At 40.0% G+C, this 288358-nt stretch overlaps 2 protein-coding genes across 2 annotated transcripts; both read left to right on the forward strand.

Annotated features, from left to right (window-relative positions):
• The first annotated feature begins 18445 nt into the window (after window positions 1-18445).
• LOC146514430 (transmembrane protein 132C-like) lies at window positions 18446-239475 on the forward strand. The gene is made up of 10 exons (XM_085168522.1): window positions 18446-19735; window positions 20178-20369; window positions 87682-88603; window positions 139642-139785; window positions 178341-178530; window positions 203084-203227; window positions 213508-213716; window positions 217406-217715; window positions 225094-225285; window positions 225884-239475. The coding sequence occupies exons 2-10, from the start codon at window positions 20321-20323 to the stop codon at window positions 226964-226966; spliced, it is 3243 nt and encodes a 1080-aa protein (XP_085024648.1). The 5' UTR covers window positions 18446-19735; window positions 20178-20320; the 3' UTR covers window positions 226967-239475.
• Window positions 239476-251031: 11556 nt separating this feature from the next.
• LOC146514431 (uncharacterized) lies at window positions 251032-261383 on the forward strand. The gene is made up of 8 exons (XM_085168988.1): window positions 251032-257194; window positions 258383-258595; window positions 258842-258977; window positions 259177-259655; window positions 259837-260147; window positions 260259-260434; window positions 260788-260960; window positions 261143-261383. Exons 1-8 carry the CDS (start codon window positions 256827-256829, stop codon window positions 261381-261383), a joined length of 2097 nt encoding a protein of 698 aa, XP_085025114.1. The 5' UTR covers window positions 251032-256826.
• Window positions 261384-288358: the final 26975 nt, after the last annotated feature.

Raw genomic sequence — 288358 nt, forward strand, 5'->3', positions numbered from 1 at the left:
GGAAAGGTACCATCAGTGCTGAAAGTTTTTTGAGAGCAACATATACGCCCATCCAGACAATTTATTTTTCATAGAAGGCCTTGCCTACTTTAGCAGCTATAGTGTCTTTAGATGCAAGACATTTAAGTACTATTTATGAAAGGGAGTAAAAGTAAGCTAATATTTTCTTTTAAAAATTGTTTATTTAATCAGTTTCAAACATTTGAGATGTTATATTGTGAATAAAATATGGGTCTGTAAGATTTACAAATCACTGCTTTCTGACTTTATTTAACTTTCACACGGCATCACAACTCTTTTTTTATTAGGTTTGTACTAAATACAACTTGGAATTTGTTTTGTAAATGATGGTCTTCGTATAGTCAAATAGGAAGATAATATAAAAAATATATATATAGCAAGTTTCAGGGGCCTTAAAACCCACCATATAAATGTGAAGATTTACCATGATCATTGTCTTCAAAGATAAAAGTGTTACTCTCAGAGAGAATATAATTGTTTGGTATAGTTCAAAACACAAACAAAGCGACAGGCAGGTAAAACAAACTTTCATGAAAGTTACTGAAGAAGAAAGGCAAAAGATGCCTCAGGGTTCAGGCAGGAGAAGGATAATGAAGAACAATCCAAATCATGCTAAAAGAACAAACTCAGGAAGAAAGACAGGGAAGGATGTTAGCAAGCAGACGTGCTGACAGCTAACAAAGGGAGGAATGGGATATAAATATACATAGATGCAGCTAAGCCTAATGAGGGAGGAGCAAACAATCCAAAAATGAAGGGAAAAACACAACGACAGGAAGCAAAAGCATTAGAGACACAGAAAGTAAGTGATTACCAAAATAAAACACAATGATAAATGGAGTGGTACTTATATAGCACCTTTCTACTCAACTGAGCACTCAAAGTGCTTTCTGCAGCAGTGACTTTTTCTGTGCCTAAGTGCTTTCTAACAGTCACATACATGCTCACATTGGGGGGAAACTTGGGATTCAGTATCTTACCCAGGGATACCTTGGATTGTGGCTGGACAATTTGGGAACTGACCCATCCTATCACCTGAGCTACAGCCTCCCCAGAAAGCACCAATACCAGATAGAGAAATAAGATGAATGTTGGTGCTTTTCATTATGTTAAGCTTTTGTCTCCTCGTATGACCTGCAAAGTTTGCTCATGGACAGTATCATGCAATCATGGACAGTCTTCCAAGGTGCATCTAATAGGACATTGTGGCACAAAGTAGCCAAAACCTTTTGGATGAATAAGAATGAGCAAAATCACTCAGTTTAATATCACGTTTCTTTGCATATAAATGCCAAACTTTCATACTCGCTGTTTTCACAGGCCTAACTTTGCACTGCAAATGTAATACAAACACACATATAAAGGAGATGCAACTATCACTTTGTATTTTATAAATCTAACACTTCATAATTGCATCATTTAATTGGCTGGTTGTGGCTGGGGTTGATATTATCAATATTATTAGCATTATCTTTTGAGCTCTTTGCAGACTCCTCACTTCACAGATATCACGGATGCTTTGAGATGGGTGTCTGTGATCCTCTGCGCAGTTTTAATCACTTGCTGCACAGCCTTCAGGTCATACCAGTTTGTGACATTTCCCGTTACGATGCTTTCTATTGCTTCTTTGTGAAAGTTAACTTCCGATGAAGAACTTGACTTCTGTTTAGCCCTTTCAAGTTTCTTTCAGAGGTACAGACATATAGCAGCCTTCTTCACCATGGGGAAGATGTGCTATGGTCATAGCAGGTTCTTTGTGATGTCTCAAAAACACTAAGGGATGGCTTCCAAGACATCAAGTCAAATCCTAGACTAAAATAACCATCTAAAAGTTTTCTCAATCATGCTTTGAAATTCTCCTAGACTACGCTTAGTCCTGAATGAAATTGGCAATTTTCTGAAGGAAGAGTTTAGTGCTTCTCTAGGATTAAATTGAAGCTTAAACTAAACCTCCAGGGATGCAGGTTTAACCACAGGGTAATGTTTGTCGAAGAAAACATATGGATTAGTTGGACTGCATTAATTAAGATCAACAAGAATTTGATGAAAGGAGTTTTCAACATCATTTTCAAATGCATGAAGGAAATACAGCGGAGATGATTTCACTTCCGTGAACCAAAGAGGACAGCCTGTACCAATTTGTCACCAGGTGCCTCTAAATTTAAGGTGTTTTTTGGTGGCATCAATGAATGAGTCGTATGTGAAGTCATTCACAGTGTATGCAGTGCTACAAAAAGGACAAGCCATAGACTTCCTTGAGGCTAGCTAGAAGTTAAAATGAATATCCATGAATATGAGAGCTTCCCAGAAGTCATAGCCTCATAGAATTAAAAAAAATGTATGCACCCTTCAGTTAGTTTTCCACTGTTAAAAGGTAAAGTGGACATTGTAATAGAGTACTGCTCAGTGACAGTGGGTGTGCTCAGACCACCATGCTTGCACCCCATGACAGTTGAGTAATGGCACTATAACCAGGCTCATGCACACACTTCATTGCAGCAACTGCACTGACCTCCCTCCCTTCATCCTTGGTTTAAAACAGTCTGATCCAGTCCAGATGTAGAATTAATTACCACAGAGAAACAGAAAAAAAAAACAGAAATCCAGCATCAGTAATGAAAACGTCTACATTTTTGAAATGAGAGGTGCATCTCTCTCCTTCATTTCCAGATCTACTAGCAGTATCTTTATTTTTTCATTTCCTGCTCCTCCCCAAATTACCTTAATTTAAGTTCATGAAATTCAATAGCTGGGCTTTCGATGGATAGTAAATGACCAGCACTAACCTTGCTACCCTTGCCTCTGAGGATTTGAAGTTTAAACTGCTTTGCAACACTTTAGTTTCCTCCATGTGTTTTGTCACCTGAGAAAAAGAATAATTCATACAAATTTCAAATAAATGTAGATTAAATGAGGAGATGGGAACACACATAAACAACAGAAAATTTAACAGGAGAAAAATGTGTGCAAACTATCTAGATGGACATAACCTGGTGTTGTCCAAAGGTTGCTGGCACTCCAGTATTCCTGTCAGTAACTCATCCAAGTGGTCTTCATTTGCAGGTCCCCCACCAATCTGTAATGTCTCTATTGAGCTTTCAGCAGCAGATATCTTTAGATTAATGTTTATATTCTTCCCCAACAGCTGTGTAGCATAAGTATTATAATGTGAACATATTTGTTTCACAGAAGAATAAGGAGATTGTTTAGCTGTTTGTTCTCAGTGAAGTCCTTACAAATAGACATCCTGGCTTTCATTTTCATTGTTTCTACAGCTGATGCGTGCAGTTTATCTTCCATAGACTGTGCAGGTTTATTTTTCAAATAGAATTCTTCACATTATGGTACGATTTTAGGCTTTTCTAAATTCATTCATTGTTTTATAAGAAACCTTGTTCCACCTCATTCAGATTAGCATAGGTGGTTTTAGTTAAATCTTCTTATAATTCAGTACTCTACAGTCCAGAGCGGTGTAGCTTGAAGAAACTTAAACATGGCTAGACATTCTTTACTAAAATAATGGTGTCACAATTGTGAGATACTTGCTGCTGCCTATCTTGGCCAGGTCTCCCTTGAAAAAGAGGTTTTTAATCTCTGTGGGATCTTCCTGGTTAAATAAAGGTTAAATAAAAACAAAAATAATGGTGGTTACCAACTGTCTTTCTATACACAAGCTCTTTGCTTCAGGTTATGTGTGAACTTACAAGAAGGGAGGCTTGACTTTGACTCTTCTTCTGTACACAAGGGAACAGCAGAGCATCGTTAACTCGAATCGGACCATGATCAGATGATTGGATAAAGATCAAAAACAGTCAAATGCAACACTGTTGCTGCAAATAAAAAGACTAATGCTCAAAATGATTTATCTTGTGAGTTTATGATCACCAGAAGCACACTGAGTGGAAAACATATTATCTCGAGTTATATTTGCTTTACTGCTCAGTGCTGCTGTTTTTTTATCAGAGCTACATGTTAGAGTCTGACACTCAGTGTCTTCAGGTCTGTCACTCTCTTACAGCCTAATAAAGGAGATGTGGAAATCACTGTAATTCTTTAACAGAAATTAATTTTGAATTGTTAAGGAGTGCTTCCTGGATTTGAAACACTTCAACAAAAAAAAAAAAAAAAAAAAAAATCCACTGCACTATCATATAAAATGAAAATATCTTTATTCTCCATGGTGTGGTTAGATTTCACATAAAAGTCTTCATCGGGGAGAAAACAGAGTCCAGGAACACACTAAATCTATTCTCGTGCTGTAGCACCAGTAGCAGGTAACTGAAATTGATTTTATCGATAGTTAATTTGGGTGATAAATAGCCTACAAATGTACAAATGTGCTAACCCATTAATATTGCTTCATATTACAGGATTAGGACCTGTTCCTGGCTTACTTCAAGTCCTCTCTGGAAAATCGCCCGCAAATTTTCATCTATTCCCTCTCAGCTCCACTGAGGGGTATCTACTACTTTGTAAAATAATAAAGTAAACTCCCTAGTTGTGTTTTTATGTTGTGCAGTAGGCTGTAGATAGAGCTAACATAAGTTCAAACCGGGATGCAAATGCAGATAAACTTGGTGAATGAATCCAAAGTTGAGCTTTATTTACTGAATAAAAGGAAGGGGTAAAAAAAAGCTAATAACCACAGTCACACAGGACATACTCACACACCAGATGATCCTAAAATAAAAAAAAAGACAAGGAAAGCCAAGGTTAAATGTACTTGTAATTTGGAAATGAGACAGTTCAGGGGGCCAACCGTGCGGACGGCAACGGCGGCGACCCAGGCGATGGAGGTCCAGAGGCCGGCCGCGCGGAAGGCAGCGGTGGCGACTCAGGCAAAGGGAGTCTGGGGCGACGGCGATGGCGCCTGGCCAGTGGCCTGGAAAGTGGCCGGTTAGCTGCAGCCCCAGACGAGGCTGGGCCAGGTGACGCCGAGGGCGAAGAGGCTGCAGCTGGCTGCAGCTGGCGAGGGCGAAGAGGCTGCAGCTGGCGAGGGCGAAGAGGCTGCAGCTGGCGAGGGCGAAGAGGCTGCAGCTGGCGAGGGCGAAGAGGCTGCAGCTGGCGGCGGCGTGGGAGCCGGAGGCGCTGCAGGCGGCGGCGTGGGAGCCGGAGGCGCTGCAGGCGGCGGCGTGGGAGCCGGAGACGGAGGCGCTGCAGGCTGGACGGGTCCCTCGGACCCTCCAGCGGAGACAGGAGACGAAGGCCGGAGTGGTCCCTCGGACCCTCCAGCTGAACCCATCACTAAGCCAGCAGTCATGGAGGCCACTAGCTGACACAAAGGCGACTGGCAATGCACTGAGCACTGGCTCTGCCTAGGCAACGCTGACATGGTGCAGTTCTCAGGTGGCTGCTTAAACTTCAGGGGTCCAGAATCAGCTGGGGACTGAGACCTAGCCTCTGCAAACTGTGCCAATGGCGGCTAAACCATGAAAAGCACCTTGAGTTGAAATAAGACTTTCTCCCTGCATGGAGTGAATGAGTGAAACTGGTAATACTGGATCCTGAACTACGAGTAACGGTGACACAGGGCCCTGAACTACAGGTGACACTGGAGGCACCGGAGACTGAGCTGAAAGAGGCACCGGAGACTGAGCTGAGAGTGGCTGCTGGGCAGGCGACAAGCTGTTCACATCATTATCTGCCGCACAGAACACAGCCCCTGAATGAACAGTCACACAGTCCGAAAACGGAAAAGAGTCCCCACTCACCACAGCCGGCGAATTAGAAGTCCGAACGTCCGGCTGTGGGGTGGCGTGCCGGCGGCACGATCGGCGTTTCCTCCCCGCAGACGGCTCCGACGGGCCGGGCAGGATCACATCCGGCGAGTCGGGCAGCGAGGCAGGAGTGGCTGAGAGAAGGTGAGGGGTGTGCTGGAGAAACGCCTGCATGGTCAGAGGAAGCGATTTCAGAAGCCATGGCAGGCCAGAAAAGAGCCGTTGTAATCGACTTTCAATGGCGCGGCGAAGCTCCTCTGGAGGGTTCTCTAGCCACAGCCCGAGGAGGATCTCCACATTATAACCGATGTCGTCTTGGAGCTCCTCGGACGGATTGAATGCCGCAGGGTCCATGTTGGCTGGTTCGTACTGTCACGTCCGGTGTGGCAGACGTGTGGAATAGGAGATAGGACCCAAAAGGCGGCAGCTCAGGTGCAGATGAGTATTTATTTACAAAAGAAAATACAACAGCAATGGCACGGGTGAAGGTGTAACAGAAAACCTAAACTGTGCAAACTAACAAAACAAACCAGAAAGTGGATGCAGGGAGGTCCGGGGAAATACACATAGAGAGACGGATGGAGAGACGCAGGGAGACTGAGGGGAAACAACACAGACGAACCAGCAACGACTAAGACAGAAGACACGACTTAAAAACACTCAGAGAACACAGGGAGATTACACACAGGTGGGGGACACAGCTGGGAGTGATTAACGTGACGAGACTAGGGAGGCAAACTGAAAACACTCACACAAGACGCAGACCTTCACAATAAAACAGGAAACACACACGCAAAGACACAGACTAGGAAACGCGGACTTAGCACAGGAATAGATGGGCAGAACAGAATACACTAAACAGGAGGAACAACAGAACCAAAATCACACTAATAGAAAACACAAAACGCTGGGTCAAAAGGACCCAGGATCATGACAATATAATATAATATAATAATCTATTTAAGACACTGCATGATTTTTAATCATAGCTGGCCTTGGAATCAAAGTATCCATTGTAAACATTGTTATTAATTACCACTGAAGCAGAAAAGTATTTTATTACATTTAGAAAAGAGCGTTTGTGATTTGCGCTCGAGGTTACAGGCAAAGTGTGTTACAGTTAGCCTCCTAACTGACTCTGAGTGGATAACTGAGGCCTTTATTACCAAAGGTAAATGGGCTGCAGGGCAATCTGTTGCTGTCGGTCCCATTTAGCCAAGCACTGAAATAGGGAGCTCATGTTTGGCGGCGCTACAAAAAGTGAGATTACATAGCTGCTCAAGGGGCTTTAGGCACCTTGGCAAATACAGGGCTATTCTCCATATCACAAAGCTGAAAAGGAAAATCTCCTCACTCTCAGATAAACCTTTTTTTTAAAGCACCAACATTAGAAATGCTCTTTCTGATATATTTCCAGACATGTCTGGTATTTTCCTGCTATTTTCACATGCTGCACGATGAGAAAATAGTGAGTATTCCTTCTTTCAGTGGGACAGGCTCTTTCATGATAGTGTCAGGTTGTGGAAACACATTGTATATTCCCTGTAGCTCTTCACTTCTGTGCTTGCAGTAATAATTTCAGTGTATCTGACTTGTCTCGCGTGCAAATCAAACACCAATGATTATCTCCTCCTACCTGATGTTATAAAATATAAAGTTTTTTAGTTTTTTCTGACTACAAATGACTTCGTGACAATGACTCATCAAGTACTTTCTAATTGAAGTGTAAGTCTCTGTCTCAAGGTGTATGAAAATAGTCTGAAGGCATAATTTTTTACTGTCTGGAAGATTATAAGTTAATTCAAAGGTTGCGGGTGCTGTGTGCTCAAAAGTAATGCCCTTCCCACTGCAGTTAATGAAGCCAGGTTTTCTTTAGATGATTTATTTTTAGATGGTTTTTTTGTGTAAGTGACTCAAAGTGTATGCTGTTTATTATTATTTGCAAGTGAATTCTGTGTGATTTTGTGGAGTCTGTGGGTACACAGTGGCATGTTTCTCATACATTCTTACACTTCCCATCCATCTTTCCAAGAGCAATCACTAAAAGTTAATGAAGCAACATTCACCTGAGAGCTTCCCATCAAATACAGCTTCACTTCAGATGTAAAATCATTTATACAGCCAGAGGAGCATCAACATAAATTATACACTTAGCTTCGCTCACAGCTCGCCTACATCTTTTTCTTGTTTTTCTTGTTGTTGTTGTTGTTTTTTTGTTGTGTTAAGCGATATGACAGTGTTTTACTCTTTGTTTCATTTACACTCCACCGACACCTGAACCTTATGAATGATTTTGCTAATTAGCATTCACGACAAATGGTCTGAACAACAGCAATTCAGGGTTCTTACAGTTTAGTGGTGTGATATGTTGACATGTCACACATTAAGTCTGAACCATATAGTATGAAAAGGTTTCCTTTTGGGACTTAAATATAGAGCAGAAGAAAACAAGACTGGAGAAACAATTAAACCATTTTATATTTAGTATTTTGTAATATTGCATGTACCGGTTTCTTGTAGTTACAGCACGTTGGCAATAAAAAATCAGTTTGGAAAAAGAAGAAAAGGAAAAAATGGGCCATTTGCTATAATTCTCCCTTTTTTCTTTGCAGGGTATTAACACCATTTTCTTAAACTAAAAATCAATTATGCACAAACTACACTCAAAGGCAGCTAGCATTTTAAGTGGTCAGTGCCCGTAGAAGAAAAGCAGTGTGTCATGTTAGGTTTTTGCTCTTTTTCCCCCGTTTCTTAAGGACATGATTTTCAGATACCTTTCGGCTGCTGTAGACGGGGTTTTTTTAGGCCTACCGCTTTTTCTTTTGTTTTTCAATTATCCAATTTTTTAGTTTATTTTAATTTATCAGGTATCTTTGGCATTTTTCATAGATTCATATAAATTGGAAGTAGACATTTTTGCAATAGTCTGCTTGCAACAAATCGTTTAAAGATATCATTTTAAATTTGTTCTTTGGTAAACTGTATGTTACGTGTAGACACAACAGACATTCAATAATACAACTTTTACTCTGAAAATGCTGAAGTCAAGGGCTGGACTGAAAATGAGTTGGAAAAGCAGTCAATAAAATGTCCAATTAAAAAAAGCTTTGAAGGACCTTTTGAAAGCTAACTAATGATTTACACAGCTTTAAAAAATTACAACAGACTCCGGCTGCTTGGAAACAAAGTATAAAAAAATGAGGGGTGGCTCAAGACTTTTGCACAACAGTGTAGTTTTCTCTCGAATGCTCTGCCGTTACTCCACAGTGCCTGGAGCTTTCAGTGTACGCTTGATAATAAACAGCATGTATATTTGAACAGTGAATAAACTGCAAAACAATGAATAACATTAAAAGGAGACATACATTGTTATAATTAAGCAAACCGCAGCAGCGAGCCTCTCTCGCCAAAGGTCTCCAGTTATCAGGAGTTATATCCACAGGCTAAAAGTCTGAAAAGTCAATAAGAGCAAATATTGTATCTTCATAATTTATATATTTATTACTTTATTTAAGGTTTACCAACTGATCAAATTTTTATAAATATTCATAGATGTCGGGAAATGTGCTTTTTCTAAATTCATTAACAGATCCTCAGTGCAGACCGACATACGTCATGCTTCTACTGTTTTTATCTGGAATGCAGCCCACTGTAGTGTCGCACAGAGTGAGCAAATCCAAATTAATCACCACAGTCATCTCTAATCTCTTTATTGCACTGTACACTGTGGTTTCTGCTGGAGTATAGATTCCTAGCTTTTTAGTAGGAGGCTCTTTTCTATATTATCCTGTTGCAATCTTGCAACCAGCTGAAAGAGAGAGAAAAAAGGCTATTCAGTTCCCGTATTCAAAACAAAACTCAGATATAATGCAGATAACTGATAAGACTCTCTCATATATAATCATATATTCATCCTCCTGTGAAAGCCTGTCTGTCAGTACTTTATGGTAGCCAGCACAGCACCAGATGGGATCAACCTATTAACTGCACTCATAATAAGGTGAGTATAAAGTGAGGTATTTTCTTTTTATGCAGGGCTGGTAATGATAAGGCAGTTTTAATAATATTATATTTGACATTTATCACTACTTGTATCAGTGCACATTCGATGGCTGTATTGCTGGTCATGAACTTTCCAAGTAGATCTCACCATATCAAATTGGCCAGTCACTCAGTATTAGCAGCTCTACAGAATATAATGGCAGCTAATGACAGTTCAGCCTTGATATGAGCTCTTTCCCTGACCGTCTGTTGTTAGTAATGGCTGAGGGAGTGGTGTAGTGGGCAAGTAAAGACCATGGCAGGTTAGACATCAATCTCCTCTTGTGGGGGAAAGGTCTCTCTTTGAGACTGATAAATGTTAATTACTCAATCCTGACATCAGTCAGAGAGCGCAACCCAGGCAACAAATTAAGGAGCTGGTGATGGAGAAAGGGGAATTACTTGTGAGTATGAGGCATTTTTTTCCATATTAGTTTGTATTATAAGTATTTATTTTTTTTATTACCTTTTTATAAATCTAATTAAAATCACATTCTGGGTCCAAAAGAACTGAATTAAAATGCTGGACGAGTGCAGTAAAATATTCACTTTGGTCTACTATCTATTTGGTTTATTATCTGGCAAACTCGTCTTTACCTCACAAAGTCCCGTCTCAGTTTTTAAAGGCCAGTCCAAACTTAAGCCATATTTAAACTGCCCACTAAACAATGCATGCTCATGTGGATGCTTGTGTAACTATAGAGCTGTGCGACTGACAGATTTAAATTACTGGTCACTTTGTTAGGTGACGCTTCTGATAAGCCAATTACATGGCAGCAGCTCTTATTCTGCATTTAGGGACGTAGACTCTGAGTGTGGCTGGTCTGAGTGTTTCAGAAACTCCTGATCTGCAGTAACTTCCCCACTCAACCATCTCTAGGGTTTACAGAGAACAGACTAAAAAAAGAGAAAATGCCCAGTGAGTCACAGTTCTCTGAGCAAAAATATTTTATTGATCCTAGAGGTCAGAGGAGAATGGCCAGACTGCTTCATGAAGCTAGGAAGGCAACATTAACTCAAACTTGTTACAACCAAGGTATACAGAAGAGCATCTTTGAATGCGCAACATACTGAAGCTTGAAGCAGATGGGCTACAACAATCAAGAACAGGAAACTGACGCTACAATTCACATGGATTCTGGCCAATAGATGAAAATTTTTACCTGGTCTGATTGGTCTTAAATTTTTGCTGCAAAATTCAGATGGTTGGGTCTAAATTTGGTGTACACAACATGAAAGCATGGATCCATCCTGCCTTGTATGACAATTCAGGACTGTGGTAGAGATGAACAGGTGTGGAAAATATTTTCTTGGCCTACTTTGGGCTCCATGGCACCAAATTGAACATCGTTTCAGTGCCATAGCCAACCTGAGTATTGTTGCCGACCTTTTCAATATTTGCCCATGGCTGCTTCCAGCAGGATAATGCACCACGTCACAAAGCTCAAACTGGTTTTTTGAGCATGACAGTGAGTGCACTGTATTTAAATAACCTCCACAGTCAAGGGCTCTTATTAGAGCACCTTCGGGATGCGCCGGAACAAGAGATTCTCATCATGGATGTGCAACTGACAAATCCACAGCAACTGTGTGATGTTATCATGTCAATATGGACCAAAGTCTCTGAGGAATATTTCTGGTACCTTGCTGAATTTAAACTCCAGAGGTACATCTAATAAAGTGTCTTCTAATTGTTTATTAAATTACAAAAATTGTGTCCTAGGATTGCAAAAACAAGAGTGGTACATTATTCAAGATAAAACATTTATTTCTTTTCATAATGGTGCTCTAATTTTTTTTATGTGTGTTACAAATCCAAGGCTCCCCTTTAAATTTATACACCTCTTTAAAAGGTAAAACTGACAGAGTGGCTGTAGCGGGTTTTCAGCTAGAGCTTTTGAAACAAGAGTGTCAAAGGAACAACAAATATGAAAAGTATTAGGGCAGGAAGTTTGACAAATGCGTGATGTTTTAGAAGTTGTGCTACTGTGTTAGTATAGTCATGGTATTAAAACTGACAGAAATAGAAGATGTGAGGAATAAAAGCGAAAGAAAATAAATTTTCACATTGAAATATAAAAATAATAAAATCGATAGAGCTGCACTGTCAGCACTTGAACACACTGACTGTCAAGCAGTCTACATTGGAAACAAACAACAAGAACTGGTTGACATCTACATCTACAACTGGCTATGAGTAGCCAGATCTTAATAAACCCATGCATATTGTCAGAGAGCAAATGATAGAGGTATCCTTAAAGGTTCTGAACAATGGTGGAGCTCTGTGGCACAAACCAGAAATACATACAAAATAATCAAAAAATTACCTTTCAGCATGTCCCAATAAATGATCATAAAACAAATTAATCAGGAGTAACTATGATTTGAGGTTTATGAACCGGAACCACTTAAGTCAAAGGCATAAAAAATGAATGAAGCAAGTATTAACCGGGGGAATTAAATAAGTATTTATTTGGTGCAGGGGCATATCGTCCATCTATTTGTCCTCATTAATCAATATAGCAGCTAACAGCCTTGCTCTAAGTCTGCCCAGTGGAAGTGGCAAGGATGTGATACAGCTAATCAATACTTCAGTGATTTTGCCTCGAAGAGATCACATGCTCTGTGAGTGAACCAGCTGATGAGTCCTCAAGAAATTCTAACACTAATCACCTGAAAAACTAGAACCGCTACAAGAGAAATCTTTTCTTCAAATTAACAAACAACTTAGAGAAGAGCAGACAGCCACAAGGATAGACTACAATTAGAGCTCACTGTATGTATAACAAAAATAGGATCAGGACTAAACTGATGTTAATGATATTGAGATAAGTGTGTGCTAATCAAGGTTTCTTTGGCAGTGTTTGTGGACATCGCCCACATCTATGCAAGCTGTTTAAATTGGTATCCTGTTATATGAAAACAGCAAATAAGGGAGACGCGTCTCTTATATTTTATTTTATATGATGTTTTGCAGCCTGTGTTAATTCTCTTCTACCATGGAAACATGCTACAGTCAAAAGGAGGTTCGTGCACTGATGCGGTTTAAATGTTGTCATCATTTGTTAAAAGTCTGTTCGTGGGAAGTTTCATCCTTGCTTTCTCTTTTTAGAGTTAGCTCTTTTCTGTGCTCTGTGCACAAATACATTTTGAAAAGAAAAGGCTCCATCGTGTCTGTGTAGGTTCTCAGTCATCCAGATCATGTTAAGGAGCTTGGAAAGAATGGACAACTCCCACTAGGGATTAAATACTTGGGACTCGCCACCATTTGGTTTTAGCACTGAAGAAGCTTCTTCAGGAAACTTAAAGAAGTCCAGCTGATTTCTTTCCAAACTCCTTACACTAAAGGCTTCATCTTTTTTCTGAACAGACAAATGTGGGTGACTTTCAGTAGTGATTTGGAGTATATCCAAATATTGTTTGCTTCAAGATGAGCAATGAAGCTGGAAAATATTGGATGCACTTACAAAACTGTGCAAGCAGAAACCTGACAGAGGAGTCAAGATAGATTTCTAATCAGGCCATCAGTAGGAAAGACTCAGCAATCAAATAATTATGGTTTGTAATTGAGAAATGTGTTTATTTGTATTTGTGCAACCTCACAATGACACCACACCTAGCTAAAAAACACTGCTGTATGTGTCCCCACATTCAAATTATTCTTTTTTTATTTTAGTTTTTTTTCCCCCCACTAAACAACTGAATGAAGCGCTCCTACAGAGATTACTGTGAACCAGGCTATTCATTTCTTCAGGTCTGTATACTGAAACAATACAGTAATTTGCAGGTATTGATCTCACCTAGCTTTACAAGACAGTGAGCAATCATTTTGCCTTTGAAACCTTTGGCTTTCAGGAGCACTCTGTTATTGTCAAAGTTCAAGCTTCCAACATGCCGTTAACTTCCAACTAAAAGACTGCTGGATTGCTTGGCAGTAACACTTTTTCTGAGAATGAGTCTGAAAAAATTCGACCCCATCCATTCGCACCATCGCTTTATTGTATCAGGTTGGAGGTATTTTCCAACCTAGCACAGATTTAGGGGAAACAAATCCCTGTTCTAGTAGTAGAAGTGGAAAGCATTGTGATGAGATAAATCAGCTTGACAATATGTTTCCTTCACTAATGGTTTTCCTCTAACTCTTTCTCATTCTCAATGAGTTACATTGACACTCTGTCTCTGAACTCTTCGGTCCTTCATTTGCATTGAAGAATACCTAAATGGTGCATCTCAATGTGAAGGAAGACGGGTTTCGCAGCGGCATCTGATCTTTTATTCATAACGCATCGCCGTCATTGTGCGTCTGTCTTTCCACTCTCATTCATCAGCACATTATGATATTGTTTTGTTTGTGTTGCCCCTGCTGTGAGAAGGGCATAAAACAATTCTCTTTTTAAATCCCTAATCAGGTCAGCCTCTGGTAATGACCCTAAATTGTGTGTGTGTGTTTATGTATGTGCATGTATGAGAGAGATATTGGGGGGATATTTAATCATATCAGTGCTTACTGACTCACTCCTTTTGTCTCCCCTTTACTCTTTAAGTAGGAGGGTTCAGGTTTTACTGCATAATGAAGAAAATACATGAACTGCGGTATCTTTTGTTGTACAACCTTAACAATGGAGCTGGGCTCACAGCTAACCAGCTCAATTTAACATTTATAGAGAAAGTGCAGTGCGATTAATACTCCACTCAGCCTTTACACTCACCGTTTAGGATTCTTTCAGCGTCGCCACTTATGCTGCTCCGTTATGATGTATGGGTCACTGACAGAAGAGATGCTTTACTTCATTCCAGTGCTGCATAAGAAGCCACACAGACTTACCTGAGAACGGAACCGCACCAAAGAAATACCACATAAGTGTTTACCAATGGATCCCAGCTCACAGGAACTTTAGTTGTAATGACAGCAGTATAGGCAAACAGATCGAACACGGCACATTATCCAAGGCTGGCAGAAAGCTGTCAAATACATGACTGCAAGCAAATTCGCACTGCAAGGTCTGTGCACTTTAACGATGCCCATGCCAGACGGACGACCCTGTAAAAAAGAGATGAGACTCTGAGTCATGTTTATCAGAGTTCACTTGAAAACTTGTAAGGACTGCTGTAAACCAGACACAAGCATCTTAAGTGTCTTGTAAAAATGATAATTTAAGACATTACATTACGATCTAACTTGGGTTGGAGGGAAGACCCCTTCCATCCCAGCAGCAAAACAAAGCTCTGCACAGTGTGGCTCCTGCACTTGCCTCCTAAATGTTGAGAATATCTGCGATTCTTTGATTGTAAGCACAAAAAGAATCATTTATTTAATTATTTCATTTATAAAAGCCGATAAAATGCCACTCATAAATACTCAGACAGGAGTGTTTCGTTTTTGCTTCATAACTGGGTCTTTTTTAGGCAAGAAAAAAATCTATATTAATATGAATTATGAACTCATACAATGACTCACTCTTTTGCAAAGGTAATTATCCCGCCAGACGCAAATGCTCTTCTCCTCTGATGCAGTGTGCATGCAGTCAGGTTGATAAGCATGGAGGAGCCTGAAGAGAAAAGGAGGTTGTTATATTAGGACATTATATGGATATTATTACTTGAGGAAAGTAAGAATTACAGAATGCTTACTACTGACTTATGTGATATTCCATTACATTGTGAATTGCCACCTTCTGCCTGTATTTTGTGTGTTCCATGAATTGACACATTTCCATAATATATTGATGTGCACATATTGCATAAATTTGTGCGTATCAATATGTGATAGAAAAGTCTTACTGAGATTACCTCCATATATTTTATGCACAAATCGCATAAAGATTTGATGCACAAATTGTATAAAATTTTTATGCACCAATTTTAGGCACAAATTGGTGCATAGAAATGAGCCATAATGCAGTAACTGAAGGATATGATGCTTGAAATATCCACGAGGAGCCCCTCCGGATGCCAGTTTTATGCATCCATGCCAATGTTCTATTAAAACCTACACAAATGCATACTGCTGACAGGACATAAAAAGTTCCTGAACTTAGTGGATAAGGGAGCATGGCAATCATACAGAGATCATACATATATCTCTGGACAAAAGTGTTGAGCCATGCCTCTTAATTTTAATAACCACAAGAACTCAGCCACCAAGTGGATGACCAAAATTAAAATTACAGAGCAGGGTCGCCAAGCACTGAGGTGCATAGCAAACCCCCCCCCCCCCCCCATGCACACACACACACACACACACACACACACACAATAACTGCAGAGCTGTGAACTACCTCTGGCATTAACATCAGCAGAAAAACTGAGCACCAGGAGCCTCATAACCTGTTTTTTTTATGGCTGAACAGCTCCAGTGTGCAAGTGGCCAAGTACTTTTGTCTGTATGTTGTAAGCAACTTCAAGAAAAATGCAAGATAACTGAGAGGCATAACTAATCACAAATACACAGTTAACAAAATATACACTTAAAAAAACTAAGATATGAGTAAAATAGTTGTGCCTCAATAACTACAGTTGCTAGTGACAGATAGATCTTTTTTGTCTCCAATCCACAGAGATCATTCGTCGTGTCACTCTTGTCTTGATGATAATTTAAATGCATAGCTCCACTGCTGAAAGGCTCTGTACTGTTCAATGGTTAATGGGTATCCACAGTGTGTAGGGGTAGATTGGATTTCCCTGAACCACCCTTTGGTACTATATACTATTTTCTACTATAGGGTCAGATTGCTGGAGCAGTCCCACAATGAACTGAGCAGTTCTTCTCCACTCATCTCTTTTTCTACTTGGTCCCATAGTTTATGTTTTATACTGCAGTCCCAATGTTCTACTTTTTTTCTCATCTCTTTCAGCTGCACCCTCCCACCCCCACCAGCCACAGTAGATGGCAGTGATCTCTTCCTGTTTAAAGGGAATTCTTCCTTTCCACTATTGCCACCTACTTGCTCATAAGGCAATCATCTGTTTGTCTCAGATATTGCAGGGCCTTCACCTTGCAACATAAAGCACAGTGAAGGAACTGTCATTGCCTCGAGGTGAAGTATAAAAGGTAAAGTGTGAAGTATATAAATACAACTGAGTTTAACTGAATGCTTAGAGTTTGTCCTTCTGGTCATGACTGTTGCATGAGACAAACATCACAATTATTGCTGCTCCTTAGAAGAAAGGGAAAAAAGAGAGAGAAATGCTAAGAAAGTCAACCCATTCAGTGAACCTCTCACCATTTTGCAAGCTGAGCTGAAGCCTTGAAACATGCAGCTGTAGCAACCAGTCCCAGAACAAAATCAGGAGACACTCAGAGCAAACAAGTGTCATCTCATGGGGCTCATGCTCACCAGGAGGAAAACGGCAGTCAAGCTTTCTCCTGGAGGCTGTGTGTCTGAGCAGGATCATGCCCAAACTCTTCTCTTGCCTTACACTGGCATCAGATAATCTGTTTAAATGTATTTTTGCCTCTTCTATCATTTCTTTATTAAACACTCACCGTGCAAACTGTTAGGTGAAACCGGTGACTTTAGTTCTGTAAAATCCACAGTAGTTCAATTCTTCCTAATGCAGCTATATGCAAAAATCCAATTCATGAACACCTTGCATGTGAGTCGCACAGTTGCTCAAACCAGACGTTTAACATGTGATATGTTCTCATCAACTTGCAATGCAAGTGCAATAAACTTCTCACAAGCAGCCATAAATGATTAGTTTAGGTCACAGCCACGATGTTTCAGAATATGTCTGCGACTGTAAAGTGAACAAGAGAGAGCAAAGCTTTGTGAAGAGACACATAAGCAAAGAGGAAGGAAGCTAGACAGAGAGGCTTGTGTAAGAAACAATTCAAGGATACTTCTTTTTAGCTGGTGACATTGTTTTGATTGCTGCGGTTCTAACATGAATATCGGCAAACACCTTCCGCCACTTAGCGATCTGTAAAGCATTAATTTAGCATCATTCAGGCATCCTTTTTTTCTTTTTAGAGTAATAACATATTACAGGACACATAGTGGCTTCTGTAAATAGAGTGCAGGAAATGATAATTATATGTTTGGATTTGCTGCTTGAGTGAAGATGTAACACGCCAAGATCCTGAAAGCAGCTGAAGCCGTACATCATCGTGTAAGTCAGCATAAGACTCCAGCAACAATAAAATGTGCCGTTCATCTTTTATGTTAACCTCGAATCAGATGTGTGTTATGGGAAGATCTCTTCTGGTGCTGTGCTTTGCGGGGAAAAAGCATAATTTGTTTCTCTTTTGATATCTTATTCTACTTGAATGGTGCTATAGGAGCAGGGAGCAAGAAGCAGGAAAGGGGATAAAGGAGGGAACTTTTCTCCTTCAAACCCACAGGGTCCCTCCATTGCTCTGCTGATGGTCTGTAATCGGTGTTTGGTACTGATGTGAAGTGGCTGGAGCTGCAGGGTCACCCTTTTGATACTTTTCAACATGACTCTGGTTTGTGTGCCCCATAATGGCCTGTTCACTTTTCTCTTAAAGAATAGTCAATGTGAACACTGACAGCTTGGCCATTGGGCTTTCACCCAGCAGGGAACGCTGACTTTAAAATCTTTACTAGCTAACCTTTTTACATACTAACAAGAGTACTGTGGCGAGATTTTGGGATAAACATTATTTTTCTTTATTGATCGGCTCCATCCACTGAAAAAGGCAGAATAGAAAAACACGTTTAAATGCGTCATCTTCTAAATGTCACTGATTTCTTTAACCCAGAGCTCAAGCTCTGATAACAGTAGTGTTTATGGTGTCGTTGTGCCATGTTAGGTTGGCCATCATGTTCAGCCTGCAGCTGATCTAAGACACACTCATAATTATGCAGCACTCTCAAGGTCTGAGTCATGAAGCTGAGCCAGGGCAGCTGTTTGCAGTCAGAGGTGTCCCATAGAGGGCACTGTTGGTTCTCATGAGCGACCTGTGGCACAACAGGTTGCAGTGCTCCACTATCTCTTCGCCAAGTGTACATTCGCTGTCCAGCCAACTTGACAGGCACGAGCGGAGAAATGGAAAATGATGCGGTCTGTTTTGCCATAATTAACCCGCTGAACCTGATTTTCTATTTTTAATAAAAATGCTTTAAACGTAAACGCGTGCCTCAAGATTTCTTTTCCTGCAAGGCAGTGCACATGACATTGAGCTTTTCATGTAAAAATCGGTTTATTCCAAACAGTGTTAAATAATTCCTATCTCCATTCCCCACTGGGACAACTGTAATTAGTGTCTATTCCGCCGTGAGTCACGTGTATATATTCATTTTCAACCCGGAATCAACAGCGTAATTACTCTGCATCGTGAGGTGCCAAGCTCCTTTCTAATGTGCCAACTTTATTTATTATGATTACTATTATCTTTATTTCCAACGATGTGGGACAGAAAGCGCAGTCGTCTCGTGATCTGAGCTTTAGGAAACTGATGGGACTATACTTGCTGACGTGACTCCCGCAAACCCTCTAATTTGCCAATTCAGCCAGGAGTGCGCGTCCCATTCCACCTCCCTCCACCTCCACCCCCTCAGTTTCTGCACCAACACTCTCCGGTCCACAACTACAGGCTACAGAGCGGCAACAGGAACCGCTTCACCACCGCCTTTCTCCCGCGCTCGCTGTCATCTGTGCACGCGTCTTCGCCGTGCGCAAAGTTGCAGGACTATTTGTGAGATAATACAAGTCCTGTACGACACTTAGCCCTCCGCGTGAACTACAAAGGCGATCTGGACCGTTGTAAATCCACCACTATGTGAAATACAACAAGAAGAAAACAGAATGTCTTACAAAGTGTTTGGAATTTTTTTTTCGAGGATTGTTTTTTTGCTGACCTCGTTGATTTAGGGAAAACATTTATATATATACAAATTGCAGCCTGATAAGGAAAAGCCGCTCGAATTTCAAACCACATGCCAACATTGGATGAGACCGCGGCGCCCGGATCTTGTGCAATAAGAGAAATGGTAAGAAGCCACAGAGAAACACCGTATCACTTTCACACACTTGTTCTTATTTCCTTTGAATGACGTTTGCGTTGCTTTATTCGCTGCCTCCCACTCGACAGTTGTTGAAAGAAACGTGTTTATTTTCTAGAAAGATAGTGAGACTCTAAGCTGTTAAAATTATGGCACAAATTCAGCAGAGGTCTGCCAAATATTGAGCATCCTTTGGGTGCTGGGTGCGATTTGTGACAGACGGTTTGTTTTCACACGTCCCAAAGCACCTGTTTTGTCCTGTGGGTGAAAAAAAAAACCTTAAGCTGAAAGAAAAAATCAGTTGATTAATATAAATTCTCCATTTTGGGAGTGAAAACGAAAAATTTTGACTTTACTTCCCTGCTGTTTGCCCTCTACATGCTCTGTGTTTCACTGGGGTGACGCTCTGTGTTCATGTCTGTGATGGCAGGTGGTTTCGGACGGAATACAACAGTTTTGCTTTAAATGGAGAACTGCTCAGAGGGGATAAATTGTGTGCAAAGTTGTGCTGCTTTCTGCTGAGGGAGCTATCCATCCGGCTTCCACCGAATTACCACGAGTCCGAGGAGAGACATGGGGCCGCTCCGGTGGATGGGACTCACCGCGCTTCTCCTGTGCACAGGTACGACCCCCATGAGAAACCACAGTGAGCACTTGTGTTCATACATCTGAACAAGATTTATGGAAATGAAAGTTAATGGTCATGAAATAAGAGACACTATAAATACATCAACCTTTGCTGAGCGCTTTCATTCACCTAATGAAATGCAAATGATGTCCTTTCAGCCAGCAGGACATATATAATTTATGAGACATATAATTAGCTGTAAGCTGTTGTGGCAGAATACAAAATGACGTGTAATATTAACATGAATGAACAATGACAGTTGCCTAGAGAGTGTGTGGGTTTGGTTGTTGGAGCAGGATGCAGTGTGTGAGCGTGGCACTGCAGAGCACCAGGAATAACAACAGGCTGCAGACACAACCCAGCAAAGCAGAAGAGATGCATCTTTTGATTAAGTTTGAGCTGATTTGCTCTTGGAAAAAAATAATATATGAGGGTGAATGTGTACTTGTGAGCGACTGCCATTGTGTTCTGGATGCCTAAGTGTATGCATTTTACTGTGAGATGAAGCTTTGTGTGACTTTAAAAATTGCACAGGCTTGTGGAGAAATTCGATTTAAAATGCCAATCCAGGGAAAATCAGTTTAATCCAGAGTGTTTAAATGCTATTTGAAGCTCTATGTTGAACATCCTCTCTTACTTTGCTATAGGTAGAAATCATCTCTAGCCTCAAATACAAAACACTTACTCTGTATTTATGTGTAAATTTATGTGCAGATTTTTGAACGCAGACAGGATTCATTAACACACAAACTTAAAAATAATACACTAGTAATTTAACCTCATTATCCAAAGCATTCATTTGCATAAATACACAATGTATCCAAAGACTATATTCAGGTAAATTAGGTTACGTTTAACTTTTAATAGTATGTAATGCTTAAAGACTCACTTTAAGTTGTTGGACATAGCTAGGTTTTAGTAAAAGTTAAAGTAGGCTACAGTATTGGAGACAAAGTTAAAGGAGGCAAGGGTAAGATGGTCTGGACATGTGCAGAGGAGGGATAGTGGACATTAGTGAAGAAGAGGAAGACCACAGAGAGGAATGCACTGAAGGTGGACATGCAAAGGGTTGATGTGACAGAGGAGGATGCAAGGGATGGAGTGAGATGGAGGAATATAATCTACTGTGGCGACCCCTGAAGGAAGCACCTGAAAGTAGACAGTAGGTTAAAACATGTTACTGAGTCTTCCTGGTTTTTTGTCACCTTCAGAACGAGTCAAATCTTTCTGTTTCCAGGTTTAATCCAAGGCAAATCACATCTTTCCTGGAATACAAAAGACATAAGCAGAGGCATTTATATTCTTTTAGGAGAAGAAATATAACTTAGAAGTGCAAATAGTGATAAATATTCATAATGTGACATAGACTCTTGCTGTAAATATCTCTCAGATCTACTGTATCAAAGCTGCTTTTTTGCTGAACCTACCAGAGCTGTGCGTTTTGTGATGCTGGTTAAACTGTGAATTTGCTTTTCTCTGTGATCATGTAACGGCTTTCCTCATTTGCTCTAATGGACTCCTTTCTAGTGATGATGCCATCTGTGAATTCCTGATTAGAAAAAAAAAGTTTTTCGTTTTACTGAAAAAAATTTTTTAGGGGAAAAAAAAACATTTCTTGAGGGAAGTGATTCTCCTCACAAGCTGAAAGCCGCTCCGAAATATGAAGGTATCCAAAGATTGATCCATTTCTCATCAGTTTGGTCAGCCTCTTCAGGTGAAAGTGGAAAGGAAGAAGAAAAAACAGATCCTGTCCTGTCAGTCAACCTCCTGCTGTTCACAGTCTCTGAGGATATTATGTCTCCAGCCACCTGATTGCTTTCACCCAGAGGTTGTCTCTGCGAGACGAGCACACTGACAGGCACATACTGTAGAGCATACCTACACACACTCACATACTGTCAGAGTAGCCATCAGGACATTTGGAAATATCTACAGCCTGGCATGCAGTAGGATGTGGTGCTGGCACTTTTTGCAGATTGGAGCTCTTTGTAAAACAGAAAAAAGTATCGGGGTAAAAAAAAAATTACCTTTACAGGGATGTTTTTTTTTCCTTCAATTTGTCATATGGCACTACCATTTAAATTGCCTTATTTGCACAATGTACAGTTTTTATTATCACTTACTCATCATAGCACTAAAAAGATACCTAAGTGCCTGGCATAAAGGGCACTATACTAAACGTGGGAGGATTCTCACTTGAAGTTTGCCTGCTCTTTGTATGTGCCTGGCCAGAGTCGACGGGGAAATTGGAATGGACAGTTGAAAAGTTACAAAACCAAAACTCATTCAGCATTAATTTAATAATAGCTCACTTCTGCTCTCACTTAAACACACACACACACATGCATTTTATATCTTAGCGAGGACATCTAATTGACATAATGCTTTCCCTAGCCGCTTACCCTAACCCTAACCATCAGAAATGAATACCTAACCCTAACCCTCCACATTTTGAGCCTCAAAAATGCCTTCGAACTTGTGAGGCCTGGAATTTGGGCCACGTAAGGGGCCGTTGGTTCCCTCAAGTATTGTAACAGTCGAAATTTTGGTCCTCACAAAGATGTATAAACATGAGCACACACACAAACACACACGCAATATTGTGCTGAAACAATAACAATTGAGTTGATTTACTCACATAAAGTAATGCCTGTGTAAACACAGTTTATTTAAGTCTATTCCAGTCTGTCATCAAACAATAATGTTAAAATTATATGATTCCGTAAAGACCATCGTCTTTGAAAATGTCACATGCTTTCTTTCAGCATTATTTGTCCATGGCAACAAACAGAACAGTCAAAACACAACAGTCAAGTTAGTCATAAGGATTAGAAATGTTTGATTAAGGTAGGGACTGATAGCGCTTCCAGCTAATAAAAATAGAAGTCTTTCTTGCATCTCTGAGATGATACAGGGAAGCTCAGTCTGAATTGTTCAGAATTTAAAAATATGACATAGAAATTGTTCACATATTTAAGTGCAACAGTTCTCAATGTAAATAGAGCATGTGGGGGGCTCTGTAGTAGATAATGTTATTAAAATATTTGGGAAAAAATGTAGAAATCTCTGTACACAGGGGACAAGGCTAAAAACCAATATTGAGTGGCCATGATCTCTGGGCTCCGAAATCACTGAGTGGTCTCAGGAGGTCTTTAAGAAACAATTTCAGTTTGTTGCTATGGGAATGCAAGTTACGTTATTACCGTACAAGAAAAAATATGCAAACTAACTTTTCCTGGCCTTTTTTATTTTTATGAGATTAATTAAGATGCACTTTCTGATTTCTTTCTGGAAATCGTGGATAACACGTTCTTTGAGCTGAAGAGGAGAGCAATCATTGGCTTGTTCAATAATAATATGATGCTACAGGGTTGTATTAGCGGGTAACTTAGGTTCCATTAATGCTGAATGATATATAGATGTTTGTCCTTTACAGGGGCGGTCTTGAAGACTTTATCAAAGGGACGAGTGCTAAATACCATAAATATAATCCACTGAAAACCACTGGGTTCATTGGTTTTTGCGGTTTTCAAACAGAGCTGTTTTGGAACAAGTGCATCAGATTTAAAATGTATGTATCATATATTTTTCAAATAAAACACACACAAAAAAGTGTTTTCAACACTTGATGTCTTTATCTACTTTATTTATATTTTACTGAGTATCCCAACTATTTGTAAAAAGTTGTTGTACATAAATATTAAACTCACTCGTCTCTTTGTTAGGTACAGTTTGCCCTTTCTTTCAGAACCACCTTAATTCTTTATGGCATAGATTCAACAAGGTTGCTGGAAACATCCTTCAGACATTTTGGCACATATTGATGTGATAGCATGATGATAATCTCCTGTTCCACCAAATCCCAATGGTGCTCTGTTGAGATCTGGTGACTTTGGAGGCCATTGGAGTATCATGTACTATTTTTCGTGTTCAAGAATCCAGTTTGAGATGACTTGAGCTTTGTGACATGTTGACACTGTGGTCATAAAGGACATGGTTAGCAAAAATGGTACTCAGGGATCCAGACTGTGCCCAGAAAATATCCCCCACACCACCACAGAGCTGAAGCATTGATAAAAAGCATGATGGATAACTGCTTTCATGCTGTTTGCACCAAACTACTACTCTCTGAATATTGCAGGAGAAATCGATGCTCATTATACCAGGCAACATTTTTTCATCTGGTGGCACCTGGTGTGGTTTTCTGCTGCTGTAGCCCATCTGCTTCAAGTTTTGACGTGTTGTGCACTGAGAGATAATCGTCCACAAACTTTGGTTGTAATGACTGGTTATTTAAGATACCGTATCCTTCCTATTGGCTCGAAGGAGAGAGCGAAACAGGCAGAGAAGACTTCTCTGAGGAAATAATCAGTTTCTGAAATATTCAGCTGGTGGCAATAACCATGCCACATCTTCTTCCACATTCTGATGCTCAGTTTGAACTTAAGCAGGTCCTCAAGACAATGTTTACATGGCTAAATGCTTTGAGTTCCAGCCATGTGATTGGCTAATTAGAAATTGGGGTTAACGAGATCCACTTTGATAAACAGGTGTTCCTAACAAAGTGCTGGTAACTTCATGTTCCTTTTTTTGCTTTCTAGTTTGGCGACAGGCTGGAACCCCTATAAAAGCTTAAAAATGGTTCTTGGGCAAACATAACCTCTGCACTCCTATAAAAGGTTATAAAAAGTGGAAGGTTTATGTTTGAAAAGTGATCCTTAATACGTAAAGTTCAAAAGCCCCATTAAGAAACTCTACATGTGCCCCCAGAGGCAAGAGATTATCTCCACATACTGTAGCTCAGTGAGTTTCGATGCTGTTGTCACAATATATTCCATCAGGAATTTTAGTCAGTTCAGCTTCATTGACAGTTGTTGTGATAGCATAATTAGAGTTTGGTGACGTTCAAGCATCAGTTGCTGTTGCCTGCTGCGTCAAATTTCACGGATGCGTTTTTGTTACCCTGATAAATTTTTATCTTCACGTCAGAGGTAATGCTTTTACAGTGCCCGCGCCGACTTGCTCAGTCAATGTCTGTATATTCTTTTTTCCACGATTTTGAAATCGCAAATTAAAACTCGTACTGACATCAGCTGATTTAAGCAAACAGTGTCTTCGCCACTTTTAGATGCCAAAGTGTATTTGACAGGGATTAGAGTCATTCTATGGGGTGTTTTTAGAAACAGGCCAAAAGCTGAGTTAAAACTGATTATCTCATGCCACTGTGAAAGAAAGTGAGAGAGGAAGAGCCCAAAGTGACCCTGCACACACATTAAGGCTGTGAAATCTAAACTGGCAACTACCTCCAGGATAGTAAAGTCTCATGGGATATTACTTGTTGGCTCTTAACATCTCCTGGATTAATTCTGGGAGGGAGTTGGCAGGGATGTGTGGTTCTGGGCAGTGATTTTACTTAAAGAAACAGCAGAGGCCTGTGGAATTAGCTGACTTTGTCAAAAAGTCTTATATAAAATAACCTCTCGTCTTTTCTTCTCCGTTTTCCCTCTAATGGGTTCTAAGTGCTATAATGGCGATAACCATAAAACAAAAACGTAGGTACTTTTTACTGAAGGGTTTTGTCCAGGAAGGGAAATATTGAGCGAGTCTTATTGAGGGTCTTTCCTGGGGCAAAGTCAACATTTACCACACTGAAAAAGACATACTGCATTGTTTCTAAAGCTATAAGTCAAAGGAGAAACATAGTTATTAATAATTTGATAAATCCATTTAAAAAAAGAAAAAGTACAGTGAATGAAATGTTGCATTGTAAGTTGATGGATGGAGCTTGGGTTATCCTGCGTGGCACTGTAGTTACACGAGGCTCCAGAGAGGACCAGCAGGAAATGTTACACCAGGGAGCCATATGTCATTTTGTATGGATCATAACACAGAGACAAAAGTCATAAAATGAAAAGAGATGTAGAGTTATGTTGAGAACAAATTGTAAGACAAACCATCCAAATTTGTATGCTTCAAAAAGCTTCTGCGCACCATCGTCTCGAATAAAGCAAATTGAATTTTATACGAATCCTTCAGAGAGCAGCAGAAAGGAATGCTACAGGAGGGAGCCATAAGTCATGATATAAGTTTTATATGGATTACAGCACAGGGACGCTAGTCACAAGATGAGAAGTATGGTAAAGGCTTGTTGCATATTTTTATCATGAAAAGATGGAATTTTTATTTTTTCTTCTTCTTATTATTATTATTTTTTTTTAGCTCTAAACAGTAAAAAGGAAAAAAAAACAATCAGTTTATGACCACTCTTTGCTAAGGTATGCTTATGCACAATCTTTTTAAGGTACTTGGCAGGTAGGCTGTTCCCGACGTCGTAGAGGACTTGTCACAGTTCGTCTGTGGATTTAGGCTGTCACTCAGTTGCTTCCATCTCCTCATGTAAACCCAGACAGACTCAGTGATGTTGAGATCAGGGCTCTGTGGGGGCCACACCATCTGTTCCAGGACTTCTTGTTCTTCCTGCCGCTGAAAAATATTTTTTTATGACTTAGGCTGTATGATTGGGGTTGTTTTTCTGGTGTTGCAGAATGGGTGGGACCAAGTAAACATGTAAATGTGTGCCAGTGCTACTCTAATGGGAAAGTAGTAAATTATGATATAAATGATTAACCATACTATAACACTTAAGCTGCATTTCTTTTGCCTTGCTTTCATCGATGTACATTTTGGGTTACGATGTTCAGATAAATGCAGGTCTTAAACTTCCTTTTGCTTTGTTTTAACCTCTGCCAGTTTCTAGGAAAACTTTTGAATTTTTAAACTTTTTTTGTGTGTTTTTTTCCCCTTGTGTTTTCTGCCTGTCACATTGCACCATGGCACAATATACAAATATTTTTACGAGGAAAATTATTCAAAAATATCACAAATGACAAGTTTGAATTCAGTTTGTGCTCTGTTTACTTTACCTTCGCTCACTGAATGGTTAGTTTTGGGTGCCAAAACTTCTTGGTTAGGTTTAGGAAAAGATGCACATTGAACAGTCACTCTTAAAGTACAGATATCCAGGAATACCTTGTGTATGTCCCTGCAGCAACTATGACAGATTGGCAGTATCTGATGCTCTAGAATAGGCTGACATTTTGTAAGAAACACAACTGAATATTCACTTGCAATGGTTTTTCCAGAATAGAAGGTCCTAAGATTTTGTACCACATGCAAGTGATAGGGTTCACAGGGACATCCAAAGTGCAGGACTGAATAATCATCGGAGTCAAATCTTCAAATTCTGAAGTCTTGTGGTCCTGGATATGAATCCACCTGCTGACCGGTGTCTTTCTGTGTGAGATTTTAAAGTTCTTTCTCTGCCTGTGTGGGCTCTCTTTCGGTCTCTGGATTCCTCCCACGGTCCAAAGAAATGCTTCACAAGGTCAACTGGTGATTCTAAATTGGCCGTAGGTGTGAATGTGTGTCCGTGATAGCCCTGTGACTGGCTGGTGACTTGTTCAGGGTGTACCCCACTTTTTGCTCTAAGACAGGCCCAAGCCTAGAAGAAAATAGATGGCTCCTTTGCTTATGATAGTTTAAAAAATGTTTTATGGTTGCATAATAAAGTATGTACCGTTCTATCCAAAACCATAGTTACATGTTTCAATGGTAGAGCAAGCTCCCAAATCTAAAAAAAAGTGCATGTGGAAACATAATCATAAAAAAAACACATCTACTCTTTAACTGTTAAAAGATTGTGTGGACCAAACAATGTTTCTATGCATTACAGGCAAATTATTGTTTACCATTTTCCCCAACATTTCCACACATTATATTTATTGCTTATTTAGGCTGTTTTGATGGCCGTCTCCTGACAGTTAAAACCATAGACACTTTAATGTTCTCTTTATAGAAATTCTTGTTTTTTCTTGTTTTCTTCACATCTTACATGCTACTTTAACAAATAATTCACTTATTTCTATCAAAGTATATACCTACTGTAACCTAAATCCCTTGGCTTTTTTGAACTTTTTCCCCTCCTCCTCATCATAACACTCTTCTGTAGAACTATCCTCACTTGCCGGCTCCATCGCAGTGCTGCCTGAAAATGATTTCTTCCTTTTCATCACTGGAGTCTGTGTCTGAAGAGCATGCAGGGATTACTCTCATCCTTTCTTTTGTCGAATAATGTGCTAACAGTGATGGCCTGTAGGAAAATATATGGCGCTGTCATCATTTGCACAGAGTACCTGAGCATGATGTTAACATGTCTTTTTATTGCTGAATAACACGTGCTGACCAAGAAGAAAAAAAATGTTTTCAAACCTGAGTTTCATGAATTTAATTGCATTGCTTCAACCTTTATGGCTGGACTCAAACACAGGAGCTTATTGCTGTGAGGCGGCAGTGCTAAACACCGCCGTACCACCCCAGTTTACGTCTCCTGATTTGTGCACTCTAGGTGACCTGAGCTCTCATATTCTGTCATAGAAACGTACTAAAACTTTTCCCCAAACTTATTAAAAACAACAATTCAGGGATTAATGCAATGCTTGTATATTTTCTTAGTTATGAATTGAAGATATGTGTTACATAGACTGTAAGGTAAATATTAATCAGAACATAGATTAAATTATAACCTGTGGAAAACCAGCTTTGACAGTTTTGATACCATCTATTAGGCAATGAATGACTTTTCATTTAGGGAGTTTTAGTAACGTCATATTTAGGTTGTTCTTGTCATGTGGCGCATGCTGTATAAGATTTTGACACATTTATAGTAACTATAGCTGCTGCTTAAGAAAAGAAAGTTATAACAGCATCAGGCTAAGGATGCTGTAATTGAAATTGATATTGACTTTTTTTCCCTTTAGTTAGCTAAAGGCATTAGCTAATATCATTAGCTGTGCATGCTAAGTGATTGACGAGAATTGGCTTTGCTTTTGCATGGTGACTTTACAGTACAGTGACTTTCCATCACATTTCTCTGTGCTGAGAATTAAAGCTACAGGAATATTGGTGACAGTTTTTCCAGACTTGTGTCCACTGTAATTGCTCATTTAGTTGCATTTTCTCATTAGAACTTGTACAGTAATGACAGAGAATTGTGTTGTTCTCCTGACCTGATGCTCAGTCTTGCCTGACCCTATCCTGCAACAACAGCAGAAATAGCAGAAAAAGTGTTTTCTTAAACAATATATTTTTGGAATTAGAAATAGGACTTGACAAAACAGTTTTTTAAGGTTACATTGTAGGTGCTAAGTTTTATAAATAATTTAGCTTAATTATTTGCAGATGGTAAATGGTAAACTATATTTTAGAATCTACTATTTACAACTAACACATTACTCAATATTACATATAAGTAATTTAATTATTGTAGAAGATCATTATGGAACTGTTAAAAAATGAATTTTGGATAATGTGTTGCTTTCGTTACGCTACAATAAAGCAGAAATGAAAAACCGAGGGCCTGCTGTTAAACAGATTGAACGGGTCATTGCCTACATTTTAAATTTGACCTCACAGTTGGCTAGAATAAAATAAAAAAAAACTAATTTTAATGAATTAATTATTGTAATAGTAACACAGTCAAAGTTTACCATCTTGCCTACGTCTGCCTCCACTTCTGCAGCCGCTCTCTTATCCACCGTGCACACTGCTCTGCCAGATGTTTAATTTGTGCACACTGCTCTGCCAGATGTTTAATTTATGCCACTGCGGTTGTGTCTGTTTGCAGAGGCATTTGCCTATTTCTCTCATGTAGTCCTCCAAAATCCCACCTATATGGTGCTCAGTGTGAATGATGCTGTGCATTGGCCGAATGCTGATTTGTTTACAAGTGGGCTGGAATAGGGAGGGGAGTGACAGCAGAGTTCATCACTGTGAAATGCACTACACACAGGTACACACACGCACCGGTCTTTGTCTCCAGATGCCACGTTTATTTATAGTTTCCTGTGTTATGACCAGTGTTGGGACTAACGCGTTATTAAGTAACGCGTTACAGTAACCACGTTATTATTGTGGTAACGCGCACGGTAACTAGTTATTATGCCAAAACCAGGAACGCGTTACTCGTTACTGGGATTTAGATAGGCTCGTTATTCGTTACTTCGCGTGGTGGCTATCGCGGAGCTTACACAGATTCAATAACATTAGCAAGTGGTGGAAGCCAGCAGGTGGATGAAGGAAAAGGGAGGCAAGAGGAGAGACCCGAAGCGGCCGCTGGTCCGAGAGTGTCAGGTGAACTGAACTTCAGGTAAGAAGTTATAACCTGCAGTCCATCTGGGTCAGATATGAACCAAGTTTAGGTGGAGTTTATTTTCGTTATGCTGACTTTTTCGTACTCTGTGCTAGCTAGCATGACGGAGTTTCTATACAGCTGGGTGGGTGCTATGTTACTGATGTTGAACTTTATTTTGTTCATAAGGTTAATTATTAGAGTACCGTCCTGTAAAAAACGGAATCGTCTCTTATTCAGAGAAAATATCACGCGTTTTGTATTGAGCTGAAAAGGAACACAGTTTGTCCCGGACTTCAGCTACAATGAAAAAGACACAAAGTTGGAGTTATTCTGTGTTTACGCTGCACAGCTGCCTCTTCTTCTCTCATCCTCTCACCCTCCCTCTCCTGTTTCTACTTCAATCATGAAACTGATCAATGATCAGCTGATCGGCTTTTCTCTCTTGTTTATTTATCGCCCACTTTGCGCCAGAAAGAGGAAACCAGCGGATGTCACTGTAAACAACAGCAGCACTTTTAAGCTTGATCAGCTGTTGTTAGAATTTATTTAATATTAATTAAGTATCAGCTGATGTTTGCTGGAGCCACAGCTGTAAACCTGCTGGTCATGATATCGGTTTGAATATGTGGTGAGAGGGAAACATGAAGATGAAACCAGGAGATGACAGCTGGTAACTGTGCAGGGGCGGGTTTAGCAAAGTGTTGCCAGGGTTCCATGTAGGGCATTAAAAGGGAAAGGGAAAATACTTTTCTTATTCTCATTTAAAATGTCTCACTTTTAAAAAAAATAATTATCTGAGTCTTACAACAAACGATTGATAGATTGATACATATATACCATCAGAACAGTGTACATCACTGTCACAACAGTGTTTATTTTCATTCAAAGGCTTTATGATTTTTCCTATAATGGTGGGCCGGTCTCTAGTCAAAATGCCCGGGACGATTTTTTTTGTCCCAGTCCAGCCCTGTATGCAGCTCATCTGCAGTCTGGTGTTACCTACATCTTCCTATTCAGAAGGCAGAATTTCCGAGTTCTGAGTACAATCGAAAACACCATGACTGCAGTTTTTGTGTTGGATGTAAAAAGCAGGCTAGGATAGAATCAGGTGTGGGATTTCTCTCGTGGAAATGTGCACATTATTTTTTCCTTTCTATTGGTAGGTGGCACAGTGCACTTGTGGCAAGTAAGCAAGCTAGAAGACTGGCAATCTTGCTGGGTATCCAGTTACGGAAGCAACACATTAACAAGAGAATTCTGAGTAAAACCAAAGTTACTTTCCCTAGTAACTAGTTACTCTGAAAGTAACGAGTAACTTGCAGTAACTGAGTTACTTTTGATAGAAGTAACTAGTAATGTAACTAAGTTACTAATTTAAAGTAACTTACCCAACACTGGTTATGACCGACCACAGTCTGACAGCTGTCGGTCTCAGCTGATTGCCGTCCGGCCGAACCCCCCCCCCCCCCCCCCCCCCCCCCCCCCCCGCGCGATCGAGAGAGGAAATCGGCCACAGCCATCTGCGCCCCCGGCCTATGGACCACCTTGAACTTAAAGGGCTGTAAAGCCAGATACCACCGGGTGATCCGGGCATTGGCATCCTTCATGTGGTGGAGCCACTGCAGCGGGGCGTGGTCCGAGCAGAGGGTGAATGAGCGCCCCAGGAGGTAATAGCGAAGGGAGTCGACCGCCCACCGGATAGCCAAGCACTCCTTCGCCACAGTGCTGTACCGTCTTTCACGCTCTGCCAGCTTCCGGCTGATGTAACGGCGTGACGGCCGTGAACGCACCATCACGCCAGGCTGCGTTTCAAAATGATGCTCAATGAGAGATGTTCGACCGGGCAGGGGGGAGAACACATCAGCAAAACGCTGTTGTAACGCGACAACATCCGCTCTCTGGGCCTGTGTGAGATGGTCATCACAAGGGAGGGAGGCGGGGATGATGGAATTTGGTACCTCCGGCCCCAACTCATCTCTCTCCTTAACCAGGCTTACCAGAGAAGCGGTTTCAGCCTCTCTCCACCCTTTAAGGAGATTGAGGTGATAAATCTGCGTGGCCCCTCCCCTGTCCGACCGAGCGACCTCATAGTCAACGTCCCCAACTCGACGTGTGACCACAAAGGGTCCTTGCCACTTGGTGAGCAACTTTGAGCTAGAAGAAGGGAGTAATACAAGCACTTTTTCTCCCGGTGAAAATTGCCTGAGTCTAGCCCTTCTGTCATACAGGCTTTGCTGACGCTGCTGAGCCTGGAGCAAATTCTCCCGTGACAACCTCCCCAAAGTGTGGAGTTTCGCTCTCAGGTCCAACACGTACTGAATCTCATTCTTGGCGAGGCTCGGACCTTCCTCCCAGCTTTCTTTAATCAGGTCGAGCACCCCACGCGGCTTCCTGCCGAACAGCAGTTCAAAGGGAGAAAATCCCGTGGAGGCCTGGGGCACCTCCCGCACTGCAAATAACAGAGGGTCTAGCCAGCGATCCCAATTGCGTTCATCTTCGGTAATGAACTTACGAATCATGGACTTTAAAGTCTTATTCAGCCGCTCCACCAGCCCATCCGTCTGAGGGTGGTAGACACTGGTCCGAATAGATTTAATGCCCAGTAATTCGTACAGTTCCCGCAGTGTGCGAGACATGAACGACGTGCCCTGGTCAGTCAGTATCTCTTTTGGGATTCCGACTCGGGAGATGACCTGAAACAGTGCCTGCGCCACACTCTTTGCAGAGATGTTGTGCAGCGGGACTGCTTCCGGGTACCGCGTTGCATAATCCACCAGGACTAATACAAAGCGGTATCCGCGTGCACTCTGATGGAACGGCCCGATGAGGTCCATGCCAATGCGGTCAAACGGGACCTCTATGAGTGGGAGCGGGCGCAAAGGCGCTTTTGGTATGGCCGGCTGATTAACAAGTTGGCAGTCCGGGTAGGACGCGCACCAGCGGCGCACATCCGCTCGGATGCCTGGCCAATAAAATCGGGCCGTTATTCGCTCCAGAGTTTTTTTTGTATCCCATATGCCCTGCCATGGGGTTATAATGAGCCGCCTGGAAAATCATTTCCCGGCGGCCCTGCGGCACCAACAACTGGGTGTGTGTCTCCTTCGTGCGAGTGTCACGACTCACTCGATATAACCTATCTTTTAATAAAATGAAGCGCGGGTAGGTTCGCACGGCTTCAGGGCGCACCACGTGACCATCAATCTCAATCACCTGGTCAAAGGCTGAGCGTAGGGTGTCATCACAAGACTGCTCCAGTGGAAAATCACCCGTGGGGGGCATTTCCCCTCCCCGGAGTCAGTGTCGGACGACCCCGCGTCACCGCTGAGCGCCGCGCAGACACTACACGCTACTAACGGTCGTGATCGCATCCCTGCATACTGCCCTAACAGATGATGAAACCCCGGCCAATTCGTGCCCAGAATTAGGGGATGCGACAGGCGCGGGCTAACCGCAGCCGTTACTCTATGCGTTTTGCCCTTATACTTTAATAACAGCGGCACTATGGGATACCTGTGAACATCACCATGAACACACTTCACCTCCACCCATTCTGCCTCCAGCAATGCCCCGGGGCGAACCAAGCTTTGGTGCACGAGGGTCTGCGTACAGCCCGTGTCCACCAAAGCATGGCGTATACCCCCTCGAGTCCTTACCGGAATGCTGTATGTCCCTGCTGGACCGGGAGAGGGTGCTGGGGCACCGGCGACGCAGAACACCTGCCCCACTTCCATCAGAGGACAGTCCCTCCTCAGGTGTCCCGGTTGCCCGCACTTCCACCACTCCTGCCCCAGCTTCTGTGCTGCTCTCCGTGGCTCAGGGGCGGCACTGCTCATTTCTGATCCCTGGGAAGGCACAAACGAAGCAAATGGATTAGTGGGGCTCAGCGCCGGCTCCCGCTCCGCCTGCCCTGGCGCAGGTACCCGGCGCCTCGGTGCCGGCACTGGGGCTTGTTTGCTCGGTCTCCGGCCACCGTCCCCGGGCTCCCCCGCTCTAGCGGCAAGGTGGCCCTCGGCCAACGTTACCGCGACCTCCAGACTCGCGGGACGGTGGCACCGGACCCATCTCGCCGTCTCCGCAGGCAACCCCTCCACGAACTGCTCCAGCACCACCTTGTCCACCAGCAACTTCTCTCCCTTTGACGATCCCGGCTGCAGCCAGCGCACCGCTGCGTCGTGCAGCTTCCGGGCCCAAGCAAACAGCCGATCCTCTGCGGCCAGCCGACAGGCCCGGAACCGCCGGCGATGATCCTCAGGGGTGAGTCCCATCCTGTCCACCACCGCCCAGCTCACATCCTGGATGCTGCCCCTCGAGGTCGGCAGCAGACTCAGGGCCACCGTCTGAGCCTCCCCCGACAGCAGAGGAAGCAAATGCGGAGCCCACTCCACCTGCGGCCACTGGCAGGCCTCCGCCGTGGCACGAAAAGTCTCCAGGAAAACCTGGGGGACGTCCCCGTCACCCATCCGGGGCATCGCCACCGACAGCGGGGGGGACTTCGGCGGAGCAGCGGCTCCAACCAGCCGCTCCAGAACCTGGGTCTGCCGGTCCGCCTGCTCCTGCAGCTTAGCCAGGTGAGCTCGCTGGGCCGCCGCCTGGTCTTGGTTCAACTTCGCCATCTCCGCCAGCATTTGCGCCAGGAACTGCAAAGGCTGGGCGGGCGGCGCAGCCTGTGGGTCAGACATCCCCACGTCGGCTGGGTTTCGGCACCACTTGTGAAATGTACTACACACAGGTACACACACGCACAGGTCTTTGTCTCCAGATACCACGTTTATTTATAGTTTCCTGTGTTATGACCGACCACAGTCTGACAGCTGTCGGTCTCAGCTGATTTCCAGCTGCCCTCCGCTCCTCTCCTGTCTCACTATAAAAGGGAAGGAAACCACCATCAGTCCAAAACGCCATCAGCTGTTCTCACCTGCGTCTCCAGCACCGCGCCGTTGATCTCACTGCACCACTCCTCCCCTGCAGCCGCGCCCGGGACCACACCTCCACCACAATCACAAACACAAAAAAGGATCAAAGATCAGAAAATGTAATATGAAAAGTACAGACGATAGCTGCAGTGGACACTGCCTATTGTATTCAACACTTAATTTCAGTTAGTTCTTTGCATGTTATGAATTTTGCTCTTCTTTGCAGCTTGCTGATGGAACAATAAGCCCACACACTGATCGTCCCATATATTTTTGACACTTCACCCGCAGTCTCACCATTGCTGAACCCCATCAGTCTGATGCCCTTCTCTTTGTTCCTCAGGCCCTAAACACTTCCAATTTGGCTGCTCTAGGTTTCACTCTTACACTCTCACATGAGTTTTAGACCATCAAATAAGTTTTAACATTAAAGATGAAGATAACACAAACAAATACAAGATGCAGTTTCTAAATGATGATTTCATTCATTAAGGAGAAAAAGCTATTTAAACCCACCTGGCCCTGTCTGAAAAGGTAATTACCCCCTAACCCGAATATTTGGTTGCGCTACCCTTGGCTATAAGAAATGCAATCAAGCTTTTGCAGTAATTGGCAATGAGTCTTTCACATCGCTGTGGAGGAATTTGCACAATTGTTGTAATTCAGCCACATTGGGGATGGGGGGTGTTTGAGTATGAGCAGCGTGTTTAAGCTCATGCTAAAGCATCTCAATCTGATTTAAATCTGGACTTTGATTAACTCACTGCAAAGCCTCCATTCTGTTTTTTTGTTTGTTTGTTTGTTTATGTCTTGGATCATTGTTCTGCTGCATAAGCCAAGTGCACTTGAGCTTCAGGACACAAACTGGTGACATTCTCCTTCAGGATTTTCTGGTGGAGAGCAGAATTCATGGTTCCATCAACCGTGGCAAGTTGTCCAGGTCCTTAAATAACAAAGCAAATCCAGGCCATCCCACTACCGCCACCATGTTTGACTGCTGGTGTGATGTTCTTTGTATGAAATGCTGTGTTAGTTTTTCACCAGATGTAATAATGCAACAAGCGTGGCAGTAATCAGGCCTGGGTGTGGTTAATCACAGTTAAATCACGATTTAATTACCTTTTGATATAGGGCCTGGTATTTTAACTCAAATACATGACATCTTAATTTAAAACTTGTGTTACTTGGGTTATCCTTGTGCGATATGAAAATTTGCTTGGTAATCTGAAATCAGTGTGACAAATATGCAAAAAAAAAGAAATCAGGTAGAGAGGAAAGGTAGCTCTCACTTATGTCATAGGATATATCAAAATGTAAACAACACGCATTGCTAGGCAACCAGGCATGCTGCAAATGTTGAGCGCAGCATTTTACATTGATGTGTATTGGACGGAATCAGCCATATTTTTTATCCCATGTACCCCAAGAATAAAACAATTTAAGGAAAAGTTGATGGGGTTTTAATTTGAACAAAGTCACATGATTTTTAAAAAAGTTCTAAAAGTTGAGGCTCCAGAAAACATGTCATAAAGGGATTTTACTCCTCTGTGATTAACTCCACTCATGCAGCATTGTCGTCTCCTTTTCCAGAATTCCACAGAAAATTTGTTGAAGAAAAAAATGGATGTGAAAAAATTTCTCTCTTTTCCCACAGGTTTCTCTTTACTAATAGGATGAAACACAGCAAAGATGAAAGGGAGAATAATTGATATATGACAGCGTAATGATGAAATGCTTCCCTGCTTCCCCTCTTCACTCTTAGTGTTTGGAGGATTGGGATTACACCATGCCTAACCAAAGCATGAAGATCTGTGCTGATTCACCTCGACACACATAATCACACACAGACGCGTGTGCACAGAATCATTAAAGATTTTGTGACACATTGTAGCTGTGCACTGTAAACACACACACAGGCACACACAGCCTCATCTCCTTGGGCAAACAACTTCACAGCCATCCAACTAGGAAAAGATTGCACTCTGCGGGAGGTCTAGAGACAATTAGCATAACTAACAGAACACTCGGCACACACACAGCAAATCAGAAGGAAATGGGAATGAACCTACCCACTCGGAGCATTGAAAGAATTTTAACAGCATTTTTGGCACCTCCTTCAAGACAGATTGACAGCGAGAGATCACATATTTATCTCACTTCACCAGCTTTGGTCCCATAAGACAATGGAGGTACAATACGTGCTTTCCTCTCTTGCAAGTCTGTCGCCTGGGTTTCATCCCCCCCACTGAGATGTCCTCACACTGCATCACTTGCCAGAAGAGTAGTGCAATAAGTTGTCAGAGAAAGCCAATAACCGTTTTTTTCTTTTCTTGTATTCTTGAAGATGGTTATATCATTTTTGCCAGTTTTTGTGTGTGTCAATGCGGCAAATACGGAGGTAGAGGAAGAGGGGGTATTACGTGCCTAGGTCAGAAAAGGAAGCAATTCCCTGTGTTATTTTTCTTCTTCTTCTACTTCTATTAGTGTGGAAACAGTGCGGACGTGTGGCAACGTCAAAAGATTTTTCCTCTTAAGTCCCAACGCAGTTCATCTTTTGAAGTCTCCTTTATTCTTGTCTGTCTGCTGCCTGTTTTCATGCTCATTATTGGCTGCTTCACCTGAGTGTCAGTCTGCGTTGAAGAGCTGATCCTCATTATTTAATTTACCGCCCAGTTCATTAGATGTTAAGAGACAGAAAAATAACCACTGGAAAAGTTCAGCCTCAGCACAAAAAACACAAAATACAAAAAAAGAAAGAAAGAAAGAGGAAGTGGAGGCAAATTTTAATTTCCAACTTGATAGACACTACAGAATTGAAACCTAAGGGCAAACTATTCCACACCTTTAGGAATGTGGTTCCCAAACCGGGACTCAATTCCCTTACCAATTTTCAGCAACACTGCCTCAAGAGAGGTAAACATTACTGAGAGCCCTAGCCAATAAAAAAATGTATTAGCAATAGGACTTCCATCTTCCCAAACCTATATCTGTATAAGTGGTAATAGTTTGATCCAGTAAGCAAAGGGGAGCTCAGAACACTTCAACCATAGTGATGAATAGATTTAAATAGTCTGGCACTTTTCAGACTTAATAATTGGGTACTATTTGCTTCAGATTATCAGAAAAGTGCACTAGTGCGTGTAACTTCTGATAGCCAATGCCAACTCAAGCACAGATACGGTGCATTTTATATGTTAATCTGGTAACTATGCACAGTTAATTGTGTCAAGACGGTTCTTCAGTATTACTTTGTGCGGGAACAAAGTATAAGGTCAGAAACAGTTTTATATAGTATCAATGTTTGGATTTCAGTAGCTGCATCTATGTGTATCTGTGTTTCACTTGGCTGGCTGATACATTGGCCAGGAGAATGAGACACAGATATTGATCGATTTGTGGGCTTCGGGCCAGACCTGGGCTCAGAATTGTGAGCAGCCTTAAAAACTGTTATTGGTCAATTTCTTGTTAACGTTAAATGTGCTGATGGCCAATTGGTAGGCCCTATAAGGTCAGAAAATTGCAGTCTGTGCAACAGTGGAGCAGATGCCATCATGAAATGAGAAAAATCTGTTTTTGAGCAGAACGGTGTGTGTGTGTGTGTAATAGCAACGCTGACATACACATGTCTGCTTCCCAATTTCGGTGTAGCCTTCCAAAGAATGAATCTGATTTGCAATAATCAGATATGTTGATAAGCACATATGGCCCTTATTTATTTTATCCCCCCGTGTATTCTCTTCCTCTCGTCCTCCTCATCCATCCTGTGCTCAACCCTCCTTTCCCTGCTTACTAGATTTCCCCACCACCTTCACATCTTACTCCGAGTCCTCTTATCCTCTGTGGCCTTTTCCCGCTTCATTGATGTTTTCTCTTTTCCTCACATGAAATAACATGCGCAAATTAAAGTGAAAGATTAAATAGCGAGATTTGTGATTTTCCTCAATGCACTGGAATATTTAAGACTGTTAGGACTGCAACTGTAACATTTCAAGGAAAAAATAATTAAAAGACCCCCCCCCCCCCAAAAAAAAAACCCAGGGGTAAAGACATTAAATGAAGTTCAGCATTTTGGTAAATAACTCTTAATTTTTACTCTGTTTCTTGTGTGTCTATTTTATATAAGAAGCTCCAGCAAGCAGCTAGTTAAGGTAGGATCAGGACTGGAAACAGGAAAAATGGCACATCTTGAAGCCAGTTACTGTTATGTAATGGCTGCGTGCAGGCAGGAGAAGGACCCAAAGTGCAGACTCCGGAGACAAAACTTAAACTCAAAACCACTTTAATCTTAAACTCAAATATAACATAACTGGAAATATCAAAATAAACTTACACCGGCGGACTGGAAAAAACACACAGCTATATAAACGGTAGATCGCGACAATGACAAACTGAAACACAGGGCTTAAATACATAGAGGGAGCAATCAGGGAATGGACAACAGGAGGGAAACACAGCTGGGGCAAATCAGAACTGACGAGACAAGGAAGCGTAAACTGAACACACTGAGATAAGACAGAGACCTTCAAAGTAAAACAGGAAACACATAACACAGACTGAACAAAAGACACAGACTCACATGCAGGCACTACAACAGAGGGAACAGAGATGTGGGACCAGGGCAGACACAGACACCGACTGGACACGGGGATATAGCAGACAGGGGAGACAGCAACCAAGGATTACACAGAAACAAACCATAAGACATGACTCTAACGAAAACCCAAAGACTAGAAATTATAAATAATATAATAAACTCAAAAACCCTGGTTCAACGACCCAGGCATCCTAACAGTATCCCCCCCTAAAGGGCTGGCTCCCAGACAGCCCAACCCGAAACACCAAAACAAAAAAACAACCCAACCAGGGCAGGCGGCGGGGGAACAGGACGGAGGGACCGAAACGAAACAAACACACGGAGCCAGTGACAAAAAATACAGGGAGCAAAAGCCCAAAACAACAGCACCACGGCCCAGCAACAGCCCAAAAGAAAACAGACAAAAAGCCCATGAAAGGCGCAGAGGCCCAGGCAACAGTCTCGAAAAAGTTCAGGAGGCCGGCCCGGAGGCTGACGGCACAACAGTCCAAACCCGGGTAGTTCAGGGGGGGCGGCCCGGAGGCAGGCGGCCCAAGAGCCAAGAGGACAGTTCAGGGGGCCGGCCGGGCGGGAGGCACCGGCGGCGACCGAGCAGGTCAGGAGGCCGGCCGGGCGGGAGGCACCGGCGGCGACGTAGTTCAGGGGGCCGTCCATGACGGCAATGATGTCCAGTCATCGGCCCGGAAAGCGGCCGAACAGGACGTGCAGGCCGGACAGGACGTGCAGGACGAGCAGGCCGGACAGGACGTACAGGACGTGCAGGACGAGCAGGCCGGACAGGACGAGCAGGCCGTGCAAGCCGGACAGGTCATGCAGGCCGGACAGGTCGTGCAGGACGTGCACGCCGAGCAGGCCGGACAGGCCCAGACGGCATGGGGACCTCAGGCGCAGACGAAGCTAGACAGAGCGAGGCAGGACCAGGCGACGCCGAAGGCGAAGACTCGGAGGCTGGACCAGGCGACGCCGAGGGCGAAGACTCGGAGGCTGGACCAGGCGACGCCGAGGGCGAAGACTCGGAGGCTGGACCAGGCGACGCCGAGGGCGAAGACTCGGAGGCTGGACCAGACGAGGGCGGCGCTGCAGGGAACGGCGTGGGAGCCGCAGGTGGTGGCGCTGCAGGTCGCTGGATGGGCCTCTCGGACCCTCCAGCGGGAACAGGAGGCTGGACGGGCCTCTCGGACCCTCCAGCGGGAACAGGAGGCTGGACGGGCCCCTCGGACCCTCCAGCGGGAACAGGAGGCTGGACGGGCCCCTCGGACCCTCCAGCGGGAACAGGCGGCTGGACGGGCCCCTCGGACCCTCCAGCGGGAACAGGCGGCTGAAGCGGTCCCTCGGACCCTCCAGCGGAGGCAGGCGGCTGAAGCGGTCCCTCGGACCCTCCAGCGGAGGCAGGCGGCTGAAGCGGTCCCTCGGACCCTCCAGCGGAGGCAGGCGGCTGGACTGGCCCCTCGGACCCTCCAGCGGGGGCAGGCGGCTGGACTGGCCCCTCGGACCCTCCAGCGGGAACAGGCGGCTGAAGCGGTCCCTCGGACCCTCCAGCGGGAACAGGCGGCTGAAGCGGTCCCTCGGACCCTCCAGCGGAGACAGAAAGCTGAACGGGCCACTCAGCCCCTCCAGTGGAGACTGAAGACGGCTGGAGCGGTTCTCCAGAACCCCCAGCGGGACCAACAGATGAAGGCCAGATGGGCCCCTCGGACCCTCCAGCAGGACCAGGTTGCAGAACAGATGAAGTGGGTGTAATGTCAGAATGTCCAGAGTCAGAATGCTCAAATGGAGCATACAATAAACAGTCACCGTCTCCCCCGAGAGGAGTTTGCTCAACCGTCCTGGAGTGGCGGCGGCCTGAACGCCGTTTCCTTCGGGATGAGGCGCTGCAGGGAACGGCGTGGGAGCCGCAGGTGGTGGCACTGCAGGCGACGCAGGTCGCTGGATGGGCCCCTCGGACCCTCCAGCGGGAACAGGAGGCTGGACGGGCCCCTCGGACCCTCCAGCGGGAACAGGCGGCTGGACGGGCCCCTCGGACCCTCCAGCGGAAACAGGCGGCTGGACGGGCCCCTCGGACCCTCCAGCGGGAACAGGCGGCTGAAGCGGTCCCTCGGACCCTCCAGCGGAGGCAGGCGGCTGGACTGGCCCCTCGGACCCTCCAGCGGGAACAGGCGGCTGAAGCGGTCCCTTGGACCCTCCAGCGGGAACAGGCGGCTGAAGCGGTCCCTCGGACCCTCCAGCGGAGGCAGGAGGCTGGACGGGCCCCTCGGACCCTCCAGCGGGAACAGGCGGCTGAAGCGGTCCCTCGGACCCTCCAGCAGAGACAGAAAGCTGAACGGGCCACTCAGCCCCTCCAGTGGAGACTGAAGACGGCTGGAGCGGTTCTCCAGAACCCCCAGCGGGACCAACAGATGAAGGCCAGATGGGCCCCTCGGACCCTCCAGCAGGACCAGGTTGCAGAACAGATGAAGTGGGTGTAATGTCAGAATGTCCAGAGTCAGAATGCTCAAATGGAGCATACAATAAACAGTCACCGTCTCCCCCGAGAGGAGTTTGCTCAACCGTCCTGGAGTGGCGGCGGCCTGAACGCCGTTTCCTTCGGGATGAGGCGCTGCAGGGAACGGCGTGGGAGCCGCAGGTGGTGGCACTGCAGGCGACGCAGGTTGCTGGATGGGCCCCTCGGACCCTCCAGCGGGAACAGGAGGCTGGACGGGCCCCTCGGACCCTCCAGCGGGAACAGGCGGCTGGACGGGCCCCTCGGACCCTCCAGCGGGAACAGGCGGCTGGACGGGCCCCTCGGACCCTCCAGCGGGAACAGGCGGCTGAAGCGGTCCCTCGGACCCTCCAGCGGAGGCAGGCGGCTGGACTGGCCCCTCGGACCCTCCAGCGGGAACAAGCGGCTGGACTGGCCCCTCGGACCCTCCAGCGGGAACAGGCGGCTGAAGCGGTCCCTCGGACCCTCCAGCGGAGGCAGGAGGCTGGACGGGCCCCTCGGACCCTCCAGCGGGAACAGGCGGCTGAAGCGGTCCCTCGGACCCTCCAGCGGAGACAGAAAGCTGAACGGGCCACTCAGCCCCTCCAGTGGAGACTGAAGACGGCTGGAGCGGTTCTCCAGAACCCCCAGCGGGACCAACAGATGAAGGCCAGATGGGCCCCTCGGACCCTCCAGCAGGACCAGGTTGCAGAACAGATGAAGTGGGTGTAATGTCAGAATGTCCAGAGTCAGAATGCTCAAATGGAGCATACAATAAACAGTCACCGTCTCCCCCGAGAGGAGTTTGCTCAACCGTCCTGGAGTGGCGGCGGCCTGAACGCCGTTTCCTTCGGGATGAGGAAACAGGAACCGGTGGAGAAAAGGAGACCTCCTCCTTATCCTCTGACCACATAGCCGCCAGGAAAAAGGCAGGCGAACGAGGACCCGGCTGGTGTGGGGAGGGAGAGGAAGTCCGTGGCAGTGTTGAGACAGGTGGAGAGTGTGTGTTGTCCTGGGGCAGCGGTTGGGAAGATGTAGTGAGTGAGAGAGCAAGCTCACCAGCCTTGACTTGCTCTCTCCAGGCAGTAATGGTGCCATCCAACTTAGTGTCCTTAGCAAACTGAGAGAGCTGAGGGTTATGACGAATGATGGCATCTACTGCACTTAGCCCAACTGCCATAGTCCGTAAATCCTGTGACTGGGCAATGCGGTCGAGCAGACTCACCATCCGCATCATCTCGCCGTTGAACTCCGAGGAAAAAAGAGTCTGCGGGGTCCATGTTCTGGTCGCGATCTTCTGTTATGTAATGGCTGCGTGCAGGCAGGAGAAGGACCCAAAGTGCAGACTCCGGAGACAAAACTTAAACTCAAAACCACTTTAATCTTAAACTCAAATATAACATAACTGGAAATATCAAAATAAACTTACACCGGCGGACTGGAAAAAACACACAGCTATATAAACGGTAGATCACAACAATTACAAACTGAAACACAGGGCTTAAATACATAGAGGGAGCAATCAGGGAATGGACAACAGGAGGGAAACACAGCTGGGGCAAATCAGAACTGACGAGACAAGGAAGCGTAAACTGACAACACTGAGATAAGACAGAGACCTTCAAAGTAAAACAGGAAACACATAACACAGACTGAACAAAAGACAGACTCACATGCAGGCACTACAACAGAGGGAACAGAGATGTGGGACCAGGGCAGACACAGACACCGACTGGACACGGGGATATAGCAGACAGGGGAGACAGCAACCAAGGATTACACAGAAACAAACCATAAGACATGACTCTAACGAAAACCCAAAGACTAGAAATTATAAATAATATAATAAACTCAAAAACCCTGGTTCAACGACCCAGGCATCCTAACAGTTACTAGTGAGCCCCTTGCTGCCTTATTCGAAACAAATAACCCACTTTGGTGTTGCATGGGTTATATGTACAGCCTTCATCACTGTCAGGTTGTTAAACCACCAGGACCCACCAGGAATACAAGTTTAGTGTGCTAAAGGTTGCCTATTTCAGACAAAGACAGGCTAACCTTCTACCCCAACTTGGGCTCACGGCAGTTCCTGATATAGTAACAAGCTTTAATCTGTTTATTTGTGTTGCTGGATGGGAATTTTCTAACATTATTTTGGTCCGCAACACAAAATTTTCCAGCATTATTTTATTTTTTTGAACTCCAACATTCATCAGTTCCTTTCATATGTACCGATCAAAAGGAAGAGAAAAAAAGTAATCATGTAAGTCAGGATAGCTATCACACCAGAGACGTTTGAGTCAGACACATTATTCTTTGTAATATGTTATTATTTACAAATATGGTACTTGGTTAGGTGTATAATTGTACGAGGTTAGGCATTCAAACTGAAATAAAAAATATGGTTTGGGTTCAAATGCAACAGTTGGCTTTAAAACTTTGTTTTTCTGGTTGCCATGGTGATACCTGCCCTACTATCGGCATAAAAGGTACGCACAAAAAATATTTGCATTAATCACAGTTGCTTTCATTAAAAATCACTGATTTTTTGTGACAATATCATGAGCTTCCATGAGACTGGGTTGTTCACCCTGAAGTCAGTCTTAATGCTAAGCAGAGACGACTGCCTGCTGACTACATCTTCAACTTTTTTTTAACATGATTCACAAGGATAATGCCAGTTCTGTCATTTAGCTCTGTGAATTAAAAGTAAATAATAATTTACACCAGGGAAATACTAAACCACTGCATTAGCTTCAATGCAGAGATAAATAAAGAGTTATTGTCAATGCACTGACACCTTAATATTCGACCTGTTTATTTAATGTACGTCATCTTTGGTACTATAATATTAGGAAAATATCATATAGACATTATAAAATTATTACAGATGTTTGCTGGGTTGAGTCCTTGTCTTACAGGATCTGTAGACTTGTACATCTTGCTTTAGTACTGTAATCCATGCTCAGACCATTTACCCACGTTTTCACTTTTTCCATCGTGCATCCACCAGGCCGTCTCCATGAATTCATTACCTTTACCAATTTACTCAATTTAGAATTTAATTACCAAAGGTAACCAGACCAACTAACATGCATTCTCACCAGAATCAAAGAAGAATAGCCAATCCACCACCTGCTCTGTGTGGCTGCAATGGCTCCATTGACAGACAAAGTGAAGAAGACAGAACTTGTTTCATTGATATTGCAATTTCCTTCCTGTGTGCCTTCAGTAAAAATAGACCAAGTTATCGTTTTCTGAGGCCTCTGACTCATCTGGATGCTGTGCTAGCATTTGTCAACAAACAGATTTGAGGGCTTTGGAAAATTGGTTGATCAGATTAGCCTACATATCTGATCAGAGGCCATAACGTGCATTTCTATTGCTTTAATCTATGCTTAGCGTGTGCCTGCACCCTATCCAAGGCCGTAACAGTGATTTAATGATGCCTCTTATTTAGTCGTCTTGTCCCCATTTTTCACAAGAGTGATACACAGTGCTGCTCTGAGCATGCCCAGGGCCAGATCTGGGCACAGTGCTTCAGTAATAGAGGATGAATCAATTCCTAAAATGTCCATACAGAGGGAGAAGAAAAGTATCCAAAGCTGAAGGATTCAGAGACGTGAAATCCCCTTTGTTTCACTGTGGGTATGAAGCTGAGTATCTGAGCCCTATGTGGGCTCTTGGTACCAGTCTTGGATCTCTTTGGTGGCAGCATTTTCTAGCAGGTAATCAGGAATCTTTGGGTCAGTGAGTGTAATCTCCATAAATACAGTAAAGGCGCACTCCTCATTTTCCAAAGATGTGGAAGGACACGTGGCACTTCTATTTAAGGTAACGGATGAGGTAAATATCTGGAGTGACATGGTCCACTCAAGTCTTAACACCGAGGACCAGAGGTGCGATTTCTATCTGCACTTTAATTTTCTTTAGCTTCTCGTCCTGTTTTGGTTCCCTGTGGTTTTCTTTGCTTGATGGTCTCCAGGGAGATTCAGTGACCGATGTTGACTTTTGCTTTAAATAATTCCATATAAAATAGGTGTATCATCATCCTTTTATAATCTTTGTGGAAACCTTTGTGTTTTCTCGAATGTAACATTTTGCCAAGCCAAGATTCGACTGACAACTTGGCATCTGTCTAATTGCTTGTGTCATGAATGTTTTTGGGAAAAGAAGCATCCTCCGGAGCCAGAAAATGTTGAGAAATCCTAAAATACATTTACACTCAGTACTCAGCACAGTATGCAATACGATTGTTAGCCTGGCAGGAAGATGTTGTACACTAGGCGTGTATTGTGTAGGATCAGGATTTCCATGTAGTGACTGCCTGTCCTACACGGTTATCTGCAACAGCAGATGTGTAGCCTTTGTTTAAACAACCGTCTGTCAGTTTGCTTAAACAATCTGTTCGAAAAGACAGACGTCAGTGAAAAAGAAAGATATCAGTGAAACATACAGTATAGATCACATTGCAGAGGTTGTTTAAAGTGGAAGGATTGTGTAGCGTTCGACCCGATAAACATACGCTGGGGCGATTGTTTTGACAGCAAGGCTTTTTATTTAGAGATGTGGGTTTATTCACAGCCACTCCCGCTCTCTGCAACTGTCACGTCCGCTCCCCCTCCGACTGTCACTGTCAACATAAAAAGACACACAATCAGTGTCGGAACCCAGCACACCTGTCGACCCTGCCCCTGCGCCGCCCCGGGAGCTCACTGTGTCACCCCTCCTCTGCAGCTGGCCAGAGACCACACCCACGCCACAGACTGTTATAAGTCATCAAGTGTGGTTGCAGTAATTGTTTTCAGTATTGATTAGGTGTATTTTTAGAATCTTCTCCCCTCAAAGGTGTCTTATTGCAACCTGCAGTTATAAGGTTGAGCAAACTCTAGAGAGTACAGCACCGGTCAAAACTTCAAACGCACTTGCATATTGCGTCCAAACTTTTTTCTGGTTCTGGTATCTTAAATAAAAAGAACTAAAATGGAAAGGTAAGGTTAAGAATTGTCTCAGAGGACAGTTAAAGTGAAAAGTTGTGTGCGTTTGAGGAAGTAATGCTGTCAAGAGCTTGTTTATGATTCTGACCTCTTCTTATTCATGTTGAAGGACAGGCAGTCAATGAATAAAACAGTCATGCAACAATGGCTGAAGCTTGTTGAATGCGACCACTGAAAAAAGGATTAATTAGAAAGCTGACTGGGTACAGTTTGTTCTTTAGCCTCTTGCCACACTAGCACACAGCTTATGATGTCCCGCCCCCTGTTTACTGTTACAAGGCTGTGGCAGGAAGTAGCGGCCTGCTTCGAAGATGACATACCTTGTCCAGCAGCTCATTATCAAGGTTCATTTGTAGATGATTTCTTTCCTTTAGTTGGCAAAAGAAGGCGCAAACAACAGTTGCTTCGACATCTGTGTGCTGTACAAATTAAAGAAAGCTGTGCTAAGCAATGGAGCATTGCTTATGATCTAAAGCAGATGCTGCATGCCATCGTGGCAAACCCTTCTAGAGACAGGTATGTTGCCTCTATATGGTAAAATAAAAGGTAGTGAAGCATAAAAAACAGGACCAAGTGAAGGAGCTGAAGCTACAAGTAAAGATGTGAGAAGGAAAAAAAAAACCCAAAACAAAACATGCATCACCTTTTCTGAAGAATCTTGGCACTGAAAAACTGCATTTTGATTACTTGAAGGTTTTTCATTAAACACTTCAAAACCCGTTTGCTGTTTTTTCGCTCTTCTAAAGTGTGTTCTTGGATAACATGATGTAAACTTTTATCTTGAGATTCTTATGTTGGATTTCCTCCAACCTATAAAACGAAATACCGCCACGTCCATCATGACGCCGTACAGGCCGTACAGACGCTCTTTCATATGTAGACATGATTAAATTATGCCATGGGGAACTCACTGGATTGCATTTACATTTAGAAATGTTTTTGTGCTCCATCCCCCCCGAACCCACTTAAGGCGGGTACTACAATCACAGGATTGTGATGACCTAACATTTCCTGGCCGGTTTTCTACCAGCACAGCACTGCATGCTTACAAAGTCTTGTCTGCTCATCAAAGCTAAGAAATGGCACCCTGCTGCTTTTAAATTTATGGCTCACTTTGCTATATTAAACACTCTCATAGTTTTGTAATGGGTCTGGCTGGTTAATTAAGTGGGTCAGAAAGGAGATCAAAGAACTATGGTAGACAGTCAGTATTTTGGGCCACATCAGCTGTGTAGAGTCAGAATACCATTTTTGTAGGTGGGTCACTTCATTGATCTTTTCTTTTTGAGAAAATCAGAATGCTTTTTAGTTTAGAAGCAATTAACTCATCCTCAAATTGATTGTTTTGAATTATTATTTGATGAATGGGATTTAATTGTGAAATTAACAGATTCACAGGCAAAAACCTTTACTTTGTGGATTCAGAGCAATAGTCATTACATCACAGTTTCTATTTGTTTAAACTGTTTTTGCTGAAATTGCCTATGAATGGATCGACAGGGCGACTGACTGTTTTAAGGTAGCTTGTTTAAAGAATACAGTGGATCTAATCGTGAGAAAAAAAGATTAGAGAGGTAGCCATCAATCATGAGCCCCCGTTTTTCCTGCTGTCAAACTTCCTCTGCACCAACACCACCCTCAACTGCAATTTTATAGGGGAAAAAAGGAACACTTTATCTTTCCAGCTGTCAGAGGAATGATCGGCTAGCTGATTATGATGTTAGTGATGCAGTATGCAACACTAACATCATGCAGTAAGAGGTAAGTTTAACTGTTAAACATTTACGGATGAATAAGCTGCCGCACTCCCTGCAGTGCTTCCAGCATCCAAAACATGCAGGATGAGGTGTGTACACGAATATTAGCATCACAAATTGACACTGTATTTCCATTTGCCTGAAGCTTTTCTTTCATAATGATTTTTTTTCCAGTTTTATTTTCCTGATTTGATAGTGCGCTGAAGAATAATAGTGGTAGAAATAAAAGGGAGGACTGAGGGCTTATCTAGCTCTGCAGGTGAGGTATTACAGGCTTCTCAATGGGAATCAGACTTATGGTGTGAAGTATAAGCTCCTGCACTGCGCACAGAATTCTGTACATAATCCCAATGCACTTTCCCATAACTGGGAGCAGGGACAAAAATGAAGGGCACACAGTTCTGTTGGTAGTATGACGCTGACAAGCAGACACTGAGAGGGGGCATAAGTGCTAGTCGAGCTTTGTGCGGCTGTGATGCTACTGTGGCGCAGCATAGCCAGGGAGCTTCAAATTTTCAGTTGAATGTAAAGGATATTTTTCCCCTTTTCTTCCTCATACAAAAGGAAACGCATACAATGATGGGTTGATGATGTTATTAAAGGACAAAGGGCTTTGCAAGCCTAATTTTACTTTACGAAGAAATTAGTTTGATGCGGCTTAAACTACTAAATATAATGTAATCATCAAACAAGCTTATTATGTATTATTAGTGATATAATACTTTTGGATGGGTCATCCTTCAAAGCTATGTATGAAAGGAAAATTAATGTATTTTCATCTAATTTTCATTATGTATACTGATCTATTTTGGTGCACCGCAGTGTTGTTTGGCTTGGCTAATCAAAAATCAGTCCCAAACTTGTGTTATGTACTCATCTATTTTCATGCACATTGTGATAAAATGAGACAGTGTATCTGGACCACTGAATATTCAGTGAGTCTTTGTAGACTAATTATAATGTGTGTCTTCATAAACTTGGGGACTACATGCGGTGACTGAATAAGGCAGAGCAGAAAATAAATTGATTTCTTGCTTTGATGCAGCTGTGTTGTGTGCACAAGTGTCTGATGAGGGGCTGCGTGAAATAAGAGAATCTTATTCTATATTTCTTTTGTATGGTAATGTAGGTACAATGCATCGCATTGTGTCGAGTCCTTGCCTCAGCACAAAGATTGCTGAGAATCTATTCTGGGCTGTGATCGAATTAATGGAACACTTTATTGGTGCAGGTCATGTTTGTGGTGTTGCAGAATTGTAATGAAGAAGAATGTGGTGGGATGTGGGAAGAGGAGGAACATTAAAATGCCCCCCCCCGGCAGGTTCTGAATGGGAAATGAGTCCATCATCGGACAAGGTCACACAAAAAGAAAAAGTGATGATCAATGGGTGTTTGGGTGTGTTTGTGCAAAGGGTTGCTCATTATGAGAAGCATATGAATACAAATATCAAAACATCAAGATTTATACAGTACAAATCAAAATGTCCACTAATATACACAAATGTGCTTAGTAGCTATTTAAGCATCCAGTAGTTTTGCCTGGATTGATGCACACAATTACATATAGTCTAAAATGATAGCCACCAAGAATGTCTTCTTTATAGGAAAAATAAAACCTTTTTTTTCCTATATTTTCACGTTTCTCCCAAACATAAGTTGCATTTCTGCTACCCATTCACACAGAAAGATGGTCTGATGGATAAAAATACACTTGGGAAACTGCTTGTGTATGTCAACCAATGTTAATGATCATACATTTGTACTTAAATTGAAACAACATTTTTTTAAAGTGCTGTAATTTAACATAAGCATATCATTTGGCACATTAATATTGGGACATTGGTGTAAGTAATGCAAACAAATGAGACCATTAGATCTCAGTGAGTATTTGATTTGCATTTTAAAAAGTGACTAAAATTCAACGAAGAAGACAGTCTTGTCTCAAAAATCATAAGAAGGAACAAATACTTAAAAAACAAGTGTCAGCAAACAATAAAGTGATAAAATCAGTAGTAAATGAGACAACGTGTAAGGTATTTAAATCCCTAATGGAGATGGGACCCTGCATCAGCACCATAGCACTCGTGCAAGCCAACAACCCGCAGTATGAACTTTTCTCTACCTTTTGTTGGTACTTTTATATCAGAGAACTAGAGACAGTCAACTTCATCCAGGCATCTTACTGAGCCCTGGGGCTGCACAAAGAAGCCACACTGTTTGTGACAAGGCCTTAGGGAAAACTGTTTGAAAACTAAAGTCAAAGAACTATTCATGCAGCTGCTCCTCATTCAGTGACGACATGACCTTGGATGTCTTGCCTCAGCTTGTAGAGCGGGCAAGAAGCAGTCCACAATCTGCATTGCATCAAGTTTCCCACCAGCCATCTCTCTGAAGAAGATACATAGTACATGTACCGTAAACAGCCCAATGACCAATAAACACAGAGTAAATAACACCTGAAACAGGGGGATCAGGCCACTTTCAACCAATCTTTAACATACTTTAAACTCTTTATGAACTTCCAAGACTACATCTATGACTCTGGGCAGAGTTAAGTCAAAGTAAAAATCAATTTCACTTGGCCAGTCATGCCACTGTCATTACTGCACAAATTAAAGAACGTTACAAATTTGAGTCTGAAACAAAACGTAATCTGTTCATGGGTTTTTTCATTATTAAAAAAAACCCTAACTCACTAACCAATAAAAAATCCGTAGCAAGTTGTCTGTACAATACAGAACAATAGCTGAAGCTGGAGTTGGGCTTCCCAGCAGACTGTGGTTGCTGAGTCAGGTCAGTCTGTATTGCCAGAGGGCATCCCATCAGAATATGGAGGATGTTCCTGCGTTAATGAAGTTACTGTTCACCACTTTTTCTTAAAGAACTTCTTGTCACACTTCCTGTCACAGTGCATATATATATATATATATATGTATATATATATATATGTATATATATATATATATATATATATATATATGTATATATATATATATATGTATATGTATATGTATATGTATATGTATATATATATATATATATATATATATATATATATATATATATATATATATATATATATATATATGAGATGAGGAAGTACTGAAGGTAGGGTTTGAGTCATGATGACCTCATAGAAATATATATGTGTTTTTCCCAGTTTTGTGCCATATGGAGCAATAACAGTGTTCTTGGCTGTGTGTTGTATTGAGCATGGTATATGACATAACTATGTTACAATGGCAACAACAAATCCAAAGCAAACACTAAATTAAACCTGTAAAGTCAGGTAGCTGTTAGGTGATTATCAGAAATGTATCCTATTCTTGGACATCATATTAGGGTTTGTAGAGCCTGCTTGCTTCAAGCTACTGTTTCTGTAGAAACTTGTCAACTAATGCTTCTGCCTACTAATCACTTCTATCATAGGTCACTGCTGTCACCAGCTGGGAAATAAATAAACAACATTTGGCCGCAAATTTTCCTCATTAAGTGTTAAAGATTACATCCTAACCTTTTAGTGTACAACGACAACAACAAGAACTGACCCTGCATGTTCAAATCAGTGTGTTTGAAATACACGCGCACGCTAACACATAATCAAGCATCCAGTTGCTGAAAGCTCACTGCAGCACTCGTCCCAGCTGATAGTAATTGAAATAGTTTGTAAATACCATCTGTGTCCAGGTGCGAAACCCTCGCCTTTACAGGTGTGTGTGTGTTGCAGGGAAATGACCAGCATGCTGCTAACAGACAGCAGATTAATGCCAAGGAGCTGCTCAGTGACCCATGAAAAAATATGACAGTGTCATAACAGCCATCTGCTCTGCCTCTATTGGTTCTATGAATAAATATCCTGACTAAGCAGAAGGGAAAGCCAGTGGGGCATACAGAGCAGTTTCATGTCAACATGTCAAAAAACACTCACTTAACTTTTTTCTTCCCAATGTCCTTTACCTCTCTGTCTCTCTCCCTGCTCTCTCTCTCTCTCTCTCTCTCTCTCTCTCTCTCACACACACACACACACACACACACACACACACACACACACACACAATCATTAAATTTAAAAAAGTTACAATGTCAAACATTCATGAAAATGAATGATTACTTTTTAATTATCACTACTATCTGTTATTTAATGGATTATCCACATGAAATTCAGAGGCCCATTTTCAATAACCTCCACTTCTGTGTTCAAAGGACACCCTATGTTACCTAAATCAACTTCATTATGTTAAATGGTTAATTGGTCATTAGAAAAACTCTTTCACAGCTATGTCAGTGCAGTCGAAAAACTGTTGCGCTCATTAAAGAAGCAGTAAATTTGTTTTTTTGTGTGGAGCATCAGCCCTTGTGGGTGTGATTATACACTCAAAATGGTAACAAAAAGAACTTTCCTCTGAAACTCATTAGATTATTATTGGTTTTAGAAATGAAGGTTGTTATGTATAGAAAAATGCCAAAAACACTGAAGCTTTTATTAAATTGTGTATGCTACTCACAGAACAGAACAGCTCAGACTAGCTTCTAACCACAAAACATGTAGAGATCAAAGTTTCAGATCACTGAGCAGTGCAAAACTAAGCAAGGGGACAACTACATCACTGACTTGCAGTTTGAGAAACAAATGCCTTGGAGCCGCTCAAATGGTACCCGCAAAACACCAGTTTTAATGGATGCTGGCCTTCCAGGCAGTTGCGAATGAAGTCATCTGAGACTAGCCAGTAAGAAAAAAGGTCAAAATGGGTAAAATAATGCCCGCGCTAAACAAAGGAGGATTAGAAAAAAAACATGCGCAGAGAAATCTTGTTAGTTGTAGTTTGGGTTATAACAGCCAAAAACAAGACATTTATAAGACATTAAACATATCAAAAGTAGCATTCACCCAGTATTCTGTCAGTCACTGATTTCACAACTGTTGACCTGTTGTGGGAATGGCTTAACCATATGGCACCTGCAGGCCCCATCAAAAACCAGTACAACTAGTCGGAGGTCCTTTTTGGTGAGCATTTGGTAACAAAATGTCTTTAGATTACTTCTAGAAACTGACAATTACAATGCCAAAGATCTCCGTTACTATAAGTGGACAGCTCATTGGCACATTCAAAATTTAAAGGATGAAATTGTCATTTCAGTTACTTACCAATCACTTTTGAAGTCATCTAATTAGTTAAATGTTGCATAGACACTGCTGTAGTTCATAGAGTTGAGCACGTGACCTATATGTCCTAACACTATTGCAGAGGCTTGGGTTAAAATCTGCCCTGAGCTGTTTGGCTAAGACTAAAAAGTCTCAAAAATACTTTAAAAAGAGGCATATTTGGCTTGATCCCAGATTTGTAGTGAAGTTGTCTTTCCATCACTCTGGAAGCTATTACCACAGGTAACATAAAATTGACGACTGACACCAGCTGTCAGGTGTCCTTGCTAAGTTGGAATAGTGATTCAAAGAGGCACAAACAATAACTCAGGCCCCCAAGTTGACACCCGGAGACAAAAGGTCCTTCTGAAATATTGAAATATGATTCCAATTTTATTCAGATCTTTATATTTCATTCAATTTGGTGCTGCCTAGAAATAATAATAGCCATTAGCTCTATCAGCAATTACATTTACTGCATTGTTAGGCTAGAAACAGTTCAGTTACAGTTTATGGTCCTTATTTAAACTAATTCAGAAAGGGTTCTCATTAGTTTTATTATTTTGCTTTGAGTCAAACCTTTATATTGATGTATTGGCTTATAGGCCTGTCACTGCAGATTGATTTCAGTGGGAAAGCAGGGCAGGGTGAAAAGGATTGTAACAGAAACCAAAACAGAACTGTGTTTTTGGCACACCATAATTATATTTCAATCATGCAAATGAGCTTGGTTTTGGTAGTTAGAGGGCTGTTGGAGTGTGTAATTGAAAATGCAAAAGATTGTCTCGCATCAAAATGTCGAGGAATGCGCTGGCTGGCTGCTAATCAGAATGGCCCCCACGTGCCACGCGCGCTGAATCGCTGCCTCAATCTCTCTAGAATTGAATCGTTTTATCTTAATTAACTGCACAGAATCCATCCAGGTTAGTTTGAGTGCCAATTTCTTTCACGCCTTTTCCAGCGTGCACATAGTAAATAAAAAAAAAAAAAATCTGCTCTTCCTTTAATAAATATTTCTGGGCCCGACTGTGATATTGACTAGGAGCAGTGATCGAAGGATGGGATGCTGTCAGTTTACTGTATTGCATAGACTGTATCTTAAACAGATTGTCTGCTCTCTGCTGTCAGTGGAGCTGCAGTAATTTTGCTTGGTGGTGTGTTGCGCTACACCCCCGCTCAGTTTCTTTTTTCTTTTTCTTTTTGCATTTTTTTTTCTCCACCAGAAATTTCTCATGTGGGTGATTAAAAAAAAAGTTTTGACCTGTTTAGAAGCTGATGGAAAAAAAACCTTTCTACAATTCACATCATTATTACATGTAAGCTCCATTTGTTTTTGCGTGTTTGTTTTATAACTTCACTTTGTCTTCTCTTTATTCTCTCTTGGTAGCAGCATCTTCCATTAATATCCCCATCAGTATGGTTTTAGAGCTGCAGGAATGTGCTAGATTTGTGTTTTCATTAGTGCATTTGTATCCCTTTGAAAGCCCAAGTCTCCCACTGTGGAGTTCAGCAACTGTTTCAGGCAGTTACAATAAAACAATTTTGGGAGATAAATAAGGGAAAGTGACACAAATGTAAAATGTTTGTTCTTCTGTGCAGATGTGAATAAAATTCTCCCCTTCTTTCATATCGTTACTCATTGATAACCCCGAGATATTGCAGATAAGTTCCTTAATAATGAGCAGTTTAATTAAATCATGTTTCCAGTCTGATCCCACTGCCCAAAACTATTTGAACATGTAATTTCACAGCTTTAATTGCTTCCAGCAATTAAGGAGCCTCTGTTAATTGCTCCATTATTGAGACATTGAACATGAATAATGAGGAAATTAATTTAAATTCAGTTTTTACTTTGCCCATTAGATAAGTTCATTGAGGTGATTTTGCTATAGCAAATTGGGCATTTTCCCCCAAGCATCTATAGACCTACTTCTAATGCCCACGGCACTTATCTCAATTAGAAAAAAAGTTAATTTGATTTCGAAAAAGGGAAAACATTGGGTCTTTGTTGGTGTAGTGTTTGACAAAAAAAGAGACGGAGAGAGAAAAAAGGGGAAAAAAGGTGAAGGAAGCTGAAGCCCCTGCAATCTCAGCATGATTATTACATACAAGAACCCTCCCATTTGTGCTCTGAGCCAAGGTCACACCAGATGGTTTTAACAGTAATTCTACACCTGACTTGACCATCCTGGCATCCTGTGCAGATTATTTTGTAGTGTGAACAGGCTCTGGAGAGCAAAGCAATGCACTGTGGGCTGACAAGATATTTTCAAAAGTGTGATTTTATCTGTTTCACGTAGAGTGAAGTGGTACAAGACTCACCAGGGCCAAAATTTGAGAGGGGCATTGACAAAAGATGATCAGAGTTTAGACGCAGGGACAAGAGATAAAAAGGAGAACAAGCTGGAAATTCACAACAACACTGTTCACTCAAGCAGGCAATCACCAAGACTCCTCCAAACTCTTTGTTCTACAGTCAACAGGTTGCAGATATGTTGTGCAACTGCAACAAAAGGGGAATTATATGATTCCAGGACCCTTGTGGTGTAAAACTACTACTGTCACGTTCAAAGACATTTTTAATGCATGTTGTGGCCCAGACCAGAGCTGATGTCATGTTAATCCACAGCTGTAAAGCTTTTTAACACCCTCCAGATCATTCTTTGTGGCTCTGTCATACAAATAAATAGGACTGCAACCTCCTTGCCCAGTGACTGCACTGAAATTTTTTGCAACTGATTGCAGGTAGTTGTCGAGACTAAATGGTCACAAAGAGGTTTAGCGATGCCCTCAGTCATTGCACTTTTCATAGCGATTGCAGGGGTCACCTACTGGGAGGCAACTTGTCCTTAAATAATTGTCTACAGTCACACTTGGACAGATTGGAGAAGGTCTGCAGGTAACTGCTAATTTATAAACACAGACAGATTGCCATCATGTTGCAGTTAGTCTGCACCAATCTGCAGCTCATCTGCAATGCATCTCTTCGCAGTAGGTAACACAACCAACTAGTGTATTCATGTTGTATATAAAAGAGAGGGTTGCTAACAACCTTTCTCTTCTTGCAGTTACAATCCTGTCCTGTGGATTTCTGTGTATTTAGCCAGCAGATTTCCAGTTTTTTGTCAGTGTAACATACTTCATCCTCACATTATCACAAACAGATGGCATGTAGTTGACAACTTGACCCTATTTAATTGAAAAGTGATTTCAAACTAACTCATCTTTTTGCTTTTTATGCTGGTGCACCAAAGCCACTTTGAAGATGGCCACAACAAGACCTGATCCCCGTCTTTGAAGTACAACAGCTACTTCAAAGACAAGTTCATTGCACAAAGTCACAGTAATTGTGGTTTCCAACCACTGTTTTCCCTCATGTCACTGTAGTGTTAGTTGTACACCCTGAATATTTATTTGTGTCATATGACTCACTTATGTAGGTGGTCATTTCCAGTGAAAACATTATTCAAGCTTCGGTACATGTGTAGCACCAAACAAAGAATGGTTGAACAGAAACACTTCACTGTGTCAAATGGGCAGCTGTTTTCTAACAAATTAGCCAAAATGTAGCCATATCACTATGTGTTGGTGCGTTGGGGAATTGCATAAACAACCAATGGAGTGCTTAAAAGAAATTAGCAAAGTTGTCCATTCATCCTTCCACACATTTTTTCCCACTTAGGTGGGTCGGGTCACAATAGCAGCAGCCCTAGCCACCTCCTCCACGTTCTCCAGGGGAACACGGAGGCGTTCCCCAGCCCACTTAGAGATGCAGTTTCTGGTGGGACATGCCATGAGGAAGATAGTCAAGATAGTCAAGTTCTGTGAAACTTTCACCTATGTATATTTTCTGCTTATTCGCTAGAACAGACGTTCCCAAAGTGTGGGGCCCGCCCCCTAGGGGGGGCGCAGAGCCATTGCAGGGGGGGCGCGGCATGAAAAGGGAAAAAAAAAACAAAAAAACCAACGCTTGGACACTGCTAGCACGGGGAGCCCACACAAACGCAAAGCAGGAGATGAAGCATAGCTGAATATGTTTCCAAACCAACTTCATTCTAAGCCAAAGACTAGAAAATATGGTGAAGCACATCTTCCCTTTGGTTTTACCTGCACAAGTGCCGAGGTAGGTCTCCCTGCAGGGTTGGTTTTCTCTTCGTCGGGAGCAGCGCTGGGCTGTTTAAATCACGGACAAACAGTATCCCACATTCTTGATTTGTAGTTCACAAACACTTGTTGTAATGACTAACTACTCCTGACATTTTGGAGATGTTAGCTCTTTATACAGTAAAGTTACAGTGGGATACAAATAATATCAGGCTGATCCTGCCACAATTTGTTCCCCCGGTTCAAATCACGGACAAACAGCATCCAACAGTTGTTTATGTTTTTGAACCCATTTTGCAGAGGGATTTTTTGAAAAATGTATTGATAGCAATGTTAAATATTATTACACAGGAAAAAAAAACAACTACATGTAAAATAATTACACCGTGACGCCTCTGCCTTTGGAGGACGTGTTCTTGCGTGCGTGCGTGCGCGCGCGCGAGGGGGGGGGGGGGGGGGCGCGAACATTTTTCTTGTAAAACAAGGGGGGCCCAGCAAAAAAAGTTTGGGAACCACTGTGCTAGAAGATGAACATCGAACAAAGCTTTGGCTATCGTCACAGACTGACAACCAATTTACCAGATTTCCCTCACAAATTCAGACATGAAGAAAGGGCGAAAAAAGTTGTTGTTGATGTTTGTTTCTTTTTTCTTTTTCTTTCTTTTTTTTTTTTCTCAGCTCGAGTCGTCGAGTGAAACTGAAAACGACGGCTGCTGCTTGCTTTTCTTTGATGGCTTTCCCACACTTCAAGCTTGGATAAATGAAAGACAAATGTGTCTAATTAGCCAAAGCAGCAGGTGCAGTAAAATGGTTGGTTTTAGCAACGGGGATCATCTCCACTGGCTGGCTGTAAATATTGACTGTTGTAGATTGGGTTTATAGTGAGCAGAGCACATTGAGAAAGGCTGACCGTGACAGTAGCTGTGACAGCCACTGTACACTTCCTCTCAGCGTGCCATACAAAGTCTGTTTTCGTGTGTGTTTGAGGATGGATCCACTCTTACTCAGCGTTGGTGTATGGATGAGTCTGTTTTGCTTTGTCTTTCTTTGTCGCTATATAAAACAGTTTTGATCAAAAATACTCATATTTACTGTGCATGAACTCCTAAAATGAACTTTATTCCATAATGAATAAAAACCAGTGCACCTAAAAAATGAATTAAATGGATTTAATTAAGTGTCAGCTGGAAACTCGGTAGAGTGTAAAGATTTATACATTTGTTTAAAAGAGCAGCGATGCTCAAGACTATGCTGGGTGCGAATGCCATACTGGAGGCCTATCGGTTTCTGTCTTCTTTAAACAAAAACAGTAACATGTAAATTGTCCCTGTATAATATACATGTCAAAAATCCATTGGAATATTAGCTCTTTGAATTCAACAAAGCAACCGAAAGACAGAAAAAATCATTCGCTTTTACTATAGCTGCCAGAGTGCTGCCGTAATCACTTCCAATAAAGACTCAGGTGCACGTTAATCTGATGTTGAGGTTATATTTTCATTAATCCACTTTGCTCGGTGTTGAATAGTGAAGGTTCTCTTGCATCACTCTTTGATGTCAGGAAACACTGGAGTTGTAAAAATTTGCTTTAGCGAGGAATAAAGACTGACATTTTGGCTTATAATTAGAGTAAAGGCTGTAATCTCAAGTAGAATTAGTTTTTATACTTTCTTAGCCTGAATGTCACAGATGTACCAGTACTGAAAATAATTTCTGATTAGTCATTCAGTCTGCCCAAATGTAATTAACAAATTAATTTACATTTGGGTTTTTATCTGTTTTTATATCGCTTCACATCTGTCTTATGGTTTAAAGAGTGTAGATTTTTAAAGTGTTCATTCCAACCAGTACCCATCATCACACATTGGTATCCTGTAACTCATTAGCTTCTCGCTAACCTCAGTGCCTTCTGTTCAAGCTATAACTGACTATATCGACTCCTATCCAGTCTTTATCACCAAAAGCAATGTTTCTTACATTGTTACATTGACTACAACAGCGCTCCAGTCTGTGGTACTAAAGCAGATAACAAAGGGATGCAGGAGTCTTTAGTTCCCAGAATTTGTCCCTTGAACCGAACACTCCAGGATCTCTGTGTGAAGACTTACATTATCTGCATTTCAGTAAAATACTTCCAGAAACAGTCATATGAGTTTTGGAAGGTACTAACAAACGATGTCATTCTGACCTTATGTTTTCTATAATAGCTTCAGACACTATGCACTAGATGAAAAGGACAGTTCTCCAGAAGACAGTAAATGATGCATGAAGGGAAAAGAGAGAATTTGAATACGAATTTGAAAGAGATGGTGAATAATAGAAGGCAGCACTACAGGTTTGGGTAGTTTCTGGGAATAGCTTTGAATTGTTATATCGAGACAACTGAGAGTTTGTAAGCGAGAGTTGTAATCCAGAGATGCCCGCTGCTAATTTTGTGGCATCTGTAAGATCAAGAGAGACAATAGTGGAGTGACTTGGGACCGTGCGTTTCGAATTCTAAGACCGCCTTAAGCTGCCCAATATTCTTTTTCATATCCAAGTCACTGAACAGTGTGCGCTGTCAGCTCAGCTTCAGCGTGTGCTGGTAGGAACAGACACTCCTCTGCATGCCCCACTAATCTCTACAGGGGGCTGTATGAAGATCTGGAACACACACATACATACATACATACATACACAAAAACCCCACTCAGATAGCAGGTCCGTGTTTTGTTCTGAGGTATTCATCTACAGCCGCATCTGCAAACACAGGTACAGATACGTAATACACATTTAGTACACCCCCTGACCTGTATACGTTTACGCACAAAACACTGGAGGCTCGCGCACTCGCAATTTCTATTTGCGAGCCCAGCAGATCTCTCATACAGAAAACAGTGTGACCTTTGAAACCATGTCATCTCTGACCGAATGAGGAGCGCGAAGCATCCTGTGTGGCTTAGAAATGAGTTCACAGTGATGCTGAGTTGTGAATGAGAGCCCTGGAGACATTGCCCAGCTATGAACAGCATCCTTGTGGAGGTTTTGGATTGCGTTCGGTAGCCATTAACGGACTGCAGTGTGCTGAGGGAGACGAGCAGATCAGCTTGCGTGCGTACTTTGCACCGGAGTGCTTTCAAAACCAGTTTTGTAAAGCGTCTGTTTAAAAGGCGCTTCTACTGTTTCTGTTTTTGATAGTGTGTTCTGTTTGAGGCTTTTCATCATTATTTTGAAGACAAAATAATTTTTAAATTTAAGTATTAAAATAACTGACTGTTAAAATTGACCAGATATGCAACATTGACATAATTTATGATGCAGAAACGTTAAAGATTTATCAAATGTGGAAATGAGCTGATTATATATGTGTTTGGTGCTGTTGAGGTCAGGCAAAGCAGACAACTGTAAGATCAGGAATAAAGTGCACATTTCTTAATGACTTGGTAATGTTACTTTAAAAAAAAAATACCTGTAGAAAATAATTTTCTTCTGCCTTGCTGACCAGGGTCAATTCATTGTCATGTTTTTGTTGAAAGATGAGCAAAAATACTGCTTTTTGATTTTTTTTTTTTTTTTTTGCAGTAGTAACGCAGTACCATGCCTTACGGAGAGAAAGGGAACAGTCTGTTCTTGAAGCTGATGTATTGTAAGCAGGAAAAAAAAGTGATGATTTTAATGACTTTAACAAGGGTCACATTATGCTAGGTTGATGTCTGGGTCATAGCTTCTACAAAACGATAGGTCTTGTGGGGGTTCTCAGTCTTCAGTGCCTACCAGAAGTGGTCCAAGGAAGGGCACCGGTGAACTGCCGACAGGGTCACGGGTGCCCGAGGGATCAGTGGACGAATGTGACCTGATGTGATGAATCACGTTATCTTTAACATCTTGTGGACAGCGGGTCGCATGTGTATAATTTGTCTGGGGAAGAAATGGCAATTGGTTGCACTATGGGGAAAAAGGCAAACAGGCAAAGTCATAGTGATGTACGAGACACTTCCTCATGGCATTGATATTATCTGTTGGCGGTGTCCCCTTTCAGCAGGGCCGTGCACCCTGTCACGCTGCAAAAGCAGTTTAGAAATGGTTTGAAAAACATGACAAAAAGTTCAAGGTGTTGACTTGGCCTTCAAATTCCTCAGATTTCAGTTTGATCAAGCATTTGCCAAATATGCTGGAAAAAACAGCTTGCAGCTTGCAAGACTTAAAGGATGTAAAACTCGTGTCTTGGTGCCCAACTTCAAAAGTGTTGTGAAGACTTTCAAACAGGGATGTTTTGGACCTTCATATTATTTGATGATTTTAATGGATTTTGCTTATTTATGTATTTTTTATGTTTTCTCCAGTCAATTTGTTTGTATATTATATTTAAAGAGTATGCATAAGAGACGCTGTAACAACCCCAATCTGTCCACTAATAGATAGTCTTATATGTTTTATTTGCCTGAATCTGTGCCATTGAATTTAAGTTCTGCTCAGGGAGCATTTTTTTCTCCACTACTAGATTGGTACTTCTAGCTTTTAAAATTTCATGACTGTTGTCTCTGTGTGACAAAGAGCAACTGTGCTTTTATCTTTGATGGCTCTTGCTGCTGAAGTGAGAATATAAAAAACAACAAGAGCTTGCTGGTGGCCAGGGGAGCTATGCTAGACTGCCAAGTTGCAAGGCATGATGCCCAATATGAGGCTCATGAACTGCTCAGCTGGGCTGTTAAAAAACAACTACCCATTTAATGTGAAACTTAAGTTAACGATACTGCGCGCAAAGTCATGAAAAAAATATTACATCTTTTTTTTTTCTACAGTGGATTTCAGCTGTTCCTTGGCTTGCCACATGCTTGGAGGTACTGATCACAGTCAGAGATTGTTTTTAGTTTATCTGGACCGATATGATTACAGAGAACATGTTCAGGGCCGCACAATCTGTGTCAGATTGATCTAAGCTAACATAAACAGGCCAGGTCTCTTGTGCTGATATTTAGGAAAGGTCATTAACTTGTGAAAATCATTTTTGGGTTCCCGGTTTGGTTGGAGATAATAATAGACAGCTTAGATATTGATCTGCTCTCACCAACAGAGTGGTTTTCTCTGAGAGCCTTCTTGGTTTTCTGGACTCCAGGACATGTGATATGAATACCAATGCATGTAAGAACAAATGCCCTCGTGCAAGCCCTAATAGAGTTAATTAAAAGAGGAACTATATAAGTGTAGTCATTATAGCCCTTGCTGAATCACAGGCCATTATGGCTGTGTGCCCATCTTCTTAATGCACCATTTTTATCAGTATCAACAAAAGAGTCCAGTCAATTATTCCTTATGATAAACAGATTAATGTTAACATTAAGAAGTAAAGAGAGGGCAGGTTTAGACCTAGATGGCATTTGGATGATAAAAAGTATGAGAGCGATTCTGAGTGATTTCCAAGGACACCAATCAGTGTGGAAGTGCTAGGCTGTGGCATAAATGTCAGTGCGGCTGCATGTTACTGTATATGTCAGGACATGCGTGTAGTTGAGGAGGGTATGGAAAGAATGATGATGTAAGAAGAAAGATCAAGTGAACGTATGACAGCAAATCTAAAAATAGATCTGCGGTAGATGTACACATTTGCACACATAAATTATAGCTTTCTGCTATAATGGTTGTGCTGACCTTTACTGGGTCTTTTTACCATACAGTACAATATATATACTTTACTGTATATAATGTAACTTTGTGTTATTGCATTAAACTTTAAATCTTTTTCCTACTTTGTCACAGAAGAAAGACACTTACTTTATAATCTCAGACCAGATTACCAGTGGACTTCCTTGGGGCCATGGGGTACCAGGCTCCTCTGTTCCACGCTGTTTACCACCTCACTGCTGTCAGAGGCACACAACTCTCATCCAGTGCCACTGATCAACACAGTCCACTGTATCTCTGCCAGAGGCACTGCACTACACACATTCCTTAACTCTCAAAAATACATCTGGGCTAGACAGATATTATAGTTCAATAGAGACAATCAAGAGATCAGTGTTTTATTGTGTTTTGTTTCTCACCCCATATAGCAAAAAGGTCAGTTTTATTACAAGTGACACAAACATAACCACTTTAAGATTCAAATATTGTCTATAAAACAATATCACCTCATCAACTCACCAGTCAATACTTGTAAATGCTCAATTGGTGTCACAGAAAGAAAGAAAAACACAACCAAGTGACCTATAAAAACCAACATCATTGTAATGATGAGGGGAGAAATGAGGACCCAAATGCAGAACATGCGTAGCAGTCAGTCCAGATGGAATGCAACTAAATAAATAGAGAAAGGAAAGAAGTTTAACGCAATGCAATTTATAGAATGTGACAACAAACACTGAGAGAAGTAAACCAAAACAAAAACTATATTGAAAGCTCACACAGTCCAAACAAAGTCCAAAGAGTAATGGAGTAAAGAGTTGCTGCATAACACAAGTGGGCGTTCTACCTCTAACCATAACCAACAATGTATGTCTAGCTGTTGAGGAACACCCACTCCTGCTCAACAGTGGAGCGAATTTTTATAAGGTTGGTCAAGCTGACACAATTGGGGTGCCACAGAAACTGATATCTTGTTATATATATCCATCCTTCTCCATTTATCCAATTCAGGGCTGCAGGAGCCTATCCTGGCTGTCATGGGGCAAGAGGCTGGACAGATCACCAGCCTGTCGCAGGGCTAATACAGAGAGAAAACATAGGACAATTCACACTCTCATTAACACCTGCGGCCAATTTAGAATCAGCTATTACCACTAACGTCATATCTTTGGACTGTGCTAGCCACTGCGGCACTACACTGCCCTAGAAAGAAAAAAATATATATCATAAAATAAACTTTTGTAATGTAGCCCTCAACTGATCAAAAAATAGTACAGTATAAGTCCTTGTTGAAAAGTATACCACAAGAATGCAATACACAAATAAATAAATAGTTTAAAAACGCAAAAATGAAAGCAAAATCTATGGCCAAATTCTTTGAAGAAACACTTTGTGTGTAGTCTCTCTGTCCTTGGGACAGACATAATGCTCATGCAAACAGTAAGGCTGTCAAAGGTTATCCTGCTAATGTACTGCATGATGGTCAAGCTGGTTTAGGAACTCTACTCACCCACAGGCATGATGAAACAAGTGAAATCTACTTTCATTGTATAGTTTTAGTTGGAGTTATGGAGTCGATGGCTTGAGCATTGTGAAGAGTTTTAAAGTACTTTGATCTTTTTTCTGAATTGAAGCTTCATATTTTTAAGCTTGCAATGAGACATTTTAGATGCATGTGTTGTGAGCAAGCTGGGATAGGCTCTAGCCACCCTGCATCCATTAATTGGATAGGCAGAAAAGAATGGGTGGACGGATGCGAATGGATGGATGAATGGATAATGTGAGCATAAGACCCTCATTCATTCATGCATGTGCTCTTTATCCTCAGCAGGGGGATAGATTTAATTGAAAGTGCAGCATGATAAGTTATATTTGTCCTCTCTATACCATAAGACTTTTCAACTTTTTCAAAACAAATTCAAGTCAAGAGTGTTTGACTTTTTCTAACTGAAAATTCTCTCGCCACATATGCCTCCTGTAGTATCCCACAACCTGCTATTATGGAGGACCCACAGAGTTCTCCTTTTCGTGCGTGTGAAATGACTGCAGGGGGCAAATAAAATATAACTTTCTCATAGTTTTGCCATCTGGAAGAAGATGAAATAACAGATTTTCAATCACTTACTTTTGATTTATTTTACATTTATTCTGTGTGCCCATAGAGTGGGTGACCTTGGGCCTCTGTATTTCATCCATGAGTGCTACCAAAGAGGGACAGCTTTTTTTAAAGAGAACCACAGTGATGTAAAGACATTTTATGATGCGCAGATTTTTAGTTTACGACTGGCTATAAAAAAATGAAGAAACTTTCTAAAAAGCTTTTTCTCAGCAAAAACCTAAGGCGGTTGTGAGGTAATTATCTGACTAAACCTTTCACAGCTTCTGTTAGTCACAAAATCTGGCAAGAGAAGGATGGAGCTGACAAATAAAACTAGGTCTGAGCATTGAGTGAAAATGATAGACAGCCTTTCTCTTGGCATCTTTATTTCCATTTTCTGCTTATTCCCTTAACCACTAAGCTCACTCAAAGACTCAAAATTCTCCGTGGCACTTTGGGGGAGGATATGGATAAAGAAATGCATGCCGTGAGCATTTCTTGCTGTAGGGAGAGACCTCTGAGTTCATCTCATTTCAGAATTTCTGAGCAGCCGCGAAATGACTGTCTGTTCTCTCCCTCGGCTCCTGCTGGAGCGTGCAGTGGACTTCCTCGGGGCCATGGGGTACCAGGCTCCTCTGTTCCACGCTGTTTACCACCTCACTGCTGTCAGAGGCACACAACTCTCATCCAGTGCCACTGATCAACACAGTCCACTGTATCTCTGCCAGAGGCACTGCACTACACACATTCCTTAACTCTCAAAAATACATCTGGGCTAGACAGATATTATAGTTAGGCCTTTAGAGGCTTACCTTCTGATCATCTGGAGTTTGACCAGTGGGGTACATACTGGCTCTAATTCCAAGTATCTGTTGACACTGCTTGCCTGAGGCTATATGACAGTAAGGCAGGGGTCGGCAACCCTGGGCACGCGTGCCAGCTGTGGCACGCGAAGGGTTAACTGATGGCACGACCATAGCTGGACTGGCCATCGGGCATCTGCCTGGTGGGCCAATGGTGATTTTTCGTTTTTATGGGCTGATGATTTTTTATTCTTTTTTGTAACGGTATAAACAACGAAAGGTGGTGGATTGGCCAGATGATGGCTGATGTGTAAAAATACCTCAGTTGTTTGGTGGTGGCTATGGCGGAGCTGCCACAGAGGCCAACAGGTGGATGAGGGAAAGGGAGGGAAGGGGGAGGAGAGACCAGAGGCGGTCCGAGTGTCAGGTGAACTGAACTTCATGTAAGAAGTTATGACCTGCAGTCTATCTGGGTCAGATATAAACCAAGTTTAGGTGTAGTGTATTTTCGTTGTGTTGACTTTTTACAGTCAGTTTCAATAACCCGTACTGCGTGAGCTAGCATGATGGAGTTTCTGTACAGCTGGGTGGGTGCTATGATGTTACTAGTGAATGGTGAACTTTATTTTTTCATTCATTTTATTCATAAGGTTTGTTAGTAGAGTTGCCAACCGTCCTGTAAAAAAACTGAATCGTCTCGTATTCAGAGAAAATATTGCGCGTTTCGTATTGAGGTGAAAAGGAACACAGTTTGTCCCATACTTCAGCTAGAATGGAAAAAAGACACAAAGCTTGAGTTATTCTGTCGTTACGCTGCACAGCTGCCTCTTCTTCTCTCCTTCTCTCTCCTCCCTCTCCTGTTGCTACTTCATGAAACTGATCATGAAACTGATCATGAAACTGATCAATGATCAGCTGATCAGTTTTTCTCTCTTGTTTGTTTATCGCCCACTTTGCGCCAGAAAGAGGAAACCAGCAGACGTCGCACTAAACAACAGCAGCATGTTGAAGCTTGATCAGCTGTTGTTAGAATTTCTTTTATATTAATTTCTAGTATCAGCTGATGTTTGCTTGAGCCACAGCTGTAAAAGCTGCTGGTCATGATATCGGTTTGGATATGTGGTGAGAGGGAAACATGAAGATGAAACCAGGAGATGTCCTTACTGAATCATCAGAGCTGAACCGGTGATGGAGAAACAGGTTTACCTTTTAGGTGACATAAATGAGTTGAAGGGAAGTTATGAACTGTTTCTGAGAGACAAATAACACCAAGATCCTTTTTTTTTATGTAGCTGACAGCTGGTAACTGTGGAGGGGCGGGTCTAGCCAGCGGTGCACATTGCAAATTAGCTCACATAGACACATTAGTTGTGCCGCTTCGTAATGATGGTAGCTTAGCTAACAACCCCAACTACCAGATTCAACTGGTAATTAGCTAAAAATCACTTAGCCTACCGGTGAGAGGGACGTTGCTAGCTGGCACCTTTTTCAAGCGATGTTGAAATTCCCACATTCCAACACTTCAAATGATTCAGGAGCTGTCCGCTCGGCTCAGCAACAGCACTGTGGAAATACACGGATACATCCGTAGACTTGAGACAGAAGTCACAATGTGTTTTCAGGACTTTCAGGTGTATGGACCAATGTTTTCTTTTCTGATCAAACCAGAAAGCTTTAATGAGCAGCTGGATTTGTCTCGCATTAACTGGCTGAACTCAGAGGACATCAAAATGCAGCTGATTGAACTGAAATGCTCGACTCTGTGGGGGTCAAAGTTTGCAGAACTACAAACACAGCTGGTATCCATAGCTGTGCGTGTTCATGGAGTTTGCATTTTCACCTGCTGGACATCACTACCTGACAAGTTTAACTGTCTTCAGAACATTGCAGAGGCCTTATTGACAGTATTTGGCTCTACATATCTCTGTGAGCAGATTTTCTCTCACATGAAAAGTGTCCTCAGGTAGCTGTCTGAATGCTGGACACTCGGAGACCTGTGTCTCTGAGTGGGAGACCAGAGATCACATTAACCTGTATCAACAAACATGCCATATTGGCCCAGTTTATTTTTCTTATCATTATTGTGAGGAGACCATAAATAGCATTTGCATTTTCTGTTGTACAGTTCATTTGCTGTTATGGAGTTCTTGTTATGGATAAAAAAGTGTCTTTTTTGTTGTTGTTTCAAAATAGATGATAACTATTCGCTGATAGCTGCCAACATAATTCTATATAATTCTATAAAGTTGTTCTATATAGTGTGTAACTGTTGATATAGAGCGTTATTAAATTTATTGCTATGCAGTCATATGGCACACTGACTTCTGAGAAAATTTTAGATGGCACTCATCATCAGAAACGTTGTTACCTTGGGGTTGTTACCTTACCCCTGCAGTAAGGTAATCCAAGTGTGTTCATGGTCATGGCGACATGGACAGTCGCACTCACTCACTCACTCACTCACTGGCGCACATAAACAGGGATATAAACATGAACTCTGACACACAAAAACAGCAAAAAGCAGCACATGCATGCATTTTATGCTATGGATGCTGCCACACACACAAATACACACAGGCATTATAACCATATATGTCTTATCTCTCTTCACCCCAACCGGTTGAGAAAGTCGTCAGACTCCCTGAACCCTGAATAGATCTTTCTATACTATTGTTTAAAATATCACAGTGTATTTGCATTATGTATATCTTTATTATTGCTACATAAATGCAATGAAATAGAATTGAATATAACTGAACTATCTTTTGAGTGATCCATCTTTGTACACGGTCTAATTGTAGGATATTACACTTTGAGCTACACAAATCTTCACACCAACTGTTACACAAAGAGCACCTCTGATATTGTAGCAAACACCTCCTAATAACCGTCCAAGTCATGTTTAAACCCCCCCTTCAAAAGGAAAGATCCTTGAGCTGTAAAATTGCTTCTGCAGTAGTTATATTACGAAATATGTTCCTTTTTTTCTATTGTTGTTTTTATCTTTGCCTGAAATTCAGTTTTTTAGAGTCACTTGACGGCCCACATTTCTTATACTTAATCACAAACACTCAAGCAGAATATTTGTATATCTCAGCTCTTTTCACCTGAATTTCTGTAACCCGGTATCATGGAAGGCCAAGTGCAGTTGTCTTTCTGCTTGAGCGAGAACATGAAAACAATGACACTTGTATTGAAGAAGTAACAGACTGCCATCCTCCACCATTCTACCTTTCTAAAGTATAAATAAAACTTGTCAGAGTATTTCTTGGAACAGACAGCTGTTCAGGAGACATCTTTGTTTTCTTAAATTTAAGCACCAATGCTTTATCTTTACTCTCAGAATAGCACTCTTTAGCGAAAAAAGTGCTTTCTGGACATTGATCTTGCAAAGTTTTCTCACGTCATTCGCTCATCAAACCAAAGGACCAATAACCTTATGCAGTGTTGAGATTAGTGAGATTAATGAAACGGATGAACCAGAACTGGTTTGTAAAAATGCTGCAACTTCAGTGGTGTGGAACTGGTTAAGCTTTCGTCCGTCAGATACACAACAAAGCACTATTTTTGATAGAGCATGCTAGCGGGCCGTTGTTATTACCATGTTTTTTGGAAAATACGGCACACTTAAAATCAATCCTTTGATTTTTCTGAAAATCGACAGTGCCCCTTATAATCCTGTGTGCCATCCATTCATCCATCCATCCATTCACTTCCGCTTATCCTTTTCAGGAGCCTATCCCAGCTGTAATCCTGTGTGCCTTATGTATGAATTCTGGTTGTGTTTACTGACCTCAAAACGATTTTATGTGGTACACTACGCTCGAAAATCTGTCAAATGTTTTAGTGCAACTTTGCTAAGCTACGAACCCGCACCGCTTGATGGATTGTTGGAGTATTACAGCTATCGTAGGCAGGAGCCTTGCGGAGTGATACGTACTGTGCTTCAACATAATATTACCATATTGTGTCTGTATAACCTCTTTTTAAGTTTTGTGGATATTATACATGGTTATGCTGAGGATATGTCGGCCAATGTCCACTGGAAATCCCTTTTGGTTAAACTGTCAGCAAGGAATTTGCATTTGCACTGTAAAATTTTTATATAACGTTAATGCACATAAAAAACAGCTGTTTGTTTAAGTGAAAATACATTGATATTTGTTTTTTTGCACTAATAAAGTTGTGGAGTTGTAAAGTATTTTGTCTAGCGTCAATTATATCGTCAGTTATATTGTTATTGCAAATTTTCAAATGTATAATATTTTTGGTCATATCGCCCTGACCGATGACAAAGTATAACTTTATTTCTGTGCTTAAGACATTACAATAAGAGTTGCAGTGATTTTATCTTTTTCTATTGCCTAATAATAGTTTCACAGTACAAAAGACTACTGAAGCTGTGGTTTGGCTTTAATTGCTGACATCAATAAACACCTATCCTATCCCAATCTTTAGTTCATAATGGATGTTCTTATAATAACCTCTGCCCCAGTTATTCCTTTAAATGTATCATAAGTCATAGCACATGAAGCATATTTAACAATGTATTGCAACTGATCTTCATTTAACTGATATGCAAGTAAAGTTTGTTTATTAAGCGCTTTTCATAGACAGCCAGTCACAAAGCGCTGTACACAAAAGGCTAAAATAAACAGAATGTTAGGTACCAATATAGACAATACCAAAGGTTAAATAAAACACAGTAAAGTTTTTTTTCGGTTTATTCTGTAATGTAAAGCTGTTAAATTTTTATATATATATATATATATATATATATATATATATATATATATATCCTAGTGTAAGTAAACGTTGAACTTGTGCCCATCCCCTGTCCTAACCATAATTAATATTGTGGTTTACATTATTTGAGATCAGGGAGCAGCTGCAGTGCCTGATGTCCAAGGCCCATTGACTTTCTTACAGTATAACCCTGCTGGAAATGCCAGAACATTACTCACCCTGCTCGTTTTTGCCAACTCAATGCATTATTCTTACCCACTTAACTGCATCTGATTGTATATATTTGCAAAAAAGCACCCCTGGTGTATAATATGCAGTATACCTCAAATGGATTCACTTGAATATGAATACCTGAGTACTGAGATTTGTTGTTATTTATGACATGGGACCCCCTCCATCCAGGAACAATGCCGCATCATCTGTCACTGTCACTGCTTTTATTTGACTCACTTTCAAAGTGTGGTTACTTCAGATAGGGAGAGAGCTGGTCACATTCATAAGTGCACCGAGGCAATCTGTGAGCCTAAATGACAACAGCAGAGCACACATAGTTAAAGTTGAAGCCTTCGATTACCCCTGTGGGTGCCCTCGTAAGAAGGCTAACTGCTGCTCTGCTCTGCTCAGCACATTTCCCGTTCCTTCCATAGCTCTCGTCTCCTGCTCATCTCATCTAAACAACCGGCGGCTCCTCTGTGACTCCCAGTGCCGCCATTCTCCTCCTCTCTTTCTGACACTGTACAATGCACAACACTTGGCCAAAAGGAAAATGGACAGAATTGAAGTGTCATAAAAAGCCCATTTATGTCCCAAATGTGTCTTTAAGTCAGAAAGCTTTGAGGTTTTTCTTTTTTTTTTATTTTGGCACAACTGGCAAAGGGATGTTGATTGCTGTTTCTCAGTGCTTCCACCAGGGAGACGTGATGCCTTGCAAAATGACTGTGAAAAAAAAGTTTTTTAAGCAGACAGAGAGATGTTTGGAAGCTAGTGAAATTTCTCCCCAGTCAGGCATAACTAATGCTCAAACAGAAACTTTAGCTTTTTTGTTTCCATTTTGTTAGGATTCCTGTGATGCTAAAATACATTATTCTCACGCAAGCAGAGATGGAGGATGGGTTTTAAATGCCATTCTCTGTAGCAGTCACCTTTAGGATCTAATTGAGGCAGGTTGTGTTGCAACACATTCGTGGTTGAAGATATGGCAGCCTCATTTCCATGACTGCTTTGAGCATGTTACATGGAATTACATTTTCATAATTGGGCAACCAGTGAGCAACCTCCAGTTGCTACGGAAGAATGTATTGTAACGGCTCAAGGGGAGGGGTCACTAACCCAAAGACTCATGGGACTGTTCATGCCGGTGTTCATGTGTCATAACAGCTATTCCTGTCATTTTGTGTTGATTTCTCATTGTTATTGCTGTGAATCGCAGCTGTAATTGTGCCCTAATAGGCTGGCCAGTGCTAGATCCTAGGAGAACTGGTCACAGAAACCTCCTTGTGATTACTTTGGTTGTTAGCGTGTTGTCAGAGTTGCCTGTAGATTGCATGGATGACAGTGACTTGGCTGCAAGGTTTCTTGATAACTTACCACAGAGTGACAGGGAAACTTTAGAAAAATGCAAATCAAAGTAGAAACGAAGACCACAAAGTCTGAAACCAACAAGTATCAAATGGCGCAAACTTTAGTTTGAAGGTTAATTATCTTCATTTACAGTTTGTATCACTCTCTAAAGAGTTTCATAACTTCTCAGCGAGTAGTTGATGAGTGTTTGAGGGCAAGTTAGTGTCTTCCATGCAAACTACAGAAGGCTACAACCAAAGCAATCACAAGGACGATTCTGGGCCAGGACCGCATACCTCTTTGTGACCATATATAATTTTTGCCTAACAACCGTTGGTTATCATGAGGTTACTCATCAGTTTTGGGAATGGGTCTTAGCAAATGATTTCACAGAAGCTGCGAACAACCTCCAGCAACCATTCTCAGCCAGTTGGGTAATACTCATATTCTCTAGTTGCGAGGTGGTTGCTAACTGTGCGAATATGCCCTGAGAGAAAATCTAAATATGTATTTTTAATATTTGAAAGAATATTTATTCCTTTATGATGTAGACTTGTTTAATGGCAAACAATTGGTATAGAATTGCTGTTAGTTTACCCGGCTGTCTTTCTAAAAGTAAATATCTTTAAATCTGTTGATGTTCGATCTCATGTGTATGTTGTGTGTTTGAAAGGTGAGTTGAGAAAGACAGTTTTTTTCAGACTCAGACTTTATCGACATAAATAACCAAAGGCCATTTTGGAACTAAAAAGTCTATATAATTTGTCAGAAGCAAAAACAACTCAAGTCGCGAACAAACACAGGGCACAGACTTATCGCTGCTATCTGTAGGGTATGAAGCCATGCCCTATCCATCTCAGTCGGGTCGCAATACTTCATTTTCCCTCATTTTTCTGAAAGGGGAAAATATGATTCCACCTATCGATTGCTGCGTAAATGTGTTGCCTAGTGATGAAAGATGAGGTGTGCTTTGCTTTTATGTGATCCAATTAACCTCCAGCTAGGAGAGGGCTTTCTGCTGTGCCCTGCTTCTCCTGCAGTGTCGGAGTGCATGTGATGGGCACTTGGAGTGATTAGTGTTCCTGTGTGTTTGGATTTTGTTGACATATCATCCATGTCAATTCACTAACCAGGGGATTATATTGCTATGGAGCTTAGCTTTATATCTAGTAGCCAGTAGTGAATGGAAGATGGCAAACTTTTTTTTCTTTGTGGCTGTAAAAAAATAGGCATTTGTAAATTAGGTGATTGTTTTGAGCAATAAACAAATAAATTATGGGGTGATGATGAATTTATGTAGCTTTTTGAGTGGTTGGGTGTTGTAATAGCATAACACTTGTTTATAACAACTGAAATACCTTTCTCCAGTAACTTAGTGTTACTTAAGTGGTGTGCTGCTTAGTGGTTTTGGACACATTCAGCCTATTTCTCCCCTTTATGTGTTCATAAGGCTTTATCAGAAGCTGTCTTTGATAAGGTTTAAACTTCTTGACTTTGCCAGTGGCATTTTCTCTATCTGAGGAGCAGCTGACATTTATATCCAGCCCTCCACGAGCTCGAAAATACCTTTAAAAAAAAAAAAAATTTCATTGTTCTGTGGCTGAGAATAGGAAAGTTACCTCTCATGCTGACCGACAGTAGGTCCATTGATAGTGACTTTGAGGTCCCTTAAGCAGTTTCTCTACAGTCGGAGCCAGCACATAGAGCAAATGTTTAACCAAAGGAAATGCCATGTAAAGATCACGTCCTAATGTTTTACCTTGTGGACTTATGAAAATTTGGGATTTCAAAAGCTTTTTAAATGTCAGTATTAGAAGAGGAAAAACAAGATGTGCCATCTTCTTGAAAACACCATAATCAGTAAAGTAAAAATGTGGGCACCACCTGATGCAAAAGTGAGCAACACCATTAGCAACCATCAAAATAACACATTGTTGGTTTTTTATTTGTTTTTTGGGGGTTTTTTTAAAGACTGTTTTTTGTTTCTTAGAAATTTTGAATAGGTGCTCAGATTTTCTTTTTGCATTTCTTGTGGAGTTCTCTGAAAAACTCGACTGTGGTTTGTTTGACAGATTTGTTTAAAAGTGGACTTTGAAGATATATTTTTAACACTAAACATAATTACACCTAAATCATTTATTTATACATTTTGCAACTAGGGCTGCCACAAACGATTATTTTGATAGTCGACTAGTCACCGATTATTTTTGCGATTAGTCGACTAATCAGATCATGCATCCATTGGACGTAAAACGTACAGCTTATTGCACCAGAAGCATCTGCTCTTATATAACTATCATTAGCTTACAGCTTTAAGTGTTTAAGGTATGTGCTAACTAAAAATAAAGACAAGATGATAGTTTATTGAATTTAAATGAAATTTGCGGATTGTTTCGGTGAAGTTTAATAAACTCCTTGCTATCTAAAATATAACAGGACATCGGAGTATATTCTTGAGCATCTCACACTTCTGATAATCAGTTGTCTGCTTGATGTTTATTCAGTTGTGTAAACTATAACTTTAATCTCAGCCAAACCAATTTATTGAGGAACAAATAAAATACCGAAAAAAGCCAAACAATAACATTTTTAAGTTATCTAAGTGACTTATATTACATGTTTAACCTGAATAGCGAAAGACAGCAGTGGGTTTGAAAATGATTTGCCGGGAGTCCGGTGTTCTCACGGGCTCTAGTGAGCCTTGCCCCCAGCTAGCTTTCGAGCTAGTGGGTAACAGATGTCTCCGAAAACTTCGGAGCCCTTTTGAAAATATGTGGTGTCTTGATAAACTGAGCAGATATTTGAGGTTTACACAGATACATTCTCACCTGAAAATATGTTAAACGTTTATTTTGTGACCCAGAAAGAATAATAAGAGAAAGAAAGAATAAGAGCTGGGCCGTGCTCTGAATTCTGGGACAAAGCTTCTTCTTCTGGGTTTAACGGCAGCTGGCATCCATGTACATGCAGTGCTGCCATCTTCTGTTTGAGTCCTTAAATCCTACTACTTATTCCTGTGTCTTTTGGGATCTTACAAAGCTTCAAACGATGCGTCGACTGTTGAATTAGTCGTTGACGATTTTGATAGTCGACGTAATCGTGACTTGTCGACTAATCGTGGCAGCCCTATTTGCAACAATGCTCAGTGAGTAGTTGAAATGCAGTTATTTCCAATATAAATCTATACAGTGAAGACCGAGGCGTAGCCCAATTGACTAAATGCATCATCTGTTTTTCTTAGACTATTCATTGAAAAAATAAGAATGGAAAAACAAATGAGCATTTTTGCATCGTTAGTCCTTACCTTTCCTTTCACTATATTAAAATAATACAATAAGGTTGGATTCAGTCTGAAAGCTTGAAAGTCAAGGCTGGGGTGACTCATATCTCCTCCATTAATATAAAAGGGAAAGATGTTATGGCATTATAGGCATTTGGATTAATATTTTCTGTTGAAGTCTTTTCCAAGTAAGAAGACAGCTGACGAGCTTTGCATGGTCTAGTTTCTTGGCAAATGTTTGCAAAATAGCCTGTGAAATCAGTCTAACCTTAAAACAGTTTGGTTTGAATTGTCTCTCCTGGGCTTTCCTATTTGTCATCCTCAATACTGAAAGTTAATGTATGGAACCCACGGTAATGGCTGAAAATCGCCTCTTACATCTGGCAGATTTTGGAAGTGCGTCTTAATGGCAATCACAAGTCTTTTCAGAGTCTCAGGAGAGGCTTCTGTGTCTCCTGTAGTTTACACCCTCTGAAATCTTCAGTCACTTTTCTGGTCAGGTTGCCAAGGAGGTCATCTTGTGCACCCCAGACTCATCAGACAAGACGAGCTCTTCACGCTTTTATAGGCAACTAGACCTCTTAAGGTGCCTCAGTAATTGAACAAGGTTGTCAGTGAAAAATTGAAGCTATTTATTTTCCCTGCTCTCTTAACAATAATGCTTACACCTTAAAACAAGCTGGCTAAAATATACCGTTGAGCCTTTGGGGTTGACTTGCAGCTCTGCATTTATATATTACAGTCAGAATTTTCTATTGTCTATTGTTTATGGCAATAAATGAACATGTGTTGTTTCAGTGTCTTTTTGTAACTACTGCCACTACTCCATTGATCTGTTATTTAGAAAAATGCATTGCCGGTGCTTTGTCACACAGTGACAACACAAAGTCTATGCAGCTCAGCAGGAACTTTATCCCATTTTACAATCCTTTATATACAGTCACAGGTCAGTGCCTTTCCAGCTATGGTGTTGCTTGTCCAGCGATCATCACTTTCATCAAAGTGATGGCAGATTTCCAGCGTCTTTGGCCCTCATGATGATTTGCTAACCCACAAGGTTAAGAAAATAATGCTATAATGCTGTCTTTACAGGCAGCAGCGAAAACATCATTAAAAGCTTTACAATATTACAAGACAGTATCAGTACGGGTACATGGGCAAGTAGTAGTAATATTTTTTCTGTATATTTGGTATGATGACATGCAACCTTAAATACCGTCTTTTTAAATCCCTTATTACCTGCCTCATTCTGACCTCCTGAACGTCTCCTGTTTACTGGCTATCATCTTGACCTCCGTCTCCTTCTTCAGGACAACATCACATAATTATAAATCTCGACATCACCTATACCGTCCTGCTTAATATTAAGCCTGCACCACAGCTGCAGCTGTATTTACTTGTAAATAGTTCAATAAAGTATTCATACATTTGAAGTAATACAATTACTGAGACTCTTGCAAGGATTTTAATATCCTTCAATTATCCTCAAGCAAGGCCTAATTTTAGCCAGTGTAAACAATAGCTTTTGTCACTTAATAAAATGTTATTCAGGAACTCTGAATGTACAATAGTGTAGAGTACTAACTAGTTAATTACCACCAGTAGTTAATTTAAATGCTTCACTTTAAGAGTGGCTGAAATCACATTACAAGAGTCTCCCAGACTTAAGCACCTCTGAGCCGCCGAGTTGAATAAGCAGTTTAAAAAAGGAAATATTTGTTCATCAAGTGGAAAAGAAGACATTTTTGACTTTAGGATTGCACTTGAGAGAAAATTAATTGATCATCATTCAGCTGAATACAGTTTATCCCAAGACATGTGGTGGGGTGTAGTTTTAGCCAGCTGGAGAGGGAAAGGTGGGACACGGTGATTCAGGGACTAGTGCCAGGTGGAGCAATTTGCACGCCTGCTGTGAACGTTCTAATCAACTTCCCTTCTTATTCGGTAGTGCACTCGGACCTGAGAGACACACACCCGCTGAAAAGCCACAGCTCCGGTGGCCTGCCACTTACAAGAAAGCAGAGGCTGGAGTTGTAGAGAGTGCACCCACGGTAACTCATAATTTTGAGTTATTCTGTGTGTACCTTGAAAAATAAACACGTGTCTTAAAAAAATACTTTAAAAGTCTGTCTGTAGACGTAGACGTAGCGGTGTGACAACACAAATGTCTGACTGACAGTTAATGAAAGTGTTTGCTGAGACATTTCAGGTATAATGGCTAAACTGTTAGTGAGCTTCCTAAAGATTTAATGCAGTTGTTATACAAACATCCCACATAGCAAGCAGGTCTGGCCCGGATCTGGTATCAAGCCGGCACTGCTAGCTGACTTTTGGCATGATAAGACTTATGTCATCCAGATATGGGCCAGGCCTGGCATAGATGGCACTGTCTATGTGATGGTATGCCATATCTGGTTCGATTGTGGTTTGGTTTATGTGGCCCAGGCTCATAGAAAACAGGTCTAGCCCGGATCTGGCATCAAGCTGGCACTTCTGACTGACTGGTGTCATGGCAGGGTGTATGTCAACCAAATGTGGGCCAGGTCTGGCAATGATGGCATTTTCCTATTTTAGTTAGAAGACCCAAATGCCATGTTGCAATACTATACTGCTATAGGTAGCCAACGTTTCAAATGCAGATTTGACAGGTTTGTGAGTGTATACTTTATCCAAAACCTAGTGACGGTTTACTCATTTTTGCCAGTGGGTGGCCGTAACTCAGGAGGTAGAGCAGGTCACCTACTGATCGGAAGGTTGGTGGTTCGATCCTTGGCTGCATGTCAAGAGTGTGAGTGTGAATGTGTATGAATGTAGTTAGGAAGCACTCAGTTTAGAGAAAGTGTGAATGTGGCATGTTGTATAGAGCATGTTCACTAATCCCGGACAGTAGAGGAGCAGTATAAAAGAATCAGTCCATTCACTGTTTGAATAGAGTTTTGTCATGTTACTTTTGCACTATTATCTTCCGGCACATGTTGTTATTACATGGCTTGATTAAGGTACACATTAGGCTGACATCTGGGGCCAGAGCTGAAACTGTTCTGGACCAGCACAGGACCACATAGTGTGTCTGCAACTGGCCTTGTGCTGGCCCATGTGTGGCCCACATCTGGCAAACCAGATGTGGGCCACCAAGGGGCCGTCATTCTTTGCGGTATGTGGGCCATGTGTAAGCACATTGTGTGGGCCATACAAATTTTGCTATGTGGGATAGGGTTTTTATTTGGGTTTACATTCACCTGTGTATTAATCTAATGTTGATAGCTGCTACATGGGTGTGACACACGCCTTGATAAGTGTTGCTTAAACGGTTCTTGAGCTTGATGCCATTAATAAACACGCTGAAAAAAAGACTGGCACTTGTGGTCTTTTGATGATAACATTGTCTTAGGACATTTTAGAACCCATCATGTACTAAAGCAGAACCGTTTGAGCTAAACAGGGAATTAGATCAGATTTAGGACTGGATTTACTAACCGTTAGTGCCATCGTGAAATCCTCTTTTGGCATTAAAAAGCTTCTGTAGGTATTTACTAAAGCAGGGGCAGTTTTCCAACTGATAGACGTGGATGCAGGTAGTCTTACTTACTATAAGTTTCCTTTTCAGAGTGCAAAATTCTGGGAGGAGAGCATGTAAATGAATTACACAAATATGATTTACAAAGGTTGCACCACTGTTTACTCCAAGTTGTCCTGAATGCCTAATGCCTGGAAAGAAATCATGTATTATGTGCCCAGTGTAGCTGAGATATCTGCCAATAGGAAAATTCATTTATTTGGAATGAGAAGGGGAGAGTTTATCAGAAAGAGCATATAATTGGTGCGAGTTGATGGCTCAGAGCTGTCCGTGCACTGTGAAAGCTTCGGCCATGTCCTGTAACTCTTCACTGACTCCTCCACCCTGCATGTTTAAAGATGAATCCTACATGCTTCTGGTCCTCAGTAAAACTAGCATTTTGATAAAACAGAGCCTAACTTAACTGGACTGAGCCAAGCGTCAGAGAGAAGAGGAGAATCCCATTACGAAATGCACAGATGGTTGCTACTTTTTTTTTTATAGGCAGCCGGGTTTCTTTACAGAGATGAGGTTTGCAGTGTGCCAGGAATTTAGTCACATTTATACACAGAGAAAGCTCCTCAGTGAAAAAAATCTTTTCCCTGGTATCAGGTCTGTTGTCAGATTAAAATATTGGTCAGAATGCAGCAATTAATGAGACTGAAGCAGACTTGAAGTGTTAGATCAGTGTGGGAATGTTACAATATATTTTATTGACTTTAATAAATGACTGCAGCCTCAGACTGCTGAAAAAAAATTTAAGAGGGGTGCGCTTGGCGTGGTAACGGTAACTTCATTAACACTGGGCTGTAGGGCTGCTCGATTATGGCAAAAATGATAATCACGATTATTTTCACTGAAATTGAGATCTCGATTATTTGACAATATTTATTTAACACCTCCAAAAGTTGATTCTGTTCATCTGGACGTAGTGTTTTGTGGGAGAAACATTTCGTCACTCATCCAAGTGGCTTCTTCAGTCTCAGCTGACTGCAGGTTTCCCCAAACTTATAAACAGTATATTTGCATAATGACTGAAACCAGCCCACTGAAGGGACAATGGGCTGGGAGGTCAGTTCCTTAATCATAATTATGCAAATTCTCATGACCATTGATCAACAACCACTGATCAAAACCCACTGATCAAAGACCACTGATCAATGGCCATGAGTACCATTCAGAGAGAGTTGGGGAATGGCTGCAATCACAGCATTGTAGGACGGCAAAAGATGTACCCTTAGGCCCCCTCCTCGATTCAGAGATGGTCTTTCCCTTTTCACGTAAATGGCCTCCTTGACTCCACGCTCAAACCAGCATTCTTCCCTGTCCAGGATGTGTACATCCTCATCCTTGAAAGAGTGTCCACTAGCCTGTAGGTGTAAATAGACTGCAGAGTCCTGGCCTGACGAGGTAGCTCTTCTGTGTTGTGCCATCCGCTTCGCCAGAGGTTGTTTGGTTTCCCTGATGTATAAATCCTGGCAATCCTCCTGGCACTTAACAGCGTACACTATGTTACTCTGTTTGTGTCGGGGGACCCGATCCTTGGGGTGGACCAATTTTTGGCACAGCGTGTTTTGGGGTTTAAAAGCCACAGAGACCCGGTGTTTCGAAAAAAATGCGTCTCAACTGTTCCGATACTCTTGACACATAACATAACAATAACAATGTATTGAATAATGACTTTAAAGATTGTCAAATAATATAAAATAGTGTGCAAATACTGATAACAGTGCAAATGTTTGCAATATAAAAAATAAATGAAAAATGTAAACATCTATGTTTAGTGAACTTTGCAGTGTTGCTCTGTGGTGCAGCTACGACACTGTAGCAAAGTTTACACACTATGTCTACTTGATCCACGTCTGACTCCGCGAACCCATAATGTTTCCACACCACTGAAGTTTTTTTTTACCTCTCTTTTCACCCAACAGCAGTCACTCTCCTCTCCAAATAACTTCTGCTTAGCTTTCCGAGCTTCCCTCGGGTCCTCTTAATCAGCGGTCCCCAACCCCCGGGCCTCGGACCGGTACCGGTCCGTGAGTCGTTTGGTACGCGAGAGTTGAGGCTCAGGTGTGAAATGTATAGTTTTCAGGGTTTTTATCGGTTTTCAGCGTTATTTTGTTATCGTTTTTATCGTTTACTCGGTTTTCCTTGGTCTTTTCACGTGTGTTATGAATACATTTTCTTTATTTCGGTACCCGTGCTAGTTTTATTTTGTTGTATTTATCCGTGACACCTTAAAGGCCGGTCCGTGAAAAAATTGTCGGGCATAAACCGGTCCGTGGCGCAAAAAAGGTTGGGGACCGCTGTTCTTAAATGTTACGACACGTGTTCGAAATGCAGAGAGGTGCGCTCGATTTGCCACACGGAGCAGCGCGAGAGTAAAGCACGAGGGAGGGGCTAATAATCGGCTCAGTCTTTTTTAATGATCGTTGAAAGCCCAGATCGTAATCAAGAATAAAATTTGATTAATTGAGCTTTATATGGTGTAATAGACTGCAGTTTTCACAAGCAGTCTTTTTTACCAGAAGACTCTACTTTTGTACCAGAAACACTGATTCTTCTTCAATTGTCTCTTATTGATATTTTGTTAGCAGATATAGTGCAGCCTCATCTCAACCCATCATCAAGGACCATTTAATTTCACTGTCCCTTTAAGAATGCTGCTCTTTATTGAAATGAGCTATCTGCGTGTTTGTTTATAAATTAGAGCAGCGTCCGGAGATCACCTGCAGGACTTTCTGTTCCCATGGGCACAGTTATATGATTGGAGCCCTTAGATTTTACATGCCAGTTTTGTCAATGACCACTAATTGTTTTCTTTTCTGTGAAACATTAGTCTGGGAGAGTAGCATCAGCAGGTTGGGAGGCATTAAACCTTTGTAGGTGCTTCTAAAGGAGGTGAGAACAATGTTGTGCTAGATTTACAAAAAACAAAATTGTAATCAGAGTATCATGATAAAGGCATGCAGCCCATCCTGTAATGTTCTTGCTGTAATTTTTTACTTTTCTTAACACAAACAGTGCACCACCACCACCCTCTTGCCCTGCCCCATTCCAATCTTTGTTGCTGTTCGGGTTTTCCTACCTCTTACCTCAGTCTCCATTTATAAATCTCATTAAAAAAAATGCTGTTTGATTAGTGACTTACTGAAGTTGGCCAGCCTAATATGTTTGATCAGGGAGTGGTTGCAAGATGCACACATGGTGGAGGATAAAGATAGGATGAGAGGAGGAGGAGTAGGAGGGAGGCTGAAGGGAGATGAAGGGCTTATATTTCTTGGGTGAAGTTCTACTTAGGTCGCCAGGGATAAAAACAGGTGATTATAAGAAACGGTTTGATTTGGAGCCACACATGTCTGTCTTGGGGACACGAATGCGTCAATACCATTTTGAGGTTTATTTTAGAAGTTGCTTGCTGCATGGTGTGAAATGATATGGGGAAAAAAAACATTTTAATCTCCATTCCCATTGCTGCCATAGGCCTTTTGCCTCATACTGCATGTATATAACATCAAGTCAGTAAATCCCAAGTTTCACATCTGTCTAATGATGAGGTCTGGTTCAGCTGTTTGCTTGATATGTGATCAGATTCCTCAGGCCACATCCTGAGGGATTGGCAGTGCCCAAAATTACTCCTGTAGAGTTTACAGCCAGGATTTAGCACATGGAGTTAAGCTATCTACACAAATCATTCCGTTTTTCATTTGCAGAAACAGTCCTACAGACATGATTTACAAGTACAGTGCTGCTTACATGAAATCCAAGGGCAAGTCAAGGCTACAAATCACACCGACTTTGCCTCTCTGTTTACGATGTCCTGTTGGTGTCATAGAAAGGGACATATTCTAAATCTCAAGTTACAAATTACAGCATTTTTTTTCCTGTTGTATTTAGTTTAATCTGTGTCATAGTAAGTGGAAACTAGGACAGTGTGTCACATCCCCCAGAGAAAAGGATAGACAGGAAAATCCTTTCACTCGGCTGTAAGTGTGATCCAGCACCGACTAAGCACCGGCTCGCCCCTTGACCACGGTCTCAGTTTTGTCACTCGCAAACACAGTTTTCTCAGTAAAAGCTATGCAGCAGCAGTCACTCACTGTACGCTGTCTCGGCACACAGAGGGTGACTAATTTTAAGGTGTGATTAGCTTGAAGGTGTGCCACATGAATACAAACATGAAAGCGACTGCTTAGAAAACGAATTCATATTTATGATTCATTCTTATTCTTATTCTTTTTCATTTATCAGAGGCAGACATTTTACTATTAATGCATATGATTATAAAGAAGAAAGACGCCTGTAATTAGCTTCAGCTGTGTGGGTGTTTGTTATTTAGGCAGCAAACATAATTTTATTTAGCTGGGGTGGTGTCACAAGCAATATTTAGAACAATACTTAATTAATTCAGAATAAAATGGAAGCAATGTGCTTGATTGCTGATTTTTTTTTTTGCCATTGACTTTTCAGTCCAAATCCTGACCTGCATTTCAATAATGCCACAACAGACCAAACTATTGTGATTCCCAGTCCGAGGGTGTAAGTTCCCAGGGGGTTAGGCTAGATGGAACTAGTAGTTAACTAACTAACAGCCAAAGGCAACAGATAAATGAATTATACAGATACATAACAGTGAAATGCTTGATAAATGAAAGTCCTTGACATATTGAAGAAACATTTGTAACTTACAAAAATACAACATAATGCATGACTTTGAAACAGATTAGTAGATATAGAGGTAGAAATGAGGGGATAGAGGGCCTCCTGGTTTATCAATAACCCTTAAACAGGCTCATCATTTTTTTGCTGTGTTATTTGAAACAACCTATGCAAGGTTAAATACAAATGTGAAAGCTCGATTTTTCCCTGTCGTCCAATTTAAAGGTGTAAATGTTATAAACACGTATTTGGCAGCTAGAGGATGCCTACCTTTAGATTTTATCTACGGCTCATTAAAGTAGCTTGCACAGCCTAGAAATTGGTAGTTTTTTAATGGGGCATAAACAGTTGCATAAACAGTTGCTTAACTATAAGTTTTAAATGGGTAATCTGAAGGTATTTGCTAAATTGTAGCTCAGGTGTAATGTGAAAGAAGTTAAAGACCGGGAATATTATAAATCATTCACTTATGGAATTGTTTAAAAATGAACAATAGACATTTCACTGTAGGGAGAAAAACGGATGGATGAATACAGCAGTCCACGTGAGAGTTGGGTGACCGCCAAGAAAGATGTTAGACACAGTGCTGCTTAGGAGGTTAACACCTGTGACACCTGCAGTGTCCACCTGCAGTACTGCATAGTCTGTGGCTAAGTTGGAAAAACAGAGCTGTGTAGTTGCAGCTCTCACTTCTCCAGACTCAAGATACACTGCTGTTGGTGCGAGAGGAGAGAAACAACAGGGAACGATTCACAGTGGGGTACATTAGCTGAACAAATTCAGGTAAATTGTGTTTATTCACAACACTTGCCTGGTTTACCTTTATCTTTAAGGCTTATTTAAAATAAGAATTTCATTTTGCAGTGTAAAATGCTGTGTTTATTTTTACTGTGCATATGACAATAACATTTCTTCAAGGAAGAATAATCCCCCTACCCCCAAACTCCCTCCCTCATCATTTCATGTAAGGTTTTGGGAAGCTAGTTTAACCCTTTACTGCACTGTTTCTGAAGTGTTGCTCTTCTGTCTGGTGCTGTTCGTCTGGCAAGCTTGTCATTGCTTTTTTGGCCATGGATTGTCACAAATCACCACCATGCCACATCTCCCACAGCATGCAGGGTCCAGGACAGAAAATCAATGGACTCTCATGGGCAACTCCATCAGTGCACTGATGGTGAAGAGAAGAGGGTGGGAGTCAGGTCTGCAAAATGAGGAGAGGGAGAGATGGAAGCAGGTTTTATGGTGTTATTTTTGTGCCACTATTCTGAGCGCAAGTAAAAAAAAAAATTGAGCTCACGTAAAATAATTTGCAGGTGCAAGTGTTGCATTTTGAGGAGAAATTTATTTTGAGCAAAGAAAAGCTAAATTTGAGTGAACAAATTCATTGCTGCGTGCAAAAAATGTATTTCAGTGTTTGCTGTTATCCACACACACACAATAGCAGCCCCTCACGCTCAGTTTTTGCATTTGCGCTTGCTCGCAATGTGTTGCTTGCGCTCTCAACATTTCTGCCCGTGCGCGTTCAGCTCTTTCTGTACACCGTTATACTTGTGCCACAAAACCAGCCAATCACAGACTTGGATGCAAAAAAATCTGATTGGTTGTTTTGGTCTCCAATCAGCTCAAAATGACGAAAGGCAATATCCCAGGCATCTCCAAAAACGTGCTCCTCCACCACTGCCTCGTTTGAGTTTTGGACGAAATGGATTCTGAGATATTGCATTTCATCATTTCGCATTGCATATTGCAATAAATTTCTCCTCAAAATGCAACACTTGCACCTGCAAACTTTTTTTTACGTGCGCCCAGAATAGTGGCACAAAAATAACGCCATAAGTTTTAGGGGCATGTGAGGCCCGATTTAAGAGCATGTTTAGCCAAACAACGACAATAAAGAGAAATACTGAAAGAGATGAACGCCTTTGTATCTTTTGAAATCGAAAGGGTTTTGTCACCAAAACCAAGCAGATACTGAGCACAAACATATGACAGAGCCATGCTTTTCCAAAGATGTGAAATATTCTGTAGGGTTTATTCTGTAGGGTTTAAAAGTAGGGTTTATCCAAAAACCATATATCACATAAGCTGACAAAGGCAAACAGCTGTTTTCTTCTTTGGTTAACCCAGCTGTTCTCCAACGTTTCTCCAACACTATCCATTATCACAAAGTTGTTCACTCTTTGTTTTTTATCTATGGCACATCTACGTACCGAGTCAGATCAAATATTTTCAGTTTGGAAGACTTCAACTTTCCATATCTGAAATATGTGAAATATGAAAATGAAGATGTTGGAATAACATACAGGGGTGCAGGAAACAAGAAGATGACAATGTATGAATGTTAAAATAACAGGACGGAGAAATTAAAGGAGAGTGGGGGTGGGGTGGGAGATTGAGTTAGCGCACCATAATGAAAAGGATTGAAAGCAGGAGGGAACATGGACAAGCCTGATAAGCAAGTGACTGAGAAAGACGTAAGTGTTTTGGATTGTGTCAAGCAAATTCTTTCAAATAAGAGCAGTGGCTCATGAAAGTGATATCATATGGAAATGTCTCCAACACACCATTTAACATTCACTGCTGGAACTGACTGTAGATATGATTGCCTCAGGTTGCAGGCAATGCATGCAAATGTTATGTAAAATATGAAGTGTTGGCTTCCCTTTTCTGAATTATTTCATCCAAATTTTCTCATTAAGGTTTTAGATTTCACACCTCAATTTCATTTTACTGATACAGTTTGCAAAATGAAGCTTACTTTCACAGCTACTAGATCCCTGGTAGAGATTCTTTCCAGTCTGTGAAATAAAGGCTAACAGGTTATTGTCATTTTATGTTTCTGTTTCAGTCGTGGACACCAAGGTGATCCTGGAGGGTTTGCAGAGGCTTGGCCCCACACCAATATATCTACCTGTCAGCTACCGGATCCTCAATGCAGAGTCAGCGTTCTTTTTACAGGAGGCAAACCAGGACTTAATGAGGAACTCCAGCCTCCAGGCTCGCACGGAGTCCTTTTTCATCCACCAGGCCCGGCAGATGCCCTTTGTCAATGCTAGCTATGGACCACTGTCTGTCCAGCAGCCTGTCCCCCTGGAGCTGCTACAGACTTCGCCAGGGCCCTTTAGCACACCCTCTTTCACTTCATCCTCAACAACATCAGCGTCGGCATCGCCTCTCTTTACATTCAACTGGAAGGTGCACACTTACATTATCAGCGAGAGGATTCACCCTAGCTGGCCGAAAGTTCAAGTGCTGTTCTATATTGCAGGCAGGGACTGGGATGATTACAGCACCATCCACAAGCTACCCTGTATCAGGATGTTTGCCTTTCATGAGACTCAAGAGGTGCGTGGAACATGCAAGCTAAAAGGCGATCTGGGGATATGTGTTGCCGAGCTGGAGCCCCTGGCCAGCTGGTTCAGCCCACCTACTGTCAGGCCTGGTAGGCAGAAGGTCTCCGAGGAAGCCCAAGGCACTCCGGTGGAGCTCTACTATATGGTTCAAACCACAGATAACGGAGACTGCACTTCAGAGGATTCAAGAAAGGGCAGCTCTGTCCTCACAGACCAGCCGAGGCCGTTAGGGTACTTTGCAGGGCATACCCCTATGCAGCGCATTGGAAGTGTCAGACTGTTTCAGCCACTGTTGGAGCTGAAACTAGACAATAACTTTGTGGTGATGGCACCCTCCAAACCCATTCGGCAGCGAGAAACAGTCTCAACTTTTCTGGCTCTATCTGCTCTTTCTTCAGTACAAATTTTCACCCTCAGGTGAGTCAACCTCCTCCAGGGAGAACACAGTTTACTTTGAAGCTGTACTAATGTTTTCTCATTCTCCATTCTCCAATTCAAACAGAAATTGTTTGAAATGCACACAGTTGAAAAGAAGGGTTTCATTTGAACTTAAAAAAAAGAACAAATGATATATAAAACCCTTTGAGAACACTAAACATCCAACCCTTCGATAATATACAACATTTACAATTTATCCATGTTTGAAATTGTGCTTAAGCTTATAAAACTTTTCTTAAGAAGTTCTTGGTCATTGTCACACTGTAAAAAGCATCAGACAGAGTAGAACTAATCTTGCAAAATAACAAAATATTATTGTTTCTAAAACAGTGTACTGTCTGAGTAGTTATATTACGCAGATAAATGTGCGCTCTTGTTCATGAAACCATATTCTACAGGGAGAAAAGGTGAAGCATAATTATCATATTTCCTTTGGCCAGAAACTATGGTCTGGAAAAGCAACATAAAGATGACGACCTGCACTTTACGCTTGATGACAAGTTTTGAGACCTCAGTATATATCAGTAAAAAAATGTAAGAAGTTAAACATAAATCAGTAAATGAAATTAATAACTTTTTTATGTAACACTTTTTTTCAGAGTTACGAAGCACTTCACAGTTTGAATAAAAGCTACATATTGAAGATAGTGTACGCCAGGGCTCGGCAACCCTGGTCACGCGTGCCGCAGCTGGCACGCGTAGGATTAACTGATGGCACGACCATAGCTGGACTGGCCATCGATGGTGATTTTTCTTTTTTATGGGCCGATGATTTTTTTTTTTTTTTTTGTAAAGGCATAAACAATGAAAGGTGGTGGATTGGCCAGATGTGTAAAAATAACTCAGTTGTTTGGTGGTGGCTATGGCGAAGCTTCCACAGAGGCCAGCAGGTGGATGAGAGAAAGGGGAGGCAGGAGGAGGAGACGGCCGCCGGTCCGAGTGTCAGGTGAACTGAACTTCAGGTAAGAAGTTATGACCTGCAGTCTATCTGGGTCAGATATAAACCAAGTTCAGGTGTAGTGTATTTTCATTGTGCTGACTTTTTACAGTCAGTTACAATAACTCGTACTGCGTGAGCTAGCATGATGGAGTTTCTATACAGCTGGGTGGGTGCTATGATGTTACTAGTGAATAGTGAACTTTATTTTATTCATAAGGTTTGTTAGTAGAGTTGCCAACCGTCCCGTAAAAAAACTGAATTGTCTCATATTCAGAGAAAATGTTACACGTTTCGTATTGAGGTGAAAAGGAACAGTTTGTCCCGGACTTCAGCTAGAATGGAAAAAAGACACAAAGCTTGAGTTATTCTGTCGTTACGCTGCACAGCTGCCTCTTCTTCTCTCCTTCTCTCTCCTCCCTCTCCTGTTGCTACTTCATCAATCAATCAATCAATCAATCAAGGCTTTATTTGCCACGTGCAGGTTGCCCTGCAATGAAATAGGACCCCCCCGCCCCCGACCTTACACACACAACACAGACATCACATGGGGATACAGGTCGGAGATCGGTAGCGTTACAGAAAAAAAACACTGAAATATACACTACAATGGGAAAGTACAAGAAGAAAAAAAGAGACCTCTACTCATGTCGGGCTCCTGGGAGGACAGCAGCAGCAAAAACTCCTCTGCACAAAAAAGCACATAAATGTCCACAGCACAACATTATGGAACACGTGACAAGCCACAGGGTCGGGTGGGGTGTGAGGAGTAATCCGAAGCAAACAGAGCAGCCATGCTGCCCAGCGCTACCATTCCAGCGTGGGTTCAGACCCGCCGTGTTCCCAGGAGGGAACAAGCATCGAAGGCGTTTGGAAAGGGAGGGGGGATGAGTGTGTGCATATCAGTGTATATGTATGTGTGTGCGTGTCCAGAGTTCAGCTGAGACAGTGTCCTTCGCCCTGCTAGGCTAAGTGTACAGTCTTCTAGCCAACCCAGGTGGCCTTGCATGGAATGGGAAGGAACAGTCTAAACACAGTCGTTATCAGGGTGTTTTTGTTCGGCTCCAGCCTTGCGATTGCAGCTGGTGCCGAAAGGGTATCCGCATGAAGTGATGGTGCTTTATACTTTAGTGCGAACAGCTCATATGATCAGCTGATCGGCTTTTTTCTCATTTGTTTATCGCCCACTTTGCGCCAGAAAGAGGAAACCGGCGGACGTCGCGCTAAACAACTACTTTTATTAAATAATTATCTGAATCTTACAACTAAAGTTTTCATCTCATGTAAAATGTATAGAGATCATACATATACCAACAGGACAGCGTACATCACTGTCACAACAGCATTCGTTTTCATTCAAAGGCTTTATGGCTTTTCCTATAATACCTGGTGGGCCGGTCTCTAGTCAAAATGCCCGGGCCGATTTTTTTGACCCAGTCCAGCCCTGGGCACGACACACAGTGAATTAATCTGAGAAGGTGCATTTAAAAATAAATGGCCATGCCAGCGGTGCACATTGCAAATTAGCTCACATAGACACATTAGTTGTGCCGCTCCTTAATGATGGTATCTTAGCTAACAACCCCAACTACCAGATTCAACTTGTAGTTGGCTAAAAATAACTTAGCCTACCGGTGAGAGGGACATTGCTAGCTGGCAGTTTTTTCAAGCGATGTTGAAATTCCCACATTCCAACACTTCAAATGCTTCAGGAGGTGGAGGACATCGAAATGCAGCTGATTGAACTGAAACGTTTGACTCTGTGGGGGTCAAAGTTTGCAGAACTACAAACACAGCTGGTATCCATAGCTGTGCGTGTTCATGGAGTTTGCATTTTCACCTGCTGGACATCACTACCTGACAAGTTTAACTGTCTTCAGAACATTGCAGAGGCCTTATTGACAGTATTTGGCTCTACATATCTGTGTGAGCAGATTTTCTCTCACACGAAGAGTGTCCTCAGGTAGCTGTCTGAATGCTGGACACTCGGAGACCTGTGTCTCTGAGTGGGAGCCCAGAGATCACATTAATATGTGTATCCCTGTATCAACAAACATGCCATATTGGCCCAGTTTATTTTTCTTATCATTGTTGTGAGGAGACCACAAATAGCATTTGCATTTTCTGTTGTACAGTTCATTTGCTGTTATGGATAAAAAAGTGTCTTTTTTTTGTTTCAAAATAGCTGATAACTATTCGCTGATAGCTGCCAACATCTGCGAACAAATATAATTCTATAAAGTTGTTCTATATAGTGTGTAACTGTTGATATAGAGCGTTATTAAATTTATTGCTAATGCAATCATATGGCACACTGACTTCTGAGGAAATTTTAGATGGCACTCATCGTCAGAAAGGTTGCTGTGTTCAAACATACAGACACATAATCAACCATATGGTCAGTTATTCATTCCAACACATACAAATAGTGACAAACTATGGCTGAAAATAAAGGGGAAAGATTAAGGGAAAACTAAGCTGTAAAAATGAGTTTTTATCAGAACAAATAACAGAGTCAGCTGACCTGATTGACTAAGGAAAGCTGTTCCACAGTGTAGGCGCAACAACCTCAAAAGCGATCCCCTCTGGTTTTAAAATCAGAGCGAGGGACAGTTAGGGGACCCTGGTTAGAGGATCAGAGATACCGGGTGCTATGATAAAGTCTCAGAAGCACTGCTATATAAGCAGGGCCCTGTCTATATAGAGCTGTGTGTGTTAGTAACAGAATTTCAAAGTGGATTTGTAGTTTCACTGGAAGCCAGTGAAGGGATGCAAGAACAGGTGTAATATTTGACTGCTGGCTAGTTTTTGTCAGCAGTCTTGCTGCTGCGTTCTGCACTAATTGGAAACTGGCTATGGAGGACTGACTGATGCACGTGCTGGGAATTACAATAATCAAGGTGGGAGAAAATTAAAGTGTGAACTAAAAATACCAGATAATTGAATGACAGCAAAGGTTTGATATTTGCAATATTTCTTAGGTGAAGGACACAAGATTGGATGAGCTTTGAGATGTGAGTTTCAAGGTTGTGGGGGCTGATATATTGACTGACCCCTGTCTGGAATCTCAGTTTTACCAGAATTGAGATGAAGGAAGGCAAATGCCTACTTCAAGTAGGCTTTCAAAGGGTAAAAATTTAATCAAAATCTGCATTTACCAACTGGGATTTAAAGACAATGCTGTCTGTACAGTACTGTCCAGCAAGAGTTAGGTGTTTTGGCTTGGGCAGTCATTTGTCTACTAGGCAGAAAATGATAATAGAAAGAGATAAAGCTAGTATCACAAACAAATAAAACTAAACAAGGCAGTGTCCTTATGTAATTTGATTCTGAACACAACATAAACCACACCCACAGATCCTTGCTTCGGTGCAAATGCTAATTTCACTTTAAACAACTACTGACTCCACAACAACTTGAAATCTTTAAAAAGCACATTTATGTTAAAGTTTTCTGTGTGTGTGACTGTGTGTGTGTGTGGGGGGGGGGGGGAATCTTATCTTGATCATGTAAACAATATACAGGAGATCATGTAGCAAAGAAAATGCTTTACAAAATAAAAGAAAATACATTTCACCTGTTCTGATTTACTTACATGTCTAAAAGGAGTGGGAAGAAGTGCACACTTATTTAATCCCACTCCTTTGCCATTATCAGTTAACATGGTCTTTCCTCCCCACTGCTGTCAGACTCTACAACAAAGACTTTTGCAGCTGATCAAACCCACACAAACCCACACATGAGCAATAAGACTAAGTGCAATACTCTTTTCTGACAAAGTTGTATTTTCACTCAGTTGTATATAGCATTTGTATTCTATTTTATCCTATTTTATATTTTATTCTATTTTATTCTACTGTTTATAGTATTTTATTTGATTCTATTCTGTACAGTTGTGTACAGCATATTATTCTTATTGTATTCTAATTTTTGCTGTATAACTTTGCACTGTCCACTTTCTTCTGTGACAAAACAAATTTCCCACGTGTGGGACTAATGAAGGTTATCTTATCTTAACATTTATTTAGCTTCCTTACTGATATAATCTGCAGTAATAACAATGAACATATTTCTAATATAATATATACACCACATAAAATATTAATTATTCATATCAATATGTTTTTGTAACTCCATAACTTTGCCTCCTCACAACAAAGCCGGTACCTCCAGTTTTGAAAAGTTAACTGTACAATCCAAACAAGCACCAAATAACAACATTCTAAACAGAGACTGAAATTCATCATTTTCCATTTCTTTCTATCTCATGAAGATTGTATCTTTATGACTCTTTTTGAATTGCTTTATGTTTGGACATTGCTCTGCACTCAAACTGTTCCACAGTTTCACTCCACGCACAGAAACACAAAAGCCTTTCCTGGCAGTACGCACATTCACAGTTTTGAAGTGACAAAAAACCCTTAATTTATAACTTATTTTTCTCAAAAAAAAAACATGCTTTGAATATCACCTGTATTATTATTCGTTTTTTGTTCTGAACAGATTTTGTGCTTGATTTATTTTATTAATGCTCCAGAAAACTGAAAGAGCAAAGCATTTTACACTTACCTTCCAGCGAACGAGACACTGTTTTCTTCTGAGTGAACAGAACTCCGGAAAAACTATATTATTTTTTACAAAAACTGTGATGGATGTGTTTTATACAATCAGCTTGTTTGTCTTGTGTGCCTACAAACTTACATTGAAGGATATTAGATTTCCCACAGCGCTTACGTCTCAAACTGCATGTATAGGAGTTTGTTTGCAGTGAAGTGGATAACACCTTAATTACACATTTGTGCTACTTATGAAGACTGTTTCATGTGTTCACACTCAAAACTATCATGATTTAAAAAAATTAATGAATAAATCTGAGTTGAATCTGCACAGTAGCAGCAAAAATGTATTTGATTCATTGAGCTTTGTCTCATACAAATGACTTTTCAAAGAGACGGTAATTGCTGCATGTTGCATGATGCAAATTAAGGTGTAAGGAATATGCATTTCCATCAAGCTACTTTTATTCGAGATCTAAATCATGGCAGATGAAACGGTTAGTGGCCTCAAAGTGGAGCTGTGACAGAGAGCCTTGGCAATTTGTCAACCCTGGGTGAGCAGGAAATCTGCCAAAAAGCCTCATTGCTTTTTCTCTCACTCCAGTGATGATGAACTCCCATGAAGTATTAGCGCTCACATTGTGTGTTTATCACATTTGTCAGCATGTGTGTAAATGGGAACTTTAAAGGCGGTATTTTTTCCTTTAGTGCCTCTTTTGCACCAGTGTTGCACCCCAACTGTTCAGAAGTTCATCTTTTTTATGTTTTTCCATAGGGATAGCAAAGACTTAAAATTCAGCCAAAATACCTAATTAGCAACCAAAAGATTAAGCCTCAAAGTGTTTAAAAAAATCACAGGCTACTTTAGACTACTTGACTACCAGCATGTCAAGCTGAACATCCGTATGCTGATGATTAATCTCGCATTTGCTTTGTTGTGCGTTGCTTTTATCTTACAGGACAAAGCCTGTGGTGCTATTCAGTGTGGTGTTCTCCCAGCTGCTGGATTTTCTGATAATACAAAACTTTCTTTAAATACCCTTTAAGGATTTGAAATGCCCATGGTGAAGGTGTGAATTCAAGTTCGGCATCACCAGCGGGCGGTTGCTGGAGTTTGTGTTGATCCTTATTTTAAATTGCTATGTTGAACAAAGAGGTTTTTCTTCCCTCTCGCTCGAAGCAATGTTTGCCTATGCAGACCGTGGGTGTTTATGAGAAGCGTACTTTACAAGTAGCTTTGGTATGTTTCCCCCAGCCACTGATACATCATTAACTATTTATAGGGTTATTCCTTTCCTCTCCGCATTATTGCTTTCTCTCCTTTTTAACCCCCTCCTCCTTTTCCTCCACCAGTTAACTTTTGACAAAAGAGTTGTGGGACTCTCCCAAGATAGCATTTACTCCTAAATGTGCTGCTGTCAGCTGGAATCAGTGTTTATATGCCTCCACACCAGTGACAGCTATGACAAGAGGCATTCTGTTTTCATGCTGTCCATCCCATTGTTGTGAAGGTGATTTTTGAAGGGTTTTTTTTTTTCAAATTTGTTCCCAGCAAAGTCACAGTGACTTCAATTCCCCTCAAAAATGTATGTTTTCTTTTTAATTGAGAGCACTCTAAACAATCAGCAGGTTTACATTTGTTAAACAGGGGTTACTATTCTATCTTTTGGTTCATGAAGGTCTTCACAATTGTCAGTAGGGTTGTCAAAAATGTAATAGTTGCTAATCAGTATCGAAATTGCTATTTGATTAGGTGCTCTACTCTAGACAGGCAGGCAACAAGCCCCTCCCCTCACTAGCAGCTAAACACATGAACAGTAGTTGACAATCACAATGCTGAACACCACTGAATGAGGAATATTGTGGTTTTAGGGGGCTAAAGATCCCTTTTTAACAACAATAAAATATTAAACAGTTATAAATGTTAATCTGGCCAGAGCACATCTGATAGCCACATTATCACTAAGGTAGTGGCTATGGTTAATAACAGGATCGTGCTAATGTTGGACCTAGGCAGCAAAGTTATCAGTCCTTCCTGTAACTTTGATAGACAGTGTTAATTTGTCATGATAACACAATTATTTGTGTCTAAAAGGTGGTGTGTTTCTCCTAAAGCCTCAGATTGAAGCTGAGAAAAGTATACAAAGAATCAACTGATTTCCAGTGTTCTCAGCCAATTAGCCTCACGTATGTTATGTGTTCGTCCCTGCAGTACCTTTACATCCCACCAGGGGGCCCTGTCCCAGATATTGGAATTTACTGCTCTAGAGTAAGTGTATGAGTATTGCGACAAATAATCTCCATAAAAGTGTGTAAAGCTTGGCATGTTGCTAATAATCTAGTGTATTCTTACAGACTAGTTTATTTCTCAAATGAAATATTTGTAATATCGAGATCAGTTAGTCTTAAAGAACGCTAATTTTCACTCCTTTAAAACTCATATTTTGATTTCAATGCTTCACATAAATCATAGATTCACTTTTGGCGTCCTTGAGATAGTTTTTTGCATCTCAGTGTTACAGCTCTTGGAAAAAGTTTTTATCCTCTAAAGTAGCACAGTGATTGTAATTTGATCACATATATTGATGCCTGTCCTGTTACTTTAGCTCCACAACTAAATTAGCACTCTTACCAAGGGCTATATTATGTGTGCATTTAACTCCCTCTGCTTTATTATATAATTGGCTATGTTTGATCTAATCTGAACTAATCTAATGTAATTATTTTGAATGTAATTATAGGCTTTAATCCGAGCAGCTAAAAAAAAGAAAGGAAAAACAACGCTGGCATGAATTTTCACATCTACACTCCTATTTGCAGACAAATACATGCACGCATGTATAGTGACACCCACACACATACATATGTGGACCTTCTCTTTGCCAGCTGTAAAGTCATGGTGTGTTTGTCATGCTGAATGTTCCCGGTGGAATCAGTAATTCACTGCTCCCTGCCTCATTAGCCATGGAGAGAGTGGTGTAACAGGTTGGTAAAGGGTTCTCCAGCTACTCCTTATTCAACATGCAAATGAAAACACTATTTCCTCCTGAACAAATTAACAGGCTTTTCAAAAGATAAATTGCCCCAGCTGTATTGTAATTTTGACTAAACAATTCAACATATTTCCACAGATCCCCTCGGGGGCGGTGTTGCTGATGAATGCAAATGAATTTCTAATATCTGAGAGTGTGAAGGTATAAGTACGAGATTCTTCAAGCTGCTGTGCCAGCCAAACAGCCAGCATGAGCGGTTTTCTTTTCTGAAGACTTAGGAGGTGAGAGAGGGCAGGTTCATCGCTGCCCTGTGAATGAAGCAGCTGATTTAGCTAAGGCCAGTTTATTGTTGCTCAGATGTTACGCAGAAATGATTCAGTGCTGTGTGTAGCTGATTCTGATCTTTAATACAGTTCAGGTTTACAGGTCTTGTGCTTTGGCTGTTTGTTTTTGGCAATTGTTTGCTGAAATATCAGCAGGAGAAAAGGCAGGAATAAAGATGTCCTCCTCAGTGTATTCAGCTTATCTTGACTGCTTTCCACCGTGATTCAGTTCCTGGTAAAGGTCACCCAAGATAGGTATGTCTCTTTTCCATTTTCATTTCTATACTTATCTGTACTCTTTCTTGTATTTTATCTGCTGCTCTGTCTTGGTTTCCCTCTCTTCTTTGTATTGTTTAACCTTTCTCTCCTGATACACGTTCTCCTTTTCTTGCTTTCCTCGATTTTGACATGTTTCTCTTCTTTGAGCTGCTCTGTGCTGAAACACTGGGAGAAAACCCCAGGATTCTGTCTGAGATAGACACGACTTGAAATTTCAGAAATTTGAATAAAAAACTAATTGTATTTAAAGCTGTCTGGTCTTCTTTACCTAGCTCCTTTTTGACATTTAGCCCCGTTGGCCAAAGTTATTTACTTTGACAGCACCTCATCTACTCATTAATAAGTTATACAGCATTAGAAATCCAGCGAGATTCACTATGGAGATCTTACTCTTTATAGGGTGTTGCAATACAAAGCTATCGCCGTTATCAAATAGCAATCTATTTAAGTCATTATATTTCTAACATAATGACTTTCTGTCATTGCTCTTTTCTTGAATTTGTCTTCTTTGTTTTTGCCTTCTCCCTTCACCCTCGTTTCTTTTGAAAGGTAGTGTGTTTCCAAGGAATGGATTTCTGTGAGAGCCATACTGATCTGCTGTAACATTCAGCGCGACACATGCTTGAAAACGGCGTCATAACCCTTCTCAGATTGATGAGCAGTAACGACTGTTTCTCTGCAGTCATTGCTGTTGTCTTTCCTCCTTGGAGTTGTATAAAGGTTTGCTGCAGATCAGCAAACTAAAACTCCTGCCTTCATAACCGTTGCTGAGATGAGAAAGATAATATACTTACACTACAGTAAAACTGATATTTTTTAATTATACATATTTAAAATGTCAGCTTCAGATTTTGTGTACATATTTGATTTTGGTTTAAGATGAACAGTTTTTCATGTCTCTGCAAGGCCTCTATTAGAAAGTACATCTTAAAAAAAGAAAAGTAAAAGAAAAACAAAACACTAATTGGTAGAGTTTCTCACATTTAACTGTTACTAAAAAATGTTTTTCCCTAATTGATTCACACTATCCACAAATAAAATATTAAAAATCCCTTGTAGTGAGAGTGAGAGTTAGGTTCACATTGTTCACAAAGTGTTCAAAAACAAAAAACAGAAAAAGTTCAAAAGTGAAATACAGTATCTGAGCACAGAGCGGAGGCAGCAACCCGATGTACAGGGAATGCAAATATGATGCATCGACCTCGTGTGTTAATTGGCGCTAATTACTGTAGTACGTGACATCATAATACATAAAATCAAACAGAAAAGTGCTTAATAGAAGATAAAGTCACCTTAGATGACTTCAGCAACTTTCCGTTAAATGCTGGATAAACTTTTGCATAATGGGGGAAAACAGCAGACTTTCAAATACATATGGGAATCCTGACTCAGTCTGCTTTATTAAAAAAAACTTTAGAACTGAAAATTTAGAAGATGCTTAAACATATATGATGTATTGCTATTCACCCAAAAATAATATAGAGCTGAATATATCTCTGAACAATATTGCCAGCATCTTTCTCCAGCCATGATGCTAGTTTTTTCATCATCAGTCAGCTGAAGCATGGTTGACAGATAACATTTGAATGCTATAGAAATATTTAGACTGTATTCATTAACAGTGAGTAATGATGTATTAATCCAGAAACAGCTCGTGTGATTAAAACCCAAATATTCAGAATTCCCAGGGGGACCACAAATACACTTTTCTTGATTTAGCTGTCATTGTGGCAGCTATGTTCTGTGTGTGCTGTGCAATACAGAACGAGCCTTGGCAACTAAAATCTCAGTCAAATCAAATCTGGATAGCGTCTGGATGAATTTTCTTACACTGTGTTTGATCCAATGGGAACATAGCTCAACACATTTGATCATAAATATGTTGTAACAACAAAATGTCCCTGTAAAGAAGCAGCCGAGGTTGTCATGAAGGATTACTCTTTTCTTTAGTTTCTTTTTTTTTTATCTACTGCTGCAATTCCTTTACTTATGCTGCAGTTGCTAACATCTTCAGGCAATATTTTTTTGCTACAACTTGTACAACTCCAGTTTTTGCAATCTGAGTTGAAGATGATATATATAGGACTAGAGGGGATGACAAACAGTGTGAGATTAGGTAGTGAGGCAGTACAGGCAGAATAAGCTCTGCCAGCTAACTGTGAGGGGATGTGTCTCTCTTTTTCTGTCTCTCTCAGACAATCATAAGCTTGGCCTTTTAATCACTTGTTTATCTTTGATGTTTTTTGTAGGAATTTACTTTGAAAGTTTGATTCCACAGACTCGACAGCTGTAACACAAACTCAAAATCAGAGAAATTTTAATGTGGACTTGTGGGAAAAGAATAAAGACAGAGATTATGAGTTGGCTGTCATAACTGCTGTCACGGCTGGGGGGGCAGTCGTGTGGTGTATTGAAAAAGGATCCAAAATGCAGGTACTGGCTGGGGTGCGAGTGAGTGTTTATTTACAGCGGTGAGAAGGTGACAAAACAAGAAGAGCAGAGCAGGGAGTAAACAAACCTAAACTGGGAAAACTAACAAACAAAACTTAAACCAGACACTCACGGGAGGAGGAACAAAATGCACAAAGGGAGATGGCAGAGAGACGCAGAATGAGTACTGGATAACATAGAATAATGCAGACAGACATGGAACCAATCAGACGACGCGACAGAGAGCACAGGAAATCACAGGGCTTAAATACATGGGGAGTAATCAGGGAATGGGCCACAGGAGGGAGACACAGCTGGGAGCAATTAGGCTAACGAGACAGGGGAGAGGTAAAACTGAACACACTGACATGAGACATGAACTTTCAAAATAAAACAGGAAACTAACAGACACAGAACCAGACCGGACACTGAACTTGACAGGCAGACTCATGAGCAGACACAATAATACCATGGACAGACAGAGAGAACACAGGCAGGCATGAAACAAAAACACTAACACATAGCAACCCTAAACAAAAGACAAAACAGAATAACCGAGAACAAAGAATAATAGAAAGAAACAAAACACCGAGTCCTCAGACTCAGGACCATGACAACTGCAGTCTTTTTATAGAGGCTGATAGCTAACAACTAAAAACATAGAAAATGCACTTTACTCATCCTAGCTATATGCAAAATTTCTTCATGCACTGTGGGGTGAGAGATGACTCTGAAAGATTGAAATTTTGTCAAAGAATATACTGGGAATGAGAGAAACTAGACAGCAAAGTCATTGGTAAGCAACCAGGAGAATTTTTGTCACAAGTAAAAGGAAAAAATGAAAATCAAATAGGTCTGAGTATGACTTATTTGCCATGGCTTTTTGCTTTCTTCACAAAATTTCAAATTCAAATCATTAAGACTCTCTCTCTTCTGTGGAAACCAGAAAGATGAGCTTTCATTTGAACTGCAAGCCTTTGCCGAGGTGACACAACTTAAACTTCAGTTGATGCCTTGCTTTGGCTGAAAAAAGAGGGAATCAAAAAAGCTATGTCCAAATTAGCGAGAATCAGTTTGTGCAGTAAGGACAGAGCTCACCAGGAGAAACTGCAGCAGCTGACCTGTTGTTATCTTTGGTAGCTTTCCACATTAGGATTTTTTCCTGCTGCATGTTCTGTTGCTTTTTTTTTCTTCCTATTTTACAGCATTGCCTTTCACCTGCCTATAACAAAAAAGCCTCTGTATTCTTCTCTTCTTTAATAAGTCATAAAAAGACACACGTATTCACATGGAAGAGTGAGTTCTTTTCAAAGAAAGGTTTGTAATAGTTCATTCAGTTGTCCATGAACACTACTTTGCCTGTGTGTTGAGCTTTGGGTCATGCACGTTATGTTGAAAAGTGGACCCAAATGGATCTGAGACTGAAGTAAAATAAAAAGTGAGCTTTTTTTATATAATTTATAAAAAGTCCAGAAAAGGCAACACAAAAGTTAACACAAGTAAAAACCTAGGAATATATAAAACTCAGACAATATGAAACATACTAAGTACAATGTGCAAAACTCTTGAGACACCCCACATTCCTTTATGTTTTACTTTCAAGGAACCCGACTTTCTTGTAATTTTAAAGTGGTTTAAAGCAACAACTCTTTAACTGTTCAAGTGGTTTTAAGCAATAGTTCTCCAATAGTTGAATAATAGTTCACTTGCTATCTGAAGATCTTTTAAAGCTTTTGCATTTTTTTAAAGCCACATAATTCAAGGAATAAATTATTGTTCTGTCTACACTAAACAGACAACTCAGCAAAGAACTGATTGTAAATTGTGTCTTTAGGCTCAGTTACTGGAAGTCTGTCTCAAAAACACGTAATTTGTCCTTTAGCTGAATCTATGAAAAATCCCAAAAATAACCCAGTTTTACAGGCATAACATAGTATTTTTGCACCAACAAGGTGATTCCCAAAGAGCAATTATCTGAAAATCAGTCACAACATATCTTATAGACCAGCGGTCCTCGACCCCCGGGCCTCGGACCGGCACCGGTCCGTGAGTCGTTTGGTACCGGGCCGCGAGAGTTGAGGCTCAGGTGTGAAATGTATAGTTTTCAGGGTTTTTATTGGTTTTCAGCGTTATTTTGTTATCGTTTTTATCGCTTACTCGGTTTTCCTTGGTCTTTTCACGTGTGTTATGAATAAATTTTCTTTTTTTCGGTACCGGTACTAGTTTTATTTTGTTGTATATATAAAATCATAAAAATATTGTCCGACATAAACCGGTCCGTGGCGCAAAAAAGGTTGGGAACCGCTGTTATAGATTGATGATCCAAATCTTTGTTTAAAATCAGAGGGATCACAAATGATGTAAAATAGTGTGTGTCTACAGACCTCTATAAAACACAGTGGAGGAGAATATCCTTCAAGCAGCCTTCGTGAAGAGTAATGACAAGAAATGATGAGAAAGTCTGCCCAAGAATGTTCAGGCTATACTAAACAATACAGGTGCTCATGAAGTACTTACTTTCAAGCTTGTTGTAATTGTGCAAACTCTTTTTTTCACCTTAAATATAAAATTTCCATTTATGTTTGGAGCATTTTCAATAAGTTGCTAAACATGGTTCCCCTTTTCCCAGCAAAATGCAAAAATTAGGAGGAAGAAGGCACAGTTGAGCATAATCGAGATGATCAAGGAAGTACAACCCAGATATAAGAGAAAACTAGCTAACAGAAGAAAATGGGAAGCAAACTACTATAACTGAAAAAAAACAGACCCCCCCCCAAAAACAACAACAACAACAACAACAACAACAAAAAAAAACAACAACAAAAAAACCCAAAACCAAAAACAAGAATAAACTAATTGAGGGGGTAATTCAGATGAAAAGACAAACTCCATAGACATTAAAGGATAACAAGAACTCAAATCCAAAAAGATCTAGTGCTCAAGATAACTGGAATGATTGTGAAATTAAAACGATGAATGAAAAACTCACTAACTAAACAAAAGACAAGACATATTAGACAAAGGATGAACTCAAACAGAAAACATTTAATAATAAACAGCACAAGAAGCTGGCTGGGCCCTTTCTGTGTGGATTTTGCACTGTGCTTGTGCTCTCCAGGTACTCTGGCTTCCTCAATGCTCTATGCATGTCAAAAGACATACATGGAGCTATGATTAAGTGGTGAGTCTAAATTTACCATAGTTGAGAATGTGAGTGAGAGAGTGTCGATTGCTCTCTATTAGGCCTACAATAGACTGTCAGCCTGTCCAGGTGTACCTTGCCTTTTGTCCCATGACAGCTGGATAAAAAAACAAGAATCCAAAAACACCAAAGCATCTGGTTCATTTCATGTCAAATCATCGTTCGCTTCGTAGTCGACTGTCTCTGACTTCCATAAACATTTCTGGAAAGTTTGGACAGATGTAATGATTACTGTGAATTTTTAGCTTCATATGTCAAATGCTTCCATTCTATGCAATGATGTTTATTTTTTTAAACATTCACATCTAAACACATTCACATTGCAAAGGGCAACGAGTGACAATTTCTGAAAGTTATATAGTTATAGAATTTCACAATAACGCACAATAACGCACAATAACGTTTGCTGTTCATTTATTTTCATGCTATATTAAGCAAATATTTTACCACAAAAACAAAAAAATATCAGTAGGTAATCTAATCAAAATAAAACCCTGAAGTTTTTACATGGTTCATATTTTTCCATTTTTGAGACCTAGTCTACCTGACACTTTAAGAAGTGTCGCTCTGGAGGAGTCTAGAAGAGTGTGATTCAACCGATTCAAACTGAAAATATTTGCATATAGGTGTGGAAAACATAAAGTAACAATGAGTAACGATCAGTCAAAAAAAGCATACTGCATATACTGTAACATTATATGTCCAAATTATCAACAGAAGAAAAAGTCAGGCATCCAAAAACAGATGGTAAAATGGTCTTTGACATTAAATGTCATTTCTATTTGAATCATGAGTGTGTTATTTTGTTTGTTTGTTTGTTTAAATATTATTCACTGCAGAACTAAAATGCTAATGGTTATTCATCAGTTTTGTTTAGCCTCCTGCAATTCAAACACAGATCTGTGCCAAGAGCTGGACTGACTGAAAAGGGGGATACGAGGTGCCAAATTCCATCAATTTCCTGCCTGACAACGGCGCAGACTTGGGCTAGATAGTCTGATAGGCCTGGAATCACTTTCCCTAATAGATTTAGAGAAAATTACAGTTGTCTCAATGCTGCAAATGAAATCTGAAAGTGTCTGAAAAGTATGTTAATCCCTAAAATACTGTGGTCTCCTGCAGAAACATCCCCAATAGCCAGTATTAAAAGTTAAATCGCTGTGTTTTCATGCAGCAGTAGTAACAGAAGCTGCTGATAAACACACAGAAAAAAACATAACTGATTCATCTAAAAAATCTAGAAAAAAACTTGATAAAAATCTTATTTATTTATTGAATTTGCATTTCTCTGTTATTCAGAACATGTATTTTGACTTGTACCTAATCTGATCACCTCTGTCTTTTCTATATATACTATACTATATTTTGTAGCTAGTTAGATTTAAAACTGTATATGCTGTTTGTTCTTGCTGACCAACAGCACTGCCTTTGGCTGTGAAGGTTTGAGGCATCTTACTGTTTGTAGGGGTGTCAGTTATCATTCCTGCTTTCATACTTTTAAAAGCATTTTCCTGGAGCTGGCTATGATAGTTGCATTACTGAATGGTAAAATTCACCTTCTGCTCCCCCAGAAGTATTGCTCTTTTATGTTTTTTTTTTTGCTTTTACTCCCAGAAGAGGTTGCCTTTCCCTCACAGACACAGGCAAAAAATACAGAGTTTGTGGCAGTGACAACAACAACAAAAAAAAAAGCAGTGACAATGACCTAGAGAAAGAGGGAGAAAAAAAGAACTGACAAGCTGACAGAGTTTGGTCTTCTGGGGTGAATCATTAGACTGATATAACATTCAGCATGCAGCTTGGAGCAGTGCCTTTGGCTGGGCTTTAAGCTACGTAGTGTTGGTCAGTCTGGCTGTAGCTGGTTGGGAGGTCAGCCATTGATCTGAAGATATAAGCTGGTACTTTGGATCCAAGCCTTCATGATCCTGCAGAGTACCACTGTGTGTGGATAAGCCTTGATCTGCTCAGGGGTTTCAATCTGTGTGTGTGCCAGTGTGGCTGCGCTCTGTTTGTGTGTATACTGATGCATGTGATCTGTACGATTCTTGTTTTGTCAATAGCAGTCCTGCAGGAGAGAGTGAATAAAAACAGTGAATATAGAGATAAATGATAGGTAAGATAGAAATAAGGTGGGCAGCACCCATGAATACAGTTATGGTAAAATTAATTATTATCTTACAAAGCATTACATAAAATAACTTCTAGGTGAGCGGTGGCAGCATGAATCGCTATAGATAGAATTAAAAAAACCTCATGAGTGGTCACAGTCATTGGCACGCTGCACTTTAATTTTACCCCAGGTGACAGCTTCTAAATCTGACAGCCAAAAATCTGAAATCTGGAACATTTCAACATGAATTTCTGTGCAGCGATTTGAACAACCTGAGTATTGTTCACGTCTATTGTTTCTGAAAAGTGACATCAAGTTTTTCTGATGCCCGACCATTTGGCTCAATGACTCAGCTGTGTGGCTGCCTTTTAAAATGTGAGTTAGTGACGTTAAAAATGAGCGGCCTTGTCATCACTTTGCTAATTCCACCTTATACTTAAAAACCTGCCACATAAAACAGTCTCTTTCCATTATTGTTGCAGTGTAGATTTTCAAGTACTTGTTGAAATAGAAAGTGAGGCAGGTTTTATCCTATAAGGAACAAAAAAAAATACAGATCCTGGGTAAGATGAGGGCACCTCGTGGAGTAAACAAAGAAATACAGATAGTTTTTCACCCACAGTTTTATCTTTGGAACGTAACCAAATGCATCTTCTTCACTTAAAAAAGGCAGATTCTTGTTTTGACTGTATTCATTGTTTACTTCTACATTTTATGGCTCCGTCTGTCTGGTTTTTTACCTTGTTTCGCTGGCACATTGCCACAAAGAGCAAAGTTTATTGGCACATTATAGACACCCACTGACAATCAGTTAACGCCACACTGAAAAGGAACATGTATCTCACTGCATGCTGTTGCATGTGTATCCTTCCTGTACAAGTGTGTATGCAGACTCATAAAAGCATTGCTCTATAGCACTGCTACTTGTTACAAACACCACAGGGCTGTCAGCACTGCCATAACAATTGTCTAATCTGACAGATTTGTGGTCTGTGTAACTGAATGTGAGGAAAATGACTGGGTAATGGCATGTGTGAAACATAAAAGAAATGCAATGTTAATATTAAAACTTTAAAAGTTTTCATTTTTTCAGAAAAGCTAAAGCACTGATTTTTGTCTATTTACCAGAAAAGGATAAATCAGTTGTCATTATATTAGTCGGACTCGGAAACACCAGGACACCCCCCTCCCCCCCCCTTAATCTCCACCCTGGTTTAGTTGCAGAGTAAAATTTAAAGTGGATTCTCATTAACAATGCATGGAATATGATGCAACAATCCCTTGTGCTAAAAGATTAAAGATCCCGAGTATTTTAAAGTTGGGAACTAATTTAAAAACTTTAAGATTTCTTAGAATCACTCTGGTAAGGCAGCCTTGTTTGTTCAAGATAAACTAATGTCAGTACGTCATTCTGCTAAATTTCTCATTATTGAATCAGAAACTTCCCTTTCAGGAGGTGGATCAAACTAATTTTGTTCATGAAATGTCATGGGGCTGATAGTATAATTAATCTTTATAAAAACAAATATTAAGCCTGCAAACAAATTGAATTATTAATGCTTATTTTTTATTTACTTAAACTCTTAATAGATTAGAGATTGAATGCTAAACTGTCACAGTTTCTGTGCTGGTTGATTAAGGTAAAGCTGTAGAAGAATGCAAGAAATGATTCATCTGCTACAGCTATAAATGACTACGTCTGGGGTAATAGTCTAAATCATTTTAAAAAGGGTTTTGTTTTGATTCCTGGTGTTACAAACTGTTACTCTCTATGTGCGTACAGGCTGCACAAGACAGCACCTCCTCAATTTTCAGTATAATCTAAGAGAAAAGGGTGCCTTCACTCTAGGGTGAAACGCCCTTTGTGTTTTGCAAAGCAGCCTTCACTGTCATCTGCGCCTGGCGCTTGTGATTCAAATGCTGCTGCAGAAACCCTGCAGCGAGAATTTACAATGCCGATGTATGTTTGCTTTCTGCTCTCCTGTCGTTTTGCCAATTATGTAAAGGCCTGTAAAGTCCTGGATGATCATTTCACTTGGTTCACTCACTAGTCGGCTGTATTCGAGGCCATAGTAATGGTGACTGGAGGAAATCTGGCAGTGTCATTCCACTTCTCTCAGCACAGATGAGCTGTGTTATGGCCCAGAGGACTCACTCTGATTCTCTTTGTTTCATTTTTGTGACACGCAAGCCGACACAAACGCACCAAGCAGTACACTGACACAAATGTCAAATATCGTTCTGTGCTATTCCTATTCCTTTAGTAGCTGCTAAGTATATTTGTGAGCATCGTGAAATGTGCTCCAGTCCATTTACAAACCCTCTTCCATACAAGGGCACATTTCCATGTCCATACTGGCATGAGGATTCATGTTGCACATCCTAATAGCTCTGTGAGAAAACCACTCAGTGGAACAGTTGTTGTCATTTTTATTCATGTATCAACTATAATAGTTTTGTACATTTGGGGGTCACAACTGTGCAGGTTGGGCTAGTCTGAGTTAGTTTGTCCTGACATGCGATAAAAGCGTATTGCTTGTCATCTTTCTGATCTAGCTGTTGCCTATTGTTGTGGACATTTTTTCTGACTAAGGACAGATTTGTTCACGGCCAATATCAATAGTGATACTGCCAATTGCAGCAAACACTTAGACGATGGTTTGTGCCATGAGCATTACATTGTTATTAGGCCTGAAAGAGGTGTTAAGTGATGAGCAGCAGGAAGCAAAATGAATTAAATGCAGTCTGCTCAGCTGAGGCTTTAGTGTGTTGTTTGAATTGCTTTTATGTGATTGATTTGATTTTTCCAAGCATGGCACTTGTGCAAAAAAAAAAACAAGAAAAAAAGAGAAAAGAATAGTTTTGGCTGCAGTCTATTGACTGCTTTCTCACTGCTTAGCCAAATGCTACTGTGTGCTACTTAACAGACTGAAGAGCATGTGTCAGTTTTTATAACTGAAACTATCTCCATCAAAATATGATTATAAAGGTGAGTGTAGCTGTGGTACAAGATTAATTAGGATTAATTTTCACTTTTATGGAAAGTTGGCCATGGTAAAGAAAAAAAGCAAAATAAAAGAAGACAGCGCTGCCTTTTACTCCTGTTTCCTTAACTGCCATTGAGTATCATTAGCAGTACTTAGACCAACATAGTATAATCAAATTCTAGTAACAGCAGCATTTACACCTTATATATAGTCATATTTATCTCCTTTGATATTTTTTTAATTTAAATATGAAAACATATTAATATTCTAAATCTGAGAAGAAATATTTGCACTGCAGTATTAAAAGCGTGCAGCTGCTATATTTTGTTTTTCACTTTATATGTCAAGGTAGTTTAATCGAATGACCTGTTGTCCTTGTTCGTTCTGTCATCACTTGTCCTTTGGCACGCAGGGCTTGACTGTGGTCCGGAGGAACAGACCCAGCATTGTCACTCCACAAAGCTGAATGCAGACACACTGTGTTGTGGCCCAAGGGAGTCATGCAGATACACACAAACACACAAACAGAGAGAGCAGCCCAAGGGAGTCCTCTATGAAGGGATCAGTGTAAACATCCAGTGGCAGTTGAGGTGTTGGTGGCCCTGTGAAGTAGAAGCAGTGCTCAGGGCATGGTGCTTGGTGATAAGCTCCACTAACATGCAGTAAAGAAGTGAGTTGGTCATACCTGTTAAAACACCGCCAACCAGCCATTCCCCTGCCACCATATTACTGCTGATAAACACTAAGAGAAAGCTCAAACTCCTGCAGGCGAAGTAAAGAGGGGCGGAAGGGCATGACGTGTTCTGCACCTTAGGTACAAGACTGTGTGTTTTCAGGTGTGTACATATAGGGCCAATCAAATCAATTATACAGTATCATAAGCTGAAAGGTATACTAAAGGTGGGCAGGTCAATTATAAGAAGATGAAGCACAAGAGCAGCAGAATTATTACATAACAAAAATACTGGAGAGATGTTAGGGAGAGATCCTATTTAATACCAACAGCCACATAAGTGTTACTTATATATACTGTTAATATTTCATGCCTTCACAGTATGGGATTGATTAGTTTTAACTTGAACTGCAGATATATTTAGAAAGTATAAATAGCCTATCTAACATTAATAAATGGATAATCCATCCTTAATTCATGTTTCAGATAGCAGGCAGAGTTTATTTTTTAAGGTTTTTCAACACTCATTTTTGGAGAAAAACCTGTACTGTCACACAACTTAATGCCCTGTTTTACCTAAGACACGAAGAGATGAAGGCATGATAATTAAAATATATCTTATTGAAATCAAAAACAGATGGAATAATCTGGAACTAGTGGGATTTAATATATAACCATGCACCAAACCAGGGCTCTTTCATTTATTAGTTAAGTACGTATGTAAAACCACTGCACTGTGGAGCCACTGCTTATATTTTATAACATTAATTAACATTTAGAACACATGACATTCAAAAAAATGACTCATTGCAAACTTATCTATGCCTTCAAAGCAGTGCTAGGAAGTTTTGTTTCTATGCACATGTGTTTCCTACACTCACCAAATTGGCACCTCAGGTCCCTTTATGATTTTATCCTATGCTGTTTTACTATTTCACTATTTCAAAGGCCAGCAAGTTCCTGTTTCTGTGAGAACCTGGGCAAATGTAAAACTAGAAAATACACACAAATGTGGCATGGCAGGCTCAGAGTTTCAAGATTTCTTAAAAGCACCACTTACCTTGATTTGATCTATACTCGCAGATCTGAAATCCTTCTGAATAAATACAGGATGAAGTTGACCCTGAACATCCTCAGTGTGCAAAATTTTTAAAATTGATTATTTTTATATATTTTGTGCCATTTCAGGCTCAATAATTGACAATTAGTTTATTTTTTTTCATCTCTCAAATGTCAACTTCACATCACATTTGAAGCAGATAGTATGTAAGGGTTAATTATTTTTAATAAAATATTATATCCAGTCCATAATCATAAAGAACGAAGTAGAGATGGACCGATCCGATATTACGTATCGGTATCGGTCCGATACTGACCCAAATTACTGGATCGGATATCGGCGAGAAATAAAAAATGTAATCCGATCCATTAAATATCAAAAAAGCACCTCACAAAACTTGCTACACGGCGTAACTCGGCTCATAACCGTAGCACATAGCAGCAGTGTGCATCACGTGATAGAGCGGCTGTGTGTATTTGTAGCCTAGCTAGCAAACCAGCATTTCATCTCCGAGGAAGTTTTCCCAGAGAGAAGTAAAGCAAGAGTGTAAGTTCATCTCTGAATGTTTGTAAAGCATTCCCACGTTAAGCTTAACAACCGATATATGGAGCGACTGCCTCTCTCTCTCTCTCCTGCTGCTACTTCAATCGTGAAACTGCTTAATGATCAGCTGATCGGCTTTTCTGTCGCGAGTCCGTCTCTCTTCTTAGTTTTTGGCCCACTTCTCACCAGAAAGAGGAAACCAGCAGCTGAACAACAGCAGCACGTTTAAGCTTGATAATCTGTTGTTAGAATTTATTTAATATTACTTTCTACACCAGGATCTTTTTCTATGCAGCTGACGGCTGGTAACTGTTCAGGGGCGGATCTAGCAAAGTTTAGCCAGGGGGGCCGATAGGGCATGAACAGGGAAAAGGGGGCACAAAGACATACTTTTCTTTCTTATTCTCATTTAAAATGTCTAGCTTTTAAAAATAATTGTCTGACTCTTACACCCAAAGTTTTAATCTGATGTAAAATATATAGAAGTCCATTACTGTATATAGTAACTGTTAAGTCTAATATACCCTAGTAAGCTATACTACTTTTTCCTTTGGGAAGGTACCATCTGTGCAGTCTGCAGTTCTGTTGAAGAAAGATGTTGGATCTATTTAATTATTCTTGAAAAATAATTTATTTTTGTGCATTTCCCCCCTGCATCAAATTAAATTTGATTACATCGATTAAGCATCATGAGGTGGAGGGTGGTTCCCTATTTTTTTTTTTTTTGCTGGGAGTTTGCAACCCTATTAGTTAGGTTGCTTAATATTTCTGCTAAGTACTCTTTAAAATACCAGAATAGGGAGGATGGTGCAGGTTTAAGTTTATTAGATTGATCAGTGTTGCTGAACTATGAAATATTTTCGGCGCAGTGTATTTTTTACATACAGGTATAACAGAATAGCTTTAGTGTTGTTATTTATTTAAACTTGAGTATGAACTTATACAAAATGCAACAAGATATTAAAAAAAACGTTTTATTGATTAAAAAAAACACTATATCGGATTCATATCGGTATCGGCAGATATCCAAATTTATGATATCGGTATCGTATCGGATATAAAAAAGTGGTATCGTGCCATCTCTAGAACGAAGTTTGTAAAACACTATTTAACATTTTTACTGATAAACAATGTTTAGGACAGACAGATTGGATCAGAAAACAGTCATATGTGTAACTTTCAATGGATATGAGAAAAGGTTTTTTTCCTTGTCACAAAACATGTATGATTTGTGACATCAAAATTGTGTCCCCGTGGCCGGTAGGGGCTCAGGGTGTAAACCCATTTTTCATAAGTGTCCTTGAGCAATATAAAGTGGAAGTAGATGTCTTTTCAAGGCATTATGGCAACCTAGGCCTAGCCTTTGACCAAAGAAAACCAAAGGATTTGAACGTGGAAATACAGAATTTTGCACAAAAGGGGGCATACTTGGCATTAAATAATTTCTGCTTGAAGACTGGAAATGTACAAACCAGCTGTGAAAAGATCATCATCTGTGAGATCATGTTTTATGACTCTCATCTTTCTCTTTTCTACATGCTTCTTGGCACAAAGCTTAATTCCATAATCCATGAACACAGTCACATTATCAGCACATACTGTGAGATACTGGGATGGAAATTAAAGCTTGGGTCCTCTGCCAGAAGCCTGGGAGCTTGAGGATCCTGTGCAGTATCTTTGTTGTTCCTTGGACTGCATGGATATTGTTCCTGGGATCTGCTGGAGCCACTCGCCCAGCTTAGTGGTCACTGCACCGAGTGCACCGATAACCACTGGGATCCCTGTTTCCTTCACCCTCCACATCTTCTGAAGCACTTCTCTCAGCCCTCTGTCACTACGTCTGTCTTCCACTGCTTGTCCACCGCTACTATGACCGGTTGGTTGCCATCACCAGTTTGTCTGTCTATTTGACCTCGGGACTTCCAGGCCATATTTGACACAGATGTTTCCATATAATATGCCGGCCACTTGGTTATGGTGTTCCATGTATGCCCTGCGTGCTATCAGCTTGGACCCTGCTATTATGTGCCGGATTGTCTCAGGGGAATCTTTGCACAGACTGGGCCTCGGGTCTTGCCTGGTGCGATAGACCCCAGCCTCTATGCATCTTGTGCTCAGGGCTTGTTCCTGTACTGTCATGATTAGTGCCTCTGTGCTGTTTATCAGTCCAGCTTTGTCCAGTCACTGGTATGATTTCTGGATGTCAGGCACTTCTACTGTCTGCTGGTGTCTGCTGGTACTGCCTAAGGTATTGACTAAGCACACAGTCAATTGTTGCCATCTACCTGATGGATGGATGTTTCTTGTCTCATCCTGGATGGTGGTTCTGACACTCACTAGGCCTCTTTCCGCTTAGGATACAGTCTCAGGATGCTGGATTTGGGGTGAAATCCTCCATGCATGGTAAGGAGTTTCCTTGTCTTGATGTCAGTGGCTTCTATCTATCAGCATTCAGCTGACTCGTCAGGACTTTCCTTACTCTGCAGGTATTTGGCGGTTGTGGCTTTCCTAGCAGGCTCTTCATGGTTCCCACATGCCGGCGGATTCCCAGGTTCTTGTAGCTGTCCTGCATGTCTGCAATGTTACCTTCTGGATTTGTTATCCCCTCAGTTCTGACTACTTTCCCCCTTTTTACCATGCGACTACACTTCTCCAGTCCTAATGACATTCTGATTTCGTTGCAGTATATCCTAGTGGTATGGATTAGTGAATTGATGTCTCATTCACTCCTGGCATACAGCTTGAAGTCATCCTACTTTATGTGTCCTGTTAATCTTGTATAGTTCTAGACCTTCCAGGATTCATGTGTGGGGCATTGAATCATAGGCTTTTGTCAATTCAGGTGGTGCACAGGTTGGTGAGCCTGGTCTTGCAGTGTAAAGCGACTGCTCTGTTTACCAGTAGCTGATATTTTGCCACTCTGTTGTTCCTGCCAATGCTTTTCTGTGCACTGCTTATGTATTGAGCCATGTGCCTGTTCATCTTAGCTACTATGATGCCTGACAGGAGCTGCCATGCAGTACTGAGGCTGGTTATTGACTGGTAGTTAGATGGGACCGGTCTCTTTTGGGGATCCTTGGGGATCCTTGTCTGGCCTTCAGTTAGCCAGTTAGTGTGTCTCACTAACAGCAGCTTCATTTGTGCTGCCAGATGTTCATGGTGTACAGTCAGCTTCTTCAGCCAGTAGGTGTGAATCTTGTCAGGTCCTGATGCTATCTAACTTTTCATACTGGAGACCCTTTCTTGGATATCTGCCACTGATAAATAATATATGTGTATATATATATATATATATGTGTGTATATATATGTGTGTGTGTGTGTGTATATATATATATATATTAGGGGTGCAACGATACTCGTATCGATATTGAACCGTTCGATACAGTGCTTTCGGTTCGGTATGCATATGTATCGAACAATACAAAATTTTTAATTTATTTTATCAACTTTCCTTCTGACGGTGCTGTCTGTGTTGAGCGCTCAGTGGATCTGCGCTCGACAGTGCAGCCTAGGCAGAGTAGTCGAACGCAGATTCACTGAGCGCACGGCAAGCTAGCAAGACAGAAGTTAAGCTCTCCTTGCAACATGGCAAATTGAACCTCCCCCACCCTCATTCAGATGTGGCGTTTGGAACTATTTTGGTTTTCATGTGATGTATGGCCCTGAAGGTAAGCTTGTCATGGACTAAAGTAAAACAGTATGTTGGATGTGCCAGCAATGCTCAATTACATTGGTGGGAACTAGTGTGTTAGCGCAGTTAGCTTGTTAACATGTTGGCCGTCCAGTCCCATGCACGGGGGATCCGCGGTAGCTCGTTAATGGACATGTGCCGTGTTGTGGCGTTAATGTCATTTCAACGAGATTTACGCTGACAGCACTAGTGGGAACACAACGAATATGACTGCACATTTACGTGACACCATCCTAGTGCAAAGACAAGTGGAAGCAGACAAAAACAACAAGCACGCATGCTACAATCCTTACCCGAGTCATTTAGACAGCCGTTAGCACATGATTCTCCTCATGGGGACCTGATATGTTTAATATGCTGCTGAGAATATAGCCCAGAAGAAGCGTATAGTATAGCTTTTATTTTGGAAAGAGACATTTCTCTGTAATAAACTCTCTTTTCCAAAGATGAGTGATTCCTCAATCAGATACAGGGCTCGCAAAATCGCTAGCCCGACGTCCCAGGGCTAGCGATTTTTCCAGTCGAGCTACCAAAATCTATCTCAGCCCTGCCCGTCGGCCTATCGTAGGAAGGAAAAATATATGTCAATGCTTTTGCATTCTTTCGGAAATGTAGCTGGGTAATTATGTCATTGGCATCGGTGAGCCACTGTCAATATGTGACATATTGAAATCGTGTTTGAATTTGCGCTTGTTTTTTGCTTTCACTTTGCAATTGCGCGAACTGTGTATAGAGAGCGACAGCACTGATTGGTGAGTGATGATAATTTGCGCACCAATTCCTCTGACATCGTCTTATCAATCATTAGCTTACTATGCAAACATGACAAGTGAAATCTCCCGCAGCAAGCTTAAACATGTGAGAGGTTGATCGCGCAGAGAATCGCTGAGCGTTATGTGAGTGCGTGTGTAAAAGCAGCAGGATATATATTTTAGTTCTGCTGAGCCAAATAAGACAGGTCAGCGTGAAGAAGTGACAGCCAAAGAAAAGCTTACCACAAAACGGAAAAGTTATGACAAATCAGACTATAAGACAAAAAGAAAGTGCAGCTTTATGGTTTCATGGACAAAAGAATTTCTGTGGCTGCAATATGACAAGCTAAATAACCAGGGCTGCACATAAGTGGTCCGCAGGTGCGCATTCGCTGTCAAAATAAAAAACGCGCACAAGATAAGAAGTTGCAATGCGTGTTTGCGTACATAAGATTTTCAGGAGGAGGACAGACATTTGTTTAGAACTCTTAAAGATGTCGAAGAAGCTCCTTTAAGCAATTACTGTGATGTTCCTCCTCCTCCAAAGAAATGTCAGAAGGAGTCCGAACCACAAAAGAAGCGCGTATTCTCAGAAAAGTGGTTGCAGGAGGTGAGCTGGCTTCAAACAAATGATGAACGCATAGAGATGTGGTGCAGAATGTGCCGTGAAAATTTAATAAATGACAAATTAAAAAAGCATGAACATTTTTTTTTGTATCGAAAAAATATCGAACCGTGACACCAAAGTATCGAACCGAACCGAACCGTGAATTTTGTGTATCGTTGCACCCCTAATATATATATATTAGGGGTGCAACGATACTCGTATCGATATTGAACCGTTCGATACAGTGCTTTCGGTTCGGTACGCATATGTATCGAACAATACAAAATTTTTAATTTATTTTATCAACTTTCCTTCTGACGATGCTGTCTGTGTTGAGCGCTCAGTGGATCTGCGCTCGACAGTGCAGCCTAGGCGGAGTAGTCGAACGCAGATTCACTGAGCGCAGGGCAAGCTAGCGAGACAGAAGTTAAGCTCGTTGCAACATGGCAAATTGAACCTCCCCCACCCTCATTCAGATGTGGCATTTGGAATTATTTTGGTTTTCATGTGAAGTATGACCCTGAAGGTAAGCGTGTCATGGACAAAAGTAAAACAGTATGTTGGATGTGCCACGCAATGCTCAATTACATTGGTGGGAACTAGTGCGTTAGCAGGTTAGCTCGTTAACCGTTAACGTGTTGGCCGTCCAGCCCCAGGCACGGGGCGATCCGCGGTAGCTCGTTAACAGAGATTTGCCGTGTTGTGGCATTAACGTCATTTCAGATTAACGCTGACAGCACTAGTGGGAACACAACGAATATGACTGCACATTTACACCGACATCATCCTAGTGCAAAGACAAGTGGAAGCAGGCAAAAACAACAAGCACGCATGCTACAAACTTTACCCGAGTCATTTAGACAGCCGTTAGCACATGATTCTCCTTATGGGGACCTGATATGTTTAATATGCTGCTGAAAATATACCCCAGAAGAAGCGTATAGTATAGCTTTTATTTTGGAAAGAGCCATTTCTCTGTAATAAACTCTCTTTTCCAAAGATGAGTGATTCCTCAATCAGATATTAATTTTTTTATTACTTTGTTGTTTCAGCAACATTAAATTTAAAAACTGTACTTTTGAGTTAAAATATATAATTATAATTTTAATAAATGACAAATTAAAAAGGCATGAACATTTTTTTTTGTATCGAAAAAATATCGAACCGTGACACCAAAGTATCGAACCGAACCGTGAATTTTGTGTATCGTTGAACCCCTAATATATATATATTCTCATCCCATAAAAAGAGTAAGTGTACTGTTTGTTTTTTTGTGCAAGTAAGCGGTTGCCTTGCTTGTAAGCCTTAAACTTCATTTAAATTTCACCCTTCCTTCTTCCTTGAAGATGTGAGGCATGGACTTTCCAGCGGGTATAAAATATGCTACTCCGGCGTCTCTGAAATGCACACCATGAGCACTGTATGATGAAACCATTTTGTAAGGATAATGTTCCCTTGCAAGGTTGTTAACAGTAAAAAATATATCATTAAGTTTACATTATTTGTGTTTAACACCTGCTACGCCAGACGTTCCCAAAGTGTGGGGCCCGCCCCCTAGGGGGGGCGCAGAGCCATTGCAGGGAGGGCGCGGCATGAAGAGGGAAAAAAAAAAAAAATAACGCTTGGACACTGCTAGCACGGGCGCCCACACAAAGGCAAAGCAGGAGATGAATAGCTGAATATGTTTCCAAACCAACTTCATTCTAAGCCAAAGACTAGAAAATATGGTGAAGCATATCTTCCCTTTGGTTTCACCTGCACAAGTGCCGAGGTAGGTCTCCTTGCAGGATTGGTTTTCCCTTCGTTGGGAGCAGCGCTGGGCTGTTTAAATCATGGACAAACAGTATCCCACATTCTTGATTTGTAGTTCACAAACACTTGTTGTAATGACTAACTACTCCTGACTTTATACAGTAAAGTTACAGCGGGATACGAATAACATCAGGCTGATCCTGCCATGATTTGTTCCCCGGTTCAAATCAGGGACAAATAGCGTCCAACAGTTGTTTATGTTTTTGAACCCATTTTGCACAGGGATTTTTCGTCTCAGTATTTCGTCTCTACCTGCCATTCTGCAATTCATCTCATGTAAACAATAACGTGCACACAGCGTGACGTGAAAAAAGGCACATACCTTTGACGTTGCATGACGAACTCTGTATTCCTCATCCAGTAAACGCAAAAAAGGAGTTTTAAAAAATCTCCGTTCTCGGTGATTCGAAACGCCGTTTACGTGTGGACGAAACAGCTGCGTTTTCAAAAATACCCGTGTAGGTGTGGAGGTAGCGTAAAAGAGTTAGTAGTTTATTTTTTTACTACCTGTAATTTATTGCAGATTACTTGTATTTGCTTAATTGTTTACTAAATGTTTGAGGTGTGAAATAAACCGCAATGGAGCAAAATATGGGTGTGTGTGGTTGGAGGATGTGTTCGTGCGTGCGCGCGAGGGGGGGCGCGAACATTTTTCTTGTAAAACAAGGGGGGCCCAGCAAAAAAAGTTTGGGAACCACTGTGCTACGCAATGGAATGAAAGTATCGGTTTTAAATTCTTAGTATCTAAAATGTCCTGCACTATATAAATGGCTGTTAGAAGTCCAAATGAAGACAACAAAGGTACCAGTAAATGCCTGTTTTCAAAAACAAAGATTTTTTTTAGTATCACCAGTATTATAATGTAAGATTTTCCACTTCTTATAAATCACCTATAAATTCTTCACTGACACAAATATACAATGCAGTCTGAGTATCCCTTGCTCCCAAGGAAATAAAAAAACTACTTACATTCACACAGACAGAGTGATGAGGAGACTTTGTTTTCCTTTGTCTCAGATCTATTATCAGAGTCTTGAGAGGGGAAAATAACAAGATTGAGAGGATGACTAGGGGAAGAGTGCCTACAACTGGGAGAAACACTAGTTTTGAGAAGTTTATTATTGGTGATGCTAATGATAACACAGCACCATGTTTGACAAATACTTCTAAATAATACAGAAATCAAAGGAAAATATCTGTCTGTATATTCCTGTAAGGTTTTGTTTTTATTTCCTTTTAAGGAGAGCTGTAGTGCAGCTTCGCTGAAAAACGAACACTGCAGCAAAAACATCTTCAGTGTTCTACTTTGTCTATACTTTTGTGACAAAAGCAAAACAACAAATGCATCAGCAGGGGTTATGTATTGTTTTTTTCTTCCCAAGCCTTCATCAAAGTCAGTTATTCAACCCCTAAATCAACAATCCATCTTCTCTTTGATTGCCTTTCTTTCTCTTTGTCACATCACATCCTTCACGTCCCTCATTTTCAGCCACACGATATAACGCATGTCTTTGGAGTGACTTGGGCTTCTTTCCTGTCTCCTGTATGTAGTGGAGCTTGCTGATGTTGACTGTCCACTGGCGCATATAACGAAGTGAAAATTTGACTAATGGGCTGGCTGACATACTAGCTTTTTCAGCCCTGAACCAATTCATCTGCAATTTTATTTCTGAATTTTTGCAAGGTGCTGAGGAGAATTTGTGGTAATTTCAGACATATGCCTCTTTTTCTGTCCCTGGAGGAAGTCTGAAACAGTGAATGAAACCAAGGTGAAGTTTGTATTTTCTCAGCAAGAGCCAATTCTCTCAGATTTCGTGACACTATCATGACATACTGTACATGGACATCATCTGAAATGTTGTCTTAGTATGGTAACTGTCATCTACCTTGTCACATTGCCACTCCAGCACTTACGATACCTCCTTCCCACTGCTCCACAGAAATGTCACAGTACTGACAAATACAACAACACATGACATTTAGACCAAGAATGTGTCTACTTTTGGCAGGGCTCTCACATTTCACTCACACCAGCAGGTAGCATTTAATCAATTGCATCTGGAATATTGATTCTCTTTAACCTCAGGGCAGCTAAATGACTTACTGACGCATCTGACACTGATCACCTTGATCACACATCTGCAAGCTCAAACCTTCAGTGAGTCAGTCAATAAATTACTCATAGATGAAGTCAGGAGGGAACAGGCATTTAGTCCCACCTCAGCAACCCTAGTTCCCAGTGCCATTTATGCAGCACACTTCATTAGTCCTAGCTGGCTTTTGTGTTTGTCCCCCGTGTGTCACATCCTTCAAAACCTCCCACAACAATGTGCTCATACAATTTATGATCTAATTAGAGGGCATAATGAATAGTCAACCATTTGTAACGATCGTGATTAAAATGTTTTAGTGATTGCCAAAGATTAATTGTTTCAGTAATCGCTTCAGATTGATGTAATTTGCATACATATGGCAATTAGGATTTTTCTGCTCTTCATCTGCTTGATTTGCAAAAACTGTTTCTGACACTTCTGTCTAGAAATAACTTTCTGCCAAAGTATATAGAAAATATCGCATCTAAAACATAGTTCAGCTTTAGGAAAGTTCTTTATACCTTTTTAAGGTTACTGACATATGAAGTTCACACACACACACAGACACCCCCCCCCCACACACACACACACACACAGTATGGCATTCTCACAAGGACATTGACATGATATATTTTTACCCTCTTACAATGACAACAAATGTTGTAGACTTGAACAAATTTCCCTGAAAATGTGAAAACTACAGATAATGTCTCCTGTATCCATTTCCATCAAATTCCATCCAGATGTTGTCATGAAATTTCTGCATTTAACTTCATACAGGCAAAACAAGCCTCTGTGCTTTAAGCAATTTGAAGACCATTTATGAGAGCTTTATAAATGTGATTCAATTTGCCATTTGTAAATACTGTAAACCAGTAGGTGGTATGTAGGTGTGATGGTTGGCACTGTTGCCTCACACTCAACGGCTGGCTTCAGTTTATGTATAGTATGTTTTCCCAGTGCCTGTGTGGATCTCGCACAGTCCAAAGACATGCATGTTGGGTTGACTGGGGATTCTGAATGGGCTGGTTATCTGTCTCTCTGTGTTAGCCCTATGATAGACTGGTGTATCCCACGTCTTGCCCAATGACATCTGGGATAACCCCCAGCAACCCCATGGCGCCAAATTGTGGAAGTTCAAAATGGATAGATGGATGTTGGCCAGTAATATGGCTTACAGCCATACCACCCTGAGCATGTCTGATCCCGGAAGCTAAGCAGGGTCGAGCCTGGTTAGTACTTGGATGTCAGGCCTCTTGGTAATGCCAGGTGCTGTATGCTTGTGTGTGAATGTTAGAAAGTGCTCAGGCATACATAAATGGACTGTGTGAATGCGTGTGTGATTGGGTTAATGAGACTTGTAGTAGAAAGTGCTCATCTGAGTAGTAGTGCTATGCAAGAACTATTCCATATAATATTTATCCTCTCTATATAGTAATCCATCCTTTTTACTCTGGAGCAAAGTATTAAATCAGCTGAAAAATACAGTGAAAAAACTAAAGCATGGCTTAAGAACAAATGTGAGTGGGTTAATAATTCTAGCCTGAAAATGTGCACTATCAGTGATTAAAATAAATTTAAGTTTAATGCCATCTTTCATCACCCCGTAAATGAGAAGTGGAAGAGAATACATGGATGGACAGACACTATCCTTCATCCTTCATTGATGAGGGACTTTTCTTTATTGAACCACCAGTCTAAGGATAGAAGACATCATTTGGTCATTAAACTGTGCAGCCATTTGATGCTTCGATTTGTGATTTTTGACAAAAAAGCCAATAGACTACTCATTGCACTGCATTTGTATACTGGTGCTATCATTGCCCCCCCAATGCTTGGAGCAATGATAGCACCAGTGTTAATCAGTGTAACCCTTTCTCCATCAGGTCCACCAGTCTGCCATAATCTGACCTACTATATCGTGAGATTATACTGTGTACCAATCCAAATATTGGATCAGTCCTGGATCATCCGTCGAACTCAGTGGAGGAAAACGCAAAGTCTAATTTTTATCCCGTGAACGCAACCTTATGTCAGATAGGTTTTACTGGAAGCAGTGTTTGCATGTGTTTGTATCCCCTATTTCCTACCCTATTTAACTGGCTAGGCTTCTTTTCAAATGGCAGCCATAGGGATCAAGCTTCTGTCTGCTACAACATGACCTCATTCCTTCAGCTATAATCTACAGCAGCAGTGTAGTAAGTTCCTGAAATCCAGCATTAAAGCAAATTGAAAATTGGAAGTTTTTAGTATCCTACATGGCGTACATTTGCGCAAACATGAAATATGAAAAGGAAAACCCTCGTGACACATATTTCAAATTTGTGTGTCTGAAATCCTGTGCTTGCTTCACAATCCCATGACTCAAGTAAGGATCAAAATATCCTACATGTAGGGCACCAGATTGGTAATGTTCCTGAATTTTACATTTCAAGCCTTGCATGGTGATGAGAACCAAGCTGTGATATACTGGAGGTGATTTGCTTTTGGCCACTGTGGGTGTTGCACTGTCACGCCCCTTGGTGTCATCATCCCGTTGGCCCGCTTTCATGTACACAGTCGCTGCACACACAAGGATCTCCTTGTCATTTCAGTCAATACTCACCCACATATAGCCTTTTTTCTTTATTTAGAATAACATATTCTTTGTTACATTAAAAATAATGTGACTTAGGGAGATAATGAGAGCTTGGGGGAGATTAAAGAAACTCATTGATTGCTCTAAGCTGTAAGCGTTTGTGAATTTTATTTTTAATGAGCTACAATTTCTACATTTCCTACATTTTTAAAAGAAATAATGCATTAATTACATCTCCTTTCCTCGCTTTTATAGTATGGCTTCTCTATGGATTGCACTGTGGGCCAAAACAGCAGTCCTTTATTGTACAAAAATTGGAACATTAGTGCTATCTCATCATATTACAGTCATAGCACTCTTGAGGCCTTTGCTCAAAGAGTCATGTTTTTAGAACCCAATTTGTCTCATTTGTTTAAGTATGTGGCTGGTTGAATTTGCTCTTTATCCATCACATTGAGAATTTTCCTTTTTTCATTGCCTCAGTTATAGAAGCCATGTGCATTTTGTTCACTGTTCAGATGCTGTTTAACTGGTGCTGTTTGACAAGTGAAAAGTATACTTGAGAATGATAGGACTGCTCATTGTGAGTGTAAATTATATCAATTCAGCTGTTCAAGGATCAAAGGCCATCATGACCTTGGGACCTTTGCTATTTGCTGCAGGAAAATAATGATTTTATTAGTACTAAGATGTCCTATATTTAAGATTTGCTGTATGTATTAAACCTGGGTTTTTAAATTAAATGTTCCTTTCCCCGCTCAGGGGCTTCTCTGAATTTCACTCAAATTCATTTCTCAGTGCTCCTGCCCATGTGATTTCTCTTGATCTGTCATGGATTCTTTCGTGTCATGAGGGTATGGCCAGCTCACATTTCTAACCTCTTCTCATTTGAAGTCAGCCACACTTCTCTGACAGTTATTTCATCATGTTCTCCTTTAAAGGCGAGAGTTTGTTCCCAGAGCTCAGGTCCAAGCTTCATATGTCAGTCATCTGCCTGCTTTTCCCTTTAATTAAAAAAAGACCGAAAGAGATGTTAGATGTTACTGCATATGAGGCATAACCACACTCTGTGTGTTATTCGGGGATGAGCTATGGATGAAGAAAGATTTTGGCTAAAGGCAATCTTGTGCTCTTCTCTCCTCTACAAGTGAAAACTGATTTTCTTGGGTAGTGCAGACCTTGTATAGCCACATGCACAAATGTGGGTAGTGTTTAGTGAAAGACAGCATCTACTCAATTAAGTAGCACTCAATACAATCCACCACAGTTTGAAATTACTGAGTGGCACTTTAAGTATTACTTCTGATCATCCTTGTCCCTTGATAGATTGGTAGCTCTTAACCCTCGCAGCTAACACGTCCCTATAACTAATATATATGCTGTCTAGTTTAGGATCGTATTCTGTAAAGAACGAGGTGGTCAATGCATATGGAAAAAGAAGTTGGAAAGTTAAAAACACATTTTATATGTATTGTAGGATTCATTAGTTTTACATATCTTTGATAGTGTGATTTACATATGAAAGTCCACCTTTGAATTTTTCTTATAATTGTTTCATAATTTCATAATTGTTGTAAATGGCTTGGCATTTATTTAGCACTTGTCTACATTTTTATATACACTACTACATTTGACACTATGAACACTATATACACTACTCCACTTGACAGTACAAGCCAGCTTCACAGAGTTCTATAGTTTATGCAAACAGTACGTGTGGCCTCAAGTGGAATTTATCCTTCAGCGAGGGTAGCACGTTTGCAGTCCACTGGCAGTCTGCAGATGACCCGTGTCCCTGCAGAGAGCTTCATTGTCAGATGGCAGCAGTGCATGTGGTACACCTGGTCTGTGGGCCAATCTTATTTGTGTTGTTGTTGGTCTATCAGAAGAAGAGCAGAGTTATAACAGACAAAGAGCTGAAGTGAAACAAGGGTTAACAACAGTGAAAAATGTCGACTGCAGCCACTGTCTGTGATTTTTGTGTTGTAATTTTTGATCTTTTCTAAGTTTTTTCACAGTTCTGTACCATTCCCTTTGAACTCTGCTATTACTCCTTTCCCTTTTCTCATCAACCCCAGTTTATGCCTAGAGACTGTTCGGTACCTTCCTGACTGCCTCTAGGTGAAAAAGGTTGTGGCCAAATGATTGGTGATTGTTTGCTGGCTGTCACAAGGTGAAATTGGTCACAGAGATGACAGCAGAGGTGCTGCAGGAAAAACCTCGTTGTGATTGCTTTAGTGGCTAGCAGATTGCCAAAGTTGACAATTTGCTAGCAAGATGCCAACAAGTTAGAAGACCCCCAACTTGTCTGCAAACAGTCGCCAACTATTCGTTGTGCAGTAGTGTAACTGAAAAGGTGTAATGGAGAACATTTGCTTTCAAAGTAAGAGTTGTGTCTAACCATTATAGCCAACATATAACAATAGGCGTAACTTATACTTTATGGTCTCTGTTTCTAGTTTCTTGCACTTTTCAGTTTCACAACTCCTCAGGAAGTATTAGGCAAGTGTTTGTAGACAGGTGGGTGTCTTCAATGTAACTACAACCGACCGTGGCAATCTACTATTTTTTTGTCATCAATTTTACCTAACACTTGGAACAACCATTCATAAACCATTTGGAAAATACACATTTTTTTCCCTAGCAGTCGTAGGTACTAGAGGGTGGCCAGCTGGTTTCTAGACCTGTTTAACTGGGGCTTTATCTAAAACGGACACTCATATTCCTTGAGAACATTTTGGCATTCAGACCGGAGGAGTCACTAGCCTTCCAGCTGAGGGCTACCTGATCTCCTGATCTCCTGAGCTGTAGCAGTTACCCAAAGAACTAAAAAAAAAAAAGCATAACTCACGAAAACATGGTCGTTTTTTTTTTCCTGTATCTTTTGCACATGGAATGGTAGAAAGAAGTGAAAATAAGAAAGGTAAAGTTAGAGGCCATTTAAGCCTTTAGTTTCAGCACTTTTCAGTTTTCACCTAATCATCATGGATGCAGATGATTAGGTGAGCGATTGATCACTTGAACAGATAAAGATGTCAATCATTCATGTCTAAATTGTTTTAAAGTCCAAAACAAATATTTATTTTTTGAACCAACAGACGTATTTGGTACGTCTTTTGGTCCCAAAATGTAAAAGTTATGGATTTGATCACCAACTGATTTTATGCACAATGATTACAAGAGACAGCAGAAACAAACCTGTGTTGGTTTTTAATACTTACCATAAAGAAAGCAAAGACAGTGCTGACAAATTGAAATGTAACCTACTGTAGTAATGGCAGAAGATGTAAACTAAAGCCACATGAACTTGACCAGTTGCTTAATCAATTCAACAGCTGAGACATTGCTACTGCTTGTGGTATAGTTCTCATCAAAGCTTGGACCACAGTGGTAGAAAGACGACCTCTGAACACTTTCAGCAGCGTTCTCAGACCCTATGAAGTCCTAATTACAGGTGTGCTGGACCAAAACACTGCAAACTAGGAAGGAGTTCCTGCAATCTGTCGGCTATTTGTACACGCTTTTCTTAATTAACATGTTTCACTCATTAGTGCTTCAAATTGCCTGATGAAAATTTATCAACCAAGATAAGGTCATTACATAAAACTAATAAGCATGACCGATTCAAGGGTCTGTGATTCATTTTTTTAATGAATAAATGCAGAACACCAAAGACAGATGGAGAACTCTAGAGGTATGGAGTTGAGGTGAGGGAGGTTTGGGTGTGTAGATGCAGTGAGGAGGAGCATAATGTTTCAAAGGAAAAAGATAAAGACAGACAAAAGCAGATGGGAAAAGAGATGTGCTGAGAAAGACACAAAGGGTTGAGATGGAGAGAAACGCAGCGGCATGCATGGGTGGAGATGAGCATTGTCTGGTGTGCACTCTTTATCTGGATAGTGGTAATCTTGTCCTCAGTTCTCAACATTGCTACGCACCAGCACTTTTAACTAGCTTTGATAATGGGAGGAACAGCATCAAACTCATTAATTGAATTAGCTCTCTCTTTATCTCCACATCTGCCTGTGTCCACTCGCCCCGAAAAACACTCCGCCAACCACTACTCCTCAGGTAATTGACTCAAAGCTCCTGTGCAGCCCTGTTTCATTCTCCTAATTTATTGGTCCAGGTCCCAGCCTGGTTGTGCTGTCAGGGGCTACTTTCTAATTCAATTTTACCTCGTGCTGGTGAAGATTATTTCATTTTTGAGGACAGGGATATAGAGCAACAGAGAAAAGCCTAAAGAAAATCTAGGCTGTTATACCCAACAGCATGCCTGTTTATATTTCATAACAGGATTTAGCTGCAGGTGTTTGAGAATTATGGAACACAGGCTGACTAAATAACCTAAATGCAATTTGGCCAATTTTACCCTTCTGTTGGTAGATTAAATTCAGCTAAAATACCTCTTTAAAATCAATTTGGAATATGCTTAACAATGAGTTTACCAACCAGAGCAATTTGCAATCTATTATTTTCCCTTTCATTGGTTTCAAGTATGTATAAGTGCTGTGACCCTACATCACCTAACACCCCTTTGTAAGAGGTGTTAGGCGATGAAACAATTATATTATTAATAATCTCTGGCTCTCTTCCAGAGCATGATTTTGTCCTCTCTTGCTCCCCTCACCCCAACAGGTCGTGGCAGATGTCCACCCCTCCCCGAGCCTAGTTCTGCTGAGGGTTTCTTCCTGTTAAAAGGGAGTTTTTCCTTCTCACTGTGCCCAAAACGCTTGCTATGTTTTCTTTGTGTTATTATAGGGTCTTTACCTTACAGTATAAAGTGCGTTGAGGCAACTGTTGTGTTGATGTGGTCATAAGTAGTGGTGTGCGGATCGATCCTGAAATATCGATTCCTCCGATACCAGTCATTTATGCTCTAGAATCGATTCTCACATTAAAATATCGATATTTTAGTAATTTAGAGTAAATTTGTAGTTTATCATTAACAGGAACACAGTGGAAAGAAACTATCATTCGGATTGTCTACATTGGAAGGAACTACTTCCTCTTACGTCTTTCATAGTCATGTGTGAAACACGGCTGTATAACTGTGTGGCAGCCCCTGGCGTGGCACTCACAACAATGGCTGAGCGTAAACGGAGTCATGTGTGGACGTATTTTACCTCCACAAACAAGTAGTGGTTTGCGATACATGTGGCAAGAAAGTGAGGTGTTGTGGCAACACCACTAACCTCATCAAACACCTCAGAGTAAAACATATCACAGAATATGACGAGCGTATGTTGAGGCGAACTGAAGAGGAGGAGAGGGACAGGTGCTGCTAGGGCGAGACAGACGTCTCTCACTGAGTCCTTTAGTGCTGCAGGCAGGCAACGTGTTCAAATAGCACAACTTCAGTTTTTTTTTATTTCTATATGATAATTCTGCATTATTAAGTGATAAGAACAAGTAATCTGATGTCCTGTGATCATTATGAAGCTATAATTTGAGATTCAATAAAAGATACAGTAAATAGAATAAGTTTTTGTACAAAGTATCGGTATCGGATCAGTATCGTCGATACCACCCTGAATTTTACTTGGTATCGGATCGGAAAGGAAATCAGTGGTATCACACATCACTAGTCATAAGAGAACTTCCAGGGAGCAATCTACAAATACAAACATAATCTGTGTTTGAAGTCATCTGGACATGCCCAGAAGATGATGTTAGAAAATAAACTCCTATTTAATATCATCGCATCTGTGTGTGTTTACAGGAACTGGGTTCCCCCTCTATTGTTTCTCCATTTTTTCGAGTATTGATCTGATAACTCCTTAAGGGTAATACAAGGGATCATTTCGCTCCCTTTTCTTGTCATTTAAACTAAAATTATTATAACTTAGAGCTCAAGACCTTTCAGGTAGCCTCTTGATAATGGCACTGACATAAATTTCTGTCTCTTTTGGTTGAAAATGTATAATCAGAACACACAGCAAATGCCATTGCTATATACAGCGGGGAAAATAAGTATTTGACACATCAGCATTTCCAGCAGTAAGGGGATTTCCAAGTGGACTATTGACACAACATTCCCACCAGATGTTGCCATCAAGCCAAACATTGAAGTCATACACACAAATCAGAACATTTAAGTATACAAGTTAAACCATAATAAATAAAGTGAAATGACACAGGGAATAAGTATTGAACACACTTTATTTAATACTTTGTAGAAAAGCCTTTGTTGGTGATTACAGCTTCTAGACGCCTCTTGTATGGATAGACCAGTCGTCTGCATTGCTCAGGAGTGATTCTGGCCCATTCCTCCACACAAACGGTCTTTAAATCGTGGAGGTTCCTTGGGCCTCTTCTATGAACCTTAATCTTCAGTTCTCTCCATAGATTCTCTATGGGATTTAGGTCAGGTGATTGACTGGGCCATTCAAGCAACTTGATTTTCTTTCTTTGGAACCACTTCATTGTTTCCTTGGCCTTGTGTTTGGGATCATTGTCTTGCTGGAATGTCCACCCTCTTTTCATTTTTAGCTTCCTGGTAGATGGCAGCAGATTCTTATCCAGAATGTCCCGGTACATCGCTCCATTCATCCTGCCTTCAATGATATGAAGTCTGCCAGTACCCCTTGCTGAAAAGCAGCCCCAAACCATGATGCTTCCACCCCCAAACTTAACTGTTGGTATGGTGTTCTTGGGGTGGTGAGCAGTGCCATTTCTCCTCCAAACATGGTGTGTAGAATGACTGCCAAAAAGTTCTATTTTGCTTTCATCTGACCATACTATAGTCTCCCAATAATCCACAGGCTTCTCCAAATGCTGTTGCGCAAATTTTAACCGAGCCTTGACATGCTTTTTGTTCAGCAATGGAGTCTTGCGTGGTGAGCGTGCATGGATGCCATGGCGGGTCAGTGCATTGCTTATAGTTTTCTTTGACACAACAGTACCTGCTGATGCAAGGTCTTCCTGAAGTTCTGTCCGAGTGGTTCTTGGCTCTTGGAGTACTCTCCTGATTATTCTGTGGACTCCTCGGACAGGGATCTTGCGTGGAGCACCTGATCGTGGCTGGTTTATGGTGAACTGATGCTCTTTCCATTTCCGGATAATGGCCCCCACAGTGCTCACAGGAACATTCAGCATTCTGGAAATGCGCCTATAACCATTCCCATCACAATGCTTTTCAACGATGAGATTACGCAGATCTTGTGAGAGTTCTTTGCCTTTACCCATCATGAAGTCTTTCCTGTGTGCCTTCTGGGTAATGAGGGGCCTTTATGGGCCATCAATTAGGACTACAGCAGCTGATTCCAGTTAGTACTGATAGGGGACTGGGTTTCTCCATCACTACTGACAGATTTCAGGTGATCTCCTGGCTTTCTATGTCATTTTGCCCCTTGTTATCTTCATGTATTCAATACTTATTCCCTGTGTCATTTCACTTTATTTATTATGGTTTAACTTGTATACTTAAATGTTCTGATTTGTGTGTATGACTTCAATGTTTGGCTTGATGGCAACATCTGGTGGGAATGTTGTGTCAATAGTCCACTTGGAAATCCCCTTACTGCTGGAAATGCTGATGTGTCAAATACTTATTTTCCCCGCTGTATATAATATTCCAGTTTCTTATCCATTATCTCTCACTTTAGCTTCTTTCCACTGCTGGATGTTTTCCCCATACTCTGGCCTTTTTCACCCACCCTGACACAACACCCTTCTTTTCTAATCCTCACAGCTAATCTGTTTTTCTGCTCACATACCTTTAACACCAAGATGTCCCCTGATGTTGAGACCGTTACGCTCCCAACATCAGCCCCACCACCTACCTAACCTATTCTCCTCCATTATCATCACTTATTGTCATGGAAACCAAAAGGCCATTTACACATCATGTAAGAAAGGATGCTTTTGAGTGACAGCACGATATAATACCTGAAAGTGCAATCATTTGCTAAATGCCGTCTAGTTGTTATTATCTTGAAGTGAACTTTTCCTTTCAAGGTAATATGCTGTTCCTCATTTTCTGGGTCCTGGGCTTTTTGTTTATTCCAAATCTGTCCTGCCTCAGTTTCAACTGAGTATGTGTGTACTCTATTAAAGGTCATTAAAGGCAATTATTCCTGCATTTTTAATTTTTTCTGTCTCAAATCCTGTGACTGTCTATCATGTCAGAGTGATTAAAATCGACCTATCGTATCCAAAGCAAGCTTTTGTTTTGAAATCATCCCTGCTACTGCCACTGGAGGATGTTATATTACTACTGGGATCCTTGTCTTAACGGATTAACGGTCTTTTTTTTCTTCCTTTTTATATGTTTTTAAAATTCATGAATAATTCAATTCAATTCAATTTAATTTTTTTATTGTCTCACAAGGGGAAATTAGTGTAGCAGCAGGATAAAAATAAACAGAGCAATAATATAAAATAATAATGACAATAATAGTGATAAAAAGTCAAAGGACAGTTATTTGCCATTAAGGAGACAAGATGCCATCTCCATCCATCCATCTTCTTCCACTTTATGCGGTGCCGGGTCGCGGGGGCAGCAGCCTAAGCAGAGATGCCCAGACTTCCCTCTCCCCAGCCACCTTCTCTAGCTTGTCCGGGGGAACGCCAAGGCGTTCCCAGGCCAGCCGAGAGATACAGCGGGGAAAATAAGTATTTGACACATCAGCATTTCCAGCAGTAAGGGGATTTCCAAGTGGACTATTGACACAACATTCCCACCAGATGTTGCCATCAAGCCAAACATTGAAGTCATACACACAAATCAGAACATTTAAGTATACAAGTTAAACCATAATAAATAAAGTGAAATGACACAGGGAATAAGTATTGAACACACTTTATTTAATACTTTGTAGAAAAGCCTTTGTTGGTGATTACAGCTTCTAGACGCCTCTTGTATGGATAGACCAGTCGTCTGCATTGCTCAGGAGTGATTCTGGCCCATTCCTCCACACAAACGGTCTTTAAATCGTGGAGGTTCCTTGGGCCTCTTCTATGAACCTTAATCTTCAGTTCTCTCCATAGATTCTCTATGGGATTTAGGTCAGGTGATTGACTGGGCCATTCAAGCAACTTGATTTTCTTTCTTTGGAACCACTTCATTGTTTCCTTGGCCTTGTGTTTGGGATCATTGTCTTGCTGGAATGTCCACCCTCTTTTCATTTTTAGCTTCCTGGTAGATGGCAGCAGATTCTTATCCAGAATGTCCCGGTACATCGCTCCATTCATCCTGCCTTCAATGATATGAAGTCTGCCAGTACCCCTTGCTGAAAAGCAGCCCCAAACCATGATGCTTCCACCCCCAAACTTAACTGTTGGTATGGTGTTCTTGGGGTGGTGAGCAGTGCCATTTCTCCTCCAAACATGGTGTGTAGAATGACTGCCAAAAAGTTCTATTTTGCTTTCATCTGACCATACTATAGTCTCCCAATAATCCACAGGCTTCTCCAAATGCTGTTGCGCAAATTTTAACCGAGCCTTGACATGCTTTTTGTTCAGCAATGGAGTCTTGCGTGGTGAGCGTGCATGGATGCCATGGCGGGTCAGTGCATTGCTTATAGTTTTCTTTGACACAACAGTACCTGCTGATGCAAGGTCTTCCTGAAGTTCTGTCCGAGTGGTTCTTGGCTCTTGGAGTACTCTCCTGATTATTCTGTGGACTCCTCGGACAGGGATCTTGCGTGGAGCACCTGATCGTGGCTGGTTTATGGTGAACTGATGCTCTTTCCATTTCCGGATAATGGCCCCCACAGTGCTCACAGGAACATTCAGCATTCTGGAAATGCGCCTATAACCATTCCCATCACAATGCTTTTCAACGATGAGATTACGCAGATCTTGTGAGAGTTCTTTGCCTTTACCCATCATGAAGTCTTTCCTGTGTGCCTTCTGGGTAATGAGGGGCCTTTATGGGCCATCAATTAGGACTACAGCAGCTGATTCCAGTTAGTACTGATAGGGGACTGGGTTTCTCCATCACTACTGACAGATTTCAGGTGATCTCCTGGCTTTCTATGTCATTTTGCCCCTTGTTATCTTCATGTATTCAATACTTATTCCCTGTGTCATTTCACTTTATTTATTATGGTTTAACTTGTATACTTAAATGTTCTGATTTGTGTGTATGACTTCAATGTTTGGCTTGATGGCAACATCTGGTGGGAATGTTGTGTCAATAGTCCACTTGGAAATCCCCTTACTGCTGGAAATGCTGATGTGTCAAATACTTATTTTCCCCGCTGTATAATCTCTCCAGCGTGTCCTGCATCTGCCATGGGGCCTCCTCCCAGTGGGACATGCCCGGAACACCAACCCCAGGAGGCGCCCAGGAGGCATCCTTGTCAGATGCCCAAACCACCTCAGCTGGCTCCTTTCGATGTGGAAGAGCAGCGGCTCTACTCTGAGCCCCTCCCGGATGGCTGAACTTCTCACCCTATCTCTAAGGGAGAGGCCAGCCGCCCTTCAGAGGAAGCTCCTTTCCGCCGCTTGTATCCATGATCTCGTTCTTTCGGTCACTACCCACAGCTCGTGGCCATAGGTGAGGGTAGGGACGTAGATCGACCGGTAAATTGAGAGCTTCGCTTTTACACTCTGCTCTCTCTTCACCACGACGGACCAGTGCAGCGTCCGCAGCACCAATCCGTCTGTCGATCTCCGGCTCCCTTCTCCCATCACTTGCAAACAAGACCCCGAGATACTTGAACTCTTCCACTTGGGGTAGGAACTCATCCCCGACCCGGAGTGGGCACTCCACCCTTTTCCGGCAGAGAACCATGGCCTCAGACTTGGAGGTGCTGATCCTCATTCCTGCTGCTTCACACTCGGCTTCGAACCGTTCCAGTGCGAGCTGGAGGCCATCACCCGATGAAACCAACAGAACCACATCATCCGCAAAAAGCAGAGATGAGATTCTGAGGCCACTGAAGTGAAAGCCCTCCGTCACTTGGCTGCGCCTAGAAATCCTGTCTATAAAAATTATGAACAGAATCGGTGACAAAGGGCAGCTCTGGTGGAGCCCATCACCCACCGGGAACGAGTCCGACTTATTGCCGGCAATGCGAACCGAGCTCTTGCAACGGTTGTATAGGGATCAAATGGCCCATAGCAATGGGTCAGACACCCCATACTACCAAAACACCTCCCACAGGACACCCCGAGGGACACGGTCGAATGCCTTCTCCAAGTCCACAAAACACATGTAGACTGGTTGGGCAAACTCCCATGCGCCCTCAAGTATCCTTGAGAGGATGAAGAGCTGGTCCAGTGTTCTGCAACCAGGACAAAAACCGCATTGTTCCTCCTGTATCTGAGGTTCAACTAGCAGACAAACTCTCCTTTCCAGCACCCTGGCATAGACTTTCCCAGGGAGGCTGAGGAGTGTGATCCCCCTGTAGTTGGAACACACCCTCCAGTCCCCCTTCTTAAAGATGGGGACCACCACCCCGGTCTGCCAGTCCACGGGTACTGCCCCTGATCTCCACGCCCTGAGGCGTGTCAACCAGGACAGCCCTAATGTCCAGAGCCTTCAGGAACTCAGGAGACAAGATGCAGTAGGGATAAAAGAAAACTAGTCTTCCCCCCAGGGACTCTTTAAAACGGCGGCCGGAAGGCAACAACTCAAACTCACTGTGAAGTGGATGGTTCAAACAATTAATAATAGAATGAGCCTTTCTAAGCACATTTATATTGTAAATGGCCAAAATTCCATCTTGCCAGCGCCCTGAAATTTTGCTAGCAGTTTTTACCAGAAGTCCCAACCGATTCTTATTCTTCACCATCAGGTTACCAAACCAGGCAGCGATACAAAAGGACATCACAGATTCGATAAAACTTCTATAAAACAAAGACAACATCTCAGATGAGACATTAAAATATCTAATTTTCCTTAAAAAGAACAGTCTTTGTTGAACTTTTACAGTTTATGGTCAAGTACCACACCTAGATATTTATAGCTCTCAACGATTCCAATATCAGCAGTTAAAATAAAAAGATCTCCTAGTTAGTGATCATCAACTGTGTATTACCAGGGTGTGTGCTTAGGGAGAGAGGGATTTCCCTCCCTCTGCTTGATTATTTTTTATCTCCTGCGGGGATAAATATTCAACCCCCTCCCTCTGATTTTTAGCTCTTGAAACAGTCAACAGCACGAACATCAGTCAAATCAGAAACTGACTTTGACTTTTAGCACTTGCAATCTGTAAGAGCAGAGATGACGCTGTTTGGGGAGATCATCCAGATCTCATTCTGCTTCACCGTTTCATGAACTCACTAAGCACCGCTGTTTCAGAGTCAAAACTATCGTTAACTAAATAAAAGAGAAGTGAAATGTATTCAAAGTGGCAGGAAGCTCACAAAAAATCCTAGAAGTATTCCTGCTGTGTGTCAAACAGTTGCCTGTTCGTTGACTTTCGAATTCGTGACAAAGTTTAGTTATGCAGCTTCTTCTTTCAAATTGTTAACTTCCAGCACCGAAGCTGCTAACTGCAACATCCTGCAGTTATAATGGACATCTCTAGAAGAAAATACATTCACATTCTGTTGGCTTTGTTGGCTGTGAAGGGCTGAAAGAGATTAGCAGCCACACTCCTGTGTTTAAAAAAAAAAAAAAAGAATAGAAAAAAATAATCATTCACAAGTTTGAATCTGCAGTTCGTGAACACATAGTTATTCCATTTTTACAAATATATTAAGTCATAAACTCTAAAGTCCTGCTCCTGATATTAGCAAATGGATGTTTCCTTCTTCCCTGTATGGAGTTAAAAAGGGGCACTTTGTAGGAAAGCCAAAGGCTCTTTTCTCCTGAAGCTACTGTAGAGGAATATTTATTATTTTTTAAACGGCAGCACATTTTATTTTGACAATTTGTTTCTCATGTCATTTTCACACATTTATTAACTTCATTAACAGGCCCCTCCCTGGGCCTGCTTTCTAACAAGGTTTTTCCTTGTTAAAAGGGAGTTTTTCCTTCCCACTGTGGCCAAGCTTTTGCTTGAAGTGGGTTGTCTTATTGTTGGGGTAAGGTGGCACTTTAGAATTAAAATTGAATTGAATATGTATTGTATTCAGTTTTACTTCTCCTTGTCACAGTACCTTGACTGTTTGCACGTGTGTTTTCCCGAGCTGTGTCCACTTCCCCTAATTAACCCTGTGTGTATAAATAACTTCCACCTTTCTTGTCAGAGTGTCTGCCCCGCATGTGGATTTAGTTTTGCCTTGACTCTGCAAACAGCTTCAATAAACAGGTTTGCTTTATGCTTAATCCAGTCTGTCTCAGGGTTTTAATAGTTTTGCAATTTTCATTAGTTTTTATTTTTATTTAGTTTTGACTTCAGATTTTCAATTTTATATCAGTTTTAATTAGTTTTTACCAATTGTTTGCTAGTTTAGTTTAGTTTTTATTTTTTTGAAAATCCTTAGTTTCAGTTTAGTTTTGATTAGTTTCAGTTATAGTTTTAGTTGTGATTGCAATAATTAAGTGTAACAAAATCCCAGTTTCATCATATCAGTCATTCTGCTCATCCTTGGGTATGTTGCTATTCCAGCTACCATACTGCACCCTGGACAGGTCGCCTGTCTGTCGCAGGGCTAACATGCAGAGACAGACAACTCACATTCCCACCTATGGGTTCTTTAAATAAATAAATAAAGGCAGATGAACAACCATTGATACCAGGCAACTATAAAATGTATATCTTGGCCCCAATGAGACTATTAACTCTCGCAGCACCGGGTGTTCGTAATTTTGGTTCAAGTCAATTGATAAACTTTTTGAAGGCAATTGACTCACACAGTTGTGTAGATATCCCTGTCCTGTTGTCTCGGGATGCATCACGCTGGGGTTAGCTTCTGTTTTCTGGGGATGAGGGTTGAGTGTGCTCCCTTACCTTCTCAAGGTAAGCTAGGTTAGCCTTCTTGTGTGAGCTTTTCAAGTGCACTTTAAGGTTTGTGGGATTTTTTTGCCTTTAGAAATGTCCCTCATAATTTGTCTCTTTCCACTACAAGACACTTGCTTTATCCAAAACACAGTCATATTCAAAGTAATCCCAAATTGGACTCTGGCTCCCGACTTTTCCTGACATGATTCTGCGCGTGGACGGAGCAGCGACACAGACGACTCGACTAACGTACTTGCCACCTGGTGGCATAATTAGACAGCAAGAAAAAAATCTGTAAACTAAACTTCATTTTCACCCTTGACTACTGTATGACACGCACACATCAATGAAAACTAAACACATTTTTGCTATAAATTCAGTTAATTTTAGTTAGTTTTGTGAACAGTCATTATAGTTTTAGTTAGTTTTCCTTTTTTTGTTTTTATTTTTATTTCCGTTAACAAAAATGTTTTTTCACTTCTAGTTTTCGCCTCTGTCAGTGCGCCCCAGGGTGGCTGTGGCTACAATGTAGCTTGCCATCACCAGTGTGTGAATGTGTGTGTGAATGGGTGGATGACTGGATATGTAAAGTGCTTTGGGGTCCTTAGGGACTAGTAAAGCGCTATATAAATACAGGCCATTTACCATTTACCATTTATTTCATTAGTTTTCGTTAACGATAATAACCTTGGTCTGTCTCCTGGGGCCTTTACCTGTATGTCAATTATGGCATGTTAAACAGTTTGCACTGTTATGTTTCTCTGGATCCCCTGTGTCTTAAGAGGAAATTGTGAATAGTACTCATAATAGTATTTATTTATTTTTTAAAAAAGTAATAGCACCCCTTTATTTTTTATTTTACCCTTTTTTATATTGCACTGAGGCAAAACCTGTATAATTCCTTACAATAAACTGGAAATCGGAGCTAATGAAAAACGATATACAATTTTGTTGCAGGCTCTATAGGGAGTAGAAAGTGGTCCTAATAGTGTATGAAGGTGATTCAGCCTTTACTGGTGGGGCCGCTAAGCTGGAACCAGTGGCATCTGAAAACATAGATGCATGCATGTATATTTTATTCAGTGTGTTGGTTTGCCTGTCTGTCACCCAGTTTGGTCCAGCAGAGTGAAAAATCTCAACAACTGTAGGCTAGATTGTCATGACATTTGGTGCAGTTGAGCTCAAAGGAGAATTCTTAATGACTTTCTGCAGCACCACTATTAGATTTCTGTTTTTGAGTGAAATATTAGATGAATTCCAATAATATTTGAAACAGGCATACTTCCCCAAGCCCCAAAGCTACAATAGTTATCCACAATAGCTGGTAATTCCTTACCTAATCATCCAGGGCAATTACCAGATTGAAATATGTAACATACAACACCTGATCTTACAGGATGTTTGCAATGTGTTTTTGTATTCTGTTCAATTTCCTGCTGTGTAAAGTGCATTAATATTAATGCACATAGGTATTTCTTTCAGTATGCAAGATGGATGTAAGAGTGGAAGGTGTGCTGACATGTTATTTGGACTATGGCCATTCTGGTGTGTCATTTCTGAGCGTCAGTTGGGTGGAGTTGAAACCTGTCTTTTCTGACAACCTCATCTCATCTGTAAATACTCATCCCACTGATGCACGGTTTCATGGAATTAATGAGGCAGCTTCATGTGCTGATGCATGTGAAAGGAGAGCTCCCTTCAAATTGCTTTCCTTTATTGCCTCCCCCCCGTTTGTCCTCCCTCCCCCAGAAATCACATTAGCCAAACCAATCTCATTTACAACATGCCATTTGTTAATTCAGCCCCCTGCTCCGACCCTATAGGAGATGCTTTGTTTTTTACGTCAAAGAGTGGACGAATTTCAGGAAAAATAGAATATTATAGTAAGAAAGAAAGAACACAAAGAGCACATCGACACTGTAGTGGAGTGTAATTCATCAACTACAACGTATTGATTAACTGATCATTTACTCTGAAATGCAGAGAATATTGTAAAAGTTAAGTTTGGCCAACCGCCCCCTGTAAATGCAGGTATCAGCATAAACAGACAAATCAACTTGTTGTTCAAGTTCATTTTGCACCAGCTATAAACTGGTGTGGAAAAGAAGGAAAATGCAGTGCATTTACTCTGTGAAATTGTAGTTTGAGATGTGATCAATGCAGCATACAGAATGCTGCATGAAATTAGTTGATTATTGGTCCTTTTGTAGTTCTCTATCAGTGCTACATCTGCTTGCAAGTTTGTGGTAATTACTGTGCTGTGGCTAAGGTGACGACTTGGACACAGGGGGGCAGACAGCAATCAGCTGTCTCCTCCTAGTTATTGCCTGCGCCTTCCACACCAGCGGCCTTTATCTTTGCTCGTCAGAGGCAGCGACCAACACAAGGCCAGTTATTACCGCAGCAGCGGCCATGATAAGATCAAAGGAGACTGGTTGAACATGGAAGATGTAATGACTGTTCTCTTCTAAGCACTGCTTCACAGTATGTCATGTCATCACCCCCCGTTAACGTTCATGTTTTTTCCTTCCTTTACAAGTCTTTCAAAGATGCAGAATGAGGACAGTCTTCAATTATTTTGATGTAGGGGGAAAATTACCGAGCGCTGAAATTTCAGTGAATGAAAATGTTCCTTTCACCACACTTTTTTTTCTTTTTGTTCTCCGGTGTTTTACTTTAAAGCAGCTTTCACGTGGCATCTATCTTCCTCTTCTGCTTCCTTTTCTACTTGATACATACGGCTACATTTGTGCCAAAGGTTTGAAAAAGAGCGGCTTGGCATGTTGTAAAAGAACTGGAAGTAACTTCATGTGACAGATGAGAATGCAGAAAGCAGCTGCCGACATACTGGAAGAAGGGGAGGTCATGGTTTCTCACTATCTCAGTATCCTCCCACAGACTGTGACCATGAGTAATGGAAGCGATTGCAGGGGGGGGGAAAGGGTGGGACGCAGGTAGAAGTGGCATGAAAGCTGTAGATACTGGAGAGGGAAAAAAATGGACACAATTTGTCTGAAATGGTGCTTGGTGCCAAGTTGTTGCCCTTATTTTTGTTTGCAAAACAAGACTTGCCATACAAGATACTACAGTGTGTTTGCTAATTCTGTTTAACTTTTGCAGAATTTAATTTAAACTCACTAACCCTGACTCCTTAGTTCAGCTAGCATGCCATCTGTCATCCTGGTGTTACAACTGCTAATAGAATACATCTGACTTGTAAACTTTTTCAAGCATAGACCATCCAGCAGCGTTCGACGTTTCTTAAGTGTTGTGCTTAACCTTTTCAGTCTCTAATGTTTCAGCTGCTGGTTCTTCTCATTTTTTTCCGTTTTCCTTCTTCCTAATTGACTGTTAGCAGGAGTTGCCACGTTTTCTTCCATATACACATACACACACACACACACCCACACACACACACACACACACACACACACACACCCACACACACACACACACCACCACCACCACCATTCTGGGATAGGCTCCATCCATTCCTTGTCATGCTCATGGATGGATGGACTTTTGACCAGTATATTTCTGTGTTTCAGGGTCAAGCTGAAAGATGGAGTGGCGTTCTTGGGAGCTAGAGCCAGTAACCCAGTTATGTGGACGGTGAGTCAGGATGTCAGAAGTGAAGGTCACAGAGTTGTCACCCTGCACTGCCACAGGAAGGAGAACAGCTTCAGTCAAAGGTCCGTCTGACTCCCTCCTTCTACTGAATTAATGAGTGTGTGACTGAAATAATAACCTTACATCCCTGCTGAACAACCAAACAGCAACACCCCGCTTGGTTTCTCAGGTGCTGAAAGAGTGATTGCAAAAAAAAAAAAAGAGTATGAAGGAGAACATGATTCAGCATGGGAAATATTAATCTTTGGCACTGCCATTCATGCAGGTTCTCAGCTAGTCCCAAGTGTAGTCAATAAAATGAATTGTTTGAGGAACATAAAGTCTCATGTATGCTTGGACTTAAAGGATAATTTTGGTAATATCTGATATTTTTCTTTCTGTCTACATACCATTAGATACTTAAAAGGATATCTGAACATGTAGCATTGTAACTGCACATTAAAGGCATTCATCAAAATGCATATACTTTGTCTGCAAGTGCAACAAAAGCAAATGTTACACTTAAGTTTATTTTCAGCATGTTTTGCATAGGTAGAGGGGTTCAGGTACTGAGCACTTCGAAAAACCTCAGCCAACCCTAAATTTAGTATTGGACTTAAACACACATACATAGTCACACTGAGCATCTCAGCACACTACACCTTCTGTGTACGCACAGCTTATTGAAATCCACTGTTACATAATGCATGATGAATGGGAAACCAAATGCACAACTGAAAACGGTGAACAACAAATATCGTTTTCCAGTTAACATCTTGTACTATAGCAAACTTTCAAGTCTTATAAAATTAATTGAATGTCAAGTATACATACATTACATTAAGCAAGTTATTTAGACTTTGTTTTACTGCAGACACCTCTCGAAATTTCACGTTGTTGCAGTTTGGTATTGATGCTTGATCCTTTGCAGCTTCTATCCAAAAATGTCTATAGCATGGTGTGATACTCTAATTACAAGCAGAGACAACTAGTGTTACATTTAAAGAGGATTCAAGAAATATCAAAGAGCTGTTAGTATAAAAATCAGATTTCCAAGACAATAAGATAAACTGACACAGATGTGTAAGTATTATTGGACGTATTAAAAACATTTTGAGATTGTGAAACCTTCATGTGCTGGTAACTAGTAATGATGCTATACTTAAGTTGTTATCAGGTAAAATGTATATAAATATTATATACTTTATATGCTGAAATCTAGCAAACCTCTAATTTACAACTATACAATGCAATTACTTAAAAGTATTTACAAGAACAAACTTAGTTAAAGTCATTATGTGTCAAAAGGATTTAAAGCACTGCATGTAGCTGATTGTTGCTCAGAGGTCGCTGTTTTCAATCAGTGAGTGATAACTGTGCGTGTCTCTGTGCGTGGCAGTCTACAGTACTTGACATTCACTTCTGCAGCTAAATGGCTTTAGGAAAAGACAAAGTAGCTCCACACAGGAAGTGACACACCCCACTGGCTGGGTTGTTATTTCCTCCTGGGTGTCAAGGTGACGGCTGTGATGAAAGACAAGTCATCTATCATTTACATATTTCTCTTTCACAGCCCTGCTGAGGGGAAGATACAGTGAATTATACAGGACCGCTCATATCAAGGTCATACATGTTGACTGCGTACTACACCTTGCAATTCACCACTCAGCAAAAGACTGCCTTGAAGTATTGAAATGACCACGAACCTGGGATTTCAAGTTTTTTGGGTTATTCATCAAATTGAGTAATGTGGAAAATCTGTAACTTATTTAGTGTTCTGTTATTTACTACACATGTGCATGAAATGACCATAACTGTAATTAAGAAAATCTCTTTGAGGGTTGTAAACTGGTAGACGGCAGCTGTCATGTTTTTTTTTCTATTTTATTGAAAAGATAAAAATATGTGGAATACATAAAAAAATATAGGTATGTAAATAACATAAAATACACAAATCACAGTATGCTTCGTCTCCTGAGCAGGGGGATCCTATTGTCCACTGTCTCCTAGAGGTTTTTCAAATAAACTTCACTGGTCCAAGTCCCTAAATACGTATCTAATATTTAACTCTCGTTCTTGCTTTTGACATACTTTTTTCGTACTCATCAGTAGTATGTTCATAGTCAGGGAGACATTTTATTTGACTGCATTGACTAAAAGATATTGGTCAGATGTCCGTCAACCTACTTTGCTGAGCATTAAAACAGAATCAGTAGGAGAGCTTCAAAGATGTATACCCCGAGGATGATGTTGGGGCAGTTCGATCTCAGTAGAGAGTTTGTGTGTTTTTGTCACTTCATCTGCCCACTTTCATTGGAGGTCACGAAGCAACACCAAGTCATTGCATACTACTGTCAGTAAAAGTTTTAAACATTTGGTGCCTAAAGGAGCAACTTTAATCCACCAGTTGATTAAAGTTGGAAAGTGTATGCAGATCTTCCCACAATATTTATTTTGTGCCAAAGCCAATGTAATACCAATGTCAGTGCACAGGGGAGGTGAGTCCAAGCGAGGTGAAGAAGAGAGTGCAGGCAGGGTGGAGTGGGTGGAGACGAGTGTCAGGGGAGATTTGCGACAGAAGCATGGCAGTGAAAGGAAATGTTTACAAGATGGCTGTAAGACCTACTATGATTTATAGTTTGGAGGCATGAGGCTGAGCTGGAAGTGGCAGTTAAAGATTTTCACTGGGAGTGACCAAGATGGACAGGATTAGAAATGAGTATATCAGAGGGACAAATCAGGTTGAGCAGTTTGGAGGCAAAGTTAGAGAGGCGAAGCTGAGATGGTCTGAAAACATGCAGAGGTGAAATAGTGGATATGCTAGACAAGGATGTTGTTATGTAGCTTCCAGGTAGGAGGAAAGACCACAGAGGAGACTCACGGATGTAGTAAAGGAGGACATGCAGAGGGCAGGTATGACAGAAGAGGATGCATGTGATAGGGTGAGATGGAGGCAGACTCCTAAAGAGACCAGCGGAAACAAGAAGATTTAATGTAATATAAAACCTTACAAAAGTTATAATAGCAAACATAGATTTTAGGGAATTTAGATGAAAGCATTTTTCCCTCTTAGGTAATGAAAACTGACAACGTAGCCACAAAAGAGGAAGAGAGAAATCTCTGCAGCGCCATGATCTATTAAAGTCAAAGGTGGACTTGGAAGCTATTTGGAGAAGGCACAGATAATCGTGATCAATAGAGATTACAGAAATAAGCAGTAACTGTTAATGTGTCTACCCTAAACAAGTAGGGTAGAATCATGAGGTCTCAGGTCCAGTACATTTCAACTCACCATGACAAAATAACTGATATACATCAGACCTTAAATCAGTTTAAAAACATTCTTTTCTTTAGAAGCACATAAAGTTGTCATCAAAGCATTCAAACAGTAAGCAATGTGCTTATGTGCAAACCACTTTAGAATAAAAATCACATTTTAATCACACGTTCATACATTACTTTGTTCAATATATGTTTATCCTTATGTTTATCCAAATGAGACCAAATCGTCATGACCTGAGCAAAATCCTTATGCATTATGCACACCAGTAAGGACTAAAGTAAAATATCACAGCATTATAGTCACAGGGTGACTGTATGGAAAAGGTTTACAGATCAAGTTAAAAAAAGTACATCAAAACATAACTTCACCCATTTGTTCAAAACCAATAAATTGCATAGCTATTGGAAATGTTCCTCTCACTGTGTTCTATTCAAGCCTTGTTTTCATTTCTGTTGATCAACATGAGTGACTCATTCAATAAAGTTCTTCTTTTTTGGTAAAAAAAAAAAAAAGAGTTGGTCTTGATAAGTGTTAAACTTCTATCTGCTCCTGTCTGGATAAAGTACGTACAGGTGTAAACTTTAAGACAATAACCTTCTTCATGTGAGTTGGCAGTACTAACCATTGCCCTGCTGCCCAAAGCAGGTTGATGTGTTAGAAAGTGTTTCTTGTTTTGATTTTAAGAAAAAAAAAGTATTGATTCAGCTTCTCTTCTTAAGGTAAGAAAAAAAGAGCAGCTGTGGAGCCAATAGAAAACCCTTTAAAAATATCCTGTTTTTTTTTAAAGAATTTCAACTTGAAGTGATGCTACTTGATATACATAAACTATCATACTTCTCTAATACCATAAATTGATCTTTTTTTTCTGATAAGAAATAAACTGTACTTGTCAATCTGTGCAATAATCTGTGTGATAAATCAATTTTTTATTTTATAGGTTTGTATGTTTTTGTAAATCATCACTCAGCCACAGCAGTAATCTTCATACTTCAGTTTACCTCACTATCACAACTGTCACAACCCCTTCAGCCACTTTTTGAATGTAAATCCCAAGTGGAAAACCTATGGACGTCACTGCTTTGTAACTAGGTCTTACTCTCCACAGCAGGGCTCTTTATCTCCAATAACTTTGCGGGAATAGTCCCACACTATGTTCATGAAATTAGGAAAAAGTGCCTCTAATTTATGATAGGTTTGTAGCTTAAACCTATTCGCTGGAACGTTGAAGACAATTTAATTACACAGCAAAGCAAGACACGAGTAGGCAAAGTTCTTTATATTTCTCATGCACGGGAGAGAACTGGACAAACGCTGTTCCCTCGATTGATCCCAGTTTCTCTCGTCCACTCCCCCGTAACACTGCTCTTTTATTGAGGTTACATGAATATACATAGGTTCATTGACATATGATGTCTACATACACACAAAGAGTACTGTGTGTGTGTGTGTGTGTGTGTGTGTGTGTGTGTGTGTGTGTGTGAGTGTGAAATCTGGAAGTGAAAATCAAACTTCACACTTATATCATAAGAGTAATAAAGCATTCAGCATCAGCAGGACAAGTATCATGCGCAGGTTTTCTCCAATCATTAAACTACAATTATTGCCATAATCCACCCCATGGACATGGATCGTACTCAGTCAACATTAATGTAATCGGTGACTTCCCTTAAGCAAAGTCACTCCACTCATTTATCACTAGGAGCTCAATAGTGGCCAGCTAATGAGCCCCATATTAAACTATCCCATAAACACTGCGTCTCCTATTTGTTTTCTCAGTCAGTCAGTTTTTTCCAGTCATTTTCCATTCATTCATTCATTCTTTCTTTGCTGATAGTGGAACCTATCGTCGCATTTCGTTTCCACCCTCAGCAAAATGACGTCACTTCAAAAGAAAAAGAAGAACTTTAGATTGGATTACCTCGCTAAATCCTTTTTAGGGAGGGACTCATTTTCTAATTGTCCCAAATAAGTGGCTTTCTCCCGAGCCCATTTTAATGTGGAGAAACCCACTTGCAACAGTTTTCTCGACGATGTATCATATAGCGCTTTCGTTCTAATCGTGCAGATCTGCTCAAACGACAGAGATTATCAAACAAAACTTTCAGTGCACTGTGAAAGTATCAAAATAAAAAGGCATTGTTAAGTCATGACACATGCTCCTCATCACAGGAGGGTAAATCATACCAAACCTAATTGGTAGGCTCAACTTCACAACAAAAGAAAAATCATCAGCTAGATTAACTCCAAACCATCCATCAGCAGCCACACAACACACAACATAACCCTAATGTCTTATTAGATATGAGTTTAATCCCCAGGTCTGTGCTCTTCACTCATTTAGGCCACAGACCCATTTTATTCAGTTTTCCTTTTTCCCCTTCATCATAAAACATGTGACATGTTGTCATGCACTTCACAAAAGAAGTTTGTTCTTACGTATTCAGAGTTGTGTATCTGCGTGCAGGATTCACTCGCACATCAAAACAGGAAACTCAGTGTTTTAGAGTCTCGACTCTAACAAACTCCAACACATCCTAGTCACTTGTGCTAGAATTCAGTCACCTTTATTAATCTAAGAACGATCAACTAATTTGCATATCAGCTATTAGCCCACTAAGTTGACAGGACAACAGAAATATATGTTCAAAATATTATCACAAAAGACAATTTCCCTCATACAGTAAATTACTTGTGCTGCATCAATCAAGCAGAAAGCATCTCCCAATTTACTATATTAACAACTAAATTTATTGTCTGATCACTGGTTGGTCAAACCAGAATCTTTTTTCCCACAAAAATGAAACTGTTGTCCTGCAACCTAGAGAGTTAGTTGTCAGCATTTGATAACAAGTGTCTGTTAAATTTACACTATTTTAACACTGATGAGCGATAACAAGCTGATTTTCATTGCATGTGTGTTTGTGTTATTAGGCAGGTTTAATGGATGTCTGTGGAGCTGCATATCCAGCAGGGCATGTTCTTAAAGCTGCCTTTCCTACACACTTCTCTGCCATTATTTGATCATTTTAACTACTTTGCTATGAGTCCGCTGGTCTTTGCATCACTTCTCATCACACTAAGTGACTCGGACAAGATGATAAACAGACTCACATGCTTAAGATGCTGTCTAATCTTCATGAGCTCACTTGTGTTTGTGTTAGTAGGTAGAGCTGGGCGATATATCGAGTTTTTAAAAAATATCGATATATTTTTATACGAGATATAAGATGTGACAATATCCTTTATATCGATATAGTCTATGTTACGTTATAACTATACTTGTGGAGCCGCAAGTTTGCCTCTCTTTCGTCCACTTTTGTCTTTACGCAACATTACTCGGCCTCACCCCTCCTTCACTGAACACAAATCCCCCTCCTCCCCCATCGCTTCACCTGCAGGAAGCGACAAGATGGACACGGCAAATCTCCGTTAACGAGTTACTGCGCATCGCCCCGTGCGTGGGGCTGGACGCCGTCAACGTGTTAGCTAGCTAACCACGCTAACGAGCTAACCACGCTAACGCCATGCAGCCCAGAGGCGCTGCACAGCCTAAAATCCTTTCATTTTCTCAAAAGTTGACAGCGCGCCTTATGTATGAATTCTGGTTGTGCTTGATGGCCGCGAACCGATTTTATGTGGTACACAGCGCTCAGCAATCTGTCAAAAAATGTTTTAGTACGACTTTGGTAAGCTACGGTGCTGCACCGGTTGATGGATTGTCAGAGCATTACGGCGACCGAGGAGCCTCGCGGAGTGATACGTACTGTGCTTCAACGTAATATTACCCTACTGTGTATAAGGACCATAAATGGCACCTGTTAAGAGACGTGGTTACGAAGAGGATTTCAAACTCAATGCTGTCAGTCACACAGTAGAAGTTGGGAACAGAGCAGCTGTGAAATCTGTCTTTGTTACTATGCTCTGCGTCTTTTAGTTTACATTTTGACTGCACAATTGTGAGCTTTTTGTTATGCACAAAAACAACATTGTTTTCTTTTATTTATGCAACATTATTATTTAATAAATGCTCATAATTTATTTTTGAGTAAATTTTATGTACATCTATGCTCTATGTTAATAAAAGTGCCTGTGTGACATCTGGGACACAGCTTTGACTAAGAACTCTCTTTTTGTTCTTACTTTATGGCTTAAAATGGCTTAAAAAATATCGAGATATATATCTTATATCGCCGTCCAGGTAAAAAATATCGAGATATGAATTTTGGGTCATATCGCCCAGCCCTATTAGTAGGGCTGCTTGTGTGTGTGATTTTGCATATGTTTCTTTTTGCAGTGTTTCAGACTCCTTCACAATTTTCCCACTTAAGCAGTCAGTTTTCTTTTTCCCAGGTTTGCTAACCCAAATTTTTATTTCCCACATTAAACAACAGCATTCTCACTTACTCTCACTCTGTTGTCCTCTCTCACTTCAACAGTCCAATAGCCGGCAGTTCTCTTTCAGCTTTTGTCCTGTGTTCTTCACTGTCTCTTCTTGCCATTTTACTCCAAAAGTGACAAATGTCAAACTCCAACAGTCTCCTCAGTTCTCCTCATAAGTTCTTTTCACAGGCACAGTGAAGTTGCAGCTTGTTGGAAACACAATGCCATTCATCCAATCAGTCAGGATGATGGGTTTTCTTTTCTTCTCTGATGCTGTTTGTCCACACTGCTGCTCCTTGCTGGGACTCTTTGCTCAGGACTCTGCTGCTGTCTCTTTATCTGCCATGTTATTGCTCTTTGGAGCTGCATTCCTTGTCTTCAGGGAGGAGTGAGAGCTCGCTTGTTAGATTGAGGGACACATGGCGCTGTAAACAATTCAGCCAGAAACTTGGCCTGAACGTTTCCAGTGATGTTAAACTATAGCTTTCTTCCGACCGCTGCATGTGGAAAATTGATCCAGGTCTGCTTTTCATCTGAAAGTGACAAACTAAGACTTTTTCATTATTATCATCACTGCTTAACCAACACACATCTCTCTCTGTTTTTTGAACTCTCCTTTCTTAAAAGCAGAAAATGGGATTGTAGTTGTTACACCGATAAACTGATAAACACTGATGAACACAAAACCTTTTCCTATTATTATTTTTCATCTACAATGTAAATTTTGTCTCTTTTTATTCTTTTTTTCTCTCTTTACAATAGCTGGTGACCTGCAGAATCACAGCTCTCACAATTGGAGGCAATTTTTTACACAGCGCGCACACACACTGTGACGTCAGGCACATTCACACTCACTTTTTTCATCTGCATAAATAAATCATATGGCCAATGGCATGTGCCATGGTGATCCATAAGTATGATCACAAGTTTATTTAATTTTTTTTCAAACTAACAAAACAAATAAACAAAAAATGATGCTGATGCTATGAACACTCTACACACATGAGTCAAGATACAGGAAAATTGCTGCGCATCTGAAAGAAGAAGCTGAACTCACGGAAACACTGCACACTCCAGTTATCATAGTTCTGTTTCCCTCTCTTTGATGAGTTCTCAGCCAGCTCTCGATCTGATAATGTGTAGCTTGCTCATCAGCTCAGAAGAAACCGCAACGCAACCTCACACAGTGGTTGCGTGCTTTGCCCACAGTGGCAAAGACTTGCACTTTCATATTCAATTCAGCTTCTCCATCATGTAGTTTTCAGCTGTTTCATACAGGGTTCAGCATATTAGTTGTTTTTATAGGTGTGCTCTAAATCTCAACAATGGCTCATATTAGGATGACAGTCTTTCAAACAGGTCAAGTGCCGCTATGCACGTCATTAGTTTAAATATTTACCTATTTTTCTTCAGCTCATATGACATCGTACTGAATTTGAGCAACCCAAGCTTAATGCAGATTACTTTTAACAACTGGTTAAATTAATGGTCTGGAGCACAGGCTGTTGTTGATCAGGGCAATCTGAAGAATCATCTAACAATGTTGTTTCAGCAAGGGGTGGGGGAAAGCCATTCACCAGACCATATCTTAACTGCTGCTGAGGTGGGCTGGCCTTCTCCACACGCTCTTTAAGGCTGCTGCGTTTTCTGAAAACTTCCAACATTTTCCAGCAAGCAATTTACACCCAAAATCATATTTTTTGTGCCAATATTCTAAATACTTCGCGCTGCCAAGAGCAAATTCCATCATAAACGTCTCATCACCCTCTGACGCACTCTTGGTTGCTTAGGAACCCATGATAACAACAACAGCCGGCGTCACAAATCATGTGTTCTACTCCACACTCACTCACACAAACACTACAAACAACAACAAAGAATAGGCCTATTGTCTAGCACGTCTGGACCCCACGGAACTTCTCAATTCCCCACAAAGCGGCGGACCCCACAAAGTGCTCTGTATTTCGCCCCACTAAGACGGCGAATTTTAGCCCCACTAAGTGGCCACGGACAACGCCCCACTAAGCGGCGAAGACGTACAGTTATAGAGTTGGACTCTAAACTTACTCGGTGTTGCTTAACGTGTAGTATAGCCTCAAATCCCGCCGATCATCATTCATCGAGGAGAAAAGACAGACAGCTAATCCACCGGCCCGATGACAAATTCTCACGTCTCGGGATTTTACTACAGGAACTTCCTGGCTGACGTCAGTCTTTCAGCGTGTCTCTTCTCCCCTCGGTGAATGTCGACTCCAGGGCTCCGGCTCGGAGGACTAATTAATGATAGGTTTGTAGCTTAAACAAACCTATCATTAACATATGACGTCTACATACACACAAAGAGTACCTTGCCTGTGCATTGTGTAAGTGTGTGTGTGTGTGCGTGTGGGGGGGGGGGGGGGGGGGGGGGGTCAGAGTGTGACCCCATGAAGACTCCCCAAAGCTGGTGCCAGGAGTCTAGCGGTTCATCTAAACAAAAGGCTCTTACACTCAAACATATATACGTGTGTTTGCTATACCATATATCAGAGAAGATACGACCTCTCCTAGAGGAGTGAACACACCCCCATCTAAATGACAATGAACAATACAAATCTAACAATTTACCTCTGAGTGAATATCTTATATGTAAATGTAACTCACAGAAAGTTTTTTTTCTTTATTTCTTGTATGCTCACTTTATCACGGATATAAAACTAGATATGACTAGATATAACTCTAGCTTATTTATACTTTTTTGTTGTTGTTGTTTTGTTTAAACCGACCTGTTGGTTATCTTAAACTAACTACGTATTGTTTTTACTACCACAAATTTGTCCTTATTACTAAGAAATGCAATTTAAAAATAAAAAATCCCCTTTGTAGCTCTTCTTCATGTATTAGTATATTGTGTATTGATATTGTACCAGACTCTGCACTGTATGAGTGAAAGAAATCCTACAGAGAACTGTACCTGAGTTAACTGTACCTAACTTAAGCTCAGTCAGCAACAGTTTCCTATACAGTTATACATTTTTCTTTAGAAATACAAACAGCATAAAGTACATCCAGCATATACAATGCTTTCTTTTTCTGTTTTAACAAGTGTACAAAATGACTTAGGTACTGATATCTGCACTAATTGATATGACATCATTTGTGAACAACTAAACACTGTTGGCAAGATTTAACTATGAATAGAGTGAATTGAGTGTTCAATCAGTGACCACAAAATATATTACCTGATCTAATCACTAAAAGATAAATGCTGTGTCATCTGCCAGTTCTTTATTTGTGTGTTTTTACTGATAAGTTGGATAATAGCTATTTTTCTTTTTGGCTAAATTTATGCGTGCTGTTTTTCTCAATAGCCATTCTATCTGGAAGTGTAGTGCCAAATTTGAAGGAGTTTGGATGAGCAGTGTTAAATAACAAACAGAGAGAAATTAAATGCCACTCAGTGTCTAGGTTAGAGCGAGGACAATGACAACGTCCTTGACATAATCAACGTCAAAGATTACAATATTGCTTCGCAAAGATGGATGCACACTGTCAAAAAACAAACTGAACAAGCTTCAGATAAAAACCTTGTTCATGATCTTCTGGTATGAGAGCATTTTACAAGGTGGATTCCTTTAGTATGGTTTTACTCCTCAGTGTAAAAGTCTGATGTTGTCACTCTGCTGGTTGGACTGGTGGGGCTGGCAGGCTAGCGGGTGGCGTGGACACCCAACTTTGTGAACAACTCAAGAATGAAGCAATTTAGGAAATTGATACCACAGGTACATCTACTAAAAATCTCAGACGGGTTCGAATCTCTGTGACCTTCAACTCAAGGTAAAGATCAGAGGTCAATTTTTCTGCTTTTCAGAAAACTTGAAGTTGCTTTCCAAATATAAGAACTAAAGAATTAATTGGACTTAACCGCTATACATCAGGCACTGATTGTAAATGCCAGTAGACCATGACACACACAAAAAAAGACTGATCCCTGTTTGAGGGATACACAACTATACGCTGTTTAAGTAATAGTGGATATTTCGACACAACGTGCACAAGGGTGGAAACGACATCTTCAGTGTTCGGCTCTCACATCTTTGGTTTATCCTGTGTGGCATCAGAGCATATGAGAGCTGTTTCTCTAATTAGTTACTTATTAAGTCTTTAGTTTAGGGCCACGGGTTAAACCTCATTGCACTCCTTGGGGTGTAGAACTAGGCTGCTTGACGTTTCCCAGGCTGTGTGGATGGATGTGTGTGTTTGTGGAGAGAGAGAATTAAGGAAAATGGGCTGGCACAGCAGGGTAAATCCAAAACTGTTTGTCTTTAGAATAGAGGCACTGACGTTGTTGGAGCAGACGGGATGACATTCATCGAAGTGTTGAAAGACATTGGCAGTCTGACCCTCTGAGACTTCCACTCTATCTTAAGACCACTGTTTTCAGACTCCAGCACCTCAGCATCTTTCTGGGTTTTCTATGGTTTCAAACCTGGAGATTAAAAAAAGTGTATTTAGTTATGAATGACTCGTGCCTCATACTTGACTTACCTGTTTTCATGGTCTTCAAATTTCTGGAGGTTACCAGCCTTGAATGTCTCCTTAAACAATTCTTAAAGTTTCTCAGAAGAAGGGTACAGGCATTAGGGCAATTCTGTTTTAGATTGTTGACACATTCTGCTATTAAAGCAGAGGAATGCTGTACTGTGTAGTTTAGGGGGTATAAACAAAACAAAACAACTGAATCAGATTATCTGGACAGATGAAATGGTCTTAATTAGATGTCTCTAAGTTCAAATCTCTATTTCTTGCTTACTGTTTTATTTTTAAGCTTGTGCAGGTGACATCCCCACCCATTTATATCAACAGAAATGTACTCTCGTCATCTGTTTCTTAGTTTTGTTTTTGTCTGAGAGCATAAATGAACGTCAATTTATTTCACAGAGTGAGTCAAGAGCAGCAGCATGTAACCACTACTTGGTACGGCAAAGAAAAACAGCTTCAAATGAATGCATTGCACAGACTTTTATCAAATCAATTGTGTTGGTGAAGTATATATACAGTACACACAGACACACACACACACACACACAGTTTTTGTATTGTATAAAGAAAATGGGGGCATTTCTTCATCAGTGATTTCCATGACAGAATCATAGCTGTTTTTAACGCAGTGCCTCCTGGGGGCCCAACGATTACGGACATCTGGTATTAATTTTCAGCTTTGTTTGTTGCGCACAAAGATTTTTCTTGATTCTCTTTGGAATCTTATGGTGATATTAATAATGCATTTTATTACGTGCTATAGATGATATTTAAAGTCATCATAATTTTACATTGCAGAACAATTTCAGAATAATAAAGACTGAGTATGATACCTGCTCTTATTGGTCTGTTTTGTCTGTTTTTCTAGTGTCAGGCAAAAATTTAATGCAGAAAGTGAATCAACGTAAGTAAGACTATTCCCCTCTTAATGGATTTTTGATTAACTCTATCTGAGGTGAAATATTGTTTTTCCCTACTATGTTATGTTTTCAGTAGCGCTGAAGTGTTCAGCTATGCAGGTTTGTAAAGATGGTGATCCAATCCACATGGAGATTTAAGTATATACAAGGTTTTCACAGTAGAACACAAAATGACCTTTTTTATGCTGTATTTCTTTCCCATTTAGGGGGTGGATGAATTAGTTTTATATGTGAAATGGCATCATTGGCAATGACCACAATAAATGAGTAAATGTGAGTGCGATGGAGTGGGAAGATGCGCCAGCCAATATGTTACGTAGGTCAGGAGGTCTTTTGTGCACCACACGAGGGCGCAGAAAAAACACTCTTAAGTGCTGGAGCTGTATCAAGAATGTGCCAGCTTTTTTTTTTATTACATTTTCTGAAGGTTTTGAAACTGCTGAATATTGAAATGACAAACAAATAATTCTAAGTTCAGTTCCTTTTCAGTGGGTAGCAGCAAGGCATTCAGTTTGTGAAAGGTAGGGAAAAAAGTAATGATACACATTTTTATTCAAGCCTGTGTATGTTCTTTTTGTCTGACGTGATTTTCCAGATGCTTGGTTTGGGTGAAGAAGTCTTCATTCAAACCTCAGATTTATCTAATTGAATGCAAAAGGATTTTTTCAGGGAAAATAAATATTTAAGACTTTGGAGGTTTCGTTAGTTTTACAAATATTTGAGATTATTTCATTTCAGATCATAAAGACAAAATATGTTTTAGAATTCACTAACGGACAAACAGTGCCACAGAACAATATACATAACATATCAAAAACTATGATTGTAAAATTAAAACAGTGACGTTTTATCAACTTGTCCACCTCTGCCTCCTCTTCACCAGGCCTGCAGCCAAGTCATCTTCTCTTATCCACCGTCCACACTGCTCCGCCTCAGTCTGCAGCCCTTCAGCTCCTCAGTTCTGCTCCTCAGGCCTGAAATCTGTCCGATTCGGTTGCTCTAGTTAGGATTTCAGTTTTTATTTCCTCAGATTAGTACTTTTCACACCGTTCTGCACAGCCAGCAACCTGCCAGGCTCTCTGCTCTGCCCTGACTTATGACCTGTTCAGTCCTACCCTTTAATTATTCATGTTTTAGTCAACTGCCTATTTCTCTATCAATCGCATCTAGCTACCTCTGGCTCCTGTCATATCAGCCTTCATATGAAAAAGCATGTCAACAATATGAATGTTGACTGCGGCATTTTACATTGATTTCTATGGAGGTCAAACTGACATCCTTGATAAACTCATTTCAGGAAAAGTCATGAAACATGAGATTATTGGATGTTATTGTAAGAGTTACTCAATTCTAAAATGAAAAGGGGTCAAAATGACCCCCTTGATAGTTCTAGTATTATGGAATACCTGCAACATAGACTATGATCCTTTTCAAATAAAGTAAACAGTATTTTGATAGTTGTCATTTGAGGTGTAGCAGACAAATTCACTGGTCTGGTGACTGAAAATCAGTTCTTATTAAAAGAAAAATCTCAAATTTTATCTTCCTTCAAAGGAAAAAAGATGATACAGGTTATTCAGAGTGCTGATAAATGAAGGTCCATGGTCATATTAGATAGGATGTCATATGATTGGGAGATGAAAACATCTCACTAATGCTGACTTCTACAGAAAGTTGGACTACAGACCAACTTCACAAGTCAGTGCTTTCACAGCAGGGTTAAAACCTTATTTGAATGAGGTTATTAATCTGAACATGCACACATGAAATGGAGTTCCTGACTAGTTTCAGTTTTTTTTTTTTGGCAGAAAAATTTATTCATTTTTATAACCACAGGTAAAAACTGTACCATTGAACACTTCATCAGAGTCATGAAGTTAGCACAGGAAGTTGAAACCACACAGCACTATTCAATGGATGTTGAATCCCTATATATTCAGGCAGGCACCCCTTTGAACGGTGCCTGCTAGCTGCCATATTCTTTTTGAATTGGACTTCAATGCTACAGTACACAGTTTTGGATGTGTAATTACTTCTATTTTCTGTTATTATTGATGGGAATTCATTTTTTACCCAGTACATGTTAAATTGCTGAAGGCATTTTACTTATTTTATACAGGATCAGATGCTTCGTTACAGGAATTCCATAATCTTATGAACTAGGAAAACATGTTCGGTTCACTGTTTCAACATTAATTTCATAGATTAACAGCTAATTAAAGAAAAAACTAAGGCCATTCTTTATAGTGTGAGCTCACAGAAACTTTATTATTCACAGTGAATTTTATCATCCCACTTCGCTTAAGAAATATTGTGTGTCCTATTTTAATAGAATTAAGTAGCTACGCAGTTCCAGTGATTACTCTTGTATCCAAACTGAGGCCCTGGGATTTTGCTATAGACAAAACAGAGAGGTATAGATACATAGAGAGAGAGTTAATAAAATAATTTTTAAGAAATGTATAATTCAATATCAATCTAGTTGCCTTGCTAAAACCCACTCAAAATAATCTCACATTCCTGATATGTATCTAGCAAATAAGAAGTGTTTTTCTCAGCCTTCTTCTGCTTTTCTAAAAGGCCTTCTAACCTACTTAAGATGCTGTCTTCCCTCTCTATCGCCCTCACATTTCCTTCATTATGTTCAGCTCTGTCCCCCCTGAAAATTACCCTTGTGGTCATGTGTGTTAATTCACCCACCCTCTTATGGGAAAAATACAACATTAAAAGGGTAATTTCATGTTCTACTGCCAGTGTCATAGGCGTGCTTAAATGTCCACGTGGATTGGTATACACTGGTTAGACAAGGAGATCTTGAAAATCTCTTATAGCTGAACACTGCAGCACAATCAGAGACAAACTTAAATCTAATCCTGTGACTATACATGTATTTAGAGGCGTTATTTCCACTCTCGGATATGTGGTGGAGGAGGTTAGCAAGAAGGTCCTGGGCTTAAATGTCCAGGGTCCTTCTCCGGACATTTTTAGTGGTTGATATTGAAATGATCAAACTCCGCTTGCTTAATTCGATCGTGATCCCAACCGCCATTTATGCCAGCGAGACTTGAAAGGTGTCGACCTGCATCAACACCAAGCTCGGCGTCTTTCAGCAGCGATGTCTTCGCCAGATTCTGAAGATTCGCTACACCAACCAAATCACCAACGAGGAGGTCCTGCGAAGGAGTGGCACGGTCAAACTTCACAAAGTCGTCGCATGCCGAAGACTCCCACTGGCCGGCCATATCTTCCGCATGGATGACGCACAGATTCCAAAAACAGCGATGTGCTGGCAACCCCTGGGCGTTAAAAGACCACGAGGATGTCCCCGCAACACCTGGCGGGAGTCATTCCATCAAGACCTAAAGACATCGAATATATCGTTGGAAGAAGCTGAAGCCCGGGCACAAGATTGAGCCCGATATGCCAAAATGTCTAAAATATCGAAATGAACTAAGACATATCCCATATGGAAAAGATATATATATAAATCTTATAAAGTTTGTATCTGTCTTGTGTGAAACTTGTATGAAAAGCATACAAGAGTAAAAACAGATATAAGATCCCTTGAAAAATTATATAATGAAACTTGTATGTTTTGGATACTTACTAAAACAATATATGAAAGTAATGAGAAAGTGGCCACTTTCATGAGTAAATCATGTAAGCCTTATATGATTTACTCATGAAAGTGGCCACTTTCATGAATTAAGTCATATAAGTTTTTACTATTTCTTTTCCATATGGGATGCTTTTTTGGCGCATTAAATATTGGTGCACTTAGCAATAAATTGCGAGTTGCAAATGATAATAAATCATTTTATATGCATTTTTAAAATATTCTGTATATTTTGCATGGCACAAAATGTCTCTTTTTATGCAACAGAATCAGTCCCACCTTTTACATGCAATCTTGTCACTGCACTTTCTCTGTAAATACCAACAGCACTGGGTTTTCACCAACACCCGTTAGCAAGTCATAAACTCAACAAACAATACACACACAGAGCAAATAACCTGTTTGTTGTGCAGATCAATATGTTCTCATAAAAACATTTTGAATGAAAAAACTGACACTTAAACAAAGTCATGCTTTTTTGTTTATTGACCAGTAATACGCACACAAGCGTGTGTACTGCTTTAAATTATTATGCTTAAATTCAGACTTGTAACCTATGTGTTGTAATATAAATAGTCTCCAGGTATAACATATGATGTGACTTTTGCATAAAAAGGAGCTCAGGTGTTTATTCAGGCTTGACAGATGTAAAAGTAGAAGCTCTCTTTATGTAAACCAGTACTTCTCTAAATGAGGTTATGTGCTTTGATATATGCAAAACTACATGTTGCTGTCTTAATGTAAATATTTACAGAGTCCCGCCTGTACTGTATGTGTACAACTCAGCATGGGCACTATCTGAAACACTTACCCAAACAAACATCACAGAAGGAACAGAACCCTCCAGCATTTTTTCACCTTCAAAGTCTATGGGATCATGACATATGTCACCACATTCAATTTGTCTATTGTTGCTAGAGAGAACCCCTGCTGTAAGTGTGGAGGAGTAAGGTTTAACCTAAAAGATTGACAAGACAGCCTTACAACACCTACACAATGATGCAAGCCTGCAAACCAAAGTTCGTAGGGCCGCTATCTACAAACAACACGTCTCGAGTGAGAATGCAACGAGACACCGGGATAAATGGAATTAAATTCAAGCCAACAATGTGTGCTTTACAGTGTGTGCGTGTGTTTCATCATGTTTGCACTTGTTTCAGTCATTTAATGGAACTTATTTTAGGGGTAAGATTACAGGGAAGTTGCACATAGAGTCTCAGTGAACTGCTGAGCCTTTGATGACTCCGCTCAGTGTGCAAACTCCGGTGTGAAAATAGGTTAAAGATTCAAATTGTTTTCCGACAGTTGATGAAATCATGTTTTAAGCATTGCTGAAATCGAGGCTTGTCTTTCTGTGTTTGCCCCAGCCATCTGCTGGGGAATGTGACATGCGCCTCTAAGGGTCTTTATGTGAAACAGGGAAGCAAGCATCATTGAGGCGAATGGCAGACTTGTTTTAGACTGAAATGATTAGCATACTCGGTTCCCAGGAAGGAGAAAATCACAATTCCCGTATTAAAAAGTCCATAAAGATTTGAGATAAAATAAGATTGCCTCTGCTAGGCATTCCTTTATCGCTCTTCAAGACATCACTTGATTCCTGTGAATCACATATGGTGTATTATTACGCTGAGATCTATGGATAGTTGTGGACCTTAGGGACAGTAATTGTATATCGACTTTCCACTGAAACATATAATGACAGGATCTCATCATGTTATGTTGTTGATGTGGTAATGATGAATTTGACTGTGTAAATGTTCTTTGTGCCTCCTTTGATGGTAGCGTTTTCTTATGAATTGTAATATTTGAAAAATTATTGGATGAAATCCCCTGATGGCTATTTTCTATTATATAAAAACAATCACATTCTAACATAGGATTCAAACATATCATATTCTATAAAGGACACTCCCAGCAGCAACACCATGTTGAAAGAATATGAACAGATAAATATTTAGACATGCATCTGTCTAAGATGACTCTAATGCCTAAGATAGATAATAGTTTATCTATCCTATCTCAATAGATAGACATCTATCTCAATGGAGAGGAAAATATGCTATAAAATCTCAATAAAAGCCTCTCATCTATCAATCTAATTTAAATAGATAAGAAGATAATCATAGACGACAAGGATTGAAAAAATACACGGAAGGTTAAATGATCCTTGTATTGCATGCAGTCTTCAATCACACATAGGTTACTTGGGGCCAGGGTTTTGAGCAGCCCACTCTGTTCCCCTTATATGAAAGCTGTGCTGTATATATAATATTGTTACACAAGCCTAAGTGACCCTGAAACCGCATGTACATTTTAACACAATTTGAATGATTGTTCTCATGATACGGTAATAATAGCCTAAAGCCTTGTCAGGAAGGAGATGATTGCGCCTTCCCCTGCTCATCACTTCTTCTCTCCATCCCGATGACAGATTCGCTCACTTTCTCTGCGCCTGATATGAAATGCGAGCCACTCATTGTGTGACTTCTCTTATGTAAATCCTGTCATTAGAAAATAGTAGACATTTGTCATTGGCATATGATGCCATTTTTTATTTTAAGCAATATTGTCATCCCATAATGGATATAATGATAATATTCCTTATGTACAATTTTAGAATTTGTGTATGCAAAATAAGGCTGAGGAGTTTCAGTTTGGGAATATATACATATACAAGAGCAACAGTTTGCATAAAGAACAGTGTGTTTATTCACCAGTGACATTTGACTGGACCTCTGCCTATGTACATTTGCATTGTTTGGGTAAGAGAGTGTGTGCGTCTATAAGCCAGCTCCACTCCATGCCAGAGAGTTGTTAGTAGCTGGTGTAATTGACAGAACAATGATGAGTGAAAATTGAGCGAGAAAGGAGTTCAATATTCAGTTCTCCTGCTTTCACAAGAAGAGGTCAGAGGGCCTCGAGCTGTTCTTTCTGATTGCACTGAGCTTAGCTCACATGGCGAATGAACAAATACAATCAATGGCCAGACCAAGCGGGAGCGGTGGGACTGCATTTACAACTGGAGTTAAATCAAAGGTCCCTTCAGTGCAATCTGATTACAATGAAGGAACTCTCAGTGCATCAGCAAGTCGCGTGGATCTTAATGACCTTCCTGCAAAGGGTCTATCATAAGCCACGTAGACACTTATTTGTGTGTTTTTGATTAGGTGGGAAATTTAAGGATTGATACCATTACAAAGACCCTTGGAGGAGTGTAGCAGTTTTCACTATTTTTGTAATGTGCCCAGTTAACAGTGGTTAAAACGGTATCCTCTACTGTAAAAGGCCCAGCGGAAAGATTTAAGGAGCTTGTGTAGTGCGAGACAGATGAAAAATCCAGTGTAAGGAGGAGATAAGATGCATTTCTGTGTGTAGGTGTGTGTTTGTGCATGTGTTTTCTTCCATGTCCTTGGATATGCAAAGGGTCTTCAAAGTGCAATGTTATAGTTGATGGATAGGGGAGACGAAGCAATTACCCTCCCAGGTGGTCTAATTTGTATGTTTGTGAACTGCTGTTTTCTTCAGCGGGCTTATCGCAGGTACAGGTAGCTTACAATTTAGTGTGAAAAATATATGAATACGTGCCACGATCCTTTTAAGCAATCATTCGGATATCGTTTTGTACCTGCATTTGCCCATAGGGTCACCAATGCATTGATAAAAACAGGCTCTTCTCACTACCTCTCTTACATTAAGAAGATCTGTGAGATTGTTAGCTGTATCTGTAATATTGACTGTTTAGAATTTAATTTACATGAGTGGCAGATGAGTCCTATGTGTTGCTGGGCTTTCTTATGCTTTAATCATTAAGACTCCCTCCTGAATCTAATGGGATAAAAATAAAAACACAAGTCCTATTTATTCTCTCCAATCTGCCATCATTAATGGAAATCAACATGACAAATGCCACTAATGAAATATAATTAATTAAATCTCAGGGGAATGATTTATGCCCCATCCTCGTAGAAGCACTCTGCCTTCTCCTCCATCTAACCTTCTCCATTAACCACTTAAGACATGAATTTAGATGTTTGCTGTGGATTTTCTCGTACCCTTGAACTACACAACATCAGTGAACTACTGTATCTGCCTGTGTGAAGTAAATCATCTGTGATTGAGCCTTCAGAGGCTTTTAATGTGGCCTTGACTATGCACCAAAAAACACTGATGCAGAGAATCTGCAGGAGAAGAAAAAGGAGGATAACTTCTTCTGTTATCTGTCTCTACTGTGCTCCTTTATCATTTGTTTGGCGCTTGCATCAATTTCAGTCTTGTCAAGTTAACATTGGAGTGCGTGACTTTTACTTTTATGTCTGCTACATTCAAGCCCTTGCTAAACAAGTTGCACACAGTGCAAATTAATCAAGCCTGTTTCTCCGATAGAAAATGACTCCATAGCTTATTTCTGCAAACTGTTCCTATGAACTGTACTTGTGTTTCTGAAGTTAAGAAACCCATAGCTAGGGCTGGGCCATATTATACCGTTATTATTGAATCAATGGTACAGAAGTGGAGGAAGCAAGAAGAATGAATTGAATTGAGTAAAGTTAGACTTATCTGACCTTATTGTGCCTTATAGTTCTGTTAGAAAAATACGTATTTGATTTATTTATTTGGCACACTGCAGTTTCTTTTTAACTTCAGTGGATATTATACCTGGTTATGCTCAGGTTATGTCAGCCCATTTCCACTGAAAATGCCTTTTGGTTAAATTGTCAGCAAGGAATTTGCATTTGCACTGATAAATGCTTATATAGCGTTAATGCACATAAAAACAGCTGCTTGTTTAAGTGAAAATAAATTGATGGGGGTTTTTTGCACTAATGAAGTTGTGGAGTTTTTTGTCAGTTCAGTTATATTGTTATCGCAAATTTTCAAATATATATCGTGATAAATATTTTTGGCCATATTGCCCTACCACACCCTACCTGCACACCCATAGCTTCATCAGCTTTCATCAAGTTGTCCACCGAAGCAGTGCTGTTTTTCTCATTTTTGTGCCAAAACTTAACCAAACAGCAAGTAAAAATTAAACAAGTGAAAGTTTGGTCCCAGATAAGACTGAAACTTCAGACTTCTGCCCCAAAAACAGCAGTGGTTTCAGCAAGCTGTGGTTTGCGTGTGCTGAAAGTGGAAGCAATCATAGAGACAAAGCAGGATAAAGCAACGCCTATAGAAAAACCTGGATGCATTCAAGCAAAGTTTCTAAGGCTCCAGATAAACTCAGCGTTCAGAAGAAGGATTATAGTCTCAGAAAGAAAACTGTTGTTGGCAAGGACACGGATTACTCTCAGTAGAGCTTTTCGTCATTGGAGAGCCCTGTGAGAAGAGAAGTGACTATGAGCAACACAGATATCACCTTAAGGCTCTTTAACAGGTTGGTGTTTGTAAAATATTTGGAGCGGGATCTGCCTAAATAAATGATTATTGTCCAAACAACTGTGGAAAATTTCACTGTATATTGTATATCTCATAAGCCCACATGTTAACGTTATTGCTTTCACTACCAATCACGAGCCCTACACTGCAGGTTTTATCAAAAACCCCAAATCAGATCAGGCATGCTCCTTGAACTCTTCCTGGTGTGTTAAAATTCAAGTCAATAGAAACCTTGTGTAAAGATCTTCATAACATAACCTCTTCCTGATAGTTTAAGAGCATATTTATTTAGGAATGAAGAATACACCTGATTCTGAGGTCTCCTCTTCTCTCCTCCTAACAAAGCTTTGTAGTTCCTCAATCTGACTTATCAGCAACCAAAGCCAGGGCTGGTGGGGTGTTGCCCGCAGACAAGCTGGAGATTGGCAATGGAGCCTGGTGGTGTTTGATAAGGCAGGCCTATTGGCATTGGGACCCTAGGCTTAGACACTCTGATCCACTTCATCTTCTAATAAATCATCCTCTGAAACCTTGGCCCCTGTTAATGCTTTAGAGTTCTCTTTGAGGTGGTGCAGGAAGATGTCAAGGGATTTCCAGCCCACAGCCCTACTCCAACTTAAACATAGCGTATGGAGTGAAGTTAGCAGACCTCATCCTTTTCCACTTATCATAAGGGTACTCAAATTGTCATGTATCACCAGAATTCCCAGAATGTCATTTAAAATTCAGTGGGATGTGATGAAAGAGTGAGCAAAATTTAGACAAGCTTGAAAAGTTGTTTCCAGTGAACTGCGACCTTTAAAAAAGCAGAATGTACAGAATGGGGGGGAGGAAAAAAAGCCTTTATATCTCGTTCTCCCATCAAATGCTTCTCTTATCCAGAGGCAAGGATTCTGTTTACTTGACAGATTAATGAGGCAGGGGAGAAGAAGTAAGGGCCCAGATCAGAAAAGGGTCACTGTGGGGGTCAGCATTCTTATTAACCCTTGCCAGATACACCGATTCAGTTAAACTCATCCAGGGAGGCGTCTGCCTGTTTGTTTATGTTTGTGTCAGACCTGAACATTCGTGTGCGTCTGTTGCCAGTGTTTACATTTGTTTGTACTTCAGAGAGTGTGTGTGAAAGAGAGACAGAGTATGAGATTTGTGGCCAGAAATCACGCAGGTGTCTAGAGTGGTTCAAGGTAGCATAAAATATTAAAGGCTGCCTTTGAAAGCATGCACTGCATACAAGTCGATGATGCATGTAAAACCCTCAAGATATAAACAAGATTTCCACTTTGGTATATTTTAATGAGAGAGCAATACAAACCAAGATGTCTGATACATGCCTTAGTGCCACTGACAGTTTGTTCAACCATTTCTCTGGCATGTACCGAGGCAAAAAATGAAGAAAACAGAACAAAAATGCACAATTTCCGTCAAGAGCAATTAATGCTGTGTTCATATTGATTTCATGTGTCAGATGCAGCCAAACAAGTACAACACAAAACAGTCTAATGATGACCCATGAGTATAATAAAATAACCCACAATGGCACTAATACTACTTTGAATGAAACATGGACTTCATTAGAATTTACAAGTAAACAAGGCTAGGACAAAGGGCTCCCAAAAAAGTCTACAGCACTACACCAGGGGCACAGTGCTACCACCACAGGCTATACATTTAAACACAAATAACTGAATTCCCAATTTTTTTTCTTCTTTTTTTCAAAAACCACTTTTGCAGATCACCTTCTTTACAATGTATGGGGGCCCTATCTGATTAAAAGGCAATGAAATTTAAGAGAAAGTGTAGATATCTATTGTAGGCCAGTTAATCAGTGAAACTGAATCAATGTAACTAAATGCTGTGGTTGGAGGGAGTATTTATAAGGTGTAGATGTGCTGAGCAAAAGTAAGGAAAGAAAGAGAAAAAGTGAGGGTTGCATGGCCTTTTATTCACTACTTTGTCATGTGTGTGCGTTTAGTTAGCGTACAGCCCGAATTCCTCAAAAGTTGACATTCTGTGAACAATGCATGTAAAACAATGCAGTGATTTGCAGATCTCACAAGCCTTTATTCTAATCTAATTCTAATCACATCAAATGTTTACATGCATTTATGCACCACTTTAAGGAAGCAAGAAATCATCAGAATCATTTTGATGGATTTGATGGAAGCAGCATCTCTCAAGATAGTTGGGTCAGAGCCATGTTTATAGTTCCACTGTGTAGCATCCCCTCTTCTTTAAACAAGAGAGGAGAACAATGTTAAATGACCTTTGGCCCAGAGATGATGGCAGTATTTCTGGAGCTAGTTCATTATGGGTTCGTCTTTGCATGGTAGAGCTTTAACCTGGAGTTGTGGGTGGCATGACAGTGATTATTTTTTAACTGTTCCTGAGCCCATGCAGTGATTTCCATGACAGAATCATGCCTGTGTTTAATGTGGCCCCGCCCGAGGGCACGAAGATCACAGACATCCAATATTGAGTTTCAGCCTTGTCCCTTGCGCACAGAGATTTCTCCAGATGCTCAGAATCTTTTGATGACATTATCTGTGCCGCAGATGATACTATGTTCAAAGTCTTCACAATTGTGAAACACTATTCTGAAATTATTCCACAATTTGTAGCTGCAGTTTTCTGCTGATTGGTAAACTTCTGCCCATCTTTACTTCAGAGCAAGTCTGCCTCTTGAAGATGCTCTTGTTATATCACCTGTTTCCAATTGATCTAATTGGTTGCAAAGTGATTCCCCAGCTAGATCAGCCCAGCTTTTTGTTATTCTCATGCCAACATTTTTGTGATGTGTTGTTGCCAACAAATTTGAACAAACCTGATATTTTTCATAAAAAAAATCTGAAAAATTAATGAGTTTAAATATTTAATTTCTATGTTCTATCGAGAATAAAATATGAGTTTATGAAATTTGCAGATCATTGCAAATCATTGCAGATCATTCTATTGTTTCTGTTTTATTCAACATCCCAACTTTTTAGCAATTGTGGTTGTAAGTTCAAGTACCACAAAATATGCATTAGGCTAAAAAAAAAGAAGCAGTTTGCACTGGAAACCCTACAAGAGCTGAGACAAGTATCATAAATATTCATGATTTTAAGCAGTATTTTTTACAGATTTTACTACACCCTCAGTGTATTCATGGTAAAAGTATAAAACTTGCAAGCTATGAGGACATACATTTTATTGGCTCCGTTATGCATCCCCATTGTATTCACTCCTTCTTCTCTCTATTTTTGGTGTCTTCTTGTTTGTTTGTTTTTATCTGTTTTAGCTTTTCTCATTCTCACTTTTGTCAGGAGGGAGTAATTGATTCTTTGCCCCTGTTTAAAAGAAGCCAGCATTAGCAAAAGCATCTCTTGGTCCCACAGACCAACCTCCTCTGCAGCACCATCAGTTCTCTGTCGTTTTGTGGATTTTTTATTTTTTCTTTCTGGATGGAAGCCTTGGCGGTCTTTTTTTTTCTTCTTTCTTTCTTGTGCATTCACTATTTAATTAACTTAGGATGATAAGCCACTATAACCTATTGTGAGGCTGTCCAAACCTGATGCCACATTTTTGTGTTTTTGGCCAGGCCTCTGACCTTTATTTATCTCCAGCTTCAGATTGGTTTATTTGTAGAAAGATTTGGTCTGCAGCAGTTGGGTCATTTATCATCAAATGCACAGTCTGAGAAAAAAAATGCCTTAGTCCAAATGAAAGAAACTTGAACTCAATATACAGAGGATGCAAGTTGTCATTTAAAATCAAACCAGCCACCCACTGTAGCTTTTCTACAGCGACATGGGGATTTGGGGTTCCTTTTGCAGCTCACCAATTAGCCTGTTAGACCACTGATTGAATGATATCAAGGAGAAGAACAAAACATGGCATGTTCTTTATCTGTTTAGACTATTTTCTTTCTGTGATCCAAACAGCTCTAACATTGAGCAGTGTTTGTTGCCATATTGGCCTGTATTTGCCATATTGAGTTCAAACTTGGTTGTCTTTTTCTAGCCACCCGACCTTTGTTTAAAAATCCTGTATTACACATGCAAAGCAAATACAGAAAATATAAAGGAAGGTGCAGGACTCTGACAGAAACATGTTAGCAAAAGTTTATACTTTAGCATCTTTGTAACACATTTCCATTTGTTAATAGAAAGTCAAAAGTCACAACGTCATTTCTGAAGCTTTTCGCCTTTTGAAAACACCAATTCTGTTCATATACACAAACCAGTAAACATACAGGGCAATGACACGAACTGGAGATTGTTCAAGTTGAGTCATAAGGCAGAAAGTGATGCATACAGCCTGCAGTTATTGCTAATTTCTAAAAAAAAAAAAAAAAAACTAAAAAATATTATTTAACAGAACTAATCTAAGTTTAAACATGAACTGTCACATTTTTGGCATCGTGATCACAACTTTGGAAAACACATCTGTGCAAATTACACACTCATTACTCACATTAATGACCACTCATAGACACCTGCAGTATTACAGTTATACTTACTTTCAGCGTTATGTGATGCAGTAAATTGCCTGCCGCAAACTTTGACGAACCATTTTTGCACTGTAGTAAACTCTAAAGTTAGAGGAGGTTTTTCAGCATTAGAGGCTCCATTTGATTATATATAAACATTACAGCCAAATATAACTACTGAAATTCTAAGATCAGACGAGGAAAGAGAAGTGAAATGGGAGGAAACTTGTGATTACATGCTAGATTCCCTCTGTTCTCACATCGTTATGACCCACTGAGAGATAAAGTGACTCAAAACAGGGGGAAAAAGAAGAGAGGCAATGTACGAAGTGGCTGGAGCGGTAAGCCAAAATCAGAAAAGCAAGATGAAAAGACAAAAGTACACAAGAACACTGTTTAAATGTGATGCCTTTCAGGCCACAGTGCACAAAGCCTCAAATCATGCTTTTCACAAGCCTTAACAGTAGGAAGGACCAACTCAGGGGCAAATAATGAAAAGGACAAGTTAATCTAATTCTTGTCATCTGTGTGTGTATATGTGTGAGTAACAAGGAAAAGGGGAAGTGCCATTTCTGGTGGAGAGTTTAAGCTCCAAGGGGGAGATTAGGCAGTCACGCTGAGTTGATCTCATTGTCCAGGATAAGAGGATGAGCACCATGGCCCTCTGGAGATTTTTACCAACACTGCTACAGCTTTCTGAAATCAATAAAGGGAGCGAAGATGGTGTTTATACACTGATTGATTGTGTTGTATCATTTTCACTGTGTTCAGCATGGCTTACAACCACCAGCTGGTCCTTAAGAGCGGTTTAGTGGCCAATAGTTACAAGACGATGATAGCTGGTGTCTTTCAGTCTGCCACTGTGTGGCCTTTGATAATCTGATAAACTGAATAAAAATGAATTTGATTAAAAAAAAACAACTGCTGTACTTCAATATGCTACTTCCCCAGCTTTCACAAATTTCTTTAATCTTGTATCCTACACTTGTAGGTGTCTCAAAAGACAGTGTTAAAAGCTTTACAGAAACTGCGTTTATTTGTTGAAAAACAATTTAAGTTGTAAAGAGTTTGCTAAAATATGTAAATGGGATTTGCTGGATGGTTAGGTGAACAAATCTTTCATCTATACCCCATGTGTATTCTACTAAACCAGTTAGTTATGATTAAGATAGGAATATTGTTTTGGATAAATACTTAAAAATCAATATGTTTCATCTTTTGCTTCTGATCTGAAAAACTGTACCTAGAAACAGTGTTGCTTTTGAAAGACAAATGTTAACATCAACAGGCTGTGTGCTGACAATGGCGCATCTAACATTCAGTTGAGACAGGGTCGATCAGGGCAGTTTAATGCATTAACTTGTATTTGCTAATTAGCTCTAAAGACAGTGTACAGGGTAATGGGTGTGTCGTTAGTTTGCCAAGTAAATTTAAAAAAAAGCAGAACCTGCTTTTGTCTTGAGTCACCTCTCATTCCTTTATAATTTGCTAGAAAATATTTCTCAGTAGAACCTTAAGAAAGCTTTCTTATTATTTATTTAAGTAGTTCTCGAGAATAATTGTCCAGGCTTTTTGAAGAACATTCAAAGCTCTTCTTTGGATGAATAATGTCTTTTGTTCCATTTTAAGATGATCCCTCACTGCTTCAATATTTTTGAGGTCCGGACTCTGGGGAGGCCAATCCATGACTGGTAGTGCTCTATTGTGTGTTTCTATCCAGCTATGCTTTTACTGCATTTTCATGCTAAAAAATAAAGCAGTAGCCAACAGATTCTTTTGTAAATTCTTTCTAGATGGTATTGGATATTGAATCACAATCTTCCATCACTTTCTACAAGATTCCCAACACCAGTGGCTGAGATGCATTCCCAAATCACGGCAGAACCTCCATAAGACACAGACTGTTGTACCTCTATCCCGCCACCCTCCCCCTCCCACTGAGATAATTTCTGATCAGGCTTGGGTGAACAGTAGATTGACATTATCAACATCATCATCTTTTCATCTTGTTTTGTCTATAACTTGTCCAGCTTCATCATGTTTCCTCATGTGTGCTAAAGACACACTGCACCAGCATGTTCCCAACTTCTTAGGAATTAACATATTGGTGCAGAAATATTATGCTATGCCGGTGAGGCTGATTAATCTTTAAGCATTTTTTACGGATTTCACTAAATAAATGGACACATGGTTTTGAAACACGGTGCTGTTGGCACAGTGTCTAAAGATTCAATTTTAAATAGTTATTTGTTAAGTTGTCCATTATGTGCACACAGATCACTGTTTCATCCATAGGTCAGTGTTCAATAGCATAACAAACAAAAATATAATTTTTATAAAATTCAAAGGAAGCAAAATATACAGAAATGTTAGGTGGCTCAAGATCTTTTACACATATCACAAATGCTTGTGCAAATTTTCATGGCCATCCATTCAGTGGATGTTGACATTTTTCTTTAGTTCCAACTGGTGAAACAAAATGGGAAATAAACTGTGCTATAAGTAATTAGAAGGACGTACTGCAGGAAAAGCAAATTAGAGATGTTTTTTCAGAAAAAAATCAATAAAGGCTATGGTTCTAAAAAAAAACATATTTAGTTAATATTACAATTAGTTTGCAAAGGCATCAATATAAAGGAGGATTACGTTTAGATTTTAATGAAAGGGTTCAAAATATGTTTCCCTTTAAATGTAGGCACCATCATTGCTGTGTAATCAGGAGGTCAATGCAGACCTTTTCTCTTATTTTTTTTAGAAAAAATTCCACTTATTTGACATGGGTGGAATTTTAAACACTACAACACTGAATACCATCACTGGTGTCTTATTGTAATGCACCAACTTTCTGTATGTCTGCTTATCCTCAAATTCTTCCTACATTATCCTGAGTTGAGCAACCAAATTTGACACAGGTACATCTTAGGCTCCTTAAGGTTCTCATCTATGCCAGATCCTAGGTTGTCATCATGTTGCCTAGCAGCCTTCTTCAAATAGGCTCAAATTACCCATTTTTAGCATGTATGTGCCTATAAAACCTATAAGAGCATTGTATCAATTCATTTCACACCAATAACATTAAATTCATATCAACAAACTGTAATATAAAGACATATATTATTTATTATCATGCAGTCACATTGCCTGGTGACCACCTAACAGACTAAAATCACATTTATATAGTAGAGAAGGACATGGCTGTGGGTACACACAAGTTTAAAAACGTTAATAAGGCTTTCTGGTTATTGGGTTCGTATTAAATTCTTAGAAGATGAGCTTGAGGGTTTTTTTTTTGGTTTTTTTACACTACGTTAATATTTTCAATTTTCCAAGACACGTCTCTGTTTCCCCGACTGCGTTTTTAGGGTCTGATTGCCTTTTGTTACAATATGGTGTAGAGTGGCCTTTTGATTGGCTGATGCGTGGAGCCACATCTGTTTCATTTCACACAACATTTGGGAAAAAAAATATATGAAGAAATGCAGCATAGAGAAGGAGAGAGTTGAGACAGCAAGGATGAGCTAGAGAGGGGGAAAAAAAAGAGGATGAAAAGGAAGAACAGAGGTCAGTGAAGGAATAGGCATGTGAGGCAACAAAAGACCAAAACAGAGGGGGGTTATTTCAGAAAATATTGAAGAAGAGACGAACCAAAAAGGCAATTTTGGAGAGGGACTCCAATATTTCTCTTTCAGTTTTTCTTCTCTCCCCCCCCCCCCCCCCCCCCTTTAGTCCCCACCCAATCCACAGTCTGCAGTCCTACTGTGAGAGCAAACTAATCTGTACTGACAAGGACAGGGCTGACGTGGAGTGTTTGATAGATCCTGAGGGAAATCTCCCACATACATAAATTGGTTATTCTACGTTTCATCTGCCTCTTGACATGGTTTCATTTTATGATCTCTTTCATTATCTGTCTGTCATATGCCAGTCTTTATCACTCTTTAAACTTGATGAGTTTAAGTGATACTAGATGAAACAGACATCACTGTATGGGAAGCCACTAGTTCCCCAGACACCATGAGTTTGGGATTTTAGAGTGGATTTTCTGTGAGCTCCGTACATTTATTACTGGCTGTAACCTGGCTCAGTGAGCTGTCATCTTTTAAGAATGCTGGCCCTTTTTTAAGTCAATTAATAATGCCATTTCCAAATTTGAGCTATATTTTGACCCTACACCCGGTTTACACTCCCCTGTCCTTTCTAAATAACTCAGCAGTTCTCCAAACAGTGACCTACTGTTGCCTTTCAGTCTCTACAGAAGGCATGTTGTTGGCAAGTTAACATTTCAATAAGATAATCAGAGTGAAAAGGCAAATATTAGAAGTGAAACTCATTAGAGAGGAGCTTGAACCCCCCTAGGAAGCACACACGCCATCAGCACACAAAAATTCTGGTATCTCCTCCACCAGATCCTGAGTTAATCCCAATAGTCTAATGATGCCCAAATACATCAGGCTAAATGACCTCATTACACACACATTTAGGTTAGCTCCAGGTGAACTAGTAGAGTCAGAGGTAGTCTCTACTATTAATATGCTACGGCCTTTATAGCTGTGTCACAGTAAGAAGCAGATGGAGCTCCTGTTGAAACCAGCTTTTATTCATTGGAGCTATTATCTGATTTCCCTTGAGGTCTTCAAACCAATTAGAATCAAAATGTATTTCAGTTTGAGAGACATCTAGACTCCGACACAGAGAACAGTCAGCCACACAGCTGGAGAGTAATTGAACTACAAATAATTAAAACAGCTGCAAAAGTAAATCGTTCATGTCAGTGCACCAGGACATTTAGAAAGCAGGGGGGGATACAGTTCTTAGCATGATAAGGACTGCATTAATGGAATAATACAGCATTGTTTGGCGCTCCACTTAATACCCTCTCCATCTGAAGAGCAAACATGAGCCTTGTGGCTCTTGTTTAGCTCACTATTGACGCTCATTTATCTAATCTGTGTCGGAAAAGAGAGATTAAAAATATTTGTTACATACACATTATTTCTCACTTGCAGCTGCCACTTCCTGGACTTTGTCACAGTCGGGCAACCAGCAAATTACAGGAAGTCACAGCACCCTACTGGCCGTTACCAAGAAATAGTTCCAGTACGTGACTCCTCATAAAATATGCCTCTGTCACATTTTGTTTGGTTACACATTGTTCCCATTATGCCAAATTATTCATTTGATGTTGCTTTATATTGAATAATAAAACCTTGTCGCTGTAACATTTATCCACCTTGTGCCTGTGAGGTCCATGTGACCCAGCTAACACACTCCAGTAACCAGGAGAAACTAGCATTTAGTTTTCCATTTCCACACCACAAAGCCTTCATGACAGGCGCAGAGGACATTTCGAAAAATCTCCAGAAGGTATTTTCAAGAAATAAAGCTAGTGACTGAGTTGATTGAAGTGCCTTCTCTGAATTTAGACCTTACTTTAATTTATAACTGAAAATCTGACTACTAACAGAGAGAAATCCAAGCAAGATTCATGCAAGAATAGATGGACAGCTGGGGGGTTTTCATCCTACCCATCATCACATTTTTAAATTAACGCTGGTCTCACAAGTCAGGATTCAGTTATGGCCAAGACAACTGTGCCCACTGTTCTCCATACAATACCTCCATCTGGTCATTTTTTCCTGCTGCCAAAAGGTCTATCATGTCCATCTTGGAATGCATTTTCATGCAGATGTCCCGTTCTCTTGTTAGTATGACCCAGTAGACAAACACACAGGAAATCATGTGTGCTGGGTCACAAAAACAAGCGCCCTATTTACAGCACATCAAACAAACAAAACCAAGTTTGAAAGGAAATCTATCATTGAAATCTACACAAAAAGTACCACAGCCATAGCAGAGCATATCTCCACACGAGCTGCAAAAATCCTGCTTCCTTTTTGCTCACATAGTGAGTAAAAAAATTATATATTCACATTTACCTGTGAGAAGGTGTTTTACATAACAATCTAATACATAAAGACACACACAATCTCTCCTTCTATTGCTGGACTCACTGTCAATTTGCGGTGTTGAAACAGATTCAGGTCTTTGATGTATCATTGTTGTCAGTGCTAACCAAATCACTGCTGTGCATGAAACGAACCCCCTCAGGTCTCCAGAAGAGACAGCAGACTTTTCTTTCACTGCTTTTTTTTTTCCAAGACATATCCACAGAGGTTTTAAGAGTGAAGAGGAAAACATGACTGTATGGTTAACAGGGCTTTTGTGTTCCTTAGCTCCACTTTTATTTTCCTATTTATGAACAAAAGGAATTTCATTCTTGTCATTTTTTTTCCCAGTTATACTTTTTTTTTTGACAGAGTCCTTTTGTTGCTACAAGGATCTGTTTGAAATGTATCTTACAGAATTGAAAGTGTGAGCTTCTTTTTTTTTCATCTAAGTGGATTCCTTTACCTTGTTCTGTTTGTGCTTTTACATCCAACAATAGGACTGACAAATGGAGATACCTCAAAAGCCTTCTCAAATTGACGTGAGCGATTTTCTACCTCATTTTGCCACAACAAACCCACTATGATACCAGGGCATTGTCACTACTCGCTTTTATAGTGGCAGCCAGTTTTGTGATCCTTGTAGACATTTTGCTTTTATCTGAGCCCTTCTAACCCTGTTTCTGCTCTGTGTTTTTTTTTTTTTGTTTCTATCTCCGTGTCAACCTCTTGCTCTTATCCGCATGCACAACTCAGAGCAAGAGCAGTGATAGTTGCCAGTGAGTGTATGAGTGTATTAAATTGTATGGTAATCGTAGTGAGAAAAGGGCACACGGTGCAGTTATGTTTCTAATGAGACACAGAGAAGCGGCCTGACCTCTCCAGCTGGTGTGCTGCAGACATTCATCATCCCAAACACATGCTGGATGAAGGGGTGAGGGGGGAGAGAGAGAGAGCACTGCCCTCTATTGAGAGTAACACCACACTGCGGGTCAGCAAGAGGAATAAATTAAGGATGAAGAAGGGATGATGAGAAGAATATTAGGGGGAAAAACCCACCTTGTAGAACCAACACAAAGAGGAACAGGCTGGAGAAGCGGTGGTGTAGTTGTGTGTTCAGCACTGAAGCTCTGACTGCTTGCAGCTACATTGTAAAGCAAAACTGTCTGTTACCGATAATTGATTTGGCTGTAATTATACACCATAAAGCGTAAATCACATAATCACTACAGTCACTACCGCTGAGCCCAGGATGCTGCCAGGCAGTAGAGGATACTGTGGCTTTGTAGCACTCCAAATTTTTGTCTCTGAAAGAAACTGAAAAGAAAAAGAGGTAATGGATGGGCTTGAATAAGCTCCAACAAATGACTGACACTCTGTCCGCAGACAGAAGTAAGGATTTTCAACAAATCTGTTAATACAGCTAACCAAATAGAACTAAAATCTACAGCATGGCGTTATGTGGGATGTTTGCGCTCATCAGTTCCTCTCTTTTGCTTTTGATGTTTCTACTTTAAAAGGGAAATCAAAGGGCAAAAAATGGTCAAGAAATTGCTTAAGTGTGCTCTTCATGAAAGCATGTTTTTTTATTCATATAGTATCAACACAACTCATTTATTCTAATGTAATATTTGGCAAATTGTTTGCTTTTATTATTTTTTATTAATCCCTCATTTTAGTTTTTAGAGTTTTTCCAGTGCAAGGGCGTAGATTTGGTTTTGGCATTGGTGGGGACGGATGATTCAGCCACCGAACCCTGCCTGTTTCTTTTTTTTCCTTTTCGTCTTTGCTTCTTGATAAAAAAAAAAAGGAGAAATATACTTGCCAACATATGCTATTCTACATGCTTTTAAACCATTTAAAATTACAATTCATAGTTTTATATGGGAATTATATAATGTAAAGTTACTATTAAACAAAAGTATTTTATACTTTAGTTTACTTCAGACATATTTCATATAAATCAGGTATCATACAAACATAAAAATAGCTTCAAAAACATTCATGACAATAAAAGAATATGACTTTAAGAACTTAACAACATTACTTCAGTTATAGTACATCAACATCTCTGATACATCAGCACTAAGGGAACACTGAATGACCTGATGGGTTTTGTCCATAAAACTACTCATCTAAGATTACCACAAAGTAACAGATCTCTTAGCAAAGTTATGCAACATTTTAGGCACTATTGCTCCTATCAAATCAGTGAGCTGGGATGTTTTACTCTAAACATGAACTACTGTTACAGCAACAGACATGGACTACTGGTGTCCCACACAACAACTCAATGTCCACTATGTGAAGGAGCCAAACACATGCCTGCTCCTCTCATTAACTGAGATAAACTGCCGGCATATTTGTATTACATCTATACTGTCCAGTCTCTCCTGGTGGACATGGCAACACGTTATTCATGGTTACATACAATTTGACTGATGTGGGCCAAAGCCTAAAACGATGTGCTGGGAGTTTGCTGTTCTCCCCGGTTCAGATATTTGAAGTTTGCACAGCTACATTCTCGCCTGAAATTTTTTAAAAAGTTTATTTAGCAACCCAGAAAGAGTAATAAGAGGTGCACTGAAATTCGGGATTGTCCGAGAAAAAACGGGAGGGTTGGCATGTATTGCCTTGCACAGCCTGTAACGTTATTATGATGGACAGATTTTATGAGTGAACTTGACTTTAAGTGACTTACAGGTTTCTTTGAAAAATACTTTCTTATATCCAGGTTCTTTTTGCTGCCATCCTCCTCTCCTCCTCGCAGCGCAGGATTGCCGCTGCTAAAACTAAACAGAGCTCCGTGAAAGGCACAGCCAGTCACATTGGCCATATTTGTCACATGACGTAGGACTCCAGCGTAACGTAATTTAACTCTTTCTGCACCGCTGGGTGAATGAGACGTTGACAGATTGTTTTGTTTTGTTTTTTTTTTTTATTTCTATCGGTTTTGTTTTTCTTTACTCGAAGAGATCAAATTATTGGTGGGGACAATTCAATAATCGCTGGATATTGGTGGGGACATGTCCCTTCCGCCCATGCCAAATCTACGCCCTTGTTCCAGTGGCACATATCCAACCTCAAAAATGCTGATTGAACTGTTTAGAATTTCAACACAGAGAGTAATGAAAGTAGAAAGATGTGATAGAGATGGGGTAATTAATTCAAGGAAAATGTATTTCCTTCCCCCCATCTTTTGTACAAAGCGGGGTACATTGGCCTTACTTGAATACATTACAAAATTGAATGACAATATTTTCCAACTGTTCTCAAATCCTATTCCGTGGAAGACCAAAACAGATGAGTGTTAGTTCATCTTTCCAACTTGCCACAACTTGCAAAGGAGCATCACTGAGATCAAATATGTGAGTTAATAACTAAATCGCATAAATCTGAGTTCTTTTCTACACTACTTTTAATGGAAAAACTGGGTATTTCTGATGAGTTGTGGATTGTTTCAAAACCCTGTTACATTTTATTATTTATGCACACTTGGTTTAAACGTTTAATTTTATCAGTTCTTTACTTAACATTAGAATTTGTTTGCCATACAGACTTTGAACCAATATAATAATAAAGCTAGTACACAGCTAGTATGCACGTCTTACCTAAATAACTTAAGGATTTAAAAGGCCTTCGTGCATTTAACAGGGATTCTTTCTGCCTGGCTTACCAAAAAATGTGAAAGTGATGGATATATTTAACTGATGTTGCCACAAAAAGAATGCTATCAGACTCCACAAAAGGTTGCCATTTTGCATCAACAGAGAGTCACACATGATTTAGTTAGTTGTGTGTCTTTTTGCCTTGCTTGGGCCATTTACCCAGCTCTGTCAGGTGCAAAACTTGGTTTGTGATTGTTGCATCTTGCACAGAAACTTCTACAAATATCCATTTTCTGCCATCTGCATCCTGATTATTTATTTCAAAAAGCAAAATGCTTTTATTCTGTATTCAGACAAAACAGCCCAGCATGGCAGGCATTGTGCACAATCCATCTTTTGTGTCTAACCCTGTCCCATGTTATTGCTATTAATACATTTCAGGGCCACCTGTTGTAGGATCTTTGCCATCAAAGCTGCTCTCTAGCTAGGTTGAACACTATTGAGAGAGTGGGGATAGTATGCTATTAGCAGATCTTACCTACGTTTGCTTTCAAATTTACCAGCATTTCCCATGATCTTGTGCATCACAACAGACACTTCATAAATTGCATACTGCTTTCAAACAGACCAAATTGCAGCTATCCACCGATCCGTAGAGTGGAGCCTATTCAAGCTGATACTGGACAAAAGAAGGGTTACACAATAGACAGGTCGCCAATCTATGACAAGATTAACAAAGCATTCAGATCTTATCCGTTCTTCTTCAGTTGATATGTATTTTTATTGTGCAATTTCAAAACAACTTTATACGAGTTTAGAAGCCTGTAAACTTCTGTAAAGGCGAGTAGAATAGGGAGGGGGGCGGCAGACAGTAAAAGGCCTGAGGGCAGATTCGAACCCAGGTCTTTGCAGTAGCCTTATAGCATATGGATTAACCTGGTGAACCATACTGGCACCAAAGTGTGGCACATTTTTGATACATTTTTCTCTTTGATTTTCAAAACCTGTATTTAAATGGGTGTACAAAATAGAGTAATGCAGCAAAAAAGTATTTGTCTTATTTGTTTGTTTGTTTGTTTGTTTTAAATTGGGGATAAAAGAAGGGAAGGCAGATCCTTTGTGTAAAAATCTCACAACTTTTAACTTTGTGAATGTTAGTACAGTACAAAGAACCACCGCTACCTTTGGCACAATGCTACTCACCTGTAAAATTCTGCTTTGTTCAAACGGAACTGCACCTTAATATTTCTCATTGTGGGGTCAGATTCACAGCAGTGCTCCTCTGTGATCATCCTGAGCCAAAGCTTCTCAATGGTTATTTGAAAGCATGTTTTTGTATAATTCAGAATATTACCCACTGAAACTGAGAGGCTTTTCTGCCTGACCTAGAATTGCTATTTAAGCAGTTTTCATCCACACTGATTTCAGTTTTCAAAACTGTCCTCCCTTGCATTTCTTTCTTTTTATTTTTTTTAAACCGGAGTGGATCCTTAAATCTGCACTTTGAAATGGGGTAGTGTCTGAACTGTGAACATAAGGGAGAGTTGGGGGATGTTTAACTGCAGACTTGGCCAAAATATGCGCAAGAAAAACCTTGGATCTTATCCCTCAAAACCTCCTGTACCTCAGTTTGGACTCTATCCAGGCTTGTATTGATTGTGACACAGAAAAAGCAAGCCCACTCTTTAGGCTAGAGATATAATTAGGATAGTAGTCATTATAAACAGATGCAATGCTAACAACATCTTGAATTTTTATGCTTATTATCTTCTTTTTTAAAAAATTATAGGAAGCATCTGAGTTGTGTTTAGCTTTTGTTGTCGCTGTGAGTTAAAGTAGCAGACTCTCACAACCTCAGCACTTACCTCTGTGAGTCACTTCCAGACTTCCAATCTGGTAAACTGTATTATTCAAGACAGTGCGTACTCTGTATATCAGTCTCAGGTTGTTCAGAAAATGGTGCGGCATTGATTTTTAGCTGCGACAAAGAGAGATGAAAGGCAGCAGCTTGATCAAGGCAAGCATTCAGCAAATCAAATAAGTTTGATGGGTGTTCTTTGACATTCATTGTTTTTCTCCTTTGTTTGCATCTCCATCGGATGCTGGAAAACAATTTGCATGGCCCTGGCAATCTGCAAGACAGACTTCATATTGCAACAATTTATTTATTTATTTTTTGCACACATCGTGGTTCATGGAATTTTAATGGTTTAATGGTACCATCAAAGTGTTTGTGCTACATAACCTTTTAAATAGGTGATTAAAATGTAAAGTGTAATTCTTCTTTTATGGTAGTTTTCCCTGAATGGGCTGACCGATGTTTTATTTCCCCTCCTGTTAATCCTTCCATCATTCCTGTGTGTTCACATTATTTCTAGTTCTTGTGTTTGCTTCTTTTTTCCTTGCTTTACCTTATTTTCCCTGCTACCTTCTTATCCCTTTTGACTCTAACCTTTTATTTAACCTTTTGTCAAAATCCACTGCTGACATACAAATTTTTATCCTCTCTCTGCAGAATGGAGGCAGTGGGCTACCAGCGAGTGCTACAAGTAGACTTGGAGGTAAATGGGCTGATGGCAACTCAGGGGAGCAGGGAGGTGGCATGGCAGGTCGAGTATCCGCTCACGCGCACCCTGACAAGTGAAGTGCAGACTCTCATCCGTCTGGCACCGCAGGACCTGGGTGGCATCGTCCCACTGGCCATGGTGAGGAGTGACTGGTTGGAAATTGGAAGCATGTGTGCGTAAGGGAATATGTGTCGTAAGTTCAGCATTAGGCTAACTTAAAATAACCCATCAACACTACATGTATTTGTTTTTTGAGTGTGTTATCACAGATAGTTAGAGCCACAGTAAGTTTTCAAAGTTGTTACTTCCAATGTTATAAACTTTTTACTACTTTGGGGGGGGAATTATTGTGTCTGATACTTTACCCCAAACCAGTCGTCAGCAACCTTCAACATCAAAAGAGCGATTTGAGTTGCTCCTACCAAACAACGAGAGAGAAAAAGCAGCAGACACGGGTCATTTGGGGTTGACAGGGGACAGATGAAACTGACTGATGAAATTAGGAAAGGATAAATAATGCATATATTATATGTATATGTATAAGGGTTGTGGCATCCTGGTGATGCTTTTTATACTAGTCGTCCGTGTATTCAACTTCCAGTGCAGGAGTCTACATGAGACTAAAATGCTTCAAAAAAAGCACATCAACAGATTCGGTCAGACCAACTTTAGCTCTTGGACACTGACATACTGAGAAGAAAACAAAAGATTTATCGAGACACATAAGATAAACAGAATCTGGGGCAGACCTTACCTGGTAGAAACAGAACACACTTTGGCATGTGAAGAGCTCAAACAAGGGTAGCAGGTGATATATAATCCTACACAATGGTGGAAACTTGAGCTAAATGTGACCCATGCAGCAGGACAGTTGTCTTAAACAGATGAGACCGCATTTTTAAAAAAAAATGCATAAATGAAGTGCTTGTTGAAACAAGGTGACCTATATCCAACAAAGCCTGTTTTGCAATTGCAGAAGACAAGACTGAGACTAAGCCTGTGAACCTATCCCTGTGAAATCAGGGATAGGTTCCCCCTACTTCTACCCCACAGCCTTACATTGGTTAAGTGGTAGTCTGAAAGCAAAAGCAAGTGATTATATTAGATGTCTAGTAGCTTTTGAACTTATTTCCACCCAAAAAGTAATATTATATTAATAATATAACTCTCTATAATGTAGTGGTTTATGCATTCAACTAACAAGATCCCCAGTTTCATCCCGAAAGGAGAAACAGTCCCTTTGGGGTTGTATCAGGAAGGGTATCTGGTGTAAAACTCTGCCAAATCAATGCGGAGCTACCCGCTGTGGCAACCCCTTGTGAATGGGAGCAGGGAGCAGCTCAAAGTAGCTATTAATAAGATAAACTTTCAACTTGGTGGCCATTGCATTGAGGCTGGTGTTAATTCAGGCAGGCCAGAATATCAGCTGTTGGCTCAGCTGATTCCTTTCTACAAATCTAACTGGCAAATCTCATATAGCCAGTGCTTTTTTAGTTTATAGTTACTGCTGCCCTTTTACAAGCCGCTTTCCACCGACGTCTCCTCTGTTCTGCACAGGAGTGTTGCTCTTCTGGTTTTCCATATAACAGAACAGAACCACGTCAACAAATTAAACTAATTTTGAGTTTGACATCATAAAACCCAACACAATGCAAAATGTCTCGGCATCTTAATAATGCTGAGATGTGGATGCACTGGAAAGTTACAGAGCAAAAAGAGAGCTGTAATGAAGAAAACCTCACAAACGCCATTAGATTTGTGAGATCAACTTAAAGCTAAACATAGTACAAGATGAACACCCACATTCAATCATGTCTTGTAAGAAGATAGTTTTGGGAGGTTGGGATGGGCTTAGGGCACCTGGAGGACCCCTAGAGACGTTATCCCTGGAGGGCTTAACCCGGGGGTTGTGTTCATAACCTGGTTAGTGGCTCTGGTCGCTCTCAGAGGTTGTTCTCCTCGTGGCCGCGTGCAGCGGGGCTGGAGGATGGTCTGTGCTGGCGGACGTAGGTTACTGGCCTGGTGGCCTGGCTGCCCCTGAGTGGATCCGGGGCGGGCGTGGGGGTTTGGGGTTCGGGGGTGCTTCGCCTCCGTGCTGGGGCTCTGGCTGGGCCTTGGGGGCTTCGGTCCTCGTCGGTGTGTCGCCGAGGTTGTGGGCGGGTGGGTGCACGGGGGCTCAGCCCTGGCGCAGGGGGCCTCTTGTGCATCGGCCTAACCGGGGGGCTCTTGAACTGGCAGGGAGGTTGTTCCATCTTTGCAGGAGTCCACTCTGCAGGTGGGGGAGAGACATAGGAGAGGTGGAGAATAAACTTAACCTGGGTGTCTGTGTCTTGTGTAGTCTGGGAGATGATTGAATGTTGGGGTGGGTACAGTTTCCTCTGCGGTGGGGTAGGGTGGGCTGCCCCGGGTCCTGTGGGGCTTGGCGGTGCTGCTGCCGTAGGCCCCGGTCTGGATGGGCCTGGGCTCCCTTGCCTTGGTGGATACCAGAGGACGGGGGTGCCTATTGGGGTCAGCGGGGGAGCTGGCCCTAGGGAGGGACACCCTCCCTTCCCTTCTTTTCCTCCCCATCCCCGGCTGCCTCCCTCTTCCCGCTCCACCACACCCACCCACACAGGTAGGGCTTTGGGGTGCGGGTGTGTCACCAGGGTGCAGGGGAGACATTCCCCCCCTCTGTCCTCTTCTGGCCACCTGTGCCTCAATTTTATCTCACAACTTAGACATCCACGTTACTTACACTCTCATAACACACACACATATATATATATATATATATATATATATATATATATATATATATATATATATATATATATATATATATATATATATATATAGGGCCTTGAGGGTGGGCACGTTAACGGCGTCCAGTAGACGGTCTGTGTATTCAAACCTACCTCTGGCGCCGGTGCCCACCTCTCAATTTTAAATCCATGTAGACATTGAGGGTTCTCGGGAGGGGCCGTGCTAACACCTGCTGCTCTCTGGCAGCAGCACCATGCTCTCCCTTGTTTTAAATACACTTTAGAGCAACACGCAGCAACACTACACTTGAGCGGGAGGAGGGAGGTATGGGGTCTTAACACACCCCCGTTCTCTGCTAGCCATCGGGGCGGGGGGGCTGGGAAGAGATGCTGGCTGTCCAATTGGCCTCCCTGGTGCTGCGGAGCCTGGGGCGGTCTGCTTGCCTCCACCCCAGAGGGAAGGGTAACATCTCTTGGGTCTGGGTGCCGTTTCCACCTCTGGGGGTGAGGATACCTGGACCCGGGGTATAGAGTATGTTTGGGGAGTGTGATTGTGTGTACATGTCCATTTACGTTTATTCCTACGTTGGGTGAGTGCTGAGTGTTTGTATATGTGTGCATGAGGGTGGGAATGCATGTCTGTGTCTGTGTGTGCCTGTTTGTCTGTGTCTATATGTCAGGTCGGGTCTTAGACTCCAAGACTTGCCCCTCCGGTGGTCCTCCTTGGGCTCTTGCACTCTGGGGCCTCTGGATGTCTGGGGCCTGGATCTCCTCCATGCCTGCTTCATGCCCTGGGGGACAGGGCTATGGCTCTCTACATCCTCTAGCAGACCATTACATGGGGAAACCATTTGAATGCAAGCGCGCCGATCCACACAGGTGTGCACACGGGTGTTCACTGTTCGTAGACTTAAATCACACCTTTCTTGGCTGCTACTTCAAAGCACATTGTGCGCTGTCTGTCCTGCGTGCTGCACAACAACATTCAATATTTAGTATTTACTGCTGTTTACACTTAGCTAGATTAATGCGATGGTGTTGTGTATAGTATATTGCTTTGTTTTGTTTTTTTTGCTTGTTTTCTATTCTTTTTCTCTCAACAGGTGATCCCGGAGATATTTTTTCTTCCCCCCTTTCTCACTGTCCCTCTCCCCTTCTGTTTTTCTTTTCCTTCCTCTTTCTTTCTCCCTTTCCTATCCCTCACTCATGTCTGTCCCGTCTGTAACAACTGAAAATAAAATAAATAATAAAAACAAAGGTCGATCAAATGGACCAATACGGCAATGCCATGATGATCCATTTGGCAAAATAAATCCATTGGGTATCCTTGTTGGTCTTCAGACAACAATTCTGACGGCTAAAGAACCAAATGGGACAGGCGAAAAAAAAAGAAAAAAAAAAAAGATAGTTTTGGCAGTTACTTGGCAACTGCTTCTTTTACTTGTTTACTATGACATTCAAGGTCCAGTGAAAATACTTAAAAAAAAACGTTTCTTTGTAAAGAGTTTACAGCTCTCCCACACTAAAAACATTTTTATAATGTATAAACGATAAAAGGGATAAAAGCAGCATGTCCTGTTCAGTGAACAACAAGGTATTGTCTAATTAGGAGCAACTCTGTATTACATTTATTTTCATTTTCCATTTTTAGTCTTAAAGTCCACAAGTTTCTTAGCAAGGCCATTGTGCATTTTTTGATTCTGACTTAAAAAAAAAAAAAGTATTTAGCCTCTTTATAAAGAATAATAATTTGCCATATGAAAGTATGGCAAAGCAATCATCATTTATTAGTCCTGAAAAAAAAAACCCAGACCCAATTATTATTTTTAAAACAAAGCTTGGACTAGCTTCTAATCATCATGAAGCTTTTAAACGCCGCTCTCAATTTGCAGAATGAGAAGTTAAATTGAGTTGGATTTTAACAATCCAAATGTGGATGAATTGGCAAGTGGTTTATGATTGCTAACTGTATTATGATAATGACTGTGTAAACATAATGAATTGTTCTTAATTGTTTTTGAGGAAAATTGTTCTGTATGCTGAAGAGAGAATAGGGCAGTTTTATTTTTGTCATTGATTATGTCCATGTACAAATCAAAGGCTTTCAAGCACTTCATAAAGTTTTATCATACTCATTTTGTGAGGCAGCGGTGCACTGCTGATTTATGGTTTGTGGCGAGTAGAGTAGCTTTAAGGCTTTGGCTACATTTCTCCGCTTTTAGTGGCTTAATAAAAGAGAATGCACACTCCAATTATATTGTATTAAATAACAGTATTACTAAAAAGTTTAATGGACAACTAATTGAAAGAGATATGAAAAAAATGCAAAGATGTATTGTAATAAACATTTCAGAAAGTACTGACAGCGTGCAAACTTTGATTTAAGAAGAAAATGTGTCTTATTAAAGATTCAATAATTTGTCAATAGGTCTAATTAGTTAGCTGTTATTAAATCAATAGTAGTAGTAGTAATAAACATTTTCTGTCTTATTTCAAGTCTTATTTAAACATTATTTAAATGCCAATTAGTGTTAAAGTAAGCATGGGGTGGCACAGGGGCAACAGCAGGAATCTCGGGAATGCAGGCGACGGAAACGGGAAGTAAAAAAATGATCTGTCAAAAAAAAAATAATAGATATATACAGAGGGCTGGCTGGGAAATGAGACAAAGGCATGCTCAGGTGAGGCGGGAATATAATCAAGAAAGTGAGGAGACGAAACAAAGGCAGGAAGACACAGGAAAATAACCTTCAAAGTAAAACAGGAAGTTACTCTAAGACAGATAACACATTGGCAAAAAAAAAAAGATAGAAACCGGTTAATAGAGAAGGCGAGAGGAAATGGGAAACTCAAGGAGTAAAGCAAAACCAATATGTGTGACAAAAAACAGAAACAATAACATTAACAGTATGCCTCTGTTATCCCCCCCACCAAAAAAAAATACAATAAAATAAAATACAAAAAATTACAAAAAAATATGAGATCAAGAATAAAATTCTTCTTAGTTTATGTTTTACATATGACAGCTAAGAAGCATGAACAGCCAGCATCTGGGGTGGTACCTAAATACACCAAGGCTGAAGACCTAAAATGAACTAAGAGCCCACGCAACAAGAAAATGAATTTTTATGAAGGATAACGTAAAAGTGCACTGCAATAATGAAGGTAAATCTTAGAACAACAGTACTTTGCTATCTTTACTAGTGCTGTAAGTTAGTTAAAAATTGTGATTGTGTTTCTGGCCACACCGACACAGTGTTCACACACTACCTGCACCACTGGCAAGTTGGCCCACTTTACAAAAAGTCTGAAGGATCAACTACGTTACAAGGGTGCATAATGGTACTTCAACAGAGTGATCTAAAAACAGCAGCCCCATTTAAAATATTTAAGCAATACAAGAGAAGATCATGTGAATTACTCTTAGCCAGTTCTCAAAACGTTTTGCTCACTCCTCATATGTAGGACACTGTCTTGGTGCAGTCTTCAAGACGTTAGTTGTCTCTCTGACTTCTGAAAACAAATTCTGCTCTCTAAAGGGCACCCATGCTTCGACAGCACATATTGCTTGTTAAGTGCCAGCTAATAAATTAAAGGTAGACGAGTCATTGTCTGAGCAAACTGCGCCTTAGATGGCCATGTCCAGGGTATACACCGCCTCTCGGAGCAATAACAGCTGGGATAGGCTCCAGCCTCCTCCAAAACACTGAACTCGATAGGATGTGTAAAAAAATAGATGCACAGATGGATGGATGGGTGGATATATGACATCAGCCATCACCTTTGCGGCAGTATGTGTAGGTAGACACCAATCATTCCTGGCACTTAGCAGTACTTGTCTGGGTACAGAATGCCAGACACCCCTGTTCAAGAGAACTCTCATCTCTCCGTGAGTGCTTCTGGCCTTAACTCCCACAGAGAAGCTCACGCATGCTCACACTTACCCAATACCTCCTGGCTGCCAAACATGAAGTGTTTTTTCTTCCTTTTTTTTGTTGTTCTTACAGGGGTTTTTGAACAGCTGAAAAATGCCTAGAATTGCTTTTTAAATTTGTCATTTGTGTGCATGCACAAAAAGGTCAAGAAGAAACAAGTACAAACGAGTGGATAAGAAGGTGCATGTTTAAACAGAAGATGGGTGAGATTAGTTTACGCATACCCTGACATTTTTAATTTTCTTTCATTTTTACTGTATTCTGTTAATTCTACAGGTATAAGCTTTCTGCAGTCAGTGTTTAAGAGAGCAAGAGAGATCAGTATTGGATATTCATCCCGCAGCAATGGTCAAAGCTCATAATTTCAGAGGAGATGCATTTTCCAGGAATATTGAACAGAGCAATTTGTAGTTCAACCGATGACTCGCAATTTTGTGCCTTTTATGGCAGGACAGGATATTATACAATGCTAGATGAATACTGAAGACAATGAGGATCTTGTGTGAGTGCGCTAAGCAAGTAATTTAGCATTCAAAGCGTGTTTTTTTTCTGGAAATGAAAGGAGAATTCTGATGTGTAGATGAAATAATAGACTTGTAGATATATGTAATCTATTGCTACTAGGGATGCACCGATACCGATACTGGTATCGGGTATCGGGGCCGATACTGTAAAATGTGTGTGTACTCATACTCGTAAAAGTTAACTGATACCATGAACCGATACTAACTTATTTCATTAATCAGAGGGTGGCATGTCATTTCTGTTGTAGTTTTTTAGATTGGCCACTAGGGGGACATCTCGTGCTGAACAGGCACAGGGTTAGACGAGTGAGACTGGCGGCTCCAGATAAAAAAGAGAAACTGGAGGCTGCTGTAGCTAGGCTAAACAAAATGTCAGCAGTGTGGACCGGAACAGCCAACTTTAACTCAGGTTTTGGAAAAGCGATGAAAAATGTCAAGAGAAAATCCACGGGCAGTTTAAATAACAGAGGCTCTGACTCATTTTATCGCTCTGGATGACCAGCCAATGCCGGCCGTGGAAAACATAGGATTGCACCGTCTTCTCAGCATACTCAAGCAGCGATATGAAATTCCCAGCCGCCCACACATCAGGGAGATAATGGTGCCAAAACTTTCTGAAGAGGTAAAGACAAGCAGTGTATGCGCAATGTCAGTCCTTGGTTTAACGGCACAGTGGACTGATGATCCAGGGCAGATGGGGAGTTCCTCAATGCCAAATACTTTCTTTATTTTGTTTGTTTGTTTACAATATGGACACTCTGCAATAATTTAAAAGTTTATTTTATTCTAAACCTAATTTGTATTTATTTTATTCCAATCAGAAGTGTTTATTTATTATTCTGAAAGCTCGAGACAGTGCCAATAGTTCAGTGGTATTTTGTTAAATTACAATGTGGAGACTCTGCAATAATTTAACAGAAGTGCTTATTTTTCACTTGAAATTTTTTTGTTGTCATTTTTATTAAGATTTAATTTTTTATCGGCAGAGAATAAAATAAAGCCTGTCTTCCAATTCATTGCATTTGTGCGTGTGTGGTAGAAGTATCGGTTTTTGTACTCCGTATCGGCAAATACTCAGACCCAAGTATCGGTATCGTATGGTTTGTAAAAATTGGTATCGTTGCATCCCTAATTGCTACCCTTAAGAAAGTCAAAATCATAGAGCGATTGCATTGCTAATATTAAGTGGCAGTTATTATTGGAAAATTTGTGAGTTTAGTACTACTGAAAACTGCTTTCACAAGAGTGCAGTTTTTAGGAGTTAATACTAGATTGTATGGCTTGTTTAGATGAGCAGTTTTGTCTCCATTTAGAAACCCTCAGTGGCTCTCAACTTCAGTTTGTAATGCACTCCTGTTTGAAATCTCATAAATCAATACATTTAATAGAGGACAAGCACAGAGGAAGTTGTCTGCACTTAAGACACTGCTATTTTCCTCTTACTGTGTGAGAATTCTTGTGCATTACTGAGATACTGAACTGAACTCTGGACCTGTGAATGCCAGCTCGACGTCACCAAGATAAATGGCACTACATTGTTTGTGTTAAGTGATATTGGCTACTCTGATTTTAACGGGACAATCAAAGAAAACTGCAGGGCTGAACACAATCTGGCCCGGGAACAGACACGAAAAGAGAGACGATGGTGGTGTTTCATTAATAAGCTTGAAAGACGGTACATGCAGAGAACATGCCAGCTGAGTGTGCACTATTTTTACTGCATCCTCCCATGAATTTTTGATCCCTCTCTTGCTGCTCCCTGCCTCTCTGTTCTCTCATTAGAAGAGACAGCCAGTTGGCCCCCATAGCTCTTTACAGTACATCCCAAATGTAATCATTAGCATTTTATTCATAGCTTCTGAAACTCACTCTATTTCAAACTCAATAACATTCGCTTTGTGCTTACAGTCCCATAACATTATAATCAGCACCATTAGCAGGAAGCTCTGCATTAACTGTATTTGTGGCCGTGGTTAAGCACCTTTGTCTAGAATTATAATCATCAGGGCAAATTCAGATTTATTCATTTTGGCTCCATTCAAGGGTTTTCCTTTTTTTAAATGATTTATAGTCCCACGTTTAAGCAGTGTGTAAAGTTACAAAGCCCAAAGTCAGCACCAGAGAGAGTATTTCTCTGCTACAGAACTGAGAAACTTTCTTTGTAGTCAAGGCTTCTCATCTGTTAGCCTACCTGTCTTTGTCACTATGTAGGAAAAAAAAATAAAAAATGTAAAATACCCGCATAGCGGCTACTTTGGCACACTCTCAAGGAACAATGCAGTCTGCCATTATTTACTTTGAACAGCCTCTTCTGCTTTCAGAAAGTCTCATCTGCGATCAAAGCACAGCAAATGTTCTTTTGTTCACTTCAATAGTGAACACAAGAGTCTTCGTCCTTTCCAAGCTCTTGAAGAATGCAAGTTAACCAGCAGCTCGGAGAGTGCTCTTCCCATACTCACAGAATACTCATTACTTTTGCAGACCAGGTGAGCAATCAGGGTATAGTCTTTTTTTTTTAAGGGCGGAGGGTTAACAGGGGCTGGAGGTACCCCCAAGTTAAAATGATCTTTCATTAACAGATAATGATACTCTGAGCCAGCAAGACACCTCCCTCAGCGAGGGGTGCCTAGTCCTAGAACAAATTCCGTGTCAATACATGAAACAGTTTCTGAGAAATGTAACTTTCGGTTTGTCAGATTGGTCAGAATTCGCAGTGGTGCTTTAAAAAATCTGACATTCCTCAGATAACATTGGTGAAGCTTGGCGGGAAGTTTATCTGTGCCAATAATGGTGAAGATTGAAAGAAAAAAAGAAAGTGTTTTCGATAAATCAATTAAGTTGCCATGACTAGCTGCCATCTATCAGCCTTCAGGCCTCCTGTGAGTATTACAAGTCAAGAAAATAATTTTTTGGTTAAAGCAAATACTGTAATTCAGCAGCTGAAATACTACTTGGGTGACGGGTGAATGCATCGAAGTTTATAGTGCTTTTGAATAACAGGGTCCTGAATCCATATACAGTGGAACCCCGACTTACGAATACCCCGTTAAACGAAAAATTCAAGTTACGAAGGCACTGAACAGCAATATTTCTGCCCGTGTTACGAAATCCGCTGGCTCTGATTGGCTGAGCCCAGAATGCCTACAATGCCCACAATGCCTTCCAAATCTTGTGACAACCCCTTGGCTTTCATACTTGAGCTTCGCTGTTCCACTGGAACGACGTATTGTTGTTGCCGTTAGCCTATAGCCTATCGTTCACTCAAAAGGCGCAATGGGTGCTTCAACTTACGAGAATTTTTGACTTACGAAAGACCCTCGGGAACTAACTAATTTCGTAAGTTGGGGCTCCACTGTACCCAGTTTGGTTTTCTCATTTCCTGTCCTTGCAATTTTAAGTTGGCAATCAACTTTGATGGATGAATGCTTTCGAAAATCAAAAGAACAAAAGAAGAAGAGAAAGCAGAAACCCTGTGTGTTCCTATGCTGCTTGGCTGCTTAAACCAAATCCAAAATAAAGGGTCGTATATCTATAATTTATACAAAGTGCTATCACTGCATCAGAACTCGCCAGCAATTTTCAAGCAAGATGCTATCAGTCATACTGTTTCACTGTCAGTAACAGTATTTGGAAATGACATGACAGAGCACTAATCGAGAAGCAGTGAGGCTATCCATTGGCATGCTAATGCCCTCAGGGCAACATTAGCCATCTGCTATAATGCCCCTTATAGCTTAATTAAGTCCTCTTGTGTATATATGGGTCTCTAATTTTCTGCCTTATCTTTATGCTGTGCTTTTTGAATAAATGAATTCTCTTTATCACTGCCGCTCTCGGAAAAATGTTCCTTATGCATCAGGCTTGTTTGTCATTGTTGATCCTGATCATCCTACAGCAAGCAGGAGAGGGAGATGAGACAGCAGACAGTCAGGGAGATCAAAATTAGCAAACTCTATTCAAATAACAATGTTTCTGTTATTTATTTAGTTGTTTAGGACTGTAATTTCTTTGCTTCTTCTTTTTTCCTTCCTTCCCTCCTTCTGTGTTATGCACATGCCTGCATTAGAGGCCAGCTGACACCAAAGCTGAGGCTCTAAGGAAACACTTTATAAAGATCCTGCGGGGGGGGGGGAACTAAAACTGAGTAATGTCATACCAGTTTCGAAATCCTGAGAACGTCTTTTCTGTATAGCAATTTCTGCATGTGCATGCTTCACTGAATCACTGAATCTATATCCTATGCAAGAACGAAATGAAGGGTGGCTCAAAACCTTTGCACAGTAGTGTAAAATAGCAGTGTGTCAGCAAGTACCTTCATATTATTGACACACAACTTCTAAATCTAAAGAATGTGAACGATCACATTGGTTGGACTCAAAAACTTTTTTTTCAGGGTGGGTTGTGTAACAGTGAGCATGAAGCAGAGCGGCAGAGAATGAGGATGACATGTGTGCATATCCTCTGTACTCACACACAAACTATTTCACTTCTGCCGCCCAGCATGTCTCTCTTGCCTCTCTCAGGGCCCAAGATATGTATGTCAGTCAGGCTTTACTTTGAAGTTAAGCCTGTCCGTTCTGTCATTTGTTGTGGTTTGTTTACTTTTTTGCTGGCTTGCCTTCCTTACCCTTTCCCTCATTCTGTCAGGCTGGGTTGAGGGTCTTTTATTTGGCCAGCATGGGCCATGGTCCAGTATAGTGCTCTCTGGTTTATTCTAATCAAATGGCCTCAGCCAGAGACAGGAGAAAGGTCCTCAGAATATGGACAGGCTTTATCAGCGACAGCCAATTTATCACTGCTGACTTTGGCATTTCCTCTCCTTATGTTAAAGTGAAGTATGAGGCAGGAAAAAACAACAGACGCTTAATATTTAATCTTACTAAAAGTATTTAGAGCTCACAGTACACAATAACAAACCCAACCCATTGCCAGGACAAGAAGTTATAAATCAATATCTAATTAATGAGGAGAGTATAAATCACTGTAGGCCCCAATTTAATAATCAATAGTGGTATTTCTTACTCGTGGTCAATGCAGAATGGCCCCAAACTGCCTTCAACTCTTTATTTGCTAATACTGCAATTATAGCTGCTATGCCAATTGAGGTAAATCAGCGGAGACGCAGAAGCTGATTATTCAGCTTATTTCGTCCTCACAAAAAACTCCAGATTCAATTGACTTTCAGTGTGTTTTCATCAAATACCTAGCTTACTAGCAAAATGTAGGATTTCTGCATACTCCACTGTAAGTACTGTGGAGTATTTTTGTTCACTCCCTAAAATGAAAACTCCAAACCCTGACGATTTGCTAAGTTTCAGCAGCTACACGTAAAATGACTGTCATCTTCCTAACTTTGGGAACAAAATAGTAATTTCCCTCTTTTGCTCGCTCCATCACATCACTCATCACTTCAGTTATCAGCGCCTTGCTCTGGTTTTTCTCCGACTATATAGCATTGCAGTGCAGAACACCTTAGCTGCTGTGCCTTTTTTCCCAAGTCATAACCGTAAAAGGATTACATTGTATGAACACCGCTCTCTCCTTCTGTTGTATCACCATTTCTAACAACAAAAAAAAAATAGTGGGAAAAAAGAAATTAAATCCTTAGAGGCATTGATTCCCCTGCCTTTGCTTTCATTTCATCTCCTACTATACACTTTAAGATGTTCCAAAGTTTTTGAGTGACAGTGAGGTGCTAGAGGGAATAGACTTTTTGATTGATAATTGATATGAACTGAATGGATGGAGTGCTGCAGTGGCAATATAAACCTACTGTACTGTTGGCCAACACAGAACAGGACCTGTGAGCTTCCTGCCAATCTCAGCTGCTTAGAAAACGGTTGAGCTGTGGTTTTCTGTGGGTCAGAGGCATCTGTTCAGTGACTGAATAATAAACAGCTAGCCATGGTTAAAAGGTGTTCTGGGCCACATCTAAGACCAGCATATCTTAGTTGTGTCCCTACCCTGCTTGTTTAAACCCTTTGAATAAGTCTATATGGATTAGTAGTCACTTATCATTATGCTGTAATTTCTTTTAACTCCATCTTTAGACCTCTTGTGCTTATAAGGTGTATCATAGCAAGAGACTACACACAAAATCACAATTTTATGATTTTATTAGCAGTAGTTTTTGTATATTGTTTTTTTTCCATAATAATAGTATTTTACTATTAATACTACCCTATTTCCTAGCGTTTGCTCTAGCATCCAAATACTGTTACTGTCAGTGAACAAGTTTGCAAAAAAATGTGAGGAAAATAATACGTTATAGGGGTATAAACTAGAGATGGCACGATACCACTTTTTTATATCCGATACCGATACCGATATCATAAATTTGGATATCTGCCGATACCGATATGAATCCGATATAGTGGTTTTTTTTAATCAATAAAACGTTTTTTTTAATATCTTGTTGCATTTTGTATAAGTTCATACTCAAGTTTAAATAAATAACAACACTAAAGCTATTCTGTTATACCTGTATGTAAAAAATACACTGCGCCGAAAATATTTCATAGTTCAGCAACACTGATCAATCTAATAAACTTAAACCTGCACCATCCTCCCTATTCTGGTATTTTAAAGAGTACTTAGCAGAAATATTAAGCAACCTAACTAATAGGGTTGCAAACTCCCAGCAAAAAAAAAAAATAGGGAACCACCCTCCACCTCATGATGCTTAATCGATGTAATCAAATTTAATTTGATGCAGGGGGGAAATGCACAAAAATAAATTATTTTTCAAGAATAATTAAATAGATCCAACATCTTTCTTCAACAGAACTGCAGACTGCACAGATGGTACTTTCCCAAAGGAAAAAGTAGTATAGCTTACTAGGGTATATTAGACTTAACAGTTACTATATACAGTAATGGACTTCTATATATTTTACATCAGATTAAAACTTTGGGTGTAAGAGTCAGACAATTATTTTTAAAAGCTAGACATTTTAAATGAGAATAAGAAAGAAAAGTATGTCTTTGTGCCCCCTTTTCCCTGTTCATGCCCTATCGGCCCCCCTGGCTAAACTTTGCTAGATCTGCCCCTGCACAGTTACCAGCCGTCAGCTGCATAGAAAAAGATCCTGGTGTAGAAAGCAATATTAAATAAATTCTAACAACAGATTATCAAGCTTAAACGTGCTGCTGTTGTTCAGCTGCTGGTTTCCTCTTTCTGGTGAGAAGTGGGCCAAAAACTAAGAAGAGAGACGGACTCGCGACAGAAAAGCCGATCAGCTGATCATTAAGCAGTTTCATGATTGAAGTAGCAGCAGGAGAGAGAGAGAGAGAGAGAGAGGCAGTCGCTCCATATATCGGTTGTTAAGCTTAACGTGGGAATGCTTTACAAACATTCAGAGATGAACTTACACTCTTGCTTTACTTCTCTCTGGGAAAACTTCCTCGGAGATGAAATGCTGGTTTGCTAGCTAGGCTACAAATACACACAGCCGCTCTATCACGTGATGCACACTGCTGCGACGTGCTACGGTTATGAGCCGAGTTACGCTGTGTAGCAAGTTTTGTGAGGTGCTTTTTTGATATTTAATGGATCGGATTACATTTTTTATTTCTCGCCGATATCCGATCCAGTAATTTGGGTCAGTATCGGACCGATACCGATACGTAATATCGGATCGGTCCATCTCTAGTATAAACATTAGTCATTATTCACACAAGCCTGCCATACAGAAGAGGGACTCCACTGCAGAGACTGGGAGGTTATCCAAAAGTGCAGGAACTTTAGGGGTTTGTTGTGCGTAGTCGTTATGTGTAAAAAGAGCCATCGGTTCCTAATTTTTAATTGGACTTGTCTGATCTGCGCAGGTCTTGAAACCAAAGTGGCAGAATAATAATGCCCTCTTGCAATAAAGCATATATATTAAATCAAAGTTGGGTAACAACAGCAGATTTTGTCCTTGAGCGTTTACACATTTACATACAGTAACTATTCTCCAAGCAGGAGTTTGTCTGCTACCTTACACATCATTCATCCGCAACCATATCAACCCCCACACACTCTATGCTTCTACCCCCTGCTGCTCAGAAATATAATGGCCTTTTATCGATTCTCCCTTCTCTCGCCTTCTTTCTTCTCTTTTCTTGCCCTGCTCTCTGCACTGCAATGAGAGGTTGTTAAGATAAGCTGCAGCATGAGAAGGGGGGAGACATGCCTCTTTTTTTTTTTTTTTTTTTTGAGCTGGGCAAAAAAAGTAGGGTGTCTTTGTGCTTGCAAGTGTGTGTCTAAGTTAATATGTTTACATATCTATACTGATATGTGGGTTGCTATGCAATATATGTAGCACTTTTATGTGCATGCGGAGGTGTCTGCGTTTAGCTGTTTACGTGTATGTGTGCGCATTAGTCTATAATATAGTCATTTTCAGTCATAAATGCTTATCTGCTGGTGTGTACAAGTACGCCTTGTCAATGAGGAATACACACCAGACCCTCTCATCCACAGGGGGGATATTGAACAGCCAGGCGGTGGCTGATGAGACGTAGGTGGGTTTTACAGATGAAGACGCTGACTTTGCTACCTCGTGCATCATTAATGATCTATTAAATTTCACTTTTTTTTTGTCATTATGTGGATTACATTTGATCTTGTTCACTACTCAGTTCTTTATGAGGATGGACAGTCTCCCCAATACATGCTGAAGATCATTAAGACCTCTTTTTTATCATGCTGGTCCAGTTGTAATGGCTCACTAAGCAAAAAAAAAAAGGTACTTCCCATTACATGTGGAAGTAGTGATCACACAGAGAAGACTTTTTATAGGTGCTTATTATCATCAGCACCATACAGTTAGCAGCAGATATATTCATCATTCACTGAGGAACACGGGCTAGAGTTTATATGGATGTCTCACTTGTTGAGTGTTGGCTTTACTGGAATGCTGGAGATTTAAATATGCTTGAATATCATTTGAATCTGTGAGAAACGAGCCTCACTTTCAAATCCATTTCAGGAAATGAATTGTGCGCTGTATATCCCATGCTTTACCATCAATATACTATAAATGATCTGAAACTCAAACAAGGCAGACTTGCAAGTTTGTTTGTCTTTGTGAAACTTGAAACGTACAAGAGGCTTAACAATTGTGCTTGTAAAGGATAGCACTAAATTGCTCACTTGCAGGAATTTGCCCTCTGTTCATTCTAACTTTCGGGTTTGTTTCCCTTGTGGCAGGCCAAACACATCCCTTGAGAAAGATCTATCAGCCAAGCAAGAAATATTTAAACAGAACAGCATGGAATCACCACCACACATTTCACCAAGGTTAAAAAGCAGTTTCTCTGTGTGTATGTCTGCAGATACGGGGGATAGTTAATGACAAAGAAAAACAAAAAGGCAACCGTTTTAATGAACAAATAGATGCCTTTGGCATTCACAGGCTCTTAGTAGTCTTATTTAAACTGTGCAGTGATGAGAATGATCTACTGTTATAGCAAATCTTCTATACGACGAACACACTGAGAGCTAAAGGATTACCAGGCATTGTCTTAATTGATCTCATTATCTTCTTCCTGCTCTTCTGTAAGGGCTGTCATTCTCAAGTGAATCTAGCTATAGCTTTGGAATGACTGCCATTTGGTGTGAAGCATTATTGTCATTGTTTTGTATTTTTTCTTTTAATTAAGATTGGTTCTGGGGAATAATGGTGAATAGCTGGGAAGACTCGAATAACTGTCATACTGTGACCTCACTGCAATGTAAACCAGTAGAGGGAACAATATTAGGCATCTGTTTACTGATCTGAAGAATTACCACTGTATATGTGATGTAAAGCCCTACGTGGTTCAAGAGGGGGCTGTTCAAAATCGATTTAAACTAATAAGTGATGTCTCTCGGGGCGGTATCGGCTGGGCTAAAGAGAAGACATTCAAATTAAAAAAATCAAGGGGAGAATGAGAAGTGAGCTTACAACATTTCTGTAGCCCAGAGCTGTGTTACCTGCTTCTAATCTTCGATTGAACCATCACACCCATCACTGAATATTGTATTGTGGGGATGTAGGTATCAGACTTTAACACTAGAATTACTGAGCCTTTTTTTCCCTGCTGCAGTCCCTACTACTAGATTTACTAGCCTGCGCAGATTTGCGTAAATTCCCCCCCCGACCCTAACACCTCTTGGCACCCCGCTGAGATTTTCACAGGTCTTCAGCTCCATTGTTCTCCTGCTTTTGTTGTGCAAAGACACCCTCCCCCAACCCCCAACCATGAGAGATTCAGGTCTTTCCTTCCCTGCAAGGCTACTTTCCTTCCTTACTTGCAGCGTACAATACACCATGGTAGTTCTTGTCAATCCTTGTCACTACATTGCATGCCTGCCCATAAACACATATACACAGAGTTGTACATATATTTATATAGCCACACCTTACATATTATGCATAAAGTCTAGTTATACACACACACACACACATCTATATCTATATATATCTATATATCTATATCTATATCTCAAATATATATATATATATATATATATATATATATATATGTATATATTAGGGGTGCAACGATACACAAAATTCACGGTTCGGTTCGGTTCGATACTTTGGTGTCACGGTTCGATATTTTTTCGATACAAAAAAAATGTTCATGCCTTTTTATTAATTTGTCATTTATTAAATTTTCACGACACATTCTGCACCACATCTCTGTGCGTTCATCATTTGTTTGAAGCCAGCTCACCTCCTGCAACCACTTTTCCGAGAATACGCGCTTCTTTTGTGGTTCGGACTCCTGACATTTCTTTGGAGGTGGAGGAACATCACAGTAATTGCTTAAAGGAGCTTCTTTGACATCTTTAAGAGTTCTAAACAAATGTCTGTCCTCCTCCAGAAAATCTTATGTACGCAAACACACGTTGCAACTTCTTATCTTGTGCACGTTTTTTATTTTGACAGCGAATGCGCACCTGCGGACCACTTATGTGCAGCCCTGGTTATTTAGCTCGTCATATTGCAGCCACAGAAATTCTTTTGTCCATGAAACCATAAAGCTGCACTTTCTTTTTGTCTTATAGTCTGATTTGTCATAACTTTTGCGTTTTGTCACTTCTTCACCCTGACCTGTCTTATTTGGCTCAGCAGAACTAAAATATATATCCTGCTGCTTTTACACACGCACTAACATAACGCTCAGCGATTCTCTGCGCGATCAACCTCTCACATGTTTAAGCTGCGGGAGATTTCACTTGTCATGTTTGCATAGTAAGCTAACGATTGATAAGACGATGTCAGAGGAATTGGTGCGCAAATTATCATCACTCACCAATCAGTACTGTCGCTCTCTATACACAGTTCACGCGATTGCAAAGTGAAAGCAGAAAACAAGCGCAAATTCAAACGTGATTTCAGTATGTCACATATTGACAGTGGCCGATGCCAATGACATAATTACCCAGCTACATTTCCGAAAGAATGCAAAAGCATTGACATATATTTTTCCTTCCTACGATAGGCCGACGGGCAGGGCAGAGATAGATTTTGGTAGCCCGACTGGAAAAAAGCCCCAGGACGTCGGGCTAGCGATTTTGCGAGCCCTGTATCTGATTGAGGAATCACTCATCTTTGGAAAAGAGAGTTTATTATGGAGAAATGTCTCTTTCCAAAATAAAAGCTATACTATACGCTTCTTCTGGGCTTCCCACTAGTGCTGTCAGCGTTAATCTGAAATTACATTAATGTCACAACACGGCAAATCTCCGTTAACGAGCTACCGCGGATCGCCTCAAGAGTGGGGCTGGAAGACGTCAACACATTAACGAGCTAACTGCGCTAACACACTAGTTCCCACCAATTGAGCATTGCTGGCACATCCAACATACTGTTTTACTTTTGTCCATGACACGCTTACCTTCAGGGTCATACGTCACATGAAAACCAAAATAGTTCCAAACGCCAGATGTGAATGAGGGTGGAGGAGGTTCAATTTGCCATGTTGCAACTAGCCTAGCTTCTGTCTCTAGCTTGCCCTGCGCTCAGTGAATCTGTGTTCGACTACTCCGCCTAGGCTGCACTGTCGAGCGCAGATCCACTGAGCGCTCAACACAGACAGCATCGTCAGAAGGAAAGTTGATAAAATAAATTAAAAATGTTGTATCGTTCGATACATATGCGTACCGAACCGAAAGCACTGTATCGAACGGTTCGATATCGATACGAGTATCGTTGCACCCCTAGTATATATATATATGTATATGTATGTATGTATATATATATATATTAGAGATATAGATATATATAGATATATATAGATAAATGTATATACATGTGTGTGTGTGTGTGTGTGTGTATACATACACCAATATTTTTGAATACACGTATCCATATTTATGTTTCCAGATTGTTTGTATAGTGCACTTTCTATACCGTGCTCTTTGTACAGTTTTTATTTAGCTGCTTTTGTCTTGCACTGTCCACTTTTTTGCAATGACAATGCAGATTTTCCACTTGTGGGACAAATAAATGCAGATTTGCTGTGTGTGTGTGTGTGTGTGTGTGTGTGTGTGTGTGTTTGTTCAACATTGGCATTTGTTTACTCAGATCCAAGGCAGGCAAAACCTCTGTGTTACAACCTACATAGAAAAGACACACATTCACAATATATGGGTACACAAGTCTTTTTTATTTCAAAGTATTTCCGACTTAACAGCGTTTGCAGACCCAGTGTCCATCATCCCTGCATTTGGCACAAGTGAATTTCTGACATGTTGCACAGGTAAACCTGCTGCAATTCCTGTTGCAGCTCTCTTGCACCTGGCACTGCGTTGTCTTTACAGTCCCTGGCACAGCAGCTGCAGCAGCTTCAGCAGCCTGCCTCTGTGCTAATATTTCCTTGAGCTGCATGAATCAGCAATGAAGTTGCTGAGCTAGAAGACTCAGAAACAATCTTCTTTTGCCTGTCCACCCTGTACATGCCTTGTACAAAATGTAGGCATTCACTGCCGCCAGGTCCAGCATATTGTAGAAAGCCGCTACTGGCCACCTGCGTGTTGCTGCTCTTACGGAATACATCCGTGCCATTTGGTCCAACACGTCTACACCACACTGTAAAAGCAGAGAGAGAGAGTTATGAGTATGTTTTTTTCTATAGGCCTGTATAGCACACATCAGAAAACATTGTAGCACTGGTTTAAAATTGTACACACATTCACATACCTTCATGTGGTTATAGTCTGCTATCGTGTTGGGTTTCCTCTTTCTGTCGTCACCGATCGTCACGTCTTGGTGCATGGAACTTAGAACACACACAGTCTTGTTTTTTTTAGGTGCATAAATTGTCAAGGAGACACCGCCACTTCTAAGCACTGAAGTGGAGAATACCTCTCGCTTTGCAGTATCTTTTGCAAGTTGAGGAAGTTCACGCCGGACTTTATTCACCGTGCCCAGTAACGTTGTTTTGCGCTGCAGCAGTCTGTGCGACAGTGACAGTGAAGTAAAGAAATTGTCCGTTGTGACGTTTCTCCCATCATCCAAAAACGGCTCCATCAGTTTCATGACCACGTTCTCTGCCAGCCTCTCTCCCTTCTGATGACTGGGGTCCTTTCCCAAGTAAGGAGATGCACTGCAGACATATTCGGTGTCCAAATCCTTGGCCATCCAGAACTTGATCCCAAATTTGTCTGGCTTGGTTGCGATATACTGTGTGAATGGACAACAAACCTTGGTAGGGAACAGCTGTTCATCTATGGTCATGTGTTCTCCTGGAGTGAAACTCTTAGCACAGTTCTCGTTGAAGTGTGTCCAGATGTCTGAGATCGCCGCAAATTTGTCTGTTTTCACCCGTTCTGCCCGCGTGTCCCTGTCATCAAATCGAAGGTGCATAATTGAAATGAATCTATCTCGGGGCATTGTCTCTTTGATTACTGACACCAGAAATCCTCCTGACCAGCATTGCTCTTACAAACAGGATTGAAATGAATGCCATCAGTTCATGAACTGACAAATTCCAGTCCGGCTCTGTTCTGCAGGCTTGATGTACCGTGCACTCTCTGATGGTCTGCAGCATTCCCAGGTCTAACAGGCAAAGGAAGCTTTGGAGCACACTTGTAATCTTACGTTGTCAGAAGATAAACAAATAGAGAATGGTAAATTTACATGAACCTCACTCTAAATGGGTTTATATAACCCATATGTAATATGGCAATGAGGTGTGAATGTGTGTCTTTTATATTTGCAGGTCAGTCAATGTGTGGGATATTTTGTATAGATACGGCAGGCATTTCTGAAAGTTGTAACACAGAGGTTTGGCCTGACTTGATTCTGAGCAACTCAGAGTAAACAAATGCAAATGTGCCAGGCCTCAAGGATAATGGGTGGTTTGCACAACAAAAGCTGGAGGAGAAACGAGCTGACGACCTGTGAAAATCTCAGCAGGGGTGATTAACACCTCGGGACTTGCACCAGAAAATAAAAAAGCCAGTAATTCTAGGGGGAGTTGGGTTTAGGGAAGTTACGCAAATTTGCGCAGGTTAGTAAACCTAGTGTTAAGAAGGTAGGAAAAAAATGCACGGAATAAAGATTTATATATATTTTCTTACATAGAAGTGTTGCATTTTTGATCGTTCAGAGATTTGAGAATCTTGTAATCATTCGAGTTATTTAAAAAATGCCACGCTTAGTTATTTCAGGATTGTTAAATGTGAAGACTTGCTGCTTCATACATTCTATGCAATGTAAACAAACTGAAAAAAGCATGCTTATTGACTGATGCAAAAGTCCATTTAAAAAATCGTTACTATTTGCTGTCAAAGATCTTTAAGCGAACAGTCACATAGCCTCACTTGTGCTTTGCAGGATCTCTGTAGCAGTAAATAGCACTTCTCACAGCTGCTGCTCATCCTTACTGTATGATGGGCTACTTGAACGCTGAGGTAAAAAACCTTTTGCAATAACTACAGTCTATAGTTGCGTGAGATTTGACCTTCGGATAATAAATGGCATTTGAAACTAGGTTCACACTATATAGAAGACACATTAGGGATATCACTATAAATATAAAACGTATTTTTTTTCTACAATACATGTTTTTAATGTATGCAAACATACATGAAGTGTTGTTTGGTCTAGCTACAAAACAAAAGACTGAGCACTAAAGCCTTTTGCCTAAATATTATGACCCCCAACCCCCACCCCACAGGCCAAAAGCTCGCCTATACACAGTGGGTGTTTCTAATAACCCTTGCCCTGCCACCACTGAGATTTTTGGTTGCTTTGTTTTACTTGCACTAGTGTGCAGAAAGCATTTAGGTAATTTTGAAACACACTGGTATTCCTGCCCTGTATTTGTATTCTTTTTTTATTTTAGCCAATTGTTATCCTGTTTATGTTTATGTATATAACTTGGAAAGCTGCCAGTAAGTAAATCGTGTTTTTCCAAGTCTACACATAAATGTCATATCATCTTACATTTAATTTGCCTGCAGTATTTGAGTATTAGCGTTACCTTTATCGTTGATATTGTTGGAAATGTTCTGCTCTTTGATGGAGCTCACAAAAAATATTCATAGCAACAAAGATGGTGGTCGAGAATAGAATCTTCTCTAAACACAAAATGATCCTGTGTATTTTTAAAATCAACAACACCAAAAGTTTGTCTAATAAGGAGGATGAAGGTGTCACTAGAAAGTAGCAATCAAACGTCGTCAGATCATCGGTTTCATGCTGGTTCAGCATCCCAAAGTGATATTATCATAGACTCGATTATTAAATATGGATGTAACTGCTGTTGGTTTTTAGAGCCATTTTCTGAAGTCTTGGCTGTATTATTGCATTGTTTCCATTGGCATCTGTAACCAGAAGTGACAAGAGGATGGAGTGCCAGAGGTTATCAGATACAGTAATGCTATAGCAAAATTGGTTAGTAAATTGTATCCATGGACTTGAGGGGTGCATCCCATGGAGACGGAGACCTGAGGAGGTATATTATGAAGAACGTTCACTAGTGTTTCTTTGCATTAGCTAGCTAGACAAAATGTGAAACCCCAGTCAGAGGTGACGAGTATCATGATGGTGGTTATCAGCATTCTCTGTTAAACCAGGCTTTCTGCATTAGGCTCGCTGCATGCTTCCATTGAGGATCACCTACTCCAATCAGAGACATCATCACACTGATGAATAATAAAGATCTATGAACATTATAAAGATATATAGTGAGCAGTAAAATGCAAAACTGGTGCTGAAAATAAGACAAAAAAGTAATGCTGCAGATGATCATTAATCTTCTGATTCCACAATCATTACAAACACGCTGAGCAGGAAGAAAAAAAAAAAACATTATTGACTTGTGTTTATTTTACCACTCTGTGCACACTCGCTGCTGCTGTTTTTTTTCCTTACAGGAAAGCTGCACAATAGAGCTCCGAAAATTATGATACATTTAAGGATTAAATGTTAGTCGGTGGAAAGGAGATGTGGAAATCCCTTTAGTTTATCAATGCAAAATTAATTTTCATGATTGAAAATTACTGGTGTTAAAAAATCTACTAATCATCTTTCTAATCAGAGCTCCAACAGCTGCAGTTTATGTAGTTTATGCATCTATAACATGCATTCCAGAAAATTCCTGATCATCCAGCCCCCTTTAAACCTGCTGAGAGCCAGTTTGAGTTGAGCACATATTACCATGGTGATTATCAAGGTAAAAAAAGTGACACTTTTGTGAAAACTCCGACCTTAAGCTCAACAGTCCTGGCTAACCTAATCTCCATTCATAGTACACCTCTCTGCTGATTTGTACAAAATAAAAATTAAAAATTAAAAAAAACACCAAAAGTGAAGCACAGACGTTTTGGTCCAGCTTTCATTATAATGAAGACACAGCACAAGCCTTGTTATTTGTCAGATATTATATTGTCAGATAATAATAAGGCTTACTGGCACCAATGCACCAACACCACAAACACTATCAACACGCTGTCACCAGTTAGCTGAGGTGAAGGCTAGCAGATTTAGAGTGGCCTTATCAACACCCACCTATCCCTCAAAACAGCCACACGCCAAAAGGGCTAAAGCGAAGTAAATTAAATCCTTAGTAAAATATAAACAGATGTGTTATAAAAAAACAAACAAACAAAAAAAAATCATCCGTTATTGTCAAGGGGGAAATCAACTCAAGCAATGAAAATTATTTGGTTGTAAAAGCATATTTTAGCTGTATTTTAACATTGGAATCTACAGGGACTGATCTGCTTTCAGAGCCAGCCTCGAGTGGCCTTTCAAGAACATACATGTTTTTCACACTTTCATGTTGGCTTGATTTTTTTTTTTACCCCTGGAGATTGCTCTTTTTCTCTCTCTTTTGCTCTCTTGCTGCTTCATCATCAACTTTCAGCCCATCAGCTGCTTTATCTAGTAGAAAATCAGCCAATGGATTCTTAACTAGGGGTAAAGCAGGATTGAGGCAGCAGCAAAAAGGTTTATAATAATAGTAATATTAAGAGTATGTGTGTGTTTCTTTCTTTTTCACCTTACAGGACACTGAAATTCTCAACACGGCTGTGCTCACTGGGCGTACTGTCGCTGTTCCGCTGAAGGTCGTCACTGTAGGGACGGATGGTGCGGTCTCTGATGTTACAGAGTCAGTGGAGTGCAAGTCAACGGATGAACAGGTTATCAAGGTTCGTGCAACATGAATTCTTTTTTTTTTCAACTTTATCTCATCCTTAATGCTCAGCTTTCTAGTGGCATGCAGGTAAGTTAACAGGAAGAATAACACTTCTGTTTGTGGGCTTCAAGAGTTTTTCGCACAGTGAAATGAAAATGAAGGTGCTCGTTTTCTTCTAGCAAAACATCAAAACATGTACCAAGATACATTTGTTTAATGGCAAGGGAAAAATAGAAAGCTGATTGAAAAAGTCAGATTTTAAAACAGAAACCCTAGAAAGGAGGGGGGGAGTTGGTTTATCCTTTTCTCGTGCTCCAATTCACCACCATGAAGTGCAGCTTGGCAGCTTTTTTGTGTAATCTTGGTGAGAAACAGACGGAAAAAAAACACTGATTACATACTCTATACTCGGCTCTTGTTTTAAAGGAGGAATAATTAACAATCATCATGCTGAAAGAGAGTCTGTATCCATACCACTTATATATTACATAACACCATCAAACTGTCAAGGTGACAAACTGCTCACCATGACTGAATATAGCAAGTTTTAAATCTCTGTAAGTTGATTTTCATTGGCTTTTAGAGGGCTTACATAATTAATCTGAAACCTTACTGAATTTTTGGGAAGTGCTGCAAAGGATTTATTGTTAACATAAAATAAGGAAATAATTGTGAGCTATTTACCACCACAGCAGATTTATTATCCGTCTCTGCGGCGTTATGTGAAAGGAGAAGCAAGAAAAATATAACTGGGGAAAAATAAGAAAAATATAAGTGTTTATTCTTGATTGTGAGTAGGCGTGATAAAAAAAGAACAGTGCTACAAGTGTGTTGTGTTTACTATACATGCATATCAGATAGAAGAAAAGAGGGAGATCTCTCAAAGGGTTTAATTATCAACTGAAGTAGTACCACATATTGTGACGCTGACCTCAGTAGTCTACTCCCCTGCCCGCTCGTCGGGTTTGAGAACAGTAAGCAGTACCCATCTTTTCTTCATACTATTTTCAAAGGCATCTCAAGATAAAACAGCTTTATTTTTCCCCACTTCACTGTTTCTTTGAGACTTTGAAGTTAAATCCTTCTTTTCTTTATTTTATATGTAGACAAAAAGGAGGACCCGAATGCAGACACAACCTAAGTTAAGCAAACTAAAGATGAGCTTTATTTCACTAAGCTGATACTTCAAAAATAAAGTCCAAATGGTGATAAGTAATCCAGATACAATACACAGGGGGAATTGATCTAAAGTTGATTGCAGCAAAGTGATGAGCCAAAAAGGGAAGCAGAGGAAGGCACAACGTGCTATAAAAGGAGAGCACAGGTGAAACATGAGCAAAGGGCACTTCTCTGACAAAGATAAGTGGGAGAGCAAGGCAAAGGCAACTGATGATCACAATAAGGGCAGAGCAGATAATTACAAGGGACAAAGAGATGGAGTAAAACAACAAAAGAACCCGAAGGAAATGTAGTTACCAAAAGAAACCCAAAGTGACAACAGTGGCACAAACATAAAGTCATTAAAGACAGGAAACTGGTAAACACTGGGAAACATAAGAGAGTTATATAAGTGTAGTGATCAAAAACACACATGGTGAGCACTGAGGCCGTGATCCTGCTCTTACAAAGTTCCGGTCAGGAGATCATGCAGGGACGAGTCCAGAATAAATGGGACAAGTGATCAATATCAGCCAAAATGTACAGTATACAATTTTATTATTTCAGAGAGTTTGCAATCAAATTAGACTATCATAATAAAAGACCACTAATGATCCACAATGTACCACAATTACTGCACATTGCCCGACTAACATTGCGCCTGGCCCAGTTAACATAAAAACAAACCCAAGTAAAAAAGAAGTTTTAAAATACATCAAACTAGGGAGAAAAAAGTGGAGCGACACAACCAGATGTGCAGCCCGTCCTGCAAGACACGAAAACGTGTAAGTAACCTGTCAGTGCACAAATAAAACATTTTTTTCTGCCTAACATTATATTCAAATACAATACCTTCAACAGACTGCTGTGCTTACTGCACTACATGATTAATGCCATGTTAATCATTACTAAAAAAAAAAAACAAAATGCAATAATCATATACATTTTATGAACTTCAGCAAAAAAGTTACCTTTACAAAAAACATTCAGTCTATAGTTTGAATCTCTACTGAAGGGCAGTATGATCACAATATGCTTAAATAGCAACTAGAATAGAATAGAATAGAATTCAACTTTATTGTCATTGCACATGCACAGGTACAGGGCAGCGAAATGCAATTTGCATCCATCCAGAAGTGCTTTAGTGATATAGATATATTACAATATTTATTAGCAGTAATATAGATATGTAAGTATATTACAGAAATGGGTCTATTATGGTATGTTATAATGTACACGGTATGAAGTATGTTATGAATATTCTATAACTATAAGTAAATGGCCTGCATTTCTATAGTGCTTTACTCACCCCAAAGCGCTTTACACTACATTCAGTCATTCACCCATTCACACACACTGGCAATGGCAAGCTACGTTGTAGCCACAGCTGCCCTGGGGCGCACTGACAGAGGCGAGGCTACCGGACACTGGCGCCACTGGGCCCTCTGACCACCACCAGTAGGCAAACATGGGGTTAGTATCTTGCCCAAGGATATTTGGTATGCAGCCAGGAGGCAGCCTGGGATCGAACCACCGACCTTCTGATTAGTGGCTGACCTGCTCTGCCACCTGAGCTATAGCCACCACAAGTATGTACAGGCTGTAGTGAGTACAAGCTATGTACAGGCTATGAACAGGATATAAATATGAAATAAAAAACTATACAGAAATCTGAGATATACATCCATCCATCCATCTTTATCCGGTTTATCCGAGGCAGGGTCGCGGAGGCAGCAGCCTAAGCAAAGAGGCCCAGACCTCCCTCTCCCCAGCCACCTCCTCCAGCTTATCCGGGGGAACACCAAGGCGTTCCCAGGCCAGCCGAGAGATACAATCTCTCCAGCGTGTCCTGGGTCTGCCCCGGGGCCTCCTCCCGGTGGGACATGCCTGGAACACCTCGCCCAGGAGGCGCCCAGGGGGCATCCTTGTCAGATGCCCGAACCACCTCAGCTGGCTCCTTTCGATGTGGAGCAGCAGCGGCTCTACTCTGAGCCCCTCCCGGATGGCCGAACTTCTCACCCTATCTCTAAGGGAGAGGCCAGCCACCCTTCGGAGGAAGCTCATTTCCGCCGCTTGTATCCGCGATCTCGTTCTTTCGGTCACTACCCACAGCTCATGGCCATAGGTGAGGGTAGGGACGTAGATCGACCGGTAAATTGAGAGCTTCGCTTTTACACTCAGCTCCCTCTTCACCACGACGGACCGGTGCAGCATCTGCATTACTGCAGCTGCAGCCCCAATCCGTCTGTCGATCTCCAGCTCCCTCCTCCCATCACTCGCGAACAAGACCCCGAGATACTTGAACTCCTCCACTTGGGGCAGGAACTCATCCCCGACCCGGAGTGGGCACTCCACCCTTTTCCGGCTGAGAACCATGGCCTCAGATTTGGAGGTGCTGATCCTCATTCCCGCTGCTTCACACTCGGCTGCGAACCGCTCCAGTGCGAGCTGGAGGCCCTCACCCGATGAAGCCAACAGAACCACATCATCCGCAAAAATCAGAGATGAGATTCTGAGGCCACCAAAGCGAAAGCCCTCCGCCACTTGGCTGCGCCTAGAAATCCTGTCCATAAAAATTATGAACAGAACCGGTGACAAAGGGCAGCCCTGGTGGAGTCCATCACCCACCGGGAACGAGTCCGACTTATTGCCGGCAATGCGAACCAAGCTCTTGCAACGGTTGTATAGGGATCGAATGGCCGTAGCAATGGGCCAGACACCCCATACTCCCGCAACACCTCCCACAGGACACCCCGAGGGACACGGTCGAATGCCTTCTCCAAGTCCACAAAACACATGTAGACTGGTTGGGCAAACTCCCATGCACCCTCAAGTATCCTCGAGAGGATGAAGAGCTGGTCCAGTGTTCCGCGACCAGGACGAAAACCGCATTGTTCCTCCTGTATCCGAGGTTCAACTAGCGGACGAACTCTCCTTTCCAGCACCCTGGCATAGACTTTCCCAGGGAGGCTGGGGAGTGTGATCCCCCTGTAGTTGGAACACACCCTCCGGTCCCCCTTCTGAGATATACAGTTATACAGAAATGTGAACTATGCAAGTTATAAACAGTTGTAGGATTAAAAATTATCGTATGTACAGAATGATTATTTACACGGAGCTATACAGTAGTGCAGTTAAGATAAGTGAGATATGTGGATAATTTCTACAGAGGTGTATAAAGTGCTAGTGGTTGTGAGTGGTGGTTCAGTCCATGTTATTATTGTGTGTTTGAGGGTACAGTTGTCCATTGTGTGTGTGTGTAAGTGGTTGTGGGTGTGTGTATTTACAGTCCATGAGTTTAATGTGGGTCAGATGTCAGGAGGCAGAGTTCAGGAGTCTGACAGCTGTGAGGAAGAAGCTGTTCCGGTACCTGGTGGTCTTAGTCCGGAGGCTCCTGTAGCGCCTCCCAGAGGGCAGGAGGGTGAAGAGTCTATGTGATGGGTGACTGGGGTCTTTGATGATTTTCCCAGCCCTTTTCAGACACCGCTTCCTGTAGATGTCTTTTATGGCAGGAAGTGGTGCTCCGGCGATGCGCTGGGCAGTTTTCACGACCCTCTGCAATGCCTTCCGGTCCGAGGCAGAGCAGTTCCCGTACCAGACTGTTATACAGTTGGTCAGGATGCTCTCGATGGTGCAGCGATAGAAGTTCACCAGGATGTCTGAGGACGGGTGGTTCTTCCTCAGAGTCCTCAAGAAGAAGAGGCGCTGGTGAGCCTTCTTGACCAGCTTGGAGCAGTTGGTCGTCCAGATGAGATCCTCGGAGATGTGGACTCCCAGGAACTTGAAGCTGCTCACACGCTCCACAGCCGTCCCCTTAATGTGGATGGGTGGATGTGGGTCAGCATTCCTCCTGTAGTCCACGATGAGCTCCTTGGTCTTCTCTGTGTTAAGCAGCAGGTTGTTTCTGTCGCACCACTCAGCCAGACGATCCACCTCCTCCCTGTAGGCGACCTCATCGTTGTCACTGATGAGGCCAATCACCGTGGTGTCATCTGCAAACTTAATGATGGTGTTGGAACCATCAGCAGGTCTGCAGTCGTGGGTGACGAGGGAGTAGAGGAAGGGGCTCATCACACAGCCTTGTGGTACACCGGTGTTCATTGTAATTGTAGATGAGCAGCGGTTATCCAGCCGGACATGTTGGGGGCGGTTGGTCAGGAAGTCCAGTAACCATTTGCAGATGAGGGAACTGATGCCCAGGTCTGTCAGTTTCCTGATGAGTTGTGAGGGGTGGATTGTATTGAATGCTGAACTGAAGTCTATGAACAGCATTCTGGCGTATGTGTTGTTGTTGTCCAGGTGTGAGAGGACAGAGTGCAGTGCGATGGAGACTGCATCCTCTGTGCTCCTGTTCTGGCGGTATGCGAATCGGTGGGGGTCCAGGGTGGGGGGGGAGACAGGATTTGAAGTGTGCTAGGACCAGCTGCTCTAAGCACTTAGTGATGATGGGGGTGAGTGCTACTGGGCGGTAGTCGTTGACTAGATCTTCTAGTGGGAAGAAATTTTATACCAACTGACTTCTGCAGCGGTGGTACTTGAATTCAGTGAGCGCTTTCTTTTCAGATGCTGCATGCATGATTAGGAGCTTGATTTTACCTGTGAAAATAGGACTGAAAACACCTGAAGTTTAAAATGGACCAATACCTTTGTCCATGTAGTGTAACTTCCAGCCTCAATCACAGCAAGTACTCTTCTTTACACTTCACATATAATAATACTGTGTTGAAGTTCACCCAGTCATCTGGCTTGCTCTCGACATTTATAGCGTGTTGTATTTAAGAGTATTTCAATGGCAATCCAGACTAGAGATGGACCGATCCGATATTACGTATCGGTATTGGTCCGATACTGACCCAAATTACTGGATCGGATATCGGCGAGAAATAAAAAATGTAATCCGATCCATTAAATATCAAAAAAGCACCTCACAAAACTTGCTACACGGCGTAACTCGGCTCATAACCGTAGCACGTCGCAGCAGTGTGCATCACGTGATAGAGCGGCTGTGTGTATTTGTAGCCTAGCTAGCAAACCAGCATTTCATCTCCGAGGAAGTTTTCCCAGAGAGAAGTAAAGCAAGAGTGTAAGTTCATCTCTGAATGTTTGTAAAGCATTCCCACGTTAAGCTTAACAACCGATATATGGAGCGACTGCCTCTCTCTCTCTCTCTCTCTCTCCTGCTGCTACTTCAATCATGAAACTGCTTAATGATCAGCTGATCGGCTTTTCTGTCGCGAGTCCGTCTCTCTTCTTAGTTTTTGGCCCACTTCTCACCAGAAAGAGGAAACCAGCAGCTGAACAACAGCAGCACGTTTAAGCTTGATAATCTGTTGTTAGAATTTATTTAATATTGCTTTCTACACCAGGATCTTTTTCTATGCAGCTGACGGCTGGTAACTGTGCAGGGGCGGATCTAGCAAAGTTTAGCCAGGGGGGCCGATAGGGCATGAACAGGGAAAAGGGGGCACAAAGACATACTTTTCTTTCTTATTCTCATTTAAAATGTCTAGCTTTTAAAAATAATTGTCTGACTCTTACACCCAAAGTTTTAATCTGATGTAAAATATATAGAAGTCCATTACTGTATATAGTAACTGTTAAGTCTAATATACCCTAGTAAGCTATACTACTTTTTCCTTTGGGAAAGTACCATCTGTGCAGTCTGCAGTTCTGTTGAAGAAAGATGTTGGATCTATTTAATTATTCTTGAAAAATAATTTATTTTTGTGCATTTCCCCCCTGCATCAAATTAAATTTGATTACATCGATTAAGCATCATGAGGTGGAGGGTGGTTCCCTATTTATTTTTTTTTGCTGGGAGTTTGCAACCCTATTAGTTAGGTTGCTTAATATTTCTGCTAAGTACTCTTTAAAATACCAGAATAGGGAGGATGGTGCAGGTTTAAGTTTATTAGATTGATCAGTGTTGCTGAACTATGAAATATTTTCGGCGCAGTGTATTTTTTACATACAGGTATAACAGAATAGCTTTAGTGTTGTTATTTATTTAAACTTGAGTATAAACTTATACAAAATGCAGCAAGATATTAAAAAAAACGTTTTATTGATTAAAAAAAACACTATATCGGATTCATATCGGTATCGGCAGATATCCAAATTTATGATATCGGTATCGGTATCGGATATAAAAAAGTGGTATCGTGCCATCTCTAATCCAGACAAAAACTGCCATTGAACCCATTTTAAAATGCTCATTGTTTCCAAATCCTGTGAGCCCCCTCATATAAGTCACAGCTTTAGAATGGGCAAAAAAGACAATAGATCCATCATTGCTGTACTGCACTGCAAGTTTTTTATTTTCTGATGATTATTTTCTGATTTAAAGTGTTGCGCTACAGTTTCTCCTTGTATCCTAATAATGTAGAACACTTGACGGATCCAGTAAACCACTGAGCTTTAGCTCTTTAGGTTTTAGGAACTTTTAGAAATTTTGCGACCCCCAAAACATAGTACTTCATAAATGTTAAATACAGTGCTCTCTCATGAGTCGGTTTTAGTCAGGTTAGTCAGACAGAATTATTTTAGTGAGTAACTCTCATGTGTACCCTTTAAGTTTATAAAGTGCCTTTATCTGTGATTGCATTATCAGTAACAAAGTGACAAAGTAATCTCTGGCTGTTTTCAAGACAAACAGATGAGTCTTAATTTTGTCTTCAAGCTAAGTTTATCATTAATGGTTATCATGAACTATACTTTATGTAAGTATAGACATATATGGAGCTCAAGCGTTAAAGTGGAACTAGTTTAAAAACATTGCGGTAAAAAAGAGAGCGAGGGAATAAACATGGAACCAGTTATTACATTTGGTCACCATCTGTACTCTGCTGTAACAGTAAGAAAACAGTTGTTTTTACTTTTCTTTTCAGAACATTATGATGTCACAGTGAAGTTAACCTATAAAATGTTATTAGATCCTATTAGTATGATGCAGTGTTTTGTGTGCAAAAAATGCTACCAAAGCAAACCAAGAATAAAAGCAAAAGAGCAAAAGTTTTTCTCCCTCAAATCACTGATGCAATCCTTGGCATGTTTTGGTTTCTGTCACGTTTGGATCTGTTCCATCATATTTTGTTCAACATCTAGTGTGTTTATGTACTTTTGCAGTGCATGGTAGACATTTGTATGAGGTTTATCATAAAAGTGCTGTGTAAGCTCACAGTGACCTTGGCCTTTTGCCACTAAGTTTAATCAGATCATTCTTGAGAACTTTGCAGTCTTTAAGTTATGTTTAAGTATTATTTAAGAAATACCACGTTTGCTAGAATTAGACAGACAGATGGATGGACAGATGGGCAATCTGAAAACATTATGTCTTCAGCATTGAGGCATAATAAAAGAGCAAAAAAAAGTGAGCAGAAGTAGATAGATTTAGCTTACTCTCTGGATGGTTGCCTTCTATACTTTAAAATCACAAGAACAAAGAAATTATCCTTGTGTGAGTTTTGTGACTGTATGCAATCCAGTATCAGTCTTGCATTCCTTGGTTTTCACTCGTTAAGACAAATAACTTGAAAACTTTAAATGAAAATGAATTGCATTCATATCGCTTTACATTTCCATTTAGCATGCATCGAGATGAAACCCTAAACTTTCCCTCGCTTTGATTCGTATCTAAGAATCCTCCTTTCAGAGTTGCAACCTGTTCTCATTACAGGAAGACGAAATATGTAGGAGGTGCAGTAATGCTGGAGAAGGCTGAGGGTGAGAGCGAAGGAGTGGGAGAGAAAGAGAAAAGGGAAATAAAAGGGAGGAGGAGGAGAAAACTGACAGACAGCAAGCTGTCACTTTTGTTCCTCAGAGAGAGGGCTTGGTTTGACATCATTCGAGAGTAAAGCTGCCAAGTTATATGCAAAGAAGTGGCGACATATGACAGTCTTCTTGTGACTGGTTTGTTATAAAGAAGCAATTGTCAGTATTGAGGACATGTGCTGAAATTACCAGTTGTGCCAATCAAGCTTATATGGTATTTGAGAGTGGAAAGAAATGAAATGCAAGTGATTACAAACAAAATTTGATGACAGACTGTTAAATACATTTGTTCGTCAAGGGGGAAATGTTTGATAAGGAGATTCTGGGGCTTCGGAGATAATGAAAGATACTTCTGATATTCATGCTGTATCAGTTCTTTATGTTGGAGATGTATTAGAGTAACTTTGGCAAATGACTGGTGGTGTACTTTATCCAGCCACTTCATAATTTGTTTTGAGCAAGTGTTTTTCTCTCTGGCTAGATGAATTAGGTTTGTGTCATTTCGTAGCTCCATCTGTTAAGTTGGACCAAAGTCACATAATTTGTGCACATACTATGCTTCACACACAGGCATGCATTAAGAATAGAGCAGTTCTGAAACAAACACAAACACACACTGAAAAGAAACTGAAAGAAATTGAGTAATCCAAGCACTTAAATCTTTTTCAAAGCAGCCTAAATGATCAAATTTACTTACTATGTAAGAAAAAAGGTGAAATAGAGCAACTTTACTTCTACAGTGGATTTTTGTATCTGCTTATTTATTCTTATTTTTTCCTGGTTAGATTGTTTTGGCAATCAGATTCTAGATTACTTTGCAATCTTTAAGTCATGTTTAAGTATTCTTTAAGAAATAACATGTTTATGAGAGTTTCACAGACAGATGGGCAATATGAAAACATTATGTCTAATTATGCTTTATTATTTATTCCTATTTTATTTTATTTAGTTTTTTTGTTGTTGTTGTTTTTTGGCAGTGAGATTGTTCTTGAGTACTTTGCAATCTTTAAGTCATGTAAATTGTTTTGGCAATGGCAAACTCAATGTGCTTAACACAGAAGAACATAAAAACCTGTGTAGGTTTACAATGCCAAAGGCAGTGAAAACATGTGCTGAGTGTAGGCCTGTGTTAATAAAAAGGTTTCTAGTCTGTTTTTAATGTATGCACAGATGTAATTGATTTCAGGTCAGCAGGCAGCTTGCTCCGAAGAACAGGACAGCAATAACTGAAAGCACCTTCATCACTTCACAATTATAGGAACCGTTTAAAGATCTGCCCTGATGACTTGAGAGATCTGACTGAACTGTAGATAGTGTTTTTGCATCTTATCTTCCTCTCACAGCAATTTTTCCTTTATTCTTTAGGTGTCAGAGCGCTGTGACTATGTGTATGTCAATGGAAAGGAGACAAGAGGAAAAAACAGGGTGATGCTTAACTTCACCTATAGTTTTCTGAATGCACAACTCGAGATGAGCGTATGGATGCCCCGCCTGCCCTTGCTAATTGATGTGGCTGATCCTGAGCTCAGCCAGATTAAGGGTTGGAAGGTCCCTGTTAGTATGGGCAATAGGAGGTAAGTCATGACTGTCTGTTGTGTCTGTGTTGTTGCATGTTGTAATAAAAAAAACACATCATCACTTTCATCACTTCAGAAACTGACTCCGGTGGGCCGAGGGGGCTTTATCCCACATCCGTATATCACAAGAAAAGTTGGCAACTTAAAAAAAATCACAAGAATCAAAAATCTAAATTTCTCTGTGTAGGTCATAAACCTGAGAAGTTCTTAACAATCCCTTTATGACAATCATATTTTTCATTTGGTTAAAAAAAAATTAAAAAAAATGGAGGCCACGTGAAATTGTCTCAGTAATGATGGTGCAGACATATGAAGCATAATGCAAGTGCATCTGCATAATAAGTGTCTAATAATTCACTGGACTGGTCTACGGGGGGAAAAAAGTACTTATACTGAATAAGGAATGACTAATAATTTTGAGCATTACACAGCTTGAGCATATTCCTGAGGGTGTAAAGAGATATAGTGTACAATGATCTGTGCAGTGCAGCGTGAGTTGTACAAGATGATCCTAATAAAAATATTTAAATTAATGATCTTTCTGCTAATATGATTTCTGCTGATTAAAATAGAACTAACCCTTTTCAATATCAAAGATCAGTGAAGCAGTGACTAATTTACACTTAATAATAGCTTTTATAATTATGATTTACTGTGATCATATTTATAGTGACTATGTTAAAGAAACAATAGAGCACTGTTGTGTTTATAAAGTGAACAAGATTTAGATTGTTCCCTGCGCCCCAGTGTTTACCATCTTTGTCTTTGAGCCAAGACATACATTCATGAATTATTCATTCATGGAATGAAAGCAGCAGTTACATGAGCTAGCAGATGACATACACGTCATGATTTGTTGCAGTGAGTAATGAGTGATAGAATCAGTCGTCACAGTTAGAGCCCCAGTTTGCTGTGAAACTCAATGTGCTTAACACAGAAGAACTTACCTTACCTATTCTGAAAGCATCAGAATATGTAAGGTATGTTTTAAAGATTATATGGATATCAGTATTGTCACCTTGGATGGGTCAACCCAAATCAGTCCTGTGTGGTTTGATATGATGTAGGTCATATGGCATGGCCTTCATAGGCACCAACTCAACCATCAGAACACTCATGGTGTTGGCCCAACTTCTTATGAAGACAGTTTTTTAAGATTTGTTCTTTTTTCAGTAATAGTGACACTGCTTTCAAAATGGCCATGTTTACTATTTCTGAACTGGAAAACATGTTATTTCGTATGTAATGATGAAATATGTCAAAATAATGTCATTCTTTATTGCAGCAGGGGTAGTTATGGTGTATATATCATGTGTACAAACACTTTTTAATTTATATTTATGTTTTCAATTAAAGAAAGCAGTGTAAATGCTAACTAAGGAGATTATTTCAACTCAGAAATACCTCACATTTCCTCACGTTAGCGTACCACCCACAGGGTGGCACTCTAACACAAATGCCCCCTGCTACCTAAGCAAGATCACATCAATCATTTCTTTCAAGCGCATCACTGTGTGAAGAACGTGTGTTATGTGTACTTTAACAGGGGTGGCACTGGTTTATTAATGCTTTCATGGGTCAGTGTGCTTATGTGTACATTGACAAAAGTGCTATGGCCGACCTCTCACTTCCTGCTACAAACGTGTCCTGACCTCCTGTTTCTGATGCCAGCAAATAGTGTCACCTTGGTTTAAAATGCCGTCCTTTTGCTGATGTGGAATAAGAACCTGGGAGGGGATGGGGAAGGCAGGTTATAACTAAGCCAAGCCATTGGGCCACATCATGTTAACCTGTCAGCCCGTTTTCCTGCCAGACCGGCCATACCTCATTAAACCTAATGGGAACTGTCACTGTCACTCCCCCCTGGCCCCCTGGCCACCTGACCGGTAAAAAGAGGCAGGCAGAGCTTGAAAGAATAAGACAATATGAGGTGAGAGCAAGGAGAAGAGGGAGAGAAAAGCAGAGGAAGAAAGTTGGAAAAATAGATTACAAGGAAGTCCAATAACAAGTTTATGTTGAGAATATAGAATGAGGCAGACACGCAGTGTGAGAGGGATGATGATGGCATAGCACAGGATGAAAAAAGAGAGAAGAAAAACAGATTTATAGGCGAGTGATATATACTAATGGAATATAGAGTGGAGATGGATGAGAATGTGTGTGTTTTATGCCTTAACAGGAATAGTAAGACATACCAATAAGAAAATATAGCACAGACAGGCCAGTGGGCTATTTACAGTATTTTAGAAATGTACATTTTTATTATTACAACAGCATTTCCAGTTGGTGTGTAAAAAAAAATCCTTTGCAAATGATTTAAACATTAATTCAAGTGCAGAAGACAACAAGCAGCACAAAGACACTTTTAAAAAAGTTCAAATAGGGGCATGTTTACCACTGTGTTGCATTGCATTTTTTAAAATGCTGTAAGCATTTGGGTCCATTTTTGTTTCATATTTGATAAAAGTTCAAGAGAGCTCATATTTCTCATTCTACTTATTATAAATGGGTGACAGGTATAGACAGCAGGCAAGTTTAATATCCAAACACTTTTAATTAAGGTTGGTGTAATAACAGCAGAATGTGATTTGCCATCGACCTGCTTAAATTAGCAAGGTCTTTACTGAAAAAAGATCCTCTGAATGACAGGAAATGTTGCTCCAAATGTGCAGGTTACTCATGGCATGTGCACTGATGCATGCTGGTACCATAAGGGATGCTTGACTTTGAACTGTGTGTTGATAACAGGTAAGCGGTCCCTCTCATCTTTAGCCCTGAATGGAAAAAAAGAATTTCAGGAAATGAAAATCTTTGATCCAAAAAATTGGCCATTAGCAAACTATGCAAGGAGGAGCTTCAGCTCTCTGCTAAACCTTTTTTCTTTAAGACTCAACCTCTTTTATAGGCAAAACAATACTGATTAAGACAATTATTTGTGAGGTATGGAAAGTATTGCAAATACTTCAAAAAGGAATAAATACTTGTCACTCTGAACATTTCTGGTGTTTGTATTTTACTGCCATCTTGGGTCTGGGCTAGGTGTGCACCTATTAGCACGCAAATAAAAACCGGATTTTTGTAGTTGCTACCATTAAAGGATTATTTCTCCTTCATTCTTTTCCAGCATGTTCAGATTTACCTGTGGGGGATTCGTTGGCTTCTTTTTTTAGATAAATAAAAATAAAGGGCTGTATAAGCTCCACTTAAATAGGAGCAAGAGTGTAGAACAAATGCTTTACAAATATCCAGCTGTGAGTTTAAAAACATTGATTTTTTAGGAAACATATTTTCTGAGATGCCAAAATTGCAGAGTGTTTTCTGTGAGCCAAATAAATAGCAGGTACACAGAAAAATATCAGTTGCTCTTTTAAAGAAAATGAGAACGCAAGCCGGGTGGCAGTTTCTCTCTGCAAGCTGTTTTTAAGGGATTTTTGAAAATAATGGGAGGCTATTACTTTTGGAAAGTCAGGCGAACTTGCAGCAAAGCACACAGCAGATGATTTGACAGCAGTAAATACTTTACATCAGAGAGTTTCTACTTCATGGACACTAATGGTGACACAGAGTCCACAGAGAGCTCTCAGTGCTTTTTGCCTCAAACACAGTCTGACATGGGTTTATGATATCCCTGCTCTTCAGCCTTGCCAGCAGTTGATCAGTGTTTTCCTCTTTTCATTCTTCATTAGGTACGAGAGGGTCACAGATGATAAGGATGGTGTCGATCCAGTAGAGGGGAGGACAGAGACTGCTTGTGTTGCCCAGTACCAAAGCACCACTCTGCGCATCCTCACCCACTTTGTGGCTGACATCAGTGAAAGTAGAGGAGCCATGGAGGAAGATGTACTGGGCCAGCAGACCTTCCTGCTGGGCACTGACTGGCAGGTGGATGTGACACAGTTGGTGAAGGAGTCTCTGAGGGTGGAGGACCCAAAGGTTGCCCAGCTTCTGGACGACCAAGTCGTAATCGGGCTGAGCACTGGAAACACCAAACTACAGGTTGCATTTATGTATATTTTATCACAGTTTCTAAAGCAGAAGTTGTACTGCATGTCTCTGCAGCGTGGCTGTCAGGATTGTTTTGCCATGACTGATCAGTGGGGATTTACACGTTCATCTCATAGACCTAAATTGTAGCTGTCACGGAAGCTGCAGTAACTAATGCTTGAATCAGCCACCGCAATACAGTCTTTGTTGTTACTAAGGGAACATGCAGCTTTACTCGATTAAATGACCTGACTGGCTTGGTTGTTTTGGCAGCCAAACAAAAGGTCACAAGTGAGCACAATATCAGACGTATTTGAACTGATAAACTGACATAGACGCAGCAGTAAAGTAACCTGGCAAGTGGATTAGGAAAATTACAATGAGAAGTCTAAAAGCAATAAAGCAAATCCAGTCATCTAGACTCTTTTAATGCAAAGTATTTTGATTAGGTTGACATTGAAGTATTAGAAATGTATGAATTTAGCAAAGCACAAGCACGATGGACCAAAACAACTGAATAGAAAAAGTCGGACCACTGTTGACTCTGGTCTTATCCATCTTATTGTCACAGTCAATATTACCCAACAGGGTTTCAAGTTTTTTCAAGCTGAAAAGCTGCAAACTGTGCTCAGCCGCTTTGCTTTGTCAATGCGGAGCAGAATGTGGCTTTCTAGTTTGTTTATAAATGCAGGGACAAGACACACGTAGAAAGCATAACTTTAATTCTCCACTAAAGATACCATTAGTCTACTACATTTTTAAAAGGTTAATGGTCATCTGCTCCAATATTAATGTTCAAAATGTTATTTGAACTTGTAAGCCACAGATAAATAATCATCAAATTATCACATTTAAGAGGCTAAGTTATCCAATTCGGGGTCATGATAGATATAAAGATAGATATCAATCAGATAGATAGAAAGTAAGACAGACAGACAGACATAAAAGGTTAACAATAAGCTGATGAACATATGGTGAAGCAGTTATGGACTGAAAGAGTCTGTGCAGAGTATGGTAGAATGGTTTCTTTAGTCTAAACGGAATAAGATATAAAAACAACTATATTGATTGCAGCATGGCACAAACACTTAAGCCTATCATGAGTTGACAAAGAAACATGCCTTCATGGCACGTCTTGTAAAAGCTTGCACCTGTGCAGCCTCTCATTCTGTGACCCTTTCACCGTGTATCTCAGAATACTATTTATCCAATAATCCAATAAGGCGTTTCTCAGTATAGCACATGTTCTCACACACTAAATGAACATCAGTTGTTGAAGCAGTCGAATGGCGTTGTGAAACCTTCCATTTTCTTTTTAAATTCAAGGTTATGTTCAATCAGCTATACTACAGTATTACTCTAAACTAAACTCTACCTTATTTATTTCACTTGTTAGTATCGTGGCTGCTAGTTGTATGTGAATGTGTGAGACAAGAACAAGTGCTTCTTTCACTGCTGGTCACAGCAAACTTTAAATTACAGATAAAGCGATATAGGAAAGAAGCTTGTGTTAATTAAATCAAAATGCAAAGAAAGTTTAAATAGTCTGCAGCTATCCAGCTGTCCATTTTAAGTCAACGTTGTTGCCTGTGTGCTATCAGTTTATGTATTTTTAGTGTAGTGCTTGGCATGCCATGCTGGCCAGGTCAAAGTTTATGGGCTTCATCAAGTGAAATCATGTTAAAGCTTAGTGTAGTAGGTGGACAAATGACAGAATAAGCCCAACAGTCAGCCTAATGATGTCATGGTCGTGCGACCCAGTGTTTTGAGTTTTAGTCTATGTTGATGTTTATTGTTTGTTTAGGTTCATTAAGTTATTCTAGCTCATTTGTTATTGTATTACCCTTGTGTTAAGTCTCCCTTGCCCTTCATGTGTTTATGTCTGTGTGTCTTATGTTGTCAAGTTCATGTTGTCGTTTCTGTCATCTTCCCCTGTACTCGGTCTCCCTGGTTCGTGCGCCTACCTGTTATGTGTCATGTCTGTGTGGCTCTTGTTGTCTAGTTCGTTTCATGTCTATGTCTCCGTGTTTCCTGTTTTATTTTGAAAGAGTCTGTTCTTTGTTCACTGCATTTAGTTTACTCTCCCCTGTGTTGTCATTATGTTTCAGTCTAGTCAGCTGTGTCCCCATGTGTCTCCACTTCCCCTGATCACCTCATGTGTGTATTTAGTCCTCAGCCTTGCTGTGTTCAGTATCGCGTCGTCTGTGTTCTCACCCACCATGTTTGTATTCATAGTTTTCTGTGGCATCATAGTACCAGTTTCCCAGTTTAGTTTCAGTTTAGTTTCGTCACTATGTTTCTGCCTTGTTTGACCCCCATATCATCAGCCAAAATAAAGGCTCGCTTTTCGTTTGAACTCAGTTTCGTGTCTTCGCCTGTGTCTGCACCTGAATCCTCCACACACTCTCCACTTGGTCTGCCACTGCGGATCGTGACAAATGAACTCCTGGTGGTGGTATTCAAGCCTTTTTATGTTTTATTTTCTCTTAAAATCAGCACAACCTATTTCAGCATCACTCTTTCTATGACTTGTGCTTCTCAGTTATAGGTCCATAATTTGTTGGACAAAGAAACAATTTTTTTCATTTTATCACAGTGGATTTTAAATCAAAAAATCAATTGAAGTGCACTTCCAGCTTTAATTCAAGGTTTTTTTCTGTGGAGATATTCTTATCCATGGTCTCCCATTTTCTGGGGCTCAACATTAATCGGACATACAAACATAATTTCAAAATGTGAGGATTATTTTGAATACTTGGATCAAAGTCCTTTGTAGTCAATGACTGTCTGAAGTGTAGAACTCATGGACATCACCAAATACTGTGTTTACTCCCTTGAAATTTTCTGCTAAGTCTTTACTGCAGCCACTTTCACTTCTCTCTCTCTGCCTTCAGTTTTGTCTTCAGTAACAAAAACACATTTTATGTCTTTGCCTTGACTAACCCTTGGGTTGCATTTGGCTGAACCCTAGAAGATTATAATGTTGTACATTTCAGAAAATGTCCTTCTACATCGATCAGCAGTCACATCAATGCTATTGAGTCTTACATGTCCATCCCATAACATTGTCTCCACTGTGTTAGACAGGTAATGAGGTATACTGAAGTTGCTCTTTTCCTTTTCCGTACTTTTTCCTTCCTTCACATTATTCTGACACAAGTTAATTTTCATTTCATCTGTACAATGTTGTGTTTTGTTGGGAAACCGGTGGTTTGCACCTTGCTCTGGATTTCCATTAATTAAGGTTTCTCTTGTTTGCAGACATTGCAAATGAATTCCTACCTCCTCTCAAGTGTTCTTCACTTGGTTAGACTTGGTTAGATCTCATGAAGTTGCTTTTCTTAACCATGGAAAGTCTGTTGTAAATAATAACTTCGTTGTCTTCTGTAGTCTTTGAGGCCTTTTGGTGTTTATAAGCTAGTCAGTGCATTCCTTCTTTTCAAGAATGTACTAAATTTTTCTCTTGGACACTAAAGTTTTTTGCTAAACTTCTGATTTATTTATTTTATTTTATTTTTTTCCCAACCTAGTAACTCCCCTACTTGCACTCACATCTGTTAGGCTTTCATATTTAAAATTACATTGCAAAGCAATAAAATACAAATTCAACATTTTGAGTCAACTTTAGATATGCCTAATTAATTTGTCATGTCTCACCTGACCATGAAACCGCTTTTCAGTTGACCGTCCAATTAATTCTGAGCTTCCAAAAATGGGGAACTGTGTATATTGTATGTGCTTATGTGTAATTCCTGAAGTGTTAATGGAAAAGTTTTATGAAACCCTTTGAATTGAATCTAAAGTCTGCACTACAATCACAAATTGATTGTTTGATTAAAAATACACTGTGGCAGTGTACAGAGGCAGAACTACAATTTTTGGTTTGTTATATTGGTTCATTCCCAACATCTTGAATGCAATTTTAAAAATAGTATTTATACAGGTGGACATATTGTAGTATTACACTAATAACCCGCAAGTGTAGCTTATTAGAGGAATGTGCAAGAGGAACATATACTCATTATTTTCAAATATTTTGTCTTTTTTGTTCTTCTACTGTAGATTTTATTCAGATATGTAAAAAGAAGATTGAAAAGCAAAGTTGCATTTTTTCTTTTCTTTTCTTCATAAATACACGAGCCATGGACCCTGAATAGGATAAGTAGTTACTCACAAATGGAAGCCCATTAAAAAAAATATACCCAAGGTCTTGTTAGACTTAGAAAGTAGCACTTACAGTTTTACATCTGACAGTAGTGTAGGTTGTTAAATCAGCCAATAGTCTGAATTAATTTAGGCCCATTCCACATAATAAAGTGCTGTGAGTATAACCTTTTATCTTTTCCAGTGCTACCATATGATAGAGTGGTAATACAGTTTCATTTAGATTCAGCTTTGAAGTATTATAATGGAAAACTTTGATTATGTGTAACTAAAGGCAAAGATTTCAAAAGGTCATTGATTCTAGAAGATTCTATATCAGGTAGGGAATTGGAAATGTGATTGCCGATATACACTGTGCTGCAAGTTTGATAGTGTGGCAAAAGAAAGTAACAAATCCATTTAAGCACTGCCTTTCTCACATGTTATGGATAGAGTGCTTACATGCAAAACACATTAAGCTATTAACCTTTGCAAATGTGTTAGTTTGTAAGTCTGGGACTCATTGTGTGAGCCTCAGTGGATTTTATATATTAGTATCGGTTGCACCAGACTAGTTCCAGGTGCACATGGGATTTCAGGTTCATACAAGACAAGGCAGCTCTGACAGCTGTGAATAGATAGGAATAGATAGTGGTAAACCTAAAAGGAGTACTTAATTCCTCTCTCGAGGAAGAATGAAGGAATCTGTAAACTCTAGAGCCAGAATAAGGAAGGGACTTGACATCTCTGGAAGTCTTCTGGGAGACTCTCACGAATATGGATGTAGGCCAAAAGCAGTGTTTGCGGTTTCTCTAATGGTGTGAAGCAGAGACAGAACATTTCTAAAAAATGGACAAAGGAGACTGATGAAGGGGTTAGAATAAGGGATCTGACTTCCATCACAGAACTGGGGAAAAGAATCTTGACATCCCAAGATGAGAGCAGTAGAAAGCGTGGGCATTGTTAGTATGGAGTTGGGGTTTGGTGGAGAGGAGTATTGTTCCTTTTTGAGCGATGCTAAAATCACTTCTGACATCATGTGGACAGCTCTATAGTAGGTTTATAGATTATACCTTTAGAAGAGAATGATACAGGTCATTCTTATCCTTCTCCAAAATGGACTTCTTCTTAACTTCTCAAACTTTGCCTTATATACCAATTTCCTTGCTTCTATTTTAATATCATAAGTTCCTAGCAAGTATGCAGGATCTCTGAATCCATTTTTATTTAATTTTATAATATGGATCTAAGCATCCAATGTTGGAGGAAAAGAAAAGATAATGATGGTGGATTTACTTGAAGAATAAATGGCTGCTGCAAACTCTAAAATAATATAACAAACCAGCAGCTGTATTTTTATTTATTTTTTGCTCATTTTGCTTTCCTTTTTGTCTGTAAAAAAGAAAGAAAACCCAGATTTCACATCAATTAGTGTGTATCTTTATTTTTATTATTCTTTATTTTTGAAAATATTCAATAATCTTCATATTTACCAGCTGTCTGGTTCTTTAATGTTTGCTTTTACATCAAAGATCAGGTTGAAGCCTGTTTTGAGACCATGCTCATTTATGCTGTTTAACATTCAGATATCAGTTTCATTGTGTGAGTAGCGATCCAAAGAAAAAATGCAAAGAGCTAAACCAAAGAGAAGAAAACATGGAATCGGTCTGTACAAATGAGGCAGTGATCTGTGCTGACAGTTCATTATGGCTGGTAAATGCAGCCATGTGGGGGCGGCAGGAGGAGAGACGGGAGCCCTAATTGGAGCAGATGGGGGGGATTCTCATATCATAACAATATCACAACTATTTACATGCTTACACCTCTGGCAACTCAGAGACTTAGAGAGTGTGCTATTAGGGAGGAGATCGTTTTTGCCATGTGAGTTTAGGAGCACTTCATGTGTTAGTATGTGCCTGTTTTTATAATCACAGAATATAAAATCATAAAATACGAAAGTTTAGGCTAAAGAATAAAAAAGAATAGTATTTTTTTTTCTCTACCAATCAAAAGCATACATTTACTGCATGTTGTTACAGGGCTGAAAAAGTATGATTTCTTTTGTGTGTTCAAGAAACTAAATCTGCTTTGACCACAATCATTCTTAAGTCATAATGGCTACAATGAAGTGCTTTTAGACCGTAGGAAGTTCTTATAATTGTGGAAGGAAGAACCGCCTTTCTTCGTGCTTGCACTGCAGGATCTAAGAAACATCAAAGGCCTTAGAAGTCAGTTCTCAGGGCTTTTTCTGAGCTCCTAGCTCCCGGTACGTATTCTCCTGCAACACCAGGGACCTTTGATTGACACAGCATCAGACTGACACCAGCTCTTGCTATGATAAAAAAAGAAGAAAAAAAACAAACATTGGTAAAACATTGGACTGACAGTGAAGCCAAGGCTTTAATAAGGCTATATGTTGTGGAGGAAATACATCCCAACTGTGACACATACCAAATGCCAGACGGCTGTTACATAATTTCAAATGTTTCTACTGGTGATGTGAATACAAACAGAAAAATAACCCTTGAAGTTATGTAGTTCTTGGGGCGCTACCCTTAGGGCACAGTTCTCAAAGTTTTGATGACTTAGTGCCAATTTAGGAAGCAAACGTATACTTGAGGGCTTCACAGGGAAGATAAACCATTCAAACTTTTTTTTTCTTTTGGTGTTTATAATGTGTCTGTTCATAGGATGGTGTTTTATGTTTGTAACTGTGGTTTTTGCTCTAGTTTATAATTTCCTAGGCATTAGCAAGGTCAGTTTTTCTATTCCTTTAGTAAGGAGTCAATTATATTTATTTATTCCAAAGTCAGGAATGTTTAGTGTGAGCTGTGGCTACAGTTGAAATCAACGATAAAATCTCCCTTAGTTTTATACTACTGTTCTTTTCTAATACAAAAACATGGACAAACAATGTCTTCCTGGTGACCAGGTTGTCACAAAATACTTTTATTCTGTGTCATTTGGGAGAGCAGTTTAAAGCCATGCATTTTCAATATGTGGTGATTGCACATATATTGTACCGACTTACATTTGATAACAGTTGGCATACTCTGTAAATATGTATTCTGAGAAGGAACTACCTTTGCCAAAACTCCATTTAAATTCCAGGATTTAGCAGAAGGGCTGTGGGAAAAGACATCTGATCCTTTATGTTGACACCACTATAAACAACAAAATCCTAATGGACTACCATTAGTAACAAAGCAATAAGGTTTTTTTTTGTTTGTTTTTTTATGTGTTCCAGGTGCTGTCCCCTCTGACATCATCAGTCCTGGCTGAGAGGAGCATCAGAGTGGTGGATGATAAAGTGAGCGTGACAGAGCTAGGGGTGCAGTTGGTATCTGGATTAACTCTGTCCCTGCAGCTCAGCCCAGGCAGCAACAGGGCTATTGTTGCCACTGCAACAACACAGGAAGTTATTGAATCTCTCAAGCAGGTATGACTCCTATAATAATATATAATATAGGTAATATAGACATATAAATATTTTACATGGCAATTTGACTAATAACTGCTTATCCAACAGTAAGACTAGAGTGGACTTGTTGATGCAAAATTAGCATTTTTCTGTGAGTCTGATTTGGCTTCATATTTGGCTTTATGCTCGGCCCAGTCATAATAGCTTGCAAGTTTAGAAATGGATTAGGTTTATTAAGAAGTCTATGGTATTCATTGTGGTTTAGAATTAATTCACTTTTCATATACAAAGCTTTCTCTTTGATTTGCATCTCTAACCATGGAACAGCTCTGTTATTCCTATAATTATAATTTCAAATGAAGGTAGGCTACAGTCTCTTTCCCTAGAGAGGATATTCTTTCAGGAGAATAGTTTTGTATCCATTCTATCCAATTGTTTCAATGAACCTTTGTTAACACTGACTTTTCTGTCCTCCATGTTCCTCTACTTTATTTTTTAGTGTCTGTTTTTAGTTTATGGTCCTTATGTATTAATAAGAATTGTGAAGAATATTATTTTCACTGTGTAACGTTAGGGTTTTTTCTTTGGTTGTTTGTTTTTTGTTTTGATTGCTTAGGAGTCCCTCATCAGTGCTTGGCTTCATTTCAGTGATGGATCCATGACTCCTCTAGATAACTACAACCCTGCCCATTTTACCCTGGCAGCCACCTCATTGGATGAACAGGTTGTGGTGGTGCAGCAAAGTCCAGCATGGAAGTGGCCTATCATTGTTGCCAAAGGAGAAGGTCAAGGTTTGCTTGTACGTGTTGAAATGAGCCCATCAGAAATGTGCCAGAAGGGAAAACGACATACTGTTTTAGCCACAGGAATGGCGAGCACACATGTAAGACTTGGTCAAACAGAGGAACAATTCAGACAACCAGGTGGCCGACGTACACGCCCTGACCCTCCATATTATGGCGGATCTATCTCTGACATGGAAACTGGGTTAAATAACCGTGGAGCCACTACCATCAGGGGCCATGTTCCAGTAAGGCCAAGTGGGGGCCGTCTTTCAGCAGAAGTTGGAGCAAGGGCTCCGAATGAATTCTCTGAATATCCCGATCAGGCCGAGCTGCCCCGGAGCCGCAGCACCGATGAGGACTTGTTGACCTCCCGACGAGGCCTGACGGACTTGGAGATCGGTATGTATGCCCTGCTGGGAGTTTTCTGTCTGGCCATCTTGGTTTTTCTCATTAACTGCATCTCTTATGCATACAAGTACCGTAGCAAGCAGTTCTCCTTGGAGGCTCCAGAGGCAATGCCTCATGCACATGACTGGGTTTGGCTTGGCCAAGAGGAGGGGCTATGTCTCCAACAACAGCAGCAGGACGAACTGGGCGGTACCCTAGAAGAAGGTAGTCAGCTATTAAATGGAGGCCTCCAGCGAGGTAATACTGGTGGAGCAGGATGTAGCTCAAGTGGGAGGGATCACAGGAATGAGTCACTTAACTCACCCACCACCAAGAGAAAGAGGGTGAAGTTCACCACTTTTTCAAGTGTCAAGTCCAGTAATGGGTGTCCTGCCCTCAGCCCCTTAGCACTAGTGCAGACCAGTGAGATAAAATGGGTATGTCCAGACATCGAGCTCGGAGATTCAAAGGATCTTAGGAACTACATGGAAAAGCTTAATGAGAACGCAATTAAGAACATTGCATAGGGGGTACTAGGTGTTTTCACTGAACTAAAGAGAAACTCACCTGAATGCCTTCAGACTAACAAGGGAAGGAGGATTACGAAGGAGAGGTGAAGAAGAGACTGAAGCCGCTGTTAAACTGTACACCTTACCATAGCAAGAGGATAGTGCATTCAGCCTCTGTTTTTTCATGAAAGTACTCAGAAAAGATCAAGCTATGGACTACAAAAAGATACCACAACACCACAGCATCAAGAGGAAAATGTGAAATTAGTATTGTTGCTTAAATTAAATGTATGTTCTTTGTTTCTAGTTTTCTTTCCTACGCACCATCTACGCCGCTTTGTTTTGTGTTTTGTTTTTTCAAATCGCCATGTTTTAATATCACGTTTGTTGTAATTTTTGCGACTTTCTGTTATTTTTCTAGAGGCTTCTTTCCCTGTCAGAAATTATTGAATCTAGGAGAATAAGGTTAAAAGAAATTTTGTATTGTAAATAAAAGCAGAGTTTAATTTGGAGGGACTGTATGTATAGCAACATTTTTTAAAGTGATGTATGGTTTTGTTTTGCTTTAGTTTCTTTTCAGTTAGTTTTGTCTCCAGAAAGCAGATCCACGCATGATGTTATTTAAAAGGAGGCATGTGAGTCTGATCTGGTATGCAAACTGAAAATTTGTAGATAACTAATACCAGTACCCCTGGAGACATGTCATTCACTGTGTGTGAGTTTAGCTTTGGATTCAACATGTTGATGTTGGTTTAAGAGATTTATTGGGCCCTACATTTTCCCTCCTTATATTGGTTTATGTAACCTCCTGTTGCATAGTTCACATAAAACTGACTTTTTAGGATTCAAAAGGACAAATTTTGATTAAATCAGAATAGTCAATATAAATATACTGACACAACCAAAAGTATCAAAGACAATCACATTTTTTTAAAAAAATTAAAAAATTCTTCATTTTAATTTTCCCATTAAACTTGTCCAGGTTTCAAGTTGTGTGTCCCAAATTAGGTGGACGTCAGAAAACACATTTACAGTGATTTTTCAAATTGCTGTATGACATTTTGAATCCTTGTAAACTGTAGAAGAAAGCCCAAATCTGACCCGTTCGCTTTTTGTCATAAGCAGTATTAGTCAGTTCCAACATTTTCTACTGTATGTCTGTTTTAAAATTGGCTGGTGGACTAATTAAACCTGAAGTTGACTCTTCCTTTTTCTTGTGGCTGTGTGATTTATTGGCCTAGCCATTGTTTTCCAATCTCAGTCCATCAAATACTGCTCTCACGAATAACCACAGAGACAGTGGCTTCATCAGATATCAAAACGATGATTGGTGCAGCTTTTGGAGTTCTTCACATTTCTCTTCAAAAGGCAAAAGTAAAAGATGTTTTTTGTTTGTTTGTTTTTTATTTGTTTCACAAGTGAATACTGTTAAGATAATATTATATATTGGCTTTACGCCGCACCATGATTTGAAATAGACAAACAGAAAAAATACAAACACAAGAATATTTTTACCATCATAATGTCAGCCACGAGTTTTGATTCCATAATGACTGTTTGTTTGCTTTGGAAGCATGGTCTTTGGAAGTAACCAAAGTTGGATGAGTTAGATGAGAGGAGAGGGTAGAGTGTGCCAAGTTAACAGCCAAAATTTGCAGAACTGGTCAGCCCTTTAAGCCCCAGGTGGGTTTTTTAATTTAAATTTTCATATTGAAAATTTTAAAAAAAATCAGTGAGGAACAGTGTGAGGAAAACTGAGACCAGATGGCTCAAACGCAGCACCTTATCATTATTACCAGTCAAAACCAGGGTTTTAAAAGCAATTTTTCTTCTCCCCAAGCAAAACTTGCAAATTTGAGACTAAATGCAGGCCCTATGCTATTGAGCCAATGATACCCATGTTGTTGTACCTGTTTAAAAAAATGTTCACCTCCAGTCAAAGTGTCAGACTTTGCGACCTTCATATCACTGTGCTGGGTCAGTTTTTACCACAGAGAAACGATTAGCAAGCTGCATCCACAGACACCATGGATTCATAACACAAATACTTCCTAATTAGTGACTAGCAACCTACAAATAAAATAATTGAACTTCACTTATCAAACATGGAGTTCAGACTTCTTTGGATGGCATGCTAGTAGAATTACCCACACAGCAAGCTCTGTTATTTGTCATATCAAAAAGCTCCGAAGGGCACCAACACCACAAAAATTCAGTTAGAAGGTCCACTCCTGTGATTCCAATTAGAAGATATGGAGCCTGGCAGACAGCTGCTGGCTACAGCTGCTTGTGTTGGCATCCACCTGTCAGTCAAACATTTAAGCCTAAATAAAGTTCGCTCCATCCATCCATTTTCTTAAGCTCTTATATAGCTTAGGGCCACAGATGGGGCTGGAGCCCATCACAGCTTTCATGGGGCAAAATGCAGGGTATACCCTTGACAGGTCACCAGTCCATCACAGGACCAACACAAAGAGACAAATAACCACATGCTCTCACATCCACGCCTATGGAAAATTTAGACTCATTAATTAACCAACTCCATATGTCTTACGACTGTGAGAGGAAGCCAGAATACCAAAGGAAAACCTATACAGCCAAGGAAAACCCATACAGCCAGGGAGAACACACAGAAAGATCAAAACCATCCAGGAGGGTTGAACTGTGATCCGGGCAAAGCAGCAGCACAGTGGGCTATTACCTTTAAAGACCAAAACCATTCTTTGTACCAGCAGTACACACTCCTTTCTCTGCTATGATGCTGGGCATTTGAGTATGATTGTCTTTGGGGATTTATTTGGTTTTGGAGCCAGCCTAAACTGATCATTCTTTACATGCAATAATACCCATGGGCATAATTTGTGTATAACAATTTCCTGATAAAAAAGGTTATAGGCTAAGTGCATATGAGCCCTGAAACACTTGTAGCATACTCAGAAAATTGGTCTTTTTCCACAGGATCACAGACATGCTCCCTTTCTAAAAGGGCAACCTAATTAGGGATTACTTAGTTCAGTCTTATTACATGTTAATGTGGCATTTCCTATGCAATTTGTCTTGCCCACTTACTGTACCTACTCTGATATAATTTGCACCCTAATTAAAATAAACCCAGAGGACCTGTGCATATCAGGAAAGGATGTAAACATTTTCATTTATAGACCTCATGAATGATGTGCTTTTAGATTAATTCAATACATTGTATCAGATGTACAAAATTGGGGGTATCATGCGCTTATTTTGCCTCTTTATATTTACCACTTTCTGGTTCTTTTACCTATCTGTAGGTAAAACAGAGTAACAATTCAGTCAGTCAGAACAAAATCTGTCTACCACATCAGAGGATACTGTTATCACACTGGACCACAAACAGCCTGCACTGCCACACATCTACCTGAACTTCCACTTCCGTATTCACTTTAGTCTGAGACTTATAGTTCTGCCTTTGTCCTTTGTATGCTGAAGTGCCAGGTACTCTTCTTGCTGACACAGGAATCTCAGGGTCTCTACTCTAGCTAACTAAATAACTAGGAGCACCTGTCAGGTATAATGGAACAGAACCTTTTCACTATCACGAACCATCTCCACTGACATTCATTTTGCAGATACATCACTTGTTATCCCATTCCATTTTCCCCACCGTTGCTATGCCAACAATCCTCAACATAATCCTCTCTTCTTCCCTTCTCCTTACCATTTTGTTTCTTTGACATGTAGGCTGGCTAGCTGGTATAAGCAGTTGCACAGCTGAAAACTGCTCCAATACAAAGTCTGTAATATGAAGTAAGGTCTATGTTTGTCCTTGATTCCTATCCTAAATATATAAAATATTCCTGCTGACCAATCGTTTTGACTGCAAAAGGATTGACTATAACAAAGCAAGTCTATGATAAGAGTCAACAGAAGCCGCAATGCTAAAATTGTCATGTTGAGTGGGTGTAACGTAGCCCATTACAGCTGAGGATGATGGGATTTGTATGATTAGGTTTAGGTATTTTGTAATAAAGTAAGTTTAAACTGATGGTAAAAAGTCAGGGGATCAGCAAATAAATAAACACTTTATTCTGAAAGGGGTCTGATAACTGTGTGCATCCATTTTCATGATAATCTGTCCACCAGTTGTTTTATTTGAAACCCAAGATACCAAGTTCAGTGTGGCGTAAATTCAGGGTCTAACCATGAATGCCTACACTGAGATTTGCTGTAATCCATTGTCAAAGAGCAGCTGGTAACCCACTGGAAACATGAGTCTTTGCACACATATGAGTGCTGTCTGCCTTTTTGGACGTGTGACAATCATTGTGACAAGGTGGTGCAAGCGAGTAAGGGCATAAGTCACACAGGATTGGTCTGCAACCATCTAGCAACCAACAGTTGTGAGGAAAAACCTTTTCCCCAACTGGTTGATGAGTGGTTGCTCGAGGTTCATGGTAGCTGCTGGGAAATTAGTTGCTAAAGCCTGAGTTACACAAGCCTAAAGACTGGTCAGATACATCACCAGACAACCACTGACTGCACAGTCAAATCCATTGTTTGCATGGTAGACAGCAAGTCATTACTCACAAACTATTAGCCAAAAAGTAGTAAAACTTGAAAGTGTTTTTCAAACTGGAAACAGAGAACGCTGCCTTCTAAGTTAAAAGGTGCATATTTAAAAACATGTTGGCTACAGAAAGAGGCCAACAAGTTTCTAGAAACCAAAGGAGATTTTTGGTGCAGCACCCTCTTCGTGACCAATTTCACCTACTGACAGCCAGAAACCTACAGGCACTACTCACCAGCCATTAGGGAATATACATTTCCCCTCACAACAGGTGGTGGTATCTCATCCAATATAGGGGACATCTCTCCAGCAATGCGCACATGATGTCATGGGACAAACTTCTATAAGTCAGGTAAATGATACTCATAGTGAGTAGGTTTCATTCTAGACCATTATTGACATGCCTAAAGTCATTTAGGGTTAGGTAATTAAACTTTAAAGGTGGTGATCTAGTCAGCAGACTAAAAAAATGTAACAATGGCATGCAATTTTACCAGACATACAATTTATGTAAAATGATATTCAAAAATACCCTCCTGTAATGTATTTATTTACTTGACTGCATGTTTGAACACCTAAGTAAGCCTGTTGTTACTCTTTTCAGTAATTTAAGCCAAAATTCTGCATCTATCTTTAAGCCAGAAGAGGCACTATGGTTTAAGAAACTTCTGAAGTACTATAGTTTGTGTGTACGCTGGCCTGTGTGCATTTCTAATGGTACTGTATAATGCATGCTTGCCTGTCATTGTGTGAGTGTATATATCTAAAAAAAGAAGAATTTTCTACTGTGTGTGTATAAGTGTGTGTGTCTTCCTACATGTGTCCATGCGTCAGTGTGATTTATGGGTTGCAGTGCTGCAATTAAGGCAGGTCTGATTGTGGCATTGTTTTCTTTATTCTGCTGACATTGAAACACAAGAAGTCTTTGACCCAACTCTGTCTGCAGTTGTAAACAATAAAGCCTTAGGGGATGTCGCCATAAGTGACCTGGCATAGCCCTGAAAAACAAACGAATTGTTCATTAAGACAAAATTAATCATAGCATTTGTAGCAATGTGAAGCTGATCATTGCAAATCCCTGTGGTAATGGTCTTGTTGAGCTCCGCAAACCGACAGGGCTGTGGTTTTTATGCACCTCTTCTGCTGAAAAAACACTTCTACTCTGCTCTGGAATATATGTTTGGTGGGTTTTTTAAAATCCCTAATGATATTTTTGTTTTTACGTCTGTGTTTTTCAGCATCCTAGGGGAATGTGTATTCTGGGTCCCTGAAGTGATAATGATGGCTTGCTAGCTGGTTTCTTTGTTCTGCAGCACAATGCCATACTGACAGGCTAAGAAAATTGCTGTTGGAAACAGTTTTTGTGGAGGGTGTTCAGAAATTGAGGGAAAAAAGTCACTGTTTGCTTAACAGGATTCTTGAGTGGAGGACCAGAGTGTAGTGGTTTACACATTCGCATAAAAAGCAAAAAATCCCCAGTTTAACCCCCAGGAGGAGACACAAGCCTTTGGGGTTGCATCAGGAGGGGCATCCAGTGTACAATTCTGGCAACTTAACACATGTGGAGCTATCTACTGTGGTGACCCCTGGGGAATAAGGGAGCAGCCAGAGTAGCTGTGTTTCTGAGTGGAGGAGATTGTTGTTAAGGGGTCAAGTATTTATATGGCTTAATAGCTCCTGTGTTAGTTTCATTAGTGAGCTAATTAAAGCCTCCTGAAGCTCTGGAGCTCTGCGTTCATACCCAGAGCTTCAGAGACAAGCTCAGGGACCAGCTCAAGTCTTTACTCTCTACCCTGGAAATTCAGTAGTGATAACTTGTGTGCCAGAGTCCAAATGAAACCTAAGTAGTTGAAACTTGCTTTGTCTGATTTCAAAACTGCCTTCCAAAAGGCAACACATTCACCAGCAGTGTGGTGATGAGATATGTTGTCTCTAAAAGAGATTAAACTAGACTCCTGGGAAGGTAGAGTAATTGCAGCTGATGGGCAAGGAGAGCATTGTACTAATTTTGACAGTCACCGCTCTACCAATTTGCTTCAGTTTGTCCTGCAGCCACCATTTTTATGAAATGCTCAGTAAATCACCATAGACACATGACTCATGATAAGCAGTAGTAAACAGATGGATGGATGGAACGTTTAGACTGAGACATTTTACTGTTTCATGAAAAATAAAAATCTTAGTTTGAATCTAATGGCATCAACACATCTAAAAAAACAAGTTATGATGTGAAGCACAGCAAGATGTAACTAATTTATTTATTTATTTTTTTGGTAATTTGGTAATTTATTTCAACATGTGAACAATATACAGATACATTTAGAAAAGAAAATGAGAAAAAATACTATACAAAATACATACAAAAAACATTCTGATTAATTTACATGTTGAAAGGGAGTGGGGTATGGAACGCCAGGACTGCCATAATGAATTAATTAAATACACCATTAAATAATTAATTAAATGTGTCAATAATTGATTAAAATGGGAAATAATTAATTAAATAAATAGTTATGACACATGTAATTAATTAATTATTGACACGTTTAATTAATTATTTATGTATTTCACATTTTTATTAATTATTGACACATTTAATTAATTAATTATTGACACATTTAATTAATTATTTATGTATTTCACATTTTAATTAATTATTGACATATTTAATTAATTGTTTAATGATATATTTATTTATTTCATTTTGGCAGTCCTGGCGCCTGGCTCTCATCTTGAAATAATTTTATCTGTCAACCTCACCCATCAAACTCAGGGGGCGGGGTTAACGCTGATCGACTCAAAACCATTGCTTTGGCCTGGTGGCCATTGTTTTTAGCACACAACAACCAGCATGTGGAAACTAACAGAACTGAACTTTGAAAAACCCTGTTTGTGTGTGCCACCAAATACCGTTTTAATATTTTTTTAGCCGAGAATGTAGTGGTTTAATCTTCATGTGTCTGGTCGGTTTGTCAAGATACAGCCTCTTTGCAAAAGTGCTTCGATGATTTCGGAGATGTCTGCCCAGTCTCACGGCAAAGCGGGGGATAGACCCGCTCGCCTCGCAAGCAATCGAGCTGTTATTACCGCCGACAAAGCGCAGGCCCCGGTACACCTGTAATAATCCCCGCTGACACGGACTTCTTTTACTGAGGTTATATTTATCAGGGTTTTATTTCCTGATGTTCTTATGTGTCCTACGTGTTTCACTCGCCAATTCTGAATTATAACTAACATTAAAAACATGTTTAAGGAGGAGAGAGAGCAAATAAATTCAATTAACAGCTGATCTTTGGGTTTTTGTTCAGTAATCAGCGTGACCTGTGTATAAACGCATAAAAGAGATAACGTTGGTGTTTCCGTCATGTAGTAACTGCTGGCTTTAACTGTACAAAGGTTGTTCGACACTATGAAACACATACAGACTTCATGATGTTCGGCTAATATTTTTATTGTGAATATTAATCATGAGGGTAAACAGACCTGTACACCACGGAGCAAGATCAGCATATCCACGATATCTTCAGCTCTCTGAGGTAACACAGAGTTTCCCAGCTGACTAATCTAACTGTCATCTACGAATAATTCACGGGTCATATCAATATGATTTTACAGAAAAGCATCCTTAATACTGCCAACTATTCCAGAGACGTGTAAATCTACAGCATAAAGAACACAAAAATATAGCAGTCTAACGCAACACTGTAACAGAGATGAACCGTCAGTTTGTCGCAGATCAAAGTGGAATGAAAGCGATTGGTTGAACAGGTGTTCGTGATCTGTGTTTTCTGCATTTTCATCAGCGTAAACTGACTCAGCAGCAGATTAGAATAACAGTTATACATTTAATAAATTACCAAATGAACGCAAGAAACGAGCAAACCTGTTCCGACAATTTGAGTTTGTGTTCCCTCAGCTGCAGACTGTTTAAATGTTTGAGAGGAAGATTAGATATAAAGCAAACGTCAAACATAGACTCAGTCTGCGTTCACATTCGATATGAGGGCAGGACGGATAATGGCTGTGTCCTGTTTTAAGATCATACATGTAAAATTGTTGTCTGACCTCCGTCGATCCAGCCGCTCAGAGTTAACTGAAGTTAACTTGGATAAATTATAGTTAAGGAGTATCACAGATAACACCCACGTGAGCTGTGTGACTGTTCACCACTACACTGAAATCAGTAGGCTATTACTGAAATACACATGCTATTTCCTAAACTATGATATAAATAGGGAGGTCCTACTAACATGTTTAGTTTTAAAGGACACCTTCCTGCCTTTAGTCTCATTCATGAGCAGTATTAGTTTTCTTCTAACATCCAGAAGTCTGCACGATGTGTTTCATAGTTTGTAACAAACCTTTGACAGTTAAACATAACATGACCAAAAAAGCAAAAAAATAAATAAATAAATGAATAAAAAGAGAGAGAGAGAAAAAAATCACACAAATTATATGTTAACCTCATTTATTTTTAGTTAAGTAAACTCTAAAAATTCTAACAGATCGCTGGTGCTTAGAATACAGTTGAATAACTATTAAAAAACAGATGATATAATATTTCTGTCCAGGTTGCAGTCTGCATTATGAACATGTAGTTGGAAACTCTGCTCCTCTCGGTGGAAATGCGCCTTCTCTTTCCTCTTTGTATAAAAACATTTTAAAAGTCAGTTTAATCTCAAAATTCACTGTTAAATCCAAAACACACCAGATAAAGAAAAGCGAATAGTTCAGTCTAACACATGTGCCAGTGAACCATTAAACGTCTGTAAAACTGTGCAGTTCTGAAACGTAACTTTAACCTCAGCCAAACCGATTTGCTCAGTTGTAAATAAAACAGCGAAGTAAACGTGACCCGACAGACAAAACCTGAGTGAATTAAGTCCAGCGTTTAACCACTGAGAGCTAAAACTCAGGTGAGGTTTCAAAGCTGTGTGCCGGTGATTGGACATCAGCCGCTGATTAAGTGGGTTCGCCTATAAAGTGCTCTGTTGGGAAACAAGCTCCAGCAGCTCTGCGCTCGGGAAAAACTATATTTACTTATCTTGTGCAGAAAAATGTGCTGTCATTACGTAATATCGAGCACCGGCTGCCCAGTTAAACTGTGACTATTACCAGATAACGTGGACGTGTTTCTTGAATTAGCAGCAGGTGTTAAACAGCTGACAGTTGATGAGGAGGATGCTTGCAGGTAAACTGAGGGCCTGTTTCAGCTGATCGCTGGTTTCGTGAGAAAAATGTCAGCTCGTTCTTTATGTTACAGAAGCACAGAGACACAAGACCAGGTGGAAAGAGACGATCGTTCAGTGAAAATGAGAATCTGCGAATGCAACATGTGGAACACGGAGAGTGGAATACGTAAACAAACTGAAATCAGTCAGAAAACATCTGAGCACTTTTGCAAACATGTTCTATGTTGACAACCTGACCAGACATGTGAAGATTACAGCGCGACATTCGAGGCTAAAACACTGTTAAAAGTGTAGTTGGTGACAGAAAAACGGGGTATTTTAAAACTACACCACCACCATTGCTGCCTGTGATTTGAAATGCATTCTGGGATACCTGGCTGCCCCAAGTCTACACAAGCAATCGATTATCTAGGATCGACCTGTTTACTTACTTTGCACGGCAACCAATCAAATGTTAGAGAAGCTGCATGGGCAGCGTTAACCCCACCCCCTGAGTTTGATGGGTGAGGTTGACAGATAAAATTATTTCAAGATGAGAGCCAGGCGCCAGGACTGCCAAAATGAAATAAATAAATATATCATTAAATAATTAATTAAATGTGTCAATAATTAATTAAAATGTGAAATACATAAATAATTAATTAAATGTGTCAACAATTAAATAATTACATGTGTCATAACTATTTATTTAATTAATTATTTCCCATTTTAATAAATTATTGCCACATTTAATTAATTATTTAATGGTGTATTTAATTAATTCATTATGGCAGTCCTGGCGTTCCATAGTGGGAAGAAGTAAACACTTATTTAATCCCACCCCTTTGCCATAAATTATCACTTAATATTTAGTCAGCTTCCTTAGTGATATAATTTGTAATAAAAATAGTGAACAGATTTCTGATATACTATATACTATAATTAGAGATGGGCTGATCTGATATTACGTATCGGTATTGGTCTGATACTGATGTAAATTACTGGATCGGATATCGGAGAGAAATAAAAAATGTAATCCGATCCATTAAATATCAAAAAAGCACCTCACAAAACTTGTGACATGGCATAACTCAGCTCATAACCGTAGCACCTCACAGTAGTATGCATCACGTGATAGAACGGCTGTGTGTATTTGTAGCCTCACTACCAAACCTGTGGCATTTCATCTCCGATGAAGTTATCCCAGAGAGAAGTAAAGCAAGTGTGTAAGTTCATCTCAGAATGTTTGTAAAGCATTCCCATGTTAAGCTTAACAACCGATATATGGAGCGACTGCCTCTCTCTCTCCCTCCCTCTCCTGCTGGTACTTCAATCGTGAAACTGATTAATTCACCGTCTCTCTTGGTTGTTTTTGGCCCACTTCGCGCCAGAAAGAGGAAACCAGCGGCTGAACAACAGCATCACGTTTAAGCTTGATAATCTGTTGTTAGAATTTATTTAATATTACTTTCTACACCAGGATCCTTTTCTATGTAGCTGACGGCTGGTAACTAGTGATGTGCGGATTGATCCTGAAATATCGATTCCTCCGATACCAATAATTTATGTTCTAGAATCGATTCTCACATTAAAATATCGATATTTTAGTAATTTAGAGTAAATTTGTAGTTTATCATCAACAAGAAAACAGTGGAAAGAAACTGTAACATTCGGATTGTCTACATTCAAAGGAACTACTTCCTCTTCCGCCTTTCATAGTCATGTCCGAAATACGGCTGTATAAATGCCTCGCAGCCCCTTGGCGTGCGCGCTCACAACAATAGCTGAGCATAATTGGAGTCATGTGCAGACGTATTTTACCTCCACAAACAGCTGAGACGTGGTTTGCGATACATGTTACAAAAAAAGTGCTCCAAGAGAGAGGTGTTGTGGCCATACTAGGGAGACATTCAAAAGGGCTGTTAGGGGGGATAAATACATTTTACAGTGTTTATTTATCGGATAAAATACATTAAATGATATGTTTGTAGCGTAAACCTATTCGCTGGAACGTTAAGGACAATTTGCTACACAGCAAAACAAGACACGAGTAGGCAAAGTTCTTCATGTTTCTCGTGCACAGGAGAGAACCGGACAAACGCCGTTCCTTCGCTTGACCCCAGTTGCTCTCGTCTGCTCCCCCGTAACACTGCTCTTTTATTGAGGTTACATGAATATGCATAGGTTCATTAACATACAACGTATACATACACACGAAGAGTACCTTGCCTTTGTGTGTGTGTGTGTGTGGGGGGGGGGGGGGGGTCAGAGTGTGACCCCATAAATGACTTCCCTAAACCTGCTGGTCTGGAAGTCCAGCAGTTCATCTAAACAAAAGGCACTTAGCCTAAACCAGATATAGACACGTTTATCCTACCATAAAACAATAAGAGAAGGTACGACCTCTCCCATGCTCCCAGAGTGCTCTCTAGTGCACACAAAGTTTGCAGACTATCAAGGATCAAACCTCTACCAATCTACAACTAATTATAAAACTCTAAGCATATATAAGTAGATATTTCTAAGCATAAATGACAATCAACAATACAAAACCTAACATTAAATGTCACCGTTATTATTGGCCGGCCCGGAAACAGCGCTGGTGTCCAAATTCAGAAGCTGTTTCACCTGAGGACCCGCCCTTCGCGGTCTAAAGAAGTGAAACTCTGCCGTAAACTCTTCTGTTTAATCATTTTCTATTTGACGTTTATTCAGCTGTGTGAAAACCCCGGAGGAACCCTCCTGAGGGATTAATAAAGTTAAATTTAATTTAATCTAATCTAATAACTTTAATCTCAGCCAAACCGATTTACTCACGAACAAATAAAACACTGAAAAAGCCCAACAATAACATTTTTAAGTTATCAAAGTGACTTATATATCATGTTTAACCCGATGACCCAATATGGTTTTTCGATTTTGTTGTGTGGGTGGAAAATTGGGAGAAATTCGGGAGGGGCACTGAAATTCAGTATTCTCCCGGAAAAATCGGGAGGGTTGGCATGTATGGTTGTGGCAACATCACTAACCTTGTCAAACACCTCAGAGTAAATCATATCACAGAATATAACGAGCGTATGTTGAGGTGAACTGAAGAGAAGGACAGGGACAGGTGCTGCTAGGGCGAGACAGACGTCTCTCACAGAGTCCTTTAGTGCTGCAGGCAGGCAACGTGTTCAAATAGTGCACAACTTCAGTTTTTTTTATTTCTATATGATGAACATTATTAAGTGATAAGAACAAGTAATCTGATGTCCTGTAATCATTATGGTGCTATAATAAATAAAATACGTTTTTGTACAAAGTATCGGTATCGGATCAGTATTGTCGATACCACCCTGAATATTACTTGGTATCGGATCGGAAAGGAAATCAGTGGTATCACACATCACTACTGGTAACTGTGCAGGGGCGGATCTAGCAAAGTTTAGCCAGGGGGGCCAATAGGGCATTAACAGGGAAAAGGGGGGCACAAAGATATGCTTTTCTTTCTTATTCTCATTTAAAATGTCTAGCTTTTAATAAATAATTATCTGAATCTTATAACCAAAGTTTTAATCTGATGTAAAATGTATAGAAGTCCATTACTGTATATAGTAACTATTAAGTCTAATATACCCTAATGAGCTATAGTACTTTTTCCTTTGGGAAGATACCATCTGTGCAGTCTGCAATTCTGTCGAAGAAAGATTTTGAATCTATTTAATTATTCTTGAAAAATAATTTATTTCTGTGCATTTTTTTTCACACTGCATCAAATTAAAGTTGATTACGTCGATTAAGCATCATGAGGTGGTGGTTCCCTATTTTTTGTTTTTGCTGGGAACCCTATTAGTTAGGTTGCTTAATATTTCTGCTAAGTACTCTTTAAAATACCACAATAGGAAGGATGGTCCAGGTTTAAGTTTATTAGATTGATCAGTGTTGCTGAACTATGAAATATTTTGGGTGCAGTGTATTTTTTACATACAGGTATAACAGAATAGCTTTAGTGTTGTTGTTTATTTAAACTTGAGTATAAACTTATACAAAATGCAGCAATATATTAAAAAAACAGTTTTATAAAAAACACACTATATCGGATTCATATATCGGTATCGGCAGATATCCAAATTTATGATATCGGTATTGGACATAAAAAAGTGGTATCGTGCCATCTCTAACTATAATATCACATCATGAAATTTTTTTATGTTCACTTAATTTCAATATTTTCCTTTTCTTTATAGTTCGAGAAGATCATATTTTTATAACTCTTTTTGAACAGTTTTATGTTTGGACATTGCTTTAATTCCATATTCAGACTGTTCCATAGTTTCACTCCATGAACAGAAACACAAAAGCCTTTTCTTGTAGTACGTACCTTCCCTGTTTTGAAGTTACAAAAAACCCTTAAATTATAACTTCCTTCTTTCAAAAAAAAAACATACTTAGAATATTACCTGGCAGTTCTTTATTTTTTGCTTTGAATAGAATTTGTGCTGTTTGGAATTTCACTAGATCGTCAATTTTCAATATTTCAGACTGCAAAAATAGTGAGTTTGTATGTTCCCTATAACCTGCATTGTGGATGATTCGAATTGCCTTTTTTTGAAGAGTAAAAAGTGAATGTAATGTGGTTTTATAGTTATTGCCCCAGACCTCTGCACAATAGCTTAAGTATGGTGAAACCAGTGAACAGTATAGAATATGAAGTGATGTTCTGTCGAATACCTGTTTTGCCTTGTTTAGTATTGCAATGCTACGTGATACTTTGGAATGAATATATCTTACGTGAGCTCTCCAGTTAAGTTTTTCAACTATTATTACCCCCAGAAATTTATTTTCACTGACTCTTTCAATGTCAACACCATTTATTTGAATCTTTGCATTTGTATTTAAACTACTATTTCCAAATAACATAAAAATTCATTATAGGTCAGTAACATGATTTGTTATAAAAAAGAGTTTCTCAGAAGTGAAGTTTGGTAGCTGTTTACCAACGTAACATCATCAAAAGATTCAGGCAGTTTGGAGAAATCTCTGTGTGCAAAGGACAAGACTGAAAATCAATATTAGACGCCTGTGATCATTGGCCACTCTACAGCACTGCAATAAAAGCAAGCATGATTCTGTCATGGAAATGACCTCACAGACTCAGGAACCCTTCCACAAATGCAGGCAGAAGCTGTATCATGCAAAGAAACGATACGTAAACATGATCCAGACACATCGCCATCTAGTGAGGCAAAGTGGGAAACTGTTTTGTTAAGCTAACCACATTTTGAGCCTCGAAAAGGCCTTCAAACTTGTGAGGACCCTGAGTGTGTCCTCACAAATGACTGTTGGTTCTCACAAGTATAGTAGAATGCAGATTTTGGTCCTCACAATGATAGCTAGACAGGAACACATACACACACACCTCAGGGTTACAATTAGGTTATGGTTAGGTATAGGGTTAGGGGTTAATGGTTAGGGTTAGGGGCTAGGGAAACCATTATGTCAATGAAGGTCCTCACTAAGATAGCTGAACGGGGTTGTGTGTGTGTGTGCTCGCGCATGTTTAAACATCTTTGTGAGGACAGAAAAACTGGCATGCCACTATCCTTGTGGGGACCATGTGGGGACCAACAGTAACTTATGAGGAAAAAATGCCTGTCCCACAAGTTTGTAGGAATTTTTGAGACTCAAAATGTGGTTTTAGGGTCAGGGTTACAATTAGGTTATGGTTAGGTTTAGGCATTTATTTTTGATGGTTAGGGTTAGGGCAGGGGTGTCCAAACTCCGGCCCATGGGCCAACTGCGGCCCGCGATCCATTTTTAATTGGCCCGCAAGTAATTTTATAAATAGAATCGAATATGGCCCGCACTTTTGCTTGAGTGTATTGCACTTCTTAGTTTTAACACCAGGGGGAGCTACTGTCGATCGAGGCAGTTGCTCCACCAAAAAGGACAATCACAGAAGAAATTTAGCCCAAGCTAGTTACTAAACATGGCAGAACCAAAGAAGCGAAAGGTAGAAAGTGAATGCAGAAAATTTCAGACATGGTGGGAGAGTGAATATTTCTTCAAAGAATTCAAGGGGAAGTGTGTCTGTTTGATCTGCACTGAAATTATGGCAGTTATGAAAGAGTATAATGTACGACGTCATTATGAAACCAAACATCAGGCCTATGCATCCTACACTGGTGCTGAGCGAGAGCAGAAATTAAAGCAAAAGGTAGCTCTCCTGCGGGGTCAGCAACAGTAATTTGTCCAGGAAAAGGCTACAATAGCCAGTTATGAGGTCGCCCAACTCATCGCAAGACATGGCAAGCCTTTTTCAGATGGAGACCTCATAAAACACGGCCTCGTTAAAGTCACCGAAATAATGCGCCCGTCAACAACGTCAGCATGTCCAGAAATCCAGTTGTTGAAGACTTGTCAGCCAACATTAAACTGCAACTGTCTGATAAAGCTGTGCTTTTGATCTTTACTCCATCGCATGCGATGAGAGCACTGATGCCACAGACACCGCACAGCTGCTATTTTTTTGCGGGGAGTGGACGAGCACTTTAGGTGAGTAAAAAATATATTCCACAGTACCCGTGTGTTAATGTGCAGGTACACATGCTTCAAATATCAATAATGCGCATCAATTCTGTCACTATCCTGCTTTTGCACACCACTTTCTTATATGCGCTTTTCTTGTTAACACACAGAGTACACACCGCTGTGCACTGCCCACGTACACGCAAAGTCAGCTGATCTCATCTGATGCAGATTTGCTCCTTGATCAAGTGACATTTGTCTGGATTTTTGGCACGAGTGGCGATCAGCACCGCGGCTGGATGTCCCGATTTACATACCCAGCGCAGTTGATACTCACCAGAATAATTTACTAAAATTATATGCACTCCTGTTATTAAGTCCAGTTCAGTCTGTTAATGTTGATAACGGTTTCAAACGAACATTAATAGGTGTGTTGCTAAGCCTAATAACTTAAATAACAAACTTGAAATGTACCCGTCCCATTTTCCCCTTTATTGTTTTTTCTCTGTGCTGTAAATCTTCTGTCTAAGAAGAAATCTGAGGCTGCTGTTCTGAGAATGAGCTACCAAAGCTTTTTCTGAATAAATCAATAAAGATCCATCTATGGAAAGCTGTGATGAATGCAGTTTTGTCTTTAATTATATTCAACAATATAATATATTCGACCACTTGTAAGTGATTTTTCTAACTTTAATACACTAAAGTTAAGGTTATATACCTAATTTCTAGTAAGTGGCCCAGCCCCTCCTATATTTTTATGTATGTGGCCCTCAGTGAAAAAAGTTTGGACACCCCTGGGTTAGGGAAAGCATTATGGCAATTAGATGCCCTCACTAAGATGAGAAAATGAGTGTGTGTGTGAGAGAGAGAGAGTGTGTGTGAGAGAGGGAGAGAGAGAGGGAGAAGGAGACTGAGAAATATGTTGTTGCTTTGCGTTAGATTAAATGGCCCCGCACTGGGTTGCCAATTCTACATTTGCCATGTTGGTGCAATGGTTAGTATTGTTGTCTCACGGGAAGAGGATTCCTGGTTCACAGTCCAGAGACATGGATGTTGGGTTAACTGGTGATTCTTATTGGGCTACTTGTGTGACTGAGAGTATAAATGACAGTCCATCTGCCTCTCTGTGTTGGCCCTAGAGTAGTGCAGGATGTACCGTGCCTTTTGGCCAGTGACAGCTGGGATAGACTCCAACCCCCCTGTGGCACTGAATTGGATAAGCGGTTAAGAAAATGGATGGATGATTTTCTCTATGGCCCTTAAACTTCAACTCTTTTTTTTATCTTTGCTCTCTCCCATGCCTCTTTCTCTCTCACTGTCAAGCACATTCTCTCACACTTTCTGACACTGCTGTCATTTATTTGTACAGAAAGTGAAGGTTCTTAAGTACAACAGGGTAATTTATGTAATACTGCAAAATTATTGTTTTGGTTTTTAAATGGCTTCACAGAATTCTAGCCTCTGAACTTGTAGTGTCATTGCACTTGTCACCTGCTGACAAATATTATTCATGCTAATGTTCCCTGGGCCCCTTTAGCATATACTATGTCATCCCAAATTGCATTAATAATGGCTATTTTCCATTACCTGTCAAACATCTGTTAGATGAAAAAGAAAAGATTTGCCTGGAAGCTTCTTACCCTGTCAGTGTTTAATGGGTCTGATACTTACAAAAAACATCACCTGAGGTTTGAAAAAAGTGCTGTAGATGGCATCTCAGTATTTGCCTTGTAAGTGTGGACACACAAAACGTATTTCTAAATCTGCTTCAATTGCAACTACAATAAAAAAACAAAAACAATTATACACAGCAAATTTAGTCAGCATTCCTTGGATAGATTAGGGTTAAAGCAGTCCAATAAAATTGGACGCAGCTAGTTTTCTTCTGTCTGCTATTGTTCACGTGCTAAGTAGGCATAGTTGTAACCCAAGTGTGTGTTTGTTTTGTGTAGAGTGAGATGAAAAAATGTTAGCCAACGCTTTCCCAGTCGAAGAGCTTCAAAATAAACAATGCCAGCAGGAGGAAACAGAAAACACACAAACAGTTTTAGAGTTTGTTATCAGCACTCTTGGGTAGAGCATATATTTCTATCACAAGCCTTCAGTGGCAAATACATTTCCCTTAACTCCATTATGTTATGTGAACAGTAAAATGTAAATATGCTGGCTTTAGATGTGAATATATTTATACAGGTAATTCATTTTTCCCAAAGCACAATGTCCACTAGAATAATCTAGTTTTCTATATGTGCCACAATAGTAATAACCAGGACTCAGAGTCTATTTAAATGTATGTATCACCAACAACATACAGTAACAACATGTTGTGTTAAAGCATAGCAAGACTATATTAAAAGAACACTGCCAGTCGGTAATTAAATGGCATATTTTAAAAGTGAAAGATATCCAGCTGTTAAAATGCATAAAGTTCCTCTGATATTGCTTTTGTGTATGCAAAAGAGCATACTATTGTCCCTGCCATAGCTCCAAGTAGCAAATATGTTACTTGTTTTTAAGGGAGATTAAACAAATCAGGAAAAGAAAAACTTCAATGAGCATCTACTGGCTTAAGTATCTCTGTATCTCTCTTCCAGCCCAGGCAAACATGCAGTATAGATCTATTGGCCACAATATAAAAAACAGTGACAAGTGAAGTAGAACAAGAGTGGCACCTGTCAAGAGATAGGATATACCAAGCAACAGATGAACAGTTCTTGAAGCTGATGTTTTGAAAGCAAGAAAAATGGACAAGTGCAAGGAGGAACTTTGACAAGGGTCAAAGTCTAATAGGGATGTGAGTGGGTCGGTGCAGTGTGTTAGTCACTATCAAAAGTAGTCCAAAAAAGGAAAACTAGTGATCTGGCAGCAGCGTTTTGGGTCTCCACAGCTGAATGGTGGGGAGAAAAGACTAGCTCATGTCTTGATCCTAAAGAAGCGCAAATGAAGAACAAATTGCTGACAATTTCAAATCTGGTTGTGTTAGGACATCTGTGAAAGGACATGCAAGTATTAGAACTTGCCCGTGGAGGAAGGTGGGCTGAATGAATTGTATTTCATGACCTACATTAGTCATGTGGGGAAATGGTTGCAACAGGTATACTGATGGTGTTGCCATTGTTCTTCTGTGGAACCATGGGTCTTGGTTTTTGTGTGGATCAGAGGTATCATGTGGACTACAACTAGGAACCAACATTCCTGGTTCCTAGATGAATAACGTTGAGCAATCTCCAACCTTTCCTTATTTACCTCCTTATTTACATCCTATTTGATTTTTATTTTATTTTTTATTTTTTTGTGGCATGGCTCTTTCACTCTCTTTTTTCTGCCGCTCTCTGTCTTTCTCTCCTCTGTCCCTGCTTCATGTACATGGTACCCGCCTGCCTACAAGGTCTTCCTAGAAGAGGATCCTACCTGCTGGCTGAAACACTGGCTGATGCACCTGCCTCCCATCTTAGGACCACATCTTGCAAACAAAAGGCCTGGATCAACACCCACTCACATCAATTTGTTACAGAAACTTTAGTGGTATCTAGTTTGGCTCTGTTTAGCTTTTTTCCCCTTAACTTACCTTGGTCTTCTATCTTCCTGCTTCAGGCTCCAAGTGTATCAGCCACCCATCCGAAGTCTCACTTTTCATCATCTGGAAATAATCTTGTCTTCCCACTCTCCACACATCAGGACACACACACACTCTTAATTGCCCCTTGGGGATCAATAAAGTCTTTCTGATTCTGATTCTGATCAGATTTTTGCATCCATCCAGAGAAGAAGACTGGTAATTGAACAGGTTTGGTGTCAAGAAGGTCGAGAACAATGCAGAAAGGCAGTTATACAATCCAATCAGGGCCAGGAGACAAAGTGGGAAAACCTGGAACATCGAAACTTCACCCTAGGGAGTCACAATGAACCAGAATCAGCTTTATAATCAGAACCACCAATATTGTAATCCCTACACCCCCAAAAAGATCCTACTTGTGGTTTGTGCCAAACTCCAGCAACTCTAAGGCAGATCCTTACTGACTGACTGTCCCAAGGCCACAATACCTGGAGAACAACCATGTTTTGAGACAACTGCCATGTATCCTAGAAGGAAGAAGATCTGCCACCAATGCCTCGACTATCCATTACCATTGCCTTTGTGCAAGCAGGAGAATGCCCAGTGAAATTATCAGTAGGAGAAAGCATGACCCTCCTTAACTGGAAGTTGCAGGTCAACCTCGATGACAAACTAGTGTTTCCAACCGAGATAATAAAAACTAATCTCAGGTCAGACCTTATTTTGTGGTCATCTTCTTAAATACTAGAAAGAATTACAAGTGGGCAGTGTGATGACCACTGAGGGGTAATAGCATAAGGGGGCACATCTGGGACACCAGGTGTTGCTGTTGAGCCCTCAGGAAGTGTTGTGGGCATAACATCAACAAAACACTGAGGATGCAGGGTGTCCACCTAATGACCCTAATGAATCGGTTTACCCTTTCCCATTCATGATACCAGGCAGGAATCAGTGCTGATTACTCAAGGGATTGTACAATGAAGTCTATTAAAGTCTAATAGAGTTAAGTACGATTAATAAAGTCTACTAGGCGCTCTAATGTACATAATGCTATACACCTGTGCCCTTAATTCCCTGTGGTAATATTCTTAACAACGTTTGTTAATAAACCTGTTTATTAATTTGAATGAATGAATTGACTGTGTGCATACTGTTGGGCTCTCTGGTTACGTTAAACTACAAATAATGAATAAATGACCATTAAGCACATATTCACATACTTTTCCAGGATGAATATCCTTAACTTTTGTGATCTAATTATTTTAATCAGCGTTACAGTTTGTCTACAGATTTTAAGTCAAAGTACAAAAATCAACTACAACTAAAGCTTGGATTTATTGGCGTTGCTGGTTTCTGTGTGTTTAGGAATTGTTGAAAGAGTTGAAACTCAAAACTGCGGAGTTGTCATTTTTGCACATGTTTGATGTACAAAGTAAAGAAAGACAAAAGAAATGACTGCCTCAAGGGTTGCTTTGTTTTTCTTTTTTTAATGAACAACAACATTTTTTAGAAGATATGTATGTATAGTTACCTGAAAAAGTGCTAAAAGGTGCAAAAGGTATCTTTTATATATTTCATTGAATCAAGAGCATCAAATGAAAGATTTACAATTCACTCAAAGCTGATAAAGAAATCTAGTTTTCTCTAATCAGAGAATAAGTTGCCACTGAATCCCTCACCTAAATGTTAGTGTGCTATGACATTAAACTATAATGGAGGACAGCAAATCATACATCAACAGCTTTAGATTTGATTAATAACAGTCACTTATTTTATCCAGATAATATGATCCGTGTGCATTTCTCACTGCGAACACATTCATTGTCATCTTTTCTGGTACTCTTTTCTGGGATCATGCACTAATAAAAAAACAAAAATAAAATTCTGATGATGTGTTACACATGGTTTGAAGGTGATGGATCACTTTTGTCAATTGTTTCAAGGCCAATTTAAACTGTTTCCAAAGGTCTGCACTTTTCCTATCATTCTGTTGAGACAGCCATGGCCCCTTGCTTTTTAATCCTACTCTTTTCCTCGCAACACAAATTGTTATTATGTCTTAGAGCATGAAGCCATGGAAGAAAGAAGCTATATTCTATATTTAATGTGCTGTAAAAAAGGATCAGATGATCGGTGTCAGAGGGTGGGAGGCCTCTGCGCTGTCAAGCCCATTTTCACTTCATCTCAGCCCAGCAATTTATCAAATTACAGGCTGGTTGTACAGTTGACAGGGGAGACTACCAGTACACAGAAAAGGAGAGCTGGTTTTCAAGGGAGCCCTATGCCTTAGCCACTAATCAATGCAGCATTCTCTACTCACACCTATCCAACCTCATGTTTTCTCTCTTTCCGTCTTTATCTCAGCTATTCATTTCTTAAAGAGCTCAGCAGGAACCTCAAGAATGCATGTGACACTTCTGTTGTATGTGCTGTGTATGGGACCATGTCAGCATGTGTACATGGATGTGTTTTCTTGTGATTATGTTTTGGTGAGGTGAAATGTAATGTGGGAGAGGCTCTGGCAGCTCCATTATCTGGGAGGTGTCAGCTTGTCTGGCTGTGCATGCTTCCTTTCTTTGGGCCCACTTTCCCATTCAAACATTTATTTGCTGCCCTGACATAACCTGTCAAGCCTCTTCAGCCTCTCTGTCAGTGAGCTCAGGCTTACTGTACTGATAACTCAGCAGCTTTAAGGTTGCCAACCCCATCCGGTGTTGCCTCACAAATCTTTGGCTGTCCTTGCAAACACAGATACATGAATAAAACCAGGGCGGCAGATTCTGCGGCAGATGAGGGGCATAGCAGATCAATTAAAAGTGTTAAATGTGGAAAGAATTCTAGGTGCAATTTTACCAACCACCAGGGAGGATGCAGCAGCACAGAAATGTCATTTACTTATTCAGTAAATGGGAGCACAATTAATTGACTCTGGAGACTGAAGCAACCTGCTGTGTGGCTTGCTAAATGAGCCAGAAGATAGTCTTCAGTAGTAGCTTTTTCAACTTGGCAACAGTTGGTAGTTTTCACTTGAATCTGTAATTGATGGCTGGCTTGTAATGTCAGGAAAGGTCAAAGTCTTAGATTTCTTTACAGGCATTTGCTGTACTTATAATTAAAAAGGTCATATATACTGTAAGTCACTGTGTTTGAAGTTACTAAAACCCCTAGTATGGGATCCCAGTACCTCAAATTGAGCCTTTAATTAAAAGCTTGTCTATCTAGTAATAAAAAAAATTAATTAATGTTGGTGCAATGTGAACGGGTCCTAAACTATTCTGGAAACCCTATAAATGAATTCAATTTAATTTTCGTTTAACATCCACCTAATTTGCGGCATAGGAAGGTTGTTAAGTAGTACTACGTCAAGCAGAAACAGTTAAATGTTTCACTGATGGAATATCATGCCTTTTAAAATGATAAATCTTAGAGGGATGACCAATACATTCATAGCAGACTGACTTGGGCTTTAACTGTGCTACGCTAAATTTCTAAGGTATTTGTTATCATCTGTCTCGTCATTCAGCACCCCGATGCACACATTGCATTCATTTATCCAATGAGCGCCTGGCAAAAGAGACAATCAACAGTTCTCAGTTCTAAAATATTAGATATTGTTTGGCGCAAATGTCCTTACACAGGTAAAGATATTAATGGTCCTGTATGGATGAATCTAAACAGTGATTTAGCTGACTTGCTTACATGTTTGATGTTAATTAGAAAATGTTAGCAGAATAGCATGCAAAAATAAAACCATAATTCCAAAAATGCAGTGGTTTGCAAATCACAAAAATGCATTTCTTATTGACAGTCAAACACAGAAAACAAGTTAAATGGTAAAACTCAGAAGATGGGCCATTTTAGGGAAAAAGTGGCTCATTTGAATTTAATGACAGTAATGCATGTCAAAAAAGGCCCAAAATGTTGGGAGAGGGCCATATTTACCACTGTGTAGCATACCCTCTTCTTCTGTTGCTGGACCTTTGGGAGAGACATGTTTTTCTTGTGATTGTGTTTTGGTGAGGTGAAATGTAATGTGGGAGAGGCTCTGGCAGCTCCATTATCTGGGAGGTGTCAGCTTGTCTGGCTGTGCACCCCGATGCACACATTGCATTCATTTATCCAATGAGCACCTGGCAAAAGAGACAATCAACAGTTCTCAGTTCTAAAATATTATATATTGTTTGGCGCAAATGTCCTTACACAGGTAAAGATATTAATGGTCCTGTATGGATGAATCTAAACAGTGATTTAGCTGACTTGCTTACATGTTTGATGTTAATTAGAAAATGTTAGCAGAATTGCTCTGCATAGGATTGTAGCTGCTCATGATAAACCAAAAGTCTTCAGCAGCATTGATGGTGCCTTTCCACATGTGCAAGATGCCAGTTCCATAGGTGCTGATGCACCCACGGTACCATCAGAGATGCAAAAGTTTGAACTATGAGCTGATAGCAAGCTAATATTTTTTGATCAAATAGCTAAATATTTCATTTGAAACAATTTAGATGTTTTCTGTTTTATATGTTGAATAAAATATGGGATTATCTGATTTGCAAACATTGCATTCTGTTTTTTATTTATATTTTGCACAGCATCTCCATGTTTTTTGGAATTCGAGTTGTAAAATGCAAGCCAGTTAAAGGTCACCTAAAATTAGCTTATTGGGAATTTTGTTTCAAGACTTACAATAATTGTTAATACTACTGATAAAAAATAGTTTATTATTCTCATTGAAAATCCCCAGAAATTATTATTTTTTAATCATCCTGTCTGAAAAGCACAAGATGTTTTTAAATCAAAGGATTTTCAAAGACTAGGTCTGGACTCACAAAGTAATCTCTTCACTTCAATTTCTCTCCCACTGTCCTCCTACTTTTTTCATTCATTTCCTGCTACCTCCCTCTGTGTCCCTCCTGGCTCCAAAAGAAATCTGCTTCAAACCATCTGTCTCAGTGTAGCACATGCCTCCTCTAGTCACCAGAGAGAAGGGAAAGGACATGTGGGGACACAACAGAACCATTACGGGAGCAAATTCTCTCCATTCAGACTTCTCCTCCTTTCTTCATCCGTCCAGATGCCAGAGCTCTACAAGTAACTATCAATACATAGCTGTATTGAGAAATAAAAGCAACCAGCAAATGGCCACTGAATAGATGCAATCTTTTGTGGTACACAGGGACATTGAAAAGTACAGCGCTGATATGAAATCCAAGCACTGATAGTAATTTAACGTAAGTAATGTAATAAAAACCTATTTTCTGCATATTGCTATATACCATAGCTCTGTACATTTTTTTATTATTTGTTAATTGTATGTCATATTTTCATCACAATATTTTACCATGTTTTTACAGATTTTCTTACACGCGCACACAGACAAATTCATTGATTTACAATCAAATATTCTTAAGACTGGGAATAGCAGTTTTCACCCTAATACCCACAGTTAGAAGAATTACTCTACTTCTTCTGCAGTAGTGTTTGTGTATGCTATTATATGTGTTCTTTAATTTCTTATTTCAGGCATGTTTATTCTTTCACTTTGACGTGGCTAAAGGAAGTCAAAGCTCCTGACAAACAAGTCAGAGAGCTCAGTGGGACGATGGAGGCTCAGCAAGGTGATGGAGGATGAAGCCTGCATGGCACAAACCATGGTGTTTGAATTAATATACATTCGACAGACACATGGGTGTGTTTTCGTTTCTGTTTGTTCTTGGGGCAGTGGGAGTGGGGGTAAGGAAATCTTGTGGGAAATAAAATAAGAAAAGGAATAAAAGAAATTCTGGAAAAATATGTATTTCTGAGTCATATACTTTTGATGTGTGGCTGATTTGTGTTGTAATACACATACAATCACACTAAAGTCAACATTTTTTCAATCTCATTATCATATACCCATATGGAAAAGATATATATAAATCTTATAAAGTTTGTATCTGTCTTGTGTGAAACTTGTATGAAAAGCATACAAGAGTGAAAAAACATATAAGATCCCTTGAAAAATTATATAATGAAACTTGTATGTTTTGGATACTTACTAAAACAATATATGAAAGTAATGAGAAAGTGGCCACTTTCATGAGTTTTTACTATTTCTTTTCCATATGGGTATACACGACAGTATCATCATGGAGTGATACAAAATGGTTAATGTTCTTTTTAGATGAGACTTTTGACATAAGACATTTTTTCAAGTTCCAGAAAATAGTCTCTGTCTCAGAGTGTAGAGTTTATTTTTCTGCAGAATAGTTATCCTGATGCAGAATCAGAAAATACTGACTGACAGCAGTCATAAGGATAGAGTCAGTGCAGAATCGCATTAAATCAAAGATGTCAAACCATTGTGGAACCTTTGATGATTAAAAAAAAATAATATTTAAACAAAAAGCACAAAAGGGAAATGTTAAAATCAGTCATTATCAATAAATATAGTCGATGTATAGAACTTTAAGGTCGTCTTCACAGGGGTGATTTAACGTTATCGCATCATGTTAAAAATACCAAGAAGGATGGCATTGATCAAAGCAAAAGATCAAGTACCTCACTGAAGAATAGCAGCAACTTATGAAGAGAGTGTGAAAATTACAAGGAAAGCGCTAAGTGAAGTTAGCTGATGTATGCCAAAGGGCACCACGATTTCTTCACATTGCTGCAGGAAATACATTAATCACAATCATACCTGCTGGATACCATTTTTTTTCCACTTGAGGAGGTTGTGTTTTTCGTAGCATTTGCAGGTCAATCCATCTGTAAACAAGATAGCTCACAAGGTTTTGAATGAACTCTGATAATTTTTTTAGGGGAGTAGAGTTTGGGTTAATGTAAAGAAACCATTAAAATTTGGTTTACCAAGGTCTCCAAGGTCAAATTAGTGACTTATTGGTTGAAAATTAACCAAAAGCCTTACAAATGAAAAAATATGATTCCTACTTTGTCAATGTATCCGGTCGTTAAGTGATGACGTGACGAGTCCTACTTGTGGGCCTAAAGTAGTCTGCGTTTAATATGGCTTTTGTGTTGTTAACATGTTTAATGTTATGTATTTTCTTCTATTTAATCTCAAAAAGCTCCTAAAACAGTCAGTGATCACTGTTGACCTCCCTCGGCTTTTATTACGGCTAATCATTTATTTAAGCTCAGTTTTTAAAACCTTAGGATGTAACTAGGATGAATGACTAACCTCGTATTGTGGATGGATTATCTCAGTTGTTCCCCTGGCTGAGGTTTGGTCCTTTTACAGCATCCTGCCATGCGATTACATTTGTTCCTGACCACCGAGAACACTCACGTTAACTTTTATTGAGTGGAAAAAAGTTAGCTTGTTTATACTATGCTAACATAGCTGTGTCGCTAGCAGTCACGTAGCACATCATTATATACCAGCTAGCCAAACTTCAGTAACCCTACAAACGTCACTGCTGTTTAGTTTTCTGTCTTCATTTATGTTGGAAGTGATAACAGAGCTGTATGTTTTAATTTGTTTTCAAAACCCCGCAGTCAGGACTTGCTATATTGTATTTAGATAGAAGCTAGCGAGCTAACTTCCTGCTAACTTCTAACTCCGTTAAATGTCATAAATTCCGTTTTCATGGATGTCTGGATGTTAAACTCAATTGTTACACCTGGTAGAGCAGAACGCTGATTATTTTATTAAAGATGAAAGACTTTAGACAGTTTTTCAACTCTCAGTAATGCCATAGTGATTGTTTGATATATGGACCTGCAGCGGAGTTTAGGCCCAGACATCGCTAGTGACGTCAGACTTAACGACCGGATAGAAAGTACTGCATAAAGTTTTAAATATGATGCCACATTTGACTTCTGACCTCTCCTTCAAGTTCAATAGATTGAGCTGTAGGTCAAAAAGGTAAAAACAATATATAGAGCTATTTAAAAGGACAATAAGTTTTCAAACTGACACGAACATGCTGGCATGAAATACTTTTGAGTATAGCTGAAAAATTTTATTATGACTGGTGATAGGCAGACTGGAGCCAATCCCAGCTGTGAAAAAATTAGAATAGCCAACTAATCACTATGTATGTCTTTGGACTGCAAGAGGAAGGTGAATAAAGAGAGCATCTGTAAACTCCAAACAGAAGGGCGCCATCTGGATGGTGGAGGGCGCGCTTGCTGTGAGGCTACAGTGTTAACCACAGCACTATGGTGCTTCTCCTAAATGTATTCATCACATTTAAGTGCAAGACATTTAGAAAACAGTGTGAAAGAAAAGAGAAACACCTTCACATAAAAGCCAAAGATTGTGTCCAGATTTAAAGCTACTTATTTCCTGCTACTACTCAAGTCTACTAGTTTTGCCTTCAGCACTCAAAAGGACAAGCTGTTCAGTGGACCGTGAGCTTTAGCTGTCACACTGATGTCTATCTAGCAACAAGACCATCATCCTAATTCTTCTTATAAAACAATTCTTCTTCTAAAACAAAGAAAAGCAGCTGATGGAAACAGACTTTGGTCCCATAGATGAATATACATGCCAACTGATAAAAAGCCTGTGTTTTCACAAAGTAACATTTTTTTCTTAGAAAAAAAAAAAGGAAACTAATGAAAACTTTCAGCTGAGCTCAAATGGATTTTCCTTTAGAAAGACACAGGTTAAATGATTTCCTGGGTAGGATTTTTCAGGAGGCAGCAGAAAATTGCAATTACCATGTTTATTGCTAGTGTAAGCACAGATCATCGCACAAAATAAAACATTATCGTGAAATGATTTTGCATTTTTAAGAAGTTTTTCACAAGTGTATAATATATGGTAGTTAAAAGCCCTACAAAGGTGTGTTCAGTTATTCTCTTTAGAGCTTTGTTCACGTTAAAATAAAATGTGATGGAAACTAGGTGGAAAGAAGAGTAAGAGGCGTGTTAATCAAGCAGCGTTTGACGCTACATACCCACACACTCTTGAGAAGGTTCAACATGTCCAAAATAATATAAATCAACTTTTTTTCTGCTTTTATGCTGGATGTATAACAGAAAACTGAAAAAACTAACAGCTCGGGTCAGCACAATACCATTTGAACTGAACAGGCAACTGGTTTTGACAGCGTGGCATTTGACTCAAGCAACTTTGCTATTCAAAAAAACAAACAAAAAAAAAAAAAACAGAAAAAAAGAGATTGTACTCACACATGCTACATTAGAAGCTATAAAATACAATGCACAGCAATACCCATTAAATGTACATTTTTTAAAAACACTATAAGAGTTAGTCCTGTATGATTACTCAACCTCAACATTTACAGGCTACACAATTTATCTAAGGATAAATATGAGGTGCCGTAAGGGACATTATTACTGAAACGCTCTCACACACACTACTGAAACGCTCTCACACACACTACTGAAACGCTCTCACACACACTACTGAAACGCTCTCACACACACTACTGAAATTTTACCTCTCACACACACAACTGAAACGCTCTCACACACACTACTGAAACGCTCTCACACACACTACTGAAACGCTCTCACACACACAACTGAAACGCTCTCACACACACTACTGAAATTTTACCTCTCACACACACTACTGAAACGCTCTCACACACACTACTGAAATTTTACCTCTCACACACACTACTGAAACGCTCTCACACACACAACTGAAACGCTCTCACACACACTACTGAAATTTTACCTCTCACACACACACTACTGAAACGCTCTCACACACACTACTGAAATTTTACCTCTCACACACACTACTGAAACGCTCTCACACACACAACTGAAACGCTCTCACACACACTACTGAAATTTTACCTCTCACACACACTACTGAAATGCTCTCACACACACTACTGAAATTTTACCTCTCACACACACTACTGAAAAACCAAGGCATTTCAGTTGAACAGGAAGGCGTTTCAGTTAAACAGGAAGGCGTTTCAGTTAAACAGGAAGGCGTTTCAGTTAAACAGGAAGGCATTTCAGTTGAACAGGAAGGCATTTCAGTTGAACAGGAAGGCATTTCAGTTAAACAGGAAGGCGTTTCAGTTGAACAGGAAGGCATTTCAGTTGAACAGGAAGGCGTTTCAGTTGAACAGGAAGGCGTTTCAGTTGAACAGGAAGGAGTTTCAGATGAACAGGAAGTTGTGTCCAGACCAGGAAAGTGGAGGGAAAAGTGGTACACCTCAAACCACTACACAGATGTCTACTCAGCAACCTGCTAGTAGCCTAAGTGAAGCAGCCGCATTGCTCAACAGTATATTAGCCTCAGCAGAGACCATCAGAACTTTGTCAAATGCGACAGTCGTGGGGCAGCAACCTGTTGCAAGTACCAGTGTGGACGGACTGGATAGTCACTTAGCATCCCTCTTTCCCTCACGTCAACGTAGCAGCTTGCCCATGCCAGCGACATCTACAGTCAGGAGAGAATGTGCACCTGCACCACGTTATCAAACTCGGCAATGCTTCGGCAGCTGGACATCAGGCACCAGAAGAAAAAGGTAGTTACAAAGTTTAATGAGTTTGTATTTACTTGCCTGAAATGGGGCCATATGTAATAGTCTGATATTTAAGAATATATTGAATACAGGGCTCGCAAAATCGCTAGCCCGACGTCCGGGGTCTAGCGATTTTTCCAGTCGGGCTATCTATGGCAGGTACCCTGCCCGTCGGGCTATCATAGGAAGGAAAAGTATATGTCAATACTTTTCCATTCTTTCGGAAATGTAGCTGGGTAATTATGTCATTGGCATCGGTGAGCCACTGTCAATATGTGACATATTGAAATCGCGTTTGAATTTGCGCTTGTTTTTTGCCTTCACTTTGCAATCGCGCGAACTGTGTATAGAGAGCGACAGCACTGATTGGTGAGTGATGATAATTTGCGCACCAATTCTTCTGACATCGTCTTATCAATCGTTAGCTTACTATGCAAACATGACAAGTGAAATCTCCCTCAGCTTAAACATGTGAGAGGTTGATCGCGCAGAGAATCGCTGAGCGTTATGTGAGTGCGTGTGTAAAAACAGCAGGATATATATTTTAGTTCTGCTGAGCCAAATAAGACAGGTCAGGGTGAAGAAGTGACAGCCAAAGAAAAGCTTACCACAAAACGGAAAAGTTATGACAAATCAGACTATAAGGCAAAAAGAAAGTGCAGCTTTATGGTTTCATGGACAAAAGAATATAATAAATAAATATTTATATATAATATTTATTTATTTATTTATAATATATATAATTATTTATAATATATATAATATATAAATAAATATGAAGAGCTAAATAACCAGGGCTGCACATAAGTGGTCCGCAGGTGCGCATTCGCTGTCAAAATAAAAAACGCGCACAAGATAAGAAGTTGCAACGTGTGTTTGCGTACATAGGATTTTCTGGAGGAGAAAATTTAAGAGTTTAGAACTCTTAAAGATGTCGAAGAAGCAAGCTCCTTTAAGCAATTACTTTGGTTTTCCTCCACCTCCAAAGACATGTCAGAAGGAGTCCGAACCACAAAAGAAGCGTGTATTCTCGGAAAAGTATTAAAAAAAGTATAAGCCTAACTACAACAATTTTGTCTATGAAAACATTCTGTGTAGGGGTTTGGATAGTGTTCTGCTCTCTGCATCTCAGTATTATTAGTTGTCACTTGCTGTTGTTTATGGTATCTAATAGTTCTATTTATATTTCAGAGCTATGGCCCAGCAGCATGACCATTTCAACAAAGATGTTATACTACTTCCAACTCCATCATGGGGAGTAGTGTGCAAACAAGGTTCAAAATTATGGTTACACAAACATGGGCACATCCTCAGTGCTTTTGAATTCCAGAAGACCTGGGACAACCAAACTGTCGTGAAACACATCAAGGAAAGCTTTGGTGAACGCATTCCAGAGGATGTCAGGTAAAATACTATTGTTTATTGTTACTGTGTGTATTCATGTAATGACTTGTACTTAAAGATAATATACCAAAGTAAAGAAGTTTAAAATATTATTCATCATTATAAAAACACATGGACTATACCAGTAGAATTTAAAAGTCATAAAAGCATACACACAAACAGAGCAGTATATAATAAATTATTTAACTAATATTTAAAATATTTAACTGATTAGCAATTGCTGTTGTCCCTATTTATTTTTTGTAGCCTTGAGTTTCTAATGGCTTGTGGCAATAAGCTGGTGTCTCCAAAGCTCCAAGATGGTCAGGAGCTGAATGGGATGCTGATCCTAAAGGTTTTTAAAACCAAAGCCCTCTATGTAAGGCCATCAAGGACACTTTTAGTAAGTTCCTAAAAGAATGAAAAGTAATCTTGATTTGGGAAAAAACATGTCAACAATTGGGCTTCTAGCAAAATAGAATATATTTATTTAAAACAAGTGTTTGGGAGCAATCAATATGAATATTTCTTATTTTAATCTTTTTAAGATAAGCTATAATTACTTGCTTTTGATATATGTTTTTGGTCTTTCTCTGTTGAAGAGTGAATCAGATGAAGACAAAGATCCTTCCCACATCAGCTCCAAATCAGCATTAAGCAGTTGTGCAACTGATAAGGACAGTGACATTGATTGTTTTGAAGTCCAACAAGACATGAGCAGCCAAGTCACTACAAGGTTAAGAAGTCATGTTAAAAGTGATAACCCTGGCACTAGCAGTGATGAAGAAGATGATACTGGGACCAACTGTATTGGAAGGAGTGTTGGTAAAAGGCGACGAGCAAAGCAAGGAAGTGATGGGAACAGCATTTGTGATGAAGGCTACATGGCAAGAAGTGATGACAAACCTAGCACAAGCAGTCACAGCAGAGATTCCAATGCAAGAAGTGAAGACATCCCTGCCATGAGCATTAATGATGAAGATTATTCTTCATATTTAACTCTCGTGGCATCGCTTTCTGGCGATTCTTCAGATGATGAGGATTTAAATCAAGCTATAATTGCGAGCTTGGAGAATCAGATGTGAGTAACAAACATACAGAATTTGAGTTTGAGACATGATTATAGCTTTCCAGAATTGTCAAATCAATATAAAACTTTTAAGCTTTAAATCTCTATGATCAGTGTGACACATATTCTCAAATTCTGTAACATGACTACATGGCTGATATATTTTATTTTCTGTTTTATTTTCTTTTTTTAGTGCAGAAAAAGTCCCTGTTCAAGAGATACTGCTGGAACTATCAAGCAAAATTAGCACAAAACAGCAGTGCAAATTTAATATAAATCGCTCTGCTGTGTGGGAGGGAGCCTTACGTGGTTTTCAAAGGCTATCTTATGATCCCAACTTGATGATCTGTGTGAAATTCTCAGATGATATGGGGAAAAATGAGGAAGGGGTTGATTTAGGCGGGCCAAGGAGGGAATTCTTGAGACTATTGATGGACACCATTGCCAGGTCAGCCATGTTTGAGGGGAAAGAAAACTGCAAGAACTTGGCTCTTGATAGTACTGGTAATTACCTATTTTTCTAAGATTTATAGTGGGAACTGTTTAACTGATATTTATTTTTACAGGCAACATTACTGACAATTTTGCTTTTCCTTTTATTCTGTTGCTTTGCAGCTCTCAGAGGGGACTGGTACTACATCTCTGGCAGAGCCCTTGCAGTGAGCTTGGTACATGGTGGTCCACCACCTAACTTTCTGTCACCAACAGTATTTTCCCTTCTGGTTGGAAATTCAGCAAATCCAGCCCTGGAAGACATAGCTGACCTGGAACTCTTTGAAAAAGTCAAAAAGGTCTCTATATGTTTATTCTATAAATCTTATAGTGAATTGGAAATAGTTTGTGTTCCAGTTTTCTTTTGCAGGGAATGTTTATCCGGATCAGTCTGGCCATTGCTGAATGCCAAGTTTTTATATGCTGCTGTATTAAACTAAGACTCAGCAGATTAAGGGTAGACGAAAGAGTATATTTTCTTATTTTTTAAGCACATTGTAAACATATTAAAAAAATATGTGCAGTCATTTGACTTCCAATGTACACTTGGGCATATTGTGATTGAGTAGACCACTAGTGGCTGTGTTCCTTCTAATAGGTTATAAGACTACTAAGTAACTTCCATAACAAGCTCTGCTCTTTGTGATGCTAGATATCTCAAAGTACAACCCTTGAGGACCTTGAAAAGTCAAAAGAACCTCTGCTTGATTACTTGGCCAATGCAGGATGCCTGAGGCCTATGCGTTCACTAAGAGACAGGGATCTGCTGGTACATGACATTGTCATGTTTCAGGTCATCCACAGGGTTCAAGGTCCATTTCAGAGGTATTTGTGTATTCTGTGTTTTTCAGATTAATTAAAATGGTGATAAAAATCTTACCTATTAATCAAAATGGTCAGTTAATAACCTAGTATAATTGATTGTGCCAAATTGATAATATACAATTAACTTAGAAGCATGAAATTGCAGAATTATTGAATAAAATTTCTTTGTGCTGTTTATCCAGATTTTGTGAAGGTCTGAAAACTCTTGGGGTTCTCGAGAAAGTGAGGAGGCATCCAGACAGTTTTCGCCCTCTGTTCTGCTATGAGCCACATATGCTGACTGCTGACCAGGTGGATGATCTTGTCAACATTCATCTATCTCCAGAAGGAAGCAACAGAAGAGCTGCTGAGGAGATGGTTGTTACCTTCTGGAGAGACTATCTCCAAGATGCAGAAGGTAATTGTCACTTTAGTGCACAATAAATAGATTTAACGATTTACGAGTTAGCATTTCTGAAATCTTTATTTTAAATAACATACTCATATAACAATAACACCACATTACCCTCTTGGTTGTAGTAACATTTTTACATAGTTCTTTGAGAGCGTTTCAGTAGTGTGTGTGAGAGGTAAAATTTCAGTAGTGTGTGTGAGAGCGTTTCAGTAGTGTGTGTGAGAGCGTTTCAGTAGTGTTTGTGAGAGGGTTTCAGTAGTGTGTGTGAGAGCGTTTCAGTAGTGTGTGTGAGAGCGTTTCAGTAGTGTGTGTGAGAGCGTTTCAGTAGTGTGTGTGAGAGCGTTTCAGTAGTGTGTGTGAGAGCGTTTCAGTAGTGTTTGTGAGAGGGTTTCAGTAGTGTGTGTGAGAGCGTTTCAGTAGTGTGTGTGAGAGCGTTTCAGTAGTGTGTGTGAGAGCGTTTCAGTAGTGTGTGTGAGAGCGTTTCAGTAGTGTGTGTGAGAGGTAAAATTTCAGTAGTGTGTGTGAGAGCGTTTCAGTAGTGTGTGTGAGAGCGTTTCAGTAGTGTGTGTGAGAGCGTTTCAGTAGTGTGTGTGAGAGGTAAAATTTCAGTAGTGTGTGTGAGAGCGTTTCAGTAGTGTGTGTGAGAGCGTTTCAGTAGTGTGTGTGAGAGCGTTTCAGTAGTGTGTGTGAGAGGTAAAATTTCAGTAGTGTGTGTGAGAGGGTTTCAGTAGTGTGTGTGAGAGGTAAAATTTCAGTAGTGTGTGTGAGAGCGTTTCAGTAGTGTGTGTGAGAGCGTTTCAGTAGTGTGTGTGAGAGGGTTTCAGTAGTGTGTGTGAGAGGGTTTCAGTAGTGTGTGTGAGAGCGTTTCAGTAGTGTGTGTGAGAGGTAAAATTTCAGTAGTGTGTGTGAGAGCGTTTCAGTAGTGTGTGTGAGAGCGTTTCAGTAGTGTGTGTGAGAGGTAAAATTTCAGTAGTGTGTGTGAGAGCGTTTCAGTAGTGTGTGTGAGAGCGTTTCAGTAGTGTGTGTGAGAGGTAAAATTTCAGTAGTGTGTGTGAGAGCGTTTCAGTAATAATGTCCCTTACGGCACCTCATAGATGTTACTTTAAACCACAACAATGTTTCAGTATGCATAATTATAACCATACGCACATAGCATGGTCATAGAGAAATGCATGCACAGTTTAAACAATGCAGAAACATCTATAGTGGACTGCAGTGGCAAAACAAGAGAGACATTTTCTCTAGGTGCAGAAATGACTCTGTAAACTCACCACACACTATCGCAAAATATCCTCAATACATTTAAATTTGTTTTGCAGTTTTCAAGTAGGGTTGTGCTTAAAACTAGCTGCACAAGCTGATGAATGACCCCGTTTTAGTTTCAAAGAGACACGAGTGTTACTTCCCAGAGTCTGACCGGCTTAGGTCCATCCATGCAGTATCTTCTTCTGTCGTTCTATCACGTTTGCTGCAAAACCAAATAATTAAATTGAGCTTCCACTGCAATAGCTTATCGGCCATATGGGTGTTTATGTCTTTCACCGACAAACTGTATGAATTAATGTAACTCACAGTTGAAATATCTCAGCAGAATTCAGCTGGGGGAGCATAGAGACTTTATTGGATGGGCCTGGACCCCCAAGGCTCACCCATAATGGCAGCACTGCTAATTATATACCATTATGATTATATTTACAGTATTTTGGATGTGGTTTAGTTTTCCACTTTGAATAAATACATAAGATATTTCCCATTGGATGGGTTACAATAGCACACAGTGTTAAAGTAATGGAGAAATCTCATTTTCAGAATCTACATATTTGAACTGAATGAGCCCCTAGCAAACAATGAAGTCTGAAAATACAATATAGGAGCTTCACCAAACTCAACCCACAAAAAACCATTTCATCTGAGATGAACATGGTTAAAAGCATCTTCGTCTAATGACATAAAGGGACAAATTAAGCCCTTTTTTTTCAGCCATGCAGGACCAAGCGCCATCTAATCAACTTGTGGTTGCCGTCAAAATGCCTGTTGAGAGATCAGAAAGCATTACTACAGTTCCACATGTTTGTTCATATTATTTAGTAGTGAATTCCTGACCCTGTACTTAAACAAAAACTAGAGGTTTCATTTTGTACATTTACTTCTACAACACCACACCTCTCTCTCTCTCACACACACACACACGTGCTTACACGTGCACACACATACACACAGTGGCATAAAATGTATTTTTCCACACTACGTTTACCTGGCACAATCAATGTTAGAGATTAAAATTGTGATGTGAAATAAAGGATTAAACAACTAAGTATAAGTATATACATTAGACGACAGCTAAATTGATGTACTATGAATCCCCCCAATATTTAACATACTTATAGCAATTTCAGTTTTTTTGGTTATTGTTATTTTTTTATTATTATTATTACCTTATGCTGATCATATAGATTAACTTCAGTAATGTTTTGAATGAAGGACCTTTAATTTTGATGTATTGTGTTAATACTTTTAAACACAAGGCCTGACCATTTGTTTCAAACCAGTGAACTTACCATAAGTGGTTGGGGGCCTGAACACTATAGATCCTTCGCCTTATTGCATGACAACGTCTAAATGCACGTCCAATAGGATCCACTTGCTGTAGACTATGTCTGACCCTCCAACGTTGAACTCTTAAGCCACGAGATCTCAGACTTCCAAGAATGTATACTTCCCCTGCATTTGGAGTGTTCTGTAGGATATCTGTCACAAGGCCATTCAGTTCTTGATTTGAAATATCCACATAGCTTAATGGCTCAACTCCCAAAGTTTGTCTGTGTCTGTACAGGGTTCTTCGACTTATTCCAAAGCATGATGCAATTCTCTGCCATGTCATACCAATGGAAACAAAGTGAGAAATCTGTTCAGCAGATATAGTGTATTGTGGCCGACCTGGATGACCACTCAAGGTGGTTGGGGGTAACAATCTGTGGGTCGCATAAGTAGATCTCTGTCTAGCATCATATTCATGTAGCAAGCTGCAAAAGCATCTATACAAGGATCCGAGTAGGTTGGTGGCAACCCTATTATTGGGATCATATCGAGATACAGCAGCAAGAAATTCTGATAGAGTTCGTGTATGATCATCTAGCTCTCTATAAAGCCGCTCTTGTCTGATATTGCCCGAATTTTCATTTTGGAGCGCCTCAATACATTGCAGAGCACAAGTAAAAAATCTTTCAACATCTTCTTCATTGGTTCTCACCTCAAACAACAAAGAATGTATGTAAAAAATGACAAGGATCAAATTAAGCCCTTTTTTTTTTTTTTTTACCCCCAATGACTATGTTCACTTATACAGATAATTAATAATTAATTTTAAGAATTCAGACAACTGTGCACATTTAATCTATGACAGCTTAATAATAATTATTAATAATAACAGTTCAACTTGGCTGAACTTGAGAATGTTGCATATTTATGTTTCCTGCACTTTCTAGAAAGCGAGACAGTTAAAGGTCATGGTGTCCTGTCTGTGGTACACGGCTGTACTTGTGCAGCCATGCAACATTGCCAGCATTATTGTTACTGGATTCCAGTAAGATGAATATATTCATCTTAAAGGCACTTTAGAAAATGATTCAGAACACAAACAAAAAGAAAAAATATTTTAAACCAGCATGTTTCACATGATGAACAATGTCCTTTTACACAAATACAGACTGAAAATTGGACAGAATATGGAAAGAAATGTCACCATCATTTCCAGAATCTGCATATTTGATGCATTTGCTATATGTTTGTATGCCTTGTAACCTTTTACCTGCTGTACCAGCTTTGGGATAAATAATGTATAACTACTCTTATCTTGTATTTAAATGAAGATAACATAGCGTATTGAGCCTATTAATATTACCAATGAGTCTTTTGGCACATGTGACTACTGTGCAACAGGACTTTAAATTTGCATTTCCAATGTAATAATATATTATTTCATTGCATTTAAATCATAGTACCAAAACAATTAATCCTATTACCATATATAAGTCCATTTTGAAACAGAGTAGTTGTAAAGCTGTGGAGGGGACTTTGAATATTGCCTCTGCCTGTGCAAATAAATAGATATTTTTAATTGAGTTACTAAATAGCATTTATGCCTTAAAAATAATAAATATCACAAAAAGTCCAGTTTCATCATTTCCACCCATTTTTTCTGTTTATCCAAGCCAGGGTCACAGGGTTGTAACACTGGATTCTATCCCAGCTGCCACAGGGCAAAGGGCAGAGTGCACTCTGGACAAGCTGCCAGTTTGTTGGAGGACAAATACAGAGACAACTGAATATCACTAATTAACCTAACATAAATGTCCCTGTACTTTGGGAAGATCGAGTACCCAGAGAGACCCCTAGCAGACACTGGATGCAAACCTAGAACCTTCTTGCTATTAGACGATAGCACAAACCGTCAAACTACTGTGCTGTCAAGTTTCTTTTAATTTGAATTAAAGACCAGCTGCAGATCAAGCATAATGGTGAAAGCAAAGACGCCTATCCAACTTTTAATGTTCTGTTTTCATCCTCCTGTTTTATTTATTTATTCACTTTTATTAGAAGGAGACATTTATGTGTACACATCCGTCTCAATGACTGCTATTGAGGTGCAGCAAATTTAAGAGGATATAGGAAGCCGCAGGAAGCCAATGGGGATGGATAAAATCACAGCAGGTTTGAAACCCCTGCCTTAGAAAAATGAAAGGAAGTGCCAGTTCCACAAAAAAGCACAGTGTGAAATCAAAACTGCTAGTCGAATATATGAAACCCATCTCATCCTCTGAAAGCAGCATCCAGGTTAGATTCAGCTTAGCTAAATTATCACAATGATATGGTGAATTAAAAGGAATCTGTGCAGCAGAGAAACAGTCTTAAGATTTGAAAGAGCTGCAACTGGCATTTTCTGTCCTTGACTGTTTGATTTTGTTATGTGAACCTCCTGTTTTCAAAAAAAGAAGGGGAAAAGCCAGTGTTGCCCACTAAAACAGACAGAGCAGTTATATAAATAAAGTTAGTATGATTTCTGAGGCTTCTATAAAAGAAAAGCTGCTTCAGCATGTCATGTTTCATTATGATTCCTAGAGGATTAAAGAACTCACTAACACATCAAGTGGGCTTCTTAACTTATGAAGTGATTCACAGGAAAACTACTTGAATGCCACAGATACAATTTCTTTGTTCAGAAAAATGTCTGCTGCTGAATTTGACAAAGTAAAAAAACAACAAAAAAAAACACTGTGTGCAGTGTACTAGATGTAAGTACATGTAGTTAAATACAGAAAGTTTGGGAAATAATAGAACAGAAGCAATACCTAAATTTAGTTAAGTAGCTCTTCATGACTAAAATGCTTAAGCACCCACACACCTTTTTTTCCTCTGTGGTGTGGAGGGCATGGTGCCCATGATTTGTAAAAATAATTTCCAGTTTTTATTTGTCAGATGGGCCTGGGCATATAGACGGCTTTGACTTTGTTTTTTTCCCTGCAAGTCCACACTGTTGGTCCTCAGCTCAGGACTGCATTTGTGGATATAGCATTAAACTGTGCTCTGGGATACTGTTTTACAGTCTACATGGTCATCTCCGGTACAGAGTATGAAAGCAGAGTGGTAAAGCCACTAGCAAACATGTGAAGATGATATTAATTATCATGCACTTGGTTATTTGGTTACCTAGGTAACCCTGGTTGTCTGGCAAATGAGTGACGATAGGAAGTATCCCTGGGCATGACCATTGGCGCTGCCGAAGGCCAAACCAGGAAAACTGACTTAATTTGCACGAACCAGACGGAGGCACTGGTAAACGTGGTAACAAAGCTTTATTTAAAAACTGAGAAATACAACTGTGAAGCAACCATGAACTGTGAACTATGAGGTTTACACGAGCTATGAAATGTACGTAAAATTCTATGAAGTAATGTAGCAAACGTGAACTGTGCAATAAATGTGAAACTTTCGTAAACAATATTAACATGAACTCTGTGGCATGGAGCAAAGGGGAAGTCAGACTGGGGAATGGAACCAGGACTCTTTGAGTCACTGTAACCGGTGTTCCGGTGCAGTTCAATCTTACTTGTTGCAGGTGGAGGTCTGGCATGGAAGGGGAAAGTGGTCCGAGTGAGACAGGGATGAATCCAGACGGGGGATGATCCGAGGTACCCAGTAACTCAGGCACGGGAGAGAAGTGAGCATGAGATGTGACTGAAAAAGCTGCCGAGAAGACCAGTGTCCAAATGAAGGTTAGTTAGTTGGCAAAGAGTAGTTACGAGCACTGGTCTTAAGTACCGGCAGCTTAATTGCCAACAGGTGTTGACTGCAAGCTGGAATGTGGCGACTCCGCCCAGAGGTTGAACCACCGGCTCTATGGAAAAAAACCCTGCACTCACCCGGACCATGAGAACCATATATAAAGCCCTTGACCCAACATCTAAAATTCTCATATTCTTACCTGTGAAGATCACTAGAGCACCTGGACCAAGATGATCCATTGAACTCCTCACAGATGCAACCACCAAGGTAATCACTGAAGCATTAATATTTGGGTTTTTTGTCACTGTAATTCTACTTTTATTAGGATAATAGTTTTTTGTAACAGGTTCTCGAATTGTTTCAGACCCTGCACATCTTTGTGATGACAGTTCAATTTTATAGTCGGAAGAACTATTGTGATGTAGCAGATTTATTTAACTGGCAGCATGTTTTATTCCAAGATAGATTACATGTATTTTTCATTTTAATCTTCTGCATGCAATACCCATAAATTTGCAAGAATTACAAGCAAACATTTTATTTTGCTGTCTCATTATGGGATATTTTGTGTAGAATCACAAGGTGAAAAATTAATTCAATCAATTTTGAAGTAAAGCTGTAAAATAACATAAGTGAATTGCTGTGAATACCTTCTGGATGCACTGTTTGTATTATTTTGAGAAAATTCATGTAAGACTTACTTTAATTTAGACTTATTTGACTTGTTCTTTCATACTGACAGCATGCGATGCTGTCAAGTGATGCCCTCGGCTTGTACGATGTTGTTGCTGAGCTTGTGTGACACTGTCAGTCCGCAGTATATAAGCATGGTTTTCCAAAACAACTGTTTTGTTTTTTTTTCAACTAATAGTTCTTAAGTTTCCATTTTGCTGAGCAGCTGAGTAGTGGTCAGTAATCCAGCCTATGGTGGAAGAGCGACAAAAGACAAGGGACAGTTAAATTAAGAAGAAAGAGCAAATTAAAGTGACAACTATATCCTCTGCACCCAAATAAACCAGAAACAATGGTGAAGAAAAGAAATTATTCAGGAACTATACAAGCCTAAGGCAAGAATAACAAACAACTTAGCCAGCCAGCAAGCATTAGATATGTAGACTCATGAATAAATGATTCTCAGATCTCCAATTTGACTTCAAAAAGATACACACTGAGCTCACCATCAAAGGCCCTCCATCTCTGCCAGTGAGTTGTCACTGCAAAGGTAATAACTTTCTATTTCTCCCTCCTACCACCATCCCAACTCCCCCACCCCCAGCCCCCTACACACACCCGTCGTTTTCATTTAATTTTTCATGCAACACAATGTAATTACATCTCTCTGCCACTGAATCCAAGGTAGCGACGTTTGATACTGACACATCCAGCCCACAGACATCCTGTGGGTGTTAAGACATCAGATCACTGTGGAAGTCAACCACCTGCTGGGTGCACCCCCGCACGTTGCCGCGTGATCAGCAAAACCAATCCTGCACGATTACAGGCATGTAGTAATGCTGACAATCAAAGTCCCATGCCTCAAAACGACAAGTTGTCTTTGTGATCTAAAAGCTTTCGTGGACAGCACACATCAGATCTGGTGACAAGTGCAGGGATGCAGATACTGCCAGATTGAAGCCTGAGGTGAACATGTGGGCCTTTAAACAAACTCTTCTATGATGATATTGCTTGTTTTTACCAGTGCCATTGCCTTTTTTACAGCTTTGTTACAAAGTCATGTTAAAACTCTTCAAAAAAAAAAGCATGAACTTTTTTTCTTGTTTTCTCCATTTAGGTTAATATTTAGTCACATTGTAACTACTCATGAATTCTTCCATCCACATGGCATTTCAGTCATGCTTGTCATTACCCTTTGTCATATGTAATATTGCCTGAGTTATTTGAGCTTCCTGAAATAAACCTTGATCTCATCAACTAATTAATTGCAGGACCTTTTAGTGGTGAAAATAAGATTAAACTAACAGAGTCTTAGTAACAAAATGACATAATTGACTAGGCTACCAAACTGTTGCTTGATGGGGTCATGATGTAATGCTATATTATTACAGTATAATTATTTTTGAATGTTACTGCTATCATTTAATTTTCAGATAACAACATGTTAGCCAACTGGGACCTTTTTTGTGTGCAGTTTTGATGTTCTCCATGGGCTCCCTTCTTGGTACTACTTTCTCCCACACTCCAAAGATATGCTCGTTAGGTTAACAGGTGATTCAGTGAACCCTAGGTGTGAATTTGAGTGTGAATGTCTCTCCGTGTTAACCCAGCAATGGAGAGGTGACCTGAATGGAGTGTAATCCTTCTTACAGGGTGCACCCTGTGATGGCTGTGATAGGATATTTAAAGACAAACTCTGTAAACTGTGAATTTCTCTTTGTGTTCTTAGGTAAGCTATCTTATGAAACCCTGCCTATAGGGATAACACTGATAAGATGCTTCCAAAGTAGTAGATCAAAAATGTCAAAGATCTGATTTATAAAGAAAAAGTTCAGAGCAGGGATTCTCAACTTGATTTTCTCTAGGGGCACTCTTGCACTATGACAGGAGGCCAGGGGCTAGTTAAAGACAAGCAATAATATTTATCAGATAAAAATGAAAAGGATGTGACAAAAAAGTCAAGTTGTTGTTTTTTTGGGTTTTTTTTTTTTTCAAATGAACTTACTTTGTAAAAACAAGATGCCTTGCACATGTTAAAAATCAAACTCCCTCACCATGACGGATGGATGGATGGAGTGTTAATTTTGCTGACTAATCATTTTCATCAACAACCATTTATTCCCGGACAAAGGCTTCTTGAATTTTGTAATTAAAGAAATGTACTGATGTCCTGAAAATAGGATTTTAAAGCTACAAAATACATCTAGAATAAGTTGATATAATTTTCAGTAGCATAGAGAAAATTATCGCAGTATAAAATTTTGACATTTATAACAATCACAGAACAATGTACATGTTTACACTGGTCTAGTGGTGTAGTGATGTAGTAGTCTAGAGGTTTGGTTACAGAATGTCTTCGTCTGTTATCATATGTAATTTAGATGAGACATCCATACAGTGCATGTCAGCCAAAACAGGATTGATCTATGTGTTCTCAAAATGACAAAAAAAGTTATTAATATCACATCATATTTTTTCACTCTCCAGACAGCAAATATTCATGAACTGAACTGGTGCCACTTTATACCACAGTTATGTTCTTGCACCTGCCGCAGTGGAGCTGTACTTCCAACCCCAGTGCAGGAGAAAAATGAATCAAGACATCTGGTGAGGTAAAAAAAAAAGATTACTGATAAATTAGTACAAAAAAAGAAATACCTGTTCTTCTTGACCTGGATAAGACAAGTTTACTGTCATGGCACAATTAAAATAGTAGCCTCAAGCTGAATGTGAGAGAAAGTAAAATACAGTGATATGGAATAAGTGAAAGAAAGACACTAATCAAAAAGGTTGTTACGCATTCATGCCCTCTGGATAGTAGTGCACAACAAGAATGGATGCATGATGCTTAAATATGAATAAAAAATATTCCCTTCCCTTGATTATTATTTACTGGAACAGATATAGTCTGTAAAGCAAAACAAAACAAAACAGTGAGTAGCCTATATCTATTTTATAATCTCATCACCACCTACAAGCTCAGGATAACAGTAGAATTTTTCACCCAACCCAACACATTTGTTACAGCACTTAACACAATCTCTCATAAAGGAAGCTTGAGGAAAACTGCTGTGGCTACTCACCTTCATGGTGGTGTATAAAATGCTATATGTATACAACAGCTATATCCTAATTCAGAAACATGTTATAATTGCTACAAAGCAAATACTCCAGGAATATGACATTATTTATGTGCCTCTACTCTGAGTGCATGTTAAAAATAATTTAAGCTTAAATGTTGCATTTTGAGGAGAAAATTATTTTGAGCGAAGAAAAGTTTAATTTGAGCAAACAAAATTCATTGCCCGTGTGCAAGAAATGTATTTCAGTGTTTGCTATTATCCATATACACACACAATAACAGCACAAAACCAACCAATCACAGACTTGGATGCAAAAATTCAGATTGGCTAAATCCAGTGGACTGGTTTGGTTTAAACTAGATTAAAACCCACAGTGGTCTTTAAAAATTATATATTTTAAAATAAAATAATTAAACATACTAACCGAAAATGGATTTAACTACATCCTGAATCATGTTTCCGGAATAGTGTAGTTAGTGAGCTGATTGGAGACCATAACAGCCAATTAGAATTTTTGCATCCAAGTTTATGATTGGTTGGTTTTGTGGCACACTTGTGGCAGTGTACAGAGAGTTGAAGCACGGAGCAGAGATGTTGTGAGCGCGAACGACACACTGAGAGCAGGTCTGCAGATGTCTGTGAGCACACAGAGCAGAGATCTAAGCAAGAGCAAATGCCAACAACTGAGCGAGAGGGCCTTTTATTGTGTGTGTATATGGATAATAGCAAACACTGAAATACATTTCTTGCACGAGGCAATGATTTTTGTTTGCTCAAATTAAACCTTTCTTCGCTCAAAATAATTTTCTCATCAGAATGCAACATTTGCACTTGCAATTTTTTCTTTTACATACGCTCAGAATAGAGGCACAAAAATAATACCATACAGGAAAACAGTTTAAATAAACTGCTGCAACAGACAAGTAACAGAACCTCTGCTCTGTTAGACAGCCTGTGGGGTACAGTAAATTCACTGTCATTTTCAAGAAACCAGTTTGAGATTATTTGAGCTTTATGACATTGTGTAACCAGGCAATGGTCATGATATGGTGTGTTGAAAAGATGGTACACTGAGGTTATGAAGGGATGGACATGGTCAGCGACAGCATTCAGGTAGGCTCTGGTATTTAAACAATGCTCAGCTCGTGATGAGGGGGCAAAATGTGCCATTACACAATAGGCCTCAACTGTTGATACAAGGCAGGACGGATCCATGCTTTCATGTTGTTTACACCAAATTCTCCCCCTACCATCTGAATGTTGCAGCAGAAATCAAGACTCATCAGACCTGGCAATGTTTCACCAGGCTTGAGTTGTCCAATTTTGGGGAGCCTTTGCAGATTGTACCCTCACTTTCCTAGTCTTAGCTGACAGGAGTGGCACCCAGTGTTCTCTTTTGTTGCTGTATCTCATCTGCTTCAAGGTTCAACATGTTGTGTGATCAGAGATGCTCTTCTGTACACATTGGTTGTAACAAGTGGTTATTTGAGTGATTGTTGCTTTCCTGTTAGCTTCAAGCAGTCTGGCCATTCTAATCTCTTCTCTTCTCTTCTCTTCTCTTCTCTTCTCTGTCTTTTTCAATCATTTCATTTTTATGTAATTTAATTAGTTGCATACATTAAAAAAAAATGCGATACCAATATTTTTGCCCTATAACGGCAGCTTATGTAGGGGAAAGCAATGTGATAAGATGAGATGAATCATGATCAATTTAGTTCCGAACACAATTCAATGGCCACTAAATCACTGTAGCTTTCAATTTCCACTGTACATAGCTAACACAACAAAGCACATCTTTCAGCTTTCCTTGCAATATAAAACTGTGGGGTTTTTTGGAGACCTGGAATATAAATGTGCCTGCGTCTAAAGCACTGTTCAAATGTGATATAGGCTATAGATTTAAAAAATTATATATTTTTTGTCATAGATAGATAGAGGCAAGCTACGGTTGTAGCCACAGCTGCCCTGGGGCAGACTGACAGAAGTGAGGCTGCCATATCGCGCCATCGGCCCCTCTGGCCAACACCAGTAGGCGGTAGGGTAAAGTGTCTTGCCCAAGGACACAACGACCAGGACAGAGAGCCCAGGGATCGAACCGGCGACCTTCTGGTCCTGAGACCATATTAGACCCACACTAGTTGCAAAATCCATCACAATGTGGGTTAAATCTGATAGCATTATGTGTACAAAAATGCTGTAGGTCCTGCACAATAATGTAAAAAATACATATAAATATAATAGAAATAGATATAAAAATATTTAATGTTTGTATATTGGGTCACTTTAGGAAAAGTAGTTGCTGTCTTTGCTACTGTTAAGTGTTAAAATTAGTCTAATTTGAACCGGAAAGTATGTAAGTATGAAAATAAAGTTCAGAAAAAGTTGCACACCGATTCAATATTGAATCGGTGTGCAACTTTGCCAAAACAATGTCGGACTCTGTAGTTTTCTCTGGTCCCCTCCCCAAACAGACCAGGAGTGACATGTTTAGCCGCATGTTCTCCTTAAATTGCTGGCTGTCTGAGTGGTGTCCCAGAAACGATGTGGGCTTCATAGATAATTGCCAAACCTTCTGGAGGAAACCTGTCAGGGTTCCTGGGTCAGTGACCCAGTGTTTTCAGTTTTGTCATATTTAGGTTATGTTGCCATATCAATGTTTTCACTTCCTGTTTGTTCCCCGTGTCAGCTTGTCTCTTATGTCATTAGTCAGATTATGTTCAGCCCTGTACTCACCTGTTTCCAATCATTGTCATCATTCAATCTGTGTATTTAAGTTCCTCGGTTTCACCAGTTCTTTGTCGTGTCATTGATGTTACGTTGTCGTTTCCGCCTGCGTTCAGTCAGTCAGCCAGCCAACCAGCCAGCCAGCCAGCCATTCAGTCTTTCAGTCAGTCCTTCATTCATTCAGTCAGTCGTCCAGCCAGCCATTTCCTACCTCTGTTCTGTTTGTTCACTCCATCGCAATAAACACCCACCTTCACCTACCTACCTGTGAGTCCAGTGTTTGGGTCCTCCTTCTCGCCTCCACTCAGCAACCCCTGACAAAACCTGGTCTTGTTAGGAGAGACGGCATCCATCCCACTTTGGATGGAGCAGCTCTCATTTCTAGAAATATGGACAAATTTATTAAACCCCCCAAAATATGACTATCCAGAGTTGGGACCAGGAAGCAGAGTTGCAGTCTTACACGCCTCTCTGCAGCTCCTCTCCTCCTGCTACCCCCCCAAAAACCAATCTCCATAGAGACTGTGTCAGCTTCCAAAAAGACAAAAAACAAACTAAAAACCAGCAACAAACAACTTAAACATAAACAATTACAAAGAAAGAACAATACAGTATCCACATCTGAACCAAAGAGTAAAACAGAGAAATGTGGATTATTAAATATTAGGTCTCTCTCTCCTCCAAGTCTCTGTTAGTACATGACTTAATAATTGATCAACTAATTGATTTACTCTGCCTTACAGAAACCTGGTTGCAGCAGGATGATTATGTTAGTTTAAATGAATCAACACCTCCGAGTCATTCTAACTACCAGAAATCTCGAAGCACAGGCCAAGGGGGCGGTATGGCAGCAATTTTTAACACCAGTCTATTAATTAATGAAAGGCCAAGACAGACTTTTAATTCATTTGAAAGCCTGATGCTTAACATTGTCCACCCCAGCTGTGAAACTCAGAAACCAGTCTTACTTGTTATCATCTATCGTCCACCTGGGCCTTACACAGAGTTTCTGTCTGATTTCTCAGACTTTATATCTAATTTAGTTCTGAGCTCAGATAAAATAATTATTGTGGGTGATTTTAACATCCATGTAGATGCTAAAAATGACAGCCTCAACATGGCATTTAATCTGTTATTAGACTCAATTGGTTTCTCTCAAAATGTAAAAGAACCCACCCACCACTTTAATCACACTCTAGATCTTGTTTTAACATATGGCATAGAAACTGAACATTTAACAGTGTTTCCTGAAAACCCTCTCCTGTCTGATCATTTCCTGATAACATTTACATTTACAATAATTGATTACACAGCAGTGGAGAGTAGACTTTATCAAAGTAGATGTCTTTCTGAAAGCGCTGTAACTAAGTTTAAGAATATAATCCACCCACTGTTATCATCGTCAATTCCCTGTACCAACATAGAGCAGAGCAGCTATCTGAACGCTACCCCAACAGAGGTCATTGGGGTAGCGTTATCTTGTTAATAATTTCACCTCCTCACTACGTACGATTCTGGATACTGTAGCTCCAGTGAAAACTAAGGTCTGTAATCAGAAGTACCTGACTCAGTGGTATAATTCTCAAACACGTACCCTAAAGCAGATGACTCGTAATCTGGAGAGAAAATGGCGTGTCACAAATTTAGAGGATCATCATTTAGCCTGGAGAAATAGTTTGTTGCTTTATAAGAAAGCCCTCCGCAAAGCCAGAACATCTTACTATTCGTCACTGATTGAAGAAAATAAGAACAACCCCAGGTTTCTCTTCAGCACTGTAGCCAGGCTGACAAAAAGTCAGAGCTCTTTTGAGCCAACCATCCCTTTAACGTTAACTAGTAATGACTTCATGAACTTCTTCACAAATAAAATTTTTATCATTAGAGAAAAAATTACCAATAATCATCCCACAGATGTAATATTATCTACAGCTACTTTTAGTACCATTGATGTTAAGTTAGACTCTTTTTCTCCAATTGATCTTTCTGAGTTAACTTCAATAATTGCTTCCTCCAAACCATCAACGTGTCTTTTAGACCCCATTCCTACAAAACTGCTCAAAGAAGTCCTGCCATTAATTAATTCTTCGATCTTAAATATGATCAACCTATCTCTAATAATCGGCTATGTACCACAGGCCTTCAAGCTGGCTGTAGTTAAACCTTTACTTAAAAAGCCATCTCTAGACCCAGCAGTCTTAGCTAATTATAGGCCAATCTCCAACCTTCCTTTCATATCAAAAATCCTTGAAAGAGTAGTTGTCAAACAGCTAACAGATCATCTGCAGAGGAATGGTTTATTTGAAGAGTTTCAGTCAGGTTTCAGAGTTCATCACAGCACAGAAACAGCTTTAGTGAAGGTGACAAATGATCTTCTTATGGCCTCTGACAGTGGACTCATCTCTGTGCTTGTCCTGCTAGACCTCAGTGCAGCATTCGATACTGTTGACCATAATATCCTATTAGAGCGATTAGAACATGCTGTAGGTATTACAGGTACTGCACTGCAGTGGTTTGTATCATATCTATCTAATAGACTCCAATTTGTGCATGTAAATGGAGAGTCCTCTTCACACACTGAGGTTAATTATGGAGTTCCACAGGGTTCAGTGCTAGGACCAATTCTGTTTACATTATACATGCTTCCCTTAGGCAGCATCATTAGAAGACATAGCATACATTTTCACTGCTATGCAGATGACACCCAGCTCTATCTGTCCATGAAGCCAGATAACACACACCAATTAGTTAAACTGCAGGAATGTCTTAAAGACATAAAGACCTGGATGGCCGCTAACTTTCTGCTTCTTAATTCAGATAAAACTGAGGTCATTTTAGTCGGCGCTGAAAAGCTTAGAAATATGGTATCTAACCAGATTCTTACTCTGGATGGCATTACCTTGGCCTCCAGTAACACTATGAGGAACCTTGGAGTCATTTTTGACCAGGATATGTCCTTCAACGCACATATTAAACAAATATGTAAGACTGCGTTCTTCCATTTGTGCAACATCTCTAAAATTAGAAATATCCTGTCTCAGAGTGACGCTGAAAAACTAGTTCATGCATTTATTACTTCCAGGCTGGACTACTGCAATTCATTATTATCAGGATGTCCAAAAAACTCACTGAAAAGCCTTCAGCTAATCCAAAATGCTGCAGCAAGAGTACTGACAGGGACTAGAAAGAGAGAGCATATTTCTCCTGTTTTGGCTTCCCTTCATTGGCTTCCTGTTAAATCCAGAATTGAATTCAAAATCCTGCTCCTCACATACAAGGTCTTAAATAATCAGGCCCCATCTTATCTTAATGACCTTGTAGTACCATATCACCCTATTAGAGCACTTCGCTCTCGCTCTACAGGCCTACTTGTTGTTCCTAGAGTATTTAAAAGTAGAATGGGAGGGAGAGCCTTCAGTTTTCAGGCCCCTCTTCTGTGGAACCAGCTTCCAGTTTAGATTCGGGAGACAGACACTATCTCTACTTTTAAGATTAGGCTTAAAACTTTCCTTTTTGCTAAAGCATATAGTTAGGGCTGGACCAGGTGACCCTGAATCCTCCCTTAGTTATGCTGCAATAGACGTAGGCTGCCGGGGGATTCCCATGATGCATTGAGTTTTTCCTTTCCAGTCACCTTTCTCACTCACTATGTATTAATAGACTTCTCTGCATTGAATCATATCTGTTATTAACCTCTGTCTCTCTTCTCTCACCCCAACCGGTCGCAGCAGATGGCCGCCCCTCCCTGAGCCTGGTTCTGCCGGAGGTTTCTTCCTGTTAAAAGGTTTTTCCTTCCCACTGTCGCCAAAGTGCTAGCTCATAGGGGTCATATGATTGTTGGGTTTTTCTCTGTATCTATGAAGCGCCTTGAGGCGACTTTTGTTGTGATTTGGCGCTATATAAATAAAATTGAATTGAATTGAATTGAAAAGCTATAACAACAACCATTAGTCTAGCCCAGGGGTAGGCAATTCCAGGCCTCGAGGGCTGGTGTCCTGCAGGTTTTAGATGTGTCCTTGATCCAACACAGCTGATTCAAATGGCTAAATTACCTCCTCAACATGTCTTGAAGTTCTCCAGAGGCCTGGTAATGAACTAATCATTTGATTCAGGTGTGTTGACCCAGGGTGAGATCTAAAACCTGCAGGACACCGGCACTCGAGGCCTGGCGTTGCCTACTCTAGCCCAAGAGGAGAATACTACTGGGAGTTATTATTTTTTATTTATTTATGTTATATTGCTTCTCCTTTTCACATTTGCACTGCCCCTCATTTTCCAATCAAATAAATATGAGTTGCTCTGAGTAACCCGAGTCTCCCATGAGGGTGGCTACACTTTCAGGTGATGCTGCCTTTCAGTGCTGCAAATTCCACACCATGTTCCTCTCTGAAATTAGAATGGGGTAATAACTTTGCTTTGCAGACTGAAGCTTTATATTGTTGAAATCGAAATGTTCAATGTCAAAGCTCAGGAAACATCTACAACCTGTTCACACTGTGATCCTTAGGGGCCTCCATAACAACTTTTCCAGAGGCACTGTTTAAATAATTCAATACAGAAGAGGATTAGGGCCACTGAAAAAAAGGGAGAACGTCTTTTTTTTTTTTTTTCCAGAATTCAGACTTTTTTCTCAGAATTTTCGAATTTCTCAGAATTCTGACTTTAATATCAGAATTCTCAGAAAAAAACGTTTTTTCAGAGAAAAAGAAAACTGTTGTTTTCATTCAAATTTTTTTGTTTTTTTAATTCAACTTATGTTGTTTTCATTTAAATTCTGTTGTTTTTGTTCAACTTATGTTTTTATTCAAATTCTGTTGTTTTTATTCAACTTATTTTGTTTTTAATTTAAATTCAGAGTTCTTTTTTCCCCCAGAATTCTGGCTTTAATCTGAGAATTCTGAGCTTTTGTTTTGTTTCAAAGTCTTTTTTTTGTTAAACTTGTGTTTCTTTCATTCAACTTCTCTTATGTGTTTTTTCCAAATTCTGCTGTTTTCATTCAAATTCTGTTGTTTTCATTCAAATTCTGTTGTTTTCATTCAACTTACCTTGTTTTTATTCAACTTCTGTTGTTTTTAATTCAAATTCTGAGTTCTATTTTTCTCAGAATTCCGACTTTAATCTGAGAATTCTGAGAAAAAGGACAAAATCGTGAGGAAAAAAGTCAAAATTCTGTTTTTATTCAGTTTATGTTGTTTTCATTTAACTTCTGTTGTGTGTGTTTTTATTCAACTTGTGTTCTTTACATTCAACTTCTGTTGTGTGTTTTTTTCCAACTTCTGTTGCTTTCATTCAAATTCCGAGTCTCCCCCCCCCACTCCCCCCCGCTGCTTTGGTCTGACATCTCACTGTTTCTTACCATTCTGATTTCTTCTTTTCAAAATGGATTTTCTTAAGAGATTGGCATTTTCCACTATGGGTCAAACATCTGTGGAAATAAAATAACTTGAATCTTTTACAAAAAGAAAAATATAACAGGTAAATCAGAATATGAAATTGAAAGGAGAGCCAAATTAAGGAAAAACCTGAATAAATTGGTGCACAGTTATCATATCTAAGGATATATGGCTGAGTGGCAGCCTTTCTTAGGACAAAATATGGTTTCCCCTTCCAGTTTTAATGCTCTGCATTTTTTTTCCCACTTACAGTTACTGTTTCACTTTTTTTCTGCATCTATTCCCAAAACAAAATTCCTACATTTCTCTATATATACTCCATACTGGTACTCAGGTTGTTGCACTCTATTTATTTGGATTACTTTATGACTTGTGGGGGTCCTATTCCTCTGTGGGGCAACCTGCATATGGCCAATAAAGCATTCATTCACTTGTTATTCTGTTTTTTGGTTTGTTTTTTTTTTAAAATTCTGTTTCTTCGTTATTCTTTTTCTTTTCACTCCGGGACCATGTGTATGTAATTTCGTTCCACCTCATGTAAATATGCAAAGCGAATGACAATAAAGCTTCCTTGAATCCTTGAACAAAAGGACAGCAATATTCATGAAGTGTAATACTGCAGTCTAAAATAATTTTATAGATTTAGTCTGAAATGAATCCTAAATCCTGGGATTTCACTTTGTGTCAGGCACTGAGATATTCTATAGACAGAGGAAAACACAGTGTCAGCAAAAAACTCGAGGGAAACAAATATCAAGAGGATACAGGGAGAGTGGCAGGTGTGAGGGAGAGAAAGAGCGTGGGGAAGAAAACCGCATGACAGGTAGTCTTTGTCTAAGGGCTATAGGCAAGATGAATGCACCATGTGTATAAAGTGTGAAGCAAGTGGAGAATCAAGTAGAGGAGAAGGAAGTGTGACAGAGAGGCAAGATGTGGAATATAACAGTTGTCAAGGATTAAATTAATAGAGAGCTGTTTACTGTGTACAAGCTGAGACCACAGTTCAAAAAACAAATGAGTATAGGCTACTGTGGGTGAATCACTGATGCTTCAAAATGATTTGTCAGCTAAACAAAAAGAAATATTGCAAACATTTGTGTGAGTTTTAAGAAATTCTTCCACTCCTTACAACCTATCAAGCATTTTCCTTTTTTTCCTATCTGACAAACCAGTTCTGTCTCCTTTACCTTCATACTTAACCCACATATACACAGACATGCACAGGCAAACCCAAGCTCACTCTTTCTATGTGAAAGTATGATTATATTTCTCAGACACACGCCCATACCCTGCTCTTCAGATCTGAAATGAGGTGGAAAAATAACTGAGAAGCCAGACGGGCGCCTGCAGCTATCTCAGGGATGAATACAACTATTCCATTACAAACACCTTTAATGTCGCCATGGTACGTCTGACTTGCTATGCAGTCCCATCATTTCATTTTTCTTGAAGGTAGCAGCACCATAATTTCTGGTTGCAACTTTGCGGCATACAACTCATAAAAGGGGGCAAACAGCAATCAAGCAATGCGTTTTGTTAATGAGAAAGCATAAATAGTCTTTCACGGTTTTTCGAAATGGGGTCTAGCTGTGTGCAACACATTAGCAACCTTAGAAAATAAATTCACAGATGGAGTTGCTGGAGGTGAAGAAACCGATTCTACTGAGTGTGAAAGGTGTGTGTACATTGTCAGTTCTCAACATTAATATTTATGTTTAAAACAATACTAAAATCATCTCGGTATTATTTGCAAGATTAGCACTATTCTTAGAAAATTGCTTGTTAATATTTGTGGTCCCTATCATCCAACTTATTTTTGCAGGGTGTTCTTTGATAAATACATACACTAACATTCACAGGTTTAGTATAACTTTTTATCTTCTTCATGACATTGCAGTTATTGAGCAATAGAGTTATTAATCAGAGTCTGAAAACAATTGGGATTTTAATCCGAATTAATATATATTATATATACTGGCTCCCAACCATGTTCTTGTATTCCAATGAAACACTGCAATAAGGTTCACACAGGCAAAAACTGCCCTTTAATGGAGCTATGCATATGACTTGTTAAATATCTCTTGGATCAGTCTTTGTGGTTTTTCAATTTTAGTATCAAAATTACCCAAAATAAACACTTTAGAGTTTTCTAAATGAATGCTATTACATTTATGGGAAATTGCCCCCCAAAACTTGAGTTTTCATTCAACAGAGGGAACTACTCCCTTCACACATAGACCAATGTAAACTGGCTCTAACCAAAATCGATTGAGAAGTGTGAGGCCATGAGGACAAATACATCAGAGTCTCTAGTTTAAGAAACAAACAGTCACCTCAGAGGTCCTCAGCTGGCAGCTTCATTACATGGCGACAGCAAAGAACACCAGTCTTAATGTCAACATTGAAGAGGCGACTCTTGGATGCAAAGGAAAGCCATATGTGACAAAGGATTGAAAAAAAAAAGACAAAAGAAAAGATTAAGATAGGCGAAACAACACAAGCATTAGACAGAAGAAGATTGCAGAAAAGTTTTATTAACAGATAAATCTTTGTTTCAGGTGTTTGGGTTAAAAACAGGAACATTCGTGTGACACAAAACAAATAAGAAGTTGCTACAGAAGTGCTTGACGCCATCTTTCAAGCATGGCAGATAAATGTAATAGTTTGGGGTGCTTTGGTGATTGCACAGTGGGTGATTCACACAAGATATATATCAGTGATCTGGAACAAGGAAGGCTATCACTCTGCTTCCGTCTGGAGGACAACAACTGATCCAAAACATGTGAGAACTATAGAATGAGCAGCCAGCTGGGTTTCTGTCTCTGGTGAAGTGGCCGGCACAGTCACTGAATCTCATCTCTTTTGGAGTCTTGTGGGATCAGCATGAATGTATGTTGTGTAACAAGTGCCCGACAAACCAATCCAACTTGTTGAAGCTGCTTCAGGAAGCACTCCATGAAATCTCCCCAGGTAGCATCAACGAACTGAAAGCTAGGCTTTGAATGCTGCAAATGGACAATTATATGACAATAATTGGTCTTCCCATGAACCTTTTCACTCCAGCTACTAACGCTCTGTCACAATTTACATACATTTCAAGGCTGAATTAAAGTTAACCTGAGCTACAACTGGTCTAATGAAAATACAACATAAAGTGTCACCACAAGAACAGTTTCAATGCACTTTGGAACTCATTCTACACTTTCTGGAATTCTGTGAGAGAGATGAAATATTATTTCATTAATAAGAGTTGGAGACTTGCTGCTGACCAAAAGATGCTGAGATTTCAGTACTGATAATGATAAACGGATTAAGAATGAGTATCACTATATCATCAAATCTGCTGGTTCTCTGAACTGAATGGCAGTTATTCATTTATTACTTTTGACAGCATTGTCAAAACAGTTCCTTTCTCTTCCTGATATTTTTGATGCCAACTCCCTGGTGGACAGCCATGAAATTTTTGTAGCGAAGTTTATTGTTCTGGAGCAGATGGCTCATCACAATGCTGACTGACTGATTTAGCTGTAGTGCTGCCATGAGAGTAAGATGAATGAATTCCTGCAAAGTTTGGAGGATGCGTCATAATAACTGTGGTGGGCATCTATTATGGGATTCTCAGGCTAGACAAAGTAACTATTGGATGGACATTAAAACATCTTTCGTAATGTGGAACAATTACAACATCTTATGTATGACTCAAACCTGGACCTTCTGTTCTTATTGTAGAGATGGCTATATGAAAACTCTCCTGCTCACATATTGAATGTGCACTGTTATTATATTTTAATAGGTTTTATTATTTTAGTCCTTTTCAATGTTAAAAACAGTATAAGCTGTAAACAAATACAATGGTCATGTTAATGACTCGGAATGTGCAGTTCTCAAATTAATACTCAGCTGAAAGTTGTCCTTCACTGCAATTATAAATCTATAGACCAGCATCTGCAACAAAAAGTGTTTTATAATAAACTGAATATTCTTATTAAAGAGTGTGTTAACAATAGTGAGGTTATTAGGTGATTTTAATATAAATCGGAGAGATACATTTAAAAAGAGTTAAAAGGGGTGTTAAAGGGCTATCTGACCACAATATGATCCTGGTTTTAAGAAAATGTACAAAAAGGAGATTTAATGAGCAGTATAAGAGTGAATAAATTAATCTCAAAAATCAATCACTGAAATAAACTGTAAAGAGCACAGGGTTGTTGCTGGGTTTTTTTTATTTACATGAAAGCATGGATAATAATTGTCATGCTTTCATAATTTTACTACAGAAAACTATATATCAGTGTATTAGACAACTTAAAAGTAAAACTGGCCAAAAAGTTAATTTACCTTGGTTAAATGGAAATATGTTTATGTTTACTTATGAAACAAAGGAACCATGCCTAAAGGTGGCTCTCCAGAATAAAACACAGCATGACAGGTGGTTTTTTTATTACATTGAGAAATAAGGTTGTAAAAAAGACAGCTCAGGCCAAGTAAGCATTTTTATTGATGTTATCTGGAAAGCAAAGAGAAACTTGGCAGAATTTAAAGAAGTTAGCAGGGCGGATCTAGAAGGGTGGCATGGGGTGGCAAGTGCCACCCTAAAATGATCCCTTGCCACCCCAAGTGCCACCCCAGTTTTCCATATGACAGTGTTGTTTATTAAAATAAGATTGCATTAACAGTTTGAGCGTGGTTACAGTCAACAGTGACTATAAATGCTAAAACTGAATATTTTGCATAGTGTTTCCCCCCTCCACCATTAACAAATGGTTCAGCCCATTGCAGGACGGTTTTTTCTTGTTTTCAGTAGCAAGCCATGTTTATGATTGTGGACATGGAAGGAAGGTGAGTGTTATTAAGCCTCTGTGGTCCACAGACATGCTGCACCTCCAAATAACATGACTGATGTAAGCTGACATGGCAACAAGCTGCAGCCACGCTGAGTCTCTATTTCAGCCCACATTGAAAGTTCGGACTTCAAAGTTTTTAAATTTTAATTACAGGCCAGTAAATCCAGAGTTATGATAATATATATATCAGCCATGCTTTTTTCTAAATACTGTCATCACATTTGTGTGTGTGTGTGTGTGTGTTTTAAGCGTTTTGTAAGGACAGCGTGAAAACAATAAAGAAAGGAAAAAAGCCACCTCTTTACTATCGGTGGAAAAATGTACCATGTCGACCAATTAAAAAAAAAGTCAACACGTGGGATTTGGTTGTTTAGGAACAGGGAAAAGTTTTGGGAGTGACAGTAACAACAGGAGACAGGAGAGAGAGAGCTTTTAGATGTGGGCGATTTGTGAGTTTAGTGTGGAGTGTATACTTAGTGTGTTGTGTTGTCTTGTGTAGTTGTTCTGTTGTGTAGTCGTTTTGTTTTGTGTGTCAGTGAGGGCACTAGTGATGTGTCGTTGGCGAACTTAAGGGCTGTTAGAGCCGACTCTTTGAAGTGAACGACGTGAGCCGGCTCCTTATTGGGAGCCATGTTTGTTCGTTTTTTCTTTCTCTCACCCTCTCTCTTGCCCTTTTTTCCGCTTCACTCCGCACTCAGGCTTGTGCTTTGCGCTGGGAAGAGGGGGAAGGGGCGGTAGTTACACTCACAGTAGCACAGGAACAGAGCCGGAGAGAAAGAGCCAGGGACAATAATGTCACATTAGAAAGGTATAGTAATCATCCACAACTATTTTCAGTCGCGGATGATAACGGATTCAGAAAGCTTATTCATGCAGGCCCATATGACAGAGAATATGCATCTTCTTTTTGTTTTCATATTATCATATTTGTTTTCAATTTATGTTTTCACATAAATTTATATTTAATTGTGTTGTGGTTTGCAGTGTTTTGTGTTGTTTCACTTTAAGTTTGTTTAAAAGGAAAAAGCTGAAAATTTAAATAGTTAAAAGTTTAAAATAGTTGTTTTTTGTATTATATGATTTATTTATTACATTTTATGTGGAGTGAATAAATAAAGTATATTTATGGTGGCCCTTAGAGACAAAGCACGAACAAACTCCAAAACATGTACGAACTCCAAAACACATACAAACTCCTAAGCATGTACAAACTCCAAAACACGTAAAAACTCCGAAGCACGTAAAAACTCCAAAACACGTAAAAACTCAGACACACATACAAACCCCGAAGCACGTACAAACTCCAAAACACGTAAAAATTCCAAAACACATAAAAACTCAGGAGCACGTACACCCTCCAAAACACGTAAAAACCCAGAAGCATGTACAAATTCCGAAGCACATACAAAAGACAACAGAAGTGTTCCAGAATGCTAGGCGCAGTGTTGAGCTTTTGTTACCTAGTGGCTACACAAGCCAGGAAGTATCAACGATCGGATTTGGTGTGTGGTAGTAACAGGTAAATGAACTTTTTTAAAAAAAAATTATTTGAATATATGTGAGTGCTTGTCTATAAATACACAAACAATACACACATGCTTTCAATTGTGTAATTTAAGTGATCTAGGTAGCTCTGTTTTGGAAGTTCAGTTAACACTAGAAATGTGTTTTGGAGTTTGTACGTGCTTTTTGGAGTTTGTATATGCTTTAGAGTTTGTACGTGCTTTGTCTCTAGAGGCCACCGCATATATTTATATATAAACATATATAAATAAAACCACTTTTTTTACATTAGCAATTCTTTTTGTGCATAATTTTATATTATTGTTAATAAGAAATTTATTAAAGCAACAAAACAACCTGAAGAGCCGGTTCGGAGCCGAAAGAGCCAGCCCTTTTTAGTGAGCCGAGCCGGATCTCTAAAAAGAGCCGGAAATCCCATCACCAGAGGGCACTAATGAATGTCACAGAGGCACATTTGCAACTTAAACACTGTCACAAAGTAGAAACCCAGCGGAGTGATACACCTCCCGTTGTCAGGCCTGCAGGTTTACTGTGCTGTTCTCCTCTGTCTTTTGGTGGACAAACTTTTTTTTTCACTGGCACACATTTGTGGGGCATCTTATTGCAACACCTGATTGTTCTCTCATTTTAGTTTTAGTAATATTTTTAAATGGTTGTACTAAATGAAAAAAACGGCAGGTGTATTGGCTGCATTTTTAGATAAATAGTTGTATATGTTTACAAAATATACATTTTATATTTGCATTTCAAGTTATAAAAATTCACTCAACATGTCTGTGGTTTTTTTTTACAGTAACTAAAATACTACTAGGATTTTAAGTTCTTTGTGTGATTTCAGATCAGTAATACTAATGCAGTATGTCAGTGAAAAAAACAACTAAATTCAATTGAGCTGAAAAGAATGATACCAAACAAGGCAAGGAAAAAAACCAAAATGAAACAATTTGAGGGTGAACTACAAGCGTAAACTCAAAAGGAATCAAAAATGGCCGGTTGTATTTCAGACCTCAGTGGGTTAATCCAACAAATCATGGAAAATTAGGTTTAAATTTTTGTTCATGACAGTGCAGATTTCTGACATTTTGTGTAATTTAAGCATTTAACAATGTGATTGTTTTCTAACAAAAAACAGTGTGAAACCTAAGTTAGACTTGTGTTTGTAACTGAACTGCCCCATGTTGTGTAGCTTTCTGGATGTTATAGTTATTGGGCTACATATTTATTTATTAATACAGGCTTTACAGTACATAAGATCAAAACTCACATGTTTTATGTAACTAAAGTGTGTAATTATGTGGGCTACAGACAATAATTAAGTTATAGACTATATTTATATGAAAAACGTGTATACTTACTGCATTTGAATCATTATAACCACATGTAACCACCTGCATATGTGTTTGAAAAAAAAAAAAAAGGCTTTGATTTTGCCACGCCATTTGATTTCTTTGCCGCCCTCATGCCACCCTAAGAAAATTTCTCTGGATCCACCCCTGGCAGGGAAATACAATGCCTGTGGTTTAACAAAACGGGAGAAGTGTGATTCGTGATTGAATTATAGTGGCAACAACAGCCTTTTTTTTTTTTTTTTTTTTTTACATTTTTCATCAAAACGTTAAAGCTGACTTAAATTATTCTAAATACTAAAGCTGACTTTAGATTTTTCAAGGCTCAAAGTCAGATGCTGACTTTTAGAGAAGTGACTGATTCTAAAGTTCATATAATATTTTCTTCTCTTAAACATTCAAGAGCAAAGGATGTATATTGGATGAATGAAGCACTGATAGAGTCAATAGGGTCAAATATATTAGAAACAATTTAACGACTAAAGCCTCAAAAATGTAAATCAATGCCATGATTCCCTGTCATATGAACTATTCTCTCACTAACACAAGCTGGACTACAGTCAATAAAAAGACTTTAAGCAGGCCTTGAAATTGTTGCATAAAAAGTCAAATTTGTTTCATCATTACAAAAATTTAAACAAGATATGGTTTATTAAATTTGCAGATATTTTATATGGTCTAAAAAATAACATATAAAAAACTCAACTTTCAACAAAATCAAAATAATCTAATCTGATAGTACCTCAGGAAAAGTACTATCAGGTGGCACATACACTGACAGAAATAAGGAACATGACATGTTTTACTTCTTTCTTTAAATCTATAAAATATGTATATTTTATAATCTATAAAATATGTGTGTTATGTTAATTACATTTCTGTAATTACAGAAATTACATTTCTGTCTTCGATCAAACCGCCAGAAACTACAGACAAAAAATAGCTTGTGTGGCTAAATCTGGCATATTTTCATGATAAATTTAAGCGCTCATGTCAATTTCAAACAATAATGAACATAAATCAGAATTTGTACATACCTTACAATGAATCATGAATCAGCCTTAGCTGTACTTTTTTTGCCAACGTGCCAAACAGAAAAATGGTGAAGGTGGTAAACATTATACTTCCTTATCATC

Source organism: Neolamprologus multifasciatus, chromosome 7, assembly GCF_963576455.1.
Source record: "Neolamprologus multifasciatus chromosome 7, fNeoMul1.2, whole genome shotgun sequence".
In the NCBI taxonomy this organism is placed as follows: Eukaryota; Metazoa; Chordata; class Actinopteri; order Cichliformes; family Cichlidae; genus Neolamprologus; species Neolamprologus multifasciatus.

Bases quoted from the DNA above. Each gene is read 5' to 3' on its own strand.
- LOC146514431 (XM_085168988.1), top strand. From the start codon at position 256,827: ATGAACAGGAAGTTGTGTCCAGACCAGGAAAGTGGAGGGAAAAGTGGT. The intron at 257,195-258,382 runs GTAGTTACAAAG...TTTATATTTCAG, and splicing joins TCAGGCACCAGAAGAAAAAG to AGCTATGGCCCAGCAGCATG. The intron at 260,148-260,258 runs GTAATTACCTAT...GTTGCTTTGCAG, and splicing joins CTTGGCTCTTGATAGTACTG to CTCTCAGAGGGGACTGGTAC.
- LOC146514430 (XM_085168522.1), top strand. From the start codon at position 20,321: ATGGGGCCGCTCCGGTGGATGGGACTCACCGCGCTTCTCCTGTGCACA. The intron at 203,228-213,507 runs GTTCGTGCAACA...TTTATTCTTTAG, and splicing joins CGGATGAACAGGTTATCAAG to GTGTCAGAGCGCTGTGACTA. The intron at 217,716-225,093 runs GTTGCATTTATG...TATGTGTTCCAG, and splicing joins CTGGAAACACCAAACTACAG to GTGCTGTCCCCTCTGACATC.